Source organism: Drosophila santomea, chromosome 3R (genome assembly GCF_016746245.2).
Source record: "Drosophila santomea strain STO CAGO 1482 chromosome 3R, Prin_Dsan_1.1, whole genome shotgun sequence".
NCBI classification, from domain to species: Eukaryota; Metazoa; Arthropoda; class Insecta; order Diptera; family Drosophilidae; genus Drosophila; species Drosophila santomea.
In genome coordinates, this window is record NC_053019.2 from 12,708,131 (window position 1) to 12,987,157 (window position 279,027).

The 279,027-nt window shown below is 42.5% G+C and overlaps 31 protein-coding genes and 2 long non-coding RNA genes across 62 annotated transcripts; 17 read left to right on the top strand and 16 right to left on the bottom strand.

The window, feature by feature from the left end:
- Positions 1-5,128: 5,128 nt before the first annotated feature.
- Positions 5,129-9,313, bottom strand: LOC120451148 (V-type proton ATPase subunit B). The gene is made up of 4 exons (XM_039634575.2): positions 9,154-9,313; positions 8,963-9,089; positions 6,346-7,607; positions 5,129-6,285 (listed from the first exon to the last, which is right to left on the bottom strand). Exons 2-4 carry the CDS (start codon positions 9,033-9,035, stop codon positions 6,148-6,150), a joined length of 1,473 nt encoding a protein of 490 aa, XP_039490509.1. The 5' UTR covers positions 9,036-9,089; positions 9,154-9,313; the 3' UTR covers positions 5,129-6,147.
- Positions 9,314-9,563: 250 nt separating this feature from the next.
- On the top strand, positions 9,564-11,641 carry LOC120451149 (sorting nexin-12). Its single transcript, XM_039634576.2, has 3 exons — positions 9,564-10,046; positions 10,395-10,490; positions 10,802-11,641. Exons 1-3 carry the CDS (start codon positions 9,870-9,872, stop codon positions 11,030-11,032), a joined length of 504 nt encoding a protein of 167 aa, XP_039490510.1. The 5' UTR covers positions 9,564-9,869; the 3' UTR covers positions 11,033-11,641.
- Positions 11,642-12,266: 625 nt separating this feature from the next.
- LOC120452147 (CCR4-NOT transcription complex subunit 10) lies at positions 12,267-14,662 on the top strand. Its single transcript, XM_039636237.1, has 6 exons — positions 12,267-12,423; positions 12,498-13,253; positions 13,315-13,642; positions 13,752-13,813; positions 13,871-14,221; positions 14,285-14,662. Exons 1-6 carry the CDS (start codon positions 12,335-12,337, stop codon positions 14,607-14,609), a joined length of 1,911 nt encoding a protein of 636 aa, XP_039492171.1. The 5' UTR covers positions 12,267-12,334; the 3' UTR covers positions 14,610-14,662.
- A 132-nt stretch (positions 14,663-14,794) lies between these two features.
- Positions 14,795-16,519, top strand: LOC120452151 (lipase 3-like). The gene is made up of 3 exons (XM_039636240.1): positions 14,795-15,043; positions 15,107-15,802; positions 15,867-16,519. Exons 1-3 carry the CDS (start codon positions 14,981-14,983, stop codon positions 16,272-16,274), a joined length of 1,167 nt encoding a protein of 388 aa, XP_039492174.1. The 5' UTR covers positions 14,795-14,980; the 3' UTR covers positions 16,275-16,519.
- A 120-nt stretch (positions 16,520-16,639) lies between these two features.
- Positions 16,640-18,027, top strand: LOC120452150 (lipase 3). The gene is made up of 3 exons (XM_039636239.2): positions 16,640-16,795; positions 16,850-17,545; positions 17,612-18,027. Exons 1-3 carry the CDS (start codon positions 16,667-16,669, stop codon positions 18,011-18,013), a joined length of 1,227 nt encoding a protein of 408 aa, XP_039492173.1. The 5' UTR covers positions 16,640-16,666; the 3' UTR covers positions 18,014-18,027.
- A 348-nt stretch (positions 18,028-18,375) lies between these two features.
- Positions 18,376-19,892, top strand: LOC120452149 (lipase 3). The gene is made up of 4 exons (XM_039636238.2): positions 18,376-18,482; positions 18,538-18,585; positions 18,646-19,341; positions 19,392-19,892. Exons 1-4 carry the CDS (start codon positions 18,399-18,401, stop codon positions 19,842-19,844), a joined length of 1,281 nt encoding a protein of 426 aa, XP_039492172.1. The 5' UTR covers positions 18,376-18,398; the 3' UTR covers positions 19,845-19,892.
- A 92-nt stretch (positions 19,893-19,984) lies between these two features.
- On the bottom strand, positions 19,985-25,207 carry LOC120454140 (lipase 3). 2 transcript variants are annotated; one of them, XM_039639198.1, is made up of 3 exons: positions 24,929-25,207; positions 21,232-21,401; positions 19,985-21,063 (listed from the first exon to the last, which is right to left on the bottom strand). In XM_039639198.1, exons 1-3 carry the CDS (start codon positions 24,998-25,000, stop codon positions 20,121-20,123), a joined length of 1,185 nt encoding a protein of 394 aa, XP_039495132.1. In that variant the 5' UTR covers positions 25,001-25,207; the 3' UTR covers positions 19,985-20,120. The 2 variants fall into 2 exon arrangements, with proteins under 2 accessions (XP_039495132.1, XP_039495131.1); XM_039639197.1 differs by lacking the exon at positions 24,929-25,207 and adding an exon at positions 21,681-22,160.
- A 2,813-nt stretch (positions 25,208-28,020) lies between these two features.
- LOC120453309 (titin) lies at positions 28,021-32,956 on the top strand. The gene is made up of 3 exons (XM_039637965.2): positions 28,021-28,479; positions 30,856-31,191; positions 31,257-32,956. The coding sequence occupies exons 1-3, from the start codon at positions 28,356-28,358 to the stop codon at positions 32,630-32,632; spliced, it is 1,836 nt and encodes a 611-aa protein (XP_039493899.1). The 5' UTR covers positions 28,021-28,355; the 3' UTR covers positions 32,633-32,956.
- A 1,687-nt stretch (positions 32,957-34,643) lies between these two features.
- LOC120452851 (probable Xaa-Pro aminopeptidase P) lies at positions 34,644-40,936 on the top strand. 3 transcript variants are annotated; one of them, XM_039637290.1, is made up of 8 exons: positions 34,644-34,718; positions 36,721-36,983; positions 38,227-38,300; positions 38,362-39,036; positions 39,092-39,204; positions 39,258-39,970; positions 40,033-40,101; positions 40,158-40,936. In XM_039637290.1, the coding sequence occupies exons 2-8, from the start codon at positions 36,935-36,937 to the stop codon at positions 40,571-40,573; spliced, it is 2,109 nt and encodes a 702-aa protein (XP_039493224.1). In that variant the 5' UTR covers positions 34,644-34,718; positions 36,721-36,934; the 3' UTR covers positions 40,574-40,936. The 3 variants fall into 3 exon arrangements, with proteins under 3 accessions (XP_039493224.1, XP_039493222.1, XP_039493225.1); XM_039637288.1 differs by having other exon boundaries at positions 34,647-34,752; XM_039637291.1 differs by having other exon boundaries at positions 34,675-34,689.
- Positions 40,937-43,266: 2,330 nt separating this feature from the next.
- On the top strand, positions 43,267-55,080 carry LOC120453777. 6 transcript variants are annotated; one of them, XM_039638620.2, is made up of 8 exons: positions 43,267-43,398; positions 49,574-50,127; positions 51,447-51,834; positions 51,900-52,144; positions 52,223-53,038; positions 53,144-53,441; positions 53,499-53,785; positions 53,907-55,080. In XM_039638620.2, exons 2-8 carry the CDS (start codon positions 49,916-49,918, stop codon positions 54,880-54,882), a joined length of 3,222 nt encoding a protein of 1,073 aa, XP_039494554.1. In that variant the 5' UTR covers positions 43,267-43,398; positions 49,574-49,915; the 3' UTR covers positions 54,883-55,080. The 6 variants fall into 6 exon arrangements, with proteins under 6 accessions (XP_039494554.1, XP_039494552.1, XP_039494555.1 ...); XM_039638618.1 differs by lacking the exon at positions 43,267-43,398 and adding an exon at positions 49,032-49,193; XM_039638621.1 differs by lacking the exon at positions 43,267-43,398 and adding an exon at positions 49,032-49,193 and having other exon boundaries at positions 53,502-53,785.
- Positions 55,081-55,888: 808 nt separating this feature from the next.
- LOC120453766 (glycine N-methyltransferase) lies at positions 55,889-57,337 on the top strand. The gene is made up of 4 exons (XM_039638601.2): positions 55,889-56,148; positions 56,267-56,394; positions 56,455-56,711; positions 56,994-57,337. Exons 1-4 carry the CDS (start codon positions 55,934-55,936, stop codon positions 57,261-57,263), a joined length of 870 nt encoding a protein of 289 aa, XP_039494535.1. The 5' UTR covers positions 55,889-55,933; the 3' UTR covers positions 57,264-57,337.
- Positions 57,259-57,641, bottom strand: LOC120453767. The gene has a single exon (XM_039638603.2). The coding sequence runs from the start codon at positions 57,508-57,510 to the stop codon at positions 57,364-57,366; it is 147 nt and encodes a 48-aa protein (XP_039494537.1). The 5' UTR covers positions 57,511-57,641; the 3' UTR covers positions 57,259-57,363.
- Positions 57,642-58,023: 382 nt separating this feature from the next.
- Positions 58,024-60,302, bottom strand: LOC120450803 (nuclear pore complex protein Nup88). Its single transcript, XM_039633971.2, has one exon. It carries the CDS (start codon positions 60,243-60,245, stop codon positions 58,131-58,133), a length of 2,115 nt encoding a protein of 704 aa, XP_039489905.1. The 5' UTR covers positions 60,246-60,302; the 3' UTR covers positions 58,024-58,130.
- Positions 60,303-60,608: 306 nt separating this feature from the next.
- LOC120450805 (probable cytochrome P450 313a4) lies at positions 60,609-62,704 on the bottom strand. Of its 2 annotated transcripts, XM_039633974.1 has the most exons (7): positions 62,477-62,704; positions 62,220-62,417; positions 61,981-62,166; positions 61,702-61,774; positions 61,532-61,658; positions 60,891-61,476; positions 60,612-60,828 (listed from the first exon to the last, which is right to left on the bottom strand). In XM_039633974.1, the coding sequence occupies exons 1-7, from the start codon at positions 62,628-62,630 to the stop codon at positions 60,668-60,670; spliced, it is 1,485 nt and encodes a 494-aa protein (XP_039489908.1). In that variant the 5' UTR covers positions 62,631-62,704; the 3' UTR covers positions 60,612-60,667. The 2 variants fall into 2 exon arrangements, with proteins under 2 accessions (XP_039489909.1, XP_039489908.1); XM_039633975.2 differs by lacking the exons at positions 62,220-62,417; positions 62,477-62,704 and having other exon boundaries at positions 60,609-60,828; positions 61,532-61,638; positions 61,981-62,040.
- Positions 62,705-63,379: 675 nt separating this feature from the next.
- Positions 63,380-70,718, bottom strand: LOC120450804 (monocarboxylate transporter 10). Of its 3 annotated transcripts, none has more exons than XR_005616325.2 (6): positions 70,546-70,718; positions 68,944-69,346; positions 65,353-65,717; positions 64,470-65,287; positions 64,316-64,430; positions 63,380-63,728 (listed from the first exon to the last, which is right to left on the bottom strand). XR_005616325.2 is itself a non-coding variant. In XM_039633973.2 (6 exons), exons 2-6 carry the CDS (start codon positions 69,305-69,307, stop codon positions 63,694-63,696), a joined length of 1,653 nt encoding a protein of 550 aa, XP_039489907.1. In that variant the 5' UTR covers positions 69,308-69,346; positions 70,546-70,717; the 3' UTR covers positions 63,380-63,693. The 3 variants fall into 3 exon arrangements, 2 of the variants coding, with proteins under 2 accessions (XP_039489907.1, XP_039489906.1); XM_039633973.2 differs by having other exon boundaries at positions 64,316-64,420; positions 64,504-65,287; positions 70,546-70,717; XM_039633972.2 differs by lacking the exon at positions 63,380-63,728 and having other exon boundaries at positions 63,823-64,420; positions 64,504-65,287.
- Positions 70,719-71,221: 503 nt separating this feature from the next.
- On the bottom strand, positions 71,222-72,845 carry LOC120450806 (suppressor of fused homolog). Its single transcript, XM_039633976.2, has one exon. It carries the CDS (start codon positions 72,797-72,799, stop codon positions 71,381-71,383), a length of 1,419 nt encoding a protein of 472 aa, XP_039489910.1. The 5' UTR covers positions 72,800-72,845; the 3' UTR covers positions 71,222-71,380.
- Positions 72,846-73,070: 225 nt separating this feature from the next.
- Positions 73,071-75,514, top strand: LOC120454635 (actin-related protein 1). Its single transcript, XM_039640124.1, has 6 exons — positions 73,071-73,220; positions 73,995-74,059; positions 74,120-74,294; positions 74,354-74,505; positions 74,565-75,111; positions 75,176-75,514. The coding sequence occupies exons 1-6, from the start codon at positions 73,173-73,175 to the stop codon at positions 75,317-75,319; spliced, it is 1,131 nt and encodes a 376-aa protein (XP_039496058.1). The 5' UTR covers positions 73,071-73,172; the 3' UTR covers positions 75,320-75,514.
- LOC120454637 lies at positions 73,077-73,985 on the bottom strand. The gene has a single exon (XM_039640136.1). It carries the CDS (start codon positions 73,899-73,901, stop codon positions 73,470-73,472), a length of 432 nt encoding a protein of 143 aa, XP_039496070.1. The 5' UTR covers positions 73,902-73,985; the 3' UTR covers positions 73,077-73,469.
- A 54-nt stretch (positions 75,515-75,568) lies between the features above and the next one.
- LOC120454638 lies at positions 75,569-76,202 on the bottom strand. The gene has a single exon (XM_039640137.2). The coding sequence runs from the start codon at positions 76,097-76,099 to the stop codon at positions 75,692-75,694; it is 408 nt and encodes a 135-aa protein (XP_039496071.1). The 5' UTR covers positions 76,100-76,202; the 3' UTR covers positions 75,569-75,691.
- Positions 76,203-76,467: 265 nt separating this feature from the next.
- LOC120454636 (ninjurin-2) lies at positions 76,468-78,674 on the top strand. 10 transcript variants are annotated; one of them, XM_039640127.2, is made up of 4 exons: positions 76,888-77,208; positions 77,517-77,693; positions 77,860-78,066; positions 78,141-78,280. In XM_039640127.2, exons 1-3 carry the CDS (start codon positions 77,158-77,160, stop codon positions 78,055-78,057), a joined length of 426 nt encoding a protein of 141 aa, XP_039496061.1. In that variant the 5' UTR covers positions 76,888-77,157; the 3' UTR covers positions 78,058-78,066; positions 78,141-78,280. The 10 variants fall into 10 exon arrangements, with proteins under 10 accessions (XP_039496066.1, XP_039496064.1, XP_039496063.1 ...); XM_039640132.2 differs by lacking the exons at positions 76,888-77,208; positions 77,860-78,066; positions 78,141-78,280 and adding exons at positions 76,468-76,754; positions 78,478-78,674; XM_039640130.2 differs by lacking the exon at positions 76,888-77,208 and adding an exon at positions 76,469-76,754 and having other exon boundaries at positions 77,860-78,281.
- A 97-nt stretch (positions 78,675-78,771) lies between these two features.
- Positions 78,772-86,215, top strand: LOC120454634 (EH domain-containing protein 1). The gene is made up of 4 exons (XM_039640123.2): positions 78,772-78,942; positions 79,604-80,820; positions 85,210-85,383; positions 85,448-86,215. Exons 1-4 carry the CDS (start codon positions 78,917-78,919, stop codon positions 85,651-85,653), a joined length of 1,623 nt encoding a protein of 540 aa, XP_039496057.1. The 5' UTR covers positions 78,772-78,916; the 3' UTR covers positions 85,654-86,215.
- Positions 86,216-86,596: 381 nt separating this feature from the next.
- LOC120451692 (rhodanese domain-containing protein CG4456) lies at positions 86,597-87,271 on the top strand. The gene is made up of 3 exons (XM_039635587.2): positions 86,597-86,864; positions 86,927-87,086; positions 87,149-87,271. The coding sequence occupies exons 1-3, from the start codon at positions 86,744-86,746 to the stop codon at positions 87,198-87,200; spliced, it is 333 nt and encodes a 110-aa protein (XP_039491521.1). The 5' UTR covers positions 86,597-86,743; the 3' UTR covers positions 87,201-87,271.
- On the bottom strand, positions 87,104-94,024 carry LOC120451691 (DNA polymerase theta). The gene is made up of 7 exons (XM_039635586.1): positions 92,362-94,024; positions 91,929-92,302; positions 91,318-91,874; positions 88,883-91,253; positions 88,618-88,825; positions 87,649-88,563; positions 87,104-87,593 (listed from the first exon to the last, which is right to left on the bottom strand). The coding sequence occupies exons 1-7, from the start codon at positions 93,950-93,952 to the stop codon at positions 87,283-87,285; spliced, it is 6,327 nt and encodes a 2,108-aa protein (XP_039491520.1). The 5' UTR covers positions 93,953-94,024; the 3' UTR covers positions 87,104-87,282.
- Positions 94,025-94,443: 419 nt separating this feature from the next.
- Positions 94,444-103,918, bottom strand: LOC120451369 (NADP-dependent malic enzyme). 4 transcript variants are annotated; one of them, XM_039635017.1, is made up of 4 exons: positions 103,655-103,911; positions 100,825-101,464; positions 95,558-96,486; positions 94,444-95,500 (listed from the first exon to the last, which is right to left on the bottom strand). In XM_039635017.1, the coding sequence occupies exons 1-4, from the start codon at positions 103,714-103,716 to the stop codon at positions 94,825-94,827; spliced, it is 2,307 nt and encodes a 768-aa protein (XP_039490951.1). In that variant the 5' UTR covers positions 103,717-103,911; the 3' UTR covers positions 94,444-94,824. The 4 variants fall into 4 exon arrangements, with proteins under 4 accessions (XP_039490951.1, XP_039490952.1, XP_039490949.1 ...); XM_039635018.1 differs by lacking the exon at positions 103,655-103,911 and adding an exon at positions 102,126-102,266; XM_039635015.2 differs by having other exon boundaries at positions 94,444-96,486; positions 103,655-103,918.
- Positions 103,919-121,034: 17,116 nt separating this feature from the next.
- On the top strand, positions 121,035-122,871 carry LOC120453778 (UDP-glucosyltransferase 2-like). Its single transcript, XM_039638625.2, has 2 exons — positions 121,035-121,805; positions 121,867-122,871. The coding sequence occupies exons 1-2, from the start codon at positions 121,111-121,113 to the stop codon at positions 122,765-122,767; spliced, it is 1,596 nt and encodes a 531-aa protein (XP_039494559.1). The 5' UTR covers positions 121,035-121,110; the 3' UTR covers positions 122,768-122,871.
- A 730-nt stretch (positions 122,872-123,601) lies between these two features.
- LOC120452816 (UDP-glucosyltransferase 2-like) lies at positions 123,602-125,723 on the top strand. The gene is made up of 2 exons (XM_039637222.2): positions 123,602-124,685; positions 124,751-125,723. The coding sequence occupies exons 1-2, from the start codon at positions 123,994-123,996 to the stop codon at positions 125,649-125,651; spliced, it is 1,593 nt and encodes a 530-aa protein (XP_039493156.1). The 5' UTR covers positions 123,602-123,993; the 3' UTR covers positions 125,652-125,723.
- Positions 125,724-126,114: 391 nt separating this feature from the next.
- On the bottom strand, positions 126,115-127,880 carry LOC120452815 (UDP-glucosyltransferase 2-like). The gene is made up of 2 exons (XM_039637221.2): positions 127,162-127,880; positions 126,115-127,095 (listed from the first exon to the last, which is right to left on the bottom strand). Exons 1-2 carry the CDS (start codon positions 127,851-127,853, stop codon positions 126,195-126,197), a joined length of 1,593 nt encoding a protein of 530 aa, XP_039493155.1. The 5' UTR covers positions 127,854-127,880; the 3' UTR covers positions 126,115-126,194.
- Positions 127,881-130,071: 2,191 nt separating this feature from the next.
- On the top strand, positions 130,072-130,896 carry LOC120452112. The gene is made up of 2 exons (XR_005616438.2): positions 130,072-130,555; positions 130,625-130,896. It is a non-coding gene; the product is annotated as an uncharacterized LOC120452112 (long non-coding RNA).
- A 37-nt stretch (positions 130,897-130,933) lies between these two features.
- Positions 130,934-169,280, bottom strand: LOC120453815. Of its 3 annotated transcripts, XM_039638697.1 has the most exons (8): positions 169,184-169,260; positions 164,455-164,534; positions 163,873-164,372; positions 139,769-139,928; positions 137,498-137,706; positions 132,294-132,427; positions 131,702-131,978; positions 130,934-131,528 (listed from the first exon to the last, which is right to left on the bottom strand). In XM_039638697.1, exons 3-8 carry the CDS (start codon positions 163,919-163,921, stop codon positions 131,464-131,466), a joined length of 894 nt encoding a protein of 297 aa, XP_039494631.1. In that variant the 5' UTR covers positions 163,922-164,372; positions 164,455-164,534; positions 169,184-169,260; the 3' UTR covers positions 130,934-131,463. The 3 variants fall into 3 exon arrangements, with proteins under 3 accessions (XP_039494631.1, XP_039494628.1, XP_039494629.1); XM_039638694.1 differs by having other exon boundaries at positions 163,873-164,534; positions 169,142-169,280; XM_039638695.1 differs by having other exon boundaries at positions 163,873-164,534.
- Positions 169,281-176,792: 7,512 nt separating this feature from the next.
- LOC120453607 lies at positions 176,793-177,438 on the top strand. 2 transcript variants are annotated; one of them, XR_005616546.1, is made up of 3 exons: positions 176,793-176,878; positions 176,952-177,169; positions 177,243-177,438. It is a non-coding gene; the product is annotated as an uncharacterized LOC120453607 (long non-coding RNA). The 2 variants fall into 2 exon arrangements; XR_005616545.1 differs by having other exon boundaries at positions 177,221-177,433.
- A 20,400-nt stretch (positions 177,439-197,838) lies between these two features.
- On the bottom strand, positions 197,839-203,845 carry LOC120451934 (calcyphosin-like protein). The gene is made up of 5 exons (XM_039635954.2): positions 203,707-203,845; positions 200,602-200,750; positions 198,682-198,801; positions 198,413-198,470; positions 197,839-198,352 (listed from the first exon to the last, which is right to left on the bottom strand). Exons 2-5 carry the CDS (start codon positions 200,748-200,750, stop codon positions 198,038-198,040), a joined length of 642 nt encoding a protein of 213 aa, XP_039491888.1. The 5' UTR covers positions 203,707-203,845; the 3' UTR covers positions 197,839-198,037.
- A 25,789-nt stretch (positions 203,846-229,634) lies between these two features.
- Positions 229,635-236,219, bottom strand: LOC120454028. Of its 2 annotated transcripts, none has more exons than XM_039639018.2 (7): positions 235,746-236,219; positions 234,771-234,988; positions 231,176-231,329; positions 230,909-231,117; positions 230,714-230,847; positions 230,333-230,588; positions 229,635-230,107 (listed from the first exon to the last, which is right to left on the bottom strand). In XM_039639018.2, the coding sequence occupies exons 2-7, from the start codon at positions 234,814-234,816 to the stop codon at positions 230,004-230,006; spliced, it is 903 nt and encodes a 300-aa protein (XP_039494952.1). In that variant the 5' UTR covers positions 234,817-234,988; positions 235,746-236,219; the 3' UTR covers positions 229,635-230,003. The 2 variants fall into 2 exon arrangements, with proteins under 2 accessions (XP_039494952.1, XP_039494953.1); XM_039639019.2 differs by having other exon boundaries at positions 236,094-236,209.
- Positions 236,220-243,681: 7,462 nt separating this feature from the next.
- LOC120453992 (calcyphosin-like protein) lies at positions 243,682-245,829 on the bottom strand. Of its 3 annotated transcripts, none has more exons than XM_039638948.2 (6): positions 245,689-245,829; positions 244,673-244,821; positions 244,459-244,578; positions 244,338-244,395; positions 243,979-244,191; positions 243,682-243,922 (listed from the first exon to the last, which is right to left on the bottom strand). In XM_039638948.2, exons 1-6 carry the CDS (start codon positions 245,695-245,697, stop codon positions 243,821-243,823), a joined length of 651 nt encoding a protein of 216 aa, XP_039494882.1. In that variant the 5' UTR covers positions 245,698-245,829; the 3' UTR covers positions 243,682-243,820. The 3 variants fall into 3 exon arrangements, with proteins under 3 accessions (XP_039494882.1, XP_039494883.1, XP_039494881.1); XM_039638949.2 differs by having other exon boundaries at positions 245,692-245,712; XM_039638947.2 differs by lacking the exon at positions 245,689-245,829 and having other exon boundaries at positions 244,673-244,907.
- Between the last annotated feature and the right edge of the window lie 33,198 nt (positions 245,830-279,027).

The window sequence follows — 279,027 nt, forward strand, 5'->3', positions numbered from 1 at the left end:
AGGAAAAGGATCATAGCGGGACGCGGTCCGAAAATAAAAAGTGAATATATATAAAACAATAAATAAAGGCAGGCTTCATAAATATGCCAATAGCCGGCCATTAAAGCCGCCTGGCCGCTTTTACGAGCCCACAGTACGCGGCTTTTAAGGCGCTTTCACGGCTGCCCATTCCCACGTGAACATTTTCATTTGCGCCCGGCTTCCATTTATGTATTTATGTGCATACTTAATGAATTTAATGTTTTATTAATGCGAGCACGTCGTTATTGTTGTTGTTTGCGTCGCATGTGTCGGGCTCTTAAGTGACAAATAATTAACAGCACTTGTGCCGAAGGATCTGTAGGCGGCGAAGGAGTCGCAGGAGGCGAAGAGGAGCGTTCAAGGAGGCTGTCTATCGAATGCGAGCGAGTGCTCCATAATCTGTTTAATGTAATTTGCAATTTATATTAACCTATTGAAATTTCATTGGCCAAGGAGTGGGGAGCAAATCCCTGCCCGTGCGGCAACTTCCGTTTCCGCTGCTTGCGCGGAAGTAATTTGAAGGCGCGTACCTGCCATATTTTCCTCCTCTTTTTTCTGATCATTTTTAATATGTTTAATGGAAAACTCGGTTTTCCCTGGCTGGCTGGCCCTGTTTTGGCATCTTGCGGATGCTGATGCGGATGGTGATGCGGATGCAGATGCGGAAGAGGCGGAAGATTCCCGGATGAGTGAGTGCCTTCATGGCATCGATTCCTCTGGAGAGCATCAAGTGCATTATGAGCGTGATTTATTCATAACGGTGCGCGGCGAATGCAAATTTTCGACATGTAACTGCAATTTGCATACATTCTTGCCAAAGCAGAGCTGACAGGGCCAAGTCAGCCCAGTCAGCCAAGTCAACTAAGCGTACTAAGACTACGGCGTGCCCGTAAAATTTTGTATGTGAAATGTATGACTCACATGTGGCAGAAGACATCCCCATCCCCATCCCCACCCTCACCCTATCCTTCAACATCGACTCCGCGCACAGGCTGTCGCATAAACGAGTTTATGTTGCAAGTTAGTACGCGCAATTTGCAATTTGATGTTCGCTTCCGACCCCTTAATATACCACCCCATCGCACTTGGCCCACTTGGCCCACCCACCTTGCCAAACTCACAATCTGAGTATACTATATATACATGCTATACTTGCAGCATCTCGGGAATATGTGTGGGGGGCTGCAAAGTAACTCGGCAATCCAAATTATGGTAATTTAGCAAGCTCGACTGCGTGTCTTTGAGCGCGCTCCTAATCTACTTTATGGATGGAGTGCGGATGCAGTGCCTCCAGCCTGCGATTTTCAATTCGATTCAACAATGTTTTGGGGGCCAATGGGTTTAACTCGAAAGCTGGCACATTGCACCCTAAAGTGCGTACATTTGCCGGAAAAAGCGCCAAACGTGGCAGAAGCAGCAAACCAACTTCCATTTGCAGGAACACAATCAAACTGTCATTGGGTCGTTGAGAGCAACTCTATTGAAACTACCGAATTGCATTTGGGCAGCACTCGGCACACATCACGTATACGCCGCATGGGACTGGTCCGAAACACAGTAGCACGGCATCACACATGTGTCCCGGCAAAAACATGCACATTATAGGCAAAACAAAGGCCAAAAGGCAAAAACGAGCTCCACACAAAAGCCAAAAACTGCATATCCTGTCAGATAGCAGAGAGCAGATAGTAGATAGCAGAAGCAGGGAGCAGAGTGAGGTAGCATCAAAAAACGAGATCCTGATTGACGTGACACCCTCTCGAAAGCAAAAGCCAACAAATGGAAAAGGGAAAATTGTTAAATAAATATTCATGTGCCAGAGCGGTGGCTGTGACCAATTTGGCATAATGCTTTCTTTCTTTCTTTACAAAATTCTCCATCAACTCGTTTTTCATAAAACGTGGCTATTGAATTAAACACCCGCTGACAGAGAGCAACCGTAATGTGAGCCTGGCAAAAAACGAAGCGAACAATGAATTAGCCAAGTTAATGCGGGGCTTTAAAGTCCGAGGAAAAGGCTAAAAGAGCCAAGAAATGGCCAAGCTTATAAGTCCGACCCTTTTTTCCTTTGTGTTTGAATGGCTGAATGAGGATGTGGAATGAAGTAAGGTTGGCTGATAAGCAAAAGGGTCGCAATTAGTAGGTGTCCTGCTCTCCGGGTGGCCTGTTAATATCGAACTTCTGCGCTTTGATATTGGAGCACGTACGGGCCCGGATAATCTGGGAATGCCATTCAATTCCATGGGACGTCAACAATTGGCCCAGTTCGGATTGGTTTGCTCCCAAAAGTTATCCCCTTCCGCCCAACATTCGATACGCATGAAAATCAAACTACAATTAGGCACAGAATCCAAAGGCGGAAATCTGAATCGGAGCCAAAGAGCAAATGAAAATAAGGAAAGCGCACTGAACAAAAAATAGGATGGTAACTAAGAAGAATAAAATTTAGTATGTTTCAAAAATGTTATATATAAATGTTTATTTCATAATGGTTTGCATTTCAACTAATCGAATTAAGATTACCTTCCTTGCAACACAAGTTTACAGCTTTTAAACATAACATAATATTATATCAAAAAATGTTATATTATATTATTAATAAATTACATTAAAATCTCTAACCAGTTTAGCGTTATACTATCACTTATATTTTTCTCAGTACAACTCAGTAAGAAGCCATTCGATTTCAGGCGGACAAACGCACTTCCAGTGCTCCATTTGTTTTTATGCTTATGCTGCGGAATGGCTGCCCCACCAGTCGCCGGACCAATTTAGCAGATTCCGCCACTGTTCGCCTGCCGTGACGCATCGAATTATCTGCGATCCGGGCTTAACTAAGCAGCAGGATAAATGTCCTGCAGCGTCCGTCCGTCCGTCCGTACGTCCGCCCATCCGTACATCTGTAGTTCCGTCCGGACGGGCAGCTCCATCAAGCTGTTGGCGGCAGGCGGCGGCGGCGATTTGTTTAATACTTAATGCACAACAACAGGACGAGCGCCCCGAAAGGGCGGTCTCTTATAAAATATCGCCTCCGGGTCAAGCCAGACAAGTTTGTGGGCTTGTCTTGCCGGCTCCTTTGTGTGATTTATTTAGTTAAGCTGTCCCAAATCCGAGCAACGCACAAATCCCCGGCACACAAATTATGGCACAGACAGGCCGACCGATCGAAGTTCCAGCCAACTATTTCAGTTTCTTTTCGAAGGCAGGCCGACGACTGCTCCACCGACCGCCATCTTCTTCGGAGGACCTGTCAGTGTAGTGGAATTGGAAATGGAAGTGGGAAGAAGGAGTGTATCGAATGAGACGCACGAGCGAGCAGGCCGGACCCGACTCGACCTAGGTGACAGACGCTTGACACATGGGGAGTGCTCACCCGGACTCAACCCGGACCTTTGGCAAAGTGTTAAATCGGTCGGCACTCGGCCGGAAGGTGGAGGATGCCGCCGTGTCCATGGCAACTCCTGGGCCCATCAATATCCCAGCCACGGCGGCGGATATTGGACTGCAGATGGAACTGGAGCTGCCACTCATTGCTAATGAGTTAATTAGATGATTTAGGTGCCGCATTTTCGGCGCCACAAGCGCACATTAATTATAAACCCATCCAGGAGTTGGTTATGTAACCGACACATTTACACACTTACGCATCTAATCGAGACGAACACTCCTCAAGCTCTTGGGATGAGCGGAGTCCTTGGCATTGCCTGCTGATTGGTGGCTTTCATGTCTTATGTTATTTCAGCCTGTGTGCACGGGGAGAATAATTGATAAATCCTTCTACTTTTCAGCTGTATATATATGTACGTATTTTGGTAGTAATTTAAAAGTCTACAAGTATTTACTACAATATATATGTAGGTACGTATGTTTTAAGTACTGTCCTAAATGGTTTGATTTTTTTTTATTAAGGGCCGAAAAGTTTGTTACAGTGTACCTGCTTGTGGGCTCATTAAAATCCACATTCAAACGCGTTTTAACGAACCGTTTGCGCGAGTTCATTAATCGCACCGATTTTCAACCGCATCCTGTCCGCAAAGGCGACATCTTGGGAGGCAGCCAGATCTCTAAGTGGTTTCTTGCTGTCGCATAAATCGACCGGAAACGAGGCGACGTATGAGGGGATAGAGTGGCCCCATAGATAGAGTCCGCCCCACTTGAGCTGGAGCTTTTGACATTGGCCATCAGTAGCCTTGTCATAAGCCCACTGTGCTGCGTTCTAGATAGATACAGATAAGAATCCTTTGGGCAGAGGGTGGCCAGTTGTCCCAGATAGCCCTCCTCCAAGGGGGCGTGGTCAGCTCCCATTGTCTCTGCATTGCGACCATTTTCATTTAAGCCGCTTAAATTGCAGCAAAGCTAAGCAGCTTGCCATTTTCAACCAAAGGCATTCAGTCGCGCATGGCTTTGATTACCGAAATTAAGTCAAATAGAAAAACAGAGGAGGTACAAGCAATTGGCCGAAACTTTGGCTTTCCCGACCGTTTTTCTCTTTTTTGTTAAAGCCAAGGAAAGTTTTGTTTGGCGGACTCTCTGCCAGTGGGTGTATTTTACACCATCGAAACCACCGGCGTCAACCGAATTTTTAACTTCATTTAGAACTCATTAAAAACTTTGGCATAATTGCATAAATTTGCAAAGTCAATGGGAAACTTGTCCAGCGCTCTTAAGTGGATGGGAATTCGGGTGGTTCACTGTGTAGCGTCGATAGGAAGTGCTCCTGAATTACCAATTAGTATTGAAGAAGTTTTTAAGCAGTGGAAAAATCCTTGGAAACTGCCTGCCCAAAATATCTGTAAATGCAAGTTTTACCATAGAATTTTCCTTAAATTCTTATGGCAGCATTGCAAAATATTCTTAATAGTTTCATAAAAAGTAACCACTGTAAATGAAAGCTTTCGATAAGTCAAACAGGGTAACTAAAAAGCTTTAGTTCTCTCAATCAGCATGCAGTACGATGAACAATAATGTCTAAATAATATATAAGCCATGCAGCTTCATAAGTTAATTAATTTTTTTGCAGAATTCATCCACCTTGTAAAGCGTCTATAAGCAAAGAAAAGCATGGCAAAATAAGTAAAAAATATAATTATAATCAAACTACCCGCAATTGAAATAAGCATGTATGACTTTATTTAACATGATTTGGTGTGTAGTTTATTCATCGTTTAAATGTTCTATAGTTTATACATATACATGAACTAGTTTCTTTAAATACATATTATTTCAACACTTATTGTTTCGGCTTCTGTTCATGGGTGTTAAGTTGTCGTTGCTGAAATGATTGGGTCATTTAATGGAGGACTTCCCCATTCACTCTTGTGACCAGAGACAACAAACAAATATATATTAATTTATGCAACTTTATGTAATATTCATTAATTTAGAGACGAAAAACAAACAGTATTATTTTATAGATCTTTATACTTTTTGCAGATTTCCACATTTAAAACATTGTTTGCATTAAAGCATTGTTTTTGCACTTAATATTCCATTGTTTAGTTGAGTTGCTGTACAAATTGTTCACAAGGTTTCGGTGCAGGGACGGGGGGCGGTACGGAAAACAGGGGGCGGGGATTGTTTAATACTTGTGCGAACTGGTGAAACGTCTAACGTAAGAAAATCAGGGGAGCAAACGAAGGTAACACAAATAGGCAATTGTTAATTTTTGTTGGAATGCTACGATTCTTTATGCGAAAATGATTAGAGAAATTATAAACAATTGAAAGAGCATACACACTTAAAACCTAACAAAAATAGTAAACTTTAACAAATGAAATTACAGTGTGTTGGCGGGAGTAACGACAATCATTAGGCAATTCAAGTTATGTACATTGCAAGACGGGACTTCAATACTAAAACACACACTTTAGAGTAGGTTTGCTCGCTTGGACGATATTTAACTAGTTATTGTTTTGGCTACGCTGGGTCGCTCCGAGATACACAAATCCAGGCTCTCAACGTAGATTAGATATTTTGTGGTTGTATTGTGGTTTATGTATATATAGACGCATACACAGCGGATATTGCAGGAGGTGGAGACGCGCCGCACGTTGCGCCGCCGCCAGCTTAAATTATGAATGAAACAAAATTTTGGACAAAAATCAAAAACAAAACAATAAACAGAATCTAATGGCGCGAGTCCCTAGGGTAGAATTCGGCCAGGATGGAGGCCGGGATACGCTTAAGCATCTCCTTGGGGAAGATACGCAGCAGCTGCCAGCCGATGTCCAGGGATTCGAAGACAGTGCGGTTCTCGTAGTTGCCCTGCAAGTACAAAGGAAAGTTTTAAACAAGCCCACTTAATGTCCACCACGTTCAACTCACCTGCGAGATGAAGTTCTTCTCGAACTTGGTCAAGAACTCCAGATACAGCAGATCGTCGGGCGTCAGGGCCTCCTCACCCACCACAGCCTTCATGGCCTGCACGTCCTTGCCGATGGCGTAGCAAGCGTACAGCTGGTTGGACACATCAGAGTGGTCCTTGCGGGTCATGCCTTCACCGATGGCAGACTTCATTAGACGCGACAGCGAAGGCAGCACGTTGACTGGTGGGTAGATCTGTCTGTTGTGCAGCTGACGATCGACGTAGATCTGGCCCTCGGTAATGTAACCGGTCAAATCGGGAATGGGATGGGTAATATCATCGTTAGGCATGGTCAGAATGGGGATCTGAGTGATGGAGCCATTGCGTCCCTCTACTCGACCGGCACGCTCGTAGATGGTGGCCAAATCAGTGTACATGTAACCGGGGAAACCACGACGACCGGGCACCTCCTCACGGGCAGCAGACACTTCACGCAAAGCCTCGGCGTAGGAGGACATGTCGGTAAGGATGACCAGCACGTGCTTCTCGCACTGGTAGGCCAAGAACTCGGCGGCAGTCAGAGCCAGACGGGGAGTGATGATACGCTCGATGGTCGGATCGTTGGCCAAGTTCAAGAACAGACACACGTTCTCCATGGAGCCGTTCTCCTCGAAGTCCTGCTTGAAGAATCGAGCAGTCTCCATGTTCACACCCATAGCGGCGAACACGATGGCGAAGTTGTCGGTGTGGTCATCCAGCACGGACTTGCCCGGCAGCTTGACGAGACCGGCCTGACGACAGATCTGGGCGGCGATTTCGTTGTGGGGCAGACCGGCGGCGGAAAAGATGGGGATCTTCTGACCACGGGCAATCGAGTTCATCACATCGATGGCCGAGATACCGGTCTGGATCATCTCCTCGGGGTAGATACGCGACCAGGGGTTGATGGGCTGGCCCTGGATGTCCAGGAAATCCTCAGCCAGGATTGGGGGTCCCTTGTCGATGGGCTTGCCGGATCCGTTGAACACACGGCCCAACATATCCTCCGACACGGGCGTACGCAGAATGTCGCCGGTGAACTCGCAAAGCGTGTTCTTGGCATCGATGCCAGAGGTGCCCTCGAACACCTGGACCACGGCCTTGGAGCCGCTCACCTCGAGCACCTGGCCGGAGCGCACGGTACCGTCAGCCAGGCGCAGCTGCACGATCTCGGCGAACTTGGGGAACTTGACCTCATCCAGAATGACCAGGGGACCGTTCACACCAGACACGGTCTTGTAGGCTGTGAAATAAAGTGAGTTGAATTATAAGTTTTTGGTTTAAACTTTATACTAGACATGCGCAACCCTTTTTATAAACTCAATAAATATCAGAACAGAAAGAGTTCGGAAAATTGTGACGGTATATCAGTTAATATCATATTTATGTTTTATTACTTCCATGAAATAGGAAAACTAACGAAGTCACCTAAATAGTATTTACAGTATTAAATAATATAAATCCAATATTAAAATACTTTGGGCAATTCTTTGAAAACCGAAACTCCATACTCAATTTGTTGCTGTTTCATAATAATAATGGCCCTTGGTCACAAATTAAATTACTGAATTTATCATAAAAAGGGAGATATTTATTGTGACACAATTAGAGGTAGTTTTTCCATAATTGCCATTGGAAAACTTGAAGGGCAGCGAAATATTGGTTTCTGTTTTTATCTCTTCTTTTTAATAAAACCGAAAAAAGTTTAAATAATTTTACTTTGTAGCACATTGCTTTCATCGTCTTCCAATTAGATATAGCTCCAACAAAAACACGAGTCGCGCAATGCTCACATGAAAGTCGGAATCTGATAAGAAAGCAAACGTCAAAAGAAAAGTGTGCGCTTGAGGGGGGTGTTGACTGGGAGGGTAAATTATGTCAGCTGACTGTCCAACTGGTTTTCAGCCCTTGCCACGAGCTGCAGTGGGAATCTTATAGGAATTAGATAGGAAAAGGGGAATGAATGCAGAGAATATATAAGAAAAATGCGTTAATTGGCAAGCCGCTACTAACTGGTTTTTTATGCAACACTTCTCTATAAAACATTGTTACTACAAATAATTATTTATCTACAATGGCCACTGCTTTGAGATATGAAGAGTGCCAAAATAAAATAACATTGAAATTTCATCCATCAATAAAAAGTAGTTAAATTTGCCGACCGACCGAGCTATCGCCCGTTCTGCCACCCACCCCGTTCGCAGTCAGGTGCCTTTGAGTGTGTGCGTTCTGCTTTGAATGGCAAACGCAAACAGCTGAGCAGCGAACGGTCATGTGACGGCGAAAATTTTCAATAAGCGTTAACGACGATTACGGGGTGCACCCTATTACTATCTTATTAGCGTAGAACATTTTAAGCTCTATATGAAATATTACTCTAGAGCATTTATCTATTACGTTGGGAATTCTGTGTTTTATTTTGTGGGTGTCGAAAGAATTTATTGATTTTTTTCTCTACTCTGCCTCACACCAGATTCGTGCAAACTGTCATGGCGGACTTTCTTGGCGTTTTCTTATTGGGTTTTTTTGTCACTTGATTGGGTTGCGAATGCATTTCTTGATTTTTCACTTATTTGCTAATTCCGAGGGTTTACTCACTCAAGCGGGGCTGGGAGATGAAGTCCCGGGAGACGGCGAGGACATGTTCCCGCTGGGCTTGTTGGGCGTTCATCTTGGATTGACTTTTTCTGCGCCTCTACCTTGAAAGTGCACTGCAAATTTCGAGCTGCAATTAGATACGATTTTAGCTATTAGCCACTATTCGGACGTTATCTTCTACTAGCACGTACAATTTTTCAGCTACGAAACAGTACTGAGCGACACACACGCAAAATTTTGGCCTGCGAAGTCGTTGCGAGTACGAGGAAAAATTGCCCTGGAACTGAAAGTATTGCTGAATGTGAATCTGCTGTGACGTCACGTGCCGTCACATGACCCGCCACGCGTTAGGAACTTTCGGCATCCAGCGATTATCAGCACTAGGCGCTAGTAGTGGTTGTTAGTGGAGTTCCACACCACAGAAAGCCCGCCGTATTAACGTTTGTTATCGAATGAACCGGTGCAGTACCGGTCAGTATGGCAACACCGCGCTCTCAAGTTTGCCTACAGGGTTTACCCACACTGGAGTTAGCCATGTTTTCCACCCAAAGAGTGCTGCCATATTGCTGCATGTTATCGATACATTTGGAAGCAGCGAGTTGACCACCCCTACTGTTAACTCACACAGCTCAGTTCTGTTAATTATTGGAAAGTTTTTTTAATGGAACAATTTTAATTAAATTACAAAAGTTGTTTACCCGCTGCGGCAATTGGACACCCAGAAAGTAAAACCGATTACTGCTCGGGAACAGCAATTGCAAAGACCCAGAATCCGGGACATCGGAGGCAGCGAGCCGCGACAAGGGAGTACACAAAGAGAGATAGCCAGTGCAAAACCCGTTTCTTCCAACCGATAAAAGGGGCGTCTATATCTCTGCCGATCCGGAGCCCCTGGCATTGCACCACTATGATGGTTGAGTCCGATGGAACCGCCGACGCCACCCGCCGCCTGAACGTGAAGAAACAAACGCTGGACGATGCGTACGCCGTGCCCGCCAACTTCCTGGAAATAGACGTGGTCAATCCGCTGACCACTATGGCGGCGGGCAAGAAGCGCTACACGGACTACGAGGTCCGGATGCGGGTGAGTGATCGGAGTTCCTGGGGCAGTGCACCTACATATGCACCTTCCAAAATTCAGCAAAGAACCATTGATAATCGCTGGAATTCTCTCACACACTTGTGTGCATGTGTTCGTGCGACTTTGTCTCACTGTGCATGTGTGTGTGTGCGCGTGTGTATGTGTGTGAGTGCGGGTGATACGCCTATAAAGCGAGCCGGCCGATAAACATTAGTCACAAGTGCAGAGCACTGATTCGGGGCTTGAGTCACGGAAATGCGGCATGCGGGTGCCTTAATTCGGCACCGTCCTTTCATTGAATTTCTCTTTAAGATTGGCCATTACATCTGATTAACCATCGTTGCTTTCCAGACCAATCTGCCCGTCTTCAAGGTTAAGGAGTCCAGTGTGAGGCGACGCTACAGCGACTTTGAGTGGCTGCGAAACGAACTGGAGCGGGACAGCAAGGTGCGGACAAGTGTGATCCAGCCGGAAGTCCTCCGTTTTCACTTAATTAGGGTTCATCAGTTAGAAACTTTAATCGGCTCATTATATTTACTTAAATATCTAATTATGTCAAAAAATCTTAGTTATATAAATTATATAACAATTAACAATGTTAGCTGCAAGAATATACGTAGAAACACCACCATACGAAATACTTTGGCATCTCAAAAGTTATAATGCATAAGGAGAAACTCAAACGTTAGCTTTATAAGTGAAAACGGAATCTTCAAAAGGCACATAAAGAGTATTTAATCATGTACAAATTTCCGCAGATTGTGGTGCCACCGCTCCCAGGAAAGGCTTGGAAGCGGCAGATGCCATTCCGCGGCGACGAGGGCATCTTCGACGAAAGCTTCATCGAGGAGCGACGCAAGGGACTTGAGGCCTTCATCAACAAGATAGCCGGACATCCGCTGGCGCAGAACGAGCGCTGCCTGCATATGTTCCTGCAGGAGAACGTCATAGATAAGAACTACGTGCCCGGCAAGATTCGCAACACATAAGCAGCATAGTCCGGCGCAATCGAAAACCCATAACCATAGCAATGCAATGAAGCAAAAACTCGAACGAACAAACCCGCTACGAAATCTTTAGGGAAACCATGTGAATGTGTGTGCTTGGCCAGATTGGAGGAGTATGGAGCAGAGGAGCGATGAAGTAGGTTGGAGTAGTAGGGATCTGTTATGCGACGCGATAAGAGGCGGGAAGTGCTGCTGCTCAGTTAATGTTGAGCCCCTCTCACCCCCCGGGGATTAGTTAAAAACCAGCATTGGGAATTTTTAATGCTAAATTCAAGTTTATATGGTATACATAACAATATACATACATATATATTATATACAATACAGATATTTACGAATAGTGTACATAAGACATGCCTACCACGCCCTCGCTAAATGAGTCTCGAAAGTAGGAGCAGCCCCTCCCATTTTCCCGATCCTCAGTTTCTTCGTTTTGAACCATTGCAGCGGTAATGAAGCAGCAAATAAAATAAGGGAGCCATCCTGACCCCAAAATCCATCCCTTGTATGTGTATGCAAATTATTGAATATTTTGAAACAGTTTAGTGAATAATATTGTACTTCGAATCAAATTAAAATAATTGAAAAATATGTGAATGGTCGATATTATTTGACTGTACTGGAAGATAATGTAAAACTGTCATCCGAATCTTTTAGAGAATGAGTTGTGTGCAGAATAGTTCGCCTATTTACATCTTTAACTGGTCGGCGGTGAATCTATCAAGTTCACATCCGCTGAGCCAGGCGAAGATTTAGGTACAGGACATTTCGTTGAGCTGCACCGGATCTCCTGAAGGATAATCATTTACAGATGGGCGAGGAGGTGGATCAAAGAATTTAACACAATAATTGGATAAAGGCCTCCCAAATACGGTTTCTTAGTACTTAATTTTCTTATTATGATATTCCAAAAATAAAAGTCTCAGTTGGAGCAAAGGTATAATAGGTAATTGTTTTGGTTTTGATTATAGAAATTTAAGTTTCGCGCGCTGCAATCCCAGATTAGTTATGTGCTGCCACCTATCGAAAGAAAAATACCGACTTGACCATTTTAAAATTTCAATTTTAAATTAAGCATATTTAAATTAATACAATTTTTAATTACCAATGTAATTTTTAATAATTAACAAGTGAATAAGTTTACTATTTTAAACGTCAAATCCATTATTAATTAGGTTAACCTTTTTTGCGACGGTTGAAGTGGCAGCGCTGCGCTTGTTGGTTCTGGCAACGCTGTGTCATCTGTGGATTGATTCGGTTTTTTTGTTTTTATTTATTTTTGGCATGGACTCGGCGGAATCTCCCACCAAAACGCAGGCCGGCGAGGACGAGAACTACAGCCTGCTCTGCCAGGCGCACGAGCAGTTCAACAAGTGAGTTGGCATCCGCGTGTCACCTGGAAATGCACCCATAACCGCCACTCCTTTCCGGCTGCTCCTCGTTTTAGCTCGGAGTTCGATCGCTGCCTGGAACTTCTGCAGGAGTTGGAGACGCGCGGCGAGAGCAGTGGTCCCGTCCTGCGGCACAACCGGGCGGTGGTCAGCTACTACAAAACCGGGTGCACCCAACACTCCGTCCTGCTGAAAGAGCTGGAGTCTCTAACCGCCGATGCAGATGCTCCCGGAGAGGCGTCCGGTGGCCTGAGCCTTAAGCAGGGAGCTGCCGCCGCCACTGTCGCCCGTTACAACCGTGCAGTCATCTACTATCACCGCCATATGTTCGGCACGGCGCTGGAGAGACTAGCACCTCTGGTGGCTCGTCTGGAGGCCCTGGAAAAGGCAATGGCGGCGCTGGTTGCCACACTACAGCTTCAGCTGCTGCTGGCCACCAATCAATTAAACCGAGCCGAGGCCTTTCTGGATTACTTGCAGTACAAGCTTAACCTGGTTGCCACAGCGCCTAGCAGCAATTCGGCCGAAGAGGCGGCCGTTGTCGGCTCAGCACCCGCCACGGCGACCACGAACAGTTCTGTGGTGGCCACACCAGGAGGAGCAGCTGTGGAGGGAGCTGTACCCGGTCTGGGCGGTAGCTTGCAGCTCTTGCAGCTCATAACGCTCGTGCTCAACCGAAAACCGGTGGTTATTCAGGAAGACGGCACGCCGGAGTACGCCGCTCTGAAGGCGCAGCAGTACTACATCATGAAGGATTTTCAGATGGCCGCCAAGCAGCTAATGCGAATCAATAACGAGTGTACGCAAGCGGGGTAAGTCCGTTTCGATATAACTATAAAATAAAATGTAACATTTTATTGTTCAACTTGTTAGCACTGTAACGCCGCAGCTAAGCACGTGTATTGCCAACAACATGGGAGTGATACACTTAAGAGTGCGCCACTATGCCATCGCCGCCAAGTTCTTCCAAAATGCGCTCAATTTTGACCAGCAGCTGGCGCGAAACTTGCGCCAGAGCACGCTACAAACCATGAGTTCGGCTCGGTCCTGCGAGATCCTTTACAACCTCGGCGTGGCCATGCTGCACCTGCGTCGCCCCAAGGAGGCGTTTCAGTGCTTTCTGGTTCCCATAAAGCAATTCCACAGCAATCCACGTCTTTGGCTGCGCATGGCTGAGGCCTGCATCATGGAACACGAGGCGGTAAGTCTAATAATCCCACACAAGTTCTAGTAAAGTAGGGTTAGCATATGCATATGCTTTTCGTCCTAAACCCTGGTACATCATTAAAGTATTTTATTTTATTTTAAAGAAACTAGTAGAGGAGGAACGCCAGTCGCAGTCAGAAACCACACCTTCAACAAAGCCATACGCGTAAGTGTTATTTCGTTAGCTTTGTCCATTGCTGGTAGTAACCTTCTCCTACTTTAGTCCTCAATCGGCGGGAGTGCCAGAACCCACGCTGGAATTCGCTGCCTTGTGTTTACGTAGCGCACTGACCCTTACGCAACACTACAAGACGAGGTTCCATATGGCAGCGGTCTCGTCGGAAGATGTGGAAGCTCCAGAACCCAAGGACCCAACTCAGGAGAGTTGGCGTCATCCCCAAGACAATAACTTCTGCAATCCCTCGAAGCCAGTCAGCCTAGAGTCGTTGGAAAACATGTTGGCCGCCATATATGCTGCTCACAGCTTTGTCTCGCTGCGCCTGGCCGATCATGTGACCGCGCTCGAGATGTCGGAAAAGTTGCTGGCCTGTGAACGTCTTTCCGATGCACACAAGTATTATAAAGTTTCTATTGAATCTTCTCATGTTTGGTTTAACGAATTTCTTATTTTTTCCAGATTGCTGGGTCATATGTACGCTGGCGAGGCGCTGATGCTTATGGACAAAGCTGGCGAGGCACGCGACCATTTGGACCCTACTTTTGTGGGCACACTGAACGCTTTCGATTTTGAGACGCGTGACTGGCAACTTAAGTCGGTGGACGCCGCTCAGAACGTTGTGCGATATAATCTGGCTGTTGCCATGGCCCTACAGAACGACCTGCCTCAAGCTAAAGCACTCCTGGCCAATTTAACCCATTCGTTGGTGGCCAGCAAGGCGTTGGCTTTGCGACGCTTTATAGACCTCAAGATGGGCCCCGTTCCTGGCGGGACGCCAAGTTAGACAATTAATTGTGTATATAACTAGACGGAATTAAAGTGCAAGAATGAAATGACGAGGAAGCAAACATATTTTTTTGGCCATCACCAGCTGTTCAGCATTTAAAAGGGATACAAGGTGCATAAAAAACACTGTTAACTAATCTATATAATTTGTTGTATTTAGAAATTCAGTGTTGGCAATAACAAATTATTTCACAAAATTTTACGTTAAGCTGTTATTATCCAGTCATTCTGTCTTTTTCATAGGAATTCTACAAATCAGATTAGTCTCTACGTTAAACCGTTGCACACTTAAATTTTAAGTATCTATCTTAGGAATTTTAAAAGTTGGGTCAGCAATATTTTGACTTAAGCAAGTTACTCTTACTCGAAATGGCGTATAAGCCGATTGTCATTTTGAGTGTCTGTATTCAAATAGTCAATGGAATAACGTCTGTAAGTGCTTTCTAGTCAATCGTAGATATAGCTATAGGCAAGTACTACGCTCTCTTTTCGAAGGCCGACATCATAGCCTCGCACAACTACCCGGTGGAAATACACACAGTGGTCACACGAGATGGATATATACTCACCGCGTTCCGCATACCGGACTCCATATTTTGCGAGCAATCCGGAGCTAAGCCGGCGGTTCTCTTCCAGCACGGGATGACCGCCTCGTCGGATGTTTTCCTCGTGAACGGACCTCGGGATGGATTGGTATTCATGTTGGCCGATGCCTGCTTCGATGTGTGGCTGAGTAACACGCGGGGCAACCGGTACTCACGACGCCATGTGTCTTTGGACCCCTCCCAAGAAGCCTTCTGGCGCTTCAGCTGGCACGAGATTGGAACAGAGGACGTGGCCGCATCCGTGGACTACATTCTGGCCACTACAAATCAGAGTGCGTTGCACTACGTGGGTCACTCGCAGGGTTGCACCACGCTGGTGGTGCTCCTCAGCATGCGGCCGGAGTACAATCAGTCGGTCAAGACCGCAATCCTCTTGGGTCCGCCCGTATTTATGGGCCACACACGCACGTTGGGACAAATTGTTCTCAGGAATTTAATAATGTCGATGCCCGACTGCGAATTTATGTTCCACAACCGGATTCTGAATAAAATAATGAACGGAATTTGCGAGCCTTACGTTATGAGGGTGTACTGTTCAACCTTTTTTATGATCGTCAACGGAAAATTTTCAGATCACTTGAACACAGTGAGTACCAAAGTCGAATAGACAACATTATTTATGGTATTATTCTGAACATAAACATTTCCAGAGTGCTATTCCACTGATTGTCGCCACGCTTCCGGCGGGAGTTTCTTCTCGCCAGCCAAAGCACTTCATCCAGCTCTCGGACAGCGGCAGATTCCGCTTGTTCGATTTCGGGATCCTGAGAAACTTGATCTACTACAGGAGGCTAACACCTCCCGATTACCCGCTACATAACGTCCGCCCCCTGACGCCAGTCCACATATTTTACAGCGACGATGACCTATCCGCAGCAAAGGAGGACGTTGAGAACTTCGCGGCTATCTTGCCGGAGGCGGTGATGCACCGGATCTCCGCACCGTCCTGGCACCACATGGACTTCGTGCACTCCATGACCGTCGCTGAAGTGATCAACAAGCCGGTCATTGAAATTTTCAGAAGGTTTGAGCAGCCTACCAGACCTTTTCCCATATGAAGGAAGTTTGCATATGGAAAGATGTATGTTTATTCAGGCTAAGCCTTTAAAAAAATTAATTTTATGCTGTACAATAAAATTTCCCTTTATAAAAGAATGTAGCTGATTATATGTGATTCAGTGTAATCACTTATAATTTCCTTCCGGTTTTAGAGATATGACGCTTTTATCAACCACTCTTATATTACTTATTTATGTTATCAAATATATGTTATGTGCAAAAATTCTTACTCATTACTTTATGTAATTTGATTATAGCGCAACAGAATTTCCCTATGGTCATGCTATGGCTGTGCTAGTGGCAAACTAATGCTGTGTTGAGATCGATTTTTCGGATTAGTTCCACTATCCATCACATCTATTCACAAGCAGACCAGTCAAAACCCAGCAATATGTTGTTGATGAAGCTGGTGATTTTCATCGACTGGCTGTTGATCGTCTGTGGTAAACGGAAGGTGAAGCTTGGCTTCCAAAACTTTACGGGTCGCGGCGCAGATTACCGTGTCAAGTTGATGACTGGGGTTAGTAGGTGGAATTGTTAAGTGTGGTCACACTTTCGAGGTCCGTTCTTTCAGGTTAAGATTATAGACGCGCACGGCTACCCGGTGGAGACGCACACGGTTCGCACTGGAGATGGATATATTCTGGATATGTTCCGGATTCCCTCATCACAAAACTGCAAGGAGGACGGTGTCAAGTCGCCTGTCCTCCTCCAGCACGGCCTGATCAGCGTGGCAGACACCTTCCTGGTGATGGGACCGAAGAGCGGACTGCCGTTCATGCTAGCCGACCGCTGCTACGACGTGTGGCTTGCCAACAGCCGGGGAGTCCGCTACTCCAAGCGCCACACCAAGCTGAAGGCCTCCCAGGACGCCTTCTGGTACTTTAGCTGGCACGAAATGGGAATGGAGGATCTGCCCGCCATGATCGACTACATCCTGTCCGCCACAAAGCAGGATGCGTTGCATTTCGTGTGTCATTCTCAGGGATGCACCATCCTCATGGTCCTGCTCAGCATGAAACCGGAGTACAACCGGCTGATAAAGACCGCCAACTTAATGGCTCCCGTCGTATTCATGAAGCACGCAACGAACAAACTAATGAAAATGTTTGGAAGTATCATTTTGGACTTGAAGGACGAGAGTTTTTTTGGGCCTTTAGGTATTATTAGATTCTTGCTAGGAGTTTTTTGCCAATGCTCCAAGTTTAAGGAGTTCTGCGCCGGCATGTTCATGCTAGGCAGTGAAGAACCGTCTAAGTTAATGAACCTGGTAAGCCAAAAGTTATGCCAACATGCAAGCAATTCATGCTGATTATAAATTGATTAATATTTTCAGACCGCCATACCTTTGATATTAGCAACGCATCCTGGTATGATTTCCACTCGTCAGCCAAAGCACTTTCTGCAGCTCCGGAACTCTGGCAAATTCCGTCCGTATGACTTCGGAGAAAAACGCAACAAAAAGCTATACAATCAGTCCAAGCCTCCAGACTATCCGTTGGAAAAAGTCAGTCCGCTGTCGCCCATTCAAATATACCGCAGCCGAGGAGACACCATGGTATCGCGCAAGGACATCCACACCCTGGTCAGCAAGTTGGACAAGGTCGTGTTGAATATCGTTGAATTTAAAAAATGGAGCCACACGGACTTTATTTTCTCCAACCAAATCAAAAAAGTTATCAATGAACCAATTATCAAAGTTATTGACCTCTTTGAGAATAAAACCAATCGGGAATAGCTATTTGTCATAGACATAGATATTGTCTTTACTTAAATAGTTTTACAAATAATTACAGCGGTAGTCTGGACTGCGGGATATGGAATATGTTTTTACTTAATCCCAACTTTCTAGATTTTATAGTTCCTGTTATGTAGGCGTTTCTACGGCCGGATAGATGGAGGGACAGACCTCATACTCTAAAGGCTTGCTTGTTGTTACATGTTAAATACTTGTCAGCGACTATATTATACCCTTTAAATTCACGAGTAACAAGTATATGTAGCACAAATGTCAGTTGATACATTTGTACTTATGCGAAATTAAGTTCCGAATAAGGTGTTAAATAAGGTGTTCATATACAAATCGAATTAGTTCGGGTTGTTCCTGCAATCTTCCATGAAGAATGCAGTCATTTCTCTACCAGATGCTGTCGATATTGCTTGTACTTTCTTTTGTCTGGCTATCGAATAGCGTATACCTAACTGAGGTAGGTGCAATAATAGTACATAACGTAGGGATATTACTAGGAATATGCTTTATAGGTGGTCTGGAAGAATGGCTCGCATCACCGCTCTAAAGTAATAACCGGGGTGAGTACCTTGAAGTGGAGATGGCCAAGATGGGCGCGTTAGTAATTACTTACCCTATAGGTGGACATCATAGCCAGCCACAACTATCCGGTGGAAACGCACACTGCGTTCACCGGGGATGGCTATATACTGTCGATTTTCCGAATCCCATCATCACAGCGGTGTGATCATGATGGGCCAAAGCCAGCTGTTCTATTGAACCATGGCATGACTGGCTCCGCGGACACATGGCTTCTAACTGGACCCCGGAATGGACTGCCCTATATGCTGGCCGATGCTTGCTACGATGTGTGGCTGATGAACTGCCGCGGAACCCGGTACTCCAGGAGGCATCGCACCCTCAAGGCCTGGCTGTTCAAGTTTTGGCGTTTTAGCTGGCATGAAATCGGAATGGAGGACTTGCCCGCCACTATTGACCACATCCTGGCCGCCACGAATCAGGAATCTTTGCACTATGTGGGTCACTCTCAGGGATGCACAGCCTTGCTGGTCATGCTCAGCATGATACCGGAGTACAATGAACGGATCCGGACCGTCAGTCTATTGGCCCCGCCCGTCTTCTTGAAACATTCTCTTTCAATGGGTCATAAAATAATAAAGTACCTTCTGAACGTTCTGCCGGACACCGAGTTGATGCCCCATCATAAGTTGCTGAATGCGGCGATATCAGACATGTGCAATGTTCTCGGCGTGAGAACCGTTTGCACCGCACTCTATCTCCTGAGCAATGGACGAGTATCCCAGCACATGGACAGGGTGAGTGAGCATATGAGAGCGGGCTTATGTATACTAACTACCTTTCCCAGACCGTCATTCCGCTGTTAATTGCCACTCACCCGGCTGGGATCTCTACCAGGCAGCCGCGACACTTCTTCCAGCTCAAGGACTCCGGCAGATTCCGACAATACGACTTTGGCTTCGCATTGAACTACCTTATCTACAGGCAATCCACGCCCCCGGATTATCCCATGGACAGGGTTCGTCCGCTCTCCAACGTCCATATATTCTACAGCGATGACGATGGAACCATTTCTCCGAGGGACATGAAGCACCTTGCCAAAATGTTGCCCCACGCGGTCACCCATCATATCGCGGATAAAACCTGGGACCACATGGACTTCGTTATAGCTAAAAACGCAAATAAGAAGATTAATTTACCAATTATCAACATCATCAAGAGCTTCGAGGAATATAGTAAGCAGGAAATAACTAATAAGAAGGGGGAAATCATCTTGAATGCAATTTTAAATGAATTTTAATAATTGAAATGATTAAAAATGGTTATCGCATACTACATACTAGAACCACAAAAGTTATACCACAAAAGAATTCACTTTTAGCCATTAAAAGATTTGGATTTTTATTTGGTCTAAACTATAAATTATTTATTTATTAATCAGTACATAATCCAGGGTTGATCTAGCCTGATCAACGCGGACTCCGTTTCGTAATTCTACAATTTGTTTTTGGCACTAGTGATAGTTCTGGCTGTGATCCTTCTCCGCCGGCATCCTGGCTTTCATGGCGCGTTTCTCTCAGCGTCGCCGCTGCTCGTAGCGGTTCATGGAGATAACGATGTTGTCGAAGATGTACTCCCTGACCCCCAGTCCGCAGATGAAGTCAAAGTGATTCCACCGCTTCCACGGCACCTTGTACACGGCTTCCACATTGGGCAGCCGGGTGAGCAGTCGCCAGATGTCCGCCGGCGCCACGATGTAGTCGTTCTCCGAGAAGAAAACCGTAACTGGCGTGGACACGTTCTCCAGCGCGTACTCCGGTGGCTCCAGTTGCTGGTAGTGCAGCCAGTTCCGCTCGGGACCGTAGTCGTACTGCCGGAATCTGGTAGACACGTAGCCCTGGAAGTAGTGCATCAGCTGCTTCACCGATCCGCCCGCCGGAAAGTTGGCCATCAGGTCGGGCAGCAACGTCTTGTTGAGGAATCGGGTGTCGTAGCCAACGGCTGGCCACAGGCGACTGATGCAGACCAGTGGCTTTTCGTTCTCCAGACACGTCATCGATAGGAACTTCTTGAAGAACTTGTTAGTGGAGAACATCTCGACGCCCTCGAGCATCTTGGAGACATAGTTCCGGGTGCCGAGGACTGGGCCAATGACCTTGGCCAGCCCGCTCTTTGTATTGCTCACATAGGCCACTGGGGCCAGCAGGGTGGCACTCTTGAAGACGGCATTATACTGCGGCAGCATCGAATTGAGGACCAGAAAGACGGTGCCGCCCTGCGAGATGCCCACGAAGTGCATCGCCTTCTGTCCGGTTGTCCTCAGCACGTAGTCCACCTGGGCTGGCAGGTCGTAGACGCCCATCTCGTGCCAGCTGAAGTCCCAGAACTCCCGCTCTGTGGTGTTTCGCCACATGTTCTTCCGGCAGTAGATGTTGCCTCTGTTGTTACCCAGCCACACATCGTATCCTGCTCGCCAGAGGAGGTAGGCCAAGGAGTCCTCCCGGCCGTTCAGCAGCCACCTGAAGAGGAGAAAGCGGGATTGGAATATGCAGCTATTAATGAGGGAAGATATATAATATAGAATATATAATATCCAGCACATGAGCACTGACTCCCCCAGTGATTCCTATCTCTCACAAGCGGAAGTATCTATGTAGTATCAAGCGGAAGTATACTATACTACGCACACATCCGATGAGGCATAGAGTCCGGAGAGCAGGAAGACGACAGGGCGCCGCAGCAGACTGCCCAGCTCGGGATCCACCTGCGGGATGCGGTGCAGGGTGAGCACGTATCCGTCCTTCGTCGTCACCGAGTGGCGCTCCACGTTGTAGCCGTCGTTCTGGATGCGCCGCACCTGCAACGGATCAAAGACAACCAGCAGGTGAGCAACAGGTAGCCAATCTGGAGGCAGGAAGCGAGGGCAAGGCACTCGGGCCAAAAACCGAAATGCAAACACAAATTGTTGGCACATTCGGCGCTTGACATTTGGAGGCCATGCGACGCGTGCGTTGTGACACCTAGTTCATTAGGAATTCCGGAGGCGAGCCGACCTGGGACTACCCCATGCCCATCCCCTCTCCCTCTTCATCACCATTCGCATTTGCACTTGACGATCTTGGGCAGGAACACCTACCGCATCTGTGATGATGATTTCGCGCGACTGACGCAGAGTGGCCCTGGACACCTGCTGCAATCCGAGCAGCGCCAGACACAGCAGCACCACTCGCTCCCGTCGCATGGTGGTGGTGGTCACCAGGATTATGGTTACATGAACGACGCACGCTGGGATTAAGTAACTGGGTAACCGATCAGAAGTCCAACCGGTTCGCAGTCGATCGCACCGAAACGAAAATGAAAATGAAAACGAAAGCTGCCCAAGGATCGGCGGCTTTAAGACTTCGGTCTTAAGACAGCACTTTCTTTCTTTCTTTCCGTCTTTCTTTCTTGGCCAGCAGTGAGCTTTCAAAAACGCCGAAATTCAAACTGAAAACGAAACCAAAACCGAAACTGAAAACCGTCTCAATGGATATGAATGGGAATTGCAATCGAAGTGCCGTTTCCTCGTCTCCGGCGGCTCCGCCAGCTAGTGTTCGATCCGAATGTGCTTTATCGACTGCGCATGCGTCCGCCGCTCGCAGGGCTTGCCACTCATTTGAGCGGCTTGGCGGCGGAGCAGAGCTCCAACCGGTGAGCCACCTGCATGGAATGGCACAGTCGCTCGGCTCGGGTTGCCTGAGCGCCCAGAGCAGCGGCGCATCCAAGAGCCAGAGTCGGCAGAGGCCGCCGGCATACCCGTACACTGCGCGTAATATCACCTGCCATCGCCATCGGCATCGGCATCGCCGCCGCCGCCCCCACCTCAACTATTTCCCCAACCCTTCCCCAAGCCATTCCCCCCAAAAATCCAATCAGTTGGCGCGCTGCCACGGCAATTTGAGCAATTATAACAGCTTAGCGAAAGAGAGAACGCTATCCAAAACTGTCAACGTCAAGTACAGTGGGCGAATGGCGCAGAAACAACCTCAAGATGAGATTAAATATAATATTAAAGCCCCCAACAACAGAAGAAAGTGAAATTGACCTTGTCCCGTAGAAAACCAACCAAAGTCTGATTGGCATTGTTCAGCTAGACTTTGGTGAATCACGCATCCTAGAGCTTATGATGAAATATAGTAATGTATTGAGTAATAAAAGTACATACATAGGCAGGTAGACACCACATTTTCAGAATGGTGTGTTTAAAATTAATACTCATGTTGCTTCAAACATCTTCATTTGTTAAACGTTTTCAATAACTCATGAGTTATTAAGTCCCATCTGTATTCCAGGAAAATGATTCATATCACGGATGGACAAGTGTGTCTTCTCACAGCTTTGTTATCTGATCAGCCTCATAGAATGCTAAAGGGCCAACACTACTTGGCCATTCAAGCCACATCAAGATGATGGCTGATAGGATGATAAACAATGATAAATACTCCCAATAAGCCCAACAATGTGAGCAGCTCACGTGCCGTTGAAAGTTATGCACATCACATACAATGCATTCATAAGCGACAATTGGTTTTGAGCAGTGTATAATTTTTTGGGAGCTACTTACTTACCTTCTTTTTTAACCATTTTTTTTTTTGGCTCTGACTGTGGCTGCGACGTGGTTTTTCGTCGCATTGTTGTCGTCGGTCGCTGTTTTGTTTTTTTCGCTGAATTGCAATAACCTGTTGCCTAATGAAAACGGCGGCTGCTTATTTAGGATGTGGCCTGGTCTGGCCCAAGTACTCGCACTTACTTGCCAAAAAGCATACATATGCATGTATGTAGTGGGTACATGGGTATACCTAACATGCGGCATAGGTTTCGATGCCCATAGTCTTCTGGTGTTTATGTTTGCCCACTTAAAAGACAATCGACGAACAGTCCGCCAATCCTCCACTGCTCTCACCATTCATTCAGCGGATCGCTGGAGAGCTTTCTGTTTGTTTATATCGCCTTTTAATAGCTCGTCAACAACTGCGCAAGGGGTTGGTACTGAACCGAGCTGAACTGAACTCAACTCAACTCAACTGCTGTGCACTCGGCTTCTACTCCGTTTCATCAATGGACCTCTACCGCTCCACTGCCCCACTGGCGGCATTGACCCACCGGCCGCGGCTCACGTACTGGACAACCCACCAAGCCGCCGAGCGATTACCCAGTGATGCGGGGTACGCAGTCGAGTGTACCGTGTTACCCACGGAGGTACTTGGCATGAGTACCTTATCATAAGCGAGGAATGATGGATGGATATTTGCTTATACTCATGACACGATATTACGATCGTAGAACATTTACCTATTATGATAAATAAAATTCAAACTTCATATATTTTATGTAAATAAATATTAACAATGGTACATGCAACGTGATAATTGTACGAATGCAGTTCCTACTAATTAACTAAGTTTATTCACGGGGTACCTTACTTTTGACTTATGTGCCAGTCTCACCGCATAACTACATGTATGCGAACTATTAAAGCAAGGAATATACATACACATGTGATTATTTATACTTTTTAAACAATTTCAGTAATCTTGTTCTTGTACATCACAGTCGACACAAGTACCCTGCGTACTACCTTGACCAAAAACGGTACCCATCCCATCGCTACCATCATGTTGGGAAAACCGAAGGCGGGTCGCTCAGACATATGATTATGGCTCACAGCTCAAATGCCCATTTGTTTGGCGTTAAAACAGTTTACGCTAATTCCTATTGTGACACATACCGACAGTGTTTTGTCGCATGGATAAAGTAAAGTGTTTGGCTAACTGGTTTCGACAATTAAACTTGGGGCACTTGAGGCGGGCAATCAAACGGCACTGGGTCCATGGGGCCAGGGGCAACTTGAAGGTATCGCCTTCGCCACCTCGTGTGACTTTCTTTCTTAGTTGGTGCCATCTCACATTCGGCTAATGGATTCTATGTAATTGAGGCCTAAGCACTCCATAATGCATGTGCCATGTCGCACTTCATTGCCAAATTTGTTTGTTTATTTGGGCCTGAATGTTTGTCCGCACAAGTGATAGTCGCGTGATGCAATCAAAGGGTATAAGTTGTTATGTAAACAGGTATGGATAACCATCGGTAATTATGCGATGAGTTCATATTTCACTTAATCAACGCACATGTTTATTTCCCTCTTAAGCTCGGTGCTTAACCGCAAGTAACGGAGCTGTTTAACGATATTAACCGATTCAATTTCCAAACATTGACTTTGAAAACCCAACTGATGTGTATAAAATGTGGGATCTTGACCATTATATGTGAAACTCCCCCCACCAAAGTCACTCATACATATTCCCCAACTGAAAATGTAAAACTTCAATCGCCGAAATGAATTACCTCAACGACAGATAGAGTATCCAGATACCATTGCCCCGAAATCGGAATCTCTTTCGTTGACCGCAGAGTCATTCACTGTCGACAGCTGTGTGGTGTGAACTTTGTATTGAACTTGAAACTGGAGCTGGAGCTGGAGCTGGACAAGATCTGCATAATGCATACGATCGGATGGGTTGGTGTGGTGTGTGTCGGTCACAATTCAAAGACCGTTTAGCTTTTCCGCCGAACAATGAGCTGACATTTCACTTTAAGTGCTCTGCTTTCTGATATGCATTCGGTTGCGTTTTCTTTTTTCTTTTTTGTTTTTCGCTTTTTCTTTACCAGTCCCTATGGAACTATGGAATTGCCGTCCGGTTTCCGGTCGACCCGACGAGGTTTATCTAATCCGAAAAGGGCGCTTATCATCAGTTCGCTGCCATTCGACTTGGGCTCATAAATCTCAAGAAGCGTTGAAACCAGCGTGGAACGAGAGGCGATTTTAAAATGGAGTCGATTTAATTTTAAGAACATTTTCCATGAACATTTAAATTAAAGTTACCAATTTTTTTGTATTTAGCATAAGTAAGAATAAGTTTATGCGAAATGAAATTTGTTCTTTAGAACATAGAGCTGGGAACTGGGAAACACGCACGAAGATGGCAACTTACAGCGTAAATTAGTCACATCAATTTCAACGCCATTTCTCGCTGTGTGTGAAAACCGACCGAGAATGACTGTCACCAGCTTCCTGGCAAAGTGACGGGTTGGATGATCAGCTAGCCGTTAGATCACCCCGCTAATCCGCTGCTAATGGCTTCTTGATGCGTTCGTAACTCCCTAACCAGGCAGCAGAGGACGGCCTTGGCCAGGAGGCGATACCTGGGAGTGCCTACCTGAGTGGAGATCGCTAATTACCCGACTTTGGCCCGCGCCTGCCTGACTCACTGCCGCAGCATATATTTACAACTGGCGGCTAGCCGGACAAACAAGGCAATTGGCGGTCGTAAAAAACAGGCGAATGGCTACAAATAAAACTGAAAAGAAAATCTCAATAACAAAAAGCCGCCTCCCCACGACTCCGACGACAACAAAAGGAACCCAGCTAGACCTCAGGAGGAAGTGCCGTCGTTTTCGTCATGACTAAGCGTGGTCACTCAAAGGGAAACCAATTGATTCCTTCCTGTTCCCGTCCACAGTCCGCAGTCCTCTGTCCACTGTCCGCTATCCACCATCTATCGTCCATCGTCCATCGGCCGTCGTCCACCGCAGAGCCACGATGGCAATAACAAAATCTAAATATTTAACGACTAAATTGAATCTGAAGGCGCGCGCTCGCTCACTCACTCACTCACTCACATCAGGCAAATTTTCCAGCTCGACTTGGCTGGGGTTACCTGCTGGCATAATCAATAAAAGATAAACAGTGGGCCGACCGGCCAGCGTCTGCAACTCCAGCCCATTGAAATTGAAATGGCTACATCACGTAATGGAAAATGTTGCAGGGAAAGCCTACACGAAAAGCTCAAAGCAACCATATAGTACTCGGTTACTCGTATGTGCACAGATGTGTAGGCATAGATGTAGGTATAGCCCCTGTGGTTCATGTCGTTGTCAACGGGCGTACGAGAAGTTTGGGCATTCTGTCAGGCAGCCCGACATCCATATAGCCAGCCAAAAAAACCAAAAAAAACATCCATGTAGCCGACAAGTAGTTGGTCGACCTACCAGACCATCATCCATTCAGTCACTTGGCCGGGAAAGACCCCCGTGGTCCGCAGCTCTCAGAAGCTGGAGGGGCACTCCACCTCTTTTCGATTCTGATGCTGCTCCGATTCAGACTGGGCCAACTCAGGCCAGTCAAATCATTCACAAACAGACACTGGAGAGGCTGAAAATCAATTCGAAGCAGTTGTCATTCGATGGTTGGTCGGTTTGGTGATGATTAGCCAGGGAAAATATTGATTCGCCATGAGAGCAATTGAGTTTGCAGCTGCTGAAATGGTAGTCAGCTAAGGGGTCTTAAAGATGGTTAATGAAGAGTTAAAAACACATATTAAATAAACATTCCATTTTATATTTAGTTGATATAGTTTTCGAGATTCAGAAGCTACACATATCTTTTGTTACCAAAGTGATTTACTAAAATTACGTTCTTTTCTCGCAATTCAATATACTCAATATTGACACCTAAGCATTAAAAATACATTAGAAGGCAAACGTTTGAGAATGTGGTTCAGTGTGCCAAGTTACGATTATCTTGCGGTCAGAAAATATAGATTAACTCTACCTTTGAGTGGCTGACCCATGCCACCTCGGCGATCTTATCATTTCCCTTTGAAATTCGATTTCCTTTACAGACCCAATTAAGTCACAAATCCGTGCTCCGATTCACCGCAAGTGATATCAAATATTTGGTTAGGCCAGCCAGCTCGACCCTTATGGTTCCTGCCCTCCTTTGTATTGGAGCTCTTGTATTGTACCAAATAAACAATAAGAGTGCCGGGCCGAGGGCAGTGGGATGGGGCTAGGGATAGGTATAGCTATAGGTATAGGTAAGGGTAAAGGGAAGGTATGGACACAGGGCCTTAGGTAAGCCCGACCTGACCAACTTCGATGGGCGGTGGAGGATGGGGAGGGGGAAGAACGCCTGCGGGCGAATTGGCTGCCAACCACTCTCACAATGAGGGGCTCGATGACGATGACGCTGTGGATCTGAAGTGCTGCTGCTGCTGCTGGCCACAGCCGGGCCAAAAAGTTGGTTTCAGTTTGCCTTGCTTTGGCTTGGGGCCGGCGCTAGGCACTTGCACTTATCAGTCCAACACATATGTATGTGTGCCTATTTGTGTGTGTGTTTGGGGAGGTGGAGTTACTTACTAGCAGAAGAAGCCGAAGCAGAAGCCGCCTGCCTGCCAGGCCCTATTATTACACGAGAGCAAATAAAGGCATATGATGGATCTGCCGGCGGTAGGGGCAAGTAGGGTAGGTAGAAGGGACCGACGTCGTCATCAATATACGAACGCAGCACATGCATTGCCTGCCGCAGCAGCAGCAGCAACAACAGCAGCAAAGAGCAACAGCAGCAGCAACCGCAGCAGCAACACAAAATTCCAGAGCGCACGCGTTCTCAACTTTAGTTCTTTGCGAGTGGCCAACGCGTTCGGTCGTGGTGCGTGGTAGACGGATGAGTAGTGAATAACCCCCGAGAAAACCGGAGTCAAGTCGAAGTTGTAGCAACAGCTGAAAGTCTCGAGTACTCAGAACTCAGGAAACAACTGCAGCTGTATTCTTAATCTACACATCCCGTCGATTCAGTATCTGTGCGCATCCCGTCTTTGATAGCCTTGCTGTGAGTGTGTTTGTGCGTGTGTGACTGTGCCTGTGCGTGTTGGCCAGTTGAATTCGGGCCCGTCAAACTGGGAGCGACAACCTAATCAATCAGTCACTCAATATGGCCAGTATTTCTAAGAGCCGCGTTAGCAGCTGCTCCTCCAGAAAGAGGCTGCATCTTCAACTGGGATCGCCGCTCTGCGTGATCGTCTTCTGCCTGCTGGCTTCGTGCTCGGCTCAGCCAAGTGAGTATGGAGTATGAGTATAGTGAGTACAGTGAATGTAGTGGGTATATCTCGACGGAGACACGCCATGGAGCTATGCAGCGGTATCTCCATCATCCATCCATTCCAGGCCCCATCATCGTGATTGTCGTAATCACTTGCAGTGGCTGCTGCGGTCGCATCAGGCCTTTGACTTATATATCTGGGGGTCTCCTCCTCGTCTTCTTGTGATGCGGTGTGGCTTTATAGCGATTTTCCTCGACTGCAGCGCTTTTGCTTGGCATAATTCAAAACGAGCGTAATTATGCCAGTGCCGCGGAAGAGAGCCCCCCTTACAGAAACCCCAAACGGTGGCACTTGGGTGTCATACTTGTGTACTTGTGTACTTACAGATACCCATGCCCATCGGCAGCTGCATTTCATGCTCGCCGGCAGCGTGCGAAAGTTCAATAATGTTTGGTAACAGGCCAATTGAGGCGGTCAAACACTTCAAATTGTGCGATAAGGAGAAGATATCGGTTCCCCCTTTGGTCTGGGGATAAACTCGGGGGAGAGTTTAATGGGAATCGGGTAGCGGCAATAAAATTTCCGTAGTCGGGGTGAACAAACCCATATCGCATTATTATATTATCAACGGTCCCAGCTCGAAATTAAAGGATCATTGATCATGTGGCGCGTTGCCATGTTGTGTTGTGTGTGCTGGTCATGTAATTTCTCTCACTTAACAGCGCGAAACATAATTCCTATGGCACACCCATCCCGAATTAAAGGGACTGACAGCTGACACTGGCCTATATCTATCCGAATATATCTGTGTATATATGTATCTGTTTCTGCCATCTGGAAGTGCAACTGCGGCAAGCTGCGTAGCCAGCCCGAAAAGAAAATCGATTTATGCTTGTATTTTTCCTTTAAATGCCATTTTCCTCATTTGGCCGCCTCTTTGTTTTCGTTTGTGCGGCATGCTTTGTCCCATTTTAAGACCCAAAGACAGTTTCTGGTGTTATTGTTGCTATTTGTTGTTCTTGGGCATTCGCTTCGTTCCCAAGGGATTGGAAATGGAAAATGGGCATGGGCATGGCATAGGCATCGGCATGGACCGACCGCCCATGCATATCTCATGCAGAGCATCTAATAATTCCGATTTTCCACGAAACGAGTTGCATCTTAGGGACAGGGATTGAATGGATAGGGGGCGGGGGAATGGAATAGATGTCCCCTCATAAATAAGTCAGCTACTTTATAGGCACACAATGCGACAGGCTGGGCGGGTTGCCCGGTCTCGTTGGTTTGTTTATTTGGTTACTAATTTGGGATTCCTCGATTTGTTGCTTGGTGTCTGCAGTGTGTGTCTGGAATTTTAATCACTCCGACCTCCATCCTCCTCCTCCTCCTCCTCCTACTCCTCCTCCTACTCCTACTCCTACTTCACCCGTCCAAGTGGTCATGCATTTTGAGTAATGGGACGCGGGCGTACATATGTGCATGTGTCTCTGGAGGAGAATTCGGGTTGATCGAGTTGCGTTTGGCTACCAGCCGGGGGAATCTCGACCTGGGACCCAGTTGTGAATGAATGTGTGAGAAAATGTGCACTGATGACAGCGTTGATAGCCGCCTTGATGTGGCTATGAATGGGCCGTATCGATGTTGCCGCTCGTATGGATGTATGGACGCTTATCCAGCAAGATGCACATCTATAAAACATTAGGAACCCATCGAAAAGGCCTAATGGCACTCGTGTGGAATATGGCTGTAATATTTGTTTATTAGCGCGTTAAATGGGAGGTTTATCAATGTAGCGGTTCGTCTATTAACATCGTTCGAAAATACATTTTATTAATTTCCGCTTTTTAATGCATTCTGATATTTTTTGGGGGAAAGTTAGGGAGAAGCTTTCAATATTTTCAAAGCCTATTTCCATTTCTGGTTAAGTACTTGCGACGTGTTCTCAGTTTCTTCGGAGAAAGCCGAGCCTAGTCATCGATGTGAATTAAATTATTCAGAAAGCCCATCACGAAGTTTCGATTTCCCATGCAGCACTAATATTCACATTTCCCTTTAATCCTACATCACTAATTCTTTTTAAATAAAAAAGATGGTTTCTTAACAAGTCTGAAATACCAATACCTAAAGATAACAATACATTTTCCGTTCCTTGTTACCGATTAATATAATTTTGTTGTAAGCAAACAGTTTCCATAAGTTATATCTGCACTATTTCACATTTTATTGACATTTAACATTGCGTTTACATTTTACATTACATTTACATACATGTGGTTGGTGCACTGGCTTTAAAAATACAAAGAAGTATATGGTTACTATTCGCGCGACATTTTTGGAAAACAATAAATTTTAAAATAAATCTTAACTGTTTTCCTAATTTTCTCGTTTTAGTCGAGTCAACCTCTTTGCCTGCAGAAGTAGATGATGTGCAAGTCACCACAATACTTCCAATCCAGTTGGAGGCTAGTTCACCAAAACCAGAAACAACTATCAAGAATGAAACAGCTCCTACTCTACCCGTCGAGGAACCTAAAGTAGCAGAATCTAATCCTATAGATCATATTGAGGCTACAGACAACTTTGTATCGGTTTACGGCGGAAATCTGGAGCAGGATATCAAGAATGACGTGAACAGCGAGGTGGAAGATGCTCCTTCTCCGGTCGAACCAATTATTGAGGATGTTCAAAAAGCTGCGGAAGCTGCGCTTGAAAATCATGAAATAGAATGTGAGTAATATATATTGATCAGTTAAAGAAATATTTTACTATATTTCATACATTGTTTAACGCAGTTGCGGTCCAAAGCGCTCGCGAGCCCAAAACCCTTGATGCTGAAGAGGACTCAAAGCCAATCGAAGAAGATCGGTTGGAGCATCAAGAGGAGCCGGAGACAGTAACGGATAACATTGCCGTTTCCAGTGAGCAGCTGGAGAGCCACATCAAACCATTACCCAGCGTGACCAGTGACCTGGTTTCCGTGATTCTCAACGAAGATAAAGCCATCACTGAGCAACCAATCACCAAAACCAACCTTCTGGCCTTGGAGCAGGAGCACGATAAATTCGAAGGCGATGAAAGTACTACGGTGCCAGTATATGAGGAGCCCAAGCACCAAGTGACCAAGAAACAAGGCGTAGAGGACCCATCTCCCGTTGAAATTGCGCCTGAGGTGTCCGAGGAACACCAGCTAACTCCTTCCGAGGAACCCCAGACTCTTCGCAATGAACGTAAATTTGAAGAGCACGACGACAACCTGAATGAGATCAATGAAAACACAATTGAAGGTGAGGAGGCTCCATCCAAAACGTCAACCACGGTAGCTCCTTTGGTCCACGTAGAACCCACTAAATCACGTACCGAGTCCAATGAGGAGATCGAGAAAAAGGCGGAAGCTGAGGCCAAGGCGGAAATGGAGGAGCAAGTGGAGGTCAACACTCCTTCGGTAGAGGCAACTGTGGAGGCAGCCGATCCTGATGATGCACAACATGAAGTAAACTTTGCTGAAACAACAGAAGAAGCTATCACAGAAGCTGCCAAGATTGTTGAAGAGCAGGAAACCAAGGAAGATGCTTCAGTTGAACAGGGCCATCTAAAGGAACATACAGTCCAGGTTGCTTCTGAGGCCAACCGTGAAGCAAATCCCACCGAGGAATCAATCAATGAAGAGATCTTTTCGAAAGGTGATGATGAATCCATGGTAGAGAGGGATGGCTCTGAATCAGAGGAAAAACCAACTGAGAATGCAGTAGTAGATGAAGATTTCTCGGAGGAGCAAAACGAGCCGGTTGTGGATGAGACAAAGACCTCTTCCGACGACAGCACCGCCACTCCGCTGGTTTCCTATCCACCACACGATGCTGGCCAGACCTTCGATAGCAACTCGGCTGATGAGCACTCGGCCCAGCTGTCCGGAGCCACCAACTACCGGTCCACCATGATCATTGTCCTGTGCTCCGGCACCGCTGTGATCTTCATCGTGACCTCGCTGGTCATCTTCGTGGTTTCTTTCCAACGACAGCACGGCACTTTGGACATTGAGATGCAGGAACAGCGATTGGGCAAGGATGTTCAGGACGAGGACAATGTCCAGATGAAGCTGCTCGATGTGGATCTCTCGTCGCCCGTCATTCTGCCGATGGGCAACGAGGAGACCGATGAATGCCTGTAGACTCTCTCAGCACCATGATGCCTACACCATGGTGCCCTGTAAATATTTATTAACTCTGAGATTTCGATGAAGACTTCAGACAGCTTCTTTGGCCGGCTGTTCATTTTGGTTTCTAAATTTATGACTGAGAGCAGCTGCAAGCTAAGCAAACGAAAACTCGAATTGAAACGAAAGCATTTGCCATACTGTTTAATTTTAAATGCACTTTAGCTACTAAGAATTTGCAAGAGTTCGACAAAAATATTTATATTTAGACTTTTTTAGAGTTAAGCACTTTTTATTGAGTCTGATGGGAAGTCAGAATAAATATTTTCGATTGGTCAATGTGCGGCGGTCTTCTGGGCGGTTTTTACAAGGTTTGTTGCATATTTTTTGGCGGGGTAAAAATATTATCAACATTCATTGAATAAACATAAAGTGATTATCTCTTAAGTTCATTCATATTCCAACGCAAAAAAACGGAATATTTTTTTTGGCATTACATTTACAGCGACCATTGAGGAAAATCAAAGAAAAGTTAGGTGCACCAAATGCGCAGTTAAACTTCTTGATTTATAGCACAGCTCTTCGTTATTTAAACAATGTTCGATAATATTTTCGTTACTTCGGCAACAGTTTGAAGAAAATATTCTGCGAAAGTTATTGCCATTTTGACATGCCTTGTCAAAAAACTTCTGGCAAAAAACAATGCCATATATATTAACTGTGTAAGTGATGGTCCATTAGTTAAAAAGCTTGTTTTTTTGAGACTACCATGGTAGTTTAGTTTCATGCCGTAGCCTCCGAGTTACAAGCCCGAGGTGCAAAAGTGTTAACCCACAAACACTCAGCAGAAAACTGTTGCATTATGCATTGGAAAAATATGTAATGTGTGATTGCTTTGAAGTCAGTTTCCCTACTAAGCCTCAAGATTAGACGCCCCAAAGGTCAACCAGAAATGATTTACGGCTAAACTACATAGAAGTCACAAGTCCACGGCACCCGCACGCCTAATTGCTTGTCAGGCGTATTGATCAAAAGCTCATTTCCCACTTGGGCATTGCGGCGCTCTTCAAAGTCGATTTTTAATTAGTTAATAGCAAATGGAGAGCAGGCCGATCGGAGAGCAGCAAGATTACTGCTCGCTTGCAACATAATAAACAAGAGCACGCTGAACTCCCACCCGTCTTAGGGCGGCACTCCCATCATTTAGATGCCGCTCCGCTTTTCATCGGAAAATCGAGTGGCTGTCGCTGTGTAAATGAGCTTAATGAGCGAAATGAAAAGGCGCTCGCTTCGTGACCGAATGAAATAAACAAAACGATTTTGAGATTAAGAGCTCGTCAATTTGGATATGTATTTGTTTACGCCGGATTATGCAAGCGCCCGCACAGTGGTCTTCGATTTCAGTTTCGGTTTCGGTCGCCCTCCAAAGAATCAATTTAAAAGCCATAAAATACCAATTGACAGCCTTATTTTCCCGATTCCATCGAATCCAAGAGTCAATTGCTTAAGTCAAACTCCGTGGAGTGGCTCACTCGGAAATCCAGCGACGCGGCAACGTCATTGTCTGCTCGACTTGGCGGGCTGAAGTGAAATGTAAGCCGCTCAAAGTCGCCAAAAGTCCATTGTAATGGCCGGGATTGGGTTGCCAGCCATCCACGGACGAGCGACCACGACCACTGTGCTGCAGGCGAGAAGAGGAGACTTTTCCCATTTTCTTCCGCACTTTTGTCTGGCGAGCGTCTAACGCCAAAGCTCCCGCTCGTGCGCCTTTCGCTCAGCTGTTCCGCCTTTCCGCCGCATTTTCCGCCGCTTTTCCTCCTTCGCCCCAAGCACTTATTTTCCCGATTAAATCGTCTATGCATGCATGCTAGTCTAGTCTGTCCCTCTCACTCCTACTCTCACTCTCATTGTCCCTCTCCCTTGCTCTCTCACTCGCTCTGTGGGTGTGTGCCAGCGCTTTTTCATCTGCCACACATTTCGAAAAAAACAAAATAGCAACATCAAAAAGTTTTTCAGTTTGCTTGTTGCTTTACACGCGTGCGGTTCGCTTGGATTTGCTCCTCCTTCGGTTTGTAAGAAAAAATCGAGGAAAACGGAAATAGTGAGTGTGTGTGCGTCTTTGGAAACCGCCAAAGGTAGATGATTCTGAATTCTGAATTCTGAAATTCCGCTGCTGTTGCGAGCGGCGGTGCAAACGCGGTGATATACGCTGCGTATACGCAACGTTGTCAGCACGTCACCCATACGCGCAGTGGGCCAACCGTTATTAATGTGCAGTCTATTGCAAGTGCCGTGAAATATATTTTGAATTTGTTTCTGGCGCTTCGTGACGCCCAAGGTGCGCATTGACGCAGAATTCAATTCAATTCAATTTTTGAAATCACCTCCCTACATATATAATACAAAATAATCTGGTAGATCTTCTATATGCTGGCGGAGGTTTTTGTATTTTTTTTTGGCAACTATGTTCTCTGTGTGAGTCAGCGGCATCTTGCCGTGACCGCCAAAGCAGTGAAACCGAAATGAAATGCGGTGCATTTGAAGAAAAACAAATTGGACCACCTCGCTCCCAATTCACAAATGTTCCCCAATTAGAAATGTAAACAAAAGGCCGAATATAGCTCGTCGGCAGGTGTTGCATTTCCCCAAACTGCGGAATTGCGGGGGCTTCCCACTGGATGTGCAGTGATATAACCAAGATCTAAGGGCAGGCGGGCAGTTGGCACTGGATGCACATTATGGGCCCAAATCCACTCTGTCATCTTGCGACTTGGCAGCACATTCATATGCACATGCAAAAACAAATATCAAGCACTGCGATAACTAGAGCATCATCTCGTTTTGGTGCCAAAGTCAAGCGTATAATTGCCAGCCGGAGGCGGATTACAGGGACACTTGCCACTTTCACGAACATACGAGTATGAGACATATTCATATGTAGATATGAACATACACGCATGTCGATGACGAGCGCCCACAACTTGGCAAATTTGCTTAACTTGTATTTAATGTCATTATTTCCGATGCCTTTCAATGGCCTTTCGCAAGCCATATTCATTGCGGTGGCTGGATTGCACAATGTGGTTGTACTATTTATGTATGTGAATGGGAATGGGATGTGGGGCGTTTGATTCGCCATATCTGTCGCCAGTACCGAGACAATAAAATGGCAAAGTGAACAATGGTAGCAGCAACAAATTACCTCTAATAGTCGAGTAACGCCCAGGCGGCAAAATGGGTTTTCAATCGCTCAATTGAAAATGAAACAAGTGAGACGACGTCGAAATTAAAACCATTTCTTGGTCACTTGGATATATGTTAATGGAAATTGCTTTGGCACACAAATGGCAAAACAATTGAGAACTGCGTTTTATTGACAGTTTGGCACGCGATATAGATGTCTTCAAATGTTACCCAATCACTTTCAATCAGTTTTGACTGCCATCTGTGCGTTTGACAACCAGTTTAAAGTTGCTGCCCTTTTATAGGTACTCTGTAGGGTTAGTTTTACAGTTCGGAACTAGCAATCCCATCCACATCCCCAGCCACCAACGCTTTTTGGCTTTGGTTGCTCATTTCCAGCATGATTGGACTGATTCGTTTGGCTTTACGCATGGTTAATTAAGGCGGCAATTAAATGAATATTTTGTTAAGCTTCGGAACAGAACCCCAAACAGAATGGTTGCCAAATTGGCGTGTTCCAAAAAGGAAAACCCAATTCAAAGGCAGCCCGCGAGTAGCGGAAGTTATAAATTCCTAAGCTGGCTGATATCATGGCTATTTATACATACATATGTCGCCAGCAGATGAGTTATTACACCAGGGACTAGAAGTTGGTCGCATATCAATTAGAAGAAAGCGCTGGGCGAGGCCAACACCCTTTCACTTTGTACTGCCACTGCCACATGTACGAGTATGTGCCACTCCGCCCCGGACAGCTAGGTGCAACATGTGCCACGTCCCGGTCATTAACCGGAAAAGTGCATCGTTCAGGCAAATGGCCAGTAGAAGAGCCCCCGTCCCAGTTTCCTGCCCATTCCGGCGATCTCGCCTTTAGCTCAGATCATTAATTGCAACCATTTGATTTGTTTACCCCATAAAAGAAAAGAAAAAGAATCCGCGAAGCAGCAACAATTTGCAAAAGTGCAGAAGCGTAGAAGGCAGGAAGAGCCAATTCAGGCAAACACAAACAATTCCCGCACTTTTGGGCCAAGATCCACGGAGTACGGAGTACGGAAAACGGAATTCGGAATACGGACTGCGAACTACAAACTGCGGACTAGTACATCGCGGAAACTTTAAGTGCAAATAAAAACAATGACGACAGCCAAATGGATTTGGCGCTTGGCGCTGAGCATCTTGCTGGGTGAGTACGACCACCTATTGCCATGTTATTTTTACGGCGGACCGATGCTGATTTTATGGACTTTTGATCGATTTACGGTATTTTTGGCCGGTTGTGTAAACGAAAAGCGTTTCGCACATGGCCCCAGGAACTTGAATTCCTTTTACCCCCGGCCATTTTAGCCTTCTATTAGAATTCCGCGGTTTGTTGTGCACAGTGCGTCACGAAAGTATGCGATCGCCAAATGGCATAATGTTTATTTTTATAAACGCCAAGTCAGCTGTGTCAACTGGATGTTTGCCCGTCATTCGTATATTTCTTTTAGATCACATAAACTAAGGTGGAGGAGATGAGTATGCGGCTATTAACAAGAAAATTAATTTCCAAATATTTCCACTTAAACAAACGATGAAAGATAAACAAGAAAGAAACAAGAAATTATAAGCGATTTAGTCATGACGAAGCTGGAATGCTCTGAACAAATGTTGTACCAATAAGAATTTTGGAAACCAATCAAATTTACTCTTTAAATGGATAACTTGAAGGCCTCTAAGTTCAAATTTGAACTGAAAATATGTTTGTGATAATGGAATTTTATTTAGCACGCTTCTTTCCATATTCTTTATACCCTAAATTACTTTTTGGCTTTCATTTTCGCCGGTTCTGTCTTAATAAATCAATTGAACATATATGCTCTTCGCCTTGGTCCGTATGGCAAACACTCGCATTCGTTTTTTTCGAAATATATTCACAAAACTTTGACAAATCGTGCTTGAAAAGCTGCTCAAAATGCCGACACTCGTTCATTCACTTGTCGGCTGGGCTGTCTCCCTGCTTTGACATCCCAATCACTGCTTTGCCTTCTGGTTGGATTGGAAACCCACACCAGGTCGAGCAGAACTTCCATTACGCATACGCAGCGTTGACTCAACTTGGGAGGCTTTTGGCAGGTGGTCCACTGAAAGTGAAATTCAAGCGAATATTCCGCCTGTCACTGCGGATATGCTGCTGTGCCTCACTTGGCGAATATATACCACACTATATAGTAAAAGTCGTGTCGCATGGCCGTTTAGCGAGCGTGGGAAATTTGCCCCGCCACCGTGACGCACTTGATGCTATTTTGGGATCGCTAGTTTGGCCATTAATAAATAAGCATAACGAATTTGGCTACTAATGACAACAATTTAAATTTTATTTATCAACATCTTTTACGACTTGCAAGTATTTCCTTTTATATTTTATGGCCTTCTTGGTTTGTTTGCAGTCGTGGGCTTTGTGGCTGCGGAAAAGCCGAAAGGCTATCATCGCGAGATTTGCCAGTACCGCAAGGGCAAACATGTGAGTTTTTGCTATTTGTGTATATAAATCTCTTTTTATTAACCCGACTGGCTTTTTGCAGATCCAGCCCATGAGTGTTTATCACAATCGTCTGATGGCGATGCGCGAACAAATGCAGATTAGAGCCACGCTGCAGGGACCAGAGATCTATGGCTACATACTGCCCTCCACGGATGAGCATCTCAACCAGGAGGTGGCCGTGCGAGATCAGAGATTGCGATATCTGTCCGGGTTCTCTGGAGTACATGCCTTTGCAGCCGTGACCAGTCATGGAGCGGCCATCTGGGTGGAGAACAGATATGCCCAGCAGGCGGATGGAGAGTTGGAGTGCGACTGGGAGATCTATCTGACCAGCGGCAATGTCTCCGTGGCCGACTGGCTGGGTAGCCATGTTCACATCGACAAGCGAGTGGGTGCTGATCCCCATCTGGTGCCCCACGCCCTTTGGGTTCAGTGGGAGCGTGAGCTGGATGACAAGTTCCTAAAGCTGGTCAGAATCAACACCAATCTGGTGGATCACATTTGGGGCGATGAGCGACCGGAGACGCCCAGGAACCAGGTGATAAAGGTGCACGAGAAGCAGTTCGCCGGCGAGAGTTGGCAGGACAAGGTCAAGGAGTTGAGAAGGCGACTGGCGCACCTGGGCTGCGATGCCATGGTGGTCACATCTCTGACCGAGATTGCCTATTTGCTTAACATTCGGGGCACGGACATTCCCTATACGCCAGTGGTCAAGGTGGGCTTTAGTTATTCTTCATAGCCTTTATAAGTAACCTCCATTTTTCCACCAGTCGTACGCCGTGATCAGTCAGGACGATATATTCTTCTATGTGGACCATGCCAAGATTAGTCTGGGCATTGACCTTCATCTGCGCACAGACTGTTTCAATGAAGACTGCGTGAAGTAAGCTTTATATATACGTTGCATCCCAGATTTGCTAATTTAGATCCCTGCAGAATTAAGGAGTACAACCAGATCTGGAGTGACATTCGCACCTATGCTCAGATCTGGAAGCGCGTCCTTGTACCCGCACCTTGTGTACAGGATCTGGGAGCGTCGGAGGCGATATACACCTCCATGCCAGGCAAAATTGTCGTGTGGGAGATCTCACCCGTTATATTCATGCGGGCACAGAAGAACTCTGATGAACAGGCCGGAATGAGGAGGGCACACATCCGGGATGGGGCCGCCATTTGCGAGGCCATGAGCAACATGGAGACCAGATTCCACACCGAACAGTGGACCGAGGAGAAGATCAAGTACGAGGTGGAGCTGTGGCGTCTGTCGCAGAAGCACTCCAAGGGTTTGTCCCTGCGAACAGTGGTGGCCTATGGAGAGCACTCTGCCCTGCCCTACTACATCTCCAGCAATGTGACCAACATCGAGGTATCCGACCAGAGTCTGCTGGTCATCGAGTCTGGAGGTCAGTATCTGGAGGGCACAACGGACGTGTCGCGCACCTTCATTTTTGGTGAGCCCACGCACGAGATGAAGAAGGCCTATACAAATGTTCTGGCTGGAATTCTGCATCTGGCACAACTGAAGTTTCCGTCCGATCTGAAGCCTTCGGAGGTGGACGCTCTGGTGCGCAGCATGGTTTGGAAGGACATGACGGACTTCCCGCAGGCAACAGGTCATGGCATTGGATCCTTTGGATCGGTGGAAGAACGTGAGTAGATGTGTTCTTTTATTATATGTTTGATATTAAAAGTTTCTTACTTTTTACAACAGCTCCCATATCAGTTTCCTATGGCAAAAACAGCAGCTTCCACTTCAAGCAGGGCTACTTCTTTTCTAGCGGTGAGTTATCTTGGTACATATCCAAGCCACTGAGCTAATCCAGCTGTGTTCTGCAGAATCCGGTTACTACAAACGCGATGACTTCGGGGTTCGTCTGAAGAACGTGCTCGAGGTGGTGGACACTGGCCACACACATCCCAGCGGAGCACGCTTCCTTGCATTCCGAGACGTCACCATGGTGCCCTATGAGCCCAAGCTGATAGACAGCACGCTCCTCAGTGCCGCGGAGAAGCGTCTCCTGAATGAGTACAATGCCAAGATCCGGAACGATATTGGGGACGAACTGAAGCGACTGGGCAACATGCGGGCCTTCTACTGGATGATGAACCAAACTCGTCACATTCGGGAGTATCTGCCAGAGGATGAGTACCGCTCGGCGACCGCCGGAGGAAGCTGTGGTCACTTAACGAGTCCCCTCATAGCCCTGGGACTCATGGTCATCCTGTCAGTGATTATACCCTCGCGATCCTAAGGACCAGAGCTTTTAGTGTACACTGTCTGTAATTATGTAGATTTAGTTAGCTATGCAAATTTTAAGAGAGAATCTGGGACTAACATGAAATCGAACCAATCAATAACTGCAACGGTTAGTATTTTAGTAACGTCATTTGGCCCTAAGCATCCAGTTTTGATCGAATAAAGTCGCACCCTGCCACCGAGTTCCCCGTTTAGGAATAGGTATTCACTTAAACCAAATACGTAATATGAAATGTATAATATCTCTATTCGTAATCGACCAAAAATATGTTAAACCTGTTTACATTAATACGAGCATTGTCTTTATACTTAAGAAATAACATTGTATATTTTTCTAAATATAATTTGGAAAATACGACTTAATGGGTTTCAGTTTATTTAAATTATGAAATATTAAATAATTTTAAATTTTAGAATGTCGGCCTCAAAGCATATTTATTTGTTTCAGAAGCTACCCATGGAAATAAGTTAATATCATTTTGTTGAGGATTGCAGCTCTTAATTTTACATAAATCCTACATGTTAACTATCATTTTACACAAAGTCTTTTAGGTGCTGTTAAACTTTTTGTAGCATACTTTACAGCTTTGTAAAGAAAGTATAATGACTATTTGACTTTTTTAAAAACATTTTATAAAATATTCTTTCGAAGACATTATATGATTTTATTGCGACAAAAATTGAAAATCCGCTTTTATATGTTGCCACCTTAAGCAAAATTGTTGTTTTTATTAACTGTTATATCACACTTAACTTACCGGTTGAGGAAATTTTAGTTCTGACCCAATTATTATTATTATAATTGAAGGCGACTCTTTGATTGACCTCATTGATTGACACTTTATCCCACGATCAAGTCAATAACCCCAATAGAAAGTCAAAATTAATGGTAAACTGATATAATAAAGCTGTCTGTCTGGCAGCATCTGCCAGTGGATCGGATTAGCACATCCGAGATTACTCCACCTACTTGTGTTCGTAATGAGACGATTTCTATAAGTTAGTTGTTATTCAACGAGGGTAATCCCCCTCGAATTGCTTTTTAAATGGCCCCAATGGCTGTCCAATCCAGTTCAGCACCTGGTAGCGGTAGACAGGCGACTTGGGATTGACAAAGTCCGATCTCAAATGGGTTATGGCACGCCAGGAGCCAGTCCGCTTACGGTAAATGATGTTCCATGAGCTCATCTATCTGTGGCACATTTCAGCTTTTCAGCTAAGTCCCCCGGAATTGAACTAGAACAGATCGCCTGGCCCAGTTTCTCTAGGCACAAAGGAGTTGAGATGCATCGCCCGCTGGAAAACTTCATCTTTTGTGGGTTGCTACAGAACCTGACACTTGTTCTCACTAACAGATTGACCCATTTTTCGGCTCGAGCCAGGGAACCAGTTTCCTTTCGGATGATGCTATGTTGCTGGCCGGGCATCCCAGCTGGATGGCATGAATATGCGCGGCCAAAGTTATCGACGGCCTGGCCAAAACATGAATTAATTTGGCCCGGGTGGCTTGGAGCTGCAGCCGCGACCGCAACGCCATCGTCTGTCTAACGGTGCAGTCGAATATTGGCCACAGTCAGAGATTTGCCTTGCGAATGGGCACGCGGCAATTTGGGCCGCTGTCCACGCAGGTTTTTCCACTTTTTGGCAATGGAAACTGGGCTTACAGATCGAGTCAAGGTGGACGGGCGGAGCAAATTCGACCTGACCTGCTCCAAAAAAGCGAGGATGTGTAGCATGTGAGTGGTGGGGAGTCATGGGTGTCACGCAAATAAGAAATGGTACTCTGTAACTAAGCATGAAATAAGTTAGTTTGAATAGTGGTAGTAGAATGTCAGTCGTGTAGGAATTTGGATGAAAATAGGTTAAAGATCAATCAACGAGATAAATTAAAAAAGTTCTTAAAGTGCATTTTTTAGCTGCAACACGAAATAAAACAGCTTCCTATATTAATTATTATTATTATTATTAAATTTCCCTATTTAGATTTTGTTATATTAAATCGAAGGCAACTAAATTATTTCACATATAAGTGAATTAATCAAAACGTATTTGTATAAGCTGCAATGTCTTGTCGCTTTTAGTAAGTGGGCTTAAATATTTTTACCATTTGGTGGTAAAAGAAATCATTTGTATGCAAACATCCTCCTCAAGTCCAATGCTCCTTTGCGAAAGGGAAGAGTTATTCAGTTATTTACTTAACCAACTTCTGTTGACTTCAGTTGACTTAAGCGTGGCAAATTGGCGTCATTAGTGTCGTACTTAGGATCACCAGACGCCGCAGGTTCCGACAGCTGGCCAAACTTTTGGCTAATCCACTGCCGCCGTCAGTCGTCAGATGTCAGCACTTTTGTTTGGCCAACTGCACGCATGCGCAAGAGCCAAAACAAAACTGGCCACTGCGCCGGCTACTGCACCATCCCCGTCTCTTTCTCTTTCTCTGCCCCTGTTGCTGTCTCTTTCGCGGCCTGTGCATCTTGAGCGCGGCTTTGGGAGCCATCAAATTGGCCAGCCGCAGTTAGTCTCGTTATTGACTTCGCGCACTCCGGTCGCTGCCTCGGCTGCTGAGTTTTCCACACCATTTTCTCGGCTGGAAAATGCAAATTACGAACGAACGAAAGTGTTGTCGCCTACTGAAGAATAGGAACGTGACCGAGTCATTGGGAAAATAAGCAGAATTTGTACTTTGATTGCGGGTCTGGCAAAGAAAGTTTTGCTCTTCTATTGCTCGGTTAAATCAAGAGCGACATTTAGTAATTTAAGATCTGCCAAGTGTAAAGTGATTTTGTATACGAATAATGTGTTGAGGAACAGCCAATGAAGGTAAGCGGCTAAAATGAAAAACTAAAATATTCCTATATTACTCATACGACATGTAAGCACAGTCTTGTGGCCTAACCTACTATCCATCTTTGCTTTTTTGAGGGATTTGTGCTAAATGACATGGCAATTATGTCTGTTCCTGCCAATTAAATTTCTGATTTGATCCTAATTACCCGAAGAACAAACTAAGGCCACGACATTCTCCTGGCCAAGAATGGCTCATAAAAACTGGACAAGATCTTGAGGTGTGTGCGTTGACAACCAGACCATATAAGCCTTGTTAGCGAAGCGGCATACGCTTATTCGATTAGCGGGATTTACGGCCACTGCAGCTGTGGTAGCGTTGGTAGCGTTGTTAGCTTCTTGGGCTTCCATTCCATGGCGACGACATTCGAATCAAGATCGACAAGCCATTTTTCCTGCTAAACTCGTTCAGGTTTCCTACTTACCAGCAACCGCACTTTGTCCGCTGGCCGCAATTGTTGTCCGCGCGCGCTTCTTTCTAGGAGGGATCTCTCGGCTTTTCTAGCAATTATTTTCAGATTTTCTCCTCGGCCATGGGGCTGCGTGACAGGTCCGCGGTTCAGAAACTGGAGCATCGATGCGCAGTTTATTTCAGCTGCGATCCGACTCGTTTCCACTTCTGAAGGTGGGTCACAGCCATAACTCCTCGACTGGATCTTCGACTAACAGACACGTCTGTTCTATGGATATGGCTGTGGATGCGGCTATAATCGTGCGTTGAGCCATTTCCAATCACCAGTTTACCGCTATCGAACAATCTCTTAATCGGGACGCTAGAATGTGCTAATGAACCATTCTAATGCAGTACAAGGTTGTTCATTGAATCGATTGGCGGTCTTATAACCGTAGGCAATTTATCATGGTGTAACTATTTGTGGGACAATCATATATTTCGCTAAAAGGGGAGCTCTCATCAAGTAGAATCAAGTTGAAATCAAGTAGAATCAAGTTGAAATCAAGTGTAAACAAAAATGTTATATAGGGTGTTTTTTTTAGAGGTATAGAACTTTAAATTGCAATAAAACAACGATGGATTATTCGATTGACATGAATTTTATTGACATGAAAGATAATCTTGTGGCATTACATTTTAAATATGATTTCTGGCATATGACCGCCACGGCTGGCTCGGATGTAGTCCAATCTGGACGTCCAATTTGCAATGACTTTTTCCAATATTTGGCCGTATATCGGCAATAACACGGCGAATGTTGTCTTCCAAATGGTTTAGCGTTTGTGGCTTATCCGCATAGACCAATGACTTTACATAGCCCCACAAAAAGTAGTCTAGCGGTGTTAAATCACAAGATCTTGGAGGCTTATGAAAAATCGGGAACAACAGCAATCTCGTTTTGGGCCCATTCGACGAATCTACGCCTTGCTTGATGATCGTTTGGTTTCAATTCTTGCACGAGTTGGATTTTGTAAGCACGCATGACGAATTGCCAAACCAAACTGAGAATAAATCACTTGACAGCTGTTAAATCGGTCGCCATCTTGAACAGTAATGCCAACTTAAAGTTCTATACCTCTAAAAAAAACACCCGTTACAATAATAAATAGATTATTTTTGAGAATGTTCAAACTTATAGAATCAAAAAGAGTGAATGCTTGCAGTCTCTTGTAGTTTATACCTCTAGTATCTGTAGTCTCTTAGATTTGAATTATGTGGCAACTCGCGTAAAGATATCAAATTAGGGAAACCATGATAGAAACTTTGATTCAGTGTTTGCACATTAGGAATTACATAACTTTGGCTTGCAGGATTCCAACTTTTTTGGGACTAGGAAATATGTGGTTTTAAGGGGGTAGCTTATAAAAAGAAATCGATTCATTTTTCTCAGTGCTTGTGAACTAGCAATACTAGCAATTATTAACGCGCCGGGGCGTCCAGACTGTCTGTAATTAGATATCCAAAAATAGAAACAATTACATTAATCGACGGGCAGAAGCTTGTGGCCCTTAATTTGACCAGCGACCTTAATGGGCAGCGGTATCGCACGCCGTAATTATGAATAGCAATAAAGAATATCTATTTTCTCGAACTACCGAGAAGTGCAAACTTTCCCTGCCGACACGATAAACGACAAGAAAGCAATTATCTGGCCAGAGCCCAGAATTGCGATCCAATCTTGAGGAGGAACGGTACTGGGCCACAATGAGCACTGTTAGACGGCAATCAGATGGTGTCAATGGGGGTGCCTAATGGCCACTCTGGGCGCCCGTTGGAGGCGTTAGCCTGATCATGAGCGGAAAGCTGACCCACAAGGCACGCGCCATTTGAACTCAGCTGACCAAAGATGAGTGAGTGCCACTTAGCACCCACTTGTGGTACTGGGAGGAGAAGAAAACTTGCTGAGTTGGCCAATTAAAACGAACAAAAACATTTCGAGCTGCCAAGAAGAATTTCCATCAGAATTTTCGTGACCAGTTACCGCTAAAGGTCCAAGTCCAGGGGCCTTAAGCCGTGAACAGTGGCCACGCGGTATGCAAATGCAAATGCTTATGGCAATTTATGGCCCAGAGTTCATGAGCAGCGCCACGCGTCACGCTCTTTTGGGCAATTTCTTTGTCGGATTTCATTATCTGCGGCGTAATGCACCTTACCATCTCCTTGAGAAGAGGGCATTGTGCGGTAAAGTGTCCATAACGAGCAGGCCCAATGATATCAGCCTTCATTTAAGAGCAGTTTATAGTACATATGCATATGTAAGGCGTTTTTGCACAACCAAAGTTTGCCTTCTTTGGAAATCGGGAGAGTAGCTGAATTCCTTTGGTATTTAGTATTCATAAAGTGCATGTCGTCTTATCACTTTCCTAAGTGCCAATGAAGAAAGCTATGTATGCAAGCAAAACTAGTGACAATGTAAACAAGGAAATCCACTGATGATGGCCAATTATATAAACCGAGTGTTTAACATCTTAATGAGTTGCTTAGGATGTGAAATCCGCACTACCTAGGGTCAGTGGTCGTGATCTTGGTCAAGTCACGTAGCCAGATCGTAAAGCAAAGTGTCCAAGTGCTACTGCAAATTTAACAAAGGGACTTAAAAAAGCGCGAAATTAATTTCTTTTTAACCATCCGTTGGCATCAAAATCGAAATCAAACCGCTCCGGCACGTGAAGAGTGAATAGTGAATCGCTATTGTTGCCCGGATGACTGTTAGTGGGTTGGGCGGGCGGCGAAAGGGGCGGAGAAATGGCGTAATGTGTAGCACAATGTGACAATTGTCGTGTACTTTTCAAGACTCATTTCGGACTCGGGTTCGTGACGCAACTGCCAGCCGGCTGGCTAATGAATGAATGGAGCCTCATGGAGCTGGGAGTTGGGAGTTGGGGGCTTGGAGCAGTTCACCGAAGTGGAGTGGAAGAGGGGAAGAAATGTATCTCACTCGGGAGGCCACGATTCTACAAAGAAAGTCTCGCAGAGCGATTATGTCTGGGCCTTAAGTCTAAGGGAAAGTCATGAGACTTTAATTGCGCAATGTTTTTGTGCAAATGATTTGAATAATTTGCAGAACTTGTCCACCAACTACACTGGGGGAAGAGTTCTCTGGCCGGCCAACTGCTGGTTGTGCCTAGACTTTATGGCCACTCTAATGGGCTACTTAGCTAGTCGCATTTTCTCTCACTGCCTGCGCATGTCAGATACGCAGTGCTGGGCACAAGACGAGCGCGAAGGAATCAAGCGTATCTCTCGGAGCACCCAACTCCCAACTGCCAACCTCCAACTGGCAACTCCAGCTCAACCCTCCGGTTGTATCTCCACTATCTGTATCTTCAAGCTTCGTCGGGCTGGCGCTGAGCAGAAAAAAATACGACTAATTTCTGAAATAGCTGCCGCTGCACAAGAAACTCAAGAAACTCAAGAAACCTTAAAACAGACACCGAAACTACGAAAAACTACGGCTAAAACACAGCCTGGTAAATTGAATAGAGAAAGTGATGATCACGGTAGTATGATGTTATTTGTTAAATAAATCACATCACCCATCAACACCACAACCCCCTTTGTCGAATGCGTGCAGTTAACGGTTTAACTGCCAAATGAAAATTCTCTTAAAAGTAAAAGCTGGCGTCGCACAAAGGAAAATTCTACCTGCATTTGAGGGGACAGAAACCGTTGAAAGCGAGAATGAAAAGGGGCAGGTTCGTGTTTGGGTTCTCTGAAATGAAAACAAAATTAATTATTTGTATCTTATTTAACTGCTTTTTTATGTGACATCCGTAGAAAACGAAACCAGGCACAGGTTAAAGGGTCTTTAGCACTTCAGGTCCAGAAAAGCCATAAAGCTAAGAGCTTTCTGGCCAGAGTGTGGACAACAAAGGGCAAATTAAGCCGCTTTGCATTTTTCGTTTTGTCTCAGGTGGACCACATTTAATTACTTGTTACTGTTAGCTCATGAATAAACCGAAAACGTTGTCAACACTCGAGAAACAAACACTGCCGATCAGAGGCCATCAAAATTAAAATCTTGGATGGAAAATGGAAAGTTTGATGCAAACAGAGAGATAGATTTTTACGGCGGCGGGCTCAAAAGTGTTTTATGAGTGAAATGGAAACGGATATTTAATTGAATCATCTTGACTTGAATGCGGTGGTAATGTGTTGATTTCATTTCGGTAGCCCAGCCAAATATCATAAAATCCATCATGCATACAACCCCCTATTCCTGTCACTATTTATAAAGCTCAGATGGTGCATTATTTTTGTTTATTCTAATTTGCAATTTAAAATGCAAATTTAAGATCAAGCATGTAATGGCTTTGCATGCATATAAGCGTAATAATACGCTTATTACCCGAAACTATTCTTCTGCTTGAGATCTCTCATTCATTCTTGGCCAAGCTATTCTCAATTTCCAACTGCGCCCAGGCGATTTCAGCTCCACACAAAGTGAAAAATTAAATGCATTTTACGATGGAGCGAAAGAGGCCGCGGGCAGCTCCAATTATCGTAAGACTTGACCACGGTCATTGATTTCGAAAATGCCTTCACTGCTGCAGCCCGCTGGTTACCCTTCCACCGGCTATCCAACCAACAACCATCAACCATAGACCATCTATCCACGCTCTCCATCTGCCCCCGGATTCCCCTAATCCGTCACAGCTTCTGCGCTTGCGCAAATGGCAAAACCCGGGCCACCGGCATTCGGCATTCGGGAGTCCCACTCGAAGTCGCGACACCACTGGGTTTAATTGCAATTTGCCCGCGGTTCGGGCCGTTTTGTGGGAGACTGACATTGGGTTCAAACCCTCAATGGTGCATTGCCCAAAGTTGACTTTGCGACATTCACATCGGTGGTATGCAAATGCTGAGCCGCACACATAATGCTCGGATATTGGGCAAGTGATTGTGGCACTCGTCCCTCTCGATCATTCGTATTTTTGGCCAAAAGAAAAACAGTTTAGCCATTTGGCCATCATATGTATATATTCCATATTCCGCGGTACACAAAGCCATTCTCATTGTGCTCCTACTGCCCACTTGCGCCAGAGATGATATTGTTGTTAATATGGCCCGCTCTTTCTTTCTTTCTCTGCCACTGGCTCTTTGCTTGTAGCCAACTGCTTCGACGTTTTGAGCCCGTTTTAGTCGCCGTGTGGCATTCAACGAACTCGGACGGACTTAGCCCGGTTTCGGAGCCCAGTTACAGCACTTGGATTGCAGATGCGGATTACCAAAAGATAGACCAGTATTTGAACGGATTGGGCCGGGCTTTTTCGAGTGACGATGTGGTGCAGTGGAGTTGAAGTTCAATAAGGCACAAGTAAATGGCATTTCAAATTGGCTCATTCGAGTTGTGTGTGTGTATGTGATTGTGTGGCATTTGCTAATTACCGCGAATATTTCTGCAGTGAAAGTATCTCATAGATGCAGCTCGGCTCGAATCCCAGTGTGCGTGGCTGTAAATAGCAACAAGCATTTTTCCGATACAACAATCGCATTTCATTCGGCAATTTATCAGCCGAGATGGTGTAAAAACTAAAACTACAAACGAAACTGGAAAGCCTAAAATCTCGAATCATACATTATTAACAACGATTTTGCAATACCTTTTCCTACCAGTGAATTATGGCCAACGGTTTTGGGGGCCTGTGCCTTAATCTAATAATGCTAAAGTCTGTCGGTTTTTGGTTTTGCTTGCAGCTAATTAATGAGCCGGCTCCAGTGCGATGATTGAATGATGGCCCCTGTGGAGCACGCCATGCAAATGCAACACCTTCGCCGGGTATCTTACAGTGTACCTAATATCTCATACCCTGTGCGATTCGCTAACACGTTGGAAATTAGCGTTCAATGCGCCTAAACGGATTGCATTCACCGCTAATTGCTCACAAATTGCTAGCTCCACCGCCGCCAAAATAAACCAACAAAGAAATCAAGTTAAAAACCAATAATAACCAGTCAGTGAAACAGTGCGATTTGCATCCGCAGCTGCGGCATTCCGCGGCTGTTTAGCACGCCCAGCCCCCAGGAAGAAGGAGGAGGATGGTCACCTGCAAGGTGGACTCCCAAACCGCGGTGGCTGTGCCCAAAATGAACTCGGTCCGGACCCGCGGAAAGCCCGCCGCCGGAAGCAACAGCAATAGCAACTCCTCCGGCTTTCGGCTCCTGGACGGCGACCAGCTCGAAAACAATTCGAGTGTCAGCCGCAACTCGATCTACAAACTGAAGATCGATCTGATGTTTGACGATTCCAGGTGAGTTGTGTATATGTTCGGATATGATTTTGGTTATAGTTTCGGGGTGAAATTTTGTGATTGGGAGCAAATTGCCTGGGGAGGTGTGTTTGTGTTGGGCCATTAGCCTCGCTCTCCATCTCTCTATCTCTAAGCAAAACAAATCAATTAGCCTCTCATTTCCACTGCTGACCGACCACCCAACACTTTCGTTCTCGAAACCGCGACTCACAAGATACAGATACAAAAACTAGTTCCAAGAGATATTTCGTTTACCGTTTGGCATTTCCATAACCAGCATAAAGCTACAGTTAGTTCCAAAATTAAAAACTATATTGTCCGATGGAGTCTGCTTCATCCGAATAAATCCGAAGAGGGGCCATCCAAAGATAGAGCGACACTTGCTCTTTGAATAAACAAATATTCATCGGCGACACACATTCGCCGGCGGACGAACTACTAAATTGATTGAGAAAGAAAACCACGAGCTCTCCACTCCAGCCCCCAACAGTCTACACCGATCCCCACTCAGCTCCACTCATCTTCATTCCCATTCAAAACTCGAGACGTTCTATGGAAATAAGCATTTCCGATTTTATGTCAGCTAGCGGTAAACGGAATGGCTTGAATTGGGAACACCTTAAGCTGCATTCAGTATTCGGTATTCGGCACTTGGCCATTGGCCATTGGCCATTGGCCTCCACGACGCCTCTATCCCGGCAACCTCTCTTTATCTTTGGCCATCCCATGACTCTCGGGCTCTGACCTGGTCAGCAGGATGTGGCCAATTCGGCTTCCAGTCAACAAGTTCACAACTAGCTGACACTCGGACTCAAACTCCGCGGAGAGTTGAATATGCTAATCTCGGCTTGCTTTTGCGTTAATCAGTCAAACTTTCACAAAAATGGAACCGTTTTCTCGACTTAAGCACTCAACGTGTTGACGGGAGAACGGCAATAAAATAAAAATCAAAATTAACTTTTCAATCTAATCGATGATCTACATTCTAAATTTTATGTTTTTGAGCAAATTAAATTAGACATTTATTCTTCGGCGAGGCAAATAACTTTCTGGTCGTTTTGGCCATCAGAATAGTTTGAATATATCAATCAAAATTAAGCATTTAAATGAGCTTAGAAATTCTTTAGCTAGTACTAAATTATTCAGTTCGTAAATGTTACCTGTATATGTAAGAATAGAGTTAAGATGTAGAACGAAATAAAATATCAATTGGATATGTAGAAAATGTTATTAAATATTTATAGCAATCCATTAAAATATTATATTATATATTTTAATTTTGACTACCAATAATCATCCAATCCCTGCTCCCTATCCAGATCCATGCGAAGCAGCCGCCTTGACGATCCCCGTGGATCGCATCGCACCCGCTCCATCATCATGTATGGGCGCAGTGAGTTGGCCAGCACCTCGGGCGACACGCCCCGCTCCCTGAGCAGCTTCCTGCAGGACAACCAGCAGGGAATGGGTCAGGGTCAGGGGCAGTCGGCCAAGGTGCTGGCCGAGGCGGCCAAGAAGGACGTGCAGCGGATCAGCAACAGTGTGCAGGCCCAGATCGAGCAGATGTTCACGGATGTGGCCAAGGACGCCACCAGCAGCTTCGATGTCACCTGCCTGGGATCGCTGCCACTGAAGGACAAGGTGACCAGTCTGCAGGGTCTGCAGGAGCCACTGCGTCAGCTGTACCTCAGTGAGGTGACTAAGAAGGTATGAATGTTTGCAAGTTATCCAGTTAACCCAGCTGGCAATAATATCCCCGTTCCAACAAACAGAAACTAAACTCCGGATCGCTGGATATCTGTGCCACCGGACTGAGAGTGAAGATCAGCGCTCTGGCACTCCCAAATGGATCGACTGCTCCGGAGGAGAACGAGGCCCTCATTACGCCCTTCCACAACATTGCCGTGTGGTCGGCGGTGAAGTTCGTCATATCCGATGACGATGGTGGTGCCGCCTTTCTACCCCTAATCACCGATCCAGAGAATATCGACAAGACTGCCCTGTTCCAGCCACTCAGGTTAGTTATCGTTTTAAGTTTTTAGGGAAACTGATTCTTGACCATATGATATATATATATTTTATATCAAATTTACAGCTCCAGCGAGCAGCTGGCGGTGGAGCAAAGCATCCATGTGCACGCGCCCATTTTCGCGGTGGTAATGCGATCGGCCAGTTCGCCCAAGGTGCTCGAGTGCCATGGATTCATCTGCAAGAGCACGGAGGACGCCATCGTGATCGCCGCCACGCTCTACCAGAGTCTGATGGCCCACGTGAGCAGCAGTTCCCGGCGGAGCACCCAGCGGAGGGCACCGCGTCAGCAGAACGGAGTCAGCTGCATTAGCATCGCGAGCAGCTCGGCATTGACCAGCTCGAACTACCTGTCCCGGTCGCAGATAGTGCCCAGTGCCTCTGGACGTCGCAGCTCCTTCCGGGGTAGTGCCGGTGGTGCTCCATCCCGTTCCGGTCGGAAGAAGCGGGTGTCCAATAGCTCCCTAAGCTCACACAGTAATGTGATCAACGAGACCGCAGAGCTGGAAACATCGACGGAGGAGCGCAGGCGCAAATCCCACAAGTCTAAGCGGGCTCCTCCGGTTCCCACCACGGTTCCTGGCTTGATTAATCACAGAAGCGGCGGAGGAGGAGGAGGGCCATCCCGAAGTGGCAGCATAGTGTGTGGCAATGGCCACGTGAACCGACTGCATCAAAGCGCTCATCACGGCAAAAAGTCTTCGGTGGGATCGGAACTATCTGCCGCTGTCGATGTGGCACCCGCCAACGGGGACATCCTCACTCGTGTGGCCATTCCCAGATCGGGTAGCTTTCTCAACACCGGAGGACTGACGCGCTACAAGTCGCGGGCGGCGAGACGCCATTCCGGCAAACTGGGCGGCGGAGGCGGCGGCGGAGGAGGGTGAGTATTGCCACCGAACTGGTGGTCAGGTGCAACTGGCGCACTGCGCCACTGCATCTGGCCCATGGGCACGGGCGGCAAACTTTTTGCAATATGGGGGAGAAGGTTTGGTCTGGTTGATTGGCATCGCTTGAATTGTGCTTCTAGTTCCCCACTTGGTTTCAGCGAACTGTTTAACGAATTTCGCCTGCACGAGAACCTGCACTCGCTGGACGACATCCTGTACGCCATCATCGATGCCGACGGCATGTCCTTCAACGACCTGAAGCCCATCTACAAGGAGTTCCTGCTGAAACTAGCAGTCACTCTGACCCAAGACGAGCTCTTCCAGCGCTCCAAGAACATCATGAGGCGCCAGAAGAAAAAGAAGCAAAAGCGCAAGCCCAGTGTGAATGGATCACAGGTGGGTCTCCATTTCGCCTATGAAATTGGTGCACGTAATAGAATTTCCATCTTATAGAAGAAGGTGAAGACGAGTTTTTTCGGCACAAAGAGTCTGAAGAAGGTTCTCCAACTGGGCCAATTTCGCTCGTGCCGCGGCAAGTTGACCAAGCCGGCTGTTAAGGAGTCCACCCTGGACAGCAAGGGCAAGCCCAGGATCAGTTCGCCCATCATCATCGGACCGCCCATCAGCCACAGCCACGTCCAGCAGCAGCACCAGCGGAATAGGGCGGCTACCAGCGGCTCCGATGTCTCCGTGGTGCGGAACGAGCACACCCAAGGACTCAATCGGAACAGCAGCAGTGGGTATGTTACCGCTATTGCAATATATTAAAACTGATTTCAAGAAGAACGACTCATATGCCATATGCATACCCTGTTCCCAGTATCTTCAACTGCATCTAAACTCATTTTCTGTGTCCCGCAGATACGTGTCTTGCTCGGAGTGCAGCTATGACTCCGAGTCCTGCGCCTGCGCCTCCGCCGATCGCTGCTACTGCAGCCTGCGCACGGAGCACCTGAACCACAAGCTGCGCCAGAAGAACGAACGGACCATGGCCATGGCCTCGCCCACCCGAAAGCCCACGAGCGGCGCTGTCCTGCCCCCCAGTGCAGCTGGAACTGCAGCCAATAACCGGCACTCGTTGATCTCTTGCCGCTCGGACGACAAGTGCTACTGCTCCATGGTGGAGGAGGAGCCGGCCAGCTCGATGGAACGGGACTCGGCCAACAACTCGCACACGGAAACCACCACATCCTGTGACTCCGACAGCTGTGTGAGCGCCAGCAAGTGCTACTGCAAGCGGACCCATCGCCGTCAGCGATCCGCGACGGCAGCGGCCATCAGCGAGGATTCACTGTCGCAACAACAGCGCAAATCCCGCCCAGGAAACGGAGGAGCTGGTGGGGCACGCAAGGGAAAGTCTGCGGAGAAGCTGGGCCTGGACTACGAGCTCTTCAGCATCAGCGGAAGCGGTCAGCCAGTGCAACCGCACGAGGCACTGAGCGTGAAGAAGAGCGTGGAGGCGGCGGCGGTCTTTGCGGACATGAAGCTCAGCCAGACGACGGACATTAAGAGCCTCTGCCCACCAAAGGGTCCGGGATCGAGGATTGGCAATGGAAGCTGCCGATCGTACGCCTCCTCCAGAAGGTCCTCGTACCGCACCCGCGAATCCTTCAGCACGGATCGATTGGGTGGCGGCCTACCACCGCCGATGCCTCTGAGCAAGGGGATGGGATTGGCGGGCGGAGGAAGCGCCGACAATCTGTTGGCGAATCTAAAGGCCATGGAGGCGAAGGCCGCCTCCATTCGCAGCAGCGCCAGCAGGAGCCGCATGGGCAGCTATCAGTCGATGCGGGCGGTCAGCGCCTCCCTGGAGGACTCGCTGGGGTACTTGCCATAGACCAGGATGTGGGATCCGAAACTAGAAGCTGATTCTGATAAGATGTACATAGTTCATAAGCCTATACTTAAAGGAAATACTTTACTCCCTCGAACGGCTTATGTTTCCCAAGACGATTTTCATGATTACCATATGCATGATCAATCATCTTGGGAAACGTAATCATATTTACCTTTAAGTATCTCCTATAGGAAATCCAGTTAGACTTTATCTCTAAGATCGTATCCGTATCCGTAACAAGGTGCAATATAATGACCAATCTTCTGGGCACAGATATGTTCCAGTTATTTAAAGCAGTGCAATATTTATAAATACTATTTAAAATAAAAACATATATACTCAACAAAAAATCTTAGTTTCTGGAAACCCGGTTTACGTAAGTTTCGAATGACTTAGCAATTTTCAATATTTTATATGTGGCTTTTGAGTCGGAAATGACTCGTATCTCAAATATAGTAAACAGTGATTTGGGGAAATTCACGGAAAATATAGAACTCATTGAGTCTATGCGAAGTACAGTGAACTCTAATCGGAGCAGACCTTTTATAGTTTTTATTATGAATCCTAAACTATATTGGTTGTTAAATATTATGGACAAATATAATAATCATTTGTGAGTAGTGAGGCAACATAGATTGAACCGAAAGGATCTATGAATACCTAACATTTTTATAGGTGTTACAGATTTCACTGTAAGCTGACATGCTTAATTTTTTGCATTGTCATCCTATTTTGACCAGGGGATGCGATCGCTGACTCCTAATCACAACCGGAGGGTCAGGGTCAGGAGCAAGCCACAAAAGCGAAAGCCCGCCGGCGAGAACACGTTCCGTCGGGAACAGATGTTGAAGCTCTAGCCGTCATCCCGCCCATGGGTCATACGTCAAGTGGGCGGAACTGATAAGATTACGGACTGCTATGTGGCCTAAGTCGGCACTTTGTGGGAGCGCCAGCTGTTGGCTTCTGAATCCCCGGAAAGCCGACGTGGAACGTGATGGTGGAACGGCAAATTATTCACTTGCTATCCGCCGACCAGTGCTGACCACCAAAGATGACCACCTCCGCCGACAGTGTGTTCGTTGCCCGATCCGATGGCATCTCCGCCGAAGGAGTCCGGGATCAGTACGCCGATGGCAAGGCCGCCAAGGTGTGGGAAATCTTCATCGGGGACAAGAACTCGCGCACGGACAACTACAAGAACTTCCTGATCGACATGCTGCGCAATAAGGGATGCAAGCGTGTCCTGGACGTGGCCTGTGGAACGGGGTAAGATGCGAAATCATCCTTATCCTTAAGTGCTAAATCTTAGTCAACTAAACTATTTTTGCAAGCTTGTGTCCTCAGAATCTACTGTGTGCCCTAATCTACATTATTTTTCTTTCAGTGTGGACTCCCTGATGCTTGTGGAAGAGGGCTTCGAGGTTGTGTCCGTGGATGCCTCTGACAAGATGTTGAAATACGCTCTCAAGGAGCGCTGGGCCCGACGAAAGGAAGCTGTCTTCGATAAGTGGGGTATGTTGTGTGAAGGACAATATCCGTAGCCCTATATCTACTTATCTGATTATCCTTCAGTCATTGAGGAAGCCAACTGGTTGACTCTGTACGACGACATCCAGGAGCACATCCAGGATGGTTTTGATGCCGTCATTTGCCTGGGCAACTCGTTTGCCCACTTGATGGATGGGTTCGGGGATCAGCGGGAGCACAAACAGGCCATTGGCAACTTTGAGAAGTGCCTCAAGCCTGGAGGCGTCCTGCTCATCGATCACCGCAACTACGACAATATCCTGGAAACAGGAGCGACGCCTGCCAAGAGCATCTACTATAATGTAAGTACTACTCTTCATATAAAAACTAATCTCAGTCTGATCCAATACGGTTGTAGTTCATGCCGATACATTTTCTACCGAATCATCTCCTCAATTAAAAACTATTAAATTCCACACTCGGGCAAAATAGCCCAATATTGTCACATCATCGTGGCGATAAGAGCGGATGATCTTGTTTGTGAACCCCACATAACACATCATAATCATCACCCGCCTTATCAGTTGCACATCTTCCGATTCAATTAATCCAATAATCCAATGATGACTTGCGACTAATTACAGACGAGTCACACGGCGGACATCAAGACATCCGTGCTCTTCTACTGCGGCAAGCCCTCACTGGTGTCCATGGACTACCTGATCGCTGGTAACAAGCTGACCAGCGAGTTCCGTCTGTCCTACTATCCCCACGAGCTCAAACGCTTCCAGGAGATTCTCGCCGAGATCTTCTCCGCCAAGGCCAAGCACCAGTTGTATGGTGACTTCAAGGAGATGAGCCAGGTGAAGAACCCCGCCTTCTACATCCACCTGATCGAGAAGCCACAGGTTTAGGTTTAAGTTTTTAGTTGTATTCACATTAGGCCACAAGACACATTCATATAAATATAAAGTTCCTCCGATTCGCACAGTCTCGAGTCTGCTCACTTTTCTCCTAAACCATTATGCAGAATCGACCCACGATGGAGCCAAAGCACAGGGTCACCATGGAGGCCTCGATTACGAACGGGAATTTGGCCTTCACGTAGTTAAACATCCCGGTGTAGATGCTCGACAGGGCGGCCAGTAGTATCAACGTCATGTCTCGTCCGCCGAACTTCGCTTCAGACTGCCACTAAAACGCAAAAGCTATCGAAACCCTTGATTATTGGGGCAAGTGTCATTAGCCTTGCAAATGCTTTTCCATTACGTTTTCAATGGGTTCTGTTTTAAAGAAAAAGTGAGTAACGATCGAAGTGCGATACCTATACACCCAAATACTGGGAAAATTGGCGGTATTCTGATAACAGTGAAGCTCAAAGTTCGAAAACTGTACTCCTGCGTACTACTCTATTAAAAATAATTTTATATATAAATTACTATCCAGAAAATACCATTGTAATGTAAATGCATGGCTTGGTATTATAATTGAGATTTTTATCCGGATAATTGAACAGTTTGTCAAAAATAGATTTTACTGTAACAGACTTTGTAGCACAATACCCATGGGTACCATGTTATTGTGGTCTCTGCTTGAAGGATCGCCTAGCAGACACCGTTGACGTATGCTCATTAAAATGTCATCGAATAGAAAACAAAAGCCAGCTAGCAAAAATTGGACTTAATCGACATGTTTATTATTAATACGTTTTAGTTCTACGCAAAAGCTTTACTATCTCGAAAACGTGGTGAAATCATAACAGTGCGCTTTTCAATCCGAATTTAGACACCAACGATTTTGTTTATGCGCTTGACGTCGACGATCTGGCGATCGATCTCCCCGGTTAGCTGGGTGAGTATCTCGGTGATAGTGCGGTGCTGTTTCTCCGGCAGCTCGTAAGCGTTCTTCTTGAGGTCCTCTTGACTCTTCGCAATGTGGTAGCGCTGCTTGTTTAGCGTCTTCTTGGCGCTCTCCAATCCAGCGGCCAGGCTCTGAGTGACCTTGTTCAGTCGAGTCACCTCCTGGGAAAACTCACGTTCCGCTACCACACTATTGGGTAGTGAGGCATTGGCCTTTTGCATCAGGGCGTTGCACTTGCGGACGAGAAGCTCCTGGTTGTAGCTGATCTCCTCGAAGCGCTCCGCAAGCTTGTGGGCCCGCTCGCTGATCAGTTCGCGTTCCTGCTCCAAGTCTTGGATCTCCTGCAGCTGTTGTTCCTTCTTTAGCTGGATCTGGTTAATGTGGCGGGCAAAGGCGGCGCGCACAAGGTCATGTCGTTTAAGGTACTGCTCGCGAAGAACCTCGATGGCCTGGTTAAGGAGTTCGTAGCTCTCCTGGGCAGATGGCGAGGTAAGTTTATCCGCCAAGATGGGCTGGTTAACACTGCGTTGCAAAAGCGATTTAATGGTATCGACAAATGATGGGCCACTTTCCTGCTGCGACACGTCCAGGCCAACTGGCTTATTCTCATTGGATGTAACCAGCAGCTGGGCATCTATTACCAGCTTAAGACTAATAACCTGACCGCTGCCCAGCAGGAGAACCATACCGGCAGGAATTTGCAATAGAGCAAGTCCAAAGACTGCGTTCACAGTCTCACTGGAGTCGAATTTTGTGCACAGAATGTACTCTGCACGTGAAGATGCAGCCAGCTCTAGACGATCCTCATCGGACTCGCTCTCCAAGTAACGTTGCAGCTCTGAGATAAAACTGACCGTAACGGCATGAAGTCCTGCGTTGTGGTAGGCAAAGTAGCGCAGCTCATTGATCAGATCCCGCTTTAAATATATGGGACAGTGGTAGACATTTCCTTCTTCTCCAGTTCCGGATGCAGATATTCCCAACTCAAGTTCCACAGTCTCTAGTACATGCACAACGTATTCGGCGGGTTCAATTAACACAAAGTCGTCAACCTCGTTGAACGAATGCTCAGTGGCCTCCGCCTCCATTAGCAGAGCATGGTGAAGCTTTCCGTTAGACTCTGCTATAACCATGGTCGGCGGAAGTGACGGAATAATCATGAGGGCACAGGACTCCAGACCATAATTGTCATGCGCCTGGGGCGTTATGGTGATGGGGCCCTGGAGGCGGGTTTTTTCCGAGTCCAGGCCGGTCATTAAAATGTATATGTTTCCATTCTCGCGGAGCACAACCATAGGCCACTCTATCCGCTCCTGCTTTGGCAGCGTTTTGGCCGCCATAAGGGTTTTGTTGCTCTTATCAAGAGTGGTTTCGTTTTTGCCGGCTATTTCTGGTTCTGTGTCACGTGGTTTTGTGGCAGGAGCGATGTCAAAGTCAACGGCTACCTCGCCGAAGTCGCAGAGTGAGTTATTGGCGCCACTTCGAAGCACCGATGGTCCCACCTGCCACACGTGGCGCAACTTGGAGTGATTGTAGACTCGAATTGTGTTGTTGTTGAGCAGCACGAGCAGCGTGGAATCCGATACGGAGTGCGGATGCCAGCGGACCTGGCGAACTTCTAGATGCGGGTTGTTGAGAAAAAGCTGGGTGTCCAGGCCGAACGTGCGGCAGGTGATCATGGGCTTGCCATCTTTGTAGTATCCATCGGGACCCCAGCGACGGGGCAGTTCCATGATGATAACGCCGCGGGGTCCACTAAGTGCCACTAGGGAGCCCTCGTTGGAGGCCAGTACGCGGTCCACCTCGAGAGTCACCACGCTCGAAGGAATTAGTGTCTGGAACTTCACTTTCACATCTGCCGCCAACGATGAGCGCCAGTTGCGCACGAGCAGGCAGTTGTCCTTCGCGTCCCAGGCAAAGAGCAAGTCGTCCTTGCAGTCCAACAGGTTCTGCGTCCTTTGCACCACGGGCAACCCATCGCGGATCTTCGCGAACAACTCAGCTTTGTTCAATTCCAAAACATCGGTGAGCGACATCGTTTGTTTATGCTTTAATTCGTGTGCCCGACTTTGATGCTATGTGATAGTGTGGTCGTAGCTTACGGAAATCCGCAAAGTATTTTTTTAGTATTTTTTGAGTTCGAATAAATGAAAGTCGAAATTGGCGAAAATCTCGGCTAAGAACATTTTCGAAAAAGGTACTGATATTAATTGCTCTTCAACTTTTTATCTATAGAAGTTCTATCTATAGATGTTAGTATGGACCAAACCATAAATTGAATACAAAATGAAATAACCAAACTAATACTCTGTGAGTACTTAATACAAATCTATGAAAAATATGGGAAATGTTATTAGCTAAATAAACAACATCCTTTTCAATATTGATACAATTCACAGAACGCATTATTTCAACAACTTTTATTAATCTATTTAAAATCACTTAGTTCTATAAACATTTAAATTCTCTTTTGGAGCTCCAACAGCGGCACAGATTTTAACTTCATGGTTATATCCTCAACAAAGTAGAGGTCTTCGAACGGAAAACTCGTTCTAAACCTATATTTTCTCAATAACTTGGCTAACGTAACTTTAGCCGATATCAAGGCATATCTCCAACCTAATATAAATGTAATAATAAATAGTCAAAATAAACGTAATTTGTAAACAATCGTTAGTTACCTATGCAATTTCTAATCCCCTTGGTAAAAGGTATGTAAGCGTACGGATGCTTGTCCTGGATATTGTGGGGCAGAAAATGATCTGGGTTGAAGGTTTCCGCATCTGGGCCCCAGATCTTTTTGCTTCTGTGCATGTGATATATGTCGATGGCGATCTGGACCCCTTTGGGAACCACTATTCCATTGGACAGCTTCAGGTCCTGCGCCGTTTGGCGGGATACAACTGGCACCGGGGGTATCACTCGCATTGATTCGTTGAGGATCAGATCCAGGTACACCATCTGCTGGGTGTCAGCGTAGGACACATCAAAGTCTCCGGTGTTGGGGAATATCGTTTTTATTTCCTCAAAGGCCCTCTCCTGATAATCGGGAAACATGGCCAGCAACATCAGGGTGTAGTACACTGCATTAGCGGTGGTCTCAAAAGCTCCAAAAACGATTATGTTTGACTCATCCTCAACATTTTTCAGGGTGAACACTCCTCGTCTCATCAAATCCGTGGCTAGGTTAAGAAATATATTCTTATCGTTGGATTGGATGGCGGGTAATGTTCCCTTCTCGTCCTCGGCCAACTTCCTTTCAATTATCTGAAGGGGCTAAGAGATTATTAACTGAATTAGCGGAGGTAATGATTGTCCTCACCTTCCGGATGAACTGGCGAATTTCAGTTTTGGCCTGGTAGTAGTGCGATTCCTTTCCAGCCAGCTGGCGGCAAAATCGGCTATTGAGCCACGGGGAGAAGCACATATCTGTCATGGTTTCCAGCATGCTATTAATGGATAGATGCCATCCGATTCCACCTCAACACTCACCATTGATATCGACCCAGCAAGGAATTGCTCCTGAAGTTCTCCTCGTCCTTCACGTCGCTGCCCATGGTGGTTTCTGATTTTATATACAATGATAATAAGTTTTTAATCAGATCGACTCTTTTATCTGCATTCATTCTAATGATAGATTCAGCGGAAATGTAGCAAGTGAGAGCAACAAGTGGAATTTACTTTTGGCAATGTTTATAAGCAACCAATAAACGTGACAGCCATAACTAATGAGTCTTCAATAAAACAAAATAGACATTCTTCTTTACTCACGGGTGGCTATTCCCAGGGTGAAGCTCTGCAGCAGTGGAATGAGATCCTTCTCTCCGTCGTCCTGCAATGGCTCGAGCTGGTCCAGCAGAAGGGAAGTCTCTCGGTTGAAAATGGGCAGGAAACTGAGTAGAACCTTGTGGCCAAAGGCGGGATTCAGCAGCTTCCGATGGATGCTCCACCGGGGATCTACACAAATCCACACTTAAGAAACTCCCACACTCAATTCCAAGGACACACACCCTTCATGCTGAATAATCCAACTCCGGCTCCATCGTCCACTGCCTTGTAGATAATACCCTTGTTGACGCAGTGGGGCGATGTAAAGATGTCCTGCACCACTTGGGGGTCACTGACAATCATGAAGGGAATGGGCCCCAGCCAGGAGAAGATCGTCGGACCGTGCTTGTCCAGAAAGCAGCCGAATGCATTCAGGATATCTGCGCACGGACACTAAGATTATTACTCCCGACCAACACAATAATCCAATCTATGGCACCTTCCCTGCGCATCAGCCAGTGAGCCATGCCCAGAATGGGATATCCAAGTGGTCCCGGTATCTTGAGGGTGAGCAGATAGAATCTGCGCCTGCTCCACAGAAAGTAGAACCAGAGCAGGAACAGCAATCCACACCACAGGGTCCAGGTCAGCATGATTAATCCTTTGGCAATATCCGCTATCCAATAGTGTAATGCGTTTCCTAACAATTTTCGACCGCTCGGTTTGAAGTGCGCCAAAAGTTTGATTAGCCAATTCTCAGTCAATCGACTTTTTATAATCCGGACGTGTTTAACTGGCTTGGGACGCGATCGACCAATTTGCTGTCACGCGTGGAGCTCAGCAATCGACCTGGTTGACTCTCCTCCTCCCAGGAGAGAAGAAGCCACAGGGCTACGGGGCTACGGGTGGAGACCCATTGAACCGCACATAGCGCGCCGTTTTTTATTGGGACTCGACATGGGGGGTTGCGCATACAAATAGCTATAATTTTGACTAATGGCCAGTGGTGACATGCGGCACACGCTTCAAGAATGCGAATTAGCCACCGACGATGCACTACGTCACTGATCGATTCCGATCTGGGGGGTGCTAATAATTGCGTTGTATAACCGAACAAATGTCAAAAACTACCGTGTTCCCGACTTTTCAGGTGGCAAAGTGCGATGACACAAATAATTTATAACGATAGTTAATTAACGATACAATAGCCCCTCAAATGGGTTTCTACGGAGTCAGTGAACCATTGATAGATTTAACCCATTTATGATAACATTTTTTGATCTACTCTTTAACACTATTCCCCAAAATAAATCAGTGTCCGTAACAAGATCTTCATTCATGATTTCCTCGATTAACTAGTATACTTAACGAGGAGCCACCGGAACTAATAAAACTCAAAGGGTTCCTATTCTCTGTATTATTTATTAAAATTTAAAATATTACTTTCATTTGGTTTTCAAAATAGTCTTAGCCTAGGTATATTATGCACGTATGAAGGATAGGAAAGCGCAAAGGCCTCTCAACCGATCTCATGAAGAATGGGCATATGCTTGGAAACATGTGCGGTAGCTATGGTCTCTATAAAGAATGAACACCTCGACTTTGCGCTGGCTAAGCTGTGGGCTCCGACGGCGAGATTACAGCGGAAAATGGCAGAACTTTTCAATTGGTTTCGAAAGTTTTGTGGAATTTTGAGTTAGTGCGACGACTGCCTCCCTACGACGCCGATCCGTTGCTCACGGCGAGTTTCCCTGAAAGATGTACAGGATAATAGAGTTGAGCGGGTTTTCTAGTGGAACGATTCGAGCCTGCCCATGCGATGACTCCGAAACACTCAGCGAGAAGTATGCGACATAAGCTGGCATTTATTTACAGCGGGTCCAAGTCGATGAGGCTTACGATCTACAAAGCAATTGGGTTTAGGGGTGCTGGGATGGTGGGATGCTGGGATGCTGGGATGCAGGGATGCAGGTGCAGGGTTAGAAACAATGTGCTCGGAATGTGGAGTGGACAGAAGTGCGTCTTAGTCATGCTATTCGATTACAAACTCGATCCAAACCAAAGAGGCAGAGTACAGCAGGCGAAGCAGAGCAGCTCTTGCAGCTAGCAACTAGGCAGTGAGTGGGTTAGTAGATGGAGTAGTTATAGCGACGCCTCTTGGGGTCGTCGCCCAGGGGCAGGGACTTGCTGGAGCCAGTGGCCCCGCTCAGCAGGGCGGTGTGTGAGCAGCTGGGCAGCAGAGTGCCCGGGTTAGTGTGAAGCGAGCTACTGGGATGGTCGCAGGCGGCGGAGTCTGAGATGCGAGTGGGGCTAGGCCAAGGTGAGGCGGGGTACGAACCAGTTCCGTTGTCCACGTGTCCATTGATCTGGATAGTTGGGGACGCTGCTGCGGTTCCATTGACACCGTTGGTGGCACCCATTAGCGGTGCACTGGACTTGGTGCCTGTAAGGAATGTACAAATAAAGTGCATTATTATAGGGTTTAAAAATGACAACGTACGTGGAACTTAATCGACCAAAACTTACCAGTAGACCGATAATGGCCGTTGCCGGCTATCTCGATGTCTCCATTGGCCAGAACCACCGCTCGCGGCGCACTGACCCCGTTCTCCTCCTCCTTGACGCATTTAATGAGGAATAAAAGCGAGGAGCCGAGCAGCGGGGGCAGTCCAGCGAGGATCAGCGGCAATGTGTAGGAGTTCGTGCTGTCGAAGATCATGCCCGCCACTGGTGGGCCCACTGTCAGCGGAATGGAGCTGAGGCCTAGCAGGAAGCCGATGGCCTGTGTGGCACCCGAGGGTCCACAGATCTCGTAGGCGATTGGGCCAAGCAGCGAAATGAAGCAGCCGTCGAAGAGACCCATAACCAGGGTGAACGAGACGAGGATGACATACGAGTTGGTGAGCGGCAGCAGCAAGGTGACCAGGCCAATGGACACCAAGGACAGCTGTTGCAGGTACATGCGGTTTACGCCCGGCATATCAGCAATCACGCCGAAAATCAGACGCCCGATGCCGGAGGTGATGCCGATGCACATGACCGGCAGGTTGACATCCTCGCCGGGAAAAGTGGTTTTCACGAACTGCATCATGTGCACATAGGGCACAAAGTAGCCGAACAAGGCGAGCGGCACACAAAGAGCCCAGATGACGAAGCGTTTACGCTTCCAGATCTCCACGTTGATTATGGAGCGCATGAAGAGATTGATGCGCGACCTGCCGGGCTTCTTCTTGGGCGGCTCCGGTGGCGGATGCAGTGGCTTGTACACGAATGAGCAGAGGATAATAAAGGCGGAAACGAGGCTCATTATCTGAAAAGTCAAGAAAAGCCATCAGTATAATATAAGCGTGTATAAGCCATCGTAATCCCACTTACCCGCAGGGTCCCCTCCAGACCATAGCTGCCCAGGAGCTTGTCCAGACAGGGCGGCAGTATCACAGTGAATACGCTGGAGCCGGCGGTCACGAAGCCACTCACCTTGCCCAGGTAGCGCTTGAAGTAGTGGCCCAGGATGGCCAGTGTGGGCGTGTAGGCGAGGGCGGCGCCCAGGCCAAACATGATCCCGTAGGTGAAGTACAGGGCGCCGATGTTCTCCGTGCAGAACGAGGACAGCAGCAGTCCTCCTGCAGAGAGGACTCCGCCGGCGAACGTGGTCAGCCGCAGTCCAATCTTGTCGGTCAGGCAGCCAGCCATTGTGGAGAAGAGGAATGTGGTGCCGATGGCCAGGGCTCCAATCAGAGCTAAAAATAATAAAGAAAGAAGAATGAAGGGCGAAGGGTGAGACGAATAAATAATATTTCCCCAATGATTACAATTCCGCGGACGTATAAAAATATTTTAGATATCAGATAAAGTAATCTGTGTGAAAACAAGACGCTTTGTGAAATTCAGAAGGAGTGCTTCCTTTAAATACTGCTACATTTCGACCTATTTTTAAATCTTTGTTGAGATAATAAAATCCTTTTTTATTAAGTATGATAACGATTTGCAATCTCTCTCTGTCTGAAACAATATTTACTTTTCTGGCTTGTAAGAAGGAATGTTGGCGAAATAAATGTTTGTACTGTTGTTGGTCCACGATATTTGTATTTATCTTTTGATGATTTCCAGAGCAATTATACTCTGTAGGTGACCCTAACTTGCTGACCAACTGTCTGCTCAACTCATTTGGACCAATTTCAATTGACAAATCGAATCTCACGCACTTGCGGTCGATTGTGAAGTGAGGCCATCCAAACCATGTCTGCATATTGGCCGCAGTCCCAGGTGTTCATTGCAACTTCCAGGTGGATGCCCGACTGCCTCGAACAGAGGGCGCGAACTGGAAACCCGATCCGCCGGCGGTTGGGGGGATGGAGGACCAAATGCATCTTGTCGCACGCCGCTCAAAGATTCGATTTTCGTCGTCAATAATTTTCCGCTGAACTCTGCAAGCAGAATGTGGGGAAATCGAACTGTTTTCGTTGCGTAAACACTTTCGCTTGTTCCACTTTGGCACTTCAAATTGATGTTCGATTGACAGAATTGGGTTAATTCTTTGTTCCCCGCCTGTGAGGATGATCAAATGGCGTGATAAGGTGCGCTTCTCTGGCAGATGTACAGCTGCAGCCCCTCAAGTGGTCCAGCGCCAGTGGTCCATTGTCTGGGACATGGACAGTGGACCGGAGCAGGTAGCGCTCCAAAGCCATAGTTGCTATATTTGTAACTAATTGAAACTATTAAGATTACTTTTATAGCACGCAATTATAAGTCGATGACCCCTCAAACCTCCCAAAGCGGATTTGTAGTTCCAACCTCGGGGAATTTCAAATACTATTGTGCGCCGGAACTAGAGATAAGCACTAGGTTCTGTTCGCGTGTCCCTTCGGATTCGTTGTCACATTCTACGGTCTGAAGAGCTTGGAATAGCTTTCTTAATGGCGATGCTAATTCATAAGCTACCCTCCCTTGACCTTTGGTCCGAAAATATGTTCATTCATTTAATTCACTTTTGCCAAAGTCGTTTAAATAACGAAAGACACTCTTCAAGTATCTTAAATCTCGCATGTTATATGGAAGAAATATAAAAGAAAGTGCAGCGCATTAACCCAAAATAGAACTTGACCCACTCCGAATGCCCCATGGATATCTATTGACCGTTCGCCGAGACACGTCCCAGTTCCCACTGAGGAATGGGGCCGTGATATGGCACGTATCTCTCGCCCACATGCGCAGAGTGATTCTGCCGCAATCTCGGCAAGAGCCAGTCAGTCGTCCAATGTCAATGCCACAGATAGAGACGGCGGCGATTCTCTCTCTGCACAGCCAGTCAATGGCGAGGAGAGACATTAGATAATAGCCGAATGGCCGGTGCCAAAAATCTAAAAAAGAATCCGAACGGAAGGGGAATCTGCCGAGTTACATGGCTCCTCCGGCGTCTGGCGAAAATAGATCGGAATATTTATAGTACGCCTCATATTCATACGCAGACAGGCGGCAAGCAACCCGATGCGATCTCATGCAATATCTGACGCAATCTGCAGGGAGATTGCATCGGTGGATAGCACCAAGATTGGCACTCGCTTGGATGATTGATCTTGACCTCCTATCCACCCGGATGAACCAATGGGCCAACCAGCGCCCATTAAGCTCCACTAAGTCGCGCTGATGTGCCCATGGAGGTGTGTAATTGACAAAGGCTGACAATTAATTGATGAATCGACACCGCGATAAAAGTGGGTGGAGGGGCAAAATATGGCACACATGAGCTCGGGCTGAGGCTCAGGCTCGGGCTCGGGCTTGGGATCGGATTACGTCAGGTTTTAATCATATTGCGGAACTGAACTGGCAGCCAGTCTTAGCTTAGCTCTAGATAAATGCATCTAGTTGCCGTTTGGCGGAGGATCGCTGTCAGGCGGAGCACTTAAGGGGCTTCCCCGTTGCAGCGCCGCCAGCCGACCAAGTAACTGGGTCACTGGCGGGTGGCTTTCGTCTTCTGCCGGCCAGTTGCCGGCTTGGCCAGTTCGCCCAGCTCGTCTTAAAAGCGCCGGCCGTGCCCCCAATGCGCTGCCGTCCAACGCTGCGTATGCGTAATGCAGGCCAAGCAGCAGAACCTTGACAACTGCAGTGAACTCTGCACGCTAAAGCAGTTGTTTCTGGTTGGTAATAGGACTTCCCCTTCAGCTGGAGAGCTGCCAAATAATTTTGCACTTCTGGCGCTGGCGGAGAACCCTGCGTCCTCTGAATTTTCCGCTCCAACTCTATGCGACTCCCGCGAATCACGACGTCGCTGTCTTCGTGCTCTTCGCACTCGAAGTCCGTTGAATAATGCTTTGTGATCCAATCAACTTTTAGCAATTTAATTCACTTGACGTCGGTACGTTGGATTCCTATATCGCCACTTCGTACTACGTACTACAACGTTTTATTGAACCCAAGAGCCAGATGGAAGACGCCAATGTGCGTTAGATTCAAAATAAATATTAATAAATGTAAATAAAAATGGGCAAAGTATTATTGAATACGAACTGCGTCAACACCTAATCAAATTTCAATTCGGAAATCTAAAATATCTTTTATATTTTAAATAATGATAGTACAATCTTTGACGCCGGATGCTTTTAAATGCAAGTCAGATTGACAATATTATAATATACTAATAGGGAATCTTTGTGGATTGAAATTCTTGGCTTTTTCGAATCAAAGTTTGAGGACCCCCTGGTCAACAATCAGAGGCCATAAAATATGATTTGTTCTTTGGAGGTTGAGCAGGTCCGTGCAAAAACAGATAATAGCCGCGAAAACAACTGCCCAGTTCCCATCTAATCTCATTTGCCCTGCCTGCATAATTACAATCAACGCTGGCGGCAGCCGTCCATAAATTCTGAATAGATTTGCCAGCGCCTGAAGGGATTATGGACAAATTGCTTTCGCAATCGGAGATGGGGAAACATCCCCATACCCATCACCCACCCATGGCACACTCACCCGCTTTGCTGGATGCCTCCGGATCGCCGAGCTTTGTGAGTCTATCCGTCAGCAGCGAATGGATCACGCCGTAGGTGTTGATGAACCCAAAGATGATGCCGTTGCAGAGGAAGGCGCTCACCATGACCAGCCAGGCGCGGGCTCCTCCGTCCGGTGGCTCCTTGCCGTGTATGTCCCGACAGCAGGGCGCCTCGATGTGTGTCCCATTCGCGTTCCCGTTCTGAGCCGGAGCAGATGGCTTCAATGCATCCTTGCCATTCGCATGCACCACGCCGTTGGTGGCGGGTGCAGTGTGTCCATTGGCGGGCAGGATGCGACCATTCACCTGGCTCTGCAGATCGTTCAGCGGCTCGCTCTCAGCCATGGCTGCTGGCTAGGATTGACTTCAGAGGTTCGGTGCTGCCTGCAAATATACATAGTGTTTTGAGAGCTTTGGATCAGTGGGGTGCACTCCGTAATCAGTCAGCCACATTGCACCCAAATATGCTGGTAACTACCGCCCGCCGAAATGATACCAGTGCCGCTCGCGTTTCCCCATCCCGGAAAATAATCGCAGACCGACGGAATTGGCTGGCCAAATATTTGGATACGTTTATCGCTATTTGCCCCTCTGGCGAATGAAAATGCAGTTTACGTTGTCGGGGATCCAGAACCCAACTAAATGGCGGACAAAGGCATGAAGTTCAAGATCTTGAGGGAGAGGTACAAGGGGCGACCTCAGGTCTATCTACAGATAAGCTGAGGAAATAGCTATAGTGATATAGTTTTGGTTTTAAATATTTAAAATAAATTAGGATCTATCTTTAAATAATTTACCCCTTTGTTCTTTACAATTTCAGTCACCTTATAAGCGCCATAGTTAGCCGGCGAAAAGTTTAAATTGGATTAAATTGCAAAGCTCAGTTAACTGAGAACCATAACAATATATGGTTTCATGAGCTAACAGGTTCAAATTAATATCCAAAGATATAATGGCAACATAGCTTTCTGGTTACGAACACCAAGCTGTCGTGGAAACATGCTTGATTCTGAGTCCAATTTCCCTTCATAGTATCTGGTCAGCAACATTGTAATGCATTTTAAAAGCTGCGCAGAACACAGATTGCATTACAAGCGATAACTGAAATTCCTCGCGTTTTTCGATTATGCATGCCCTTGTCGAGTGCACTTCGGCTTGGGGGGCTCGAGGTGGGTCTACGGTCTACGGTCTACGGTCTATGGTCTACGGTCTACGGTGTGCGTTCTACGGTCAACGGCTCAATGCAGCGTTCCGTTCTGCAAACGTTTCTTTTTCCCGCCCGGGGCAGCCGAAAAACCGCACCGCCACAGCGAAAACTCAATGTAACGCGAACAGCTCGCCAGAAATTTAGAAAAATAAAGAAATATAATTGAAACCGCTTTCGTTCTTGGCGGCTATCGCTGAAGTTCGCGCTATCAACGCTATGAACGTGCCTGCTCGATGACGATGCGGTGACACCCAGCCCAATCCCTTGGGGAGTCACTGCCTAAATCGAAGGTCACCGGTCGCTGGGTTGGCCCTTATGCAACCGCCGGTGCTTGGGCGAACTCCGATTCGACTTCTTGAAGCCCTCCTCTACGTACTTGTAAGCCGGAACTCCAGTCGCTGAAGGCGTGCGATTCACTTGAAGGCTCTGGGTATCCGGCGAATATGACTCGAGCGCGAATCGAGAGTGTTAAGTGGTCGGGTGGAGACCTCTCGAGCGAGCACACAACCGAACGCTTGCGTCGTCGGCGGCGGAATGAAGAAAACTGAATTATTTTCCACGAGTCGCTTTTGCAAAAAATCGCTCGCTCACTTGAGGGGCGCCTAATCAGAGAAGCAGAGCAACTGAAACCACGGCGGTTGCTGTTCTCTGCGGTAAACAAAAATTCACCTAGGCAACGCACAAACAAATTGTGCGGCATGTTTAACAGTTTCCCAGCCAGGCTGATGATGCAGCTCCTCCAGGTCCAGTTCCTCGCACAATCACATGATCAGGGTCGGGATTTTGTGCTCAAATTGAAGGCTCTTCTAATTGATCAATTCCCAGAATTAGAAACTGAAGCATTCGGCTGTCCACTGCGCAGTACCATCAATTGGTGGTTTAGTTGGTGGCGATGACTTCCACTGCACGCAAGTGGCCATATCCGCCGCAGCCACCATAGATGAATTGTCCCACTGCCTAAGAACCTGACCCCAACTCAACTCATCCGGCGAATTGTTCGCTCCTGGCGCCGGCGCTTTCTCTTTTCATATTTCGATCAAAGGCCCGTCGAGTGGTTTCGGGTATGTTTTTGTATATTTTGACTGGACTCCGGCGAGGAGCAAAAGCCACGTGCATTGTGTTAGATGAATTGTATAAATGAAGAACTTACGTGTTAGTGGAAGATTCAATTCGATTAATTTAAATAACTACTAGCTAAGCACTTGACACTGTCACATTTTCAAAGGAGCAGCATCGAGGGACATGGGCAGAACATTGGGCAGCACAGGTTCCGGCTGGTCGATGATCAGCTTCAGATTCTTGTCGGGCCACGAGAGCTCCAACCGCTCCTTGGGCTCGCATTTCTCGTCTAAGCCTGCGCTGCGGAAGTCTTCCAACAGACGTGGCACCAGTTCGTCTGGTACTAGGACCTGAATCCAGTAGCCCAGCACGCCGTAGGGTTCGTTCACTGTGACAGCCGAGCCGGTCACAGATTCTGCCACCAACGTTAGCGCCAGATGCTGAGCCTTGAAGGTAAAGTGCCGCCCATGTCGGATGCGATCCTTGATGGCCAGTAGCAGGTACTTGGCCACACCAGGTGCGAGGGTAATTTCAATGCCATCCAGTGAGATACAGTTTGGTGCCTGAGCCTGAAAGTCCAGGGGACAAGACTTGTGCAACGAATTGCTGCTCATTGACATGGACTGTGGAAAACTCGGTTCCTCACGCTTCATTTGCGTCTCCGTCAGCTGCCGGTTGTTTTCCTCGTTGGCGCACTTCTCGCTTAGCGCCTGGAAGTCCACCTCTTCTTTTACATCCTTGGTAGGTTTCAGTTCACGGAACGTAAAATCGGCGTTGACGCCGGCCAGATCAGACCCCTGCTTTTCCAGGTCGTCCTGTAAGTTGAGCAGTGTCTCGGGAAACAGCTCGAAGACGCTCGTCGGGCGATCCATGTTTGTCACCAACCAGTCGCCGCCAGTTTGCATATCTTGGCGAAGGAAGTTGAGCACTCCGCGACCGTTCCAACGCGAAGCCTGCTCAAGTTCGTCCTCAAAGACGCCGACGATCTGGCAGAAGTCCACCGTGCCCGTAGGAGTGTCGATGCAGCCCAACTGCGGATCCTGGGCGACGAGCAGGCTTTGTAGCTTGGAGGTGGTACTGCCGTCCAGGCTCTTGCGCCACGGGATGTTGTCCCCGAAGCACAGGCCGTTGCCTGTTTGAAAACAGTATCGTCCGATGGCCTGCAACAAGTTCGCCGGCCAGGTGGGCGGTCTTTGGGGCTTCTCTGGGCTCTCAATCTGTTGCTTTAGTTCCACTTCCGTCTTGGCCAGCCGAAAGGTCAGCTCGAATCCCATCCCGGACCGAGTGACGCCTTCCTCGCGCAAGTGGACCCGCTCGTCGCCATGCAGGTCGCTGAGTCCGAAACTGATGTAGTGCCAATGCGGCGGAATGTTTCTGTCCACATCTCCGGGATAGTTGTACATGCTAATGTAGTCCAACGGATCCTGCCCGCCCAGCCAGTACTTGAGCAGTGTGGTCACCTGCAGCGGGTTGGGCTGGTTGGGGTACACCTGCCCCAGGTGGTCTATGATGGCCTTAAGGCCCGGCGGAGGCTTCACCTCCGGTTTTTTGTCCAAATTCGCCTCGGCCATTTCATCCAGTGTTCAGATCAGTATGACCTCAGTTAGAGCGCTGCGGAATACCGCCGCTAGAATATACCACACATACAAATAATGGCATGTAATTTAACAATTTTAGTTTACGTGATTTTTGTTTTAAGATCCATTCTCTACTATCAAAAACGTAATTAATAAAATAATTAATTTTAATATTTTCAGCAACTTTTAAAAATATAACTAAAAATAATAAGTCTATATATCCAAACTTTTTTAAAATCCCCATGTCAAATGTTGAGTATCTTCCTTGGTATATTTTTACATGCTGTTTATTTCTGCAAGCCAGCTACGGTCACGCTGTTGACCAACTATTTAATAGAAAATTTGCAAATTTTGATAAACGCACAAAATGGAGCCTTATGATGTCGTCGTCAACCAGCCCGTCGTCATAGATAACGTAAGTGGAAGTGGGGTCTATTAATTCCGGGCATCTTTGTCCAGATCTCGGGTTCCCAGAGTTTTAGCCAGCAAACAGTGACATCACCTACCGCCCGTCCCTTTGTCAGTGAGTTTTCAAGCCGTCTTCAAATGGCCAACATGACTAATCCCAGAAAGAAGAACTCCGCAATCGCCAAAAATGGTTCAATTTGGAAGTGCACTCAACGGAAACGGCGAATTTGGTTTTTAGTTTGTGCATGGAATCCCTTTACCTGCCCAACACACGCACACACGGATACCTACGGGAGGTGGGCGAGTCCCTGCTGTTGCGTCCCTGCATCTGGAAGCCTCTGTCGAAGTCCATTTGCCGGCCGTACTCTATTGGGTACACCACTGGAATGGACTCCACATGGGAGGCAGCCGGTCGCTTCAAACGCTCCAGTTCGGGATCTATCTTAATACCACACTTGGCCCTGTATGTGCTGAACAGCTTGGGGCGCAGCAGCTTATTGTAGGGATCGCGGAATTGATCCCGATACTTCTGGCACTCCAAATAGAAGGAGTCCACCTTGTACATGCTGCCGTAGCTGATGTTGGTCAGCCCAACTGGCGGGGCGAACTTTAGGACCGATTCCCGCTCGTATTGCGAGTTCTTCGACACGGTCATCATATCCACCTCCGGTACACTGAAGGATTCCATGTCGACTATTCAGATTTCCCTGTTTGCACGTTGAATTTGTAATGAAATAGGTTGACGGAGCCAACTAAATGTATTTCACATCACTTTTTACAGGGCTCCGGTGTGATCAAAGCCGGCTTTGCTGGTGAGCACATTCCAAAATGCAGGTTTCCCAATTAGTAAGTGCCCTGGACCATTCGCGAACCTTAAGCCCCTCGAACTAATGCCTTCTTCCGCAGCATTGGCCGGCCTAAGCATGTTCGAGTGATGGCTGGTGCCCTGGAGGGCGACATATTCGTTGGACCCAAGGCGGAGGAGCACCGTGGTCTGCTCAGCATCCGGTACCCCATGGAGCACGGCATTGTCACCGACTGGAATGACATGGAGCGGATATGGAGCTACATTTACAGCAAAGTAAAGAGTCTAAAGCTGTTCCATTATCCTTACTAATCGTTTTGAATGGAAAAAACCAGGAACAACTGGCCACCTTCACGGAGGATCATCCCGTGCTGCTGACCGAAGCCCCGCTTAACCCGCGCCGCAACCGCGAAAAGGCAGCCGAGTACTTCTTTGAAGGCATCAATGCACCTGCGCTATTTGTGTCCATGCAGGCGGTGCTCAGTCTGTAAGCATTGCAGTCCCACGAACTGCCACTATCGATTTCGTCTAACCATTCTCTTTCAGCTACGCTACTGGACGCGTGACAGGCGTAGTGCTCGACTCCGGCGATGGTGTGACGCATGCGGTTCCCATCTACGAGGGATTCGCCATGCCTCACAGTATTATGCGCGTGGACATCGCCGGGCGCGATGTCACGCGCTACCTGAAGACACTCATCCGCCGGGAGGGCTTCAACTTCCGGTCGACTGCCGAATTTGAGATTGTACGCTCCATCAAGGAGAAGGTCTGCTATCTGGCTACCAATCCGCAGAAGGAGGAGACCGTGGAGACCGAGAAGTTTGCCTACAAGCTGCCCGACGGCAAGACCTTTGAGATTGGACCTGCACGCTTTAGGGCGCCGGAGGTTCTCTTCCGGCCCGATCTGCTGGGAGAGGAGTGTGAGGGCATTCACGACGTTTTGATGTACTCCATCGAAAAGTCAGATATGGATCTCAGGAAAATGCTCTACCAAAACATTGTGCTTTCCGGCGGATCCACGCTCTTCAAGGGATTCGGCGACCGTCTGTTGTCCGAACTGAAGAAACACTCGGCTAAGGATCTCAAGATCAGGGTATTTATTTCTATCAAAATATAGTTCTGTCACAGTTCTAAAACTCACAAATGTATGTTAACAGATCGCCGCGCCTCAGGAACGTCTGTACTCCACATGGATGGGTGGATCGATTTTAGCCTCGCTCGATACTTTCAAGAAGATGTGGATCTCGAAGCGGGAATACGAGGAGGAGGGACAGAAAGCCGTGCACAGAAAGACTTTTTAGTGTGTGTTTACTGGCTTAAACGCCATTTGTAAAAGGCTAATTAAAATGTATATCAAATCCTTGTGTCAGCTAACATCAAGTACCCCAGAAATTGAAAACTAATGTGTATGTTTTACGCATCAAGGGCGCAAAGTATTTAAAATGCTATTTATTGAAACTGCTTTCCCAGCCTAGAAAATAAAGTACTAAAATTTATATTTCACTTGCGGATGATTATTTCCCAGGCCAACTCATAAAAAATAAATCAAGTAATTGGAACAAGCTATTGTATTTTTGGCAGATAGTGATATCTTCTTATTCAAAGGATTTTTTACTCTTGCGAAGTCACATTAGCATGTATTTGCGCTTATGTGTAAAATAGGTAGACTTTCTTTATCTGAGATAGCTAGTGACGCCAACTTGGGATGTTTGTGCGCCCATTGGAATGCTTCCCCCTAAGAACATGCTCTTGTTTGGAATCAGGGGGAACACTATGGGCTGGCGGTCCACATTTCCAGCAATCGCCTGTGTCATCTTGATCACGCTCTGGTCCAACTTGATTCCGCACTTGCCCTTGTGCAAGTGAAAGAATGCCGGACAGTGCACCTTGCCGTAGGGGTCGCGGTAATGATCCCGGTACTTCTGGCACTCCAAATAGAATGTGTCAATCCTGTAGATCTCCGCTCGACTTATGGTGGCCAGGTCGACAGCCTCGGGCACGAATTTACGAATCATCTGGCGATCTTTCTGGGACTTCTTTGAAACGTCCCAGTACTGAGCCTCTGGTATGGGAAATTCCATGATGCTTTTTCAAATAACTCTGCCAACCAAATATATTTAAATTTCTTTCTTTTAACTCCCAACCAAAGCTATGTGTGAATTGTACTGTTGTAAAAAACCTAAATAGATCCCTCCAAGCCTACGTGTTAATGTTCTTAGCATTTTTGATGAAGAGGGCTTATCTAAGGCAAAATAAGGAGAGGTACATACAAAATCCCAATGGTATTTAGCCTATTCGCCATATAGAACTTGCAGAATTGAATCAATACATTTTCAATCCACTGCATTAGTCACGGCTACTCAAAAACACTCTTTCCAGCTTGGAGCGCTCTCTTTCTGGTCAAGTGTACCGAAAGCCCGAATCATACGAATCGGGCAGTGCTCTCTGGGCTGGATTTCTGAACTCAGTTCGCCGTCAGTTGTTAAATCGCTTGGTTGTGTCGGAAACCGTCTCCACGACAACGCCGCTCCAAGCACCAACAATTAGTTGCCAATTTGAGGAGACAATGAAAACCCAAGCCACTTGAATTGAATGTTTTCGTGAGTTCTTTTGTCTCGGGCTGAAAACTGATCCAAAGAGCAGTGGTGTGTGGCGAAAACCTAAGCTCCAGCTGAAAACAAAACCGAAGATTTATTCATAATGGCATCAGGTTTGGAGCGGGTTAATGAAAATGAGGTAAGTCAAAATACATGTATGAAAGAAGATTTGCCACTTCGGGGGTATTCATATTCAGAGCACCCAGCGCACCGACCTTGATCTTGACCATATATTCCTGGTCTTGAATTATTTATTTATTCGTGCGAATGTGACACACCACCATATCCCCATTTCCATCCTATCCATCCCATCCGTAATTGCCAGTCCGGGTAATTGTCGCTGTTGTTGTCTTTGTTCCGGCTGTTCGTGCAATTCAAAAATGATATGTGCCCGACTCGTTGGCCTTATGCACCTTAAAACTCCGATGAGCTGTGCGAAAAGCATTTCACTTCCACCCGGTTGCTTGTTCTCATATTGATTTTCTAAATGTAATGGGAATTACACGGCACATGCATCATTTTATACTAATTATCCTTGCGGTATGGCTGAACCTTTTGTTTCCTCACAGAAACCCGTTAAAAATGCGTGGCAGGTACGAAATAATAGTTTTTTCTTTTTACTGTGCATATTTGTGTTTGTAACCCTTGCCCCCAATGTAAGCTCTTTGTATGCCTATTTTTCATTACTCCGAGCTGCGATGTTCTGTTTCCTTATCGGCACAAGATCTGACATAAATGGCAATAGATAAGAAACTACTTTGAAACCAAACTTCGAGTTTCATTCACTTTCAATCTGACTGTTGCACCGCCACCATGGCCACTTTCCTCGAAAATGTATGCTTCGGTTTTGAAGCTTTCTTGTCCTGAACTCAATTACTAATTTGTACCCTTTGCATTTTAGATGAAAGCAATGGATGCCAACAGGTATGCCACCAAGAAGACGATCGCCCAGGGCATGTTGGACATCGCCCTGCTGACCGCCAATGCCTCCCAGCTGAAGTACATCCTCCAAGTCGGCGAACAGCACCAGTTCTACAAGCTGATGCTGATCCTGATCAGTCTATCCATAGTAATGCAGGTAGGCATTCAAGTGCTTTTGATCCCTATTCTCTAAGTGTCAGGCACAGAGAAAAACATAAATGAGTATCATAATGCTATCCATCATATTTTGAGTGTCTCAGCAGAACTTGTCTTGATTCCTATGACAACATGGAACTGATATGGTTGTGTTTTTCTCTGTGCAGGTCCTGTCGGGCGTGCTGAGCCTGTCCCTGAGCCTTCTGCGGGATTGCCGGCTGCACCAGCCGGAGTTTCACCAGTCGGCCAATATCATTAACCATGTGCGCACGGGCTTCGCCTTTTTCACGACCATGATAAATCTGTTTATCTCGGCCTTTGACAGTCGACTGCCCCCGCCACAAGGCGACTTTCTTAACAACTAGGTGTAGAGGGTGGGAATGGAAGGGTCCCTAGAGGGATCGTCTCTCGCTTTTGGACTTAATTCATTCCCTATCCATTTCGACAGCTTTTGGTGGGCATTCTGTTTGTGGTCATCGGCAGTCTCAACATAAACAGGCAGCAGGATCAGACGGCAGCGGTGATCCTGAACGATGTCATTTTGGTGGTCGTGTTCATAATATCCGTGGTGAACGTTATCATATCCGGTTTCGGCATAGAGTACTCGTCGCAGCCGCTTCGACTCCTCGATCAGCATGAAAAGACACCCTAGAAACTAGAAATCCAACGATTTACACTTATACCTATATATGTACTTTAAGGCTAATGCAAACTTAAGTTGTAAAGTGAAATAAATGAATGTATTGATCCAACGACTCCGCATTTACTCTTACCTTCGCAAACAGGTGGCTGCTGGACTTTTGCTGGTCATTCAGTCCCTCATCAATATGCATAATACCAAGGATCGAAATCGGGGCTTCGCCATCAACCACTTTATAGATGCATTCATATTCCTGTCCGTCTTCTGCGACATTATGAAGATGAATTTTGGCTTGGATCCGGCCGTTCCTCAGTCAGATGTGGAACTTCTGAAGCCCTGAGGCTCAAGCTCAATTTTTGTTAACGGCGTAGCCTGAGAGTTTTATATATTCTTGCCTGACCCATTGTATACATGAATTTTTACTACAAAATATCAAATTTGTATAAATTGATAATGCCAGCCGCGTTTTAGTGTCAAAGCACAGACTCAACAGATAAGTGATTTTTGCCGGTTGTTTTTTTGCTTGTTGTATATTTTGGAAGGTCCGTAAATTTAACGTTTTGTTTGATAACTAATAAATCAAGATGCCACGCCCAGAAGCAGGCGACAGGTGAGCAATATAATTCTTATACAATTTGAGTTCGATAAGTTCGCGCTTGCAAGAAAAGTGTGACCGCCGCGTACGTGTGGACCGTAATCGATAGGAGCCGACTTGCAGCGTGGCCGAATAGAATTTTCATTCAATTTTTATTTGCTTAAATAATTTTTGAACACATTAAAGTCAATGTCATTGTTATTCGTTTTAATCGAACAATATAGGTGAATGATTTATATGCATTTTTTAATTTTTTTTCGAAATCAGAATAAATTAGTTGATTTGCAAATTTAGTGGGAAGACGAGTTGGTATTTTCCGTAAGCTTTTGGTATATTACAGTATTTATTTGAAGGCTGCGTGGAATTTCTTCGTTGTCATTGGTGCGGTCATGCTGATTGGTCCGCTATCTGGACCGAAAAAAGTCGTATTCCAAAAATAATACGTATACGTACGCGCGTGAATCACTCGCCACACGTCCCAGCGCAGCGCGACAATCGAGTGTAGACACATAACATAACTGCCGTAGCCGTCGCATCCGTGAGAACCGCGCCAGCACAACTCCGCATCCGGCCGCGTCCCCCAATTCCGATTCCGATTCTGATTCCCGTTCCGAATCCGAATCTAATATTCCCTCTTATTTCGGTGGCTAATATTAGAGTCTTGCGAAATGTTTAGCTTTCTGAAGCGCGAGAAGAACACCCAGGAGGTGGTGGAGAATGTGATCGGCGAGCTGAAGAAGATCTACCGGAGCAAGCTGCTGCCGCTGGAGGAGCACTACCAGTTCCACGACTTTCACTCGCCAAAGCTCGAGGATCCGGACTTCGATGCGAAGCCCATGATCCTGCTGGTGGGTCAGTACTCCACGGGCAAGACGACCTTCATCCGTTACCTGCTGGAGCGCGACTTTCCGGGCATTAGAATTGGTCCGGAGCCGACAACGGACCGATTCATCGCCGTGATGTACGACGACAAGGAGGGCGTGATTCCGGGCAACGCCCTGGTGGTGGACCCCAAGAAGCAGTTCCGGCCGCTGTCCAAGTACGGCAACGCCTTCCTGAATCGCTTCCAATGCAGCAGCGTGGCCTCGCCGGTGCTGAATGCCATCTCCATCGTGGACACGCCCGGAATCCTCTCCGGCGAGAAGCAGCGCATCGACAGGGGCTACGACTTCACCGGAGTGCTAGAGTGGTTCGCGGAGCGCGTGGACCGCATCATCCTGCTGTTTGACGCCCACAAGCTGGACATCTCCGACGAGTTCCGGCGCTCGATCGAGGCGCTCAAGGGACACGACGACAAGATCCGAATCATCCTGAACAAGGCCGATATGATTGACCACCAGCAGCTGATGCGGGTGTACGGAGCACTGATGTGGTCGCTGGGCAAGGTGCTGCAGACGCCGGAGGTGGCGCGTGTGTACATCGGCTCCTTCTGGGACCAGCCCCTGCGCTTCGACGCCAACCGACGACTGTTCGAGGACGAGGAGCAGGACCTGTTCAGGGATCTGCAGTCCCTGCCGCGTAACGCTGCCCTGCGCAAGCTGAACGATCTGATCAAGCGGGCACGCCTGGCTAAGGTGCATGCCTTCATCATCGCCGAGCTGCGCAAGGACATGCCCTCAGTGTTCGGCAAGGACAGCAAGAAGAAGGACCTGATCAAGAACCTCGGCCAGGTGTACGATCGCATCCAGCGCGAGCACTCCATTTCCCCGGGCGACTTCCCCGACATCAAGAAGATGCAGGAGGTCCTGCAGCACCAGGACTTCACAAAGTTCCACTCCCTCAAGCCCCATCTGCTGGACATCGTGGACAACATGCTGGCCAAGGACATTGCACGACTGATGGAGATGATTCCACAGGAGGAAATGACCATGGTCGCGGATCCAGTGGTCAAGGGTAAGTCCCCACGAGAGTGAATGATGAAGCACCGCTTTGCCGCATTAGTCACGCTGCACTTGCTCGGGCACCAGACATCCGACTCGTGCCCGCAAAGATCTCGCGAAATTTCTTGATTTTCCGCGGCCATTTCGCTGGCGTTTTCGCTTTCCCATCGCACCGAAATATTGCGCATGCGCAGCGAGAAAAATGCGCCAGTTAACCCAGATTTCCAGCCGGGCCAAGATGCGAAGAAAACGAGTTTTGCCAAGCGGAGTGAGCGGCTTGCCTTTGGACACGGCCAAAGTATGAGCCGCAGCTACAGCTAGACCGCAGCCAAACGTATTTATCGGATACAATTACAATTGCAATTTCAATTTCAATTGCCAACAAAAGGCAAAACCACTGGGAGCGATTAAAGAATCGAAGCTTTTCCCTGTTCCACATGCACAGCTTCCTCTCTTCGCTGGCTGGCCAATTATGCAATGCCTGGCAGGCAACTATATATAAACCCTATACTATACGCGAAACATATTTGAGCTATATAAACAAAGTGATAAGCCCCGAAAACTGATAAGGCGAGCAAAAAGTCGGTGTCAGTTTAGCGCTTAGGCAACACACACGCACTTTCTGTGCCAAACTCAACAACGAGGTGGAAGCGAATAGCGCCCAGATCCACGTATTGTCGTATCTCTTGCAAATACTCGGCTGGCCACTGTGATAGCCGAATGCTTTGTACTTGAAAGTGGGCGCCAGTGGCGGGCTGGGCGTGGCACCCCGAAAAATTATACTATTCATATGTGTCAATAATTATCGCCTTGCTTTCGTCATGGCTAGAACTGAGTCGAGCTGAGCCAAGTTGACTGTTTTCTCCCCACGACCTGATAAGATTCGTGGCTATGATGTAATCATTGGAAAATACCGATAGCTTGGAGCACAGGGTTCGTTCTAATTGGGACATGAGTCATCGGAGCAGGAAAAAAAAGAAAATAAAACCAGGCGTACAGTTGGGCATGATACATATTTCACACTCGAGTACCCAGTGGCTGAATCGGAGCTGACTCTCCGGAGCAGACGCATCCAGGCAACCATGACGAATACCACGCACTCGATGCCGAGCTAAAACGCCCAGCAAAATAGCAAAATAAGCGAGCATCAGCGGAAAGGGGTAGTCATTCAGTTAATCAGAGACTAGCGGCGCCAATCGCAATGCATTCGGAGTCTCAGTTTCCCAGTCGGGAGAAGTAAACCACAACTGGAAACCTAACCCAGTTCGATGGCAGCTGACTGCTCCACCGGTGTACCCTGCTACTGTGACCTCCGACCTTCGTGCGTGGCCCCGAGTTCAAGGCCCAATTACATACCCTATGCCGCGCACCTGTTCGCATTCCCCCATGCATTCGTTAGTGGGTCGAGCAAAAGTGGCTTGTTTGTCAACCCTTATCGGGTTGCTAGGCAATTCCTAGTTAACCGGAGTGCCGGAGTGCAGGTTATTAGATAAAAATCAATGTAAGGCCGAGTCAGCATGCCATCATCAAATCATGTCTTATCAGCCCACAAAAGTCTGGGTATGTCTCCGTTTTCTATGATTAGCACCGCTCTAATTTCCAGCAGCGAGTATGCTTATTTCGTTTATCTGGTCAGAATAAACAGCTTAATTAGGCAACCACTTGTGGCTACTAGCCACTGGCAAATTTTAGGCATATTTCAAACAATAAAGGCCAGAATTATCAGAAGTAGTGCATATATTATGGGCGGCTCAAAGGTTATCCACCGTACAACTTGTAATTATATTCAGCTTTGGGGATCATTGCTTGTTGGGCGAGCAACTTATACGAAAGCCAGTTACTAATTTGATTGCTCATTTATGTAATCATCTGTTTTGCATGCAAAAACCCTTTTATCGGGCGAGTAGAGGGCTGTGTCAGCAGATCCCAATGTACTTTCCATTTATCAATACTCCTTATCATGCCAGTGCTCCATTCCCGAAACGAGCACTATAAAACTAAAAGCGAAAGGCGTGTGATTGGATTAATTCAGTACACAGTACACAGAACCGCCAGACAAGGAGAACGAAAATAATTATCTTTTAATAGGCAAAGCAATTTGAGATGGGAAAAGTAAATAATAAAACTTTGCATTCCAATATGGGCTGCCTGCGAGGAGACATAGTCCGGTGCATTTATCACTCGGCCAGCTGACCAAACAGCCCCCAGAATAATCCCCACGCCCAGTCCCAGACGATCCCTGTTCCAGCCATCACCCATCATTATCACCCCAACCCACCTCTGGTTGGGTTGATGATATACGTTTATACGTACGTACATATCATCTGTAAGCCGAACCGGTTGCAGTCGGATACATATTTGTTCTTTTCTGCTGGCGTTGGCAACCTGAGGCCGCGTATCAATTTGTGCCTCTCCGATTCTGACTTGCGACGTGTGGCACTAAGTGGCTCATCCTCCGCCTAATCCGCCGGTGAATTCGACGAAGGGGCCCACGGAATTCAGATGAACTAGCACTAGCGCTAAGTGCAGGAAGAAAGCATTTTACTCTATGATATATGGCTCGGGAGCAGTCCAGCAATCCACAATGGCATTGTCTGATCTTTACAGTTTGCCTTTTGGTTTGCGGACCACTTGAGTGGCCTTTTAATTCAACTATTAGCGCATTTCGCATGACCTTGTGCGAAAGCATTCCACATATGTACATATACGAGTGTATACGTTTCGCTGGGGTAAATCCAAGCATAATACGATTTGCGATTTTCGACTGATGTCATGGGCGATCATGCTTCACCGCATGTGTCATCCGCAGTTTCGGTCGTCAACTCGACATTCGATTTGGGGAAAATTCGATAGCCCCTTAAATTGGACCGACAAGTGAATGAACTTCTCGCGTATTATTACACCAGAAGGAATTTCAATGGATGGGCACCCCTGAAAAAGAGAGGCGGAATGCGTTGATAAAGCGAATCGAAATCAAAGTCAAGAACTCGGGGCTCTAATTTAGTGCATGGGCAAGTGAGTGTATGTATCTGTATCTCTGATTTTATTTTCGTTGCGTTCGCTGCACAGTTTGCTTTTATTTCCTAGCGTTTCCGTTGTATTGTCTTGGATAATTGACGTGGCTAGTCCAACAGCGAGATAAGTGCCCTGGGTAGTGATGTCTTTATAGTGTCGGTTGATTTGCCAATGGAATTGACACTCCATTCCATATCCATATGGGACTTATCTGGACCGTGCCACCGCGATCGCACTTGCCCAGGTTGACGGCTTCTTTCTGGCTTGTGTCACTTCCTCCACCGAAACCATCACCATCACAGCACATCTGAACATGGGGGTCGGCATCACATGTTTAGCAATATGTCGCTAAATAGTTGTACACATATCTGACACGATCTTGCAGAAATCTGTTCTTCTGTTCGCCGTTCTTTTGGTTCTTCGTACTTTTCGTTTTCGCCATTGGCCCACTAATTTATCTCGGTTTGATTTCCACGTCCGAGTCGCACTGCCGCACTCAGCAGATGTCCTCCTCTGTCAACCATCTCTCTCTCTATTTCTTGCATACCCAAGAGGACTCCGACGACGATTTCGATGTGGCCGAGGAGCCAGCTCTTCTGACCCCCGGTTCTCAGCGGCAGCAGTTTGCGGAGCGCTTCGATCGCTGGCTGCAAAATCTGCGCCAGCAGCAGCTCCGCCTGTTCAGCAGTTGCACTAGTCGGGTGGGCAATGTCGAGAACGATAAGGATGCCGATCCCGGTCCAGATACGCAGTCAGTACCTCAGACAGGGCTGGAGCTAGACTCGGGCTCAGAGCTAGAAACTAAGCCAGATCATGATCCTGAATCTGAAAATGAAAATGAGGCGGAGGTCGAGCAGGAGGCGGGGACGGGGACTGATATAGCCGTAAGCACTCACAGTAGTTGTTCCTATAAACCAGTGGCTTAAAAACTTACAAACTTACAAACTTACTACGGCACATATGCAGACAAGAATTCTATGATCTCCGGTCATGCCAGCCGGAGGGCCCTTTTCAATTGCAAGAGGCCGCAAACGAATTGAGCAACTTCAAAAAGTGAATTGAAATCGCTCTTGGCAACCTGCACCGCCCAACCGCCCATCTCAATTGCCCCCCAGAATGCACCGCATCACAATTGCCAGTTAAAGTAGCCGGCAAAGTACATGCTTAAGTCGGTCAGTCGGCCTGGTCACGGAACGGCGGCGGCAGTGGCGGCTACGTCAATTGGAGCCAAAACGATCTGAAGGTTTTAATTGCCTCAAATTGAATGTTTGTGCACGGCGACGCACCGATCAACTTAGATTACATGCTTAATTAATGCAAATTTATAGCGCACGCAGAGTATCAAACGCCACACTGACCCCTCATCCCTTCATCACCTCTTCCACAGGTGGTGCCTTCGAGGGAGTCATCGACGACCATGTCTCACCATTCGGCTACATGAAGGGCGAGGGCATCGACGCCGGCTACGGAGAGCACGAGTGGATCTGCAACAAGGACAAGCCGCGCACAGATGGCATCTTCAATGGGCTGGGACCAGTCGATGGCAAGATATCCGGTGCAAGTAAGTGCCTCACAGAAAGATATAGAGAGAGTCAAAAATGCTAATGCCAATTCTCCACTTTCAGCTGCCAAGCAGGAGCTCATCAAATCGAAACTGCCCAACTCGGTGCTCAGCAAGATCTGGAAGCTGTCGGATGTCGATGGCGATGGGTTCCTGGACTCTGACGAGTTCGCGCTGGCCTTGCACTTAATCAACGTCAAGCTGGAAGGCTGCGAGCTGCCCACCGTGCTGCCGGAGCACTTAGTACCGCCGTCGAAGCGCTATGATTAGTGTCCTGTAACATATGCACATACACACCCGATCACACAACCTCACAATTCCCAAAACACATACACTGATGTCACATAGAGACCAACTCCTAGGATGCACTATGTTCGATTCGTTTGATTTTCAACCAGAGTGCAGGCGACTGCCTTTTTATATGTACTATACTCGTTGTGAACGCGCTAAACTGGGTATTAAAAAACACACAAGCGGCAATGGCAAGCATTGCACACCGTAAAACCATATGACCGTATGACCGTATGAGATATCAATCATAAATTCGTAGAATTTACACAAACATAGCATATTTTTGGATAATCGATTGTAAAGCAAGATGTAATGTAGCAGCCTAGTGGAATAAGACAAGGAGTGTGTGTTGAGCGCCCAATTGTCGTTGTTGACTTAAGGAAAGAGTAGAGTGGAGAGGCAATTGTTCAATGCCAATGAAAAAGCATGAGTTAAACTGTATACAATATCTAGGTTAATGTCGATGAGCAGCTTGAAGGGCCATTAATTTGCAATCGTACCCCTTTTGATACACAATAAATGTATTTTTGTTATACTGCAATTTACAATCGACGGACGGATTGTGGGTGAGGGCATGTATTTCCTGTATTTATTTTGAAATATTATTAATTGTTTGAAATGCTCCCGCAAGGCAGGCCACATGAAATATTAACGTGCAATTTACTGCCTGTGCTTCGACTATTTTGTAATTAGCGAATTCTTGAATATTATTAAATGTGAAGTGAAATCAGATTTTAAAATTGTATAAAAGAATAAAATAAAACTATTTTGGAAATGTCTGTTTGAATGCGGGTGGAAATGGGTTTCATTATTTTGGTGGTAATACATAATATATCATCTTCAAATTTTTGAATATACAAAGTAGCCAGAGTTTGAAAATATATGACTGTCATTCAAATAAGAATCAGTTATTTTTTTGTAATATTCGAAATTGTTAACTGATTAGTTGAAACTAACTGATGTTAGTATATTTTTTAAAACCCGTTGGTATATTTAATCAGTCGATCAGTGGTCACACTTCAAGCCGGCTAAATTTTGAGTTTAATAAAGTTGCTTAAAAATTACTGATATGGCCACCTACGAGGAAGTCAAGGGCATTCCGAATCATCCGGACAAGTACCTGTTCGATGTGCGCAACGAGTCGGAGCTGAAGGAGACGGGTGTCCTGCCCGCCAGCATTAACATTCCACGTGAGAAGCGTCAAAGTCCAGGGATTACCGGCTTATTGGACACACCTTTCTCTCATTTCCAGTTACTGAATTGGAGAAGGCTCTAAACTTGCCGGACGAGGTCTTTGCCCAGACTTATGGACGTGAAAAGCCTGCCGTCGATGCGGTCCTGATCTTCTCCTGCAAGGCGGGAGGACGCGCTGCTCGGGCGGCCAATCTGGCCAGTACCCTGGGCTTCACCAAGTATGTCTCATTTTGAATTGTTTATTATACAATTTGTCGCTTTATTTATTAATCAATTGCAGTGCCAAGGCTTATGCCGGATCCTGGACGGAGTGGCAGGCCAAGCAGTCCTAAAACATTCAGTCTTTAAACAAATTGATTACAAATTCTATAAAATGGTATAATAAACTCTACTATAACAACAACGTGTAACAGTCTACTTCCTAAACTCCTCTAATTCACCCCAACTGCGTCCAATCCTCAGCTTTACCTTGAGGGGTACGCTAAGTTTCACGCAGTTCTCCATGGTGAGGCTAAGGACTTTGGCTATCTTTTTGGCCTTTCCCGCTGGCACCTCGAAGATGAGTTCGTCATGTAGGTGCATTACCAGGTCAACTGATTGATCGCCCAAGACCAGCCTATCGCGATAACGTTCAATGTTCTTTTCCATCTTCAAAATAGCGCTCTTTGCAATATCCGCAGCGGATCCTTGGATGGTAGAGTTAATGGCCTGGCGCTCGGCCTGATCTGTTGGAGAAAGAGATGTTAAAATAAATAGCACAACCGTTTGGATGACCATTACTTTTCAGCTGCTCCTCATCACTGTTGATGTTGTCCAAATAGCGACGCCGTCCAGTAATAGTCTCCACAAATCCCTGGTTGCGTGCGAACTTGACCACCCTTGTGGTGTACTCTCGAATACCCTTGTACGCCAGGTGGAACTGCTCGGATATCATCCGAGCCTCCTGCTCACTGCAGTTCAACGACTCGGCCAGGGAGCGCATGCCCATGCCGTAGACAATTCCGTAGCAAACCTTCTTAGTACTGTTGCGGAGATCCTGCGACACTTCGGACTCCTCTATTTTGTTCCAATGAGCCGCAATTGCGATAAACAGATCCTGCGGCGAGTTCATCACCTCCAGCAGAGCCTTATCCTGCGAGATGTGGGCAAGGATTCGCATCTCCAGCTGACAGAAGTCAGCCGACAAAAGACATCGATCCTCATCCTTGGGCACGAATGGTAACCGACAGCATATTCTGAGCGCATCAGAACCTACCTGTATGCAGAATTCCTTTGCCACATTTTGCAGGTTCGGCTCTGTCATAGAGATACGACCCGTTGCCGTATATGTAATGCTCTGGCCATGAATTCTGTCCGCCTCGCAGCGCTTCAACAGAGGCTGAATGCTTTTGGCCAAAAGCCCAGCCACCTTTCGGTAGCCCAGTATCAACTGCGAAATGGGCGAGTTTATCTTCTCGAGAACCTGGCGCGAGGTGGTTACTCGTCCGTTTGCTTTTCGGTGGAGTCCCAGCACCTTGGCCACGGTTTGTGACGAGCCGAGATTGAAACGGGAACCATGCTGCTCGTAAATCTTTGTCTCCAGTTTCCTCATAACGGCCACCATTTTCTGGTAGAGCTGTTGTAGTCGCTGCTGCTGGGCTGGAAAGCCCACAAACTCCATATGACAAAGAGTCAATTGAATGGGCATTTCGATATCTATAAAGGCATTCTTGTTATTGGTACTTGCTACATGGATCACCATGAACTTACCGTGGAAAAACTTTAGCAGCTGACCCGAGCCGATCCTTCCAAGGTTCTCAGTCTGTCCCTTGAGTATGTGAACCGTTAGGCAGGCTTCGATGGACGTCCTAATCTTTGGAAGAATGGCACTGGAGGTATCGAGCCCGTAGCTGCTATAACCACGACCACTCCCACAGAGATCGGCAAGGGCAGTGCACTCTGGAGCGAATGTCTGACACTGGATCACAGGATCAAAAATTAGAAGGGAAAAATGAAAATATACTCAATAGCGTACCATATTGGAAAAACTCATTGTTTTGTCCGGCTGCAGAAGCCAATTCGCCACCTTTGGATCCTCCAGCTTGGCGCAAATTTTTTTAAGCTGCGGAATCGCTTTGAGCAGGATCTTCAGCTGCTCCTTTCCGTCGTGCATGACTAGCGTGAGATCTTTTCGAGCCAACAGCTTGCAGAGTTCCTGCACCTTTAGAATGGTGGGCACTCCCTGACCTGTTGCACGGTCGTCATTTTGCATATTCATATAGTAGGCAACATTGTCCGCCAGGCAGAAAGACAAACCAGCGATAAAGTTGCTGTCGTCCACCTGAAATAGCACCTGTTCTCCGGCAGCCGCCTCCCGCTCTCCGACCGCCGCAATTTGATTGATCAACAGGTTGGCTCCAATTAGGGGCTTCCGTCTGCCCGCTATAGCCTGCAGGCCAACGCTAAGTCCAAAACAGGAGACTACATTGAGCTCTATGACAGCAGCTTGAAACAGCTGTCGGTGGCCACACACATTTATTATATCTATACTAGAGAAACTTGAGGCAGTATCATCGACCTTTGAACAGCTCATAATGTGTGAGGCATTCAGATGTAAAGGATTTTTCATTAGTGAATTCTCCATCGACATGTTCGAGATTTCCATAGAGGAGGCTGCACTGGATGAGCTTTTCACTTCTGAATCCATTTCGATTTCACGCCGCGGGGTGGGACTGGGACTTTGCAAGCGCTGTGAACGCAACTGGTAGGAGCGCATCAGTCTGGATGCATGTGGAGTCAGTGCACCAACCATCTCCGGTTCCTTGGGCTGCGAACTAGGTATCATGTCCGCCTCCGCAGGAAAAGGAACTTTGCTTTCGGCGGCCGTAAGGGCAGCGGCTAGACCGGTGTTCAGCATAAAAGAATCGTCGGCCATGAACAAGTCCTCCTCTTTGGTGGATGCCTTCCTCGACGCAGTGCGATTTGGAGTGGGTAGCGGTGACTGCGTGTGACTTCGAGGACTTCTGCGAGGCAGTTGACCATTGCTTTCGACAGCAGGGTTCATCCTATTGGTTGGCGTTTCCGATTGTGTTCTTCGATTAGCAGGTGTTCTAATAACAGGACTTGAAAGTGAGGCAGACCTTGGCGCCTGTATAGGCTGATCCTCAGACTGGTTCTCTTTTTTGGGGCGTTCCTGAATCTTATTTAAAGCGATCCGGCGGCGTTCGGCCATTTCCATTTTAAGCAGCTCCATACGGGCATTTTGACTGGAGCTGGGTTGTTCTTCATTTGCTATTTGTGGTCTATAAATCGGAGCTGCTGGGTTGATTTCCATCGCAATCTCAGAACCTTGTTTTTGGATGGCATTAAAACTGGAAGATGACATCTCCTCTTGCGCCTTATCTACTATTATGGGTTGTGCCTTTTGTAATGCAAGTCTAGACCGAGTATTTGCGTTGTTCTTATTCAATACTTCAGTATTTCTTAAGTCATTGAAGTTTTCCATGTGTGCCATTGGATTTCTTTGAGACGGATTTTGCGCGTTCTCGAACTTGTTAAGATTTGGGTTCATCTTGTGGGAAATGCTTTGACGATTTAGTCCTTGAGCTGTTTCTTTCTTATTCATTTGACTAGCAATATTATTATTACAATTGAGGGTATCAACTGTATAATTTCTCTGTGGGTTATTTTCACCCTCCACAAGTTTTTCAAGTCTGGGAATCTTTTGCGAATAGGCACTTTTTTCTTCGCTAGACAATTTCCTCTTTAATGGCAGCTGCTCCTCCTCAAGGGACATGTGAAGGTCTACCTCTCCACCATTGTGTACTGACTTCGAACTTTCGTTGGCGCCCACCTGAGTTTGGGTCCATTTAATGATACCCCCTCCGATCTCGTGCTGGACGAACTGCCGAGCTTCTCCAATCAATAGTTTTGCAGCTTCGCTCACTGTCATCCCCGCCTTGCCGGTGATATAGAAGTTTCTCACTACGTTTCTCTTGGCCGCCTCCTCCGCATTTTCGTGGTCGTGTTGCTTTGCAGAGTCGAAGCTGAGTGAGTTATAGAGCACTTTCTCCAATTCTAGGACATCTGCGCCCGCCAGCTCCACCAAACTGGTGAGTCCAGCATCAAAAAGAGCACGAGCTCGTTTCTGCGACACATCGGGCAGCCGCATCAGGTCGATAAGGTCCCTGTGGATGCCGAAAAAGAGACGATCCTTAAACTGGGACACGATCAGGGCGAGTGTAGACCACTGCAGGGAGTTGCAGAAAGCAGTAACTATGCCTGCAAAGGTTGAGGCCATTTGCTGCAGGCTCTGTAGCATTCCTCGGTGACACTTAAACTTGTGCACGACAACGTTTATGGGGGTCTCGTTAACCAGTTCCTGCAGAGCCAGCGCTGTGTAGAAACTGTAACATATGTATGTTAGGAAAAAGAGTTTCGTATTTAATGTATTTCAAAAAGGTTTCATACCGCTTATGCACTTGCATTTGCTTGTAGTCCAATTTTGTTTGGCCACGCATAGCCTTCACGAGAAAGGCCTCCTTGACCCCAACCAGTTCGCCTACTTTTTTCATGGCTGGGCTTAACTTTTCCCACATATCCAGGTAAATCAGCCAGTCGAGGTCTTGTAGTTGGTAGCACACAGAATAGGGCGTTACTAGGTAAACAGCATGCAGCTCGGACTCTAGGACGAAGCAGCGACGAGATTTCTGGAGTTCCGCAAAGAGGATGAGGCCGTCAGTGGGCGGCATGGAGGAAGCCAGACAGGCGGCACCAAGACGAGTGGCCACGTAGGCTGTTGTCTCCTCTTCCTCGTCCTTTTGAAGGCGAACGAACTCGTACTCCACCAGGAAGTCAAGGGCATCGTTAATGTAGTGGGAGTCTGAGTCCTCATCTGGTGGTTTCTCCTTAGCCTGGAAGGCCTTTTGGGCACTCAGCAGAGTACAATTCACGAAGCAGTCAATGTCTTGTTTAGTGCTCGCCACACCAGAAGAAATTACCTCGAGTAGAGCGCGTTTCAAGTGGGTCTGCAAAATGGGATGCTTGTTTAAATTGTTTTGGCTATTTGCTTGAATACTTACGCTTCCGTCCATTTCCAGGCAGGAAGTAATGGGCTGCAGCTGCGCTGTGACCAGATCTCTTCCCATTCGGGCATTGCTCTCGGTGCAGATGAGAATTGACTCACCCAGCGTATCCTTTCCCGTGCGCCCAGCTCGTCCGATCATCTGGCGGTACGTTAGGGAACTCATTTGCTTGCCCCCAAATAAAGGAGAGCGAATCAGCACCCGCCGAGCGGGCAGATTCACTCCCGAACTCAGAGTGCTGGTGGCGACTAGAACCTTTAATGCTCCCGCCTTGAATGAGGCTTCCACAATGTCGCGCTCTTCCGTTGTTAAGCCTGCATGGTGAAATGCACAGGCGTAAGTGACTGCCTTTGACATCACCGCATCGAGACCTAAGGTAAATGAATTCATATTTTTCAGGAATAGGAATGTAAATGATGACTGATCTAACCTGTTGGAATATCCCTTAGTTGTTGCTTCACCTCTTCGATGGCCCTCGGATTCAGATTGGTGCGCAATCGTAGGCCCAGCTCTGTTCCAGACTTTATAAGGCTGTGCATTGCGGTGGCCAATTGAACGGCCAGGTTCTCGCACCAATCTTTCGAGGGGCAAAACACGATTACGGAGCAGCCCTCCAGCAACGTCTCTATGCAGAGAAGGGCCACATCATCCGAGTCGTTTCCCAGTTCTTGCCTAATTTCCCTTTGCTTGGAAACATCACGGAGACACTTTAGATGGTTGTCGAAGATCATTGTGCCTATCTTAATCATTTCCTTCAGAGCAACGGGTCGGTAGTTTGTGATGTACAACTCGGCATCCAGCCAGTTCTTCAGCAGTTCCACATTCTCCAGTGTGGCCGACATGGTGATCACCTGGATCTGCAGTGCATTGCGGCGGGACATGTAGAGGATCTTGGCTAGCAGTAGTTCCAGGATATAGCCGCGTCCCTTGTCCGAAATGAGATGCACTTCGTCGACCACCACCGTGCCTATGGTTTCCAGTTTGCCTTGCTCCATCAGCTTGTTCACAATGGAGTTGGCCTTCTCGATTGTGCAAATTGCCACATGAAGGCTCTCAAAGCCTCCTGGTGGTGTATAGCCGCCGTAGAAACCCTCCACGCGGTAGCCAGCCGGTGTGAGCAGATCCTGAAGGTAGAACGTTTTCTCGCGCACCACCGAGATAAAGGGCAGTATGAGCAGCGCCTTCTTACCGCGCTCTAGTACGGTTTTCAGCAGCAGTATCTCACTAACCAACGTCTTGCCCGCCGACGTGGGTGCGGAGTACACCAGGTTGCAGTGCTCGAAAAGCACTCTTGGCTTGCAGAGACACTCCACTTGCCAGTCGAACATCTGGACGACGCCCTTCTTCTTGTACTCCGCCTGAATGCTGAAGGGCAGATTCCACGCGCTTATTGACTTATGGGAGTTGAGGTCAGGAGGCATAGCTGCTCTTTCGGGCACCGCTTCGCGGATCCTCGAAGAGTTGGGCGACACTCGCAATTGGTTGGGCGACATGCTGCTCAGGTTCTGTGTGGTTTGCGAGATCTCGTGGTAGACTCCCTGCTTGGCCAGGAGGGAACGGCTGAGCAGGATGTCCTCCTTCAGCTGTTTGGAAGCCTCTGCATCCTGCGGAGGACACAGAAAACTGCTCTCGTCCAGATTGGGCAGCTCCAGCACTGCATCCGCGTCTGTGCCCTCGCTGTCGAACACATTCTCTGTGCAAATCTGGGCATTCAATGCGGATGAGCTGCTCTCATCAACAGAGTCCTGATGGGATGCAACTGCTAGATGCTGTTTAACCTGGGACACATTGACCACTGATTGTTCCGCCGGCTTCTTGGCCTGGTTCACTTCATAGGAGAACTCGTCCCGGAAAAACTCCGAGTAATTTTCCTGGCTTTCCCCCTTTAGGTCCCCACCAGCACTTTGAACTTGGATGTTTCCGTTTCCGCTCTGTGCATTCTCCTTTTCGGCCGCTTGCATACCCTTTTCCAGCGCCATCAAGGTGCTGTTTCCGAAATCAAACGACTGCGAAAATGCCATTGCACTGGTTCCTTTTACATTAAATTAATAATTGCTGTCAGATTTACTTGTCAAAACTGAAATGAACTAAAAACGAAACGTCGCGGGGTCAGTGTGACCGTCTCAAGATTAGTATTAAATATACCATTTATTTTTTGGGACTCAGACCGAGTTTTGGGACACCTACGGCAGTGCCATTAAGATCCTGTTCACACTGGATCGCCACTTTCTGGCAGCGATTCTTGGGTATACTGCTCCATTGTATGTTTTATATTGTATAGCGATCTAAGCACAAATTCAAAGCATAAATTCTAATTGAAAAAGAAATCCAAACCGTTCTCAAATAGCGCCAAATTTCACCCTAAATCGCATTGCGTTCAAGCCGCATGCAACTCGCACACAAACCGCGCTGGAATCGCTTGCACTCCGTCCCAAAGCCGCGCCTAAATCGCTATGAACTGTATCTTTAACTTCTTTGTATAACTTTTTGAACTTCTCAACATTCATTTGGCTTAATTTTCTTTACTTTTTATTTGTATATATCCTTAGAATAGTTTGTGTTGTTCAAGATTACATAAAATTTGTTTACATATCTATTAGATCAATATCCCATTTACATAGTTAGCATTACACAAAATCGCGCGCCGCATGCAGATGACATTCCATTTTAGTGGTTTTATAATAACCTATTGTGGTGCGGAGAGGGATGTGGTTGGTGGATAGTGGGGGTTAATTAGCCGCGATACAAATTTGAATATATGCTAGACGACAAATGTTGCGACATTATAAAATAAATAACATGGTTACTGCTCGCCGCCCTTGCCGAATATCTGTGATAGCCACTCCTTTTGGTTTCTGGGGGTAGGCGGAATGGATCTTCATCGGTTCATCATCTACATCTTATAGGTGGCGGGCACGGATCGCGGATAGTCCAGATCGAACATCTGGGCCTTGATGAACGCCAGCTTATTGACCGGCTCCGGGCGAACAGTGGCCAATCCGTTCTTGTAGGCATACTCCACAATCTTTTCGGCAATGGCCACCGAACAGTTGACGATGGAGCTGAGTGGTGGATATAAACTGCCCTTGCTCAAGTCATCCTTGGAGACCAGCTCGGCCAAGCGCTCGGCTGCGACCAAGAACACCTGCTCGGGAATGTTCAGCATGCCGGCACACAGAACACCCAGTGCGACGCCAGGGAAAATGTAGGAGTTGTTGCCCTGACCCGGGTAGAACTTCTTGTTGTTGTACGTCACGGGAGCAAAAGGCGATCCACTGGCAAAGATGCAGCGCCCCTTGGTGTAAGTATACGCTTCCTCGGCGGTGCACTCCGCCTTGCTGGTCGGATTGGACAGTGCAAAGATGATGGGTGTCTCGTTGATATCGGCCATCAGCTCGAGGATCTCCTGGTTGAAGGCTCCACCCTGCGCAGCTGCTCCGATCAGGACATTTGGACGCACCTTGCGCACCGCCTCTGCCAAAGTGTCAATGGGTTCGTGCAGCTGGGCAAAGTGCAGTTTGTGTTCGGTGAGTCCGCCCTTTGGGCGATCGCGGGTGATGACACCACGGCTAAAGAGAAAGCATCTTTTAGTATCTGTATGAATTTTTAAAAATATATTGACCCACCTGTCCACCATCCAGATGCGGGCCTTGGCCTCCTCCTCGGTGAGACCCTCCGCCTTCATGGCCATCAGGCACAGGTTGGCAATACCAAGAGCCGCTTCTCCGGCGCCCAGGAACAACAGCGTGTTATCCTTCAGCTGGGTCTTCTTAATCTTCAGCGAGGCCAGCAGTCCAGCCACGGCCACCGAGGCGGTTCCTTGAATATCGTCGTTGAAGGTGCAGAAAGTGTCCCGGTACTTGGACAACAGCCTGAAGGCGTTGGCGTTGGCAAAGTCCTCGAACTGGATAAGGCAGTTTTGGCCAAAGCGACGGACGCAGGCGTGCATGAACTCATCGATGAATTCATCGTACAGATCTCCAGTGGCCCTGCGTTCGCGCAGACCGATGTACAGGGGATCTTCCAGCAGGGATTCGGTATTGGTGCCCACATCCAGGGTGATGGGCAGGCACTGCGATGGCTTAATGCCCGCCAAGGCCGTATACAGGGACAGTTTGCCCACGGGTATTCCCATGCCATTGGCGCCCAGATCTCCCAGTCCCAGGATGCGCTCGCCGTCCGTGACAACAATGGCACGAACATCCGTTTCCGGCCAGTTCTTCAGCACGTCGTAGATGTGTCCCTTGTCCTTGATGGATATGAACATGCCCTTGGCGTTCTGGTGGATCAAGCTGTAGCGCTGGCAGGCCAATCCCACGGTGGGCGTGTACACCAGAGGCATCATGTAGGCGATGTCCGAGCTGAGCACATTGTAGAAGAGGCGCTCGTTCCTCTCCGACAGGCTGATCAGGTACATGTACTTGTCGAGATCCTGCTCCAGTCGTTCCAGCAGAGCGCGGCAGTGCGCCACCTGCTCACTGGGCTCCTTGACTACGTAGGGCAGCAGGCCATGGATGCCCAACTGCTGGCGCTCCTCGTGAGTGAAGGCCAGGCCCTGGAATCAAAATATGTACACTTAAGGATCAAGATTCGTATGGGCTGATCGCCTCACGGAACGATTATAAAACCTGACAAACAAAACAAACAGAAGTGGGATGGTGGAAAAGTTTGCCCCGCTTATCGGGGACTTGAATTCCCAGGCACGCGCCCCTACTTATATATTGAATTCGACGGGCACTGGCCACCGGACAGAAGCAGTTATCACCCGACCTTCGCAGATCCGGGGAGATAGATCCCTCGATTTCACGAATCGGGTAGCAAGTTCAAAGTCGTTTTCCAGCGCCCAGTCGCTTGAAAAGCGATTTGCAACCGCAGCTTTAATTAAAACACTATTTTTTAGAGGGGGAAGTGACTCAGCGCTGGCCTCGTTTCACACGCACGGCTAGTACTAGATTTTGAAAGTTTTTGCTTCGTAATTGCTGCGGTTATTATCGAAATGGACAAAACAACCGGGGATTATGTTGGGGGCGTTGCTGGCAACTTTCGACTGGGTCACAGCATTAGATAAAAAATACGTGCAAGTTGGCATTCAAACACAAATCGCGCTGGATTATTTGGTTTTTAAACTACGGATGTACCTGCTAATATGCACATTAGGGAATAGTTACTCGTGCTTTGGGTAACTTTGCAAGTGGCTACTGTTTTCAAATCGTGCCCACACAAAGGTTGTTTTCGTAATGAGTTTATTTTAAGCTTCTTGGGACATTTGAGTTATCGTCATAATGTATGCACATTTTTATTTTCAAAAGATCCATCATAATGTAACCAATAACCTCACCAATTTACCTGTTGTGTAAGCTTGCGGATCTTTCTTTCTCTAAATTAAATACAATTTCGTTTGTATCTGAAATTAAGTTATTACTGGAAATTATACTTGCTAGGTTGTCCATCATTTATCATCGCTTTAAAGTAATTTCTTTCATTTCAGTCACGCAATAAAACAATCTATGTATATCCTAGTTAGTTGACTCAGCAAAAAATAATGTTTTCAAAACCAAACAACATGAAGTTAAATCTTGCTTATGCATGGTAATAGGCATTATAAATGTTATCTTTAAAATGGTGACTACAAAGAATAACAACTAGAAATCCAGCATATTCCGATTAAACATCACTGTATTTTCAGGTATGCCAACTAAAATTGCCCCAATAAAAGTGAAACTAATAAAGGCTTAATACCTTAAAGAGGAAGTCACACTTCGTACCCATGTACATACATATAAACGCATCAAATTCAATTAGCTCTGAACTGGCTGTTTGGACAATAAACACTGAAGTGATCCCCATAAACAATTGTTTACAGCCAGAATCGCCTCGAACTTAACCATTATCGTGTGGCTACGTCATCGGTGGGCTGGTGAAATACATATGTATGTACATACATATGAAAAAAAAGATCGAGAGAACGACACCGTTGACATTGAAAGCGACGCACGACCGTCGATAAGCGTGCGAAAGTGTTTTCGACCCGCCTGGCAACAAGTAATCCCCATTCTCCACCGCCTGTATCGTGGTCTTATATTCATGTATTCATGCCCCCAGCAATTGCTTCAAGCACCCGAGCTTGCCACACACTTATAAAACGCCCGAAACTCATATGATCCGAACTGAAGTTGCTTCTTCATATTCATCACCTGACTTTAGTGTGTTTAGCTATAGCGTTTCTTGTAATTGTACCTCTGAAAAGGGTACCAATTTGTCCATAGCTGTGAATCGAATCCCGCGACATGCGTATACGTAATGGGCAACTCCGATATTACGCATACACATTTCGCATGTTATTGCAAAAAAGCAAAAAGATACGAAAACCGACAAAAGTCGCAGCCACAACCAAAACGAAACAAAAAACACAAATTAGCTGATTTTTTTTTTGCACTGTCTGGCGCGACCAGTTCGATGATCATGATCATCATAATAGCAAGCGCGATCATCATTATAGCTTTGGCTAATCATTAAGTCGACTGGCTATCAACGGCAGTCTGTCTCTGAACTTTGCATACGATTCGGATGACGAAAGCGTCGATTTAATCGGCTCGAGTAGACACAGACAAGGGGCAATCTCAGCTGATTGTTTCCCTGGCAAAGGTGAGCTGCTGATGAAGGCGCCTATGCTTCCCAGCAGGTGAAACGCTGCTCTTTTGTGGGTCATACGATGTGGAATGATGACAGGATGAATGTGCCACTGAATCAGGCTGCTCCACAAAGCATTGTACATAGTTCTGGCTCGGAAACACATGAGTCACAGAGCAAAAATGCGTGTAATCTTTGGGAAATTGAAATCATAGGGTTTGCTAGAACTGGTAGTCCAAAAGTAACATAAATTCAAATCGATAATGCTGCCCATTTCACAACATTTAAGCCAATAATAGCAATTGACAAGCACACTATACATTATTCTTTCTTTAGTTGCCAATATAAACAATCGGTACCTATAAATCATTGGGTAAACAATGAAAATATCCAACTATTCCAACAACTTTCGAGCTCGCTGCTCTTTCGGCACATTGACCGCTGAATTTGTTTAAATTTTTAATTTCCTTAGAGCGACGATAAATAACAACAAAGACCAGCGGAAAAAAGAGAGAATAAATGTTATTCGCCAACTGCATATAGTGTGTGCAAACACAGATAAATATTTAATGTACATATATATAGGGCTGATACCAAGCGTTTCTGTGGGGATTATCGTCATTCGGTTGTTTGTTTCTGTGGTTCGAAACAGAGTTAAATTTATGACTGAATGTAGGTCAGTTTTCGCGGTCTTGTTCGATTTGGTTTTGCTTGATTTATGTTGTTTTTATTTTATTTAAAAAGATAAGAATGCGAAAACTTTCCATGGGGAAATCAAAACAATCCTCAGCTGTTTGTTTCTGGGGAAGGAGATTCAGATAAACAAGTCGCAAGTCACTTGTTGGCAGTGTGTATGGAGTAATAACAATCTGTAGTACACAAGTGTCAGCCTCTTCTTGATAAGGAAGTTCCCGAGATAATTTCTGGCTAAATTATTAATTTGAAGTCTCTTCGTGCGATTGCGGACTGACGTAAGTCGACGAAGGCTACTGGGTTGTTATGGGGAAACACCATTTTGGAGGGCCTCTCCATTATTCTCAGTGAAGCTTCTGTTTACAATACCAAATGGTTTGCCCCTTTTAGTCAGCTTTTTAGGAGCCACACGGGGAAAATGCTGCTAGCACCTTGTCTTTGTTAGAAATTACGTAATTCGTTTTGATATAGGTGGGATTCTAGCATATTGAAGAGTAATATCGGTGCATCTGAGATATGAAAACTGCATATGCATGTTTTAATAAGTGCCAACTCTGGTTTTTTCACATTACATTCTCTGCTCAAAATAAACAAACGCAGAGCCCATGCGCCCTCTCTCTGGGAAATACTCTCTAGTATTATAATTTCTGAAACAACTCGTGCATTAGCTCATTCATGTCTCTGTGGGCAAAAGCGTAGAAGCCAATGCAAGCTGCAAAATGCACAAGCATTGAACTTGAAAATGCAATCTGAGATAAATTTGTTAACGCAATCTGCGTGGCCGATTCGCGTGAACTTTTTCATACCCTACAATTTCGGCATTTGACAGTTAATTGCCCCAATTAAAAAAGTGGAACTATCGATTTTCTTCGCCTGCGGCACTACATAAAAATGAAAAAACCAAAAAAAAAACAACAACAAATACAATGAACTTTGGTCTTCCAGAGTGGCGCGTGTGCTGTTTGCTGTCCCTTTCACTCGCTATGTCATCTAAAGGTCACCCACACCACTTGCCGAAAAATGAAGCCACTGCCAAAAAGTATCTTTTTTTGCTCTAAATTCGGCAGCTGACGTTTCCGCCTAATTGTTGTTTATATATTTATGATTTGGAATTTTTTATTCTCGTGCTTGTGGTAAAAATAGCAGGTGGCCTACAAAAAATACACACTTTTTCAAGAACAAGGAGTAGCAGCAGACTCGTGGTTCCCAAATGTTTATTGCTCTTCTAAAATAAATTTGTCACTTTGAGAACAAATCAAGCTTTTCGATAATTTGAAATTATCTTTCAGATACTAAAGAAATACAAATTCTATATCCACTAAGATAAACGCCCTATGTTGTGTATATAGAGGGCTCCGAAAACCCTATAACTATGAATCTACCTCTAAATATTTACACAAACACTGTGCTCTAACAAAATTCGCCGAGTTTGGTCGAATTCGCGCCCCTTGAGCATGGGAAGCAAAAAAAAACCGTGTGCGAACCCACCCTAAAACCTTTGCCTGGTACTTTTCCACTGAGCCCATGGAACCGGGCGACTTGAAAGCATATTCCTACTTGTGGAACTCACCTTTGAGTAGCGCTTGTCGTAAAGTCGGGCAAATCCGGAGATGCTGCCGACCACCTCGTTGTCACCAGTGCCCCAAAGGCCCAGGCGATCGCGGTTTGCGTATTCATTCACTTTCGAAGCGGGATTGCTCATCTTGTCCTCCAAATTTGTGTGGCTAGTGGAGCTATACGAACGTAGTTGCTGTTGCTGTTGTTGTTGCTGGTGGTGGAGGGCGTGCAAGCTGCTCTGCAGCTGATTCCAGTGATGTCGCGAGGATAACGGCAAACCCTTGGGCAGTTCCAAATCGGTGGCTGTAGGTAAATTACCCTGATCCGTATCCGTATCCCTGTACCTGTCCGTGTCCGTAACCGTATGCGGCGATGTGGCGACTTCGGCGGCACTTTGCGTTGTGATTCGTGTCGTTAGTTTTGCGAAATTGGAAAGTTCGTATTCGAGTGTGGTTGTCGTTGTAGTCGTATGATTTTTACACACACGACTACTGCTACTACAACAGCTTTGGCTCTCTCTCTCATGGTTGTTGTTGTTGCTCTTCGTGTAGTAGCCCTGCTCTCGCTCTTTGCCGCAACTGTGTGTGTGCAGAGGCGTTATTTGGCCATTGGAAGGACTTTGGGAATTGTTGGCAGTGGGATATACCGGCGTGCTGAGGGAGAAACAGAGAGAGAGAGCAGACAAAACGGGGTGTCAGTGGGTGGGTGAGTGTGGGAGCGGAAGTGAGAGTGGGCGAACTGGGGAGAGTGCACGTTGCGGAATTGTGCTTGTGCTGGCGGAATGCGAGATATGCTCTCTATAATTCAATTAAAGGAAAAAACACTGAGCGCAGCGACAATAACAATACGCTTCGTCGCCGACTTTTGGATACTCTTTCTGGGGAAATCATTGATTATTTTTTAATTGAGTTTTGCCTGCACCTACTTTATATACCCATACTAATAATATATATAATAATCTCTAAATTTAATCACAAACAGTCGTATGAGGGTTACTATACCTACTATACCTAGGACCAAGTGAGTCGCTTCTTTGCTTAGGGTATTCTCCCTTTCAGCTTCCTTATCAGGGTTCTCAGAACCTTTGAAATGCGCTGATATGTGAGTATGTACATGGTCATATGCAGGAGCTTTATTAAGCCCCAGTGAACTCGATGAGGTGATGCATCGCAGACAGGCCTTCCAGATGGGAATTGATAAGCGGTGGCAAAGTGACACTGATTATCGCCGATCTAGGAACACACCCTCTTGATCCGTGGTCCATTCGTATGGCACCACATTATACTTATTTGAAAGATCTTGTATTTGACTCACAGTCCAAAGGTTTTTCTGATTCCGGAACAGCGTCGTAGGATCGAGTGCATGGCGATGCTCTTAAAAGTCCTCTATATTCTTTACTTATGATATTGATTTCCCGACGACAATTATCTCGCAGAGCATGTGTCCTTTGTCTGCGTTGCTGCAGCTTTCGTGCTAAACTGAGCCGCAGTATTCGATTTGTTTTGCTGCCGACACACTTATGTATCTCTTTTACATTTTACACTTGGCGATTTTGTTTTGTTTTGCCGCGCTCTTTTCTCTATTCTCTCTGATTAGTTGTGCGGGGCGTATCAGCTGACTGATAAGAGAGGTGCAAACACTATCTGCACATATAAACGCCATTAAACAGCGATTATTACCATCTAATCATTTGTCTGGGACCTGGAAAACATTGCGATGCGGCGTGAAAACCATGCGAAAAGTTTCCGTGGGAACAGCAGCGGTCGAAATAATAGTATTCAAATTAGACTAGTAGTGCAAAGCCAGCAATTTCTTATCTACAATTATTTATAAACAGTAGCTTTGATTTTTAAGTAATCTTAGGTACAAATTGCATGCTTCACTTGGAGTACGTGAACTGATCTTTTTTGTTTTACAGATTATTAGATACAAACCTATAAGGGCCTTCTTAACAAAATTTCCTCCTGAGTTTGTTACATACGATTGAGTATAAATTATTTAATGAGACGGCTCAAGGCAGAAACCCTAACCTTAACCTTCAGTGTCCCGAATCGCTTCAGTTCCCGCCCCACTTTGCACTTGAGTCACTCATACGACCGGTGGGCCCGTTCCGCATTTGATCGGATGTCTGTCTGATGTATTCAATTATTACACAAAAATTGAAAGTAAAACACGGCAGGCGTATAATTTGGAATATATCACATATGTGTGTGTGTCCGAGCAACCTTCATAAATATTAACAATTTACTTTAGCTTTTTCCAAGTACCTTCGTGAGCAAAACACACCTGTCGCTGCAACTTTTTTTTCTTTTTGCTTCGAAAATCGTTAATAAAGAAGGTGGTGCTCTGATTTTTTATCGATGGCGTGTGCGAGTTATACTTTTTTATAGGAAAGCCGACGAGTCGCTTGTAAATCGTTGATAAATCGCTAGTAAAACGCATCATTGAACACTAATGACACCTGGAGAAACACATTAACGAAGGGGCGTGGTTGTGGGCGATGGCTTGGTTTGGGTTAGCACTAGAAACACTGGTAAGTGCAAGTAAAGGATCTACTTAAATACATTTAAAATACCATAATAAAAAAATTATTTACTTTATTATTTGTTTCCTTATTTAGCTTAAAATAATTTAGGGGCATTGTATGAGTACTTCATTTTAATAAAATAGTATTTTTCCAATCGTAAGTTTTTAGTTAAAATAAACCAGAAAAATTAATTACAAAAAAGACTGCGTTCTAGTTGACACAAACTCTTTAGCCAACTCTCGCATTTTCGAAATCCTCTTTTGCCAATTGCTTGAATTCAGCTTTAGTTTGTTCACTTTTCCTTTTTATTTCTTACCCATTTTCATCGAAATTTGTTATGACATTGCGATCGGCGCAAATGGAACTGGAATTACCCATTTTCGGGTTTAAGTTATAGTTTAATTAACTCCAGTTAAATAGATGTAGTTAATTATTTTGTAACCGAGAAAGTTCGGAACTTTTTGCAAGCGAAAATCACTGCAGTCCACTTGACCACGCGATGTATCTCCAAAATTATTCAAAGCAGTTAATAACTAAAATTAAAAAGAGTGTTTTGGGCGAATGCGCTTAACTTGGCAACTCCGAACCGCCTGAAACTGAATCAAAAACTGAACTCGCGCTGGAATCGCGGCTCTGCGAACACCGGAGGCCACTTGTTAGCGAGCGGCTTAAAGGAGAAGGAGAAGGAGAAGAAGAGTGTCCGCTACCTTCCTCCCGCTCGCACCTGCACGCAGGCAGCACGCGACATTTGCTCCACTGGCTGAGTCACTTGGGAGGCCCCAGACGGCTACAGTGGCACCTCGCTAAGGAGGACCTCATATAATGGAAATAATAATATGTATCAATTTCTTTTCGTTTATCTTAGTAAAACCAAAAACCTTTAGGTAAACACTTTTTAAAACTGAAATTAGTTGATGCTCTTTTCAATTGGCCTGTTATTTACATATATATTATTTAGCTTTACATAATGACAATCAAGAAATTAATAGTTTTGCATTCCCGTTTTAATCTAATATGTCCTACACTTCGAGGTTTCACCGTATTTGATTAATCGTTGCAGCCTTAGCCGTTCAGTCGTATTCCAGTCGGAGTCGCACAAAACCTGAGCGGTTGGTTAATCGCAGTGACCTCTGGGCGGCTCACACAAATGCATGAAGCAATTTGTTGCTGGCCAATTAAAAAATAATAATTTCAGCTGTAGGAGAAGGCAACTTGATGGCTGACCATCGCGTCCCAGTCGGCTGCACTTGGCAACCGAAGAAAAATTGACGAATGCAATGAATTCCGGGTCATTTCAAATGCACTGAGCTGAAACGATAATGTAGGGAACTCGGCAGTCGGTGTGCTGGAGCCATAAGGCTTTTTTCGCCTTTTGACTCTGATTTTATCACCTAATGATTTTACCGCTGCTTCTTTGTCGCCTGGGTGGCACTTGAATTTTAATTAGATTGCTTTAATATACTTGCGTCTGTTGAAGTCAGAATTTATATTGCACGTATGTTTAAAAATCTTGTTCGATTGTGCAAATATGACACACATTAATTACTGTGTTTGGATTGCTATACTGAATTTACTGTTGAAGTGTTGGTTTGTGTTTATTGTCTAAAATTTACGAAAGTGTCGTATAAAAAGTTGCAACACGATTGCAATTGTTGTCAGGGTCAAATGTAATTTCAGTTAAGGCAGCAAATAAAACTTCATGTGCAATAATAATAAAACAACCATAATGAATATGTGGCTGCAAATCGGCAACAATAATATACGGACATGTATTGGTTTTATCGACATATAAGGGAGAATTGTGGAATTGCAGAAGTAAATCGAGCATACAAAACAAACAAAGAATGTCCTCATTATTATTAACTTATCTATGTATTTCAAAAACCGCAGATAGTTTCGCTGTTTATAAAAATTTCCACTCATTCTAACTAGTTCATAAAATTTCAATGACCACGAACATATATTAATCAAAAGTCCAAAAATAGCTACGATTATCAAGCAATATAAATAAACCACATATACTACATTTTTTTGTATAATTATTATTTAAAAGTCAGTAACTTATGAATTTATATATTAATATCATTTAACATGATATGTTAATGATTCAGAGTGCGTGGGAGTTCGTTAAAAAACTAATAGATGGCGCCAACGATCTATTTCAGATGTTACTTGGCTGTTATTTCGACGTGCGATTAACTTATAATTCATTATTCAAAAAGAATAAGAGAGAGTGGTGTGGTCGAGTGCCTCGACTTTCGGATACCCGTTAATCCAGCTTTTGTTGGAAAGTAAATAATCAGTTTATTGATTTAAATATCATTTATCAGTAACATAAAGGCTATGATTACAAAACTGACTGTTAATGTAGAGAAGCTCAAAAGCTTTTTTTGCTTCAAAGTGTTCAAAGGCAATAACAGGTGGCGCCAGCTGTAGTTCTTAAAACGGCCGCTATGTATTAGATTAATGATATATAATATATAGAAATATATACTTATGTATTTAAAATTGTATAATTCGTCATTAGGCAGCAAGAAAATAAAATTAAAATTGCATTTGTAATTGTTGTTATGAAACACACACCCCATCTAATTATAATTAATTCGTTTAACCATAAATTATTTACTGAACGTTTGTTTACTGCTTTAAAAAAATGAAATAAAATCCCTTTTTATAATATTACATTTAATAATATGCCACTCAAAACTGCGACTGTTATTTTAGAGGTGTGTCAGCTGCTTTCCCAGGTCCAGTACTTTTCACATGCTCAGTTCAACCATGTTTTGCACATATTGCTTTTTCAACTTTTTGCCATTTCAATTTAATAACAACGAGATGAGGGGAGATCCAACGACGTGCAACAAGCAACAAGGCAATTGAGGGCCACTTTTATCATCAAATGATTTTAGCCAGCTAAGCCAGCGCAATTTCCACGAAGTTGCATGTGACGGGGCTAACACTAAGAAAATTGCACTAGGAAAACCCAATGACTATTTACTTACTATATGGCAGAGATGTGTCCACAAGTTTTCTTAGGCTGATTTTAAATAGAAACATTGCGGATATTATTAAATTTTATGATGACTAAGGAATGTGCTGGACTTGAAGAATTAATTTATCAGTGTAGACAAACGCAAGGGTAGTGAGTGTGTGCGGCGATTGCAAAAAATGCAATTGGTGGGTGGTGGGTGATGGGTGGAGGTTGGCTGTGTGGGAGCGAAACGGTAATCTATCATAATTTTTATATCCTAAAATCCCATTTTCGTATTAGGGCAAAAATGTCTGAGAGCAAATATAATAAAATGGCCAACACATCGACTTGGCCACCCAGCCGTAAGGTACAAAGGACGATGGAGAGGAGCTCACACATTTATGCTCCTTGTCAAAGGATAACGCACTCACACTTCTGCCATGCCAACAGTATGAAATTCCAGCCATCCGCTTGATTTTTCTCTATTTTCGATGCGCTCCTTTCATGACCCCTTCTCTTTCTTCGCCCTTTCATCTGTCTCTTTCTATTAGCCTTTGCTGGCCGCGTTTTATTTTTCAATGGCTGTCCCGGCACAAAAACGTTCGAATGGCCAACAATTTTATGAGTCTCGCGTACACGATCTCACTTGGACTCGTTTTTGGACTTGGTCTTGGTCTTTCCGTGCCGGAAATGTCAGACTGGACAAAAATTTAAGGGGATGGATTGAGTAGGAGGAGGAGGTACTCTAACTAAGCTGTTGATTCACGACGCTAGGTTTCTATGAATTAATTTCGGTAACTTGTAATATGTTAAAGGAAGAAACGGGGATAGGAATCAATAAGTAATAGCCGGAAAAAGGCGCTTAACGATGGATTCGGGCGTATTTACTTTAAAGCCTTAAATGTGCCATCAAAATTATCAGGGACGCGGGGACGGACTAAGAGATGGCAAAGTAAATTTAAATTAATACGCGTTAACTATTTTTTAATATACGAGTATGCCCAGGTGGTGTCGAGTAGCGGCAAGTCAATATATTATATATAAATTAAAAACTGAATCGACCGGTAAAAACGCGACGAAGTAATGCTGCAAAAACCCAAACGAGCCAACGTGGCGTATAATTAATTTTTAAATAATAATATAAAAGCAGTCAATAAAAAAAGTACGAGCCAATCGCAACAAAAATCTGTACGCCATGCTGCCGTTAAAGTGAAATCAAGAATGTATTATATATATGGAGCTCGCTGTGGAAAAAAGTGTTTCGTGCACATTAAACCGCTTTAAAAAATCACCGGCTCATCGATGGTAAGGGACTCTGAGCGGCTCATTATGCATTTACAACTACATTAAATGGAACGACAGTCGGCTGGAGTCTTGCTGGCCACGCCCACTTGGGAACACCGCCTGCGGGCGACAGGACTTGGCTTCTCGGCAGATGGCCGGAATGTCAACGCCGTCGGTGTCCTGCTGGCGGGCATGTACTTTTGGCCACTTGACTAGTGGGATTCTGTCGCCTTAATTGCAAGTCAATAAGTTAACAATTTCCGTGAAGTTGTGGCTGTTTAAATGTATTCATTATGTTGAGAATGGAGTTCTTTGCATTGAATATGCGTGCATGAGGAAAGCTTTTGAAATTTTAAAATGATAATAATTAATTTAAATTTTCCGAACCTTTTTTATTACTCAGATAGTCAGATTCTGTTTATTTGCGCTTCTAACTTTCCAACTTTTAATCCTTTAAAATTGTTCGAATGTTGCAATTAACTTCAAATCGAGACGTATTCATGGGAAAGTTGACAGTGCCTTTGCAATAACGGAAAGTATGGAAAAATGGAGACAAAGAAGTGACAATCAATTTAATTAAAAACTTTTAACAAGCTCTGCCTCATTTCACTTTCTCCCAGTTAGGCCTTTCTGCCATTTCCCTATGTGAGTTCCCAGTAGGTTTTTGATTTTGGGCCGTGTTGGGGATGCTCGCGGATATGGCAACGTTTCATATTTTATATTAATTAAAAAGTTTACGCTGTCTGCGCTGGCTGCTTTAAAACAAATTGTTGTCACAAGCAACAAAAAATCGGCGAAAAAGAAAATCTGTTCCGCGATGAAAAAGCCAAACACAATGGCAGTTGCATGTGATCCATCAGCAGGAGATTGCCGAACGATGGGTGAAAGTTCGGGGTGAAAGTAAGCAAGGGGGGCTGCCTTTGGTTTCATGTTGCACTGTCGCCCCAAAACAAAGCCCCGCGGTGACGACAGCTGCTAATGTCACGCCTCTCCGCTGACAAAGCCGAAAAAATTCATAGCAGGAACAGCGACGAAACAATGGAAAATGAAAAATCCCTGACATGACGAGCCCAGCATTTTTGCTATAAAAATAGAGTATTGACCTTCAATGGAAATAGCAAAAAATGTGTGTAACTTCCTTGAAAAAAGTCGTACTTGCGTATTGTATTACCATTCATTGATACCATTATGTTACAGAGAGTATTAAATAATATTTAAAGTTATTCTGGCTTAGTTGGGTTTCACTTTAATTAATCAAATAACAAAAATACTCACTTTTGGAATTTGTTATCATATATATATTTCTATATGTATATGTATTTCAAATAGGTTATTGTGTGTTCTTTATTACTGAGCTTATCTTAATTGGTTTTAAGTGTCTGATTCGAGTGCCTTTTCAACGTTTTTCTATATCTGATCATTGTGTTGTCTGACGAGTTTAAGTAGCATTTCAATAAAACACGTAAGCCCATTTAGCAATTCTATAAAAATGAATATCCATAGAAATCCATATCCTTATACATAGAAGAGTACACTTTCTTTGGGTGTGGATTCTCTTCACCTCCATTTAAATCCGCATTGAAAGTTCATTGAATTGAAGGCAACAATTTGGCGGAACAGAAAAGAAATGCAAATTGCTTCCTTTTTTTGGGGAAATTATTAATGTAATGCGGGCCGGCCTCATTGCTTATACTTCCTATTACATAAACAAAATACAAGTGTGCAATTTTTTTTCAATTTACATACATATGAAAAGATATATTCCTGTATTTATGCTCTTTGAAAATATGAACATTTCTCGCATAACTCATAAGTCTACTTACATGGGCACCCTCCAGCAAATCCGTACATGCAAATATGTGTTTGTAGATACATTTGATTGTGTGTGCATATCTAGAGCCTATGACATTTTCAAATCAACGAACGTCGCGACGACAACTCGCCTTTCACTTTTACGTCATAAAAGTCAAGAGCTTCCACCTCAAAATCGTGCCGCTTGCTAGACACGCCCCCTCCTAACGCGACGCCCCAAAATCGCGAAACAATATCCCACCATATAGTCGTATATAATAGGAATGAGAACCGAATTAAAACACTGAGAAAAACAGAAGTTAAACTATTCGCTATGGACTTAGTCATTCATTTACAAAAATCATTTTGTTTGAGCTTAATTTAAATCGTATTTGTATAATTTTATTACTTGGATAAGTGATCTACTCAACGAAGATTCAAGTTGTAATTGATTATGCAATTTCTCACAGTGCACCAAGCAGAAGCGAACCCACATTCGCAGAATAAACGAACGCACTTGACTGAAAATGTAAGCGATAATCCCCGAGGGCCACGACATTTCAGGGAGGTGGAAAACGCGAGTAATTGAACTCGGCAGAGTCCTGGAGCTGGGATAAATGGGTTGGGGGTGAGAAGAATGTGGAGCTCGGAATGCATATTTATGCGAAAGTTGCGCCTTTTTTCCGCCAGCTCCATTCATACGACCGAAAGTACAGTGGGACCAAGCCTACGAAACTCGAGCATTTGAGAATACAAAAGCAGTTTTATGCAACAAAGGAAAAGGAAAATACTTTTAAAATGTATATCTTCGTAAAGAATTAAATAATATGTTGGTTTTAGCTTTATTAATTTTTAAATAGTGTAGAAAAGAGCAAATACAAATGTAATATTTATGTTTCGCCTGTTAGTTCTATGCATTTCATATCCATCTATATCGATTTGCTCCACTGTGCAGCGGTATCATTCAGCGGACTGGCAACCACCAGTGAGTCCCCACATCCTGTTGCTAATAAACTCCCGCCGTGTTGCCGTCTGGAAGACTCGAGTCCTTGTCCTCGAGGCTGCCGAGCGCCAATAAGCGCCAAACTTTGTCGATATTTATCGAATTCCATAGCCCCTGGTTAAATGTTTGCCGGTTTTGCATGTGTATTTGGGCGGTTGGGGGCTGCGGCTCCTTTGGCATCAAATAGGGGGTGGGGCCTTTGTTGGCCAGGGATGTGTGCACCCACATCCTTCGCGAGAGATTCTTCCGCCTTTGGGTTTATGGCATGTACTGAGGCATGTTTTAAGTGGTTTTACAGGACGCGCTTCATTGCGTCATGCAATCAATTTACTCAGCTCGTTATGTTTACCAAACGCTAACCGTGGCACACACTCGCACATAAATTTATTCATATTTTAACTAATATTTATCAATACGAGTTGCGACGAACGATTTTTCCCAGGTAAAGCGAATTTCTGCGGATGGGTGTGCCCTGCATATTTAGTGCTTATTATGGCGAAATGATTGTTTTCTTTTAGACGAGTTACATTTACATATTCGCATGTTCGGCTTGCATCCCCCCTTTCCCCCCCTTTCCCACGGTAGCTACACATGTTTTTGGCTGAACAAAAACATAAAAAATAATATTTATGCGCATAAATTGATCGGTGAAATTCTAGCATTTAATTGGCCCTTTTGATACAACACAATAATATTTAAAGGTGAATTGCTTTCTCATTAAATTTCGAATTAAACAGACAAAACAAATACATTTTAAGCTAAAACCATTTTTGAGCCAATTTGGTTTTATAATGGTCTATAATATTTTGAGGAAATATATGTTTTTTCCAGAATTATGAAAATAATAGTAATTTTATACTTATACATTAAATTTGGCGTTTATTTAGGTGGCCAATTTAAACAAATATTCCCAAAAAGGTTTGTGGGATAATTTAAAGATATTTTGAAAAACGACAACATGCCAAAAGTTCTTTATTTTACCATTTTAATATGCTGTTTTTTATTCGATCGAGGCATGCGAATGGCTTTCTTAAAATAGACAGACATTTGCATTATAATTTGCCACTCCCCTTGGCGAGGAAAAACAGAGTCGTTCGTTTGAGTACATACAAGAAGGTGTCAAAGGCCTTTTGTCTGCCTGTCAATGGCAACCGGGCAAAAGTGTGCCAAAGAACCAGGCAAAAGACTTTGTTAACCCCAAAAACGACAACGAAAACGACTTTGTCAACCGAGAAAATTGTGTGCAAAATTCAAATCTCTCTCATCTTTTTTTTTTTTTTGCCGCTGCCTTTGGCAGCCCTTTTTAGGCCCACAGCCATGTCTAACATAATTTAAAGCCGTAGAAAATCGAAGGAGCCCGAAGCCCGGAGCCGGAATGCCGGCCGATTTGGGGGCCATAAGCTAAGCGCTGTCAGGCCTGCCAGTTGACCCTGACGAGCAATCGAGCAATGGAGCAATGGAGCAATCGATTTGCCAACGACCCAACAACGACTCTTACAAGCCTGTCACTTGACTGGGATCCTGCTACTCAGACCACAGCCCGCCCCATTCCAGAAGCCTCAGTTCACAGTCCTTGGCCCTTTTGTGGGCCCACTTTATGCGGCTACAACATCGATGTGTGGTAATCGGGACTTTGGCATGGGCGGCGATCCTAAGTCGGATTATTGACACGCCCACCAGCGCACAAACACACGGAGGCCATAAAAATTAAATTTACAGCACTGCGAAGAAAAGCGCAGTTCAATACAAATAAATGTTGGGTAATATTACATTTTGGTACGTTGTATTCGTAGTGTTTTCCTCTCAGTGCAGACATTATGCATTGTCTGCGGTGCTGGCCGTATCTTGAATTTCAATTAAACGTTCTCGGCCCTCTAATCGAATGGGGCCATAACTCAGTCAAGGCTGAGCTTTGTGCGCTGCGAATGTCCTGCGATTCAATTATGCTCCTACTGTGCCATTTTCCCGCTCCCCCGCTCCACAGCCCCCGTCCCCGTCCCCCAACCACCGCCCGCGGCAAACTAATCGTAATTGAAGACTGCGCCGCGGCCTTCATCCTCGCAGGTGTGTGTGAGTACTGGTCTCATTATTTATGGATTTGTTAGTGCAATTTGGCTTAATTAAGGTGTTGGACGTCGACGCATCTCAAATTGTGTGTGGGGAGAGGAGGTGGAAAGCGAAATTGAACGGTACGGCACTGTTTCCAAATCCAACAGATTGGGTAAGCGGTTATTCTATATTTAAAAACTAGCATGAAATAAATAATTTTATTTAAAACAAGAAAATTAATGAGTCGACTATTTTAATTAGCTTCAAAGAAAACACGATACTTCTGCACACATATGCAATTCAATTTGGCAGCGACTGATAATGCAGGTGCAGCTGCTAAACTTAAACCATTAGCAAGGGGATTTGGCCCCAAAGGCAGCCTTGTCAGTTGCTCGCAAATTAAAACCCAACATTTCATATTTGGATCGGAATTGTTTGCTCAAGCCACCCCACCACCCCCCTTTGGCACATGACCGATTAAATGTTCGTTGTGCAATTTTGGGGTAATTTTTCAGTGGAATTTTTACTCGCAATTCAGGTTCATAAAAAGCATCTTGCACATATGTATAAATATTTCTATGGCAGCGAGTGTGTGTGCTGCACTTATCCTTTCACTTGATGCGCATAATGAAGAGCACTTTGCGCTTATAAATGCAATGGCTAAAAACAGGCAACAGAACAAACAGCCAAGCAAACAAACAAACAAACAAACACACAAACGTCAACGAGCGTGCGATTCGCATAAAGAAGCCTGTTGGCCCCACTGAAGGGGGTCGCGGGGAGTGCAGAGAGGGAGAGGCGTGGCAGGGGCTGGTGGGCGGCAGTGGGTGGCTGAGGCTGTTGCATTTAGCATGCTTAAGATAGCACCCACACCCCCAGCCAAAGCCATGTGTTTGCGAAGGACACGAGCAGTGACTGCAAAAACTGGCAGTCGCAGCGAGGGTCAAACGATCACTTAAATGAGGAAAGTAAAAAAACAAAAAAAACTCCCCAACATATATCAGTTTTATAAGAAGAGCTTATTTTGTTAATTGTTTTCAATATGAAACATCAAATATTAATTTAAACTTTTGCCTCAGACATGCACGTTTTCATAAACATATGTTTGTATTGACAATTGGCAATATAGCTATCTACATATAGTTATGTATTATATTAATATTTATCTACATATTTGTGTAAATATGTTAGCAAATTTATTATGAAGCTGACTTATGAATAATATAATCGGCCCTCGCAACTGCCTTTTAATGCTTTTTTCTTTGCAAATGAAATGCAAACAGTTTAGGATGGGTGGGCGCTATGGAATCCATGCTGCCCGCTGTCAATTGACGACCACGCCTCCTTTTTTCCAGGAGAGGACTTAGTTTTTAATTTCACTTTCGCTGCCAAAGACGCCTTCCGGCGGCACTCCGCACATTTTGCTCATTTAATACGTGTGCTAGCCGCAAGGACACTCCGTCGCCCGAGTCCTCCTACAGTTTTTCTCCCGCTTATAACGCACTTTGAAAGGGTATTTCAATGTAGTTTTGTTTACTGAAGTGAGATTATTTTTAAGCAATAAATATATATGGACTCCGTCATCTTTTTCATTTAATGCTTTATAAATAATTGTTATATTAAATGAATAATAGGTTTAAACTTATCAAGCTAACTAAAATAAAGACGCTATATCTGGTGGTAAATAAAACGAAAAAGAAAAAGGTCTCATTTCTTAAAACTTGTTGCCATATAAAAATATTTATTTATTAAATAAAAAATCAAAATCAGGAATGTTATTGGTAGCTCAAGATACCTTTTTTGAACTTTTAATATCTGCCCAGAATAGTTGTCAGGGCATTTAAAGGTCCGGTTGTCGGAAACAGCTTTAATTCGCTTTTTTATTTGAGGTTTTTATGTGTTTATGTATTTACAGCACACACACATAAATCACACATACACCCGCATTTGTTGGCATGGGCATAAGTGGCTTTAGCCATGCGTATTGGGGTGAAACAGTAAACAGCTGCGAGATAAATTGCTCATCTGCTCGACCTCGACGTTGATGTGATGTCGCCTTTCCTGACCCCGCCCCATTTCCCAACGCCCCTTGCTCCGCCTAAAATGCCTGGACTCAGGGCCATCGCATCGCAGGGCGCTGAGCTGAAGTGTTAAGTACATAAAACCCACATACATTGCGTTTATCCATAATGATGACCTAACTTATGACTCGTCCGGCCACGCTGCGTATACGTAATGCGCATAAGGAGCGTACAGCAGAAGAGAAAAGCATTTCTGGAAAAACAGAAAATCTGAGCTTGGGATTGTCAGTGTTTTGGGAATCATAAATTGGATTTGGGTGACTGTATCCTTATTTTTGGAGCGATTGCTGCAGGTGTCGAATGTATCCCAATGAGCAAGTCTTATCCAGGCTTTAAAATTGTTATTTTTAACATTTTCCTTGAAGCTTAAAAATGTATTGGAATAATAGTTTCAATTACTATAACTACATATATAACTATTGCAAATAGGTAACTCGAAACTACAACAGTGCAGGTGAAATGCCAATCCTGCAGAACAATCGAATAAAGTTTTGTTTAGAAGTGCAGTGCACATTTCTCGCCATCACCTAGTTTTCAAATGATTCCGGATGTTTTGTCTGTGAATCGTTCCATCGTTTGTGGCTTCTTTGCCCCTTGACCTGTGCTCTTTCAGCCATTTGCCTGCCCCGTTGGGATGCCTTGGTGGAGAATTGGCAGCCATTGCCAATCGGGGGCACTTTGCCACTCAAATGCCAAACAATTTCAAAAATCAACACCACCTCGAGTTGAAAAGGGAAAACCAGGGGAGCAAAGGAAACAGGATGTGGGTGGCAAAAAGGAAGGAAAACCAATTCATTTGCAGCTCAGAGCTCAGGAGTACTCGTTTTGTAATGACACCGGCAAAGCCAGCCAATCTTTGCGCTCAATTAATTAACTTGGCCAAAAGGTAACGCCGGGCTTGGCTCAAATGAATACTAAATGAGCATATCAGCATGTGTACCGCCAGACAGCTCGCGATTTATTTTGAGTAATAAATTCGGTAAAAAAGTGTCACGAATTTATGGAACCGCCAACATCTCAGGCACGGATGACAGATTGCTTTGGATGCGAATGAGCAGAGATTGCCCGCGCTCTCTGGCATTCCGGGTGTTTCCCGATTTATGTGGGTGTGTCTGCCCGCCAAGCACTTCCTGGATATGGATCCTCCATCCCGCTTAGTCATTCGTGCTAATGTACATTTTTTATGCCCACCGCTGATAAGAGAGCCCGTCTCCGTCTCCACTCCAAACCCAAATCCATCTCAGGGTCGGCCTCATTCGAAGGGCGGTCCTTTCGTTTCAATTTACATATGTCCTCGTATTTTTAAAAGTACACTGGGAAATGCAATGCGCACAAAGTTAAACAATGAACCAAAGGGCGTGAACTATTTTAGAATTTACGAACTCATTAGGCAAAAAAAAATGTAGTTTATAACACGCGGAAACTCTCTTTGACTACAAACAATTATTTCTATTAGACCCAGTTGATATTACATTTTTTTCCAAGTGCATATCCCTTGTATCCTACATATATATAAATGATGTGTCAGTTTGCGTTGCCGGTTGCGTTTTTACCTCCAACCTGCTTTCACTCATTTTACGCTTCGCCGCCGCTGCTCACTCGAGGTTACCGCTTTTCTCGTTTCCTGATCTTGGTCGTGGCCTCCACCGGAAAAATTCTTGGCCAGGTGGGTGGGGCGGACAGGTGGGTGGCGATTGTGGGTGGCAGTTGGGCGGGAACGCGAGTGCTAAAACAGATTACAGTTCGGGACATGTTTTGATAAGCAGCAATTTAAAACGTGATGCTATTTTGGGCTTACACAAGAAAGAGGATCCGCCACAAAATCAATCTCGACTGGCTAACCAAACAAAGTGCCGGGGAGTCGAAAAAAAATAATCCGAAGATTACTGTATTGGTACAAAGATGGAATATTTAATGTAAGTCTGTAGTAATCATACTATTAGAAAGTCCTTCTATTTTAATAGAGACTATCTGAGATCTAGAGTCTAGTTTCATTATTTTCCATCTTAAAAGTTTCGCCTAATTTAATTTTATTCAAGAAATTTCAAGCCTTATTAGCCAGTTTCGGAATTCGAAAACTAATTTGGTTTACAGGATCGTTGCGGGTTGTACTTTAAATTACGATTCATTCAATATTTGTGTCCACCTACCGAGGAAAACATTTAATTATTGGGAGCACAATAAGATGTGATTTCTGTTGATTGAGGCAATTCATGCTTTTATGTAACAGTGAAATTGGCAATCAAAAAATGCGTCGAAGTTTTTAATGATTTGATTCAAATGGCAATAAGACAGGGCATACAACGTACAGCTGAAATCACAGGCAATTGTACCGATACATTTATGTTTTAGTATCAACAAAAATATTTTACATTATAAAATGGATGGAAATTTCACAAGTACATTTATTCAGTCAGCAAGTAGTTAATTGTTAAGTTATTTGTTTATTCTGCTTAGCATATAAAATCACAAATTCTCTTACACTCTTTTCGTCATATTTTGATTAGGTTAACCTTGAGTTCAGAACAATTTTCTAATTTTCTTTTCCCCCTCTTAGGGCGAAAACAAGTCTTTTGTTCCAGGTGGTTAAAGTTCGAAAGACAGCCAAGAGAGGTTAAAAATGTCTCAGCCATATCTTTTCATTTAGGGGATAAGCGAAAAATGTGGAAACGATTTTGGCTGCTGGTTTTTTATCCGGGAAGAGGCAATCAACGTGTGTAATAACTGTCATAAACGAAATTGCTGCTATGCTGCCAACTTTCGATCTTCAATTTTTGTCAACATCATGGCAAAACGTTCATATAAGAGAAATTAAAAGGGTTCTTGGAACTTGAAAACTTTCGCGTTTCATTTGTAAGGTTAATAAGGAATTACACTTTTATATATATGTACATATATATAAATTCTTTCTTTTCAAATTTGATTTAATTAAAAGTTTTTTTAATGTATTGATAAAAATATTACATTATACTTTAAAATGTGACCTTATTCTTTCTTTAAACAAAGCTTAAAACATATGGTGAGTGCAACCGAAAAATAACGTAATTTTGATTTATTAAACCATTGCTAAAACTCTGGGAGAAGATAAAACACAGACAAAAAGCCATTCCGTGTGCTGTCATTTTTTTCCCCAGATTTACTATCCCAGGGTCTTGGACAAACCAAAAGAGCTCAATCTGAGCCAAGAGCCAAAAGTTTCTATTTCGATTCTCCAGTTTACTGGAGGACCACCCCCCCAATTTTTTTTTGGCGGCACGTTCGCACTTTTTGCTGCCGCTTCATTTTGTATCCGCCCCTCCACTCGCTTTTCCTTTTCCTTTCCTTTTCCGGCTGTTGTTATAAGAAACTCATTCGTATTGTCAACTTCGTTTTCATCAGCAGACAGCTGGAGAACCTGGAGGGGAATGCCAGCGAACTGACAGAAGCTTTAAGATAACAATTTTTATAACTACACGGCTACGTCTCATCCACTTTTCCATAGGCTTTTTAGGCACTTTAAACAAAATATTTTAAAACTTTAGAAAAGCTGTTAGGAAAAAGAACACAGCAATTGAAAGTATCTTGAAATCTAGCAACCTATAATTTTATTTATTTTTTTATCAATTCTCTGATATTGTGTTCCAACATTTGTGAGATATAAAACATTTGTTTTAAGGATTATTCAATATATATTTGAAAGATTTTATGTTTTAATTAACTAATTATTTTCCCCGAGTGTATGATATAAGGCTTTCCAGCATTTTCGCACGCCTCTTTGGTTGCCCATTTATTTTTCCTGTTCTTGTTATCGTTGTTATTGTCGCTCGCTTGTCGTGTCCTGTCATAAAAAAAGGAGCAGGAAAAGCGGTGAATCGCGGTGGGGGAAAAGTTAAGCATCTTGGCGGGCATATGACAGATTGCTTAAATGGTACCCATGTGGGATATTACCCGTGCTCGAAGGTCGCACATCCTATTTGACATTTCGAAAGTTCTCTTCCTGTCTACTCGCTTTTTTTTGCGGAAGTTAATTGGTATGTTGTTGTTTCGATTTTGGGTTAGGTAATGGTAGCTCCACTGTATTAACAGCATACGGTTCGCTTTCCACTCAATTTCATTGGGAATACTTGGAGGTAATGTGTAGCTGAATTACCAGTAATTTAACTATAAACTTTTTAAGTTATCCGTCAGCTAGCATATATTAATGTATCACCTTAGGATAGTATGTTATTAAAAACCCTTTAGACTATTGGTTGAGTTCTCAATTATTTCCAGGCGGCTTATCTTCCGGCTAGTGGCAAATGCGAATCAGAAATGACAACAACATTAACTGCAACAAACAGGCACATAACACACGACACTCGACATCCACGCAAATGTCCTGCAGCGAAGGGAAATTCGTTTTCATGCTCGTTCAGTGGACGATAAACGGACGCGATTAAATGAGCAAATCGTTTAATTATAAGTCCACTTAATGCCCAGCGTAAAGCCAAAGGCTTTATGGGCGACATATCCTGGCAGCAGCAGGGCAACAGCACGGTGAGGGGGGATGGGATATGGATTGGCAATTTCGATTGCCTCCAGCAGGATCGGGAATCGTGACGCGACATTTTGACAGTCGCAGGGACCCAAGAACACTTGGCATGCCCGATAGTAACAATATGTCAATGCAATTTGGCAATGATACGGCAGGCTGTGCGAAAAACAGCCTGCCAAATAACCACCCCCACATTCAGTTTTCCGCCCACTCTACTGGAGTTTCCCCCAAGTGCTAACAGTCAAAAATCGTTGGACAAGACGACAACTGCCTTTGGCCATTCTTTTCAGTGAAATCACAACAAGAGTGGGACTCCAGATCTGTCACATCGCACACCTTCGACGATGGTCGATTTAATTAAAACAAAACATGCACAACAAAAAGTTTCTTTTTTATATTAGTATATTAGGAATATATACATATATAATTATGATGCAGTAAGGAAACCATTCATTCTTATAAGCTACTTAGCGTAGGCATTACTAGAATCTGCATTAAGTTTGTCTAATCTAATCACTGTTAAATTATGAGTGGCTATCGCGTAATTAAGTCATTTGTGTGTTCTATAGCTTTCAGCTATTGATGTAGAAATCGAGATACAGGAATGGTAAGCCAAAGAGTGGAGTCTTGACATAGGGATTCCCTGCAAGCTTAAATTGCCATCATCGCGTTGAACGCATGTCAGGTTTGGGGCCTTGTCATGAACTGGGAATCATGACTTCGCAAAGCTTTGACTGACAGCCCGTTTTCAAAATGTAAAATCAATGATTTCACCAGCAAATCCTTTTAAAAAATGAACTTCCAACTTGACTTATTTTGCACAATGACTGAGATTGGGTATTTTTTAATATGTTTGCTTACATTGTTTGGGCTTTTCCGATTTTCCTATTATGTTTTGTTATTAATTATTATGTATTGTATTCCAAACAATCACTGTCTAATCGGTCGCTATTAAATCTTCTTTGTTATATAATAGTTAGGTTATATTCTCGTTAATTGTTGCCGAGTTAAATGGCGTACTTGATTCGTTGAAAAGTAAGGAAAAGTTAGAAGAAAGCATCTGATAGTCGAGCAGTTCGACTAAAGCGAGAAGGCTTGATTTAAAATGAAAACCTAAAAAGTTGAAAATGTCGAAAAAGAGGAAAGGGGGAAAATGATAGCAGCAGCTACAATGTGAAAGCCCGTTTATATTTATTTGAATCCGTGCTGACAGAGTGACACAGCCGGTTTGTCCAAATATTTAATTTAAATCAGTGTCACTGGCCATTAGGCGAATTGGTTGGACAGACGGATGTCCATGATCGGGCCAATTGTAAACTGGTTAAATAAAAACACACACCGAGCTAACGCAAACTCAAATGGGAACACGCATGTTGAGCTTAAATTAAAATCTCGATTTAAATTGGAACACTGGAGGGGAGATAAGCCAGTTTTCGGAAGGATGAAATTAATCAAGGAATTTCGATGGAAGTGGAAGAAAAACAATCCTACATGTTACCACCTGAGAAGCGACTCTTATGCGGTTGTTTTTGCTTTCGTTTCATTTGCCTGAAACTACATGGGAGCCACCCCGAGATTCCGGCGGATAGCGGAGTCGTTTACGTGTTTTCATTTAATTTAAAACATTTTCTTTGCCGAAATTGCACAATGCATCTAGTGCTGAGCTCAGCCATGAAGGCCTTCTAAATACCAACCGTATGCTACGCAATGTGGCTAATAATTACTTATTTAATCTCATATATTTGCTTAAACGTATTTAAATCCCCTTTTTTGTTAAGGCTAAGCTGTTTAAATGTAACTGCTATCAAACACAGCAAAACTGGGATAAGATTAGATTTCTAATCTTGTTCAAAGGCATTGATTACGTATACGAAATGACAAGCAACAAAATAGAAAATATTCTCGAAGAAGCAAAAATTGGTTGTGAAATATTTGTTTTACATGTTATCATAATTATCGCAATAAGTAAGAGCTACTTATCGTCGGCAAACTGAGTTGTCATCCAACAAACATATAAAGGCATATACGCGTATCTACCATCCAATTCACCCATTCAGTCTGCCGTTAACAGCCAACCAAAATGGTTCACAGTCCTACCCGATTGTTTCTATTTGCGGTAGCGCTCACTGCTTTCGTTGGAGAATCCCAGGAAGCCAACATCCTGGGCCTCTTTCCCAGCCAAATGCCGTCGCACTTGATCATCCAGATGTCGACGGCTAAGGTCCTGGCGGAGCAGGGACACAATGTGACGGTGGTCACGACACTGAAGCCCGTAGTTACCCATAAGAATATAAACGTGATCCAAGTACCCCTTAGCAAGAAGGAGGAGCAGCATTTGAGCGACACAATCAAAACGATGTTGCAGAACAACAGTGGCAACATGGCCTTGTCCCTGCTCCGGACAATGGACAAAATGAATTTCTTGTTCACGGCCAACGCAGATTTACTGATGGACGATCGGGTCAAGGAGTTGTACCTCAATAAAGACAATAAATTCGACCTGGTCCTATCGGGATACTTCATGAACGACTTTCAACTCGGGTTCGCTAAGAAAGTCAACGCACCTGTCATCGTCGTAGTCACACTGCCTCCAAACCAACTGTTGAACCATCTGATCGGAAATCCCCTGGAGGTTTCCTACGCTCCAGCATTCAGTGCTCCTTTGGAGAAGGGAAAAGGTTTGACTTTTCATCAACGTTTGGTCGCTTATGGTACAAGCTTCTTTTTCGGGGTGTATGCTTACCTTACCGAAAAGCGTAATCGGAAGCTGTACACGTAAGTGAACGAAAACCTCGATGTGCACAAGCGATAGCTAAAGAAAGTTTTTCCTTTCTAGGCAAATTTTTGGAGACGATCCCAACATGCCCGAGTACTCTGAACTGCTCAAAAACACATCAATGGTGTTCTTTGTGTCCCACGCCCATAGTGAAGGACCTATACGACCAAATGTCCCTGCTGCCATAGAAATCGGGGGTATCCACATTAAGGACAAGCCGGATCCCTTGCCCCAAAATATGGCCGAGTTTCTGGGTAATGCCACGGATGGCGCTATTCTGTTGTCCTTGGGTTCAAATGTGAAAGGAACTCACGTAAGTCCAGACACGGTTGATAAAATGTTTAATGTGTTGTCGAAGCTGAAGCAAAGGGTGATCTGGAAATGGGAGAATTTAGAGAAGACCCCTGGTCAGTCGGCCAACATTCTCTACTCCATGTGGCTGCCTCAGGACGATATTCTTGCTCACCCAAATATTAAGCTTTTCATCAATCACGCAGGAAAAGGTGGCATAACCGAGGCCCAGTACCATGGAAAACCGATGCTTTCTTTGCCAATTTTTGCAGACCAGCCGGGAAACGCTGAAGCTATGGTCAAAAAGGGGTTTGGCCTTAGCATGAGTCTTCTCACTTTAGAGGAGCAGACATTTCACGACACAATCCTAGAGATCCTGTCGAATCCGCAGTATTTCGAGAATGTGGCCTCCTTCTCCTCCCTGTACCGGGATCGCCCGATGACCGCTAGGGAATCAGTGGTCTACTGGTCGGAGTACGTCATCCGTTACCGAGGAGCTGCCCATCTTCAGAGTCCGGTGGTGCACATGAGCTTCATAGCCGCTAATAACATCGATATTTACGCTTTGCTTGCAGTCCTTTTACTTTCCTTTATATTCCTACTAAAGACACTGTTTACACTGATCTTCAGGAAGCTGTGTTCAAAGTCGAAAAAGGAGAAGACGCAATGATATTTTCGAAATAAGCTAATCGTTAAAAAAAAACAATAAAATAGTATTTATATTTAAACAAATTGTTATACCCGATACACGTAGTGTAAAAGATTTGGTTTGCTGATAGGTATGATAGGTATGATTGTTTATAAAGTGTATATATTCCTGATCAGGATCAATAGCCGAGTCGAACTGACCATGTCCGTCTGTTCGTCCGACTGTCCGTATAAACGCCTCGATCTCAGGAAATTATATAAAAACAAGAGAGAACCCTATAGTCGAGTTCCCCGACTATCTGATACCCGTTACTCAGCTAATGGAAGGGAGAAGGAGAGTCTTAAACACAGTTTTTGGCGGTTTGTAGGCGTTATAGTGGGCGTGGCAGAAAGTTTTTTGGCAAATCGATAGAAATTTACAAGACTAATACAAAAATGAAAAAATATCAAAATATTTTTCAAAAGTGTGGGCGTGGCAGCTTTGGGCGGTTTGTGGGCGTTAGAGTGGGCGTGGGAACATGAATCGACAAACTTGCGCTGCTTCTATGTCTCTGGAGTCTGTATGCTTAATCTCAACTTTCTAGCTTTTGTAGTTCCTGAGATCTCGACGTTCATACGGACGGACAGACGGACAAACGGACAGACGGACGGACAGAAGGACATGGTCATATCGACTCGGCTATTGATCCTGATCAAGAATATATACTTTATATGGTCGGAAACGCTTCCTTCTGCCTGTTACATACTTTTCAACGAATCTAGTATACCCTTTTACTCTACGAGTAACGGGTATAGATATTATTATATTTTTATTTGCATTCAACAGACTGGCACTTAAAATACTAAGAAATATACTACTATTCATTGTGGTGGGAATCACACGCATTTTTGGTTCCACCATATAGTAAAAAAGCGTCTAACATGATTTTCATTGAACCAGACTATCACTCGCAGACCAAACAATAATAAGATAAGGCGGAACTCCTGGTTATTCAACAGACACAGATAAGCAACTGTTTGGCGCGATAAGTGACCCACTATCAATACGCGCACATTTTAAGCTTTGAGAAATAGCTGATATGATTGTGAAATGTTTTATTCGACAACCGATCACAACAATGCAGAAAGCACGACTCACTTATCAGTGGTATACTGAATGGTCATCCGAAGTCAGCGGGATTCCAATTACATATATAAGGTACTGCCAGACGACTTACTCAATCAGTAAATGGCTAAAATTCCGACGAAATGGTTCTCAAGCCAGGTATATTTCTGCTTATAGCGACCGCCATCTGTGCTTTAGGTGGTTGCCATGGTGCCAATATTTTGGGTATCTTTCCCAGCCTTAGTCCCTCGCATTTGATCATCCAAATGAGCACGGCTAAAGTTCTGGCCGAGAAGGGACACAATGTGACAGTGGTCACGGTGCTGAAGCCAGTGGTCAACCACAAGAACATAAAAGTGATCATGGTGCCACTGAGGAAAGAGGAGGCCCAGCAAATGAGTGACAGCATTGCAGCGATGTCGAAAAATGACAATAGCAACATGGTCATGTCCATGCTCCGCATGACGAATCAGTTGAGTTTTATGTTCAATAAGATGGTAGATGCCTTTAAGGACGACCGTGTTCGTGACCTGTACCTTAATAAGGACAACAAGTTCGACGTGGTTCTCTCTGGATACTTCATGAACGACTACCAGCTTGGATTCGCCAAGAAAGTAAACGCACCTGTCATCATCGTGGCCACAATGCCTCCCAATCAACTGATAAACCCATTGATCGGAAACCCCCTTGAGATCGCCTATGTGCCCTCAATTGCCGATTCCGTCGAGAGAGGTAAAGTAATGTCCTTCCGGGAGCGCTTGACAGTTTACTGTTCAAGCGTCTTCTTCGGACTTTTCCATCTAATTACTGAAAGGCGAAGTAAGAGATTTTACAAGTAAGTGCGAAGCTTCGTAGGTTGGTATTCTTAGTTCGCATACTTACATAAATTTGGATTTATAGGGAATTATTTGGAGATGATCCCACTATGCCCGAGTACTCCGAAATGCTAAAGAACACCTCGTTGGTTTTCTACGCCTCCCACGCACCCAGTGAGGGTCCAATTCGACCAAATGTTCCTGCTGCCATTGAGATCGGAGGCATTCAAGTAAAGGACACGCCGGATCCCCTGCCCCAAAATATGGCCGAATTTCTGGGTAATGCCACGGATGGCGCCATTCTGTTGTCCTTGGGTTCCAACGTGAAAGGAAGCCACATAAAACCAGACACGGTAGTGAAAATGTTCAACGTATTGTCTAAGCTGAAGCAAAGGGTGATCTGGAAGTGGGAGGACCTGGAGAAGACTCCTGGAAAGTCTGATAACATCCTCTATTCGAAGTGGCTTCCACAGGACGATATCCTGGCACATCCAAACATTAAGCTTTTCATTAATCATGCCGGAAAGGGTGGCATAACCGAAGCCCAATATCACGGAAAACCTATGCTCTCCTTGCCAGTATTTGGAGATCAGCCCGGAAATGCTGACGCCATGGTCAAGCAAGGATTTGGCCTTACCCTAAGTCTTCTCTCCTTAGAGGAGCAGCCGTTCCAAAAGGCCATCCTAGAGATCTTAACGAATCCGCAGTATTTCAAGAAGGTGTCCTCGTTCTCCTCCCTGTACCGGGATCGCCCCATGACCGCTAGGGAATCAGTGATCTACTGGACGGAGTACGTCATCCGCCACCATGGAGCTGCCCATCTTCAGAGTCCCGTGGTGCACATGAGCTTCATCGCCGCCAATAATATAGATATATATGTTTTAATTGCAGTTGTTCTGGTAATTCTAGTGTTGCTGTTCAAATTGTTAGTGCAAATTATTTATAGAAAATTCGTTTCGGAGACAAAGAAAGAGAAAAAGCACTAATAGTTAGTTTAGTGTTCTATTTAGTTTAAAAAAATTATCTTCTAGTCGCTTATTTTTTATGAAAATAAAGAACGTTTTTTAGAAACCTCAAAGCTCTTTAATTCCGGCTGCATTGGAAAATATTGAAATTTTAAAGATACACTTTAGATACAATTTATTTGTGTCGGATTTTTATCTGGGATGGTAAAATATTAAACCCTTGGATTTAAAAGGCGGGTAAGCATTACCTACTATCTGTTTAATTGACATAATATAAGTCACACACGAACAACGATTCAATTTATTAAATAACAATTACATTTGGTTACCAATAACTTAATGTAATCATTAAAATCCACTGTAAACTTACTCTGTAAAACGATTGAAATCACTCTATGAGATTAAAGCAAATATTAAGTATTAAATAGTTATATATTTTGTATAATTTATCCCCTTTATTACTACAACAAAATCGCATTTTAAGTTCGTGTTATTTGTTCTTAATGTTTATATAAAAGTTATATAATTCAATCATTCTTTCATTTACATAGTTATTTTTACATTTCAATTGGTTTTTTCCTTCTTTGGCTTCGAGATGAACCTCCTATAAATAAACTGAACCAGCAACTTAATTAGTACCAAAACGGAAATTAGTATGGCAGATATCAGGAAATAAATATCAATATTATTGGCCGCTATGAAGGTCATGTGCACCACAGGACTCTGGAGATGGGCAGCTCCATGGTGGCGGATGACGTACTCAGTCCAGTAGAGAAATGATTCCCTAGCGCTCATGGGGCGATCGCGGTATAGAGTTGAAAAGGACTTAACCATTTGGGCATACTGCGGATTCGACAAGATCTTCAGGATTGCCTCTTGAAACGGCTGCTCCTCCAAAGTGAGGAGGCTCAGGGTGAGGCCAAAACCGTTCTTGACCATGACGTTTGCGTTGCGTGGCTGGTCGGCAAACACCGGCAACGAAAGCATGGGCTTTCCGTGGTACTGGGACTCAGTAATGCCACCTTTACCGCCGTGGTTGATGAATAGCTTTATGTTTGGGTGGGCCAGGATATCGTCCTGCGGAAGCCATTTCGAGTAGAGGATATTGGCTGATTTCCCTGGGGTATTCTCTGGGTCCTCCCACTTCCAGATCACCCTTTCTTTCAGTTTTGATAGGACGTTGAACATCTTGACAACTGTTTCTGGGTTCAGATGCTTTCCCTGAACATTGGAGCCCAGGCTGAGGAGAATAGCGCCTTCTATAGCATTGTCCAGGAACTCCGCGATGTTCTTGGGCAGGGGATCCGGCTTGTCCTTAATATGAATACCACCGATTTCTACGGCAGAAGGTACATTAGGTCTAATGACTCCTTCGCTGGGTGCGTGGGAACTGAAGAAAACCAACGACGTGTTCTTCAGCATTTCCGAGTACTCAGGCATGTTGGGATCGTTGTCATAAACTTCCCTGGATAGGAAAATTTAATAATTTGTATTAATAAAGTGCTTGTATTTTTGTCAGCCTTCTACTTACTTGTACCACTTTCGATTACGCCTCTCGGAAAGATAAGAAAAGACCCCGAAACCGAGGCTTTGCATATAGCTAGCTAAACGGCTCTGGAAGGTAACGGCCTTACTGCCCTCTTCAGGATTACTGATTCCGGCGTAGGAAACCTCCTGGGGATTGCCGACTAGAGGGTTTAAGAGCTGGTTGGGAGGCATTGTGGCCAATACGATGACGGGTGCGTTCACTTTCTTTGCGAATCCAAGCTGGAAATCGTTCATGAAGTATCCGGAGATAACCAGGTCGAACTTGTTTCCCCTGTTCAGGTACAGATCCCTCACTCGGTCGTTCATCAGGGTCTCGGCATTCTTTCTGATCATGAAGTCCATTTGATCCGTCATTCGGAGTAGGGATAAGGCCATGTTGCTGTTGTCGTTCTTGGACATAGCTCCAATAGAATCACTCATTTGCTGGGCTTCTTCCTTACTAAGGGGCACTTGGATCACGTTTATGCTCTTATGGGTAACCACTGGCTTCAGCGTTGTGACCACTGTCACATTGTGTCCCTTCTCGGCCAGAACTTTAGCCGCGGACATTTGGATTATCAGGTGCGAGGGACTCAGGCTCGGGAAGAGACCCAGAATATTAGCTCCCTGGGAGCTGCCCATTAAGGCTGCAAGAGCTATCGCTAGCAGCAGAGCTTTTTCCGGCAGGAGAACCATTTTGGTGGACTGCTAACAGTAGACTTATTGCCTGTACTATCTAGCCGGGTTTTTATATTGAAATGTACATGGACGCCGACTGGCGGAGTGGCTGATAAGCAATTTCAGTGTTTGTTGACTAATTTCAACAATTTGGTGAAACTTTTCAGTATAGAAAAGGCGTCTAATCGCCGTAAACATTATTTTTGCTTGCAAACACATACGAAAATCCCTATCTACCTACGCTTAATATATTTTGGGTGATAACAGGTAGCAAAATGCTTGCAATTTTGCGTAATAATATTTGCTAATAATATTATCTTATACATTTTTTCTAAGTAACGGTGCTGATTTTGTGCTTTAAATTTCGTAATTTTATGTAAATTTATATATTTCTAAGAGTTCAGAACAATTGCATAATAATTATATTTACAGTATGAATCATACTATCAGAAAACAAAATGTAAATAGTTTCTAAGAAATATATTCTGTGTGGCGGAGCAACTTTCATCTTACCCATCCTAAAATTACGCTCTGCGCCTTTGTACGTGTTTTGGCAGAGCCTGCGGTCAAACGAGTGTGTTTCTTCAGCGAAAATCGTTGGAAAAGCATCGGGCAGGCAAAAGAAAAGCGATGGGAAATGTGAGACAGTATGGCGAGGATGACACTTTGTGGCGCACGACTTGGAAAACGGATCCCACACCTAAACTGAAAACCCCGGATGGGGCAATTTACAGTTACGCGGCCACGTGACTTACTAAATCAACTTGGACTGCGGCATCCGAAAAATAAAGCAATAAGAAGTGGCAATAAAAAACACCTCAAATCCAATTCCCGCCCAGGGTGATGTCGCCGGAAATGTCGGGCTGACAAATCGCGTGCAAAAATCTGTGAAATCTTCGTTTGCTGCCATCTCTATCTGTACATTGCAGAGATGGAGTCCTCGTGCACTAAGAAAACGATGTATTAAGTTTTCTTAATTAGGTGTTTAGCACCGGACTTGAAGTTTCGCTCCTGATTCAAGAATTAACAATATTTTCACACAATAACCCGATGTTTCCATATGCAAATGCAGCTCTATTCGATTTTTAGAGTGCATTTAGTAACATATTTTATTTAAATTAAATAGTGCAAAGTCACAGACTAATATTATTATTTAAGTGATTGATATATTAAATATTTCTTGGTAATCAAGACCACAAGCTATTTTCTCACTGCAGATTGCTGAGCAGCTGCTTCGAGTTTTCCGTTCCGTTCCACGAGTGGGGTTTCTGCTTTGGCGCCTGGTCCAGGACTCAAAAAATCCCTCCGAGCACCGGCGGCGCCTCTTTGGCAATTTGTTGGGTTTGCTTCGTGCTTTTTCTTTTTGGCCGCCATTGCCTGCTGTTGTTGTTGGTTCATCCCATTCCAGTGGCAGTGGTAAATTTTTTGATTAATCAAAGGAGATTTTTTTGTGCAGTGCCCGTGTCTCTTGCCCGGGTCTCTTGGTTTGTCGGTTCGGCCAAAAAAGGAGGCAGAATTAATGCAAAAATGATGAGTGGAAATTTGTCAAGCTTATTTACTTCCGTCATTTAATGTGCCCGCGGCAAAACGTGGGTGGGAGTGGGATGTGGAGTGGGTCAGAGGCGTATCCGGATCCGGAGCCGGGACTCAAGGCGATCCCAAACCAACAGACGGCGGAACTTATCTTTGTTTGCTCCAATTTCGTTGTTGTTATTTTTCCCGATGCCCAAGGCCACTTTATGCATAATTTTCGGTCAATGCCTGACAGTTTTTGTTCTTGTTATTTTTGCTACCGATTTTTTTGCTGTCATTTTTACCTGCGGCGGCCATTGGCCATTGCATATTTTAGGCCGGATTTAGCCTAATGCGTTGAATATTTTTCACTGGCCTGTAAAGTGTTTGGTTTTATATTTATTTGCGGGGGGTGCTAAATCGAATTTGCTGTTGTAGGCATTTTCCTTTCATTTCTGCAGTGTTTTTGTTTGTTCGTATCTGTTTGCCATAAGTTAGGTAAATGACTTTGGGAAAGAAAAGCGGGTTTTCAACGCGTCTCTACTGGTTTTCCGGAATTCGGATTAGTTTTTTTTTTTGCTCTGACTATGACAGGCATTCAGTAAGTTTCTAGGAAACGGAAAGCACTTAAAACATTAAAGAACACTTGTTAATGTATTAATTCGGCGAAAGCTGGGTAAGATGTAAGTAAACATCATTATATTTCATTGAATTTTTAAACAAAGTTTACTTCTCATTTTCAGTCTGATTTTAAAATATAAGAAACTATTAGGCTGTTAAAATTTTTAGTTTTAAATTCAGAATGCACGCTTGTAAAGTATACGGAACCATCTGTAACATTGGACTACTAGTTCTAATCGAAATGAATTACATTTTTCGCATAATTTGCCAGCCACTGAGGTCCGAGGATACTGATCTGAATTCGGCTATATTTATTGCTGCCATCCACATTTACCTACTCCAAGTTGGACCACTTTGCATGATCGGAAGTCGAAGAATAACTGCGACAAAACATTTCATTCGTTCTACAATCCTTCACATGGCGGGTGTCCATCTGGCTCTGGCTCTCCTTTGGAACCCAACAGGTCTTGTGGTGGAAGGCATTTTGTCTGCTGTGAAAACAAGTGATTTACCCCAATACATGCACCTGATTCGTCTTTCCACGGCCTTGAGCTTCTTGTGGTGCTGCTGGAATCTTCCGAAAAATCGTGAGAATTGTTGGCATAGAAGTAAATCAGATAGGAAGATGAGTAATGATTGTATTGACGTCTATCCAGTGTGGGATGCCCTTCCATCGGAGATCCAATTAGGAAGTTTGGGCTTGCATTATAGGGAACGCTTTCCGAGGCGAAGAAAACCCTCATATCATGCTGTTTCCAGGGGACTCCTAAGTCGTATTTAAATTGATATAGCACCCAATGCAATCAAATAACCATTGTCGAGGTGTGTAAATGTGTGCTCATCATATTTGACTTTCGAATGTTTACCGACTGTATAATATTCACATAATATTTGTATGTTTTATAAAGTAGTTCTAAAAACATGAAAAGTGTATGTTTTTGAATTTTTTTTTATTTATTTCCCATACATCATTTAATACAATTAACAATTCACATACAATAATTAAGTTTACTTGCCATTGATTGTGTGTGTTCCTTTTTTCTGTGCTCAAATATTCATGTGTAAATTTGTTGATATTCAAATTTTACTCCTCTATTGAAATTATTCTGACATATAATCGTAGTTGGTAGCAAATGTTACGTTCATATACCTAGTTATTAAATTATTCTTTATAGTTTTCATTCAGTGTTGAGTTTTTGGTTTTGCATTTCCGTTGGCTTGTTCACACATAAATAAATGTTGCATTTCACTTATGTAGGAAATGGCTGGGCTTCCTGCTCGGACCTAGACTAATTCGATTTCGACTATATACAAATTCAACTGTTGCTGCAGTGGCTTGTTAACTTTTCACTTGGCTCGAAATCCTGCGAATCACCAAATTCGCCTTAACTTGGCGCGTGTGTCTATCTTATTTCTCATCATTTTTGAGTGTCTGCACTTGGAGGCAAATCCTGGAAACTTAGGCCAGAAACAGAGCGCCAGTCAGTGCCAGCCACTAACTCTGGGAGCTTTGCCAGCGTAGGATGTGGACAAGGCTCAGGAGCCAGGCGGCAAGGGAAGCTTGAAAACACAACAGGAATACACAACGTTAATATTTGATACACATAAGTGAAAATAAAATCTTTCCCAGAAACCCAACAAAAGGTTTTATCTCACTTAAGTCAAGTGCTACTTAACATGTTTCGTTTAAGGATATTTGGGTGATATCTGAGTGAAACTGCTTTCCAACTCACCTGGTTGTCCAGTGATGCAGGATCCATTCTCGGTGAGCCGCTGCTTGGTGCCGGCATCCTTCAGCGCCAGGATGGTAGTCCGCACCTTGCTCTCCCTCCTAATGGCTGCCATTCCCATGATGTCCGCCGTGCACCGGAGCTCCAGCATTTCGCTCTTGCTGATGAACCGCTGGTCGTCCAGGTGAAGTCGCAACTGCAGGTGGCTGGCGAACAGGTGAAAGCCGTCCACGTTGCGTGAGACTTCGTTGATTTGCGGCTGCAAACTGTGCCCAGGTGCCTGTGGCCGGAAGCAAACGGAAACGGAAATGGAAATGGGAAAGCGCTGGGTTTAAAAGTCAAATTGTGCACCACATGCGGGCGTGCCCTTCAGACCTCTCCCAGTACTCTATCAACATTTGGACAAGTTCGATGGTCGGGCCAAGGTTGGCTTAGCGACTGGGTCAAAGAGCCAAATAAAAAATTTGGTTCCTACTTTTACACCCGGAAAAATGAGCACAAGAATTACATGAAGCTCTGCATGCAACAGTATTATCTTAACATTAAATGCAAATAGCTAAGGTTTTCTATTTATCATTTTCTATTATCTACTTACCGTTTTATTATTAATATACCACGTCAACTTGGCCATCGGACTTGACATTTCCGTACTGCAATTGGCCTCGAGATAGTCGTGATATTTGTACGCATGTCGTACGCCCGAAATGAACGGATCGAATTTAGGTAGCACTGAAAAACAAGTTTAATTTATAATTAAAAGTATTTTCAGAAAGGCGTACATGGTGCTGTTGTCTCCGCTTTATTCCAATTGCAATTAAAGGTCTCGGATTTGAAATGACTGCATGACTGTCCATTTAGAAAAAGTGCATAAAGTTTCCAATCTCTGGTGGCAAAAGTAAAGTTGTGCGCCCAACTATGCCGGCAAATGCATAATGCCATTCGTACACTAAACTTATCCCAATTAGAGAGCCCAAAGTCGGGCTGAAATCCGAGCTTAGTTGCCACAGAAATGGATGCTACATGGGAAAGTGCAGCCGGCACTTGCAAAATTACCGACACGCCACCAGCAAATATTTATTTGAAGTGTTAATTAATCTTAACAAATAATTGCCCAGGACAAAGTTTTTTGATGAAAACAAGCGTAATTTAGTTTATGGCGAGTGCCCCCTCTTCGCCTCTCCCCTTCTCCCCTTCTCCACCTCTCACCACACACCAAACCAACCACAATGGCAACAACAAATCCCGAATCCAAACGAATGTTGTTGTGGGAAATTTGTGAAATATGCTAAGGACCTCCAAGGCCTCCAGAGACAATGGACATTGGGGATTGGGACTGGAAGTGGGAGTGGAAGTGGAAGTGCCTGTGGGTGGGGCATCAGAAGTCAGGCAGTCAGCAGGACTGTAAACTTTTTAATTGACTTAATACAAACCACTTTGGTGGAAAGTTTCTGACCTGTTTCAAGTACAACTTACGGGTCGGAGGACTGACGGACCAACGGACAGAACTCAGAGTTGAAGTTGATGATTGCGGCCATGTTGTGCCTGGTGGCACGCCCCCTTTGTCCGTTTGCCGCCCCCCATTGTGGGACTTGCATTGCGGGCGAAACAAAAGCATCAAAAATGAAAATTCAACGAAAACAAAGCAATCAACTAGGGTAAATAAACCAAAAATGGCTATGTTGTATACCCGAGTGCCAGTAAAGCACCAGAAACCAGATTGAAAAAATACACACACCCAAAAGAAGGGGAAACCCCCTCGGAAAACCAAGAAACACAAAGCGCAGTCCATCTTTCGGGGGCAAAAATTGTATTGTTGGTATGCTAAACGAGGCTAAAAACCAAGCAAAAAATAAAAAAACTTTTCAGGATTTCCACTCTAAACAGGTGTAACCATTTTTGAGAGTGAGTTTATTTTGTAAGGGAAATCTAACCTCGAATGATAAGCCACCTTCATTAAATGTCAAATGTCGTAGGGGCGGACTGGACACAACCAGTGAGAATTAAATATTTAAAATTCAATCATTGCTTTATTACAAGTACTTATATGATTTTGGACATTTTAAGTGGTTACTTCTTAAGGGAATCGTTATGATTGTACAAACGTTTATTATACTTCTGTTCATGATAAAATTCATTATTTTACTTTCCCAATTATACCCTATGCATGTATGTAATGCATTCCTTGTTGACTGTTTAAAGTAGTTTCCCGCTTTTTCAACACAATTTTTTTCAGTGAAAAAAAAGAGAAGCACCTAAGCAGCTTGTCCCTTGAAATGCGGAAAATCTCCGAAGTAATTAAGTGCGGCTCAGTCACCGTTTTATGGCCAGTGTGTGTTGACCGGCTGGTCCGGTCATATCCTGCTGTATCCTGGCGTATCCTGGCATTTCCCGGCACTCTGCTGAGCTGTGCAAACTTGGCAAAGTTAATCAGTGTGATGACACACGGCACGCAGCTAAGCGACAAAATATATGCCAGGCAAAAGTTTCAAGCTAACCTCAAGCCCCCTGGCCGGATCCTGTGTTCCAGTGTTCCCGTGTTTCAGTGGATTTCCGTATCCCTGTACCTCCATACTCCGGTATACCAGTATCCTGGTATCCCTGTTTCTGGCATTATCAAAGCGCCTGGGTGATGGCTGTTTGAAAATCGAGAGGCAGAGCATTTGGCCCGATGTTGTTGTGCCAAAGTTTTAAGGTGGTTACGATGGCGATGGCACTTTAGTGACAAAATTCCCAAGTCGATTGTTGGTCTGTCAACAGCTTCGCCTTCATTGAAACAAAAAACAGGCGACACCAGCTAAAACTACGTGCATCCAATTCCCCCTTCAACCACACTTTCCCAAACACTTTCCCCGCATTTCCCCAGCTTTCCCCACACTCCCCTTACACGGACACATTGTTCTGCCCAAAGAGGACTTTAAACTTTGCCGCTATCTCGTTGATGAAGTTTGATGCCATGGCTGGTTGGCTTTATTTCGTTGTTTTGGCTGTTGCCCCTCGTGGCTTTTTGTTTTTTTTTTGGTTAGGTTAGTTTTTTTGGCTTATATGGATATAAATTAAAATGACGAAACCAACTGGCCACTGACGTTGTTATATGCCAAAGGCACTCGTCGCTTGGTGGACAATGCAGCCACTACGACTATTTTATTATCTCAGCAAAATATTGTATCTGTATAGTTCTAAACGTAATTCGTATAAAGAATGCAAAGGGCTTAAGAAAAGAATATACGGAAGATAAGTTTCAGCTTACAGATTTGTATAATAATATAATATTTTATAATAATTTTAATAACATATTTTACATTATTCTCAATTGAATATTGGTTCTGTCCTTTGAGTTGTATTTTCTTAAAACCAAAAACCAGAATTACAAGAAATTCGTGCAATGGAAATATTTTGTGCAGTAAATACACCTTTATATTAAAATATATTCTAATCATGAAACTCCATTTAATGTCGATTCAGTCTGTGCACTTCTGCTGCTGCAGTTATTTCAATATTTCACAATTCCAAATCAATCACCATAAATCACAAAGAAATAAATAAATGCCAACTAATAATCGAGCAGTATTGTGGCAAAAGCAAGGGAAACTTGATCGTGTGGTGGTGGCTGAGGGGAAAAATGAAAGGCGGAAAAGGGAATACCATCCACGTTTCAGTAAGCTCGTCCTGCAGACTGGCACTTAATCTAGCCACTGGGATTTCCATGTACAACCACTTGAGCATGGCTTACTTTGTCTATTTAAGTACGCTGTATAGATAAAAGTCAAATTGACATGCAAATAGCGAGCACACAAACAGTCTGCCCTCTGCCAAACATCCAATTAAAGACGCAGTACAAATACGAAAATGCGAATTCAAATTTGATTGTTACGCGTAAACAAATGCCTAAGTGCGCATTATGCAAATCAATATCTCTTAAAGTAACGTCAATAAATAAGCCGCCCACAAAACGTACCCAAACTCGTAGCTCTCAGCTCGCAGCTCGAAGCTCGAAACTCGAAACTCGAGGCCCTGGGCCATCCATTTAGCATCTATGTGAAGCACTGGCGGCTACAAAAGGAGACAAATCGCTGAGCGGCGAAATTGCGACAAATAAATCATTTTGAGCCGCATAGAAACTAGAAACAAAAGACATAAGCAGGCCATTTCCATTTGGACCGAAATCAATTGATTTGAATTTCAAAGTAGAACCAGCACAGCGACCAAAAGCCCGACTGGCTGCCTGCCTGCCTGACGATTTCTCCTGGCCGCAATCAACCACAGAAAAGGGGAGAAAGGGGCATTGTCACACTTGGAAAATATTTTTCAATTTCCCTGTTCACAAAGAAAAAGCTTCCTTTTTCGGAACTATCACCATATCTCAGAAGCATATGTAATTAAGCTAGAAAAAATTGCTAACACGTAAAAAGAAAGTGATCGATCTTTAAAAAAGATCTTCAAAGGTCAAAGGTCATATACAGTCGCAAAGTATTTAAAATGTTATTTAACGCTGCATTTGATCTTGTTTTAAATAATTTTCTTAATTCCGCTTTCTGGTATTTGGAGTATTATCCAACATCTCTATAAAACGAATCTAAAGAGCACATTGACTGCAAACTCTACTTAAAAGGGTTTAAAAACTGAATATTTTGGAAATATAATAATGTTTTTTTTCAGTGTACCGCAGAGTGTTAGGTGCTGGGCGGAATCATCGTCATGTACGCTGCCAATCAAAGCGAAATCAAAATGGTGGGCGCTGCGTTGCCAGCGGCTTTTGGTGGTTCGATGATGCGGTGGTGCTATGGTGCCATGGCGCGATGGTGCGATGGTGTGGTGATGTGGTGTGGTGTGGTGGTGCGGCGGTGCGCCGTTGACGTTAACAAACCCAACTACAAGTGCCACAAACGAGTTAGTCCTGGGATATTTGTTGTATTTTGTGCCATTACCCCGGGTTTTGTTGTTGGGTAGGCTCAGCACGTGACAACGGCAAACGACCGCGCATTGTAGATTATAAATTGATTCGTACAAAACTCACAATTGAGTTGAATTTGTTCAGCAGAGCGGCAGGTGGCGCAGCGGGGCATTCGGCCGTGGTGTTCACTGTACGTACGGGCTGTACGCTTTTCGGGATGGTTCGTTCCGGATTTATTAACAATCATTACTCATACAAATGGCTGACGCGTGTCACAATTTTCCAGCGCTTATGCGACGCCCTTTTGAACTGCCTACTGCCCTAGGTTCGTGACCATGCAGCGCCTTCTTCGCCTCCTACTGCTCCTCCCCCTCACCCCGCCCCATTTAACCGTATCCGGTAATCCGTGATTCCCTCCCCAATCCGCCCGGAGAACACTCCGCCGGTGTGGCATTGATAAATGGAAAGGAGTTGCCGACTGAACTCCCGACCCCAAATTCTACTGGCCGTGCAAGGACCATTTATAATTTTATTAAGTGTTTGCAAAATTGCACATAATTTGTTGTCTTTCTGTTGCAAAACATAAATCAAACACAGCTACAAAAGTAACACAGTGGCAGAAGGCAGCGGGCAGTGGCAATTACGGATTACTTATCAGCTTTTTGAAATTGTGATTTTAATAAATAAAGATATAACTATCTCAGAAACTCCGTCCTATAGTTACTTTAAGTATAAGCCTAACAATTAATTTTAGAAAGGCTCAACAAATTTATTTATTTAAAAGTTCCATAATTTTCCTCATATATCATATATGCCTTCATATATGCCTTCTTCTATACATTTTTAGGGGGCTTTTGGGTGTCCTCGCCCACTGTGCGTGGATCGCAGCGAACTTTTTGAGCACCTACCTCCGACTGTCATATTGGCCGTCTGATCGATCAGCTTGAACTCGGGCGCATCGCCGGACACCTCGCACCTGTACTGCCCGGAGGAGTGGGCGCTGAGCTTCTCCAGCTCCACGTTGCAGATGAATTGATTGCAATGCGGCGAACCGTCCGCGATGGTGACACCTTTAACGGGGAACCAATTTGTTGTCGGCGGTGTTAGAGGCGAGTATCTGAAAGGAAAGAGGTGGCAACATCTCGTTAGAAAGAGAGAGAGAATGAGGTGGTGGAGCGATGCTTGAGCTCGAGTGCTGCGCAAAACCGATACCATGAAATATTGATGAGGAAATCATCCGAAAGAAAAAAAAAATATTTTTTTGGCTTCCATTTCATTCTGCAGCTGCAGCACTCGGCCAGTTGTATCCAGATTTTGGCAGGGCTGTCGATTTTATTATGAATAATATGCAGTTCCACTCAAGTTCGTATTGTCTTCAGAGCACAAATAGAATTCAAATTCAAAATTCCATTCATACTCACATTCATGCATTTGCATTTGATTACAGCAATTAGCGTGGCAATTGGGTAAAATCGTTTTAGATTGCTTTGAATTTGGTTCAGGGTTGTGGGGAAATGTTGAGGGAATGTAAGGAAGTGCCAATCATTGGAATCCGGGGGATGGAACTTTAGAAAGTTAAATTCCACAGAAAATATTAAGTGCAGATTATTAAAATTTAATATTTCTTAAAGATATAAGTTGACTTCCCAAAAATCTCTTGATAAAAACATGCACTGCGATACTAACCAGAAGGACCATAATTAAATCCGAACTTTGCGTGCTTTCTTTGTCAACGCAAAAACCAAATGGATTGTTAGGTCGATTTGTTCGCCGTAAACACTCAATTTAACAAATAGAAAAGCACGGTCGAACAAATTCAGAATTACACTCGAAGTGCGTGTATCCTTTGTGGCGTTTTTTGTTACAGATGGAAGCAACCGCAGTGTCAAATGCACATGAATAATTGAAGCCGAGTGCAGACCGCACAATCAAAACGTTCACACAAAAGCGTAATTGATAAGAGGCAACTGCCTACGGCAGTAAATTACTGGCTAGACCATCCCCGGAATCCGCCCCCTTCTGCGCCAATGGTCCTGACCTGCCACGCCCACTCCCACACCCTACAACCCACACCCCTCGCGAATATGTCAAAAACAATCATTACGAACTGGGCAACCCAATCGAGTGCGGTGGCCAAAAGGCTTCAAATTTGCATCGAACTTCGTAGCTGGGGGCGTGGTTGTCAAATGGCTCTGAGCTGAATAAATCTAAAATCAAGCATTGTTATTAGAAATATCATCTACAAAATATAAATCTATTTAAATCTTGTTTTTACAAAAAAAACCAGAATTGAGGTCAGCAAGAAAAATGGCAGGAAAATTTAACATACTTTTAATATACGTTTTTCTCAAGTTTAATCGAGATAAGAGTTGGAGTAATATTAACTAAAGTGTTTTCACCAATGTGGGCGTGTCCGACCATCTGGCAAAGCCCATAAGCTGTTAAATGGTTCTGATATTTGGCATAAATAACACTTTTTTGCCCCCTGACTTCTCCATATTTGTAGCGGGGCTTTTAAAATCAATAACCAAAACATTAAAAAAGATTTGTAATGCCCAAACACACACCTTTGTTAAAAATTTCACACTCGATTAAGTCCCGGATGGAGTGCTCGGATCTGGGCTACGGTCGACCTGGATATACACGTACGTGGATATGTGCGCACCTGTATGCGGCACGGCAATGCAATGTGCAACAATTAAGCCAGTTAAATAAAAAGCCCTCTTCGCACATATTTGGGCCCGATATGGCAGCGTCACCTGGCCGCAATTGCAGGCGAGCCATAAAAATCCATTTAAATTAAGCATTTAAATTAGTTGCGACACTTTCAAGCGACCCAGCCCACTGCCATTATTTTCTTTTTGTTTTTGTTTTTATTTTTTTTTATTTTTCTTTTTTTTTGCGAGTTGGTGGAAATTTACTTTGTTGGGGACAGTGTTGCAGTTTCATGACGTTTTCAATTTGCGCCATAAAATCTGCATGAATGCGCCGGCACATTTCGCAACTCCCAATCTCCGGGGCTCCCTGGCGACATTTTATTATTTCAAACCGAATGCCGAAAAATATTTTCATGGTAGGTTCTCGTGTTCGGGCTGGCGAGCTCAAGAGTTCCAGATATGGAAGGGAAGGGTGGGAGCAATTTTATTTGGTCTACGGCCACAGCCGGCGGGTTGGCTCACCTGAAAAACTCGAGGCCATCCTTGTACCATTTGACAGAGTTCAGCGTCCGATTGCCCATCGCGTAGCTGCAGAAGAGTTTCGCCTTTTGGGCCACGTCGATAATGCGCGGGACGGACAGGTTGGACAGGTGCAGTCCCTCCGCGGGCACAGGAGCCATTCCTGCAACGACAGTGCAACCAGTGCAGCCAGCATTAACGAAAGAAATCGAAAATATTCTACATGTGTGCTTCTTACAAGCTAATTTAGATCAGAAGAAGATACAAAGAAACTAGTTAAGATACAAGCTCTTTTCATTGAAATACTATTTAGAAACATCTATTCAAGATAATGATTACAAATATAACGGGTGTTTTTTTTAGAGGTATAGAACTTTAAGTTGGCATTACTGTTCAAGATGGCGACCGATTTAACAGCTGTCAAGTGATTTATTCTCAGTTTGGTTTGGCAATTCGTCATGCGTGCTTACAAAATCCAACTCGTGCAAGAATTGAAACCAAACGATCATCAAGCAAGGCGTAGATTCGTCGAATGGGCCCAAAACGAGATTGCTGTTGTTCCCGATTTTTCATAAGCCTCCAAGATCTTGTGATTTAACACCGCTAGACTACTTTTTGTGGGGCTATGTAAAGTCATTGGTCTATGCGGATAAGCCACAAACGCTAAACCATTTGGAAGACAACATTCGCCGTGTTATTGCCGATATACGGCCAAATGTTGGAAAAAGTCATTGCAAATTGGACGTATAGATTGGACTACATCCGAGCCAGCCGTGGCGGTCATATGCCAGAAATTATATTTAAAATGTAATGCCACAAGATTATCTTTCATGTCAATAAAATTCATGTCAATCGAATAATCCATCGTTGTTTTATTGCAATTTAAAGTTCTATACCTCTAAAAAAAACACCCTATATTTACAATAGGTAAAACAATATTATCATTTCCAAACAGATAATATCATTTCTAGTTTTTCTTTGTATTTATATATTAGAAAATACGGATACATTGATATCCATGTTATGGTAAGAATAAGCTTTACGTTTTTAGTTGAGTATTTTGTATTCAGCTTAACTATAGCCAAGCTGCCAGCACTGAATGCATCCTGAACGGAAACCGATTCCATGGGCATTATTCGGTAAGCTGTTGATAAGTGCGAGCTTGCCACGTGGGCGGAAAAATTTGGACTCGATTCGGGGAAGGGCGGGCTTACCGGCACATGAAGAACTTAAAATAATAGATTTTGTTTCGTTATCCGCATGGATTTCATTGTTTGGTAAGTGATTTCTTTTTTGATTTCGAAACAGCATGTGTGGCAACAGTATGTGTGGAAGTGTCACAGAAATGAGGAAAAGAAGTATATTCATTCTGGTAATAATTCCTGAAATTCAATAGTTCACTAATTAATAATTATTTAACTTTGCAATGTTATTTTACGACATTTTCCCTTTTTAGTTATTCAACAATTGTTAAGGCATTTAAGAATACATCACTTAGCAGGCCAACAATTAAATAATTTAACAAGTTCTTTAAATCTCTGGAAATATTTTCCCCCAGCTGGTGCTACTGTAAATCGCGAAAACCTTTCTTTCAAAAGGCAGAGGTGCCAAAAAGGTCGCCATCGTTAATTCCTTGACTTTGGGCGCCGCTGACCTGCTGACCCGCCGCTCGACCTTTACGCTTTCTCACTTTGTGAGAGGTCAGACTCGGCACATTTTAATGCGTTTACTTTTATTTTTATTTCGCGTCGCCACATCCATTATTGCATTTAAGCCCGACCTCGCAAATGCAGGCCATGAATCAAAAGCCCGACCCGTCGGCCGACGCGGGTATTAATTAAGTTTATATTACTTGGCCAGATAGTAAAAATTATATAAACGGACCAGCCACGAGTGGGCGGCGCTTTTCCCCCTTTCTATAGCTGTTTTTGGAGCATGTGAACTATGAACTCTGGCTGACCGACAAAATAATTAGCACGGACTACGGCCGTCTCTCTCCCGAGGATGTACATCCACCAGTATCTGTCCTTTTTTCACACGCTGTCGGCGGAAGCAACAGTTTCTCGTTTGTTTATGGGATGGCGCATTTCCGGCGGCCAGGGACGAGTTTTAATGGCCCCTGGGACAACGGCTTGAACGTCGGCTAATTACAACAAATAACAGACAAACAGAAATTAACTTATGTGCTACATAAATTAGCGATGTAATATGACTTTTTCTGGCCACCCCCGTAGGATGACCTGAATTTATTGCCACGACAACTACGGGATGAAATTCGTCCCCAAGGAGCGAAGTTCACTAAACTGCGTGACACAGTTTGCATTTCTAGCAATGAGTAACTTGTTTATTAATTCTGAAGTCGTAGTGCCAATCAGCAACATTGGTATCAACGCTTTAATGTAAATAAGCCCAGATTGGAATACAAAATTCTTAAACATAATTAGGGCCTATTCCACTGTTCGAATGTAGAAATCCGTTTATAATTTGCATTTATCCGCAAGGGCATTTGACATTTGCTATTTTGAATATTTGCATACCTTTGTTTATCAGTTTTTCCATCGTGTTAAATATTGTTTCTTTAACCTTTTTTTGCCATTCCGTTAAATGTTTTTTTGGTATGCTCGTTTTCCATTTGTAATCATGTTTTGTTTGCATACGAAATTAAGGCCAGATGACATGTATGATTACGTCGGGTTCGCATATACCTTTATTTTTATATTTTTTCTGCTGATTCAACGGGGGATTACATTTAAGCGATTTTATTGTTTATGTCCGTATATCGTTAGGCACAAATAGTTTAAATTGCGGAGCGCTTAGAGCAATTTGCCATTCGACGCAATCTTCTCGACAAATTGCTTTATGTGCGCACTGCGCATCCTAGACACATTACTCATAATGACACCCGAAAAATTCGATTAGCTTGGAAAGCAATTAACATGCAAGCCGCACAGGCATCCTTGAAAGGGATATTAACCCTCTGGTTGGCAAGCGTTCAAAGAAAGTTTTCCTCTGGTAGGGATCACCGGATTTGTATAAGGGTTTCGATTAACTACTTCATTGGTGTTATGAACTAAAACAAAATTAAAATACTAATAAGATATATTAAATGTACCATTTTAATTTAAGGCAAAAGAGTCCAATACTAGATCTAGTATACTAGATGCTTAGAATATGCCACACAGGTGAACAGAGGGTTAAATACAAAATATATGCAAACATGACTATGGCTATTCGTGATCAACTTGCCAACTGCTAGAATGGTTGAATGCTCCCCTTTATCTCCGCTGGCGGAACTCGCAAAAATCTCGCATAAGCCTCTTTTGGCCAACTTTGCTTTGGCCGCTGGTGCTCCAGTTGCCCTTGACTGATTGTCGGTCAGTTAATATCACTCAAGCATGCCCTGGCGACGAAACCCCGATGACAGACAGACAGAGAGACAGAAAGACAGAAAGACGCACAGACAGCTGACCATGTGAGCCCGGCGATGAGTTGGCCAAAAAGCAGAGTATTTGGCTCAGGACCCTCGGCTCACATGCGATGAGATAATGAATGCGTTGACGTTCAAGGATTTAATGTGCCGAAACAATGATGAATTAGTGACGAGACAGAAATTTCTCAAGCGCAAAATAATGAGCATTAGGCTGTTGGCTTGCCATATCCTCGAGGACATTCATGATGGCCGCCCCGTTGCGGACATTTGGGCCATTGTGCGGACAATTTGCTTTGAATTTAGTTGATTGCCGGACGGAATTTGACGCCATTTAGTTTTTTTTCCTTCTCAACAGGGCATTTAATTTACAAAACAGAATTGGAAATTTAAAGCAAGCCGAAGGCTATTTTCAAATTTAAATCTTAATGACTATTACTGGGCAGGGAAACTGAAAGATATACTGGCTGGGAGAATTTATCTTTGTCATCGCCGTTGACATTGACATGTGGCACTTTTTTCTGATGATACATTAATTCAGTGGATGTTCTTTAAAAACACCTAAAGATCATGTTACTTAAATATAGAAAGCTATGCCTATGCTGCAATTCATATTCAACTATGATTTATGATTGTTCTTCTGATGAAAAATCTATACAACACAAATCAAACTTATCGAACACTTTTATATCACCATCAAAACGGATTAAATGGCCATTTCAAATGCTGAAATATCTCGTGTTTCAACATTCTCAGCCCATAAAAAATTTTCCTGTTTAATTAGCATTTGCTTAAAAGCATTTCCTTTCCTCAGTTTTCATTTGGCTTCCGACAGATGCTCCTGGTTTTGTAATTTTAAAGAAAACGAAAAGTGAGAGCTTAGTTACATGATTCGTTACGCCCCGAATGGAATGCAAGCTCGGAATTTTCTTGTTAGTTTTATGCTGAGCCACAGCCAGGTCTATTTTCTGCTTGTCAATGCCCTCTGCTCCTGCAAAGTTGCCTCAGCTTCTCGTGTCCCATTTCCATCTGCTCCCCATTTCCATCATAATTTTTTGCTCAACATGTTATTGCTGCTGGTGGAGTTCCACACATTTCATCTTGGTTACATTTACTTTCCCTTTCCTTCTGCTTTTCTTTTTGTTCATATCAGGCCATATATTCTTCCTTCACTTTAGTTAACATTTTTAGTGGCTTTCGGAGGTTGGGCAAACAACAAAAGATTCATCATCTTTTTTTTGCTTCACGAATAGTTCGTTGGTGGGACTTAAAGCAGGGCTTTAACGTTGAGTATCAGATGGTAAAGTGTTTTATGTTGTTATTCTTTCTCCTTTGTGGAGAGTCCATGCGAGCTCCTGACAGTTTTATACACTCGGGAATTGGTGGGGTTTTAGTTTTTGGGGCGGGTTCCCGAGCATGATACGCCTTGATGGATTGCCAAGGGTCTGTTTTCTGGCATGCCTTCGATTCCGAAAGGTTATCTCTCACTTCTCCGCTGATTAAAGCCAGCCCAGAATGAACTGAACTGTTATAGAATTATGCATAAATTGCGAATAAATATGTAATCAGATGAGCAACTTTCTGCAGCTGCTCTGCAGCTAAAAAACTGCATACTCGCAACTATAAGATGCAGCGACTCGACACTTGATTGCAGTAGCAAAATAAAACTCGTAAGGGTAAAATGGGGGGCGGGAAAAGTCGAGAGGCATGGGGGCGTGGCAAGGATCGACCAACTCAGCGGGCAAGTAGGTAATAGTTTCAGGTAAAAGCCTGTAAACGAGCAAAACTGGCACAAACGAGCTGCAAGTTGAATGCAGACGAAGATGACGATGATGATGGCATGGAAAAAAACAGAAAGAAACGTAGAACTTTACTCACCGAATGGGCAATATCCCTTGCAAAATCAATTGTATACATAATTATGAAAAAATAAAATATTTGATGAGTAACTTATATGCAGAGAGCAGATATGACAATTTTTTACAACCACTTTTTTTCCTCTTTCAAATTAAAATAAAATATCAAGGCAATAAAGTTCATAAGTTAAATATAAATAAATAAAAATACTTTTATTATAGCACATAAACATTTAAATTGAAAACTTATCAGATTAGACATATGATCGATCCTAAGTAGACAGAGAAATTCGAAGCCTGAATAAAATGACCGAAGTAAGCGTATGAAATGAGTGGATAAAGGTGGAACATAGGATGGCCAGAGATCCTTGGCAGCTGTGGCAAATGCAGCTCTACTCGCTGGATGCAAAGCTATTCAGTTGGAAACTGTTTGCCGGTGCCAAGTTGCAGAGCTCAAGGAGCAGCCACTTGCTCAGTTCTATTCAGATACCCGTACCCATTCCCATTCCCAATATCCCACTTCCACTTTTATTTATTACATGGCGTATACGCAATGCAAATATTCCGCAATGCATTGTTTATGCTCCTGTTTCGCTTATACTTTTTCACTCAAATATTTGTTCTTCTTTTCCATCTTTTGTGCTCCGCTATTTTCGGCGTCTGACAAATTCGGTTTTTGCTTAAATTTATTTCCGTTCTGTGCAATTATTGTGATTGTTTGTTCTGCCTTTTGCATTTTGCATTTTGCAACTTTTTTAATCATTTTTATAAATTCAGCGCTGCAGTAACCTTTTCAATCCGCAATCTGCCGCTGCCATTCTTGGCGTTCCTTTTGCTTTTAATTAAAACAAACTCTCAATACAATATGCTCGGCTCTGCGAGTGCGACGCTTGCCTTTTTTGTTTGCTCTTAATTTTCCTCCATTTCTTTCTATATTTTTAAAAAAAATTTTTGCGGAGTTTTCCTCTTGTTTTTTTCGGCTTGGTTTTTGCTACCAGTAGATTTCCCACGTCCCATAGTTTTGCTTGTTTTTACGGTCTCCACAGACGCTGGGGTTTATTTATTGTGTGTGTGTGTGTATATGGCTGTATGTTTGTTCTTTTTGGACAACAAAAAGTTGCAAAACTAAAATTAGTAAACTGGGCGGAGCCAAGAGTTCCGAGTGTGATGCGGTGGCCTAAAAATGTGGGAAATGGATCCAACGGAAAAGTGTGCCAATTGGAAAAGTTATTGAAATTTAAGAACAGCTCAGTAGTCTGACACATTTCAATCTTCACATTTGTTCTAAAAGCTTATTGTTGTTTAAGAACTTTTTTATATTAAGCGAGACTTACCAAGAACTTTGAAATTTTTTTAAATGGCCAACTTCATTTGCGCTGTTTAATATTTTATTGATTATTCTATGAATAAGTACAAGTGTTAAACTGTTGCCCAAAATATCATTAACGGCTGGAAAACGAGAAGAAGGAAAATCAAAATAAAGGCAGTGAAGAGGACACTTCACCTGTCACGGAGGAGTAGCGACCAACTTACACGGAAAACTGCAACAAACACTCGGCGAAACTTTTCTCATTTAACGTCGACTCAAACTGAAAAGCTACTCAAAATCTATTTGAGTTTCCCGCGCTGCCAGCGACTTTGTGCAATAGAATAAAAACCATTGGACACTTTTGCAAAACTAATAACAAATTAAGTTTACACAAATTCGAGTAAAAAAAAGTCGAGCAAGAGGTAAAAACTTTGCTCACTCGCCTGCAATTGACAGCTATTAAAGTTGTCCGCCTTGCGGGCCAATATCAATTTTAATGTTCATTTTCAATTGCAGCGTTTAGGGCGAAAACTTTGCCAACGCATAAATATTTTCCGGTCCTTTTTCCCACAACATTTTTTTACCAAAGCCATAAATGTCGAAACGAAACATTGGCCTGCCACTGCATATGCTGCGGAATTTGAAAAGAGAGAGAATTGGGAATTTCTGTATCCATAAGATACTTTCACATCAGCGCAAATGTCGTCGCATAATGTTAAAGAAAATATATATTTTTCCCATTCGATGCAATGTCGCTGCGTTGTTTTTTCCTCATCGTCTGCTTATTTTGCCAAAGTCAAATATTAGCTGAAAAGTTGAGAAAGTTTTCTCAAGCAATTTTGCGCTTACATTTTACGGAGGAGCAGCAGCATCTCGGCAGCTTCACGCTGGCTCCTGGTCTATCTGTCAGGCATTTCCCTCGGTTTTCCTCATGGTTTTTCCTGGGCTTCCACTGGGCTGCTGCTTTTCCGTTACGCCCCACCCCAACCCACAGATCTTTATCCCGAGCAGCTGCCTCGGTATCCTTCTTGCGTTTCATTTTCCCCCAAAGTGCATTAAAAAATATTGTTGCTGCATGGTCGGATACGAACAGCGCGTATCATTTTTGATAAAATTCATGGTAATTGTTTCAACTGTGAATTTATCGAAGTTTTTCATGTTACGCACAAAACTTTGCCAAAGCCAACCACTGAGACTTCTCCGGCAGCGAGACAAGGATGAGATCCGGAGATCCAGCAGGAGGAGTTGGCATTGCTTTTTATGGTTCAGTGGGGAGAGCTGGAGCAATGGTTTTCAGGCGGATTGAGTGGAGAATGGATGCTTTTGACATCGACACGGCATTGCTGTCAGTTAGCTGCCTCAGTTTGACTCCTTCATCCACAAACCAAAAAGTCTGCTTCAATAGTATGTGGTTGGATGTCTGGCATGAGAGAAGAGGAAATTAACTCTTTAAATTTAGCTCCGCTTCAGAGGATTTTGCAGAGTAGAAAGAGCAGGCTATTGAGTAGGAAACTTGGAAAATAATTAAGGAGATTTTTATGGTTGGTGAACCTTTGTCAGTTTCAATATTTGTAATTTTATTTTATAAAATATTTATGAGTGGTGTGTGTACCAATTAGTGGTAAAAATATTTTCAAATCGAAATTAAATCCCTTTATAATTGGAAGGAAACACTTTCTGTTTAGCTATCGAGCAAAGTATAAGTAGTTTGCAGGTTATATTTCATTTACTTAACAGCTCGTAACACTTAATACATACATTTAAGACAACACTGAAGTGGAATGTTTTCTTAAGCCTAAACGAGTTCAAACCTTTCATTTAAATAGAATTTGATGCACGAGTTATTACTTTGCTACTTCTGATATGTCGTAATCTAGCTCAGAGCACCCAAAATCCAACCGAACTGTCACTCTTGCCACATGCAGAACCGTTTGTTTATTTTTTGGTCAGACACCAGCTCATGTGCTACCAAGTTGCATATCTGCCTCGTAGATCGACTCCCTGGTGCCAGTTTACTTTGATCAGAGTTTATCAGAGGGAAAGACCCTTACGGCCACATCAAAAAGAATAGTAAAGTTGGAAGTTTTAATTTGGAAACCCGAAACCCCCAGCAAACTGTCTCAGTGCACAGGGCCACAACATTTACATTAACTTTTGACCTTATCACAATAAAGCCAATAGAATCAATTTGGGCATCCAAAGAAAACAACAGGGTAATGGTGATGGCCGGACGACGGCAAGGGAGAGGGCCAGATGGAAATGAATAGGCAATGGAAATGGAAGCAGTACCAGGAAAACGGAGTTTGTCTCGCTCACTGGCAGGACACACAAACAATTGTGTGTATCATTGCCAATAAAACAAACACCAAAGGTTCAAGTTTTTCAACCGACCTTGTGTACTTTTGCATACAGAAGCGTACTTTTGGGGCTCAGTGTGGTCACCACACGTATTCTCGACTCAGGGGAACTGAAAAAGCTTTTGCAAAAAATCTTTATCAAAAGTATAGTGCAAGTGCACTGGGGAAACAAAAAACATATCAAATATACAAGTCACCTAAAATGGGTAAATTTATAGATAGAGTAGGCAATTATATGTTATTATTTTAAAGGATTCTTTTGCAAGGGAAGATGAATTAAAGGAATGTAATTATATTTGTACCTGCGTTGAATTATAAGCTTAAATGTTGTTTGAATTTGTATAAGATTCTTTTTTTCTTATTATAAAGCCGTAATAATATTTTAAAGAGCTTATAGATAATAGTATGTAATCCGCTAGTACTTTCCTTTACTTTGCTTAATGAAAACTTTGGAATAGATTTATGAGGACAAATAGTTGGGTACGCATGCAGTTACTCGCAATTGCCACCTTATTGAATTAACAATGGGGGATAAATAAAGCGAACGACTTTATCATGGTCCCACACCCTCCGGAGCATATTTCATGTTAAATTATTACAAATGTACGTGGCTTGGTGGCACATAGGGAAAATGATAATACAATAACACGATTGGGGCAAACTAAAGTAAAATTTAAACATATTTTCACCCTCAGCTGGGAGTTGTCGGAGGAGTAGGAGTTGGTGTACCAGGCTACGTGGCTTTCTTGATTCAAAGTTATGACTGCTCAAGACGCGGCCGGCGGCTCTAAAATTTATTGTTCGCTACTATGAAAAACTGCTGCGAACGTGGCCCAGGCACTTGGCTGTGCAACTACACGAGATTATGATTAATTGTTTGCCGCCCTCCCTACAAAACCAAACGCGATGCAGCCCCTACCATTTAAATCTACAGTGAAGCATCAAAGGGTTAAACAAATATTTAGTATACGATATTACTAGATAGATATATCTCACAATGTTACAGTAATGTAATGTAATACGGTTACATATTCGTCTTCCCTGCGCCAGGTATCACTGTACTGGGTATGGGCGTGGCACGTGTGACACAAGCGCGGTCGATGACACAAAAAGCATGCAGCTCGGTCGCAAGGCAGCTGCTTTGGCTCAGAACATAAATATAGGGCCCAGTGACAAAGCCAAGGCATTAAAAATTAATTTACCCCTCGTAGCGACAGGCTTGGGGCTTGGCGATAAAGATATGGCCAGATAGCTGGCGCTAATTTTTCACGCTCATTTTTGCGTAATTTAAAAACATCAAATATCCAATTAAACTTGCCACAAGCATTCATCTTCAATTTATAATAATTACAAACTAATTAACTCTGATCCCTCGCCCGGGCAACGCCGCCTGCCATCAACCACAAGCAATGCCGAAAATGCGAAAATAATTATTAACAAAAATTAAGTCAAATTATAGCGGAACCCAAAATCCAGTCCCTCACCATGGCAATCGCGCTGAGAAATGAGACGTGGAAAAAATGCTTAACTTTCCCCACAGATTTAAAGCGCTCCTCAAAGTCAAACTTATCCCCCGGGCAGAAAATGACTTTTGGCGGGCGGAGGAAATCTGTTAGCAACTAGGACTCATTATAGACGTTGTCCTGTTTTTTTCACTTTAAAGCGGCAGAGAATGAGCCAAACAATATTGTCTGAATTTGCAAAGTCACGCAAAATGTTCTCTGTGTTTTCTAGGCGCCACTTAAAAAAATGCTGAAGGAAAAATATACAGAATATTAAAAATTAATATAGTATAGAGAGCGTAGGAAAATATATTCTTTTTACAAAATATGCTTTAATTAAAATTAGGAAGTTAGGTGCAGCATATTATATCCAAGTCGCATTTAAAAAATGTCATGCACTTGCTTTACTTGCTTAAACTTTTAAAAACCTTAATTGGTTGGTTATCTGTATTGTTTTGATGAGAACTGTGGTCTTCTTCAGCAATAATAGTACTAACATATAGATTTTATTTATTATTTTTTCAGTGAAGTCCTTTTGTCCAGGGCGAAGTGCACGTGGGACAAAACTTCACCGGCCACAGTAGCAGAGCCAGGACGATGTGCGGAATGGACGATGGGGAGCTTGAGCATGTGCGTAACGTTAATGGAATTAGAAAACTTTTTAAGCAAAGCTGAATATATGAGTGTGATTTTGAAAAAAGTCCCTCACTGTGCCGAGAGCAAGGTACATAGGCAAAAATTGCGTAATGAAAAAGTTTGCTCCCACCGTACTACCACTTATACCCAAAACTCAGAAATTTTCTCAACACGCATATGGGCCGAGTATTTTTCTGACATTTTTCCGGCTAGCGGTGGAAGTGGCGGAAAAGTTTTTGCCAAACGCAAATCACTGTCAATGGCAGTCGTAGCTCCGGCAAATAACCAAAATTCACGGCTATTGGCATCCAAAGCCTGAGTTTGCCGGCAAATCACACTTCATTATAACCTTGGGCCTTTTTCCATATATATCTTAACACACGTGCGATCTTTGAAAGTTAAAATGAATTTAATTATTGCGCAAACGCTACGTAGTATCTTATAATGCTTAACGCTAGAGTGTATCTTTTAATTGATTTATATACATAAGCCGTTAATTTTAATATTTAATTTATCTTATAGAAATCCTTACTATATTTGTCCTTCCAATGCTTTGATTTCCTACCCTTGAATATGTGCGACTATTTACGCATGGCAGTCAACAAATGACTGATCGAATCATTTCAATTAACTTCTAGTTATTACCCTAAATCAATTACTTGCCACATTAAAGTATATTTGATTACTTGTTTAGATAATCCTACGAAGCGGCCAGACAATAACTGCATTTATTTGCCGCCATTAAACTGAAGTAAATAAAATTAACGACTTTTTAAATTAAACCATTTGATTTTACTGCCAAAGTTTGAACATATTTTATGACCACTAATGCAAATCGAAACGATGCAAATGAAACTTGAGCGGCATTTAAAGCTTTTCCTTTGGCATTTCCCCACGTATACGCCTTGCGTGGGTTTTTCAGTCAGTTTTCAACAGCTGTAACAGGACCCCAATTCCGTAGATGAAATGAGATGAGATGCGAAAAGTTTGCGAAAAGTGTTGATTCTGCTGCGTACATATCAAAGTGCTATATAAAAATCAAATTTATATTTATGGGTCGGCACCACGACATCAGACGGCTGGCTGACCAAAAAAACTTTGCCGACCGGCCGGATGGCATTATAATTTCCAAATTTCATTCTGCCTGTTAATAAGAGAGTGCACTTGAAGAATACGGTGATGACTCATAGAGAAAAACTTATTTAGTTCATTTAAAAATAAACTGCATACTTATAACTATTCTGAAAGCTTATCAGTAATACGTTAACTTAATTTTCATAAGTTTGTTATTCTCTTTAGTCCATTTCTTTATGTACTTTTTTTAAAATATCAATATTATTATATTTCTGTTTTCAATTTGCCTACTTTTTTCTTCAATCTATAACAAGAAGTTGAGCCAGACAAACGAGCGGCTGGTCCTCAAGTCCGTTCGTCTGAAAGTCTGCGTGTAAAATTATGCCCGTTGTCTGCCCAGAGGCCATTACGATGGCATTCGATTTCGATTCCGTTTAGTAGCAACAACGCAAGCTGCTTTGGCAACACTTACAACTTTCGACAGTTCAAACGGCCTCTGGCTTGGGCGGGAAAATTGTGGGAAAATTGGGTGGGAGAGCGAAAAGGGGATGCCAGTAGTCAAGCGCTGCGGGACACATAAATCATATTTCCCAGCGAGAGTCGTTCAAGGAGCTGCCATTGATAAATGGAAAGGATCAACTTTAAGCTGTGCTGTGTTACAATGATTTAACAAAGGACAAGTGGAGTACAAATAAACATTATTCGGTTCAAAACGATTTGCATTGAATCGATGGCTCTCTTTAAGCTGGTGTCGGGCGGTGGTTATTAAATATACTCGTAATATAGTTTTGGTTACCTTTTAAAGTGTTATCTGCATACACTTAAAAGGAAAAGAGGAAGTGTAATCTTTGCGTTGTTAAGTTAATTGAATAGATTTTATAATCGATGCACATATTAATCCGCTAGGGAAGCAGCAAATTAAATTGGTTGACGAACTTTAAACTATTGAGCGATATATATATATACAGTATGTATGGGTATTAAAAGTAGTTTAGTTCAAATGCAAAAAATTTGTATTTACCAAATCATAAGGCTTAAATTGAAATAGTCCAATAAACGGATGGATTCTGAATCAATTGACAATAAGTGGAGGGTTCAGTTTTTCACAATAAATTTAATAATTTTCTGATATGGAAGCCTTTTACCATTGTTTTCTTTGCTTCTCTTTTTCACGATTTCTTTTTTATTTTTTGTGTTCTGTGTTTTGTGGTGTTTATTTATACATCGATGTGAAAATGGAAAAATATTAACAGCTGGTTTTTATGAAGCGCCCGCTCAACTATTGCCGCGTAATGCGCATTGTTATTGATATCATTATCATTATTATGGCTATTTTCGGGTTTTTATGGCCGAAGTTGGTGCTACGCTTGGGATCTCGCATAAATGAATTTAATTATTCCGGAATTCCCCATTCGAGCTCCAAGTACGTTGTGCTCAGCTGGACGTTGGCATTAATATGGATGCTGGTCGACCTGTTGCCTAATGGCTTAACAAATCTGGCTGAATAGCGAGAATAATTACAATTACCACGCGGCGTATACGCAATGTGTGTGCGGCTGTGTGTGTGGCTGTGTGCTCAGCACACTGTGCTGTGTGCGGGCGGGGTGGAATTTTGCAAAGTTTGAGTGGCTCTCGGAGGCAAAGTCTTGGCGCTACGAAGTGCCCACGGCATGACGGTCACATTGTTGGCATCAGCCATTGTTGACAGCCAAAGCCGCCGTCACACTTGCCACAGCAACTATAACAACAGCAACAACTGCAGCAGCAAGAACAACAAGCAGTTAGGAGCAACAGTCATGCAACGCCAACAACACAAGCACACACAAGCGCCAGCAAGCCAACAACAATAACAAATAGTTGTTGACATTTATGCCGGCGAATGTCACATGCCAGGCACGCCCCTCAGCGCAAAGCAGTAAGAAAGTACACTGGGAGAAAAATGTAACCGTATTACATTTTTAAGAGATTTATCTAGGGAGCGCACAGGAAGAATTTTAGCTATTATGATTACTTCAGTTTTATTGGGGGGCGGATGTAGAAATAAATTGTTTACACAATTATAATTCAGAATTTGCAAAGCAATTAACCTAACCTATTTCTAAGCTGAATGTTCCTGTTATATAAAAGAATTATACACTTCTTCTTTCAGTTTATTTTAAATTTTTTTTAAAGTGAAGTTGCAATGCCGACCAGGAATGACACAGAAACAGAAGCAGAGGATCTACAACGAATACAGCCCCTTTGGCAAAATGGAAAAGTGATGGCGAGAGTCAAGGGCAGTTTCTAGAGTTCCTGCAGGGCGCCTAATACTTAAAGTTCATGAGCTTAAACTTATTGAAACATAATGGCTTTCCACAAAGAAGTGAATGAATGAATTGCACGGCAAGTTCGACTTAAGCAACAGCAACTTAAAGAAAAGCAAAGCCAGGTAGCCATAGGGAAACTAGTATAAACAACACAATGCCAAGGAAAAACCATTCCGATAGCATCTCAAAAGGGCAGCTGCAATTTACTTGGTATTTATAAATGTACTTAAGAATCTCCACTGCAGATACCACTCAATCATAATTTGGCATTCCTTTTTGCAACTGTTTCGGAATCTCAAGTTAAGCATCCTTTTCAGTTTGGGCTTAATGTAAAACTGAAATATATTTATTAATTTAAATAATGCCCGGGCCAAAAAGAAAACTCTGGCAACGGAGTAAAGAATGCATATATCTTCGCTTTTTAGCACTGCTTCCTTGTTGTTGCCCTGAATTTATGTTGCTTGTGCATCGTTGCTATTTTTCACAATTACTGTGTTTGGGTATACATTTATGTGTGGCATAAAGCGAGTTTATGGCTTTCTGTCCGGTGATACAAATTAATGAAATATTTTAATTAAATGACGAATTGAGTTATTGCACTTTGAGGTGGCCCTAAAATGTTTTCTTGGCAGGCAAACCTGTCAGTGCAGTTCAGGAGATTATTTTCTTGCCTCCGTCAAGTTATGTAATCCTTTGAAATCAATTGAAAAGCTTGCAGTTAACCTCTGGCATTTAACACACACTTAATACGGCTAAGATGTAATTACTTAAGCTGTCGGGCCAACAAATCAACGCCGGCCACCTACCAATCCGAGTCAATTGACAAATGACACAGTAATTACTTCCAATGATGTGGTAACATTTTTACAGCGTCGGGGGTGGTGATCTCGACAAAACATTAACAGGATGTCTGACTGCAGCAGCTAACTGGGCAATTTGCTGCAATCCAGTTAGCTGGAAAGCTGCTGAGCAATTTGCCCGGCCATTATTCATGGCACATATTGGTCCAGAAACCGGAGACCATACCCGGCTACCAGTCGCCACTTAGCAGTTACCAGTTACTACCAAGAACCCGGTCAAACGAGCGGCAAAAGTGGCAAATCTTTGTTCACACCTCTGAAAAGCCGGGGGATGGAGCGCCGATTCTATTCGATTTGGCTCTGGGTCGCATGTGTTTGGCCAGCTATTTTTATGGATTCCTGCGTATGTCCTTTTGGTCAACCTTAAAAGTGTTTTCCTCTACATAAATTTGCTATAAAAACCATTTAAACGGAAACGTTTCAAACATTCAAAGGGGAGCGATGCCAAATACCGCACCGTTAGAAAACTATCCTACAATTATGAAAATTTATTTTATTATTTACTTTGATTTATCTTAAAGTTAACAAATACTACGATAACTAGACTGGGCTGGTTATTGATAACCTCTGTTGTCGATTTAATTTTTTTAGGAACTATTTTTCCCAGTGTACCCAAGGATAAGAAGGAGTGAAGATTGGGCCCCAGTCTGGACACATGGGTACGCTCTAGTTGTCGTTTGACTTGTGGTCCGGTTCGCTGCAGACTGGACCGCTCTGCTAGCCAAATCTAAACGGCTTCAATAAAGCAAATTATCGTTAAAATGCTGCTGCACATAAGAAGATTTACGATTGCTCAGCTCGTTGCTCGCCGTTTGAGATTGGGTTGGGTTGGGTTGGGTTTTTGGGATGGGCTCTTTTTTTTTGGCAGTACAAAGAGGACCAGTAGTTGGGACTTTAGGGTGGGGATGCCGGATCCTTTGGCCATGATTCGGTTTTGGTTGCTTGTTGTCCGTTGTACATTTGTGGTTCCCCTTTCGTTTGTTTACTCTGCTGCTGCTCTTGATTTCTGTGCTTGAATCCCTGAATCGTTTAGTCGAACCTTTTTGCCTTTTCCCTTTTTGGTTATCCTGAGTTCTTTGGGGTCCTACATTCGATTTTTGCAGCAGCAACGAAATGAGCGTATGACCAAAACAAATAACCCACAAAGTGAGTTCTTCGGAGGGGAAACTCCTACATATATGCGTAACTACATAAAGGGAAAAATTTCAATTTCCTGTATCGAAATACATTTAATGTAAAATACGTTGCACAATTTCATAAAAAATTTAATCTGTGATAAGCAAAAAGCATATGGGATGAGTTTAGTTTTAAGCTTTAAAGCCACGCTATTTTCCAAAATTTTAGTCAAATATTACTTTTTTTCCCCTGTGTATCTACGATACTGCGTAACATGTGTGCGTATTCGTTGATTTCCAGTGCCATGAATGCTTCAACGCTTCTGGCCACAGCTGGTGCGCAAATCTCACACAGTTGGTTATTTGACAATTGATGATAGCATCAAGATTGGGTCGCCAAAATGCCAGGCACACATTCCGAGTCCCACCTCCCATTTCGCTATGTGTGTGCCAACTAGCGAGGAGCACGTGACCAGTGGGGATGTCACGAAAACTACGTTGAGGGTCTGGCAATTAGCCTTTGACCCCATGTGGGTGTGTGCGAAATTTAAATGAAAAAGGGTTCTAATATTGATTGACAAGAAGGCATAGAAATCCTTTGATCATAAAAAAACCGTATTTAATTTAAGTTAACAACTATTAAAACTTGTATACATTTATAGAATTATGCATACAATTTTGGAAATATTTTCATAACATTTTCATTATAAATATAAATGATAATTATTTTAGGCATTATTTGCTATTTAAAGATAACTACCATTCGATTTTTCGGATTGCGCCTATGACTTTATCTGCTTGCAGATTTTCATAACCGAAGAGTTATTCTGTTAAAGCCACGGCTCTCCTCCCTAAAAATGCTGTGCTTATCTATGTATATTTTTGCATAGGCCACATTAGCATTAACTTTTGTCATTCGCTTTTGGGGTTTTGGGGACTAAAAGGTTTTTTGTGGCAACTATTATAATTTGGGCAATATTTGATTGCAATTTAATAGTTGCTATTTGGCCGAATAGGCCACAAAACCATTTCCTGGAGGGAGGGCTGGCATTATTAATGAGTGGTAAATTTACATAGCATTTTATGGGCCATGTGGGGCTCGGGCTTCTTTTTTGGCCACCGTCCAGTTGAAATTTCTCCGGATTCCGGAACTTTCGAGTGGGTAACAGTAGTCTCTTGATCAGCGCTAATGAACTTTATGCGGAGCTGCCCCCCAGGGTCCTCCCGCCCAATGTAATGCCCCCGGAGTCGGCTTTTTCCCATGACCTGTTATCTGTGTTAATGCATGCGTTTTCTTTGTCTCCTTTATCGGGACTTCCTGTCATTACTCCTGCTATCGCCCGAGTCCCAGTCTCCGAGCTTCCGTCTCCGCGCATTACCGTGTCGTCCTGTCCTGTCCTGTCCTGTTCCACTGTCCCTTCCACATCGCGATGTCGTCGCACTTTGGCTCCGCTGCTCAACTGTTCAACTGCCCGGTGCCCGCGAGATTACAGCACTCACACTGGCAATAAAAGACGTTATTAAATAAAGAAAAGTGTCGCGAAGTGAATAGGAAAATGCTTCAGGACCCGCGGGAGATATTCTATTTTCCACTTTTATTGCATTTATAAAGTATCAGTACAAAAGGAAATTATAAAACGATTTAAGTTCAAATTCATATTTAACGAAAAGTAAATAAATAAAATGGCAGTTAGGATAAATAAAATATTGTCAGATGATTAAAACTATTAAAGTATTCGCTAGGGTTTCAAAAAATCATTCTTACATAATTTAGGAACTCAAGAGTCCCTTTAAGACTTATGCTCCAGTTGCAGGAAATTTTTGTTCAGTGAACTTTTGTGCCTGGTGGCCATCAGCAGGTTCCCCTTGCTCCGCAGCCCAGCCCATTGCTTAATTTCGATGGCAATTATTTATTTAAACCGCCTGTCGCCCATTCCATTCGAACATGGCTGGTCTTAATTGTTTGACTTGGCGTTTCTGAAACTATGGGCAGGCTTCGAGTTCCTCTTTCCCCGGTTTTCCCACATTTCCCTACTTGTGCCCAGCTTTACTGGTGCCGCTTTGACAACTCGTTGACCGTAAATTTCCAAGTTTTTCATTAGGCTGCCTGCCAGTCCCAGGCGAGACTTTCTGCTCGGCTTTCTAATCAACTTGGCCGCAGTTTGTCGCTTTTCCTCCCATCGGCCTGGCCCGACCCGGCTCTTTTAGCCTTCTTTGTCTGCCACGCCATCGTCGGCGAGGGGAAAACTTTTGCACCTCCCATTCTGGCATGTTTAATGAAAGCGTTTTCACTGCGATTTCATTTCATTTAGTCGCCTCTTTTGCCGCTCCACCGGCCGAGCGCCTCCTCATTCATTATGCGCCGCTCAGATTTGTAATTTACACCTGAGGCTAACAAGCAGTTGAACAATGTGAGCCGCGAGGGTAGTTATATAAGTTTGTTTTCATGGGAATTGACCCAATCACAAGCTTAGAAAACCTTAAAAGAAAAACAACAAGTTTGCTCCTCAGAAAACTTTAGATATGCAGCAACAGTGAAAGTAGTTGTGGTATTATAAGTACATATATATATACATATATATTATTTAGCAAAAAGAGACTATAAAACAGGGTAAACATGTCATTGTAGGATTGGCAAGTTGTTTATTATGAAACCACAATATATTTTGCAATGACTTTGTTTATATTTGTAGTTTTCCGAATTTCACAGATCTTAGTTTATGACTTGCCTATATGCTGGATTTTAAAAATATATGCTCATAGGTAATATGTGCAGTATGCTTTTTTGTGTATCCTCTTGATGACTGTTTCATGAAAGAAACAGTCAGCTTGAAAGCTTAAAAATCCTTTACACACACTCACACAATACGTGAACATAGTTGGCCTGCCTCCGATAAAGCCATCCTAATTTCCGGTGCCACGCCCCCTCTTTTTCCGGGACTAGGCCAAAATGTGAAATGGCTGGCTGCAATTATGAGGGTGGCACTGAGGAGCGGCACCGTTTCCGCTTGCTGGGCAGTTTCCTGCAGCAACTGCAACTGCTGTAAAATGTTTATGATGCTTTTATGGTAGCTACCCTAGGCGACGGATAAAAGGGTTCTAGGGGGGATGGGGTGGGTGTCCCAGAGAATTAACAATATGAATATGAATTATAAATATATGCAAAGGCTGCTCGCAGAAAGATGAAGTGCTAAATGGCTTATTACGACTACAGCCATTATGCTTATTGTACAGTTGCTACTTGCCAGCAATTTAAAGTCATTTGCTTGTTTACACGATGCCGAGTGAAAAGGGCGAACAACAGATTTTGCTCCCATTGACGTCATGCGGTCCCAAATCCATCATACGCAACGTGGTCCAAGGTCGTGCTTGGTTGGCATATTTAAATTTCAAATATGTTCCCCTTCATGGCGCTCGCATGGCTACTTTTTCACTTGTGCATAATCTTTAATTTAAACAAATGCCGAAAGCCAAAATAAAGCCCCACGAGAATCCGCACCCGGGTCTGAAAACCTAAAAACTGGACGTGGCATGCGAGCCAAATAAGCCGCATAAAATAGAAACAAAATATCGTACATAATACAGAATAAAGCATTTGGGAAATGGTCAACGGTCCTGGTTTTTGAAAGGAGAAGCTGTCGTCGAAATGGTCAGGGGATGTGCAGGAAGCCCTATAGTTGTTTTTATTAAAGTGAACCTGCTTATGAGAGCGGCTTTGTATTTCATTTACTTTAAAACTGCGTAAAGTGGGTGTGACTTAATTATTAACTTGGGGTAAGTATTTATATTTCTAACATTGTTTATTATTGCCATCTTACATATTTATTTCATATTAAAATGTGCGGTCTACTTTTTTGTCCTTTCTTGAAGCACTAAATGTTACTTCAATTCAATCAACCACTTAGAGCATTTCCAAGTCGGACTTAAATGTAAGTTACTTGCTTATTTTTTGTGGCTGGTCGTTCCTGTGCAGTATTTTCACAAATTCCATCAAAGCCGCAGCGGCTTTGGACATTGCCGCTGGCCACTGCGCCCAGAGTCTCTTGGCCAATGTAGCTGATGCTGTTGCAGTGGCATGAAAGGAATTGGCCAGGAAATGGGGGACACGAAGTGCGAGTGCCACGACACATACAACGCGTACTGTGAAATTTGTGGCTCGTGTTGAATGTCGGCATGGCCTTAAACTACAACTTTAAAGCGTTGGCCGAAATAGTTTAATTGCGAAAATTTGACAGTGCCGTTTTAGGTAGCGTAAGGGTATTTTAAGTATATGTGAATCACAATTTTAATTATTAAAGATGTACAAATGTTTTTTAATTATACGTTTCTGTATTAGAAACTCCAGAAAGTAGTAAATCTTCTTTGTAAATGATGTTTTAATTATTTTTATTATACCCCTTTTTTTAGTTACTTAGAGACATAAATTTGCTTTTATACTTTAATGTGCGCAATTGCATTATCTTCAGTCTTGACCTGGTCAACACGTTTTCCGCCCCATCTTTTTTTCTTGGACTCTTCGGGTTGACTTTGAGTCCCGGGATGCCTTTTCTCTGAAAGCTGTTTGTTTTGTTAGAAATTTATTTATCAACGCTTTTTGTATTTCCGCTGCGGCTAGCTGGCTGGGCCGTTTGGCTTCTTGTTTATTTTCATACACTTCCTCATTTTTAATTTATGACAATGGCCCGGCTATTGTGAGGGCCACGCCCCCTTAGACCAAGCCGTCCTGCCGCCCAGCCGCCCCGCCGCCCTGCAGTGTTATTGTAACTGATGCTCTTATAAATGGCCTCTACCCGTCAGACAGAATTTTCGTTTGTCGCTTTTATCGCAGAAACCGGAAAGTGGCGGATGCGAAAGGGGGTGTCGGCAAAATTCAGGGGCGCTCGGTGGAACTTTTCCAGAGGGGCACACGTACACTTTGTATTTCCGCTGGCCCCCTATTGTCCTTGACAGTTTCATTATGACAGCTGGCGGGAGTCGCTTTCCACACCCATTTTTCGTTGATTTTGGTTTTTGTTTAGTTCCGCATTTGTGCTATTAAAGTGTCATCTTGTTGTTGCTGCTTTTTCGCTTGGCTACCACTAAAACAATGGCCAAGTGTTGGCGCTGTTATTATTATTATTATTATCATCAAATGCGCTTCCTCTTCCGCCGCACAAAACGCAAAGATAATGGCCGAAAGACAAGCGACCAGATAAAACGCTGCCATTCATGCTCTTGACTGATTTTTAGTTAATTTCATTGGCTTTGTGTTCCTTACTTGGGAGTGAGAAAGGGGGTGGATTATTGCGCAATCAACCCTCGGTAATATTCTACTAATTACGGCAATCCTTTCAAGCGATTTAAGATGGTGTGCTGGGTCTTTAAATTTTACTGCATTCATTTAATTCTTCCATTTTCAGCAAATTAATTATGGACAACTTTTAATAGTTATTATCCACTTAGCATGTTTAAGAACTCCACACAATAAATCAATAGACATAACAATGGGTAGCTGTAATTATTTTACGTACAGACTGAGAGATAAAGTATATTTATTTTAGCTCCAATTAAAAAATTATATTTAATTCTTGTTTTATATTTGTATAAGAATTTATTTCATTTAAGCTTACTGGCTGCCAGATTTTCATAACGTATTGATAAATCCGCCCTTGAAGTCTGGTTTCTTGCGCAAAAAGAGCGGCAAATGCATATTTATTTAATTGAAATAAATTTACGCCCCCGGCCGAGCATTTTGACGGCGTATGGCGAATATTACGAGCAGTCAGACATTTGCGCATTTCGGGCTGGGATTCGCGGTATTAAAAGCGGGCAAGCCGCTTGGGATTTATGGCTGCAACGCGCAGTTCGCCGTTCGCCGTTCGCCGTTGGTAGCTCGCAGGACTTTCGTCCTTTTCAGACGCCAGTTCCTTTGGCTCAGTGGCCGGGCGCACATAAATATGCAATTATTTTGCATTTTCCGCTCTCGCGCTCGATTTTTATTTATTCGCATATGGCGTTTGCTGCGGCGTTGCGGTCTCACGCACATTTCGCCATGTTTATGGCACTCGCGACTTTCGGGCGGCGACAGCAAATTGACTTTTACACAAAGATGCGGGTGCCCAGCGCACATATCTCTTGATGCGACATATTTATTTGTTGATTCATATATTTGCTCTTATTTATATACGTAATTTGCATTTGACACATTTTTATGGTGACTGTTTGCGCGCCAAGTGAAATCAAAATACTTTATTCGCCATGCAAATATTTCGTATTGATTCAGTAGCCGCTGCGTTCGGCTTTATAATCGCCAGAAAATCTCTTCACATCTGAGTTATTTTAAGTCATTAAGCCATTCGTGCATTGCAAAAAGAATAAATATCAATAATGATTAAATGAATTTAAATTTGCTTGATCTTTTTGATTTCCTTGAATGACTTGCATTTTATCTTAGTGTTTTTTATGCAGTTTGCATTGAATGCAAATTCTTAAAAATTATCAGTCATAATACTTAAATATTCAAAAAATATAAAAGATAGAACAAATTAAAATACAGTAGGTAGCCAATCATTTTTATTTGATTTCTTCTGTCTTGAGGGGCATGTCATCACAGCCCAAAAATAATTGTCAATTAGTTGTGTATTTCAATAAAAGAACGAGCTGAAAGGAAACTCATTGTGACATATAACTCAAGATGGCCGAACTCATAGATTATCTTGGAATTTGATTTAAATTTTCTAAATGAATATTTTGATTGGGGATATCTTGGCCTTCCTATTTCCCATCAATAAAAAATGCACAATAGAAACAGAAAATCCTCTATGAACACACATGTGTTTATTATTTGACAAATATGCTTGACGAAATTCCGCAATTTATATGATGAAAATTGGCCTTTTTTATTGTCATTTTCAAACTGTTTTCATGGGATCTTTATGCACTTCTGTCCTCGTATAGTGGGCATGTGAGTGAGTGGATGTTTTAACAAATTGAAATGCATTGTGAGTGCCGTCGAGGGTTTTGCCATGGTGTAATTTGTGTGCAGCTTTGGTTATTACTTATTGTTGTTTTTGCCGGCACAGCCTTTTGTGGCAACGATAAGCCTTTGGCATATCGCATTTTATTTGCCAGTCAGGCGGCAAAGCTGCAAGAAAAATGTTTGTTCATTTAAGATAAATTTATTGTAGTTGTCGATGCAAATTGCAACATATATTGAATCGTTGCTGCCACAGTTCTCGTGCTGTGCTGTTATTATGATTGCCAATGCCAACGCTCGTAAATAGTTGTGCAAATAAATTGTGAGCGCAAATAAATCGCGCAGATCGAGCGAAATCCAAGCGTTTATGACACTTTTGGGGTGGGGATGGGCTTACCGTTAATCATGTTCATAAATTTCGAACAGCTCTGTTTTCAGCACTCAGAAAAAATAAATTTTCTTTATTTAAATATACCCCAAATGGTTAATAGTTATGTAGGATAAAAAGGTTCATTTATGGTTATTTGTCTTTAACTTCAATACTTCAATATTTCTGATACCTAATAAGTATATTCCTATCATAATCGTAATAACTACATTTTTCCCATAATAAAGTCTCTAATTAATTTGATTTAAGACAGACTTTTCTTTGATACAATGTAATATTTAAGATATGCGGTCAAAATAATATTTTCTCCAAGTGCACTCACCATTGAATGTGGCCAGCAGCAGGGCACCAAGCAGGCGCAGCAGGCTCATCTTCAAATCCTTTCCAATTTACTTGTAATCCAGCGCCGAGCTGCTAGTTTAATGCCCTTCCCAATGCTGCGAAATGAGCCTGGGATTGAGTCCTAAACGGAAACGCGTTTACATTGCCGCGATAAGAAGCGGAAATGCTCGGCTCAAGGAGGCGGCGGCAGGAAGTCGGGTGGCAGAAGCAAGAGAGCAGGGAGCCCAGTCTCAGGAAGGACTGTGCCCGATGGCTGCCAGTTTGACTGTCTCTAAATGTGGCGTCCCACCCGCTGTGCTCTCCCTGTTTATTTTTCCCCCTTGGTTTTTCCTTTGTTTTCCCGCGGAAAGCGCGTTTCATTGCTCCACGACTCTCAGTGGCTGATGATATTTATGGCGGCGCTAGTTGCTAGTTGCTTCTCGTAGCTGGTTGCATTTTATTGGGCAAATTAACGCTGCTGCAGTTTTGCTACTGAAAACTCTGCGCTTTTAAGAAGTTTACATATTAAACCCGCTTTCGGCTCATGCATCATATCGTGACTGAGAGTCCTTGGCTGGCTTACATGCATGAAATCCACGTTAAAGATTTATCGTTCGTGGGCTCCACGTTGCTGCTGTGACTGTTCTCGTTGTTGCTATTTGGCTTTTATGGTTACACAAGAAAAAAAGATTGGCTATTAGTATAAAAAAATAAGTCATTTTATGTAGTGTTTCAAAAACTATAATCATATATGTAAATTGTTAATATTTTAATTACATATGATTGTTCAAATGCCCGATAACACAAGTCCTTATCGTTTTAGGGCCTAAGAAGACAGCTTTTGAAATTAACTTATTTTTGCATTATTTAATTTTATAATCAAGTCCCAAATTTTACTCCTGTAGACTGTTGAGTTTTCGGAATTTGGCGTCTATCTCGTTGCTAGACTTTCAGACGTTGGCTTTGGCCTGTTTTAGCATTGGCTTACAGGAGAGACGAGACATGCAGAGCAGGTTGATGCTAGAGGCGAAAACTGCCAGCCCAGATGCCACACCAGATCCCACCTACCAGTTCTCAGTTGCCGTGACACCCGTGAACCATGTGGCGTATACGTCATGCGGATTGTCTTTGTGCCATGCGAGCGCCCTCAAAACTGAGCTAATGCATAAGGAAGCGTGAATAAGAATGCTGCTTTATTCTATTTGGATCTATGCTTTTATATGTTTAAAAGGGTATTAGGAAATGTTTAAAATGGCGGATTTCTCATACTCAACTCTATCAATTTAAAATTATTTCGCGAGTTCAATAATAATACAGCTTCACTGTAAAATTATAAAAAAAGTCTTAAAATAATTGAACGCATTAGCTCACAGATTTGTTCTGGACCTTATACGTGCCCAGATGCTGCATTATCGCCCAGTTTGCAGTCAGTTAGCCAGCACATCCATCTTGTGCCATCGCTTTGGCTTCGGCACACAGGAATGCCAACAATTCAAAAGCCAATCTGTAATACACTGCAGGCTACTTGGGCTCATTCGCTATTCCCCCTGTCACTTTGGCAGCCTTGAAGTCCTACGCCAAATGTCTGACAAATCGACAGTTGTGAGCTGCAGGCATTGCCGAGGGGCCCTGGGATCCGTCTTTTCTGTTCCCCATTGCGGCCCAAATCAAATTGGCCGCCAAACGTTGCCGGGCGTCAAAAGTCATCCATCAAGGACGTGGAACAGGTCATTGGAGGATGGGATAAGGGCGCATCCAACTTTGCATGAAATTGGCTGTGCTTAGCCCAACGGCAATGGCAACAAAGCCAACTTGGACCGGGTCTAGTACATTGAAAGATTAGCTTAACATTTATTTGAAAAAAAAACAGTATTGTTTACCAAACATTTGTAATTATTTTAATTGAACGGAAAAAAAAAATTATAATAATTTTTTATATATCTATGAATTAAGTATTTCACCATTTTATTTGCAACGATATTATTTCAATATTTTTCAGTGTACTGAAAGTTTTCCTGGGGTGAGCGGAGTTTGCATGAGAGTCGGAGAACAGGGCTCACCACTCCAGACTTAATAAACTGAGCCCGCCGGGCAACACGGGCTCCAAAAAAACTCCAAAATGAATGTAAATAAATGAACGCTTAACTCTTTTCAAAGCCAAGTTCATATGCCAGAAAAATGTATGATCCTTCTAAAAACGGCGACGAATTTCGTGCATTATTTCGCTTAGTCCCCAGCGGCATTATCATCAATTCATCATCGCTTGGTAGACAGAGGGCCGTGGCAAGGGTTACGATGCCTCCTCTGTTTATTTAATTTCAACAAAAGGGCGCTAGAAGCAGACCAAGTGAATGAGTTGGTCAAATTCTCTTGCATGTGTGCATGTACTGCTATATACTATGTACGTTAGTGTGTGTGTACGTGTTAGCCATTGCGGCTGCGGCAGCGTCACCAACATAACCATAGCCACAACTAACGCCAAGGGCTTGAATGGGACCTTGTGAGAGTGTAAGCACTACACTCTTAGAAAAGACTGAGCCATAATTTACATTTTACATTTTTGTTAAGAAGTTATTTAGCACTCCTTATTGATTTAAAATAATAATAAAATATTATGCCAACAAGCCACAGAATAATTCGAAGAAGCCATTTTGAAACAACCTCAGGCACAGACTTTCTCACAGTGGTTGTAAGTGTATTCTTTTTTCCATTCTGCTGTTGCTGTGTCTTCCTATGCCCAAACAACAGGCGAGCTAACAGCAGCACATGAGTCAAATAAATTACCCCAACATTGTTGTTGGCAAATTTTTGATGGTTTAATTTTGTGGAAAATAAGTTAAGCCGCTGCTGTGGCGCCCATATAACACTCACACACACAACCACAACACGCTCACACACCAGTAATATTCGAACGCACACATGAGCAAATAGAAAGCATGCGAAAACCCACTCCACAAATATTGTTGCCTACTTTGCTGCGCCGCGTATACGCAATAAAATAAACGCGTCGCAGTTACATTTCCGGCCTGCTCAGCTCAAACCAACGGAGAAAAATAAAACGGAGTGGAATGGAGGCTCAACTCGGCTTCTCGGCACATTTTATGCCGCATTGCCATTTTTATTTATTTATTTTTATTTGCCTTTGGCTGCCGCTGCTGTGCGCCCTTTATTCGTTCATTTATAAATTATTATTGCAAAACACTCTGCCCCTGCCCCTTCGCATCGACATCCTAAGCATTTCCCACTTGAATTTTGAGGAATTGTTTGTGTGCATTTCACTTGAAAACGCGGACATTGTTTGCTTTAAAAATGTATGAGGTAATGAGTTTTGGGCTGGCAAAATAAATTAGCCGAATGCCTGGAAATCTGTTCAAAGCCAAGGCAACGGGGCTCAAGTGAAGCTAAGTGAGTGGAAACCATCCACATATCATCCATTTGCTGTGTCTTTTCATTTTTGAGTATACATTTGGACCTGTCGTTTTTTCTCTATTTTTTTTTAATGTTCTTGCCATGCATGGAAACTGCTTGTATATTTTTTTCCTTTTTGGCGAACTTGTGCGACGGCTGTTTTGAATTGAGCCACATCATCATCATCCACTTTGTCATCGTCATCGCCATCATCATCATCTGAGCCTGATGGCTGACATTGTCAAAAGGGTTTAAGTGGCTATACTTGAACCAGGAGAATCAGCAGCAGTAACGGCTAAAGCAGCAGTTGAAAGTCCTCACCCCTAATACTAGACAAATATGAAAGCGTCGGGAGAATGGGGAGAACTCTGAATTCTGAATGGTTCGGGGTGGTGGAAGTGAGCAAGGCATGACAAGGAACTTCCACACGTTGCCAGGACGCAAGTTTAAAGCGAGTCCTGCGGCAGTGCAAAGCAGAACAAACCATAAAATGAAAATTTAATGCGATATTGATTTCGATATTATAAACGTAATATAGAAAATTGTGCTTTGTTGTGAAAGAGCCTTAGCGTTTAAGTTAAGTTCCGTTTAATGTGAATGTATTGATATATACGCTTCAATGATTAGGAGGAATTAAAAAAATCAGGATGTAAAAAACGTCCTTAAATAAATTTGCAGTTGAGGTAATTAACTCCAAAATGATAAAAAAAATGATGTAAAGTCTTGTTGATGTTAATTTAAGTGCTAAAAAATTGGTATTTATTCAACAAAAGATAAAAAAAGTTACAAAGTGTAATTATTATTATTCAATTTGTAAAAAATTAATTTAATAAGAATAAGAATAAGTGACAATTCTTATGATTTATTGACAGTTTCCATTTTTTAATTTCATTTTATTTCAATTCGACCTGCTGTTAAATTCAGTGAGTTGTTTACTTGTCATCTTGTATGAAAACCGACAATTGCAAACCGCAACCCACTAGCTCTAGTCACGTCCTTCGGTCCCAAAAAATACCGACAATAAACATTTAATTACCGGATATTGTGCCGTGTTTTGAACGGTAATTTGTCAAAGGGTCTAATTAAAAACTTCTGAATGCCTCGAAAAATCTGAGAGACTCGTTAGGCATCGACACTTTGGTAAAGAAAAGGTTGGCGCATTAAAAATGTGGTAATGTTCTGTTGAGAGCTGATTGAAGCATTTTGAAAACACGCAATTCACCTTCGTCATTGTCATGTTAATTAATTTGCCGACACTTAAGAAGACAAGTGAACACGGTTGTTAATATAAAAAAAAAACTGAATGTTGGGGGTCAGCCAAAAATGTCAGAAGCATTCGATGCCAAACTCGAGTGGCAAGGGTTCAATCCCTCTTTCTTTGGCACTTGTTAAGAATTTCGGATGGGAATCGATTCCGTTTCCCTTTTCTATTACAATAGCACCGAAAATAATATTACGATTATTAGTACGATTAGGATTGCAATAAATTCACTATTCCCAAGATAATAATAATAAATATTAAACACTTAAGAATTTTCAGGAAGCACAAACTTTTTTATTCATATTTACATTTTTTTAAATGATATAAAATTATTAATTATATCGAGTACCTGAGCCAACATATGTAAATAAATTTTAGATATATTTTTACAAACCCAGCAAATAATTTGTTTAATGCCCCTTTTTTACTGAAAGAAATACATTTCGAATCGAGAATGTTGAACTAGTGAATGCCCCAACTAATTTTTTCAGTGATCACAACAACAACGTGGCGCGCACAGTTCATTGCATCCGGTAAACCGGTAGCCGGCAAACGATGAAATGGGAAAAGTCCGAAACACTCTCGTGAACTGGGCACTCACATATATATTCCTTCGGTTCTTTTTTGTTTCCATTTAACTAACCGTAATTTTTCGTCTTTTTGGCAACAACCTCTTCAGCCGCGTTGCGTATACGCCGCGTGTGCTTTGCGCGTTGAAAACCCCTGCACGCACAGCAGGCTTTTCGAGACTAAAGCCCCGATTCTGCGAACCTGCGGCTCAGCATTCCGATTCAGATTCCGGCAGTGGCAGAGCAGGAGCAGCGCTGCGGCAGAAGGACGAAGTACGAGGGCAGAGCATGAAGAAGATGCAGGAGAGCACACCATCACTGATGTCATAAGCATGTCTTCTTTCGCCGAAGAAGAATCTGTGGGCCCAGTCAGTCAAACAGCCATGTAGTAAGCCCAACATATTGTCGCAGGGCAGCATTCTGATGCTGCTGATGCTGACGATATCAAGGACGAAGTTAAGCACTTCGTGACAGAATCAAGAGTTCCAGCCGCATTCGTGTCCTGAGGAGAACAGTTCTTCGCTCTTTTGTCGCTGTGTAGCTGACATTCTCTTTGACACTTTTCTGGTTTCTGGGTCATATAGGCGAGACAGGTTACAAGGCAGATAAGTGCTGAAATACCCCACTTTTCGAGGAATTACAAAAATGAAATTATGAAAGAATTATATTAAATTTTCCAACGGATCAAAATATTTTTAAACAAATTGTTGATATATTTTAAAATATTTTTTAAAATAGTTTTTTCTTAACATTTTTATTTCATTTAACAGCATTACCGGCCTAACATTCTGTTGGTACTGGTACCTGAGAGGAGTCGTCTGAAAAGTCTCCAAAATGTTAGCATTCCGTAACTGGACATTAACATTTTCTGAAAATGTTGATGGACATGAACTGTTGTCGAAGCAAATAATGTTTAGCTCTTATAACATTGCCCATCCAAGTCAACAGCGTAGTGCTTACGAATTTAAAAATTAACAGAATGTACTTATTTTCACTATTATAAGAATATCCAATGGTATTTTAAAGAAGTAATGCCTCACAGTTTTCTCTAAAAAGAAACAAAATATACAGATTAATACCTTACCTTCTGTTGAATCTTGTTTATTAATTTGGTCAAATTCCAGATCTTATTATTTTTTTCTATTATGTAAAGCTAATAAACCCAAGTGTTTCTCTATATCTAAGGACAAAAGATCGTTTCAATAGGATATATATGCATCCTGTTTGCTTAACTTATTATCTTGTTCAGACATGAGTTGCTTTAGTTAATAAAGCACCCAAAGCGGTTTCTTAACATAATGGGATAATGTAGACTCCTATTGATCCCTATTAATTAAATAGATATAAATATATAAACTGTTCGACCAATCTACTTTTTTGTAAGAGCTTTTCAGGTATAAAACGAAATTGTTTGCATGCATAAAAGGACAGCAGGATCTCAGACTTGAAGCGCACTCACTCAAACTCAGGGGCACTCACTCCCACACTAAGCCGACACTCAGTGGACCAAAGCCAAAGCAATTACGGACTCAGACAATGGGCATGGAAATCGGGGCTTTTAACATTTTTTGATGGCCCGCAATAAAAGGAGTTCCTCCCCGAACCCAACATCTCTTTGACTTGCAACTGGGAAAACTAACCCAGATGTATCCAACGGAATACGAAACGAAAAGAAAAGCGATGGGGGAAAATAGCGTTGAGCTGAGAACTTCACGTAGCCAAGAAAGCCGCGTCAAGTTCGTTTGGATATTTAATGCCATTTTGGGTCGTAAACATTTTTAAGTGTATCTTCTGGGGCTGTGGATTTCCAAATAGAAAATGCAAAGCACAGAGGACAAACTCGGGCTAGCGCAATTATCTTGGTCTTGGACTTGGTTCAGCCATTAGATGACCCAACTATTTTTGCGCATATATTATACGCATATTTTATGTGCCTCCGCTCTTTTTGTTTCTCCCTGTTGGCCATTTTATGGCCTCAAAGTCAAACGGAAACAGCCCACCGCCAATTCTCATGTCGTTTAAGATGTACTCACAAATAAAGATACAAAATAACTCAGATGAGATACATATACTTATAAATGCAAAACGAGGCTTTAAGTAGTCGACTTGGCGAATAAGAAACGATTGAGTGCGGCAGCAATTATTGGTAGTTATACGCGATACGTGACCTATAGAGGACCTAGTATTTATTTTACATAGTATAATTAGAAATTTTTATTTATTTTCCTCAGCCAAAACCCATTAGGTACTCCAAAGGAAGGATGAACGATTATCTAGGATTACTTAAAAATTCTGGATTCACTAAATATTGTTACATATTTTTCACTGCTTCAGATAAGGCATAATAATATGAAAAAGACCTGTGTAGAATTTCACTTAAAGGCCTCAATTTTAAACTATTAAGTAGATAATCCCGATCCCGAAAGCACTCCATTCGAGTCTTGCAGTTTCGCTGAGAAATACTGAATACTTTAAGTTCCTGGTTGGTTAGTTGGTTTAGAAGACTCCACTCGCACTTAAATGCGCATTAGTGGGTTCCGCGAGGAAACAAAACCTCTTATGGGAAAACAACAAGGCGGCAGTGGCAACTAGGACAAGAACAAGAACAATGTCGACAACAATTTGGAAATTGAGCTTGAAGCGAAGGGCGGAAAGTTTTTGCATTTCATGTGTTTTTGTCATTGGAACCCGCTAATTTCCGTGGATAATAGTTTCATCTTCGTGACAGCTTCGCATCTCTCTTCCTCTCCTCCGTCTCTTTCTCCTCATTTCATTTCTATCTATCCCTCTCTAATGCCTGACATGTTGAATTTGTCGTCCTCAGTTGGGTTCGTTTTTCAACTTTCTTTTCGCATTTTCTTGTTGCGTGTATTGGCGATGTGCGTGTGTGTGTTACTGGGAAATGTTTGCTTTTCCTTTTTCCAAAACGTGTGCATGTGTGAGTCTATGAATATTTGTGTGTGGCGGCTTAAACTTGTCGCAAAAGTTTGCAATTTAAAAAAGTAAATTGAAATGGAATCTTTGTCTTTGAATGAGTTCCTGTTTGGTTGCCATGGCTTTTGCTCTCGATGCCAAATGCATTCGGCACTGGCGAGAAATGAGCCGCATCCCGTTGAAACACTAAGAGAATCTACAGAATCAAAAATGAATTCTTATCAAGAAGCAAGTCCCTTTAGCCGCTTTGAAAGTAATTACAAAGCCCAACAGATTTCTTATAATAAATTATACTTTAGTTATTTAATTTAAAAGAAACAAATAATTAAGCATTATTTTTTTAAAAGATTTTATTTGATCAGTAAAGTAAATATTTATAAAAATAATTAAAGGCATGCCCATAAGCTAGCATGGAACTTTATATATTCATTTTTAAGAAATAACCGTTGGACTATCATATTTTTTCTTGTGCACTTTTTATGAGTTGCACTTGCAGCTGCGAGTCCATGGTGCTGTGGGTGGTGGGTGGTGGGTGGCGGGTGGTGCGTGTCACAGCCAAATTGACCCCATTAATCCTTGCGGCCAGAGATAGCAGCGACGAAGCAAACGCCAAGCCAAAAACAATGACAAAACCAGTGGCCCAAGCAAGAGCACAAAAATCAGAATCAGAACGGCACTGCTATGAACTGAAACGCAGGAAAAAAGTTGCTTGATAAAACAGCAGCAAATGCGGCTGGGTTCAGAAGGCCAAAGAAAGAGTAATTTTTGCATTGGTCGTTTGGGTTGTTTATGGCATATCGCTCCTTTCATGGCAGAGAACATTTGTATTTGCCTGCCTGTCGTCTGGAAAGTATAAATTATTCAAATGCAACTGGAACTGACTCTCTTGTTGATAATTATGAATTCAGCAAATTGATTTCAAACCTAACTGGGAATGCATGAATAATTTCAGGTGAATTTAGAAGCGTCTTAGTGATCTTTGTGTGATTTGTACGATTGTCTATTATTATGTTATTCGTTTGTTTGGTGCTGAATTTTGATTGAAGCCCAAGAGCATTATGATTTCAATTTTGTAGGACCTATTTGTGCAAGTCAAAATATAAAATTGCAAGACTTAAAAGCTAAAAATTAAACTTATTGTAATAATTACAAGCTAACTTTAAGTACTTTCGGGAAGATAGGTTGCAAGCTGTTTGTAACATTTTGTAAATTCCCCTTGGAAATGATTACCAGCAGCATTTAAGAGCTTAATTCCATCTCGAAAAACCCTTCGAATGGTATAGATGTTTTTCTGCTGGGCCATAACAAATGATCAATGCTGGAAACTGTTGCGTTTAATCTTGGACTTGGCTCGATTTGCCAAAATCCATTAATTATTTCGGTCATCAACCATGAAAGCGATTACTCATACATAGATGACTCCTCCGACCAACTTTCCGTTCCTCCTTTCCGTCTTTTTTGCCAAAACAGAAATTGGCACAACAAACACTGGCTAATAGGTACACTGAAAAAATACACCATATCATTGCATTTGATAACATACTAGAACTGCCTTAAATGTAAATATTTAAGTAATAATATAAAAGCAGAGAAACTATATATGTATACACTAAAAAAGCATATATCAATTCAGCATATCCTTAGTTTGGTTCTCTGTGCAGGCAAATGGAAAAACGAATTGTATGTTTGCCCAATAGAAAGGGACAGTGGATGAAGAAGAGATGGTGAGGTCGGCCAGAAGCAGGCTAAAATTGTGAGCCAAGGCTGATCTAATATTTGCTCAAGTGTTATTTCTGTCGGCTTAGCTTGCCCCCAAAATTATGCTACAATATTCCGTTATATTTATCACATTTGATTGTGCGTATTAACGGCGAGTTTAGTGGGGCGTGATGACAGGGAAAAGTCGGGGAAATCTCAGAGGGGAAAACTCATTGGGGAGTGTGTGATGGGGCAAGGAATTAATAAGATAACTTTTGTCTCAATTTTGGCCAGGCCAAGACAGCCGCTGGCTTATGGCTGTCATCGCGTTCGCCGAAACTTGTTTATTTAACATTTTGGCCTAATTTGTTTTTATGGCCACGAAAAACGGTCGACTTCGACCTTATTTCTGTGTAAATCAGCAGATTTATATTTCACCCAACTACGCGCCATCTGACTAATTTGATTTTGAGACCGCACATTCACATATTCGGAAAAGAGAGAGTAGAGCACATTTAAATGGAAATGGATTCAAAGTTAGGGACATGTTGTGCAAGTTAATTAGCACAAACAGATGGGTGAGCTTTTGGGGGGTTTATTTTTGGATGGTTACACCAATACAAAAATGCACATTAAGTTCAAAACGTAAACAAAATTACTTATAACAAATCAAGAGATGAAACTATGTTTCAAACTCATTATGTCAAATGATTTTACGGAACTTTTAAGGATATAGTCAATATAAGTAATATCAACTCTGGAGCGAATTTGAACACTCTACAAGTATTTTCCAGTGTAAAGGCTGCTCGCATTTTGTGCACAAATTGTTTCAAGGCCTTGGCTCCAATTGAATTGCTTAGTGCAATACCATTTACTATTGTTTATTTTAAGTGGGCCCATTGCCACAACGTGTGTGTGTCTCCTCTCTCCGTTGCGTGTGTGTGAGTGAGTGCGTTTATTGCGGCTAATTAAAAACAAACAATGGTCGCACAAAGTAGGTTGCATGCGGTTGCCCTGCAACGACAACAAAAGGCCGGCCAATCAAGTCAAAGCCACATTACACGTTACGTTATTTTCAAATCTTCTCTTTCACTTTGCCGAGCATTTTCTTTCGACATTTTCCATTTTCCACTCTCCGTTTCCCCGCTTCCCCGCAGCCACTTTTCCCAGCCTTTGGTTTCGGGCCTTTTGTTGATGCGGCGCCATAATGAAACAATTAAGTGCACAAAATTAGGTTACAGCCGCAGTCGCGCTGCACAATGCCATGCAAATGCTGTGAGTAAAGTAAATAGCAGCTGAATGCAACATCGGGACAAAGGCGGCTGGAAAAGAAAAGACAGAGACACTTTCCCAGATGGACAGCACAGGATACGAGGGCGAGGTGCAAGGGCTGGGGATAGGACAGACATGCGGAGGACAATGTGACAGGAAGGCCGAAAGAAAAGGACCTCAATTGTTTGTAAGGGGCACAGTGACTCCAGCTGAATATTAATGTGCCTTAGTCTTAATTCTATAATGTAATCTTTATTTATTCAAAAATTGATAGAGAGTTGTTTATCACCTTGAAGCATTTTAACAGATTGATCATTCTATGTCTATGATCCATGTTTGTCCATTTGATTTGTTTTTAAAAAGGCGTGTTTTCGTTACGTTCCCCTTTTTTAATATTCAACATGTGAAATTTTTTACTTAGCCTCGCCTGCTTACATATGAGTGTTGAAATAATTACAGCACACTCACCTAAATAGCTTAATTACCTGAAAATGAAATGAAGCCGAGCACACGGTGGCAGCAGGACTAACTGGCTGCAGAATGTCAACCCCTTAGAACCTTTGTCCATTTAATGCGCCAGGACTTCGGACCTGGGACTCTCAGACGACATGTGTTATCAGTGTCAAGAGCTGCGCTAAAGTATGCCAGAGAAATTGCATTGTGCAGGACGAGTGTGCGAGTGTGTGAGTGTGCCACTTAGATTGTGTTGGTGAATGGGTTAAGCACTTGATGGACCAAGTCGAGCCAAGGGTTGCCGAGGAGGGTGCAAAAGAATGAGATTGCTATATTATTGCCATTGCAGCCAGTGCACTGCAGTGCCGGTGAAATGGAGCAGCCACTTGATCTAGTTATTCACGAAACCGAGACGGAATCTTTTGCACTATGCTGGAAAAAGTGGCCAAAGTAACATAAATTGCTATATTATTGAGAGATATGATGGTGATGATCGAGTGTACTTTAATAAACGCATAAATCAAAACGCTGCCAACGAGGCGAGTAATCAGAAAACTTATATGACACTCGGCGGATTGTTTTGATGTGGCATAACGATAACAAAATAATTTCATTGCAATATTTTTGTTTATTATTCCCGATGGCACCACGCGCGTATTGTTTGCTTTTATTTTCCTAGAGACTTCGATTCAGAGAATTTATAGCCGAAGTAGGCAATATTCAATTCATGATTATCCAAAAATAATTTAGAAGTTAAGGATGCGTAGGCTCATTTCATAGCTTCAATAATTTACTTTGTAGTTTACTAGAAGTAGTTTCAATATTCATTTATTTTGAGCCTTATATTTATAATATAATATTTTGTACCTCCTATTGAAAATGCAGCTAAAGCAACACTCTTTCTTTCTTTCTGAATATCGAATGAACGAATAATGTTTTTACAGGCAGTATCATAAACAACATGCAGGACTCCCGCAAGTCCTGTCATTTCGAGAGAGTATTCTATTTCCAATGGTCTGTGTCTACTCATATGCGAAATGTGTTTCATGCGAATTACACATAGCCCGCAGACTTTTGCCCCAGCTAACCCTATCTAAACAAAACGAGACTGTATCGTTTTTTTTGGGTTTCGAGGACGCAGATTGATGTTTATTTTAATGCTAGTCTGCTGTCTGTGCATTTTATGCGCGCATGTGTCGTATCAGTTCGGTCAAACAAAATCATCAAATCGGAACACACTGAACTGCGAACAGTGGTCGCAGTAAAATTACAAAACATTACATCAACTAGAGTGATGTTGAATTTTAAGGGCAAACTGATTTATTTGTCAGTAGAAACGAAGTTTCTTCAGTTTTAAATTTTTTATATTTCACATTGGATAAGATAAAAATTTGATTGTAAAAGCTTAAAAGGTATTATATTTTGTACTTCTCATTGAACATATCTTCTCCTATTATCCACTGTACCTCGAAATGTTATGCACAGCCCGAGGACCTCCAAATGGAAGCTGAACTGTTTTTCAATTAAAAGAAAAGCTTTCGATCGGGATAGGGAAGGGGCCGCGGAAAATATTCAACCCAGCTCAGCTTGATTTAATTAGGGAAATGAATTCAATGTTAATACAGCAACTTAACTGATTTATGCGCTGGCCGTTGTCCCTGCCACTCGCCATTTGCCATTTGCAATTTGCTCAAATTAATTTGGTAAGAAATCACGTAGATAAACAATTAACATTGCCACTGAAGACGCAACAGGGTTTGCCCTTTTGCCACTCAGATGTCCTGTCATTTCATTCACTGGCCACGTACGAGATGTCCGTTCCTTGTTAAGGAGCATAAAATACGCAGGAAGCCGTCAAATGCTGCAGATACTTTGCCACAGATGCAGATAAAAATACACAGAATGCCGCACGGGGCTTAAGCCAAGTTCATTATGGGGTCTTGTCAATGAAATTGTATTATTCTAATGGTCGGAAACAAGTAAGTATTAAGAGCTTTGCATTTTGACTTCTTTTGGTTTGAGGTTAAGTGAATTGGAAGGGCAACAAATGATTAAACAAAATTCTTCAAAATATTTGTCACCAATTAGTTGTAAGAGAAATTTTACATATATTTAAAGCCTTGATAATCTGGCAGCTGTACTTATTTGTTGTATGGAAAAAATGCAAAAACAATTTAAATAAAATAACCAAAAATTAAACGAATGCAAATTAGCATATTTGAAACGTAATGCCTGCTGACAATTACACAATGCCAGGCCACCGAAAGCTGAAATTTTATTATTTATGCTGCATTAAATGCCAGGCTAAACAAAACATTTCACTGCAGTTCGTAATTCTACATTTTCAATTTCAATGTGGAAAAACAAAAACGAAAAAACTAGAGCTTCGTGTTGAGCTTAATGCATATTTGCAGGCTTTTACATTGTTTGGGAGGCTTTAATGCATAATTATTGCCTCTGATAATTAATAATAATTATTTTTTGGTGGTTTATTTATTGCCTCAGATTTGTAATATGATTAAATGGTGGTATTTTTGGAGCTCTACTATTGCTAAATTAAATTATTGGGCAAAGCACTGTTTATCCCTTTACAATGTAATGTCTTAAATGTGTTAATGCATTTAATTAGCACGTATTTTCCCTTTTTAATGTAATTCAGATTTTCAAAAGGTAAAGGGAATTTTTATCATGAGCCATTTGGTTGAACTAAGGTAGAGTGTAGTTTATTACAGTAAACATGTGGATTGTTTCTCCTTGGGCAGTTTTGAAAATTCCAGAGAAGAATACTTCAACTATAAATGCTTGCATACGCAAGTAAGAATGGTTTGTATATGGACATAAAATATTCAATTGACTTTTGCCCGAAATATTTGCCGGGTCACGTTTTATTGTTAATTTCAACAAATTTCTGCCAAATGCATATAAAATTTAACGGCTCCCCACAATAGCGCATACAAAACTGAGAACCTCTGAATTTCGGTTGGCCAACGAGGGGTGGTAAAAATGGTTGGAAAGGTTGGTTCCCCCAAAAAACAAAAAAAAAAAACACGGACAGGGGATACAGACATATTGCAGGGAAACGCGCATTTTTTTTTAGGCCGATTTGCGACATATCTTCAGTGTTAGTTTCGCTTTGGTAGATTTATATCTAGGTACAGAGCGGTCGAAATTGGAAATCTTAGAGCTATTTGATGGTTACTATCCCTCTTATACCCTTCCAAAGAGTATATTGTCTTGCAGTCCAGTGAAGGAGACATTTTCGACCGTATAAATAAATACATTTTCGATTAGTATCAACCGAAAAAATGTGGAAACCTTACCGTTGTGGTATTGATAACTAAGACTACACTATTTTTTTACAATACATTTTGGCTTGAGTTGTTGTTGTTGCTTTTATCTTTATAGTTTCGTTGTTTTTTTTTTGTATATACTCGTATACGGTAAGGGTATTATTAAATTTGGCATGGTTTGCTTCCTAACTTGTGGATGTGGAATATAAGTAACTTTTTCTACACTTTACCAATTAATTTTCTCGACTTCACCAGTTCAATAGAAAAAATGTCCTCTTTGTGGCATTTTTTGATCGCAACTGTTTGTGCTTGTTGCATATTTAAGCGGTTTTAAAACATTTGTTACTTTATTTTCCCGCTTCGAGCGTCAGTGTGAGTGTGTGGGTTTTTGGGAGCCCCCGTTTTTATTGTTCTGGTTATCAATGCTCAGCGCTTTTAAAAAATTCAATTGCGGTCGGAAGTCGGCGCACTCCCATAAACTGCGACCCTCTCGACCACCTCTCGTCCCCTGAACGGCAACAATTTACATTTAAATGGCGATAAAAAAAAGTGATACAAATGTAAAATTCTAGACTAGACCCAAGCTGGACCGCTTCGCTTTAATGACACGACATTTTCTTCCACAAGAGGGAGAGATATGGGAAAGGACGAAGGACGAGTGGCGAGGGGTAGAATACCTCTTACAATTTTGCGCAAAATGCAAATTTAAATTCTTTCCAATTGTTATTGTTGGTGTTCTATTTGCACTTCGGTGCAAACACTCGACGCCTTTCCCGGGCCACAAAACAAACGACAAGCTGAAACATACGTTAGCTCTCGTTTCCTTTTGGGAATTTCCCCCTCGCCACCCATTTTCCCACCACCCCTGTTTTCCCACCCGTTTTTCCCATTGTCGTTGCCATTTTGTTGCTAGCTTTTTCGTGTCTTGTTTTTCCGTCGCTTTTGTATTGGTGAAAGATTTTTAAATATTTCATGATCTTCGTTTGCTGCTACGTCGTTGCCGTTGTCGTTGACCGCAATGCCACAAAGTGCATGGAAAAATTTCAATTTGCCAGCAAATGAATTTTTATTGAGACAAAATAATAATTGCAGTGTGCAAATAAGGGACTGATTCCCAAAACTGATGTTTACATTCAGATAAACAATGTTTGCAGAGTTGATGGTAAAATTAATTTCTAATAACTTTTATTAAGAAAACAATAATTAAATCATCTTCGCCTCTCAAATATTGGCACAATTTTGATAATATGCTTTACAAGTGTTACTTTCGATGAGATTTAAAGTGGCAATAATCGAACAGTAATCGAGAATTAAATAATAATTGAAAATTTTAAAATATCCATGTATTCCGGCAATACCTTATTCCGGCTTACGACGGCCTTAAATATCGTCTAATCTTAGAAATGTTACTTGAAGTTTATTTGAGCAATAACTCCTGACATTTTCCCTATTTACATCATATTTAAGTAGTATTTATTTCAACTCGCATTTCTCAGCCTGCAGTTTTGCCTTTGGCGGAAATTTTGCCAATTTCCGATGTGACAGAATCAGAGAATTTACAGCGCCGTCAATCTTTATCAAAGCCATTGCACTTGGCTGGTCAAACAGCAACAACAAAATGGGCGTTCGATTTGCGCCGGGGGCGTGGCACGTGCCATATTTTCCCGGGGAGAAAATCGGGGAAATCCCGATAAGCGTGTGCAAATCAGTTGGCAAGGCGAGCATAACGAAAAAATTATTCCTCCAGTTGATTTTTTGCGGCATTTTATTTTCGGCCCTTCTCGTACATTTTCCGATTAACCGACTGCGGCGATTTTGGCGAGACATTTGAGCCAGTGCCAACGGCATTCTTGGCAAATCTGTTATCTGCCCGACTTTTCACTCGCCTCGCAAAATGTTCCAGTCCACTGCAGCCGGACTGCTTTTATAATTGACAAATTTATGAGTTGCAGCGAATGATTTATGCTGGGGGAGCTTAAAGACGTCCAGGGTCTTCCATTCAAAATAATGTCTTAATTATGACGCTCCATTAGAAAGAGTTCAAAGCCAAGAGACAAATAAACAATGCACATTTTATGCTCCAATTGGCATTAGATTCCAAATTGATGCATTTAGAAAAAATCTTTAAAAAACATAACTTTATTCAGTTTAGGGACCAAGGATTCAATTTCCAAGAAATAATAAAGTATCGAGTTCCCTAAGTACATTCATATACATATATAGAATTTTTAGAAATTAATTTCATAACTTTTCGTATCTATTAAAATATTTTATAAGTAACAGTTACCAACTTTTAAGAGACAATCAATCACTGTTTATTTTTGTGTAGAGTGGAATTGTAGCTGGGCACGCATTTTAATGAAATCAAAAATTTACGACACTTTTGCCGAGTCAAGCAGAAAAATTTAGCTGGAGCTGCAGCAGTCTAGCGAATTACTTCAACATCTTTCTCTTTTTAGTAAAGTTTCTGCAAACAAAAATCTGTTTGCGCTTAGAATTGTGCAACGAGAGTTTTCCAAGAAATCGTGGTATTGGGGAAGTGGGGTGTAAGTGGGGGTTTGGGGGAAAAGCTTCTCATACATGCAAATGGCGCGTTGAAACAATAAAAAGGGCGCAACTGACTGACTGAGAAATGGGGCGGGGTGCTTGAAGTTATTTATGCAACGGAGCGAAACAACTAAAATGCAAAATGCGCGAAGATTTCGCATCGCCAAAGTGACGAGCCATGCAAATTGGCGTTGGGGCGGGGCACACTGGGCGAAATAAGTGGCAGGGGCCAATGCAAATATCTCCCTCGACCCACTGTGCAGCATGCTGCAGTCTCGGGGAAAACTTTCGACTGCAACTTTGGTGACAAGTTGCCTCAAACTTGGCTTACAATAAATAAGAAATAAATTAGCCAAATGCAATGGCGAACGTTAGGTGCTACAGTTCGCCGTCGCCGTCGAAGAAGTAAATAAACCATTTTTAAATCATTAATTAAATTTTTAAATTATTTTGATCGTTAATTTCTGGCCACCAAGTTGCTTCAGAGTTAGGATCGGACCTTAGAAGAAAGTTATAGCTAGCTGAAGTATACCTTGATAAACTTTTAGGAAAGTAAAATGAATGCTTCATGGAAAAGAATATGAATTTGTTTTACTGATTTCCGGTTTAAGAAATATTACGTTTATATTACCCTTTAATACTAATGTGTATTCAGCGCGTTTCAATTAGCTCCCTCCAGGATTTCCAGCTGCATCTGAAGCACTTGACCACAAAGCCAACCCCTTCAGTTAAACACCTCTCCACGTCATCCACAAATGTTGCAGCTTCTGTTGATCCGGACACAATGCATTATGTTAATTTGTGAAGATCTGGCCATGTAACTGCCTTGTGGTGCTGGTAACCCCTCATGAGCAGAGTGCCACTCAAAATTAAAGTCCAAATGCCAAGTGCTGCCTGTCAGATTCAGGATTTGGTCAGGAGAAGCCTTCGAGCCGCTCACCAGACTTCTGATTCTGATTCTGGCTCTGGATGCGACTACTGCTCCTTCTTCAGCAGCCAGAATCATGTCAAAACTCCACCAAGTGAGAACATTCCACCCACACCAGCTCTTTGGCATCTTTTGCTGCTTTTGTTGACATGGCTTTTGCGGCGTTGTCACAGCCGATGTGTCGTGCTGCATGTTGCACACTGCGTTGCCACATGTATAGCACATTCGCATTAACCAAGGAAAAGCGAGAAAGGCCCGGAAAAGCCGGGAAAAACTCAGGATGCTGTGAATGGAGTGTGAATGCGCGAAGCTGAGGGCTGCTGTCATTTGCCATTTGACTGCGCCTTTTTGCATACTACCGTTTCTTTGGGGCTTACTGCCTTTCCTCAGCCCAATTTTTTTTATTTAATGTCACTCGTGCAACTTGTCGCTTAATTATGGCACACTTGAAAAGGCCAAAGTAGTTGACAAAGCTGATAAGAAATCAGCTTAAGAGCAATCATCTTGAAGTGGATTCAAATAGTTAAGCTTTGGGTTGACGAAGGTTACAATTAAACATTAAGATATAAATAGCAGTATTGAATTCATTATAAACATAGTTTCGGTGTTGTTTTTTCTAAAATTTTTTTTTAATTTATAAAAGAAATGTATCTCATTCCTAGTTATTAAAACGTACAATTTAAGTACTCTAAATGCCATTGTTTTGACATGAGGGCAATCTGCGAGTTAGAACTCGACCAGACCTCTAAATTATATATTTGATTTCTGCAAAGAGGCAGTAGTGGAAATCATTTTCCACACAATTTCAATGATAATTGCACAAATCGCAGACTTGACTCGCAGCGGCTGGGAAACTAATCAAAACTTGGCTTGCTGCTTGTAATAACTTCCATTTGCAGACATCAGTTCCACTAGCACTTCCACTTTTCCCCCTTTATTTTTTTCCCACTGCTCTTCCTTCTGGTATTTTTTGAAGTTTTGCAAAAGTTTTAACTTGACAAACCCAACAAGTGCCGATGACAATGGACCGGCTATGGACGCCGAAGTGAAATGGGATAAAATATTAATAGTCAAGTGAACTTTTGCAATTGACTATCATCAAGGAAGTAAGGAAGTGGGTGGTGTGGGTGGCAGGGGCAGGGGCAGGGGCTGGGGCAGGGAAATGGGATTGGGGCATCAGCATCTATAATTTCTTGCGCTCAAACAAACTTGGCCGTCGAAAATGCAGTACCAGCTGGCATGTCCTTGCCTCCTTTTGTCCTCTTCCTTTTTCACAATTTGTTAATTACTGCAAAATGAACTTCTTCACTGATGACCATGCTGGAAACTAGATACTGGTACTGAAACTGGGACTGGGACTGGCACTGGTTATGCTTCTCCAACTGCGACTGTGACTTGGCCAACAGCAGCTGCCGTTTCCTGGCCAGGCCGGAACGGCATGGAATGGATGCCTCCGACGACAATGTTTTCAGCACCAGGACTTCAGCTGGTCCTTCGTCCGTGGACTCATCACTTTCGGTGTCGCCATTGTCGTCCGCTGGCTGACGTGACGTTCCATCAGCGGACATTCCATCGCTACTAGCAAGGCTTCGTTTCAGGCTGCTCGTCCCTATTCCTCTGACTGCACTGAACAAAATTTTTAAAAAGCACTAGAAACTCTGTGTATATGCTTCGTAAAATAAAAGTAAAATAAGTTAACATTAAAATTATTCAGAGACGCTTCAACTCTTTTGTAGCCATTAGTTTGGCTCATTAAAATGCGAATTCAAATTTCATATTATTTAATTATTACTTTTTTCACATAAGTTATTAAAAATTAAAATGCGCTCAAATTTCTTAGCAAATAAATAAACGGGTTTTTGCCATCCAAAAATGTAGTACGAAAGCATTACATCATACGTAAAGCATACATTCGTTTCAACTTTAAACTTATACAAGTTTAAAATTAAATTCCTCGCTATATCAGAAAAATATAACAGAATTAAAGGTTTTTTAATTTTATTGTTGTCTAAACTTCCAAATTTATACTATTAATGTGGTTTTGTTTGAATTTGCACAGTGCTGCTGTATCTGTTCACTAATGCGGTTTGTTTTCGCCATTTTTGTTTTGCGCTTCGTTATTTCTTGTTTTGTTTTAAGTTCTACTTCGTTCTCTGTCTTCTCCTTTTCCCTTTCTGCATACTTCCTTTTCAGCAGGACAAACAACGTCACTACGCGGCCAGGATGCCAAACAAGCTTGAGTCGCCAGGCGCAATTTTTCATTCTGGGCCCAGGATGTGCAAAAGGACATTGGCAAAGGACAATGCCACCCATTCATTACCAGTGCTTTGGTTGCATGCAGCGTGTCAGCGTCCTGTAGTGTGGTGCCAACTTGACCGGGATAATATTCTGGATAAGTCTGGATATATTTTTAAAATGTGCGCGCAAATGCATAACATTAAAATTATAAAGCGAATTTCTCAGGCAAAGCTATTTAATGCCATCTCATTTGTACTGCATGTTTTTAAATCGCTATGTATAAAGAATACATTTCGTATTTAAAAAAATGCTTGACACTATGGCCAGTTAATAATCTATTATCTCCAATTTATTTATTACAAATATATTAGACGTTAGTTAAAAAATCTTAGTAGCTAAGTGATTTTAATTGCTTAATTTAGCGACATTTTGTGGAACAAAGATGTCAGCACTGTCCTGCGTCCTGCGGAGGTTCCCCATTCCGGGGAATAGTGTCCTGCAATCGCCGCCTGTACATCATCCGCTGGTCTATCTGCTCGTCCTCCTCCGCTGGCTCGTCTTTCCTTCCTTCCTTCCGTTTCATTGCCAGCCGCGCATCCTTCCGCATGATGACACTGTTTTTGGCGGCCACCATGACCGCCGTTGCCAGTTTCCCATCCTTTCGATGCCCATCCCCTTCCACATCCCTTTACCCATTGCCAGCCCTATTCCTGTGGCCAGGCCCTTGCCATTTTCCGCATCTACCATTTTCCCGGTTTGCGCAGCCTGCCGGTTTCGGTCCCAAGTCCCAGCCGCGGTCCTGGCCTCATTTAACTTGTAATTACGCTTGAGCAAAAATCAAAGTGGCTCAAGTTGCCAGCGAACCCCCGGAAAACTCCATCTGCCGCGCTTGACACCAGCGATTTTCCCCCGCCTCTGCCATCTTGCCTCTCGGCTTAGCACGTGCCCACGGCTTCGCTTTTTGTCCCTTTTTTCTCATCCACGTCACTTGGATGGCCAAAGGCATATTGAACCACAGTTGCGGGTATTGACTGGTTAGATGATGCAGGCTAGGATCGCATAAAATTCTGAAGGACTCCTGAATTGAATGGGGTGCTGGAAAGCTTTTAAAAATTTGCTTATGTGAAATGGCGGAGAAGTTTGTGCATTAAATACTATTTTACAAATTTTTGGAGCATTAATTTTAGCTTTACTTAAAAATAAAACTTTTATAAAAATATATATTTGTAACACATATAGCTGTGCACTAGTGAATTATATTATTACCAGCTAGTAGCTACTCTTAGTCACTTTATAGTCGATCACCAGTTCAAAGTTAGCCATCTTCCTTATTTTTTGGCTGCTTTTTGTTGGCCGCCAATTTGAGCAGCATGAAATATTTAAAGTCTCGCTTGACTCTGATTATTACAGTTGTACCTACGCTACCCCTTTTTTTGTGCGCTGGGAAATCAGCTCCCACAAGTCACGACCCCTTTTTTCCCCAGCTTCATGTCTCTGCCCCCGCAGCGCAAGTTCCCACGCCTATGACAGCTTTTCATTTAGCAGATGCCGGCGACTTTGGCTTCTGTTACATATTTTTTCCCGCAGAATAATGGGCCAAACCTTTTTTTTCGTATTTCGGTACTTTTTGTTTTCGCCGATGTCCTGTGCGACTTTCACGCACTTCCGTTTTGAGACCTTTGCGATCTCAAGGGGAATTTCCATGCTCGGAGAGCCGCGTGTAACCAAAATGATGTGCTGATTTGCGCTTTGGCTTTTAGTACATAATTTATAGGAGAGGTTGTTCATAAACAGCTTAAATTATGCGACTGTCAAAGAACGGTCTTTAAAATGAATGAAGAAAACGGGGAAAAAAGTTCCCTTGGAATACAGTAACGTTTGTATAAGAGGTAAGATAATAAGTAGAATATACATCAACTTGTAGGCTTAAGTGTGGTTTCTAAGCTTTTCCAAACGCAACAGATTTTGCTACCAGCTTGAATTTAACAATTATGTAGCCAAAGCTAGCTTTTTGGGCAGAAGTAAGTGGTCGAAAATCTGAATGGTAATCTGGCACATCAAAACCGTTCGTAACCCTTTTCAATGGCAAACGAATCAGTTCGGCCATCATACAAAGAAGTTCCATTTCCATGATTCGTATGGGTCTGGCCGTTTCGTGCTGCCATTTTGACAGATTCATTGTGGCTTTTTCATGAATGTGCACTGAACGAAAATGAGGCTGTCAAAACAAATTTTAAATGCATTAATTCAGTTCAATTGACAATTCTGTTTTACTTCTATAGGTTTACTTTAAAAGGTTTAAAATATATTCGGTTTTCTGTGTATATTGAAAAGTACACAATTAATGATTTTATGTCTTTTTTTCAGTGATTATGATTGGATGGCGGTCGAAGTAAAACTCTTTCAGAACGGACTCCAGCTATCTGCCGGTAAACATGGCTTAAGCCGCAAATAATCACAAACGCTTATATTTGCGCACAAGCACAGTGGCAGTGGCCCACTCATTTGGCCAAAGTCCCGGGAACCTGAAACGGGGACACCGAGGACCACCGAACAACGACTATCCAGCAGTCCCATTCAAACCCGACCGCAATATCAACACATTTGGGTTTTAGCCATAATGAAGTTGCTAACTTCTGAAGTGCGCCGGCAATGGCAGTAGAAGTACGAGCGACGAGCCACGACTAAGACCAAAACATAATCAAAACCGAATTATGTGCTTTAAATGCGTCCAAGTCGTTGTCTGCGTGCCATCCCATCACATCCCATCCCATTGCAACCCCTTGGCCATTTTACCATTTTGCCCCATCGTAGAAAGCATTCAAACTATCATTTTCCTACTTAGGAGAATGTGTGCCGACAGTCGCCAGCAGTCTGCCCCTCTCACATGCATATAGTAATTAGAAAAGAAAAGAGTTGGTTGGAAAGAAAAGCAATTAGTGTCTCTCTCAATTTCTATGCGCATAGTTTCACAATCTTCAGTTAGTAGTTCGTATATGCGGCTGGTTCCCAGCTCATCATCATCATCGTCTTGGTTCGAAGGGATTTTCTTTCCCCATTCGGTCCGTCTTTGCTTATTCGGTTATTTGGTGACTGACCCTATTTTCCTGCTACTCCGAATGCGACTATCCTAGAAGTGATTAAGCGCATTTGTGCTCTCCGTACAAACACACAGACACACTGGTGAAGTTATTAGGAATAGCACACTGAAGGAAGTCTCAGGGGTTAATACATCAATATTGACCCCACTTATCAGTTCAAGAGCTTGTATTTGTATTTGAATTATTGTCGTTTAAGTTCAAACTGCAAACAAGATTAAATTAATTTTCGTATTAAGGTAGATAAAGTTTGTATAATTTTGTACACTGTAGGGTATCTTAAAAATTTCGGAATCATTCGATGTCAACACTTTCCCCAGTAATTGCTTGTTTTGCACAGTGCATCCCTCTTAAGAGCCATCGGAAGTCCATCTCCAGTTTATTGGTGGCGCCAAACGAGAAGCGACGATCAACACAACGTATTCGTTCTGGGCGGCGACCCATTAATGGCCCTTCGATGTATGTTTTGTGATGAAAACGAAAACAATTAACACCGAATGATGAAACGAGCTGTGGTCATGGCTGGTCAAGAAAACAGAATCGGATAGGCATATATACAAATCCACACGTATACACATACATATACAGATATACGAATCACCAAGGGGGACAAGAGACAAGAGACTGGGTAAACTACGCAAAAGTTGAGAAGTGTTGAAGGCAGGCAAAGTTTTTTCATCAACGAAAACATTTTCCGAGCAATGGCGATGGTGATGCGGATGGCGAGTAGTTTCCCGGTCAAGCGTGGTCCGGGGCTTTTCAGTAAGTTTGATGGACGCATTGGCCGGCGGGACGAAGGGCATGGACAACTGACGGACAGCCGGACAAACGGACACGGACAGCGGACACCGGACGGAAGTAAGCCAAGAAACTTTGATGGGCGGCGGCTGGGCGGTATAGGTAAACAGCAACAAAGTAAATATCAAGTTAACGCCTGCGGCTCTTCACTTGGCCAACTGGTGAAAACTAAAAGCGGAAACGGAAGTTTGCCATCGAACGGCGAATTTTGTGCGTGCGCTGCGCAATACCAACCAATACCAATATCAATTCGAATGTAAATTCACATTCCTATTTGTTTTTTGCAGCTCACTGGCTACCTTTCCCTTGGCTTTGTCTGGGACCAAAACAAATAATGGCTGAGATTCCATTTCGCCTCCAAGATTCTATATATCAAAGTGCTCGGCGACTGATATATCATTCGCTGGTTCCCCGTGGGGGCAACATGGCCTTTGTTTTTGGCTTTCAGTTGTTTCCATGTCCTTTGCCGCTCTAATGTCCCACTGCACATGTATGTGCATATATATTTAAATATGTGTGCACGGCTCTGCTGTGGCACAGCGGATTCGATTCTCACTACATATATGTATGTACAAATGAAACTATTTTCGGGGCTTTCCCCTCAAATTTTTGTGAATATACACTCTCCCTAAAAGGTATCTTATTTTGATTGTGCATAATTGTAATAACTCTCGATGGCTTGCCTTTTAAAGATAACTCTAATCATTAAAATATGACGCACTTATGAAAAATATTTTATAATATTTAAGGTGTTATCATGGAAAACAAAGCTAAAAGAATATTGCAAAAATGTTAAAACAAGTAAAGTGAAAAAGAAACACTAAATTATATTTACAAATTATTCCCCTTATGAAAATGCACTTCCAGCAACTACTACTCTAAGCAATTATAAAATATTTGTGAAAACTGTAAACGGGTTTCCCTAAAAAAAAATAACCGTTTTTTAAGCTCATTTATACACTTTTAGTTTTCTCAGCAAACGAAAAGAGCATTTCGCATTCAGCGCGGTAAAAATGGATTACATGAATTTTTCTAATTGAAAAAACTGCGCGGAAAACTTTGTTTGACATTTATTGCCGTAGGCCAAACATTTTTAGTTTTTCATACTGTCTACCGACCCGAGTCTTCGCTCACAGCGTTTCAACAAAATTAAAGAAGTTTTGCGTTGGCAATTTGTTCCCATTTTCCAGCCCTGTCTATGTCATTTGATGCCCTGCACACGAAAAAGTATGAAAGAAGACCGAAGCCAAAAAGTGAACATAGAATATATTTTGCATTTCAGCCAAGTGAAGCGGAATGCAAAGCCATCATCGCGTAGGACCAAATATTTGACATTTGAGAGCACAACAGGCTCATACATATTCAATTTCAGAATGCGATTGTCATTGCAAGTGTGCAGTGATAAAGAAGCTCGAAGGCAACTTGGACCCACGAAAAATAGTATTTCAGAAATGGCCTTGCAGAGAACAAAAATGAATGGTTCAGTCGAATGTGTTCTGTGGCTATATTTCCCAAACTTAGTACATAGTTTTAAAGTTCTGTATTTTTATGCGAAGAGTATAAAATTTGTTGGGGTAATTCTTGAAGAATTTAAAAATTGTCAACCTAATGGCACCCCGAAATGCCCCACAAAACTGCACTCCACTGGCCAAGGCAAGAGGACGTATTTCTAATTTCATTTTTCCAGCAACGCAGTTGGGTTAATTTCCCCATTTTCCGCCCATCTGTCGGCCACGCGGTGTCGCCCTCTGTCGGTGCTAATATGAAGCGTTACATGGTCCGCCTCCATTCAGGAAAATGCCTCCCCTCGGTCTAAGTATGCAACAATAACAATATTTAAAGGTATCTGCCAATTTATTTTAATGGCCGCAATTAAAGTTAATTACTCGCGTAGACAAAACGTGCAAAAGCCAGGGCGCTGACGACAGGAAAGGGGGCGGGGGGAGGGAGGAAAGCAGAAAAGCGGAAAACAGGCGACAGCTAGGTGCTCCAGCATCTTTTTCCTGGTACTGGCAGCGCCCAATTAGGCATAATACGCTCGACTTGGCCGGGTGTCGTTGCTCGACGGCTAAAACTTTGCGGCCTCCCTCCTTCCCTACATCCACTCTTCAGATTTCATTTACAAACCCACAGTGGCAGCCCCACCCCCCTTCGATTTGCCGTGGACCGTGTTTAATTTTCCTAATGATATTATTGCAGTTGACCCTATTAGAATTTGACTGCGGCAAATGACTCAAAATGAATATTTAGTTTTAGGAGGAGTGCGAGTTTAAGCGCCTGCCTAATTGCCTGAAATGTGATATGGTTGCTCAGCCAGAGAGGCTCGATCAATTAATTTCGGAGGCTAAGCCTTGTAGATATAGAGGGCTAAGCCTTCTGGTCGCGGTTAATTGACAGAGGGTCGTCTGAATCAGAAAAGAAAGCAATGCTAAAGCCTCTAATGGCCATTTTCCCATGGTAAATTCCCCGCACCCAGTCCCCATCAATTTTTACTCATTTACTTTGGGGCTGTCGCCAGTTCCATCAGCGCAAAATAGCGAAATGCTAAGTGGAAAGCCAAATGGAAAGTGCCACAGCGCACTGAAAAATGATGGCAAACAAATACGAAATATATCAATTAAGCAGTGTTATACCCTAGAAATAGTTCTAAATTAAAACAAAACAATTTGTATCCTTAGCATAAATAACTTAAGCATTGTAATTAATCAAACAATTCTAGCGACTTTATTCTTACTAACTTATTTAAGCGCTAGTTACAAAGCCAAGGAAATATTGAATGTTAAAAAATAATTAACCAATTATATTTCATCAATAATTAATAATAAAAGCAAGAGAATGAGTAAGAAAATAAAGATTTTGTATCACTTCTGGACATGTGAAATTCAATTAAATATCCCTCATTTTCCTAGCAATTGGAGAAGCGACAGGAACGTGTTTACTTGCAGGAAAATGTACTAAATGGAAATTGTTTTCTGCGGCTGCCTTGGCCATCGGCAACATAATTTCATTCCTCTTGCCACAGTCGCACAAACGACAAACACTTGAGAACAATAGTTGCCAGGGGAGCAGATAAGCAGGATAAGAGGTGCGGTCGAATACGGCTCCAACTGCAACCACAACAATAATGACTTTATGAAAAAATGATTATCCTGCCGTGCTGTCTGCAGTGCCAGCTCAACGTTCCACGGCTTCAGTCCTCAGTCCTCAGTCCTCGGTCTTTGGTCTTCTGTCTCAGCGATGCTAAGCAGCCGGGTCTGGCCAACTCTATTAAAGGGAGATAAATGAATTTGGCTAGAGATGGCCAAGCAAATAGGTTAAACAGACAGGTAAAAGCATCCGCAGACGAAATAAACTTGTTATTACTATTCTGGGTTCTGGGGATAACCTGGGGTAAAACAAACTGAAATATAGTAAACAAACTAAAGATTGTCATTTAATTAGATTATTATACAATCCCATCGTAGCATAATAAGAAAAATGTGTTAATAAACGAAATTAATTTGTCAACTAATTTATTAGTTCAATTCTTCGAAGGGCAAGAACGAAAGCAATATTTTCTACCATCACTAGCCATCTTTCGATTGGTTTTGCTTTGCGGCAAATAAGCAGAAAATCGTTTGCCAAAAATGTTGTCAACCACGGAAATGGAAATGACCAGGCCCAGACTCGAGACTCGAGACTCGAGACTAGAGACTCCTGGTGCAAAATCATGTTAGCACCCAAATGGGTCTCTAACCCAGACGGTGGCATCATGCCGCCTGATCCCCCCAAAATCGCTCGCCTTTATCCGAGAAAATTCTGCTGTTTACGCAAGATGACAAAAGAGCCCAGCGATGAGGGGGAGAAGCTGCAGCAGCTGAGGGGTAAATAGGTTTGCTCTATAAGTTCACCGTTAGATATATGGTAATGGCCTCGGTGGACATAGAAAACCGTTTTCACTGCGTAACTTGGCCAGCCACTTTTCCAGCGATATCTTTGGGTTGTCATCAAAAAGCCAGCGACTGCCAGACAAGGTTCTAAGGACTGGGAAGTCGGGGATTGGGTGGCTGGGTTTTTGGTTTTCAGCCAAATTACTCGAAACTGTTTGAGATCGGAAGAAAGGAATGGGTGGTAGGTGAAACTGATTTGGAATTGAAATGAACGAAACTAAGAATTTTAACTTTTGCATCGCTAGCAAAATTCAAATGAACGGCGAGAGAGGATACTCAAAAACCAATCACATTTACAATTCCCATACAATTCGGTTTATTCATGTTTTATTACAGCATTGGTAAGTGTTATTTTGTCCACATTCTAGTTCTAGTTCTAGTTGTATAGCAGATGCAGAATATATATCCAAAATATAACTAAAAATAAAATAAATATAGCCGAATATATATATAAACCTATAGCTTTCTATTATTATAAGCAGCAATTTACTTAAATATCTAAACTATTCGCCAATAATATTATTAAAAACTGTAGGTCGACTGTTCTGTTTTCTAATGAAGTACTAAGCTCCATGAAAATAATTCCTTATTAAAAGTTTAATGCACTTTTCCATATTGTGCTCGACAAAGGGCTTTCCAGATTTTCCCTTTTTACTTCTAAACCAATTCAGCAAAGTGGGCATTTTAATCTGTGTCTCTGCGAAAGCCGGACAAATTTATGGCAGAGGAGTTGGGGGGAAGAATTCTAGTGGACAATGCATTTGACCCACTCAAAGGGTGGTAAATAAAATAAATAAACTGCAATTGCAGGGCAAAGAGTTTTTAGAAAGCAGAAAATCAGAAGCGTTTCCACAAAATGGACAAAAATATAATTTCAAAATGGGATGGCATCGAATAAACGAAGCGATGACTTACATAAACATTTGGACAAGCTAACAGCAAAGCAGAGTAAACAAAAATGACACAACACATAAAAATGCTCACCCATACACGCAGCGAAAAGGGGGGGAGGGAGGTGGGTCAGCTGGCAACTTAAACGAGCATCCGAAAGGATTTTGTGTACAATTTCCGTTTTATGACTCTCCAGAGTGGCAATAAATCTCACACAAAACTATTTCCGTTGCATTCGAGCTGCTGCTTAGCCCTCTCACATGCAACCAAGGATCGTGCTCAAAAGATGGGAAAGGTCGGGGGATGAGGGATGGGCGGCAGAAAGGATAGTGCTGCACATTATCTTGTGCGCAAATCCGAAAAATCCGAATGCATTCGCTATAAATGGCGGTCGTCTGGCTGCGGCTTTCATTTTTGGCCCTTGTCCCCTGCTCCCTGCGCCCTGCCCCCTGCCCCCTGCCAAATCCCACGGTCTCGGGTCATTGTCGGCCACCAAAACGGCTCAAGCCCCTGCTCATCCCCTTTCAAATCCTCCTTTCAGCTGCTTATGACTCGTCTGGGTCGCCTGTTTTGTTCGGCCCATGGCACGTACTCGCAGGACTCCGCACACTGGAAGAAATTGATAGATACTGATCGTTTACATTTTCTTTATCCACTTCAAAGTGAGTTTAAGTATTATGGAAAGATTTTACATTCGCGAAGGATTTTGGCAGTTATTCATTTCATTTATGTTGCACGGGGAATTAAGTTTTAGTTGTCTTTAACGTTTAGTGTATCAGTCGCACATACTCTTTAGCCAGCCAGCTTTTCCAACTATTTCCGCTGGTTGTCTTTGAGCTGAGTGCGCTTTTAGTGCGGCATCCGCTACGGCTACGCCCATCGAAAATTATGAAATACTTGCACCGAATCAAAGATATAATAATAATAGGGAATAAAAAAATAAAAAGAGATTTGCAAGTCAATTTGTCAAGCACTAAGAGAGATTTGCCGGCTTGTCCTTTGTCCTCGTCATTAGGGCCAAAGTCACGATTCGACTTTATTGAAAGCACTTTAATTTAATGTGCGTGGATTTTGCCTATGCCATGGCGCTCCCTTAGTTCCCTTAGCTCCGTGATTCCCCTTTTAAGCATAATTTTGCATAATCCTTTGGCGTATGAAGTTTACTTTTTCTGCTGTTGCTGTTGCTTTTGCTGTTTCTCTTCGTACATTTTCCGGCTGCACCAAGGGGCGTATACGTAACATGTAATTTCATTGCATTTGCATGTTTTATAAGACCAGCGCACCATTCCGTTTTCTCAAACATAATCTATCCTGTTTTCCCGCACCCAGTGAACGCAATATTTCTTTAAAGGGATTTTTGCTTCTATTTTGCCGGATCAGGCAAAGTTTTATTGACAGTAAACGTGGGCGATCCGAAACTAAAAGTTTTTGCCTGCTCTGGGGATTTCTGTCCTGTGCGTTTTGTGGGCCACACATGACCGAGAAGCTGAGATTCATAAAACAAAAGCGAGCAACTCTTCAAAATCGAAAACATTTTGTTTGCAAGTGTTTAAAACCGAACTTTTACACGTGTCCAGCATGCGAGTTACACAATCGCATCTGTGTGTGTATGTGCCAGCAATAAAATGCCTCGCATTAGGACGTCTGAAAATACTTGAGAGCATTTCTCGCATTTGCTTATTGTTGGCCAAATATAACTTTATCCGAATTGGCTAAAAACTTTGCAACACGTGCTACGGCATGTGCACCGAGCATTGAGTAAGCCATTTTTCGAGAGTATAACATCGCATAGATTGGGCCATAAGTGGCAGCAGTTTAGTCAAGTTGGATTTTGATATTAAACGAGTGGTATGTGTATATTTGTTGAATGCACTGAGAAAACCGCTTAACGGCGATAGTACCAAAATTTTGGAAAAAAGAAAACTTCACGTTCTAACACGTTTCAATGATAAACGAAACTCCATAAGCTACCGATCTAACTATCATGCTTTTTAAAAAAATAACAAAAGACTATCCCATCAGTTGAAAAATGGCAGGAAACATGTAATTGAAAACCACTAACGAGTTCAATCCCAGTCATCCGTAGCTGCCAAAATGTCTAAAACATCTAATTAGGCTACTCCATAAAAAGCAGATTGGCAGGGAAATGGAGCCCAAGATGGGAAGACAGGTGACAGAAGAGACCAAAACTATGCTGGCAAATATGGGAGTTCATTAGACGACGTAAACAGACTTTTGGCCAACGTTTTCGTTTTACTGGCACTGTCGGCAACGCTGCGTATACGTAATTTATGTTGCAGGTGCCTGCTCGGCTGCTAAACGAAATGCTAATGCGGTAAACTGATTGCAAAAAACATTTTAATTAGCACGAAAATCATTGTAACTCGTTAACGCCAGCTACGTTTGCCTCCCCTTGATCCACCCAACGACGTGTAACCGAGGAAAAACAACTACATGAGCAGCCTGCAAAAAGGAGTTGAGCATGGCCAACTACGGTTGAGTAAAGATGTAGAGATGCGTTAAAATGTGGCTAAAATGAGTGCCTGGCACCTAGACATCTAATATTGGATAAGGAAAGTACTTTGTGAATTAAAATTTTAAACTTTTCTATATTAGTACTGCCATTATTTGAGAACGAAAAATCTAAAAAACATATATATAGCTATTAATGATTCAGAAGTTTTTATGTATGTTAAATAAATATTTTCAAGCATCATTAAATGATATCTCATCAGTTCTTCAGGATGAAATTAAATGTTAAAACAGTAACTTTAAAAATATCCATCCCTTTAGAAATTCCGACTCTTTACAAGCAAAAAGCTCTTGGCATTTTTTCACATTTTTCTGGGAGCCGGACTGGCCGCTGATGAAGAGATAATATTGTGATCACGTTCGGCAACCTGCTGAAATGCAAATACTTCCTTTTGCTCCTTGGCCGGTCGAACCGTGCATGTAATGCGAGTAGCGCTAATGAAACGTTCATTAATCATACGCCACTTGGCAGTGGCTGGAATAATTTTGGACGCGGGGGAAGGGATCAAGTTAGTTAGCAAAACCGGCGATGTAGCCAGGTATGCGCCTTCAAATCTGACAATGCCAAGTGCCAACTGCCAACACGAGGCACACACGGAGGCCAAAGGACGCCAGATCTAGAAGAAAATAGCTGCACTGGGACAAATTTTAATTATAAAGCCAAGTTTATTGCATTAAATTTTTACAAAATATAAAACCAAAAAAAATATGGTAACCCATTTATAAAAATTAATTAATTGCAAGCTTTTTAGGTAGTTTAGTATTCCCAAATGTATTTAAAAGCAAAAATAATTAAGCGTTTAGTTGAAATTTTTTCGCGTGTATCTGCGGGCATTAGTGTGAGTGTTCCAGGTAGTTAGTTAATTAATATTCCCGTTGCCGCACGTTTCATGTTTGCATTAATTTGGCAGGTAACTTGTCAACATTGTTGTTGTTGCCGCTGTTGGCCCTTTTGGCCTGATGAGGATGTCGGTGATGCTGGGCTTTGTCTAACAAGCTGCACACACAGATACCCACTCACACGTCGATAGACAGCCACACGGATACAAACACACTAACTTACTCACACAGATAGGCTTTCAAGGAGACACGCGCACACGCTTGCCAAACTGCTAAATGTATGTTCTTGGCTTGTAATTAGCAAAGATCGAAGTGATTTAATTACTTGGGCAAACTTTTAACATTGTCTACATGGCATACAAAAACTTGGCTGCATAATCAGGCCGATACGTTTGCCGAGCTGTTATCAATATCACTGGATATTAAGCCTTGTTTACCCGGCTTATAATCAGATGTGGTATTCTTATCATCGATGCGAAATGGCTGTAATTAGAGTTTGCCAATTGCCGTCGTCAGCGCTCTAATAAGCCTCTAATTAAGCACTTGAGCGGGCTCAGAAGTCGCACAAGTTTTTTTTGGGGTGGTAAGAGTTCAACTCCGCTTTGGGTTTTCTAATGCATAGTGAAATGGTCCCAAGAAATGTCATAATCTCTTTTATTCCTGATTTTACATTAATTTTTTTAAATTTTATATTTGCGCTGATAATAAAGATGTTGTATACCGATATCAATGCTATTACTTCTATTCAGATTCGTATGATATTCGAATGAGGCATTTATGTCAGTTTGTGCAACATTAGAGTCGCATAAACCCAGTAACAGCCGTCCACCCACACAAACACGAGCTAATCAGGCTTATTTGTTCTGTCTGAGTTGGCTGGCCTGACTTTTTGCCAAACTGGCTTTTATTAAAAGCGACAAAAACACACAGCTAACGATTGCGCATACGCCGCGTATGCCGCCCGAGCACCGAAACCGTATTCTAAACCCAACTCTGTGCCCGTTCAGGGAGTGTTACGCCGTGCTTTGCGGCTTCGCATGTACAAGTAATCTAATTAGTTTTATGCTAATTAGCACGCGGCTTTAATTTAATAAATTATTATAGCGCATTATTTGGCCAAACTACACGCAACTGGAGTGGCGAAGAGGGTTTGGGTATTGGAATGTTTACGGCTCGACTGATTTGCGTTGTCATTTCGCAAATCGGTGAATAAAGCCAAAGATTCGGTTAGTTAAAGCGGTTTAAAGCCCAATCCAACTAATACGAAGTGCCATTGCTGAATATTTTCGAATATGTTTTCGCTTTCCTTTATTGATTTTTAAATAATACAACAAGAATTAGATGTCAACATTACTAGTAAATTTAATTGAAACATTGGCTTGGCTTTTAGTTGTTATTACAAGTGCGCAATTATTCAACAAATCAAGCTTAAGAGACGGCAATTGGACGTTAAACATTAAATCTGTAAAAGGAACACAATCTACAGTTTATAGGCTTGTCGCATCATAAGATCAAAATAAGCGTCGTTGTCAATCGAGGCGCTGATCGTGGCATAGTAGTTGATAAATTCCTCCCTGGTCACGATGCCATCCGGATTTGGAGCACCCACCTCGAAGTTTTTCAGGAACTGCGTAAATATCTGGTTTTCCGTCATTTCGCCACTCAAATATTTCGGATGATCGCGCACCGAGTATACATTCTTCAAATCGACAACAGTAATTTGGCCATCGCCATTGGCATCCATCTTGTCGAAGGCCTTTTCGATGATGCTGATACGCGAATTATTCATTGGAGGCTGAAAACAAAGACGTTTTAAAAAAAACATTGTTTTGCATTAAACATCAATTTCACTTACACGCAATTTTACCAGGAATTCAGTCATATTAATGTTTCCACTGCCATCTGTGTCGAAGCTGTGATATAAATTAAAGATGGTATTTACGATAATCCCTATTGACTTAGAAGTGACTTATAACCTAAACCCTTTTCTGAGGGGCTTTAATTCTTATGACTCAATAATTAATTAAAACTTTTATCGTTGAACTACTCATTGAGTTTTCGATCATAAGCCTAACAGCTAAGAGCTGTAGTTTCAATTTGTCATTGAAATTGGCAATTACCAACCTGGAGAACATTTCATCGATTTCGGAATCACTCAGGTCCAGACCGATATCCGTGACTCCCTTTTTGAATTCCTCGGGACTGAGAGTTTTGCTGCCATCGTCGTCCATCACCCGGAATGATCTGGAAATACAAAACGAAGTCAGAAACGAGAGCCGCACAAAAATAATTCGCAATATGAATGGAAAAATGAAAATATATTCCTATTATTGCCACGGGACAAAGCCAGCCGGATAAGAATATGCCATTGATAGATACTCAGAGAAGTGGGCGGCCGTGGAAGTGGGAGTGGCAGCTCATTCAGCTATGCATTCGATGCATTGAATTTTCCGGCTGGCAAACAAACAAATTGCATAAATACAAATGAAAATGCGCGCTCACGAGGACGAGGCCAATAGGCACAGCCACCATCCGACCGACAAGCCAACAAACAAACAAATGCACATACCGTACATATGTTGCAGATGCGAGGATTTTGTACAAAATGTCTATATATTCAAAGCGGGAAATTGTTAGCAGACAGCCGGGAAAAGCGGGAAAAACAGGTGGGGAGGCTGGAGGTTTTGGGCGGTGGGCGGTACAGGTGGACGCGGTTTAGCTCTACGATGCTCTACTCTGCTCCCAGCTCAAATTGAAATAAAAACTAACAGTGGGCTGAGTCAAACACTGTGGGGATTGTGGAAAAGGGGCGTGGCAGGTCGCTATACTGAAAGAAAAAGTAATTTGCATACGCAACAAAATATTATTTAAGATCTACAGTGCATTTATTAGGTTTTCCAGTTCAGCCTTAAAATAAAAAATTTAAATATAAGTTTAATTCGTTAAATTTGATTGTGGGACTCCAGATTCTTAGAGATTTTTTTAGAGTGCGGCCTTGCTCGACAGCAACTACAGAAATCCAATTATGTTTGTTTGCATTCAGTCAGCGATTTTTGCCACTCCCCCTTCGGCACCCTCTTCCTCAGTCTTCCAGCGAGCTTCATAGTTATAGTTTTTCTATTTTTCCCTTTTTTCCTGCACGGCCTGCACACACTTGAAAGCGCTTTCGAGAATGTTAGTTCAACATGCACTCGAACTCTCGGCATGCTCGTATTTACATGCGCCTAGCTGAGCCCGAACTTAACATCATCATCAGCAGCAGCGGTAGCAGAGAAAGCCGGCAAAGTTTCAGTTTCATTTGCCATATTCCCTGCCCAGCTCCGACCATCTTCACCTGCCCTTTTCTGGCTATATGTTCTCTATTCCGTCACTTGTGGGACCCTCAACGATTTCATCATTTTAATACTGCCCCTCGGGGGATGCAACGCTACACAAGAGGCTCATCTGCATCTCAGGCGAATAATGGGGGAATTCAGCTCACATATCTTGCACCTCTTCACATCTCGCATTTCGCATGTTGCCAAAAAGCTGGATAAACCTGGCACATCCTAGGAAGTCAAAAAATGCGTAAATCCATGATTTATAAATTGAGTGCCCAACCAATTCTAAAAAAATGTGTATGTACTATAATAACAAAGGTGTTAAGAACGCTTTTATGAAAGCCTGTTTAAAATGAAAACAAATTACATCCCTTGCCGGCCGGCAATAGGAAAATATCTGTAATATTATTAATCCCTATACTTTGAAATACTATCGACTATCAAAGCTGATTAAGTATTTAGCCAATTTCATACTGTTCTAAGAGAATTACCGCTTCGCTTACCAAAAATGTATGCAGATAAGAAACAAATAGCAAACAAATCCAGTTGCGAGTGTTTCAGAATCCTCCGTATGAAGCCTCCTGTATCTGAAACACACACAACTGGAGCACCATTATGCAAACAGTCAGCCGCACCTAAGCCTAAGCTCCTGATTCTTTGCCCAGTTAGTTCAGTGAAGTGGTGGGAATCGGGGGCAAGGGGTTAGTCGTTATAGCCAGCTTACCTGGACAAACCCAAGATGCCGGTGGCACCGCGACTGAAGCACTGCAGGCGCAATTTGTAAATTGGATCCTTGTCCAACCCGTTGGCCAACTCGCGTTTGGCCAGATTCTTCAGCTCGGCCTCCTTGCTGTAGGCGTTTTCGCGATGCATCTGCGAAAAATAAACACACATATTGAAATTAAACTATAGTCGTACTGGCATACCCTTTGAAGTTCTTTGAAGTCAAATCAAAGACGTTCCTTTTCCTACCTGATAAGTATATCAGTCAGATAAGTTACAAAGAAGAAATGTTTTGGTGTGGCACATGCTGATGCTGCCTTCGCTCTTCCAATTATAATTTATTTCACATTCCTACTAATGATAAACTATCTTAGACAAAAAGTATTTAAATAAATGGAATCTAGATTTACTTCATCCTAATCTCAAATACGCATACGAATATATTTGTTTGCAAACAGCCAAGCAATAACAAATGATTAAGTACTACTTAAGACTAGTATATTATACGAACAGCGTTTTTCATTCCTTCATTTATATTTGGGTGTAGTTAATTAACATCTAAGATTCCTTTGTTGCGTGTAAGGTTCCTTAAAAGCTGTCAATTGCCCGCGGGCGATTTACAGGAATTTGTTTGATATTTAATTTCTGTGTTTACGCCGCTACAATAATTGTCAGCTCAGCAAATATTTTTCTGGCCGGAAAATTTGATAGCCCATGATTGCCAGCAACAGCTATAGCCGAGGGCTATTACACCCGGAATTGATTTACTTTAGCTCAAAGGCGTCTAATTACACCAGAAGGTGGCATGTAAAGTCGTCGTACGTTGTCTCTAAGAAACCAAAACCGCTTGTAATTTGTCTAGATGATTCACATTTTAAATTAATTTGTCCAAATATAACTTGTCAGTCACTTATGGCGCACTCACTTCACGCTTCAATGGCATTGAAAGGCTTGCCAGCAATTCCGAGTCTTAAATATAAATCTAAGTCAAACAAACTTTGTAAAATTAAAACCGGTTTCGAGGCCAATGAAGAAATCACTTTAGGCAAACTTATGCTTTGACTTCTGTTGCCACAGTCAAAGACTTATGCACTAAAGAATAAATGAGCATTTGTCTGAAAACGGTCGATTAAGTCTCACATATAAACATAACATACTTTAAATGTTTCATGGAATGGAAATTAATGATGTCCAATATTTTAAATTTGAGGCATTTTAGTTTCTTTTTAATGTAAGCAAACCTAAACCAAAGATCCGTTGCAAACTCTAAATACAAAGAAATTATTTACGGTGTGGATAAATAGCAAAGGGTGGGTCTCGACCCCCACCAGGTGGCACTTGGCTCAATGAACCGTGCAGACTGGAGGTCCAACTAGTTTGATTAGCACTCAATTTTGTGGGCGAGGGTAAGTGTGTGCACTCACCTTAATATTTTACGCGTCAATTCGCAATAATAATAGTTCCATCAACAAATGTATATCGTACTAATGTATGCGCGACGAAGACAGGGACATTGAATTGTAAATACACGGGAATTGAAGTAGATTTGATTGGCTTATTAAAGGATAGAATTATTACTCTATATATAAGTTTGGATTTGCGGATAAAGCGCTGACCTTAGGCAGTGAAATCCCATTTAATGTTGACTCATTGATCAGTTTAGTCAATGCCGGAATTGAAGTAAACAGACCCTGAAGAGCCAAATATTTGTTTTCCAAATCAATAAAATTGATTTCGTGATTCAGAAGGCAACAAAGTTACGGAGTTTCTGCTAAACCTTGAAACCCTTACTGGGGAAAAGACTGACGAGGCCGGGAAATTACATCGATTGATGTGATTTGAATAGCTGTCATGCCAGTCTGAGTAAACAACCATGAAAAGCTTTTATTCGAACTTTTTTATATTTATGTAGTATAATTATACAGCCACTGGGAGTCCCATTCCCGATGACCCCGTTAGATAGTCAGTTAGACAGTCACGACAAATGCGGCGTGAGTAATGAACAGGGTCCTAATTAGCAGCCCCAGGTGGCACTTTAGTGTCCTTAGATGGCACACGCCATTCGGTCACAGGACACCGGAAAAAACTCTGAAAACTAATATGTAGCAATGAACCAAAGGGCAAAAGTAACCAAAAATTATACTAGAAAAGAAGTTGATGCATTTTATTCCGTACTTGAACAAAAGCAGAATTAAATATACATTTTACAAAATTGAAAATGTCTTGATTTATATACTTCAGGAAGTAGACATTAACCTTAGAAATGCAGATCGATTTTAAGAATTGTAAAACTGTAAAGCTTTCTTAAAGGGTGCTCCACGGGTCTTGGCAACAAATGTTGCCGGGCAACAATGCACCTTTGAAGGCAAACTGCAGCATCCTTGCCGGAAGTCAAGGTCGTCTGTTGTATCGATTTCGCCCGAGCTCTCCCTCTCTAATATAATATGGCGCATACGCCACGTATGCAAAAAGTGAAATGCCATCTAACGAGGAGAAAAAATGGAAAGCCAAAAGGAAGAGATGCTAACGAACTGCGATAGAACATGAAAAATAAATTATGGCTTTATTGAGGGTAAGGGTAAACAAAAAGACGATTTAACACGTCAGCAGGACGCTGAGTGCGACAGGGATAATGGCGACACACACTGGATACAGGATATGGAATACAGGAGACTCGCAGGACAACGCCAGTAAACCTACGCCAAATAAAGCAAATAGGTCACGTTCAAAGACAACATCGATTAACCATAAATTGCGAGTTAAGCAAAAGAAAGCAAGGACAACGTTAAAAGCCATTAGGACGAGCCAGGACCTGGCTGAGTTTAAGAATGATTTGTGCGTGTCCTTATGACACGAAACGCCTGATTCTGAAACTGTTGCGTATACCGCGTATATCCGGAATATAGAGATGCGATGACATGCCTCCTGGTTCGCTAACAAGCAGAGTATCGGCTACTGACAACGCCAGCTGTCGCTCCAAAAAAATATAAAAGATATATGTGGAGGAAAAAGAATAGCCAGCATAGCAAAAGGAGCGACATGTGCATGGGAAAACTTTCACCATAATTAACAGACATGTCGATTATTTCTTTGCCACACTTTTTACCTTTCCCGGCAGCTGCTGACACTCAGTGTCTATTATTATTTTATTCCAGCTTCAACAGTTTTAACAGTTTCAACTTTTCACACTACACAATGTCGCAGCAATACGGAGTTTTCCACGCACGTGTCGCGTGTGCGGAGCGTTCGCAACGAATGAGGAAAAGCCAACACCACCACCGGGGCAACCACTCACCCGTTGCAACTGTGGATAGTTTCCGAGCCCACACCCACACCCACACCCATACCCACATACCATCGCCATAAGCGGCGTCCTTACCCAACCGACAAAAAGCACAGAAAAAAAGGAGACGCTTATTCATTTCTATCTAATCAAACTTTTGGGGTATCTGGTTGATTTATAATAACAACACGGACAAATGGATGCCCAATAATGCATAAAACCAATGAAATAATTAATTAAATTAAATTTAAGGCAAACTCCAGTTTATACCACGTTGTCTTTACAGTTTTTACTTTGGTTGTGTACTCCAAGCCTCTGTTGGTACCTAAAATTTTAATAAGAACTAAGCTGGCAGATAAATTCATAATACGAGTTTATGGTTATTCTCAGTGCACTGTAAAAAAAGCTTAGCAACAGCCTTGTTTTGCTGCCAATCGTCAACGGATGCATAGATACATTTTTACGCGAGCTTTTGTGGCATGTCGCACTTTGTTTAGCTACATTTTTTTCGTTTCCCCTTTCCGATTGTTATTGAGGCGCTCACCTTCTATCTTGGGAGAATGGGGGTGTTCGGTATCACATTTTTATGACGCGACACGGCATTATCATTACCGCTTTTTGTGGCGCTGAAGTGCATAAAATTTATGCGCGCATATCATGCCACCGTTATGCCAAATTGATGTGCACTTTATGAGTTGTGCTTTTCAGTCGTGGATGCTCTTCGGAAGTTTTTAGTACTTTTGTGGAATTAAACGCTTTTACATTTTTATTAAGTGTAAATCTTATTTGCATGTCTGCAAAACAAAATTTTTAAAATTAGTCAAGCATTAGGAAAGAGTGTTCAGTCCGTCGGAGTCATGACATGAGTGGTTTTTATGCTTGTTACATTTTCATGTGACTATCAATACACTATCAATATTGCGAATGAGCAAAATATTTTGAAATAGTTTGGCAGAAATAACAATAACTAATAAGAATCGAAGACTTGTAGGTTTTTTTTTGTATGTATAGTCCAGTGGTAAGCGCAAAGCTTTCTGTGTGGTTTCCAACAGGTCCTAGACCAAAATGAGCTTTACTCGCCAAGAAAGCTATTGAAGGAGTGAGACATTTCTAAAATGGTGCCACTTTCATCGCAATTCTTATCCTTTTCCAGAAATTACTTTAAATTTTGAAGCTATTTTCCACTTGTTATTATCTCCATTGTCAGTGCGCTCGTCACATTTCTCATTTGGGGTAATGAAACGGTTGCTGCTCTAATGCGACTGCCTTCTCGTGGGTTTATAAGTAAGAAAGATTGCCCCATCATGTGGGGGGATTGGCGCCTCCTTGTTGGCCAACCACTGGCTGTCATCAGCTGGCCCCAAACCCCATTTTACTCCCGGGAAATCCCTCACTTCTTGGCCATATCATTTTGCCAGTGGCATTCTGCGTGCATGTGTGCATGGCTCGCTGCTTTTTACTGTCAACTACATTTTGTCAAATTACTTATGCAAATCTTTCAGCTTTTACAAGCGCGTCGTTGCCACGACATCAGCGACACCCCCCACACCTTTTTTCCCCTCCTCCCCTTATTTTATAACAAGGGCAGCGTAAAAAGCTCGTTTAGCGATGCTGCAAAAGTTATTTTGCCCAAGAAAAATTACGCTCAAATCCTGACATGAAGTGGCTGCGGTTCCGAGATCCCGAGACGCGCCCATATCACGCACAGTAACACACAGAGTTTCCCTGCGGGGCGGGGGCGTGGCTGGTCTCGTGGGCGGACTGCCCATTCATAACCATGGGCGTGGCCCTGCCGCCGGCATTTTCCTGCTCCAGGACAGTCTACTGAAAACCTATTTTGAATACCGCGACACGGCAACAAAGTGTTGGCCAAGCATCTCAGGTATTAGACAAACAAAGTTGCCAGCCAACGGGGGTAAAAACGTGGAAGGAAGGACTACTTGTCGCTTCTGCTGGTTCTAGATCGGCACTGAGAGGAAGTTGGTCCTTTCGGGCTAGGACTGCTGTGAAGGTTCACCCTGAGAATATAAGAAAAAGTATTAGCTTAAAAAAAGCATTAAGACATTCAGTAGTTAAATGAAAGATATTTGGCACATATATTTAATGTAATTTTACAACATTTTTTTGATAGTTTATTCAGATTTCTTCTAGTGTCGGAAAGCAACCTCTTTTTCTCGACCATGGCCAGAGCTTTATGCGCTTATAAAATAAATAAAATTTATGCTGCGACGCATTATTGCCATGTCCTTTGTCCTTCGCCCTGAAGCCATTCACTTCACTCCGCTCTGTTGTTGTATTTAAAAGATGACAAATCGTCGTCAGGTGAAATCAGGGGGGTGGAGGAAACTTCGTCAGGGAACTCATTTTATGCCACTGATAAATTTGTCGCCTGTAAAAACGGTGACGAAAATTGTACATGCTCTCGATATTAAATCTTTCCTTTTGATAAATAAAAACTGTTTTTTATAAAAACAATTTTTAATTTCTTTTGAAGGGATCATCCCAAGACTTTTTGAGGTTATAATTTTTGGAAATTGTGGAAGATATTCTGTAACAAATACAAAGATGAATTGAAAAACGCCATGACCTAAGGTATTTAGAGGTCCTTCTTCTGGACTTCGGAATTTGTAGCCCTGCTTATGATAAATACTTTGCCTTTGTCTGTACCTGGCCACTTGAATCTGACAGTGCTGATGATGGTGACGATACCGATGGTGGGAAGCTGGTGTTAAAGTGGAATGGGAGGCGGTCCACCCGACTCAGTCCATTATTTATGAGTGTGTTGACAAGGAATTATTCTTAGGGTCTATTATTGTGGTAGCCACGGCATAGGCGACCACCGGTTTTCATCTCCAAGCAGCGGGCGTGCAAAATTCCAGATAACTTGCCACTTGAAACGAAGGACGGCGGACACGCGAAGAGCTTTTGTCAAATATTTACTTAATTAGTGAAATGGCGACCTCAGCAGCCGACGCCCTCTGCCACGCCCCCTGTCATACCACTCGGAGCTGAAACAACGGAATGGCCAAGGACGTAAGCCGGCTTTAAAGCTGCGTTTTATGGCCATTGAAATGCGTCGCATGAAAAGTGGAAGTGGATGTCGCGGTTTGGTTGATTGTTGACCCGTCGCTTATATTAATTGAGTTTGCTCTGGTTTTTGACCTTGCCCCATACTTATGAAGGAATCCGTTTGTCCCGGTCGTAATTCCGTTGCTTTGGTAACAATCAGAGTTGCAGAGCAAATCATTAATCATGCCCAAAACCGTTGGGTCATACATCATCGTCGGCTGGCAGGCATTTTTATATGCATGATGTAATCGAATTTAGCCAATTGCAACACTGTCAATAAAGGGCTGGCTCTGAATATATTTTCCCATTCCCTCATAGGATGCGAGAAATCTGCATGGGTCGAAGGAGCTGCCGGCAAAACAATTTACTTGTAATATTTCACAAAAACATCAAACTGTCGTTGACAATTACTACAAGCTAACTTTATTTTATTTAATGAATTCTCCGGTCCTGCCAGCAGAACAAAGGATATGTTCTCGCACAGTACACTGAGAAAGTAAGAGTGTACGACATATGATTACCAAACTTTGGATTCGAAAAATCCTATTTAGCAAATTCTAGTATTGTGTAGTATTGCGCGTCTATCTTACTGAAAAACATATATATACGTATATCGTTTATTAAAAGTTTAAAATATCAGTCTTCAAAAATGCTGATCTGATTATGTAGTTGTATAGAAGGGAGAACTCATTTGTGATAATTTACACATATTTATTATCTGTGAACCAATAAATATGTGTCTGAACCTGTTATCGATAAGAACACATTTTTCACCCAGTGCACTGTATAGATGAACATGAGCGTGTGCAACGCCTAAAATAACTTTGTTCCTTGTAATAAATTATGGCCACAGACAGCTCCTCCTAGTGCCCTCCAGGCTTGGTCCACTCCATATATAATATGTACATACTCGTATATGCTTAAATCTGCCCAACTAGAGCCGCATGGAGTGCACATTTTAAATACCTGATTCTGTTCCGCAAATTGTCCATTGTCTGGGACCGGCATCAACGTCGTTGCCAGGTCGATGGTGAAATCCTCCAGTAATTTGCAAATATTTCAATAGAATATTGCATGCAAAAAAGACGAAACATATGCGCCACACATGGGAACACGTTCCCCGTCCGGGCATCTGCAACAATAAATTTCAAACGAGAGCGGGAATTGAATGGTGGAGGGTCCACTGGATCAGCTCCAACCCCAAATGAAGACAAAATGTGAACACAATTCAACACTCAGTAACATCGTCTGCTATACCGTTTTATGTAAAAGGATAAACTAAATTTGTTGAAAATTACGTAAGAGGGGGAAGAAGCGTTTCCGACCATTTAGTATATATATGTTTTTGATCAGGATCACTAGCCGAGTCGATCTGGCCATGTCTGTCCTGATGTCTGTCCTTATGAACGCAGAGATCGATCGGACTTGGTAGGTAACGGGTATCTGATAGTCGAGGAACTCGACTATAGCGTTCTCTTTTGTTTAGACTCATATCCAATCTGTGTGGTTCTTGTTAATCGTAGTCAAAGTACTGGCTGGGACAAAGGGGTTCCAGTTGTTGGCGATGTGCGAATTTATTAAATCCCGAGGACAATAGATCCAACAGGACTTTCAACACTGAAGGTGCCTGCTTCTAAAATAAGAACGGCTGCTGAAACTTGCAATTCTAATTGCAGCTCAATTGTGCTGGAATCCGTTGGAATGCAAAATAGGTATTAACAAAAAAGAAAACTGACTTCGACAAGTCGAATCTAATATACCCTTGCAGTAATTATACATTTAACAATAATAACACCTTTAAAAATCTGTTTAAAAATAACCAAGCTGTGTATTTTTTGTAATTAATTCATTGATCGACAAGGGTACGTGACACTAAATAAGAAACTTAACATTTCTATACAGTTTTATAACTCAGCATACAATTAATTGACAATTTAAATATTTATGGTAATTTAGGAGCTTTTCTTAAGCCGATTAATTAAACTTATTCATTAATTACCTAAAATAATTGCTTACTCCTAAAATGTTTATTTAGAGGAATTAACATTTCATTTTGATAGATTCCACCTATTTCTATATTTCTATACCTAAACGTAAATTTGTTCGCAAGCTGAAAACATGTTGTTCAATTAGTTTTAATTTTAACACCAGAGCCACATTGATGCATACTTACTGGAAGTTTTTTGGCCATTGTAATCACTGTGCTGGTGTGAAGTTGGTACTGCATCAGTAAGAAAAGCAACTTTTGAAGCCATCGAGAAGCCCTTGTTCCTGTTCCTGCTGTGGCATCCTTTGTTGTCCTATCGCCTGTCTGCAGGTGAAGGCTTTATTAAGGCAGGTGCCTGGGCATCCGAATGTTGTATGTTAAAATTGCGAGCTCGTACGAATAGGAGCGTACGAATTTGGAGGGCGGGCCTGCTGGGCCGGAAATTTGAGCTGTTGCAAATGTGAATTTTCTTGGGATCTGCAAGTCCATTGTAGGCGTTTCTCTAATGCAGTTGACACGTTCCTGTTCCGATTTGCAAAGAGGAGAAAATGGTTATGTCCTGTCGAAAATGGAATGCAGAATGCCAGAAGAAATCAAATTTCCCTACGCTCCTTGATTTGCTGGTCAAACAATAGAGTGGCTTCGAAAAAAACATCTTTGCGTAAATTGTGTTTAAGAAAAGAATCCCCCTTTCTAAAGATAACATTTTCAAGAGGCAAATTCGTTGGTCTACGAAATGTCCTGCTCATAATTGAGATTTATGATTGAGAATTTTTTCATCTTTGCTAATGCTAAAAGGAATTGTGGAAAATATCGCCTTTGGCAATCAAAATACCAAAATGAGAAACACGCGCCGACGGTGATGGGAACTTGGAGCCCAGGAATATGGATTGGCACGCCTAATTTAACCGAAAGCGATAACGAAATGTGGCAGATACAACCGCATGTAGCACCGCATGTGCACCCCCTCCACGACATTGATGCCGCATTTTTAGCTTGCAATCGGCACGAGTCGGCTGAAAATTGGTGCACAAAGCAATGGACTAAGCAAATTGAAAGCAATTTGCATAAATTGCACCGCTGCAAACGCAGAAAGCTGCAAATACCGCTGACTCCGCCAAGGGGGTGGCAACCGATACCACCCCCATGACCTCACCCACTTCTGGACTCCGAGTGCTGACCCCATAGCCCACCCAAAAGCGGATGGACGTTGCAGATTTTGCGGCATTGCCAACATCTGTCCTGCGGGTCAGAGGTTGGGCATTTGGGTTTTTGGACCGGGCCTGGTTCTGTTTCGGCCCAGTGACTAAATTACTTCTAAGGGATAGCCGGTATTACAAAAATAACAAAAATTAAAATGGGTGGAATGCAACTGCTTAAAGTCTATATAATATGGAGCTAGAAACTAGAAAGGAAAATCCTTTGGGTAATAAATAAAATGTGGTTAGGGATCGTACATTCAAACACAAAACAAATCAAGCGAAAAACTTTAAATGGAAATTGCAGCAGGTTTTGATCATTCACTATTCATTTTGCATGCCTAATCTTAAGTCCACAGTACAATAGGCCCTAATGCCTTATGGGTAATCATGTAAGCTGGTGATTAGGCCTCCCTTTCAAATCTAGAGTGTCGAAATTCACAGACGCTCCATTGATATGCATCCCCCATGATTTGGACTCACACCTCGGTCTCAAATGGGACTCACGCGATGTTTTGGGGGGCCTGTCATCCGGCGGCGACGACAAGCGAGGCAATTGCATATTTGATTATGAATAATTAATAATGTTTGGCGTTCATTGAATTAATTAGCAACCCACTCGGATCCGAAATTATGCCCCTCCATCCGGCGATGTCTTCCGCCAATCTCTTTATCTCCGCCCGGGTCGGATTGTAATGAGTTTGGTGTGTGCGCATTGTAAATTAATTAGAGACCCGTTTTCATTGCATTTATGTACTAAATGTATCATAATAGCGCGATCCGGTCGACAGTCTGTCATGGCAACGTGAAATCTCACACCTGCACTTTTTTGGGGGGTTTGGGGGCTTGGAGATTGGATTTTGGGTGGCGATTGCAAAAATTGAGCTGGGAGAAAATTGTTAACAATTAGTCAACGCTGCTCGCAACAATGGCAAATAATTAATTTTAATTGTATGCCATGCATAACTGCACAGGAATGCCAATGAACGAAAGCGACTGGTTAAATCATTTTAAATTCAAATTAAACAGAACGCAACAAATTTGAATGCATTTGAAATAATTAAATCGGTGTCATATTCGGCTGCTAATCGTGAGCTATTATTTGTTTAGAGTTTTATATTTGCTATAAATATTAAATGTATTTTATGTTTTTGGTTATACTTTGGTACGACTGCCACAGTCAAATAAAAATTTAATGATGCCTTTCCGCGCTCATAATAACTTAAATGAATGCGAATACAATTAGCAAATTATTTGAAGTTCAATTATAAGCCAGAACTCTCAGCTTGTGGGGCATTCTCCACCCACTTGAAACCCTCTCTAATTCCACAAACAAAGTGAAACCCCAAATAAAAGTGCGGAGAAAAACAGCAGACAGAGTGGCTGAAAAACAGAAAAACAGACCGCAGATGTGGTAAACGTCTGCTTTGGTATTAATTTTTAATTACGCGCTTCAATTTGCCGGCGCACGAGTAAAAGAAGGGAAAGGAAATTTCGGAATTCTCCAGTCTAAGTCCGCAAATATATGTATCCATATATGTGCAGTACATACTACCTTATATGCTCAGTGCACCAGCATAATCGCTGCAGTATTCCATCAGCTTTGAGGCCCCGAAAACATTTGCAAATTGAATAACCATCCACGAGAGCGGATTAAAGACAGCGAACAAGATTCACTGTGTGAATATACATACGAAAAGACTCGCTATTTTGCTAGGCTAAATTTTAGGATTCCCAAAACATTTTTTCCTTAACTTGATCGTTAAATTACTTTGCTGACAATGTATTTTTGTGTTCTTAAAAATGTGGGTAGAAAGCCAAAAAAAAAAAAAAAGAAACGAGAATGGAGCCACCGAAGGCAACTGCATAAAGTGGCTAGCTCTAATTATTGTCCTCGTTCTCAGTTGTGAGTTCCGAGCTCGTTGGTAGCCACTCAACATAATTGTAGAATCCATCAGCATCAGAACTTTTCTCCTCCTGCCTGCAACCCATTCCAGCCAGTCAAACAAACTCAAATGTGCAAAGTTCTGTAAAGGACTCTTCGTAGTAATAGCTTCGACCACAGGTAACAGTTTTTCTTTCTGCTCCGCTCGCCGTATCGCAAATCCACATCTCGACCCCTGCCGAGTCCTGGCGAGAGCTCTTTCAATATCCTTCATTACCCCAAAAAAGAAACTGGAAAATGCGCAAAAATAAAATCATTGAAATCCAGCTTGCCGGCGCTTTGTACGTAATGCGTTTGATTCCTCAGCGAAAAAAGTGCAGGTCGTGGGGAGCCTGAAAGAGCAGAGCTCTATGTAGTTGCAAATAGATAAAAAGTTGCATAAAGAAGTTATCGAAAAGTGCTGGTCCAATCCGGCGTATCAGCTTTGCGGAGAGCCAGCCGCATACCGTAACACCTCGAAAAATAAAAGACAATTAAATATTAATCTGTATTCAGAGAAGGTGGTAAAGGCTAAATTGGTACACTTGTGGCAATACTTGAATATGAATGCAAGTTGTTATTTTTAAATTTTACGCATGCAGCTTGCTAAATTCAAGTTTACAGTACTACTTCAGCGGCTTTTCTCAGTGCATCGGCTTTCAGAGCAGCCTCCATCGCCCGTCTGAATTTTGTCTGGCTTTGGTTGCACAGAAGACAGGCAATAAGATTTGGGCAAGTTGGCAATAAGCGTAGCAGGGATGACGACTTATTGGCGTAAGCATGTTTGACGTATTAGCCGTACGTGCACATGTGTTTGTCTGGAGCACTGACTACTGTACCACTCTTCGATGCGCCTGCAACGAAGCGTGCCAATCTATTTTTCCCGACCAGCCAGATGCAGCCCGAATGAATTTGCCTGAAGGCGCTTCCCTTCCCTTTGGGCTTTGTGTTTCCCATTAAAGACCTGGCCCGAAGTTCATTGCAGTGACAGTGGCCTAATGACCCACGGCCCATTGCTAATGAACTCGCCGGCAGGCGTAATGCACTCAACTGCTGACCACTGGTCGACGACTTTTGCGGTCTGCTTTCTGGCTCCTAACTCGCTACTTTGTCGGGTGCGCACGTTCTGCTCCGCTCCTGGACTTGTGAACCACTCCCAATCCCATCCTGCTCCAGCGCATATCCTATGCTGATGACGCCGGCCCATTTGCACTGATAGAGCGGCTCTAATGAAGTCATCAGCGCCATCAAAGGAGCCCAGCACTGCGGAGAATGTGTGGGCGTGTTTTTATTTGCTACATTTTTGGGGCTCGCCAGCCAAATTCACACCACGCACACACACTAGGAGCCAGTGGGAAAAAAATACACTTAAATAACTTGGGATTGTGCAGGTTCAGTGTAGTTTGTAAAGATATTACAAGTGTGGTTTAGAAAATAAGTAATTTATTATAAAATAGTTGGTAATACACCATCTTTACAAGAATAGTAAACCAAAAATTATTATATTATTAAGTCAAAAAATATAACGAACTTTTTTTGCGTTCCAAATAAATTGGCTGGATTTTCAATATCACAGTCCAAATAATCCTAAGAGCCTAGGCTACTGCATATGTGTTAAGCCCAAATCCTGGACACTGTGCGCGTTGCAGACCCGATGGCGTAATGATGCCTACGTGATCTGGATGTACCGCCCAGAGCCTAACGAATGTGTGACAGTGTGAGGATGTGAGTGCGTGCACGAGTGTGTGTGTGAGAGAGTGGTGAAAGTTTGCGCCGCCTAAGCGAAAGTCGCCGTAGGGACAGCACGCTCTGCATAGTTAAGGGCGACAGCGGCAGGCACAACAGGAAGGACATCTTTATCAGCTGGCAGCGCCATTGTGCCCCTCCCACTGCCACTGCCGCTGCCGCTGCCCGTCTCCACATTCCCCACCCATCCGATGTCCTTTTGCCACAGACCAGCTTCCCGTATTCCATGTGTCTGTCTGTCAGTCCATCTGTCACACATGCATGCATAACTTGGGATAGTCCGTGGTATAGTTTTGACAGCCCAGTTTCACCAGGAATATCCCTTTGGACGGACTTCAGTCCCTCCATTCTGGCCATTCTGGCCAACTAGGTGGCATTTAAGTTGGCAGAGTCACGTCGATGTGACCAGCTCCGATTATGGTAACCAATATGCTCAAGCTTGTGTTCCTTTACAACCTATGCTAATTGACTTATGGTAATTAGGTCCTTCTTAGGCCGAGCATTGCCCAGAGCTACAAATAGAGAATGGAGACGCTTATAAAGCGCTAGGCCAAATATTAATCGTATCTTAAGGTCTGCGATAATCTTTAATTGTTTGAAAATGCATTCTGTACCTTCTCTCATTCTTTTTGCAGCAAAGTTCAATTGAATAATTGGTAAATGAATTTAAATGCCTTTCGTCGTTTTATGTGTTCCATTAATTTTCATATGCAAAAGTGCTTTAGCAATAAAGCTGATGTGATTAAGTTGCTTTGCATTACTTATTCAAGAGAAGGTGGGCCAAAGGCTTTGAGAAAAGAGGAGAAGGAATCGAAAGATATTTTTGGGGTGTTTGGGTGCATAAAATTTATTTACGCATTTTTACGTTTTGTCGTGAAATTTGCGTTGATTGTTTGGTGGGTCAGGGTCTTTTGGTCCTTTGGCCTTACACTCAATCTACTCGACAGCTCCACTCTGCCACTCAGTATATTGCCCTCTCTTTTGGCTGACCACATACCTTTCTCATTCTCGCCTGTGGTTACATGTGGTCCATTTGTTTGTTGGCCACATAAACATAACAAACTCGTCGTTAACTTTTTATTTGTTGCCTCTGCTCCTTTTGTTTGTTAGCTAGTCGCATTATTGCGCACTTCCCCCCACTCCCTTGTTACTCAACCACCACCCCCTTATTCGTCAACGCCGCCCAAATGGGCCACGCCCACAGTGCGTTACAAATAAGCGTATTATGGAGGCGCTTGTCCTGCGGAATGGACAAAAGCAAATCCTTGACACGCTGTGATAAGGATTTCTTCATTTTTTATCTGCCCCCAGGGAAATAAAGTGAAAAGGTTATAAAACAAGCAGCCAGCCCAGGAGAAGGAACAGGACTCCAACAAGGACCACAATCTGGACCAGAAAACAGGACCAGGCTCATACTGAAAGAAAATTACATACACCACATTTGTAATGGTGGGTCCAAAACACATGCTTAGATTTGTGTCTAAATGGTCTAGATAAAGAAAAAATATAATTAAATAATTTTCATCCAATTTTTGCATTTCCAAATCCTGCATTTTTTTAGTACTAACGATCAAATTCGTCGAGTGTATTGAGCAAGTTGGAGATTGAGGCGAGGCTGAAACGCAAAAGAAATCAACTCCGGAGTCGGCGACTCGATGACTTGGTCTTGCTGTTCTTAACTACCTCAACGTTATATGTAGGATGTGAGTGAGTGTCCGAGCGAGTGCTCCATCCCTCAACCCGAACTCAAATCTCAACTTCAACCCAATCCAACCGAACCCAACCCAAGTACTTTGGGGCTACCATCACTGTTTTTATTTGGCAAGTCGTTATTATTTTTAGACACACACGTCTTTTGTTTTTGGGTCACATGTTAACCAATCCCAGGGTTGAGTATGTGAATCAACTGTGATTTCGAATTAAATTGTGATCGCGGACTTGCGATTTTCCTGAAAATCGGTATTGTTATTAATATAAAGTTACTTTTATAATTATAAATTATGTTTTAAATAAAAGGCAACTCATTATCATTATTTATCAGTATAATATGGAAAATGCCAAACTCCGTCAAGATAATAAATCTGTAAAATAACATTCTTTGGCTATCTAGCTGCATTGCTCTACGGATCGGCTCATGACAATGACAACTCATTGCCCGAGGAAGGTCCTTCCCGCTGAGCTACTGAACAGTGGAATACCCTGCCATATCCTCCAGATCCCGATGTATCTGCACAATCTCTCACCCTTCCCTGCAGCATTGGGGGTAATAAGAATAAAATGTTTCTGTGTGGATGCTGCGTCGCTTGTTGTGGTCCCATAAGTCCAATTCAAATGTCCTTTTTTATACATTTTCATTTCAACTGTGATTCCCTCTGTTTGCCCTTGTCTTTGGAGGGCAGTCCGTCGTATTTTTCCTGTGCCTGTGTTTTATTTGCGAATGTAAACCGAAGGCAAGCATGCAGCGAGTTAATGGCTAATGTCATGTTCCGGACTTAACAACAACATTACAAACGACCAACGAGGACCGACGACTGAGGACTGAATACCAGCGGGCAAACAAAAGTCTGTTTGGTCCATGGCTTTCCAGAAAAACGGAGAGAACTGGAGCAGTGCAGACATCAATTGTCCATAAGAAAAGGTTGCGTATACGCAGCGTTGTCCAGTTGCTAACATTGAGTGCACACACTGAAAAGAAAATACTGATCTGGCGTAGACTTTATGCAACATTTTGATAAAGAAGAGCTATCTTTACAATTCCTAATTAATTAAAATTATGTTTTGCTATGCCATCATCAGTTGGAGACAATATGACAAGTATGTTATGCTTTGAAGCTGATAATATGAATTCGATTTTTTCTGAGTGCACAAACACACAACTCACAGGTCTGAGTGCGTTGTTGTCCTGATGCCACTGCCTTTATGTTTCGGTTGTGATTTGCAGTCATAAAGCGAAATTACAGTTATTGTGGCGGCCAAGGCAAGCAGAGGGTTAATAAATATAAAAAGTAAGGTTAAAGCCCCGCCCTGCCTCATAATGACCCCCCTCGAGCCCTCTCCCTATCTAATTTCGTTTTATTTTCGAGTTAATTAAAGCTGCACGTTATTGCCGTTAACCGGTAGCCAGGTACCAGTACCCGAATTGAGTCATTGTTAGCAGAACAATGCCTGATTACCAGCAGGACCTTCCATTTAAATGATGACCGCTCTTAATTTATGTCACATATAGAGTAAATGTCACCATGGCACCACCTGATGTCCGAATGGCAAAAAACACTGTGTAGATCATGACGCAATAAAATGTATGCAAGTCAAAGAGACGCAAATTTTTTCGATGACGAGCTTTGGAATAGAAACGCCATTGATGTTTTTGCGCAGAATTCTATTGAAGTGAAAGCAGTATGAATACGAATGAAAGCAAAAATTGAATTTTATTTCCACTTTACATTATAGAAGCATTCATTATACAAGTCTTTTCCATATAGAAACGCATACAATTTCAATTAATTTAGCCGTTCGTATACATAACTATTATTTGTCTTGTTTTTGGCAGTGCCCAAACAAACTGAGCAAACTAGTCTCTCCATTACGAATATAAACTAGAAATGTTCCAAATAAATCCAAACGCTTTAAGTCTGACCTGTGGTATGAGTATAAATAATATTCGCATACAAACTGCTCTGGCCAACAAGTGTCCCATTTGGCTGAGCTTATTATGTCGATTATGCTGGCACTACATTTTCCGCACGTGAACTAGATGCTAGGAAGCAGCTGAGATGAAGCTGGAATCCTTTGGACCACGTAATAAGTTGCATACATAACCAAATGGCCTGGTAACCGTCGAGTGGGGATACCGTGTGGGAGTCCCCTTCTTAAACGAATGCTCAGCTGTTAACCCAATCAATATTAAATTATGAGCTGGCACTATGGCACTATGGCACTATGGCATAGCGATGACAACTCCAGAGTCGGAAGATTGAGCCCCAAACTGAGCGAGACGCATTGATTCGCAAATGAGCCTTAGAGTGGAGTGAATGGTCCCATAAATGACCAGCAGACCGCACACGCACACGCACTCAGGTGTCTTGGTGTGGGTTTTGGGATATTTCGGGCGGTTGCGATCCCTGACCAAGTGACAAACCGCAAAAGGCTCTGACGTTAACTTTAAGCATTATTTGCCAACTTAACGCACACACCACGCACCGCAAATGTTACTAATTCTGCGGTTATGCCTGCAACAGTTGTGTGCCAATTCAAATCGGAGATGGGGTCCTTTTCAGGCATCTCGGTCGCCTACAACAATGTTATAATATTGCGCCGTTTGCGGCTGCTTTTGAGTAGTCACCGCAAATCAAAGTCATGATCCGACCTATTCGCCCATTCAACCGAATTCACCCGTACCTCTAAATCGCCATCTGCCAGTTTCAGTGGCGCTACCACTACAGCTGCTTAATGAAGTTCAAACAGCGCTGGGCTATTGTCGCTCATCCTGCTCCTTTTGCTCCTTTTCGTCCTGCCGCTGCCGCTGCCGCTGGTAGAGAGTCCTTTCCGTCCAGCCGATGCGTCAGTTGGTCTTCCTTTGAATTTTCACTGCGAGCGGCAACTGTTGCCGTGGCCAAACAGCAGCAAGTCAATCTATGATAGACAAACAAGATATTTGCACAGTGGAACCAATGTATTTTTTTTAGAAATTAGTCTTATGTTATTTAATATCATTTTCTACACTGTTTAGTTTATATATATATAAATAATATTTACCTAGAGTAATGCCAGTATTTATAGGAAAGAACAGTAATATTACAAGCTTTGTAAAACCAATTTTCATATCGTTCAACATATTTGACATTCATTATTTATTCTTTAGAAAGCAATCAAAATAAGTCTTATTTTTGACCCTATATTATTTAAATCATCCCACTGTGCCGTATGATTTGGTCTAAGCCCAACAATTGCCATTCTCCACGTGCACGCACCACCGCACCCACCATTCCACCGGTGGGGCCAGTGTTTGCACAGCCAGTGATGCATGCCAGAAGCAGACGGCACTTCAGCCCAATGCTCCATGCCCCACGCCACACGCCACACACGCCCCACGCCCCATGTCCCGTGCCACATACCCCATGCCCTTACTCTGGATAAACTTCCTGAACTTGATGCGGGCACCGGCCTATCACAATATGCGACACGGACATCGTCATTTGCCGGAGCAGATGCAAAATCAGTTGCAGCTGCAGTGGCAGTCGCAGTTGTAGCCGTAGTTGTATGGACATCCTGTTATCGGGAGTCGGATGTCTGGCCCCGGCATTAAGCTTAACACTAAGCCCAATGCAGGGCCCGGAAAATTGCAATAATATTGTTCGAGAGTCAGTCGTCTGCTCGGTTCGGTTTGGCTCGCTTCGCTACTACGCTCCATCCGCACTGCCAAAGTTCAATGTTAATTTTGGACATTTACCTGTGCTAATATTGGCCACATGCAGACATACAGTAGTAGGCAAAAAGCTAGTAAACAGATGGGTGCTGGTAAACTAAACACACCTCATTGATATAATTTGACTTGGTGCTTTTGTAGCTTGATTAGCATTTGATTTACTGATTTAGATTTGTTTTACTAAAAGTAGATTATAATTCCAACATCATTGCATTCATTCATGCACTCTGCATGTTTTTATAATTTACAATAACGAAGATTCAATACTGAAGTGAATAAAAAGCTCATTTTAAATAAGCTTCAAAAGAGCCTGTAACAATGTAAAGTATAATGTAAAAACTTTATATTCCTTACTTGTATTAACCGATACACTAACAATTGCACTGCTATTATTGTGATCTTCACTGTTTTGCTCTATGCCCGGCACGCGTTTCTAAAACCTTCGCTTTGGGAGGGGCCCAGCTACTGTTATTCTACTGTTACCACAGTTGTTGGTTTTCTTGCAGCCACCCACAGCCACCGATCGGGTGATCCACCCACTACTGACCACCACCCACCTCCCACAGCACCACCTTGGTCCGCCGTCGACCATGCAATGTTGTTCTTTCCGATGTCGTTTGTTTTTGTTCGAAATTGCGCCATCAGGAATATGCACAGGTGCATTTTAGCACAATAAAAACGTAATTGCTGGCAATTTAATGCTGTTGTTCTTTCGCAGACACACACACACATTCTCATACACACACACGAACACACTCTCTGGCTGACCAGAAATCAAGCCAGAAATCGCACTCGGAATTGTTCAACTTATTAACGGCAAATTGCAGGCACCGCGTTACCTTATTCATGCCGCCCACATGACGTATGAGCAATTTGCCGGAGCTGTCATGAAATATTGAGAGAATAATAAAAGGCTACCGAACGAACTGGCATGGACGGCTGGATATTAGCTCACAGACTTTGATTCATGAGCTCTTTAAACATTTTTAAATTGCCGGCCAGCGAAAAAAAAGGGGAAATAAAATAAAAATGAATGAGCAGCGAGTCGAAAGTCAACCCTTTTCAAAGACGAGCCCCGAAAATAATTTGCGCTCTTTTGGCAACATTTCAAATCGAAGTCATCCGCTCGTTTTTCACTCTGTCTTTTTGGTCTGCTCGCTTTGCGCCTAATTAAATTTGGCATAAAGTCCCTTTTTTATTACACCGCCAGCCACCCGCCAAACGGAGAAGCAGGAAAATTACAAATTGCCAACTTCATGCTCGTGCAAAAAACTTTGCCCATTCAAATGTTATTGGATACAGATACAGATACAGATACCGGCGCATTGGGGTCGGCTTCCTTTCTGCCTTTCATCCGGTTTTGTTGTGTGGTATCTGTCTTTTTTTTTAAATAATTTTCGAAAAATTGAAGGGCAATTAATCACAGACACTCGATGGAAAATGAGATACAAATTCGTAAACGGACCGCCCATGGGTCTAAAATAAAGAAGTTCCTTTGCCCGAGGACCGCAAAAACAAAAAAAATACAAAAAAAAAGGCTAAGAACAGGCTGCGGCCGGTAGAAAGGGAATTCCACCAAAAAGTTAAATAAAATACACAAAAAGGGCGCAACTAAATGGACATTTATTTATTTACTGAACCAGCTTTCATTAGGCGCCGAATCATGAGGAGGGTCAAGTGGGGCGTGGTAGGCCCTTTAAAACGTGACCAGTTCTCGGGACACAAATTTAATTTGATCTCCTGCCTGGTCATTAAATTGAAAACAATTAGGCGGCCACACAAAGCCAAGCCGCAGAAGCTTCCCTGCAACTCAAGTTATCGCCAATGAAAAGTTGTAACTTGCAGCATGAAGCGAAGCATGCAGGGAATGGAAACGAATATTTTAAATTCCCTATAAAAATCGCATAATAATATACTTAATTACCCAAATGACTACTAGTTAAGCTTCAGCATGTAACATTGTTGTGCTGGATTGGTCAAAAGTATAATTTAAAAACTTACATAATAACCTCACTAAGCCTATACAGCCACTAGTATTATTTAATTTAAATTGATCTACATTTATTTTTGTAAGTTTTTCCTAGATGAACTATATACAATTTCTGCATAATCGTTAATCACAAAAAAGGTTTGGATTTTTTTGATTTTTTCAATAAATGATTTATATTTAAAATAAGAATAATATAAGAAAGGCTTTAATACATACATTTACTTTAATCAAACGAGAATATTTACTTAGGCTAAGAAAATGATATGGACTCATTAATGACGTATAAAGTACCTTCCGACTTTGCAGTCTATCATACCCACTTAGGGTGCGAAAAGAAAGTTCTACTTCCGGAGCAGGACATGGCTTTGGCCGTAGACCATGGTCTGTATTCCGGAGTAGGAGCCCGAGTCGGAGTTGTCGTCGCCGTAGCCGGTGAAGTTTCGGCTGCTCGAGCTTTGGCAATGTAAATCCAATCCGGCGTGCAGCCATCATGCGGTTAACACTTCGTATGACATAAATTACGAAAGTTTGCACATACTTTTTCGCACACAGCCACAGCAGCACTTCCACTTCCACCTCCCCTCCCCTCCCTTCCCCTTCCCAACCCGACCCCCCTCGCTAACAATATTCCCCTCCAGAATCTGCCGCTTTTTAGCTGGATCTATGTGCATTGCTCTGGGCATATTCTTTACCAAATAATGCTTGCCGGCGTGCAAAATGGCTTTCAACGGGAAAAATGGGCTGCTGCCCCGCCCCTTTATCGGGCCACCCTTTTCCGCAGCCATTTTCCCGCCGCCCCTGGTTCTAAAAACAAAAGCTTGTGAAGTGTGTCTGGCATTCTTTCATTTCGGCTTTGGCGCGGCATTTTAAAAAAGTTTAAAAGTTTACCCAAGATAAAGGAAATATATATCTATGCCAACACATATACATATATTTAAATTGTCCGGCTATATGTGTGCGTAAGCCGTAAGCGTTTTACTGTAAAAAACGGCACAGTGATTGTAAAATCCAGAAAGCCCTTAAATAAATGATAGAATATATTGACTCGAAACATTTCCACTAACAAGAAACGGGGGTTTCCTTTAACGCTTGAGACATTAAAAGTTCTTAAATAATTAAAAACTACCTTGACTGACTCAACCTAATAATAGTGGTTACTAAGCCTAAATAATACCCCATTAGAAGTAACTGAAGGTGATTTTAACGTAATTATTATAATTTTGTTATCAAAAGTGTGATATCCATTGCTTCTGAAGACCGTACCTTAAATCACGATTATCCTTAAAGAAGTTTCCCCATCCGAGCCACTGTGCCCCACATTTTGGCGGTGGTGCGTGCCTACTGCGATTTTATGAAATGAGGGGAGGATATCTGCGAAAAGCGGATCGCTGGGAAATGAGGGGGTGGGAATGAAAAGGCGAGGCGTTTTGCAACTGAGAAACAAAAGTTTGCCCTTTCGCCTGTTGTCCGATGTGTGAGTGTTGTTGGGTGAGAGTGTGTGCGTGTGCACTTAACACTTTGCACACGCACACAAACAAGTGTCGCATAAAGTTAACTGCGCATAGAAAAATGGAAATTTTTATTAGATTTCGATTTTCGTTTCTTGGTCTTGTGTAAAATCTTTATAGTCCCAATACATTCCCAAATGTTTGCCGTCATTTTATATGCGCGCATTACGTTGGCCATTGCTATTGTCTTTGTGCGTGCTGATGCCGAAGATCTTCCAGGCCAACGGATTCGTCCTATAAAATTGCCAATTTAATAGTCAAATGGCAAATGTTCTCAAGGCCGCAAGTGTCGCACAATACTTTTAGCAAACAGGCAGTTTTTTGTATATTATTTTATTAAAGTTTCATTAAGCCTTATGTATTAGTATAGGTATATCGTTAAACATTATTTGCAAGTATAAAGCGTTGGCTATTTAAGCAGCTTATTAATATGCCGTTAAAGGAATTAGTTCAAGGTTCATAGTTTTCTTCAAAGTCATTTACTTTTACATTTTTAAAACCATATGTACGAAAAGCATTGTCAATTATAAACTATGAACAAGAACGTTTCAGAACGTTTTCCCACGCATTTTATTGTTAACCCCTCTCTGAAAGCCAATTGGCCAGTAAATTGTAATTCTAAAGTATCCGCTTATCGCGTTCACCTTGAGCCAAAACATTTTCTCGCTATTGTTTCCCCCTCCATGTCAACTCCTTTAAGCTGGGTAATTGAATATAGCGGCTTCATCCATTTATGTAAATACGTGTACATTGTTTAGTTGAATTATTTTCCGCTCTTTTGCACATTTTTATTTTCCTGATATTATTTCCATGGCTCATTCTCAACGTCCCGGTTGTCTGAAACCAGATTCCTGTGACCACGCCCACCATGCCTTTCCCCTCTCGCTTTTCACCGCGCTTGGCCGCACATGAGTTTTTATAGTTTTTCATGATTTGCATAGGGCTTATCTCTGGGGAGAATTAGTGTAAAGCAGGCGAGGGGAGGCAGGGCAAGCGGAGGGATCTGTGTTATTGGAGGAGGGACCGGAGGTCCTGGAGGTCCAGGCAGCAGGAGCCAAGGAAGCAACCGTCGATTGTCGCGAGTCCTGCCGCACCTGCTACACTACACTGAATGAAAAATCGCTTTTAAGATTATTTAAAAATGGACTTATACATAATTCAGAAATAATAAAATGTCACTTAAATATATTTTTAATAAATTTAGCTCTTTGTTTAGGAACATATTAAATATTAAAAACTGTATCAATGTTTTTACTGTTTTTTAGACATGGTAGTGTTTCTAATGGATTGCCAAATTCTATTTTTGATTTGGCTAATACACTGAAGGTTTCAGGTGGTTATTTTAGTTAAGCGTATGGTGCGTGATCCAGGACATCCTCCCTCAGGAGTGGCTTTCGCTTTGGCCTGGCAAAGATGGAAATTTGCTACCGCTTATTTATTTTTTCCCTGACATCCGCCTGTTCTTTAGCGATTTTCACCTGCCACCCATCGCCCACTTTCCTTCACCCCCCCATTTCCCTCCCCTCGCGGGTTGTACAAACGAAGCATGAACCGGGAGCGTAATTCAAGCGGAAAATTGTCGCGCAACGTCGCGTCGTCTTGCCATCCTTGGCCCCCCATCCTGAGTCCTGAGTCCCTTACTTTCCGTCTCTCCGTGGGAATTCCCAGGACCCTCCGCAGTGCAGCGAGCTATGTAAACGGCACACGGCTCTCAGCGAGTTAACAATGTTTTTAGCCAGGTTGTTGTTACTGCCGCTGTTGCCGTAGTTGTACGCGCTGTTAATATTCTCAACTTGCACGCCGCTCGCAATTGACGCGTATTAGAGACAGCGGCTACTGAACTGAACCGGACTGAACCTTTTGGTTTCAGGCCAGGATGTCCAGGACATTGCGTGGCATCCAACCAATCGGAATGTTTGATCAGGCATTGCATTTGGCTCATCATTTTCATCGGCTGGCGCCGCTTCACAAGAAGCGGCGAGGATTCTTCCCCGCACTCGCCATCCACCGCAATTGAAAATCACGGTCTTTGTCTACACTTAGGAAAATATGTTAATGTATATATATGTTAATATATATACAAATAAACTGAAACCGAAACACTTAGAAAGTGCCACATGATTAACGTTTTCCGTCTGAAATAGGCTCCTAATGAAATTGATTATTTTTGCCCACTGCACTTTTGGTGCTGATTTTCAGTGGCTGTTCCAACCGCAAATCGTGTTAGCCACGCCATTAGCAAAAGCTCGCCGAGAACGGCGAAGCATCAAGGAGCGGCGTTGGTGGTCATGCAATCGGGGAGGTATATGAAACGGATCCCGACTCCCAGATCCCTGGGTCCTGGCTCTCCTGCTCCTCTAATGTGCGCGCTCCAATGGCCGTAAACCAATTCAAAAGCATATTTGCAGGCACTGATGGACCGTGGACCGCAACAGGATGGGAAAGAAGCGAATACGAACCACCAATGAAGGGTGATGTACAATAGACGAGATCCTTGAAATACAATATTTAGCCCGGCTTTGAGTCCCCTTGTGTGCCCAGAATCACTTGGATTGAACTCGCGCTGTGCACTTGACAAAATACCAAGCAATCTATATTTTTTAAATTATTAGAAGACACCTATAAGTACCACTACTAAACCTTGATTTTGTCGATTGAGTGAAAAGAAATTTAAAACTCTATTATATATATATAATTGTATTGTTTTAATTAAACATCATGTACGCAATACACAGTTTTTTCAGCAGTTTTTTCAATTGTTCAGATTACCAAAAATGTTCCTAGTTCAAAGGGGAATTACTTTCTAAGTGCAGATGTAGAGTAATCTCGACCGAGGGGCTTCAGCTGATGGCTGTTGGCCTATGTCACCGATGAAGATACTACGATGTGAAAGTGCCAATGCCAATGCCAATGCCTTTGCTTTTCGTTTGCACCATGTGCGAGCCATAACAATGTGGAAAATTGTTTCCTGTATCAATTTCACACATTAAGGAAGCAATTCGATTTTATCGCTTCCTCATGACTACACGTTCAATTATTGAAGAGTTTACGTTTTGCCGCCGGCGTTCCCATTCCGAAATTCCAGCACTTCCCTTTCAAAATTCTCTCCCTTTTCGAGGTTAGAGCCTTAAGTAGTCGTGTGCTGCCCTCTTTGCCAAAAAAAACATTTTGCATACATTTGTATGTGCTTTTTGCAATCCGAGTGCGTGTGTGCTTTGTACTCGGTTTAGGAGGTAATTCCTTTCAATTGTTGTCTTACAGGCCGTTTTACAAGCCATTTTCTGTTGCCTGCTTTTAGGGGGTGGAACATTATGTCCTTGAACTCGATGAAAAGCCTGGCTTGATTGTATCATTGATTAGCCCATTTGTTTTTTATACCTACATTGCGCGCTGACTGAACAAAAATTACTTAAACCGAAATGAATTGTTATTAAAACAAATAATTTCGTGTATTTTATAATATTATAATTAGATAACCAAAATAGTTTTATTTTCGGAGCTGTAATAATTATTTAAAAATAAAATTTTTTCATAAAATACCAAATCAGTTATCAAGTGAAATCCGACTAAAGATCTATTTCAATATTAGCCATTCTCCGAACTGTCTCCCATTTTGCTTATAATATTTACCAATTTTGATTATCCCATACAGGGCGAGACCCGAATCAAAATTGAAATCTCTGCACTGACAAGAGCATTTAGGTGGCTAGGAGGCCAACTTCCGACCTTGTCCCCGCGTTCTGTGCCCTGTCGGCCTTTCAGCCGTTTCAGCCATTTGAGCTTTTCAGCCAGCCTGTGCTGTTTGCATATCAATTTGGGAATAAGCAACTCGGAGCTGACAGCGTTTGTGTCAACATCAACAACTGCTTGGTATGCGTGGCAGGCGGACGATGAGGTTGCCATTCGGGCCACATACAAAATACAAATGAGCCATTGTGGGTCACGTAGTGCTCAATAGGTCAACGGGTCATAACAGATTCGTTTCGATATTTGTTTATTGATGGCTTTCATCCACGACCACGATCAGCCGCATGCCACATGTAATTAATAAACAATGGACGACAGACTTCACTGCCTTTCCGCCCTTCGGCCGAACACAAATTCAGCGAATTAGCGAAGAAATTAAAAAGTAATTTCTGCAGAGCAACAAGGACGAAGGATTTGCAATTGTCAGTTGAAAATGTAGCGCATGCAAATGAAGAGGAAGATCCGTAAACGGCTGATGATGATGGTCTGACAACGATGCCAACTGACAGACCGAAGTTGAAACTTTTAATTTGATTTGCAGCATTTTAATGGATTTTAATGAAACGCAAACAGGCGACGATTGCAGCAAGGAGCGGAGGCGAAAAAAAGCTCAAAAAGGACACTCAAGAGGCTGGAGTAAAAACTTTGGCAAATGCCAAAGCGCGAAAAATTCACTTCACTTTATTTTCGGTAAGTTAGACGCAGCTCAAGACCTTCCACTTGATAAGCAAGCGCCTCTTTCCGTTTGTAATTGAAAATGTTTGAAATTCCGAGCCGACTGACTGTCGGCAAATCACAAAAATAGTAGGGGCGAGGATAATTCAAAATTAATTTCAATTAAGTATACTTTCCGGATCGTGAATATGACAGCTATGTGTCATAAGTCATGCATGTTTTCGCAGCAGACAGATGGACCCGGCGGGCTAATTAAAAACACATAAATTACGCATACGCCATGTGGCCGATGGTCGCGCAAAATGAAGCGTAAATGTGAAAAGTTTTGGCATTTTTGATCAAAAGTCCATGGGCCAGCTAATTTGATTAGCTCCCAGACTCAGGCCCGGGCTCATTAAGAGGTCCTGGCCCTTGTCCTTTGTCCCCTTTGCTTCTTGTACATCTCTCACTCTTATATTTCGCATTTTCCTCTTTTTCGGCCCTTTTCGTCTTGGCACTTCGTTCGCTGTGTCTTCTTACAGACAGAACTCATGCAACATTTAGTGGCAACTAATTGCAGCAGCATTGAAATTAATTATTTAACCCTTTTTATTGTTTAAGCCCTCGCTCGTCTTTTGACTTTCGGTTTTCAGGAGCCGCACCCGTAGCCTTTTTGGGCCGCGCCTCATTAGCATAATAAATTGTGCAAATTTGCGTAGTTAAACAAGTTATTATTTCAAATTAAACGAGTACATTTCGTCATTGCCAAGAGCCCGAAATTGTTAGGGTTATATAATAATAATTTCTTTTAAATCATCCAGTGACTCTGAGACCCGTTTGAAGTCTTTTAAGAAGGTTAAGTTGTCAAGAAAGCCGTTGAAAACTTAATTTAAAATGATTCAAAATTCTTCAAGGTGCTTAAATATCACAGATGTTCTTTAAACTTTTTCAAAAAACTGAAACCTTTAATTCATTGTTTATCTGCGAAGCCTATTTTTTCCCCCAATCTCTAACTTTTAATTAAAACTGGCATAGTGAACTCGAACACCAACCTGTCTGTTATAATACAGATTAGCGGTTCGAACTCTGAATAAACGCATTGAAATCCATAAATTGAATTATTTATTTATCTTATTTATTTGAATTTTTCATGAACAGCAAGGAAACAAAAAAACAAATGCATTGCAGCTTGCCTTTGGAAATATTTTACACAATTTAATGGCCAGTCGCCGAAATGAAAAACTAAAGTAAATGCTTTTATATACATTATCATTATTTGCTCTCGTTTATTTTTATTTTCTCGTGTGTGATTTTTACTCTTTACAACCGAAAGATGTGCGATTGAGTAAGTAAATTAATTTATACATTTATTTTTTATATTTAGTATGTTTTTCCATCACACACTCTGAGTTTTATTTTAATTGGACATACTTATGAACAAAACGTGATGTCAGATACCTCCAGGTTTCCATTCATTTTACCATACCACAATACAATATGCTTTATATTTGTATTTTGTATTTTTTAGTTGGCCGTCTGTCGCCAGATCATTTTTAGAGGGCTTTGACCCAGAGGATAATTGATAGTGTCTATTTGTAGTTGCTCAGCTAAATGAAATGTGTATTGCGTTTTTGTTTAAAATTATTATCTATGTGTCTCTGCTCTTTTTGTATGTCATTTTGTATGTCGACCTTAGTAACTACATGCTGAGATATATAGCAAATAGCTTTATATACATACGTATATGACTGAGTCTGGCTTAGTGACATGATTTATAGTTGTTTATTCTCTGTTTTTAATGTTTAAAATTGTATTTACAGCATATTTACGCTAGACTTAATTATAATGATTTTTACAGCATCTGCATTCTCGTTTCTCACCGATAAAATCGCATTTTATTCCATTATATTTTTTTTATGAGTTCGCTTATTTTTTATGGTGTTTCATATGTGTTTTTTTTTTTTTAATTTACCCATTGCACTTGCCGTGGGGTGTGCAGGGATATATTTGCTCGAAAAATGTTTTATGTGCACTACGTATGGAAATCAATTGCCAAACAACAATCGGAAAAATTACGCTTATATACAAATATTGGAAATTCGATTGGTTTGCTGGAGAGTGACTTATTTTTGCTAGTATCAGTGTCAGGCAGGTAAATCAATTTTTTCTGGCAGTTTTTGTTTGTTTAAATTTGCAGTTTTGTTTTATTCAGTCGCTCATGACCCAACCGACGATTATATTCATTTACATGGAAAACATGACTTTCATTGAAAAGAAATATGGTTTCTCCCAAAAAACGCACTTTTAACATGCCGAATTACAAAAAAACCCCTATTTTAAATTAATAACAAAGAAGAAATATATATAATATAGTCAAAGTCAAAAAATGTGTATAAAATGTAATTAGAACCGATTCCTTATGTTTCATTTAAAAACTGAAATGGAAGCATTATCATAATAAAATTCGTTTATTCTCATACTTATTAAGAACAATTATATAAAAGTAAGTAGCTACTTTCATTTTTTTGTAATATTTAATTCGAACTTTGTTCATACGAAATAATTTAAGGAACATACTTAAATATTAATTTAAAACATGTCTATGTTCAATATTTTTCCTTGAGCATTCATAACCTTTAACGTTTCACTCCCTCAATTTTATTTACATTTATCGACCCAAAAGCTTTTCCTATTTACTAATTCGCGGTCTTACCTTTGTGTGTTACCCTAACTAACTAACTAGGTGACTAACTGACAGACTAACTAACGTGATGATATAGTTGACAAAGTTGCCATACGAGGCGATTTCGAATCCGAGTCCGGAGAGTTGAGTTCTTCCGCCAATTTCGATTCTCTTATGAATGAGAGTGTTCATGAAGGGCGTCGCAAACAGTGAATTAGTAGAATTGCCGCCAGAAATGCGGAAATTAGTGACGTCCTGCCACACAGGATGCTCCTTTGTGCCGAGCCAGAGTCTTTAATTAAGGAAACGAAGAGAAGACATTGGAAAATAAGCCAAAAGAAATATTATGGCATCGGTTCAATATAATTTGAAGTCTATATTGCAAGCCAAATACATCCATTCATTAATACATTTAAGGCGACTTATATACATTGCATTCATCTTATTATAAAAGTTAAAGGATATGGTTTTAACTTGATGAAAGTAAGGAACAGATGGATAATCAAGACCAACTCACTTGCATTCGCATGCCTCAGCGGCATTTGATTGTTGAAATTGTCGTACTGCGATAGTGACGCACTGAGAGTCTTCTCGCGCCTCAACTCCGGATAATTTTCAATTTCCGCCACGCATTTGAGCTCTAGGATTTTTCCGGCCTGGAAAAAGCGCTGCCCCTGCAAAAAGAATTGCACCTGAAGCCGTTGTCGCCTCAGTACATAATCATGGGCTGCTAAACTTGTGTCCGTTGTGGGATACAGTTCTCCTAACAGCGGCTAAAAAAGAGTACAAATAAACAAATAAGTTAAATACAAACATTAACTAAACTAAAAGCTTTAAGTAGTAGTTTAAGTAGTTTTAAGTATATAATTTTTGTTTTAGTTTAAAGAAGGCAACAAACCTGCTCGCCATTTATGTACCAGGTGAGTCGTGTGGGCAGACTGGAAAAGTCCGATATGCAAGTGGCTTTGAGGTATTCCTCCATGCGATACATGGAGTTGAAGCTTTCGATAAGCGGGTCGTTTTGAGGCAGTGCTATAATATTTAAAAACATTATTTACTGAATTAGATCACATTACTATAGTGGAAAGCTCACCTGCAACAGTCATGTTGTCCGCCTTATCCGCGAGCTTAAAGTGGGGCGCATCGCCGCTAACTTCGCACTTATAGAGTCCGGTTGACTTGGCACCTTGTAAACTCAAATCCAGTCGGCAACTCGATTCGTTGCACACGTATTTCCCTTCCAGCACTTGTAAACCTGGCACTTCGAAAGTCATGTAAATCGGACTCGTCAAAGGGGAATATCTAATCAGAATATTAAGCCGTTGAGAACTTAGCTTTTAGTATAACTTGAAGTTGTTACCTGAAAAACTCCTCGTGGTCTTTGTACCATTTGACCGAGTTTAGAGTGTGACCTCGCATATCGTAGCTGCAAGACAAGGTCACATTGTCCCGAAAATCTACGATCTCGGGCACACTGATATCCGTCACAAACAGAGCACATGCGATTGGAAAGTCTGAAACGCATGAAAACCAATTTTTAAAATCCTATATTGTATTTTATTTTGGATAGAAATTCATTTGTATTCCCTTTTTGAGCATTAGACCATTGAGAGATATTTCTTTCCCCCACGAACTCGTTAACCAACATGTCCAATTTACGTATAGCAAACTGAAAATGCCAGCAGCACCATACTAACAGTGAAATATTGTTAGAAAACAGGGCCCTATGGCAATTTCCTGTAATCGAACCGTAGGGCGTGGCACATGTGCTTTATGTATGGGATGAGTTCATGGAAATCTGCCATCCTCGATTTGTTGGATAGCAAGGCCCACAGGCCAGTGGCACAATTTTGGTGACCAAAAACCAGGGACATGTTCAGCGGTAGGTTTAGTATGCGTAATTTTTAATTTGCCCAGGTGACTGACCTGGGAAATTCGAAAATGGGCAAACTAGGGGGAAACGGCTGGTGCCTTGTGTCCAAGTTCGAGCACACGAGACATCGAATAAATTTCAAATTTCTTGAAACGAATATGCAAAACAGTTAGTTAGGCAGAGGGCTACCTACATACGTAAGGACAAGAAAAAAGCATTGGATGTGGGGCCATATGTATCAGCCATATGGAGTTACAATCAGTAGGTAGATCCTGACATGGCTGACCACCGACCCAATAAACAACCCGTGGGTGGCTGGTCCAGAAATTGATAAGAAATGTGGACAATTCAAATGTCAAATGACTCGACTTTTGCTCGAGAAAAATAAATAAAGTATAAATAAAGTGCAAAGTAAAAGGAATTTGGCAGCAGGACATGACGGATATTCAGCAGTTGGAAATCCCTTATATGGACATTACTTGGCTTTCATAGGGATCTCATGGGGATTTGTAATTAAAAATGTGATATCTAAGGTGACTACGTGATTCCGGCTAAAAATACTTTTTTAACTAAAGTAACACAGTTACTTACACAGTTAACACAGTTTATTAATTTTGCTAGCACCATTAAAATCGCTTAAGGTAGTTAAATTTTACTAATGCTTTATTGACGATTTAAAAACATACACCTTGTACACTAACCACTAAAGCTTTTTGGCATTCTGCACATATGCAAATTAACATAAAGGCAAAAAATGTCGCAAAATTACACAAATAAATATTTTATTCACATTTATTTGAGATAGCTGTGATTAAATGTGGCAAATTGTTAGAATTCATTACGCTTTTAAATCAACGGAAACTAGTAAAAACTTTGAGCCATCCGGGGGCAAAACAATTCCATTGCCACTGTGTTGGTCTCCACTAAAACGCAAAGGAAGGAGAGGGTTAAGCTGGGACAGAGATACCAACACACATATATTTACACCTCCGCACATGAAAAGTTTGCTGTTAATTAACCTGCACATTTCATTCGAGAAAAGGCACTCACACATTTACGTACTCGTACGTTTAACCCAAAGCTAACCCACTGAAATCCGCACACACATTTTCCCAAATGTACACATGCATTTTTGGGACCATCGCCGTATAAGTTTGGTGATAAATTCATTTGGATATGCCGAGTTGAGACATTTAGGCAAACATTTTTGCGGTGCCATGTTTTCTTTATAATAATTCTATGTGGCTTAGTGCAGAAGACTTTCTTTCTAACAACCCACATTCAACAGCTTCACATAATGAAGTATAGAAATCGTAGAGAAGAAAATCGCATAACTTTTCTTATAACTAATAACTACTTAAATGCTAATTAAATGAATTGGTCGATGTTTCATTGTATTTTGTTGATTTCTTGAGGATTTAACTGGAAAGCTGACAGTAAGTTGATCTACTGAGAAGTTGATGGAATCATAATCTTGAACTCAACTGTGTACAAATTTCTTTAAAGTTTGATGGTCTTTTGTGGTCAGCACAATTATATATTCATTTTATTTGCTTGCGCCATATAAGCCACAAAGTGGAGAAAAAGAATCTATAAGCGTCTCGCAAACAGGCACAGTGTTTTTTTCCTATTTTAGTTGCATATAAATCCGCAAATTAATTGGGTGCCATATGACTGAAGAGACCAACAGATTTCAAAAGTAAATAAATAGGTCCCAGCCATTTGTAATTTGTTGTAGTTGCTTTGCGGTTACCCAAGGCGACATCGTAAATTGGACGTCACACAATGGACAATATTTAATTCCATTAGGCTGGCCGGCTGGCCAAATTGTTGTTGCCGGCAAACACTCTTAATATAGAAGCGTCCACAGAAATTGAAAAGCTACAACTCTACAGCAGAACTTTTCCTGCAAATCCTTTCTCCGGCTCTCTTTGTGGTCAAAGCCTTTGTGTGCGTGTCCTGGATAGCATGAATTTCCTGCATGAAAGTATTCCGAGGTGAGTGTGGAATATGTACCAGACCAGACCCAGTGAAAAAATTCTCAGGGAATATGCACTTAATCTATCCACTGCCAGTAGGTCAGAAACTCCAATACTACATTTAAAATAGCAATATACTTAAATGGTAATAAATTGAAAATTAAAAAACGCCGTAAATTGAAAAATTGGTTTGGGATTATATTGAAGCTAAAGAGTTTATAGACATATCATATACATTTGCGAAAATAACCACAATATACCGCACTCATTTAACCATTCTTTATTTGATAGGTATAGAATCTCCTTTCTGATACAAGCCAATTTTAAACATTATTTTTTGTTATTATCAAGCATGCCAGAACTCTAACCAATTGCAATTTAGTAGGTTAAAAAGAAAAAGTGAAAACCCGCTTTAGCCGTTGAACTTTTCCAGCGCTCTCGCACACATGATGGAATACAATTTCTAGTTCTCGAAGAGGAGAGTAAAAAGCAGACTGAGCCAGCTCATTTAATGCGCTCCAAATTAATTGCCCCATTGCCATTGGCAATTCGAGTGCAGGAGGGAATAACAAGTCGTGGAAAAGCGGGAAAATGCGGCGGGCGGCTGCCTTTGGCAGTTTGCCTAATTGCGAGCATTTCAAAAATACAATTTAAGTTTAAACTGCACTCAAGATGTGCTGCTGCTGCTGCTGCTTCAGCAAAAGTTGAGGCAGCAGAAATTACCGAATGCCAAAAGGGAATCGGAATGGTAAGCGGGGCAAGTGCAGCAGCCACTGAAACTGCGGCAACGGTTGAAATTATGGCAAAAGTCATTAAAACAACCGGAGGCAAAAACTTTGCCAATATTGATCTGCGGTCGGTGTTCTCGGTAAACACCAATAACAATTAAAATAATAACAAACCGATTCACAATAAACGACAAGGGCGATTGTTTTCGGTCACATCACGCATACGCACCGTTGCCTCCAAATCCCCGCCAGCGCTTCATTAACCAAACAAATACTGCACGAAATGCACTGCAACCAAATCTCAATCGCCGAATTCCATAAAAAAATAATATTAATTTCCTCCGTTTCGAGCGGAGAAGGGCCACAAAAACTTACCAATTAAAAGTGCGATGAACAGAAACATCAGCCAGCCGTAATCCATGTTTTTGTCGTCGTCCGTATTGTTGCTCTTATTTGAATAAAATTAATTGTTTCCAGTTATTGTTGCTATTGGCTTTTGCAGTGGCGTTGATTTATGCAGTTTATCTCCCCGTCCTATCTCCAAGTGTCCCTTTGTATCGAGTGTTTGGAGTCGGAAAGAACGCCCCAAAAAACTAGAATCGAACAAGCAAGTGGAGGTCAAACGAGTAGCTCAATTAATTGAACACTGTGTCAAAAGGAGACGTACAAAAGAAGGACTCGAAACCCACATCGAGATGGAGAAACGGAACAAGAGAATATAAATAAATAAACTCAGCGACAAACTCATGCAGAAAAGTTCAAAGGATACGCTCTGTCAGTGTCGTTATAAATAAATAACAAACGTTACAGCATTTCGGAAAAAAGTAACCAAGTCCAAGGAGCTGGAGACAGGATATACACGGAAAAAATAAAAATGGTCATTTAAGTAGTATTTGTCAAGTATACATTTAGTGTTTATAATTCAAATTTTGATTTCTATAATAATAAAAACAAAACACAGGAAGTAAACTAAAATAGAAACCAGTTTTTATTAGTCTCATGAAAAAAGGTCGGGGAATGCGTGTGCCATCGAAATTTGTTATCTCAATGTCTTAGTAAGATAAGTTGGTATGTTGTCATCAACGAATCACATGAACACTCTACTTCTCTGTGTACGAACTGGCTTAAAAGGGAAAGAAGGAAAAAACAGAGAAAACAAGGACGTGTGGGCGTGGCAGACGCCCTGGCATCCTGTTTTGTTGTACTTCTCGTGTGCGACTGTGTGTGTGCGTTTGTCAACTTAAATAATTTAAATGCCAAATTCAAACGAATCCATGTGTTTAATATTTGAATAAGCCGTCCACCTGCCACGACCACGCCCCCTTTCGCTTGTGACCCCTGCTCCAGTACCTTTTTTCTTTAGGTTTCTTGGTTTATGTTCACTTTATTTTTGGCTCGGTTGTTCTTGTCAATTTGGGTTTGGTCGGAGTTAACTTTAAACTGAAATTGAAATTGAAGCACTCAACGGAAACGGAAGTTCCCAGTCCAGTGCAATTTAAACTTGTTTCGTTGTTGTTTAGCAGGGTTCAAGAGTACTTTCGGAACTTCTGCCCTTTTCTTTTCACTCGGCAGCTTGGTTTCGCTTGGACTTTTGGGTTAATATTTACTGCACGCTTGGGTTAATTGACCTTTCGGCAGGAGTGTTGACGTATAGCTATATTTTGGCTTAAAGTTAACGAACTTTACTAACGCACTAACGAATTGCGATTTTCTTTATTTGAGTTAATATTCTCCCTGTGTTTGTGAGGTTTTTGTTCTTTTTTTTTTATTGAACTCGATTCGGTCGGCGATGGAGGACTCCTGTGGAAAGTATCTCCGCGCGGCTTCAGGCTTACGAGCTGACTGAAGCTGCGACTCGGATTCGTGAGTTGAACTTCACGGATGCCACCGCTGTCGGCTGCGCAGTCGGCGTTGCCGCCTTTGAAGGACTTCGTGACCGGCAGTCGTGTAACACGGTGCGCTCAGCATCTGAAAGGTCCTCGGGAGCATCCCGATGCTCGGTTACACGACAGCTGAGCCTGTAATGGGTCCCATGGGGCCACGAGAGTAGAGCCCAAAGAGCGAATCAAAGAGAGGCGGTGAGATTTTGTAGCTTTGTCGCCCTGTCTGTTGGCTTCTGCAAGAAGGATGTTATCCTTAACAGCATTAATGTTACTTTTAACAGGCCTAAACATAGCATTTATTAATTATTTTATATGAAGGACTTACAGCTCTTATGTAAAACAATTTCTTAATGTTTTTAAATACTTCATATTCGGAAAATATATTATCTAAATATTTATTCATTATAGACTACTTTAAAAACATTGCATCAAAGTTAAAAAAAATCCATTAATTCTAGCTAAACATTTTATAATCTCTTTGTGATCACTGGTACTTCGAAAATCCTTCTGCACTTAATTATAGCCGCTTATTATCATATTTTTACGGGCGGGTTAATACTGCGGGCACCTCAAAAAGTTTGCTTTAAAATCAAGAACACCCTTTGTATTTGTTGTTGCTTTTGATAGTGCGTGTTTTATAGTTAACGGATATCCCTGGTAGTTAAATGCAGACAACAAACGGAGCAGACCCAAGGAAAAGTCCGTGTTGCAGCTGCATGTAAAAATATTACGTGCATGGGGGGCTGTGCCACCAGCGAGGGGGGTGGTACGTGGGTGTGATGGCGGTTGTTCGCCTGCTGGTGTGGGCGGGATTCTAGAGCGAATGACGACGACGGCAGCACAAAGTCATCTTATCATTTCATGAATAATGCAGGGATTTGTTAGGGACACATGACTGGAATTTTACGCAAAAGTTGTGATGATGTTGCTGCTGCTGCTTCTACTGCTGCTTTTGCTTTTGCTTCTGATGCTGCTGATTCTACTGCTGCTGCTGCTGCTGCTGCTTCTTTTCCCTTTGCCAACCGCCAACACTTTGAGGTTGTTGCTATTGTTGCTGCTGTATGTTACTATAAAACTGCAGTCTGCTGGGTGCGGCAATCAACAGAAAATTGCAGATTTTAAATTCAAAGCATTTTGCTCGCTGTCCCTTTTAAGCTCGCTTCCTAGCTAGTTGGAACACCTTCCCCTTTTTGTCGTGTAACTTAATTCTAACGAATAATTTCTGATGCCCGAATATGAATATTAAAACAAAAGCAACGTGCGCCTGAGCATATGCGACACTTTCTTTTGCTGTAAATGCCGTTTCCGGATCCGGTTTACTCGCAAGCCACCTGCCTTCATCTGCCAACTATTTATTTTATGCGAATTTCGCTCATCTCCGCTTGCAAGTCACGTGACAACTCAAACTTTGTGCCAAGCAACAGAAAAAAAGAATAGAAAAAGGTATGCACAAAAACTTGCCAAAAAATGCAGAAGCTGCCGCACTGACACACACACACTCACGCGTCAGGATGGAGATCCGTCTGCACGATGGTGGGATAAAAAAGTTTTTCTGCAAATAAATCAGAAATTTTAAAAATTCATAACTTTAAGTTTGCTTTATGACTTTTGTTTATAACGTGTTACCACACTACGTATGCGTTACACTCGCCTCAAAAACTTGTCCGCCCCAAAGGGCCTCAATAATTAATAAGATATGCTCAAATATGCAGGGAGCAAGCTAGAATTATTCTGAAAAACCCGCAAAAACTGCAGACTTTTATCTACTGCTTGCATATTCGTATGCAAAGGTTGTTGGTTGAATATACCAACCTCAGAGCTCTGAAATAAATTGTTTGTGTGATTCCTTTAAATTGGTCATAGCAGTGTGGAATAAGTTACTTAATCAGCGATATATATTGCAAGTTAGTTTTTTGTATATTTTACTTGTCAGAAAGTTAAAAATATTTATTTTGTGCTCAATACTAATTTGATCTAATAATTTGATTGTATTAACTTCATTTGTCAATGCCAATCATTTATGGGTGTAACCAAATGTTTGACATATGTTGTAACATTTGATGTTACCAAAGTTGATCAATATTTGCATGTCGAGGCCTAGCTTTTTGCATGCTTAGGGCTGCCCCTTTCTAAAAAGTTGTTTTCCACTGGAACGACCTATAAAGTGTGGACCACTTTCCTTCCCCAGAACTCCTTCAGATTGACACACTTTCCTCCTCAACCGCTGCAAGATGCCTGCAATCAAGGAGCCGTCATTTTTGGCCGCAATTTCTTGGTTCATCCCAGGAAAGCTTCTCGCTGAATGCGGTACAGTGTAGTGAGCGAAATTACCTCGAAAATATATTGATATTATCAATATATTGATCTACAATATAATGTGTTATACTATGTTGAAAAATATATAATACAACATTTCTTATTTTCTTGTTATTCTGAAAGTTATGTTTGTTGTTTGTACAAATATTTGCTTTAAAAATAGCATTATTACTAAGACAAACATTTTATGTAGCAGTGTTGTTATGAATTTTTATACAGTTACCTTAATGAAAAACTAAATTGTCAATCAGCCATGAATTGAATCAAATGAAGTGTAAAATTACAATTTCATCCAATTTGCAATTAACTCGACGAGAAGATGGCAAAAAGAGGAGAATCTCTTTTTTCCAATTTCAAATTATTCCAATGGAACGCACATGCAGCTGGACGGCGAAGGGTTTTGTATTCGTATCTGTGCGATTCGCTGGCTGTTTACGCCATATATATGTATATGTATATGTATGTATGTGGCAACTTTCACTGGGAAACAACATTTTGTGGGTGGGGAAAGCGCCGTCATTGGTTCGGGAAAGAGTGCGCTTTTCTTCTGGCTGCAAGGCACCTGGAAAAGTGCAAGTTTAATTGCATCGAGTGTAACTAGTTAATGGCAGAAATTGCAAATTGAAATGGTGACAAAGTAATTGAGGTCAGGAAACTCCCCTCGGAGTCGTCGAATCGAGCGCTAATTACAAAACGGGCACTGCAGCTGCCAATGGGGTCACTTGGCAGCTTTTCCGTGCGTCGCAGCGCAACGCAACGCAACGCAACGCATAGCATTGCATCGTGTTTCGTTTCATTTTCCGGCCATATCGGAAAATATGCAACAGCAATTGCCACGGCAACAACGGCAGCTGCCAAAGTTGTGCGGAATGTCAAAGTTTCCCCATTTCCGTCCCGCCTGCACTCTAAAAACATTTACAAATTGATTTTTTGTTGCTGCTGTCATGTTCGCAAAATATATATATTTTTTGGCCTTTTAAATGGTTGAGCACAAAGCCGCAACGGGACTTACGCACATTCGCATATCGAAAGCGAACTGACGTATTTAATGGTACTTTTTGGCACAATAATAAAATGTCCGTAATAAAACGGTCATTTGCATGTTCATTTCAGCCGGGCTGCCATAAATGCAAACAACTGGATTTCGCTAAACCAAATTCGAAAGTGCTGATGCCGGACCATGGCTAAAATTAGCGTTTGCCATTTGCTTGTTAGCCATGTCCCCCAACAAAATGCTTTTCGACTCGACCCAGGGATATTAGTCGCTGCCAATGAAAATTTATTGAGTGGAGAACCGCAGCTGAAAAACTCTCAATTCGTCAGATTATAAACAAGGTGATTGAACCTGAAGCCAAGCACTTAATTGCATAAAAACACAATGAAATGTGTACTCTATCCGCTCAAAAAAATTCCATTTAATGTAATATATTTTTGTTTTGATAATATCAATTCATTTCAGTATCATGGCAATAAAAACTTAAGGGGCAAAAAATCTAAATATTTCACAGGTACTTAGCATCATCATCAGAATTTATTGTTTGATATACACAACAAACAGCAAGTATACACTCTACACTAAAATGTCCATTAATTTATTTTTTGTATTGCTTCATAAGTGTGCAGATTTAATAGAAACTGCATTCGTTTAATGGACCTCTCTTCACTTTACATTAAATACTTTATATTACTACATATATTTAAAGACTGGGAAGTAGCTTTTTTTATTAATTGCAAATTATAAATCGTTATTACCATGCGATCCACAAACATTTGTAAAACAATCAATCATTGGCGAATTAAGTTAAATATTCCCAAGAGCTCTTTTGAGGTATCAATAGCCTCCAATTAAACGAGCGTTACATCACAGTCCCATCGCTCCTTTAGAAAAACTTAACAAGTGCACTTTTATTAAAAAATAAAAATCATGGTTTAAAATGGCAGCAAAAAAAATTAAACAACATGTCAAGAAGTTTGCAAATTCAAGGCACTTAATAAAAAAATCATAAATACCCTCTCGATTATAAATACATTTAAATATATTTAAATACATTGAAAGGTTGATATAGTATTTTAAATGAAAATAACAATTTCATTATGCATGAAAATTGTACAGCGAAATGTAGACAATGATTCCCAGAAAGGGCATTTCAATCTGGTGTTGAACAGCGAACGTTTCAATCAATCAAGCTAGAGCGGTGTGAAAATCATACGAGCGGCGTGAAAAGGAAACGGAAATTGCTGCGAATTGTGTGCTGTCCACAGGTAAACATATCCGCGTCCACATATTACATACATTACATATATACTACGTATTGCATTCGCTGCTTGTGCTTGGGCAGCTGTAAATGCCACTTGATTTCAATATTTCAATCAGCGATGCGCACAGTTAGTTAAGCTTTTTGAATACATTATGCAATTTGAGCAGCCACAAATGATGCAGGTGCAGGTGCAGCAGCAACAATAACATCATTAGATCCAACCGCCGAAACTCATCTCAGCTGGCCTGCAATCCCGCCAATGGCGACATTAAATCATCGATACAACAAGTACCTGTTAAGGGCTTTTGCCGCATTTCGAGCTACAGCTTCCTTTCGATTTGCAGTTGGCCAAGAGCCCAGGATTTTCATGTTTCGCCCGACGACAGAGAGAGAAAAACGTATCCCTTAACGTAGGCATAGATTTTATGGTCAAAACTATTAAATGGTAGACGAAATATAACTTGTTTTCTGTAATCTGAAAAATAGTAATGTGTAAAATCAAAACTAAACTTTTATTTTAAAAATCCTTTATTTTTCAGTGTAACAGTCGGCTTGGACTTTTATTTGTTGGTTGTATTCGTTGCTTGTGCATATTGTGAATGCGCGCATTTCGAGCACGTGATTGAGATTTTTACATTTAAAACGTGACTGAAATATTTTGCAGTTTCGTCACTTCGATGCCTACCGCAGAAGGATACACTCTCGCCATTTACCATTCTGCTGGCTCACTCCTGCTCCATTATCCTTTCTCCGTTCTTCATTCTCCAATGCCATCCTTACCATTCCGTATTCCGCATGCAATGAAATGTATTCAATACTCCGTCAATGATGTCCCAAGGACTGTTGGCCCGCGGCTGCCTTTTATTATTATTATTTTCATGTGCTGCTCTTCCATTTGTGCGATCCCCTCTTTGCCGGTCAGTGTTGTCCTTTCACCTTTTGCCTTCCTCCTTTTCAATCAACGGCAAATGGCCAAGTGCTAACTAGATTTAAATAATGCATTAGTCGCTGCTGTTGAGAAGTTCGCCATTCGACTGTCCATGGCAGTCTACCAGTTTCGGTCAAGTTTTTGATTTTATAATATGTATGACATCGAAAGATGAATTTAAATACTTCTTAAAGGCGCAAAAAAAAATGAATTACAACTTAAAAGATAATCGTAACTGTCGAAACATACTTAAGCATTTATAACTATTGTGCTTTCTTATAATTCGACTCTTAAGAAATCAGTAGAATACATTTTTCTTCCGAAAGCCAAAAATCGAACATATCTACCAAGAAATGCAAATGGCAATGAATTCTGCTGATATGTGGTTGAGTTAGTGAACCCGACAACACGCCTAAAGAAAAATGGCAATTGAAAATTGTTTGATTAGCTGAGCCATTTGGGGCTTCGACAGGAAGTTTCCGGCAACTGAAAACTGCCACAAATTCTCAATTGTCGTTGGCCAAAAACTTGCCGAATAGGAGAAACTACCCAACGACAGTTGCCAGGCTGTAAATAAAATTTAATGAAATGATACGATAAAGTTGCGAGTGTGTGATTTACACACAGCAGAAACGCAGATAGTACTGCACAATTGCATATGCACTGTTAGAAAATACAGTTAAGCTTTTGAGTAAACATATAAACATATTAAAAGCATTTTAGCGTTACGTGTTCATATTAAATAACATTAAGTTTTGCCAAGTTATATTGATGTTTATTGATATGTTTATAATACTCTAATTTGTTAAAACACCTATAAGGACTTAAATAGAAAATAGGTTAAAGGTACTGGCTGCCTACATTGTTATCCCAATTTGCTATACCAGTTCACCACAAATTTTAAGCTATTCCTAATATTTTTCAGTGCCCGGCTTGTTAGGCAAGTCTGTTTCCCAGGGTTTTCTCACACATCTTCTGCGGAAGTCTGACTCTCTCTCGTTCTTTGTACCAGTGCGTAATTTCAACATTGGCAATTAAAATTTTGTATGAGTTGCTTGCAATCAGTGCCCAAACTTGCCACGCACAAACAAATACACTCGCAGAAACACCCACACGGATGCCCGCACACAGTTGCATGCGGCGACAAACTCAGCTGGTGTCTGCATAATTTAAAGCATACATTTAGGCTGCCGGTCCTGGCTGTGTGATAAATGCCAACCAGTCAGCGCACACACACACACACACGCAAACACACTCGCACAAACACCCACCATCACCCATACAGCCAAACACCGATGCGGAGGACATCAGTTCGCTGCTGCTGACAATTCCAAACAATTTGCCGAGTCTGGCAAGCATTTTGGGCTTGACTCCCTGTTCGGGGCTGTGATTGCCGTCTTCGGCGCTCTGCTTTGATTATAAGCCACGCCCACACAGAGGCATGCGTCGGGACACTAAGAAAAAAAAGGTTTATCAAGCATAAGAGATCTTATCGCCAAATTACTAGGGGCTTAGGACCGCTTTCAGGTGGTTTGAAATACGCTACATTAATTTTGAATGTCTGGCTCCACAGCATTCCTTTCTATTGTAACATTAATATCTTAGACTTGTATATTCCTGTAATAAGAACATATTCAAAAAATTTTTTTCTCTGTGTATCCACCCAGCCGGGCTTTAAATCCAAGTAAACTACGAACAAATGTTTAGAGAAAACTTGTAACTTGTTATTCTGCATATTTGACAAACACTTCACATGCTCACAGCTAACGAATGTTAAGTTCTGAAAACCGTAAATCCATTGAATCCCAAAACTCCGTCAAGTATTTCAAATTCGAATTATGAGCAGATATACTTCATTTCTTTGCAATTGGAACTTTGCCCACATGGAGTTCACATTGAGATTTATTTAATTGCAACCAGACGTTTTATTTATTTTCTCAATGGTGTATAAATAGGACATGAGCGGGACTAAATTCTAGGCAAGTAAAGTGATTGAGATTACAGTCGAGTGCTGGAGTTTTGGTGAGATTTGTGCATTATTTACATGACGTAGGCCCGTCGCATCATCAGATCGAAGTACATATCGTTGTCAATTGAGGCACTAATGGTGGCATAGTAGTTGACAAACTCCTCACGTGTTATCTGAGGTACATGATATTTTAAGTTGTGTTTATGCAGAAACAATCCTTAAGACTCACCTTTCCATCCAGGTTACCTCTACCTCCCTCAAAGTTGTGCAAAAAGTCGGTAAGAATTTCATCCTCGGACTTCTCTCCGGTCTGATACTTGGGATGTTCTTTTACAGAATACACATTCTTAAGATCTTGAATGGTAATTACTCCATCATCATCGCGATCCATTTTGTTGAAGGCCTGGTCAATAATATTCAATCGGCTCTGGGGCATGGGGGGCTGCGGACAGGGTATATTTCCATAAGTAATTAAATGATAGATAAGAACTGACTTATGTAATTAGTTTATGAAAGCAAGATGAATACATGACGATTGAATTGTATCCGTTGGCATATACAAATATAAGTTATATTTCTGCATCTTACCCTTAATTTAAGCAGGAACTCGGTCATGTTGATCGATCCACTACCATCCTCATCGAATCTAAAGAGAGGGAAATTTAATATTTCTGAATCTCATATAGTTAAAGGAAGTGCTGTCACTCACGTGGCGAACATCTGCTTGATCTCCTCCTCCGATACATCCAGTCCGGTGTCCCTAATGCCGGTGATGAACTCCACCTCGTCTAGAGCCTTGCTACCATCGTCGTCCATCGCCCGGAAGGCCCTGCCATGAATAATCGAAAGTTAAACTGTTACTATTGCATAATCCATCGCAGGTCCGATTGAAATGTCGTTAAAATGCAATAAGGCAATCATACCTGCCCAGCCCCAGAATGCCTGTTGCTCCGCGGCTGAGGCACAGCAATCGCAGCTTGGTGATGGGGTCCTTGTCCTCGCCATCTGTCAGTTCCCGGAGCGCTTGACTCGCCAGGTTGGCCTCCAGGGTGTAGAGGTCGCCGTTCGGGGACTTTGATTTAGGCATTTTTAGAATTTATATGTATGTACACGTTTAATTAAATTTGAAGTAGTTATCAGAGAGTTTTCACAATGCCTACTTTCGTTACCAAAATTTTCATTGATTGATTTCGATTCCTGTAAACTTGAACACCTGTGGCACTGAATACTCTTCTCTTTTACTTTCTAATGTAGGCGTATAATTACGAAAAATTACCCATGAGTAATAAGTGGTATGTAGTGGCAATATAGGAGTAAAAGGTAGCAATACTTGAACGAAAACAAATTTAAAATATCTGAAACAACAATTAATTAACGCATTTTATTCCGACCTTATTTTATGATTCTTTTACATACTTCGATATCTAAATTATTTCACTGTGTATTTTTATCTCAGCCAAGGCAAATAAATTTGTGTGAATCAAAGCCATTGTGTCTAATTATTTTCTTAACAACTCTTATGACTATTCCAAGTACTTTAATTAACGCGAAAACATTTAAAAAGTGACTAACAAAAATATCCATTTATGGTTCAAGTAATTAAAGCCACTGTGCAAACACAAGCAATATAAAAACAAAAGATCCCTTGAACCGCAGTGAATCATTCGCTTCGCCTCAGCTGATTTTTCTCAAGACGCTCTACAAATGTTTCGTCACACTTTTAAAGCGACTTGCCTTCAATTAAGAGAATTTCGTCACTAGGCAAGGGGAGTGTATAATCAGCTGAAGAGGTGTAACGAAAGTGGTGCAGATTTTTAATTTCGTAGAAAGCCCTTGCGCACTCTTCCAGATTGGAACCCAAGGTGAAGGTCGCCGACCAAGAGCTTAGCCCCTCAAATAGAAAGGAAATGCGAGAGTAAAAAAGCCAACCCCAACATACCTCCTCCATGTTTTTATTCGTGAATAGACCTTTTCACTAGTTTTAAACAAAATTTGATGGTGGCTTGTTTTTTATAGGCGCCCAACTGAATGGATAACTGCAAGATACTTGTTACTCTGGCGGCTTTGAAATGCAAACTGAAAGCGAAAAATAAAGCGGCGGCAATGAATAAACAGCCAGTCGCTCGTAAAGAACGAGATGGCCAGATACGGAGATGGGGAGCCAGAGTGAGAGGCACTGATATCGGGAGCGCCGTGGAACGAGTGGAAATGAAATATGAGCTTTGCCGGCTTTTGTGGCGAGGGAAAACTAGTTACTAAAAAGCATTTACGCTCATGTGGAGCAGACAGTTCGCCTCAGACAGAAAACCCACTGAATTGCCAGCTCACCTGACTCATCCGCCTAATAACTCGCTCGCTTTTGCCAGTGATGGCAGCTTTATTTCAAAATAACAAATTATAAATATATTTAAAATATAATTATGTTGAACAAAAATGAATGTTTTCTAATAATTTAACATGTGTGCCTATTATATGCATACATATGTATAACTAATATATTAGAAATGTATAAAAGTGCATCGAGATTTCGGTTATCTCTATTGGGCTACAGATTGCCAACACTGCTAGTGGAATATATCTGGTCCTCTAAACATTTTATTTCAATTAAAAAGTGGCTAGTTCCCATTGCCTACATACCAATTTCGTGACTGCCCTGGCCAAATGTTTACTTTCAGCCAACACGAGCCGACAGAAAACAAATATTCAAACGCAGTCAATGTGGCCTGTAAAATTGATCTAGATAAAAAAACGAGTGCACCTGAAAGTATGCAATTCAAAGTGTCCACGAGTTTGCCATTTATTTGGTTTGATTTAATTGGAGTTGCAGGGCAACCAAAACAGAAAGGTCAAAGTTAAACAAGCATTGGCTTCGATTACTGGCCTTCAAAAAGATCAGGGTTTAATAATGTTGTGCCTTTGAGTTAAAAGTTGAGTTATTAATTCTGCCTTTGGGCTTTGACTTGCAACAATTAACATTTATTTAACTAATCACCCTCTCTCTTTCAAATAACTATTTTTTATCAAATTAATAAGAAATATGTTACTTAATTTTATGATTACATTTTTGTTTATTTTGCTTGCTTTGATTTTGTTGTTGCTAACTGTAATTTCTTAAAATCTAATGCACCACCCTAAAAAATTCGTGAAGCAAACTTGATAAATCGATTACAACATTTGGTGCAAAAGCAAAATATTGTGGTAGTTCAAGTTACTTCTTTGGGTTGACATTTGTTTTTGTTAAAATTGCTGTAATTGTGAGGTGTACCTCACTTTCCGGTGGACATGAAACGTAATTTAAAGAATCGCCTTGAACTAAGTAGCAATTGGACCCAGTTTAGCCGGTACACATGTTCCAAGGGTCTTATAATATGCACACGCCCCTGGAAGCTCTGCCATGTCATACGACCATTATGGAAAATAAGCCAAGCAAACGTGACAGCACAATATTTTAACTTCGACCGCCGTGTTTGTCTAGTGCGGCCCCAATAGTTAGTCATGAATCACTGCCGGCGGCTAACACTGCGTATACGTAATATGCACTTGAATAAACCCTTTAAACCGGCACTTAGCATGGTTAGCAGAGTAATGTCGACGTTTATTGTTGATAATTGAATTATTTATAATAACCTTGAGGCTCCAGCCCTTCGTGCGAATCTCCCTCAAGAACATGCCGCCTAACGAATTGGTACTCAACTAAATTCAGCACGCTTGTCCTAGTAACTAAAATAATAAAGGCCCCAAAAGTAAGTGGAACTAGGCAACAGCTCGGGGTGTACCAAAACACACTGCGAAAATGAATGGGACAAGGTGACTCATATCGAGCCTTTGAACTTGTCCCGTTTTTGTCAAAGAAACCACAACAAATAATACCACTTATAATATACAAGTTGAAATTGGGTCAAGAACTTGTTTTGTGTCCTTAAAAATAAGGAAAATTTTATTCATTAAAACAAAAAAATGAATTTTCACTAGTGGAAATCTATTTTTGATAAGCTTTTACTAAGAGTACCAACTTTTCTCCTGTCCGTGCTCTTGAGAAAGCTTTTCAGCAGGAAGGGAGGCAAGCGAGTGACCAGTGGAAATGACCTAAAGGTTTTCCACCTTTTCCACACATTTCCCTAGCCGACTGACTGTCCGTCTGAGCGTGTTGGTGTGTGAAAGGGGCTGTGGAAAGTGGGTGGGGCTTCAACGAGAGAGTGTGTGCATTGATGTTGTCAACGCATCATCTGAGCCTGAACTCAATCAGTGAATCACTTCACAATTCGCTGATCAAAAGGAAAACAATCATACGCATTTGAAGTGTCAGAAATTGCCAAAGAGGAAGAGCGCCAGTTGAGCGAGGGAGATGGCCTGACATGCGAAAGAGACGGCGACTGAGCGAAAGCGGCGAGAAGAAGACCAGGACCCTTTCGTCCTTTTTGCCATTTTGCCATGTTGACACACTCAAAACTCTGTGACTGTATGCGAGTGTCTGGCGTGTATTTTCTTTTTAATCAATTTATATGCAAATAAGTGAAATGCTTAACTGAATTTGAGCTGTCTCCCTGACTGACTGACTTGCCCTCCACTCACATCCCCTTCAATCACTCGCCTGCCTTTGCCTTTTTGCCGGTTTCTTGATTGAAAACGTTAAACGCATTGATTAACGAAAGACGCAAATTCGACAGAGACTGGGATTTAATTGAACTTGTTGCCACGGAATTCCCTTTGCCACGTCCACTGATTGCCACATCCAACTGAACCCATCCGAAAGCCAAGATCTTCCACAGACTGTTGCAAATATTTGCCTGACTAACACTAGAGCAGGCAGTTGTCAACCACATTTTACTAATATCCCTTTCAAACCAACAAAGTTAAACTTCACCAGAAACTTCCACTGGGATAAAATTAAATATTTTACAAATAATTCGTATAGCTTCACGGTATTTATTGCATATATTTAAATTATATTTGATTTGGTTTTATTTAATTTTATATATTTTGAAAAGAATATTCCCTTCTTTCTTACACTTATTCGCAGTGCATAGAGTAAGCTCCATCCCCCTTCCCTTTTTCATCAAAAGCGAGAACGACTCTCACCTAATCCTAAACATGGAGGAGCACCTTCATCACACCGGCGCCAGTTTTGACAGGCCCTCGAGAATTTTGGGTCTTTGTCTGTGGCGACGCCTGTGTGTAAATTGATAAAATCAACTTGATAACTTCATTTCATTAAGTAAACATTAATCACATTAACTTTTGTGCCTTGTGTCGGTTTGGGACTGGTGCCGAAATTAACCCTAAATGCCTTCCCCACTTCAGACCGTAAGATCTGTATAATTTTAATAAGAAAATCTGCTTGTCTGCTTTTCACACGCTCCCGACCTTTGGACCACAAAAGGCCAAAGTCTGCCAGGAGTGTGTCAATACAAATTCAGCTTTGTATCTTTGCGCAAAAGTGTGTGGCTGTGTGTGTGTGTGTGGCATGAACCCTTGAGGTCAAGGCGTATAAAACTTATTACTTAATTTAAGTTGGGTCGCCAGTGAGCTTGACAGTGCCGAGGCACCACAGAATTTATCATGTTGGCAAATTTAATAAAATGCGAAATACATTTTAATACATTTCGTTGGTCGAACGGGCTTGGCCTTTGTCCTAATTTTCGAAATGAGCATCTGCATATTTCAATTTCCAACAGATTTACATAAATTTCATAAGCCGAACTGAGTTGAATTGAGTTATTCATGAAAAGGGTTGTTTCTGCTCCCTGTTAATGGGGTTTTAAAGAATGGTTATATGGTTTGCGTTCGCTTTATTCAAATCAATGCTTTAATTCATTGAGGACCTAATAAAAAACTTGTTCAAGCATATACTAATAAAGGTGTCTTTTAACATTTTATTAAGTATTTTACATCGTCAGGGCATTTAAAATTCGTCCTGAATACGACACATGTTGTGGTTTAAACTTAGTCGCAGCCATACTGTCAACTCGTCTGGACCAAAGAATGCTTTGGGACTATTCCCGACACCATGTGAGTTTTGATTAGTTGGTTTTGAATGACTGGAAATTATTAAAACTGTCAAGAATGATCAAACCTGATGACGGACATTCAATGCACACGCATCCGTAAACTTTTTTCATTTGGCTGTCGAGCTCGGCCATTAATTGGCAGGATTTTGTATGCAAAAAGTTGGGATGCGGATGCCAAGAGCAGTCCACGATTTGATAGTTGTGCTTATTACACCTAGTGTGCTATGTGGGATATATTTTGGTGGATTTTCTTTTGTGTGATAGGATGCTGTGTGTGGTTGCGTTGTCAAACTTTTCAAATTAAGCGAAGACTTTCTCTCTTGCACGCTCTTTCCTCTCTGTGTCTTTCTCCCAGTTTGCTGGCGTTTATTTCCTAGTTTACTTAGTAACTAAATCACGTTTCTTATTTAAGCTTAAGAGCTCATTAACGCCAGGTTTGAACATTATCATAAAATGAGCCAGGAAACTCGGATCGGAGTCGCGTTTCGGTGTCTGAGTTCCTGCCAAAGTTGTTTCTGCGCCCTCAACAAGCTGTGCCGGCTAATACCTGCACACAAGCAACCGCACAATCACATGCACTGAGAAAAACCAATGGCAATTGTATTAATAAAAAATTTACGAAATTACTATAATTATATATTTTTTAGTAATTACTAATAGCTAGAATTTTTATGTAATTGAAGTAACTATTTTAGGTATTAGGCTGAATAATTTGAAAGACTAGTAGATACTTGCGATATTAAAATCAATAATACTCTTTATTCGCAGTGCACACACACATGCAGCCGTCATCAATCGCCATTGAAATTCAATCCGCAAATTCTAACGAGCGACGACGACGGAGACGACACTCACACTCACACACCCACAGTTTGATAGGCACCGGCAATCAACACACATCAAACACACACTCATGTGAACATGAAAAGGAGAATGGGCGAGGGAAAAGGGAAAGGGGTGGGGGTTGGGGTTGGCGAATTCCTCACACGTTGCCATAAAAATGTAAAAGGGAAATAATATAAAAATAGAAAGTTTTCGCACTTCACGTGTCAAATCCTTTTTAATGAGTTTTTTGAAGCATCAAAAAGTTTGCCATTTCTTGCACACTTTTACAAAGTACCCATACCCCGCTGCCTCCCCTCATGGCCTCCAAGGCCACTACCCACGTTTTCACATCCTGCCGCATCCTTCACTTTTCACACTATGTTGTTGCTGAAGGTTCTTGCGCCAAGATTTAATTTCATTTTATTTCCCTTTTTCGGGCATTCAGCTGTTCCAGAGACTTCTCTTATAATTTCCAATACTTTCTCAAAATCAATTAGTTCATATATATATAAAATTTAACACTTAAGGAAATCAATGGTGTTTTAACATAAAATAAAGTTTGTTTAAAAAATTAATTAGCTACAAACTGAGACAGTTGTTAAAGACAAAATTAAGAGGCAGAACTTTGTATTAAATTGTAGTAATATTTGTTGACTGACATTATGAGCGCTATATTCATTTTGAAAGTGTATCGCCTCAGATAATCACAACAAATCGTTTCACCATTCAAGGGTGCATTCAATTCACTGAACTCCATCCAAATCCACTTCATCTGTCTGGGCCCCACGCTCATAAATGATGTGGCACAATTAAAGGCCCAAGCGTCCGTCGTTAACCATATTGCTGGCCAGATCTCTTGGCCAGGTTTTGGGCCACGTTCGCCACGTTCGTCATGCCATCAGAATGCGTGCGTGCCTGCAGTCCTCCGGTCCTCTCCTGGTGGCCTGGCATCCTGCCCGGCATCCTGCGGACTCCGTGTCCATGCTGCCCGTCACGCAGCAGCGTTTGAAGTCAATTTAAAATGAGCATCCGAGCGTGCAGTCATGAGATGCACCCAGCAGTATACCCCAATACCCCTTTCAGTGCAATCCTTCACTGGCGATAAAGTGGGAGCAGGTCTGCAGCATGCCAATGCCTATAATGATTTAAATACTTAGTATTGCGAATAAATTATTTAACAAATTAATTAAAACCTGGTGTGTAGCAGGACGGACCATCTCCATAGCACTCTCTAAAAATAATGAGTTGTTTAAATGAAAATGTAATTTATAATACTATTTAGTAATTTACCGTTTGAATAATATATTTGTTACTAACATTTTCGCTCTGTGTGGCCTATCAGTACTTATCAGAGCTATCCAAATTGTTGTGATGACCGGGCAGATGATTTGCCACTCGGCCTGCTTCGAGCGGATTGATAATTTAATCAGCTTTGGCCAGAACTATGGCCAAGTGTGTAAGTCCCTTGGCTCGGAAGAACTATTTAATATTGTAATATTTTAATATTGTAATATGTGGAAGCTACGTCGAATATTAAGTTATTTTTAGGGAAAGATATGTTTCGCTTATGAATTACACCCTGCTGCGGGAGGAGCTTTTCATTGCAGTGGGCTTAGAGACTTTCCTGTCGAAATTGGAATCTAATTACAGGCCACACAAATGAAATTTCTCTTGTCTCCGCTTGGTTGTCGTTTGCCCTTCCTCCATTCGGACAACTTTTCTTCGGTTGCCTTGGTTATCTGCAAATGCAGCTACTGGAGTTCCAGCCGCTGGCCAAATTAGCCCAAAAACAGTTCGAGTCGCTGGCAGTGCTCCTCCTTCATTAGCCCTCTGCCAATGTGACTGGGACCAGGAGCCAACTTCTGGAGCGTCCGCAAAATGACGTCGCGTCTGGCACGCACAAAAAGTTGCTGAACATCACATTTTTCATTGCACAACACACACAAATTAATTGAATTTTAAGCAACTTTCGCTTCGGCCCCGCAAATTGTTGCCAAATTTATCTAGTAAAACCGACGCAAAGTATAACAAAACAAAAGAGTAATAATAATAAAAATGCGCAGAAATTAGAGTTCTCATATTAAAACTGAAATTTGTTAAACTTCATTTTAAGAAGAATTAATGCATTATATACTCGTTATCGCAAATTGCATAAATACATTAAAAAGAGCTACAATTAAATTATATTTTAATATTAGTTTGAAATAAAGAAATGTTTCCAACACAAATAATTATATTGATAATAATAGTAAAGCAGCTCGTCACTCCCAAGGTAAAGTAAATGATTTATGAACAAAGAACATATTTAAAATATTTACTTTTCAAAGGACATTCTTTAATAATCAAATTTTGTAATGTTGCTATTATAGATCCATAGTAGAAAGGGTATGCACAGTGCTGCTCATTGACAGCCACTAAAACTTTACGGTCGCTGTAACTTGCGGCAGGACATTTTCGCAGAAGGGGTGATCCGAAAGTGGGGACAGGAACAGCTTTGGCAGCATCATGTACCGGCTAGCTGCGCTGGGACATCATTAGTCCTTTAATTGCCATAAATAACCACAGCCGCATTCATCGCACCCCCAGTGCTACAGAACCACCCCCTCTCCGCCCTCTCCACCCTTGTCGACCACTCCCCCCGAGCCCCCCGCCAACGACGAAAAAGTTGTCAACGTTATTTTTGCAACTCTCTCGCAGACTCACACACACACTGAGCAACAATTCCCACGTGCATAATACGGGCGTGTACGTGTACGTGTGTGTGTGTGTGTTGGCGCATAGTTTACAGTTTTTGGAGCATCATGTTGAGCATATTGTCAAAGGGAAAACGCACTGCAGCAGGCTCAGGAGACAGGATATAGGGTATATGGAGTGCACATAGAGAAAAGTTTATAAAAATTAAACAAGTATTAGAAATTGGTGGGTGTTGCATTATCAGCTTTCAAATATAGACTATTTAGAACACTCTTTATTTGTATTTAAATAATTAACACCAATAATATGAACACATACACAATGATTTATTATAATCGTGGACTTCATTAAATAATTATGTAAATCTTAGCGGATAATATGACACACATTTTTTGCATCTGTTTATAATGGCAACCTTTAATGCTCGATAAAGTTAAAATTCTTCGAAGATTAAGTATAATGTTTCCAGTATTTTGTTATCTGTAATTTGTATACATATATATAGGACACCGACTCGGGCACTTTGGCCAAATGCTATTGCTATTGCCAAATGCCTCGCTCGCTCACTCAGTCAGTGGATGTCCCTTGCCAATTTCTATTGTCGGCTGCGTGCAGCTGCGTAGCCACCAAGCCACCAGTGCTCCAGCCACCCTAATATACCCAAAACTATCCAAATCCACCCACAGCCACCCACAACCCGTTGGCATCGATCTGGCGCACTCTGGTGCGTTTTCTGGCATTTTGGAAATCAGTCAACAAATGCAACCACACGGCTTGCAACTGCATTTCCTCTTCTGGGCAGAATTTCGTGTGGTGCCTTTCCATTTTTTTAGTGGGTTTCTCGGTGACTTATGTGGCATGCCGTTGGAATTGACTCTCCACTTGACAATTAGTTGAATGGCCAAAAAGTTTCAACTGCAACTTCAGTTGCTCCTGCATTTCCAGCTGGACAAGTTGGCAAATGCTCTATAGCATAATTGATGCACACTGAAAATTCCGGGGCACAGTTCCATCTTAAGGTCTGAAAGCTAATTATTTAATTAAATGCCACTCTTCAAACCTGAACTCTCATTCAAACTGTTAACCGTTAAAATGAAAAGATTATCTTCTTTATTATAGTATAAGTATTGTGATTTTATGAATTTAGTGCCTATTTCTTAAGTGCAGTTAAGGGGAAAAGGATCCAGTTTACAAACGTTGTTGCCCAAAAATATGATTCCAATTAAATAGCTGAAATAGCAAAGTTGAACCAATTAATCCGATATAACAATCACCGGCCGGATACTTCATTAAAACAGGAATCTGGCATTTAAATAAAGCTTAATTAATGCAAATAGAATGACAATTTGGATGCTAGGTGCGAATCGAATTTGCATAGTCAAACATTCTAAAAAAGAACGGAAAATCGAATTAAATGCTTCTTGAGTGCAATCAATGGTAATTCGACTGAGACGGATAAATCGAAGTGCAGCTGATCGACAAACAATAGATCATCTGCATCAGAATTTTCAAGGCCAATTGTTTTTGGAATCAGTGAAATTACAAAGGTTCCCGGCAACTTAATTAACTTCGAACCAAGTCAGCGGCAAATTGGAAACATGGAGTAACTCCTTCACCAACCCTCAGCCAGCTTGACAGCATGGTAATTTCTGCAAACAAAGGCGGCAAATTATTAACAATAACAATAGAAATGGCAATAAGCCACGCTTTTACTGCAGCTGCAGAGCGAGTTGCAGGATTGCAAAACTCTATTTTAGCCCTCTGTTGGCAAATGCGGTGCATTGGAGCATATTAAGTTTACGCTCAGGCGCATCCAGTGAGTGACTTTGTAGCTGACTGACAGCCCGACTCGTTGGGGATTACGGATTAGACAATGGCCCCCCACCCGCAATTGGAGGAGCTTTTGAGGGGTTCAGGGGATTTGGGGGCTTGGCGGCTTGGCGGCTCGGCGGCTTGGGGGGCATTGCAGCCCCTAGACGGGGCATAAATGCAAATAAATACATAAGCATTGTTAGCCGTCGCTGGCTGCTTGCCTGGATTTGCGAATGTCAGAGGCGGTTACAGATTTCGGGGGATTTCGCATTTTTACTGAGGCATCCTCAAAAAGAAAAATATAGGAGAATATCCCTGAGACAGCCTGGTATGCCAAGCTGACAGCTTATGATTATTTGATTTTGTTTTATTAAAACCCCAAAAGGCCTTTAATTTAACGTCTGCTCATTGAGTGGGCGAAATTTGGGAGCTATGCATAATTTACAAATTATCATTTCAGACTTTTTAAAGCTCTAATTATACAAAATAAATTCAGAACAACTAATACTTCCCCACCGCAGGGGATATGCCTTAAATTTCAACCAATCCCCTATTAAGTTCTGTCTTCTCTGGCAAATGTCCTTGTAGAACATTGCCCCTCTGAATGCTAATTACACGCGCATTTGCCCTGTTAATTATCAATTCAGTTTAGCAGACATCGCCGCCATCGTCGTAGTCGTAAAATACCAAAGCGGCGAACATTAAAAATTGTTGGCTTCCTTTGAATTTCAATTGGAGCATCGAGCTCCGGCACATATTAAATATATTTTTGTATTTTCTGCATAAATTAAAATGCAAATCACAAACAGTTTCATTAGTAAACATTGCGAGCGGATAGACTGCGCAGCTTATGGTGGACCGTAAAAGTTCCGCCGCCCGCAGGAAAACGGAATAACGGAATTGGGGCGGCAAAAGGGGCGTGGCCATAACTACACCCGATGAAAATCCAATTTCTTAAAGTGCCACTCACGCAGTCATTTGTATGCGTAAGTCGAATGGAAAGCGACATGAAAAGCCTTCGAGCAATTAGCAAAAGCTCAATGGTTACACCGGAGTGCGCCTCATTATGGGTATAATTCGATTCCAGGGGCAACTCAATCCACTTCCCCCACAAACGTAAATGCAATTTACAATGAGAAGAGGCATTCGACTGGACCTGACCCGTGAGCAAACACGAGAAGAGCAACCATTGTGAAATGAAAACCGGCTATCGGATTTCAAAAGGTGTTCTAAGCCCATATGATTTCTAGATCCAGATATACGATTTAAGCCAAGTTATGTTTGTATTTTCGATTTCCGCTTTAAAATGTAATTTTTTACGTATGCTGATTAGGGATTTGTTTTTAGCGCTCCTATTCTGTTGTACCTATATTCACCTTTAAAAAGTCCATAACTACATTGCTGAAAATTCGAATTCTAATACCTGCCTACCACTGAAAACATTGCAAGCAAGTTGTTCCTAAAAGAACTCAATACACCGAACGGAATTTTTAAGCCAACGAAACTTGGGTGCTCTGTGAACTTATTCAAATGTTAAATGGAATTTTCATTACCAGGCCACAAGGATACATTCAGACAGACCAACAGATACAACATAATCTTCCAGCGATCTAACGCTTTTATATCCTGGTCATGGATATGGTTATTGAATATTTACCAATTGGGAGTCCTGATTCTGAACTAGGCACTTGCACTGGCATACAAAACATAAGATCTAACTTTGGTGCAAAGGGATATATATAAAATGTTATTAAAGATACATGGAATGAAACTTACATATCTACAAATGCTAGATAACTGAAAACTGTGTTTCTAAATCGCAAAATAAAGATAAAATGTCCTGTTTTAAGGGAGAATTATCTGCAAACTAGTGTACTCAATGCAGCCCATCCGTCAGGGCTGCAGTCTTTTCAAATCCATTCATTGGCAGCAGGCAACCGATGCACTGAAATGAAAAATTTAATTTTCATAATACTGGGGAAGAACACAGCAATTCCCTGGCCCCCAACTCCCCGAACTCCCCCATCGCCTCATCTGCTCATACTTTTGCAATGGAAATTGAAAATATTTTCCCTCGGCTTGCCTTGCTTACACTAGTCACCGCACCCTGCTTTTCCATTTCCCCGCATTTCCCAACTCCCTGTATTCACAACTCTGGCTGATGGTTTTCTGCAGAATGCAGTCGGCAATGATTTTTACTGCGGCAACAAGGCATTTGTATGCATTTCCATGGGCAATATTTTGATCGGTAGCTGCCAACCAAACGCAGAGCTATCCATATGAGTTTTGTGGCCGAGTCTATTAATTGAGAGTAAATATTGGTTAACCGCCGGCGAGTCATAACTCTGGTTGCATTTCAATTTCAATGAAATGTCAAAAATTTACAACAATTGAATGACGTGTTTGTCTGGCAAACTCATAAACTAAGGTAAAATCCTGAAATCGTTTTAATGTCGAAGTGAGTTTGATTTATTCGCTTGCTATTTTCTTTTAAGTCATTAACATCTAATATGAGAAATGCCAATCAAGGCATTCTTAGCTATGGTTAAAATACCTACTTAGTATATATACATACATTTATACATACACTTTTCGATTAAAATGCGAACTGTTTAACTGAAATTAAAACAACAAAAATGCATTAGATATGAATTATATCCCGCGGAGCAACATATGCAGATAAAGTATGTCGAACCACACACCCATGAATTTTTTTTCCACAACTCTGTCACTTATAACATATTCATACATCTGCCCTGGCAGGCCATAAAGATGTATATGAAAAAAATATAAATATGTTGCCATCGTAATGGCCATAAATAACATATATGCAATGCCAGTGATGTGTTATTATACAATATTTTATACACATTTCGCCGCTACCCGTAAATAATTACATGGACGTGTCCGTTTCGCGACTTAGCGCAACGAATTAAAGGCGCAAACGTTGCGTCAAATACGTGACTCAAATGCCAAAAGGTTCGAAATATCATACCCTACTCCATACGATATCCTGTGCTGTACAGTATTCTGTGCGGTATACTCGTACTGTGTGCAGTCAATATCGAGGGCCAGTTCATAATTCGGTTTCCGTTTCCCTTCGAATGGCAGCCATAAAGCTGCATAGCAGATTGCCCATCGGCAAGATGCCGGCGCGGCGATTAGTTCGAGTTTAACTGCCTAAAAAGCGGCATCGAGCCAGCAGCCAAGCGGTGCCATGTCATTCATTTGTCCACGCCCGACTTCTTGCGGCGCATGTATAAATTTCCCAGCCACGACATCCACATGGTTCCCAAGGAGCACCAGCCTGGACCACCAGTACCCCGGATCCCGGAACCCGGATCCCGGACCGGCTCTTCGCTATCTTTGACTACATAAATCACAGACTAATAAAGCCGCAAGACTGAATGTAGCATGAACAAGAAAAAGCGAGAGGAATGCACGACTGTCCTTCTGATGTTTGAATGCTCTTTAGGGAAAAGTCATTAATATTGCTGGGCCTGGGAATCTAGGATACTTTAATTAATTTTACTAACAAACTAATAATCTTAGGAAATACTGTTTAATATATTTTACATGTAATATAACTGAAGTGAGCTGCAAAAGCTCCATTGAAATGCGAGTACCCCTTTGTGAGTTCCACGAAAGAAGGGAACCCCCGAGTGAACAACGTGCAAAAAAAAAAAGAAGAAAAAATGGCGACATGCGACATATGAAGTTTATTAAAATGACGGCTGAAGGAGGTGGATATGGATGGTCTGGTGGCAGTGGCCACCAGGCACTTTGAACAGGACTCTGGGCAGGACCTCCTCGGTTAGTCATACGCATAGTTCAACGTCATGTGGCGCGCGTCGCCATAAATATTGTGACCCTCAGCCTGAAAAGGGAATGCGAATGGATAGGGTAGTTGTAGTTCATTCGGACCAAGGACCAAGGACCAGCGTGAGACTCGCTGGACCAGGCATATTTAAATTTTTATTACTACGGCAAACATTTGGCAAAAGTTTTATGATAATTTCTGGCCGACCGACCGCCTTGTTGTTTTTGCTTTAAAAACTTGCTTACATTGTGCATTTCTGTTGTTGCGTTAGCAAAACTTACAATTACGGCCAATTAACATGTGTTTGTACAAGTGCAGAAACACAAACACAGCCCAGAACGGAAAGGAATGGAACATATCCGAAAGGGCCGAAAAGTGAGGGCCTGGCCTGGTATGCAAACAGCAAATACAACAATATTTTATTGCTCCTCTGACATGGGGACAACAGTCGGGGCCCAAAAACAACAACAGATCCGAGTGCCGGCCGGGTAGCAAAAAGTGAGCAGGCTTCGACAGCCGGACGGATCCTGGCAATCCTTGCAATTCGAGTCCCGAAAACATCCTCTTCGCCTAATGAGAGTCGACATCAAAATTCATGGCAGCACCTACACACGTACTCGTTACCCGCACAGTTGCAGATACAAAAACAGATACAAACACAGATACAGATTGAGATCCAGATGATGGAGCGCTCTCTCCTGGAGGCAGGTCCTTTGAACGTGCTGATGAAAACGGCACAAAAATGAAATATTTAACTAAATTAACAATCTTGTTTATTTATTCAAAATTTGCATAAACAATTTGGCCCAAAGACGAAAAACCAAAAGTCTATTTCCCCCTCCATCAGCCACCCGAAAGCCTTCCCCTTTAATTTCCCTTAGCTCATCAGCCGCCGGTGGCCTTGAGTGTCTGGTTGGGTTGTGGCTCTATAGAGGGCAAGCCCTTTTATTGCACCAATAGATAAGCAATACGTGCTAGAGGAAAACACAAAACACCCTCTGACCTTTGCTCTGCATATTCATAAGCCAAAGGAACGGAGTTCTTTGGTTAAGCGCACTCAGATAAAAATAAATGGTCTACGCCAATACAAATATTTTTCCGATATGTTATTCAGTTTGCTAAAAATGTTTAACGAAGTATTTTTGACTTTGGAATACTATTTGGAATTTTTTTCAGTGTTCAAGTCACTGGCTTAAGCAAAACTTCATCGCACAAACAGGGAAGAAAAGCTTGCAAACACTTCGATGTCAACCTTTGAAGTCAGCCCATTTATTCACGTTTTAGTTTTCTTGGGGAGTTTTGTTTTTGTTTCGCCGGCACTTCATCAAAAACTTGAATGCTAAATATGTCGGTGAGCACATCTCCGAGTGGCAAAGAAAAACATGACAAAGCACCCAGCCGGCATATCTGTGTGGTGTGAGGATATAGAGTCCTTAACTACACCCTTTTGCCGCCCTTCACGCAGTTTTGCGGTGAGTGGTTCTTAGGTGAATTATTGCTTCCTCGTGCGTGCGGGATTCCATAGTATTTTTTGACAAATACACGTGAGCTGTTTAATATTTAAATTTAATTATTTTTGCCACCCACCCGGCCATTTGTGTCTTATAAATGGCCGGTCATAAATTACGCTTATTAATAGATGAGAGCCGAGCGACATCCGGGATCTCGAATCCGGGATCTCCGTGTTTAATGAGCCTCAGGCTGACGGCTATATGTCATCTCCTCTTATGGGAACCCGCCCTCCCACTTTCCTGCATTAATTTCAATTTTAAAGCGCCTGACAATTATTGCCTATCAACTGGGCTTAGTGACGAGGCTGACAACCGACTAAGTGATGACAGCCAACTACTTATGCAAGTCTGGATTTAGTTGTGACCCCAATTCTCGTTTTCAATTTCAACTTAACTAAACAAAATTCAGACAACTTAACAATTTGAAACTTTCTGCATTCAGTTTTCTTTCAGTATTTAGCCCTAATTAAAGTAATATGCAATGAACGTTTGAAGACAAATTAGAGCAGAATTTTGTGGTATATTCGGATTATATTTTTGGTTAATGAAAATGTATCTTTTTAATTCGACATTTCTTGTTAGGCAATTAAAAAACCACTCTATAAGTCCATAAATAAAATTATGGTATAATATACATTCCACCAGATGAAGTATAGAACTTAGATGATAACATTGTATGGCAAAGTTTGCAATTTGGAATCGGAAACGGAAACGGGAACTGTGGATAAAGTGTGTGTGCGGTTAACAGCGAACAAGCGGCAAGTATGTCGTCACAGTTGTGTCACTATCGACACCCACATACCGACATCCAGAGCGTGTGTTCGAGTCCATAGGTGTGTGAGTGTGGCCGCAGTCAACCCTTTTGATGTCACTTGAATTTTAATGAAAAATTCACACATGCCACAAGCGTACAAGAAGCACAGGAGGCAAAAGGAGCCGCCCCCACTCACCACCCATTCACCACCCACTTTCATTCGCTGCAGCAGCTTGTCTACTGCCACTTTGTGCATTACGTTCCTGTCACATTGGTGGGTGGATTGTCCCGGACTCGAAGGTGTGGGTTTGATCTGGTGGGGTGTGGTCAAACCAGGTTCTGTTCTGGACGTTGACAGGCTTAGTCTCAGCGGAACCATTCACGCTGGACCCCGCAAACCACTCCACCATTGAAGCACTGCGAGAAAAAGAGTATTTTCTACACAAAATGATTAAATATTAAGGTGGATTATCGTTCGAAAGTTGATTATATACCACGTGACCCGGCTTCATTTCAAATTGGGACCTTCTGCTAAGCCAAAACCGATGCGATACCAATGGACAAAGCCTCTTTTATTTCTTTCCATTTAATTAAGAATGACAAGTTGAAATTGATTATTTCCCAGTGGATTTGCACACACCAGTGGGTCACATAGTTATAGACCATGACGCTGATGACCGACAAGCGCAGACACAGCTACGACAGTAGTGAAATGAACTGAACTCCGACCCGTCCTGCAACTGCAAGTCCGGCTCCAATTTAGAAAGGTACTCGCTCAACTTCAAGTCCAACTCGTAAAGGACTCTCTTTGAACTGTTGCAAGCATGCACGATATATGGGGCATAATGACATTGGATGCTTAACCAAGCAATGGGATAAGGAAGTCTGAAGACCCACAGTTACTCAGTTATAGGTAGAGTACAGGATTATATATTTGTGTTGCATACCGAAAATAATGATAATGAGCTCGACAAGCATTCAGAGCACATTATGCAATCAAAGGAGGTCTAAGCTGCTCCATATGAGCGTATAAATGCTCCCGACTTCCACATTTATACTTCCCATTCTCGGCTTCACACTTAATCTCACAAATGCACTCTAATATGATTAAGCACGTTTTTAGCTGACAAATAAATCAAGTGGCGAGCGGCAAGCGCGCTTATGAAACCCACAGCCATCTCTCCTCCTGGCAATCCAAACAAACAAAGGCAGTCACCCACACAAATAAACGGACGTATATCCCACCCAGCGACGACTGTGAAATAAACGTCTATATGGCTGCGAGTGCAAGTGCGAAATATAAAAAGTGGGCTTGAACAGCCCAACGAAAAGTATAAACAAGTCGTTAACCACGAAGCCGAAGTACTCTAATGTGGATATAGTTTTCAACCACCACTATTTTATTAAATAGTTCAAAACAAATAAAATGGTTTGAGTGCTTTCCTTGATATATATTATTTATTAAGTTTTGAAAGACTCTTGCGGTGTTAAGTATATTTCTAAAGTATTTAAAGTTGTCCAAATAAAAATATTTAGTTTAAAACAGGACCTAGGCTTATATATATTCTTATTTATATATCCATAGCCTGCATTAATTATAGCATCTGCTCGCGTAAAAAAATACAAATATGAAAACAAGTTTATCATTTTATTTAACAAAGCTTTCCCAACGCTATCACTGCACTGAGTTAGGGAAAAGCTAGCAAATCCCCAAGGATGAGGTCGTGTGTGTGCCAGAACTGAGAATATCCAGCAGGAAGAGATTCGTCCTTGCCAAGTCGTGGCTAAAGCTAAGGCTAAAGCCAAACTGAAGCCAAAGCCAAGTCGAGCCATCCTCTTACTGCAATTTTAATGACATCTATATGTAACCATGTGTGTTCCGGGGCCATGTGTGTGTGTGTGCGTTTGGCTACAAAAAGTGCACGTGTCAAGGTGTTGGTGTTAGTTTATGAGCTCAACGTGAAGGTAACATATTTCAAGCCCCTGGCAAAAAACAATGGCAAGCTGTGCAAAAAGCAGGGGGATGCTGGCGAAAAATGTGACACACATACACATTATCTAATTTTCACAGCTCTTGGACGCAACAAGAAAAGCGCAAAAGTTAAAAGCCGCATTGCCCCTCAAATGGAGGGGGAAGGCGGCACGGGTAGGGGGCGTGGCAAGTACCATATATAATGTCTAAGAAATTGGAGCAGGAGCCGGAGCCAGAGCAGTAATATACGACGCAGAAGCCAACGAACGAGATACCAACAAATGATTGTCAGAAGCCAAGCCAAAAGGGGATGTACCGAGTGTCTAAGACAGTTATCCTTTGTGATCCTGATGCACTAAATTTGATTCACTCAAGTGACGAGCATGCACACACAGTCCACATCTCCGCACACATCCCCTCGGACCCGAGGAATGACTGCAAATCAGGATTCGACCGCACATAATGGGTTAGCCACACAAGGAGTGCAAACATTTTGAAATTATTTACATGACTTGGAAGGGAGGCGGAGTGACTGCATTGAGCCATCAGCCAGCATAGCCATCAAAATCAAATATAAATGGACTGACACTGGCTGTATGTATTCATATGTATCTGTGTCTGAGGAATACATCAGCTTCAAAAGCAACAGACTCGCAGTCGGAGCACTGAGAGAAAAACTAAAGTGTTTCAACAGAAGAACTGGTTTGTCTGTAAGCCAATAATGCTTATAGCCAATAAGTATCTGAATAACCAAGGACAAATGTTTTCTTTTTTTATATATTATAAATAAAGGTATAATTTTAGTTTATAACTAAAGAACTAATGAGAAGTTGAGCTTAATTTAGCAAAAAAAACCTATTTTTATAAACATTTACTAAATATATTTTGTAACTTCTTTAAGTGCATCCAACACCAGCAGCAATAACAGCTTAATGTTGGCAAAAGGACATAACGAGCCGTAACCGTAACATTACACGATTCCCTGTACACTTACAGCCCCGCCCCTTACGCCCATATATTCCCCCCTTTCCTGACTCTTTGGCATCCCCTTTTCCTGTGCCCTATACTTTCCCTGGACCCCCACACACATGCGTGTATATTTGCTGCAACGGAAACATCCAACATAAATGTAAGATATGCCTGGAATGCTAATCACAGACGCAGACACACAGATACACAGACACGGCAAAACACAGACACACACACGGAGGACACATCTCACAAATACACACGCACATTGGGGGGCACTAAAACATTTGTAAATGTTGCAAAGTATCATCTTAAAGAGATTTGCAGCTTAGCGGCCGCATGATGCGTCACGCATACGTAAACAACATTTCAGTGCGAGTAGCAAGGAGTTCCACATTTTCCGCCCCTTTTCCCACCCCCATTTTCATGCCCCCTTACCCCTCCGATCAACACTTTGATGTATGCCACGCATCGCATCACATTGATTTCCAACAAAAGGACGATGGCAGTGGCAATATCATATCCATTGCATTGTCCGTGTTCATCGAATGGTGGAAAAGGCGGGAAAATGGGGCGTGCAAAGAGTGGGCGGAAAAGCCCTTCGTAGGAGTGGCTGCAACTTTAATGTGCAATAAATCATGACATCACATTATAAAGCATAAAAAATGGAACCGTGCTACAGAGTGACAGGTCCTGACCCCCTCCATTGCATTTCCGCTACCCGAAGGGAATGCCAATCGATGGACGATAGATGGCCGCAAAGAGAAGTAGAAGGAATGAATTCTATATTTATTATATAGAAACTAGTAAATAAAAATATTGGATCTTTGATTTTTAGTCTCCGGAATATTTGTTTATCAAATGAAATATTTCTCTACTTTCCTCACATCACTTTTAAATAACTTAGACACAGCACTGCGTGCCATTTAAAATCCTTCGGCGCTCAGTGTTGATTTTCCGTCCAAGGGTTCCTTTGAGCGTGTCACCCGTTTTATGACCATGGGGCATAGAAATCCTTGCAGCAAAAGCAAAATAAGCAACGCACACGCATTACGTGCCGACCCATTTTTGTCATTATGCGTGAACTAATAAAGTCATGGACGACCTGTCGACGAAACGAAAAACGGTGGGAGATGGCCTAGTGGGCCCGGTGGCTAAAACGTGCTAAGCCAAATGGAGAAACGTGCCCCAAAGTGACAGACAAGCAGACGGAGACAGATTCCGTCTTAAAGCAGTTTAAAGTTACGTTGCTTTCTAATTAAATTTTCAGTGGCAATCTGTAAAAGGGCCTACGCTTTCCAATTTTGCTGATGTAGAAAATATGATGCAGAGTTTGGAATCGCTAAGTTTAGCAGAAAGGCCAAGCCAACCGACTTGCAGGCCTGCGAGAAGCTTTTGTTTTGACCAGGATATTCGGGACCATTCTGGGGCTTAAGACAACGAAATAGTTTCCCATTCAGCAATTGACCCCATCCACCGGCTTAAGCCAACTCGTTTACTGTCACTTGCTGTGGATTATAACGGATTTCCTGCGGCACAATCATTCGCAAGAGGCATTAAAGCGCTTTATCATCATTCATTTGGCGAGCGGTGAGCTCCGGACGGATTTCACTAGACGGCATCGGAGGTTTCTGTCCATACACACAGAGGAAAATAAAACAGTTAGCAAAAAGTTGACAATAACAGAACATTACTATTTTATATGTTTAAGATAAATTTTGATCAATCAATCAGATTTTCCACAACATTAAAAAACGCCTCCATATTGTTTCATGCAGTGCATAATTTCAAAGAATATCAAGTACGACATCCTTTTTTGTGCGTGTACCAGTTTGCTTTTGTAGTGGCCAGTGTACCAGAAAATAAAAAAAAAAAAAAAAAAAAAAAAAAAAAAAAAAAAATTAAACCAAAATTATTATCATCGGTACAAATCTAGACGAGACCACTTTTCGGCATACTAGGGTTAATTGAAAGCTCACAACAACTCTCAAAGACAGAAGCTGTAAGTTCTAGTTGTCCCTTTCGCACCTTAGTCGTCGCTCTCATAGCCTGGAAAGGTCCCGTTAAAGCTCGCTAGGCTCGCGCCTTTGACAAAAGGTACAGCGAACACGCGATCATTCTGATTTTCTACTCCGAGACGACAGACGTAACTTGTGAAAAGAACAGACAATAAAAGTGAAAAAAACTTATACGAACACGGCTAAGAATAAGACAGTGGAACCAAGTTTCGAGTGCGTACAGAAGTGCGTAAAGAGCACGGAATTCGCAGCTCTTTGATTGCTGATTTTTACGGAGTGCATAGTGTAGTTTCCAGGCAGGTAAATAATAACCCTGAGAAAAGTGTTATTTGGTGTAGAAACTGATCAAAAGTTTCTTTACAGAAGAAAGGTATTGTCGGCTAGCACTATAGCACGCCCACGTACCTTCAAGACACGCGGTGTACATGCACATACACACGTGCAGGCATAAGTACAGGCGCTGCGGCTACACACATGTGCATACCTATGTGCATTTAGGCATAGGCGCTGCCGACAGGAACCGCAATCTGCCAAAAGTTCTTATCTGTGGATCGCACGTAAACGGCGCGAAGGCCTGATCTGCGATGTAGAGACGAAAGAGAGACAAGGAAGATGAAGCCAGAACACGTGTAGTAAGCCGATAAAGAAGACAGAGAAGTAGAGAAGAGAAAATCGCCGTGAGTACGAATATGTCGCTGATTTAGGGTGCCCCATGCACTGACCAAGGAACCAGAGAGACAGAAAAGAATAAAGTGAAATAAAACGAAGTGAAGTTGCTGCTGCCTACGGCCGGAGCCGTATAAATTAATTAGAATTTGAATTAATCTATTATTTGATAAATATTAGTTTAAACTTAATACTAGACATGCGTTAGAAATATTAATTAACATATATACATATTAAAATTAGGTTAAGCAGAAGTTATTAGAAGTAGGAACTGAAATTGAAAATGAAAGTGAAATAGAAAATGAAACTGAAATTGAAATAGAACATGAAATTGAAATAGAAATTGAAACAAAGAATGGATGATAGAATTGAACAGTAATTGAAGCTGAAGACTGCAAGAAATTGAAGAAGAATAATTGAACAACGATGGAGATTGAAACAGATTGAAAAAAAACTATTGAAATGAAGTTTAATTTTGATTGATGATGATTAATTACAATTGATTAACAATATGATTCTTACTCTAGCAATTAAATAATAAGTTACTCTTTTCTACATACATACACCTACCCATATATACATTCACACCTACCCATACTTGATTAACCCTTAATTTACAGCCATGTAGCAGTTCATTGGGCCCAACGATCTTCTTGGCGACAACAATGTGGTAATAAACAAATAAATAAATTTAGGTGATTAAAAACTAAAATAGCATGGTAACTTGGTAAAATTTCTAGAGTAACGGTCGGAATTTTTAGGAAGAATAAAATGATACATATTTAAAACACTCTTTTGAACAAAAGGCATCTAAAAATAAAACCTAAAACAATAAACTAAGAAATATAAATAAATCATGTAAATACTAAGAGACAAATACAATCAATAGACTTAGAACTATGCTTAGTGAACGAATTAAGATTAATATAAATATCTTTGGTTATGTTTGAGCTATATTGGATTTGATAAAAATGATTTTGTAAATAAATAATAATTTGTCCTACTACATAAGGCCAATGAAATATCAAGATTAATGCGATGAATTAATTTAATCTAGGGGAAATGTACACCAGGTTCCACACATTTCCAAAGGTAGGGAGGGTATAGAGGAACGAGTGATCACTAACATCTCGATCACTCCCAACACAACGCGGTCACCTAGCTCTCTACTATTGCTTACTCCGTTTTATGGGGAATTCGCTAAATTCACATTTTTTTTGTTGTTGTTGTTGTTTCTTTGCTATTTGAATTAGAGTAGTTTCTATCAAGTGCACTTATCTTTTTGTACGGATGGAGGGCACAGGAGATTATAGGGATAGGAAAACCCCGACCCCAATACCGGCGAGCTGAGCGCAGAGCGCAGCATAGTGCACGAACCCCGATTCCCTCTCCAGCCGAGGCTTTATACTATATCCCAAGCCAGTTCACAAATATCCATTACAAAAATGGCGCCCAACGTGGGGCCCCACACACACACACACACACACACCGAAGCTCCACGTATTAGCTCTGTTAATAACTCTCTTCAAGAGTACAGTTTTTGTGGTTACGAGATTAGAATCGATAGGCAGCTTGTGGAATAGGAGTTTTTGCTTAAAATAAACATGGTAAGAACTACCCAAGAAGACTATACGAAGCTATTAGATTTTTTCGGTTAGTTTAAGTATCTGAGGGATGGAATGAACAATTGCAATTCGACAATTTGGATTGATTGACCTCTCCAGATCGGGACAACTAACAAGTTTTCATATGATTTATTGTATTATACCTGGAACATACGGTCTAAGAGATAATCTTTGAGATTCGACTAGTATAACGCAGTAAACCACCGTAATCTATATAATTTTGAGTAGCGATAGGAATGAGTTGGTGTATCTTGATATGGAAATTGGCATTTATGGAACGGACAGATTTATTAACACTGATTTTATAAACCCGAAAAGAGAATTAGATAAACAAGATGGCAAGCAACGATAATAGTATCGGAGATATTCTAAATAATCCAGAGTACTGTCGAATTTGTCATGGAAGGCTCGAGAAAAGCCAGTTAGTTGCAACAACCCCGTGCAAACATTCCTTCCACCATGCGTGCTTGACAAATTGGCTTAGAAGCTCTCCAGCTTGTCCTACTTGTCGCGCTCTCTGTACTACAGAACTACTTACGGTCGGTAATGTAGATCTGCAGACCGAATTGACTAATGCAGAACAGTCTGAACGCGCTGTTGTAGGAAATATACCGTCTGAGGCAGGAGATTCAAATGGAGAACGTCTCTCATTAGAAGGAACCGAGCCAAGGCGAGGCAGAGGCCGAGGCCGAAGACAGGGCGTTACTACCAGATCCATGCAAAGAAATGGGGGTGAACCCTTAGAAACATCTAGACCTATACAAGATCCCTCCAATGGCATGGATACGCAGGAAATTATTAACGTTATTAAATCAGTCGTAGGTTCGCAACAAAGAACACTGTTGGATAAGCTTACAGAACACATTAATGCGACCTTGCATATCCAGCAAAGTCAAATGGGGATGCAAGCTGGTAGCGCTGAAAATGGTGCCAGGCTTCCTCACTCACATAATGATCAGGCTATCACAGCCTTACAGGAAAATGAATTAAGGAACTCTACACAGAGGTCGTCAGTTAGTATTTCTTCAAATAAGGTCGGAAGAGTTATTCACGATTGGAAACTTAAGTTCGATGGAAGCAAGGAAGGTCCATCGGCCGCAGAATTTATTTACCGAGTTCGCTCATTGACAGCTCGAACCTTAGGTAACGATTTTCAATTAGTATGCGACCATTTACACTTATTATTATCTGGAAGGGTAAATGATTGGTTATGGCAATTTCTGAGAAAACATGAGGAGTTCACTTGGGAAACCTTTTGTTTTGCTTTTAGGGACAAGTATGATGATGCAGAAGATGATGTTGACTTATGGAGAAAAATTTCGAAACGTAAACAAGGAGAGAATGAGTCTTTCGATTCATATCAAATCAGTATGGAAGAACTAGTAAATCGACTCGAGAGATCTCTACCTGAACCCGACTTGGTTAAGCTTTTGATAGATAATTCGAAAAGTTCCCTTCGACTTGAGTTACTTCATTTAAACATAGTCTCAGTTAAGAAATTGTTAGCAGAAGTTAAAAAGCACGACAAATTCTATAACGAAGTTCGTAATAATTCAACTAAAACATCATTCGCATATCGACGTAATATTTCTGAGGTTAGTCAGGAACCAGATCCTGCCGAAGACTCGCAACCAACAGTATCAGCCATCAATCGTTTTAAAGCGACTTGTTGGAATTGTGATAAAGTAGGTCACCGTTGGGACGATTGCTTGGATGTCAAGACCATATTTTGCTATGGGTGTGGCATCAAGAATACCTATAAACCGAATTGTAAGAAATGTAATCCTTCGGAAAACCGATCGAAGGATGTGTCGACCAGTCTGCAGTAGGCACATCCTTACACCAGCAGACGCCGACATTCCTGTTGGAGAAAACTTTAAAGGAAGTCGGACACAAACCTGAAAAAGTAAACACCTCGTTTTTACCTTTTCATGAAAGATTGTCTAATTATTTGAAAATTAGAAATAAGATATTTGGAAATATAAGCACTATAATTAAAGCAGTTAAGCCTAGAAGATCTACTCTCCGTCTACGAAAATTTTGGAAGAATATAGTTTCTACTCGTAGGCTTTTGATTTCTTCAGTACAAGGGAAGGGAGATAATCGTCTCTACACTTCCGTTGTTATTAACGACAAGGAGTACAACGCCTTGTTAGACTCAGGAGCCACCGTTAGTTGCGTAGGTCATGATGCAGCTCGTTCACTCTTGAGCCACCCACAGGTTCGTAAGTGTTCAGGAAAAGTTAAGACAGCTAGTGGTAACCTTTGTCCTGTAAAAGGAATTTTAACATGCACCTTGACATTTCGAAACATTACCGAAAACATAGAATTTTTCATTATACCCGACTTAACACAAGAAGTTTATCTGGGAATAGATTTCTTTAGAAAATTTAAACTTGCGGATAAGCTTGAGGAAAGCATCAGTGAGCTAGATTGTGGTCCTACAGATGAAGATATGGAATCACCAAAGTTACACAACCTTTCCAGTAGCGAACAACATAAGCTAAAAGCCGTAATTGACATTTTTCCCTCTTATGAAAGAGAAGGCTTGGGGCGAACGAACCTCATTTCTCATTCGATTGACGTCGGCGACGCTAAGGCTGTTAAGCAAAGGCACTGGCCGATCTCACCTGCACGGGAGAAAGTTATGTTCACCGAAATTGATAATATGTTAGCTCTTGATATAATAGAACCTTCTAGCAGTCCTTGGAGCAGTAATTGCGTTATTGTGCAAAAGGGAAGCAAGGTTAGGTTATGTTTAGACTCCCGCGAAGTCAATAAACATACCAGGAAGGACGCGTACCCATTACCTCAAATTGACGGGATACTGAGTCGCTTACCTCCTGCACGCTTTATAACCGGTCTCGACATGAAACATGCTTTTTGGCAAATAATGTTAGATGAGAAGTCGCGTCAGTATACAGCATTTACTGTTCCTAACCGTCCTCTTTACCAATACAAGGTCATGCCCTTTGGTCTTACTAATGCACCGCAGACCTTATGCCGGTTAATGGATCATGTCATACCAGCCCATCTTCGAAACCGAATTTTTGTATATCTTGATGACTTATTAGTCCTATCAGATGACTTTGATTCGCACTTGGTTCTTTTGCAAGAAGTAGCACTCTGTTTACGAAAGGCCAACATAACGATTAATGTAGAAAAATCTAAGTTCTGCATGAGAGAAATAAAATACCTTGGATTTTTAATTTCTGACGGACAGATCAAGACCGATCCATCAAAAATTCAGGCTATCAATGAGTTTCCGCTCCCAACAACAGTGAAACAACTCCGTCGGTTCTTAGGTTTATCCGGATGGTATCGTAGATTTGTAGATAATTATGCAACAGTATGCTATCCCCTGACAGAAATGATTAAGAAGAATAAAACCGCATTAGTCTGGGATATCGCTGCTAAGAATGCCTTTGAGGAATTGAAACAGAGATTAACAACCGCTCCCATCCTGGTAACACCAAATTTCTCGAAGCCATTCGTTTTGTTGTGTGATGCTAGTTCATTTGGTTTGGGTTGCGTCCTCGCCCAAAGAAATGAGGAAGGATTTGAAATGCCAATCGGATACATGTCATGCAAGTTATCCAAAGCACAACGGAACTATTCCGTAACCGAACTGGAATGTTTGGCTGTTATTAAGGGAATAAAGAAGTTCCGTGCGTACATAGAGGGTCAAGACTTCTTGGTAGTTACGGACCACGCAGCACTTCAGTGGCTCATGCGTCAAAAAGATTTGTCAGGAAGACTTGCCCGATGGGCTATTCAATTGCAAGGTTTTGATTTTCGCATAGAACACCGCAAGGGTTCTCAAAATGTCATTGCTGACACCCTTTCAAGACAGAACGAGTCAGTAGAAGAATTCGAAGAATTAGGTCCGATCATCGATTTGGAATCGGAAGAGTTTCGCTCCTTTGAGTATTTAGACCTGATTAATCGCATTCGTGCAAACCAAGAAAAACTCCCTGATCTTAAAGTGACTGACGGATATGTCTACAAAAGAACTGAAGCTGTTACTAACGAAACGGAGTCAGACGATAGTTTGTGGAAACTTTGGGTACCTTCAAAGTTAACCCAAAGTGTTCTTCAACAAGCTCATGATCCTCCAAGCGCATCACATTGTGGCACAGGAAAAATGATTGAAAAGCTTAAAAGATATCTGTTTTGGCCTAAAATGCTTATTCAAATTCGAGAGTATGTAAAAGCCTGCTCGGCCTGTAAGCAAACTAAGAGTCCGAACATAGTTCTTCGTCCTCCGATGGGAAAACCTAGGCAAACAGAGAGACCATTCCAACGACTGTATATGGATTTGTTAGGTCCATACCCTCGTTCGAAATCAGGTAATATAGGATTGTTGGTCATAGTGGATCAATTTACTAAGTTCCATTTCCTCTGTCCCTTAAAGAAATTTACATCTGCCAAGATATGTGAATACTTGGAAAATTCAATTTTGTTTACATTCGGAGTGCCAGAGTCGATATTAACTGACAATGGATCTCAATTTCGGTCAGGATTCTTTGAATCGTTTCTAACCCGATATTCAATTAAGCATATATGCACGGCTGTTTACTCTCCGCAAATTAACGCAAGCGAGAGATTAAATCGTTCGATTTTAGCGGCAATTCGTGCTTATGTGGGAACAGATCATACAACCTGGGATCAGAAATTGAATGAGATAAATGGAGCTCTTCGATCTTGTTTACACACCACGACAGGATATTCACCATACTTTCTGACGTTCGGTCAAAACATGATCTTGAATGGCAAGGACTACGAACTGCTCAGAAAACTTAATTTGATTTTAGACGATGCTAGAATAATGTATCCAAATGCATTACAAATGGCCAGATACACAGCACAGCTGAACACTGCCAAATCGCACGAAGCCAACGCTAAAATATATAACTTGAGAAGTAGAAATATACAATTTAAGGTTGGAGATCAAGTTTATGTTCGAAACTTTTCGCAAAGCAACGCTAGCAAGAAATTCAGCCATAAACTAGCTAAAGTGTTCGTAACAGCAACAATAGCTAGAAAACTCAGTCCAGCATATTATGAGTTATCTGGTGAAAACGGAAAGAAAATGGGCGTATACCACGCAAAAGACTTACAAACAAGGTAGTACACTCTCCTTTTTCAGATTACGATTCCCGTCGAAACTTAGGAACATAATCTGTGGTTGTAGTGGCCAGTGTACCAGAAAATAAAAAAAAAAAAAAAAAAAAAAAAAAAAAAAAAAAAAATTAAACCAAAATTATTATCATCGGTACAAATCTAGACGAGACCACTTTTCGGCATACTAGGGTTAATTGAAAGCTCACAACAACTCTCAAAGACAGAAGCTGTAAGTTCTAGTTGTCCCTTTCGCACCTTAGTCGTCGCTCTCATAGCCTGGAAAGGTCCCGTTAAAGCTCGCTAGGCTCGCGCCTTTGACAAAAGGTACAGCGAACACGCGATCATTCTGATTTTCTACTCCGAGACGACAGACGTAACTTGTGAAAAGAACAGACAATAAAAGTGAAAAAAACTTATACGAACACGGCTAAGAATAAGACAGTGGAACCAAGTTTCGAGTGCGTACAGAAGTGCGTAAAGAGCACGGAATTCGCAGCTCTTTGATTGCTGATTTTTACGGAGTGCATAGTGTAGTTTCCAGGCAGGTAAATAATAACCCTGAGAAAAGTGTTATTTGGTGTAGAAACTGATCAAAAGTTTCTTTACAGAAGAAAGGTATTGTCGGCTAGCACTATAGCACGCCCACGTACCTTCAAGACACGCGGTGTACATGCACATACACACGTGCAGGCATAAGTACAGGCGCTGCGGCTACACACATGTGCATACCTATGTGCATTTAGGCATAGGCGCTGCCGACAGGAACCGCAATCTGCCAAAAGTTCTTATCTGTGGATCGCACGTAAACGGCGCGAAGGCCTGATCTGCGATGTAGAGACGAAAGAGAGACAAGGAAGATGAAGCCAGAACACGTGTAGTAAGCCGATAAAGAAGACAGAGAAGTAGAGAAGAGAAAATCGCCGTGAGTACGAATATGTCGCTGATTTAGGGTGCCCCATGCACTGACCAAGGAACCAGAGAGACAGAAAAGAATAAAGTGAAATAAAACGAAGTGAAGTTGCTGCTGCCTACGGCCGGAGCCGTATAAATTAATTAGAATTTGAATTAATCTATTATTTGATAAATATTAGTTTAAACTTAATACTAGACATGCGTTAGAAATATTAATTAACATATATACATATTAAAATTAGGTTAAGCAGAAGTTATTAGAAGTAGGAACTGAAATTGAAAATGAAAGTGAAATAGAAAATGAAACTGAAATTGAAATAGAACATGAAATTGAAATAGAAATTGAAACAAAGAATGGATGATAGAATTGAACAGTAATTGAAGCTGAAGACTGCAAGAAATTGAAGAAGAATAATTGAACAACGATGGAGATTGAAACAGATTGAAAAAAAACTATTGAAATGAAGTTTAATTTTGATTGATGATGATTAATTACAATTGATTAACAATATGATTCTTACTCTAGCAATTAAATAATAAGTTACTCTTTTCTACATACATACACCTACCCATATATACATTCACACCTACCCATACTTGATTAACCCTTAATTTACAGCCATGTAGCAGTTCATTGGGCCCAACGATCTTCTTGGCGACAACAATGTGGTAATAAACAAATAAATAAATTTAGGTGATTAAAAACTAAAATAGCATGGTAACTTGGTAAAATTTCTAGAGTAACGGTCGGAATTTTTAGGAAGAATAAAATGATACATATTTAAAACACTCTTTTGAACAAAAGGCATCTAAAAATAAAACCTAAAACAATAAACTAAGAAATATAAATAAATCATGTAAATACTAAGAGACAAATACAATCAATAGACTTAGAACTATGCTTAGTGAACGAATTAAGATTAATATAAATATCTTTGGTTATGTTTGAGCTATATTGGATTTGATAAAAATGATTTTGTAAATAAATAATAATTTGTCCTACTACATAAGGCCAATGAAATATCAAGATTAATGCGATGAATTAATTTAATCTAGGGGAAATGTACACCAGGTTCCACACATTTCCAAAGGTAGGGAGGGTATAGAGGAACGAGTGATCACTAACATCTCGATCACTCCCAACACAACGCGGTCACCTAGCTCTCTACTATTGCTTACTCCGTTTTATGGGGAATTCGCTAAATTCACATTTTTTTTGTTGTTGTTGTTGTTTCTTTGCTATTTGAATTAGAGTAGTTTCTGTCAAGTGCACTTATCTTTTTGTACGGATGGAGGGCACAGGAGATTATAGGGATAGGAAAACCCCGACCCCAATACCGGCGAGCTGAGCGCAGAGCGCAGCATAGTGCACGAACCCCGATTCCCTCTCCAGCCGAGGCTTTATACTATATCCCAAGCCAGTTCACAAATATCCATTACACTTTTTAGCTAGGGCATTAAAATTATAAGAATTATAAGAAAGCGCTGGAAAGGCGCCATAAATGTCATCGCCAGTGGTCATAAATGGCAAAATGGATGTCCCCAGGATTTCCACAAGCTGCAGAGTGGGTCTTAGCGGGTGGGAACTGTACCAGGCGATAAATTTGATGAAAATGGACCCTGCACTCGGCAAAGGTTTGTTTGTTTTACATGTGCAACTGACTATGAAAATCGTTGATTGTCGCTGGCACAAAGTTAGGAAACCAAACCGAAACTGAAACTGAAACTGAAACTGAAAGTCGCAGTTGCATTCTCGCCCGAAAGACGGGCGGGGAACTTTCGCAAAGTGATATTAACTTTTAATGGACAAACTGTACGAAAAACTGTGCTCTCCGCTCCCTGTTGTTCTGACCTCGGTCTGGTCTCTGTGCTAAGTGCTGCCAAAAGTGCAGCAGAATGTGTCGTGGCCGATAAAATAAACATTATCACAACTGGCAATGGTAAAAATCATGTGCAAAAAGCACAAAGCGTATAGCACGGCTCCTCAAAGTGGGTTGATTCGAAAAGTTTTCTTTCCAGCCGGCACTCTTTCTATTTGCCACTCGATTGTTTGACTTCTCTGCTGCAGTATTTTAGTTGTTGAATTGAAATAGTAAATTCCTGTTCAATGACAACTTTTTCTACTACCATTAATTGCAGATGAATTTTTAAGACCGGTCACATTAAAAAATAAATTTTGGACTACGTCTAAAAAAGGTTTTACAAGACTTAAAATATAGTAGCTTATCGAATACAGTGCAATGTCCTCCGCTTAATTCAATGCATATTCATAAATATATTTAACATGTATTACTCAAACTCTCTGATTTATCAAATATTTAAACACCCCTCGCCTGGCTTGGACACACAAAATGTTTGTCCTTGTTATTGTTTTGACTTCTTGTGCAAAACTTTGTGCTTAATTTCGGTATGCATCTGCCTTCCACAACTTCACTGTACCAAAAGCTACTGATGGTCGTAGAATTTTGCGTTTATTTTACATTTATTATCATTTGCGGAGCATTGAAATTTATTTATGGTATTTGCCAGCATGGAGTCACTGGGTACCGTATACCGGGTACACTGGGCGTATGCGTAATCCGCTCTTTAACTCTTTAAGAACTCGCAGCATTGTCTCACCGCCTTTGTCCTGCGCCTGTCGTCCTGATTAGTTTTCCACCCATTTTCACTGTTTGTTGCAACATTCTTGGGGGCGGTGGAGTTATTTCCTTATCGTGCATACACTTCAAGTTTTCAACTATTGAGCATTGCCTTTTGTGTATTGTGTTTTCCGCGGCCATTGTCACCGACATTGCCATTGTCTCGGTTGGAGAAAAATAACTGATGATAAAAAGTGCCAGTGGATGTCGAGAAAGTACGCGCAGAGTGCTCTTTGCTTAAACATCTTGTTTTTAATGAATGCCCGCCGAGCAATTTACCGCCAGGTGGGCAAAGTCAATGTCATTCTTTTCGCCGAGCTCTTTATGTTTTAATAAAAATAAATAAAACAAACGGGCGCAAAAGCCGCAATTGAAACTATTTGCACACCACTCACGTAGCGGGCGCTTAAGACTCAGCTAACCGGAAGCTGGCAGCACCACATCCGGCCAAAGGAGAGTATGCCACCACCCACTCGATTCACCTGAACCAACCCAAAAGCTCATTAACATTTTAAACAGCAACGCTAAGCGGCGGCTCGTTTCCATTTCCATTCCCACTCCCCGTTCCCCATTCCCCATTCCCCGTTCCCTCCTCTTCTCTAGGTGTTAAAACAGCCCTAAACGCCCACACACACCACCCCAGCGAACCACCTGAGTTTTGTGGCGTGGCTGTGGGCAGGTGTGTGCTGACATGAAGCCGTTAAAGTGCTCGAGCGCCCCTCAAGTGGCTTTGTTCAGTTGGCCCTTTGGCGAGTGTTTGAGCTGCTGGAGCTGCTGATGTCGCCAACAGCTGAAAAGGTCCTTTGGCCGATCCTTGTTCTCGCCCTTGCACTACTGAAAAATACCCCAATCAGCGTTGAAATTTATCGAATAGCCGAAAAAGTGGTTTTCAGCTAAATACTTCAGTCAAGGCGTATTTGAAATATAGAATTCCATGGGCATTTAAATTAATGCAAGTAAGCTTTCTTTTGAGGAGCTGAAAGCGGTGCAGCTACATTTTTTTCAGTGTTCCGAATAGTGCTCAATTCGCCTCTCCTAAACAAAATGCTAAGTTATGGCAGTTCACGGCTTGAAAATCGTCTTGGCTCGACTGTTATTATCATGATAATTATCCCTTGTTTATTAACTCTTAAAACTCGAGTTTTATTTGCCTCATGAAGTTGGTAATTTGCATGCAAAGCTAGAAGAAGAAAAATGCTCTTGTCTTTCTGATTGCCTTATCTGGTGGATAATAGGATTACTTATAGGGAGTTGGCCAAAACCCTTCCATTACGCCATTACCCCAAATTGGTTTCTATTTAGGCCCGAAACTCAAAGGAGCTTACAATTTTAGTTTCGGCTTAGTGGGCTTATAATTAAATAGTTCACCCCGGAATAAGGGCAAGCAAGGATCTCAAAGGATAACAACACCTTGGCACACACACACACACACACGCGAAGGCAAACTTACTTTCTTGGGCACCCACTTGCACACACACTGAGGCACATAATAAGCAATTTCGGAGGGGGCAACTTTTATCAGCATCATTAAAATTCTGACACATGTAACACGAAATCAAAACTTTGACTAAAAGTGCAGAAAGTGTTGGTGCCACATCGCAGTCCTTGCTACTCGACACTTTGCCACCCCATTTTCCTCCCAGACTAAAAACCTCCCTCGCATCCCCCTCTTCGACGCCTGTGTCTCCGTCGTTTTCCGACTCCGACTTTCGTGGATGCCTTTGGCGCATTCTGACTCCTTAAACTAATTTCCATATAAGTAGCGTTAACATATCATTTGCATAAATTCTGTTGACATCTTTTCAAAATCACACGAAAATGTTTTAAGGTGTCGCCTTTCCGCACACACTGGCATACATTGTTATCCTTAAATTTTACACGCGTCCTTATATTCGCTTTCATACACTTAAAGAGTTGGCTTCTTAGTAT

Bases quoted from the DNA above. Each gene is read 5' to 3' on its own strand.
- LOC120451148 (XM_039634575.2), bottom strand. From the start codon at position 9,035: ATGAACGCCCAACAAGCCCAGCGGGAACATGTCCTCGCCGTCTCCCGG. The intron at 7,608-8,962 runs GTGAGTAAACCC...TTTATTTCACAG, and splicing joins CATCTCCCAGCCCCGCTTGA to CCTACAAGACCGTGTCTGGT. The intron at 6,286-6,345 runs GTGAGTTGAACG...TTGTACTTGCAG, and splicing joins AGAAGAACTTCATCTCGCAG to GGCAACTACGAGAACCGCAC.
- LOC120451149 (XM_039634576.2), top strand. From the start codon at position 9,870: ATGATGGTTGAGTCCGATGGAACCGCCGACGCCACCCGCCGCCTGAAC. The intron at 10,047-10,394 runs GTGAGTGATCGG...GTTGCTTTCCAG, and splicing joins ACTACGAGGTCCGGATGCGG to ACCAATCTGCCCGTCTTCAA. The intron at 10,491-10,801 runs GTGCGGACAAGT...AAATTTCCGCAG, and splicing joins AACTGGAGCGGGACAGCAAG to ATTGTGGTGCCACCGCTCCC.
- LOC120452147 (XM_039636237.1), top strand. From the start codon at position 12,335: ATGGACTCGGCGGAATCTCCCACCAAAACGCAGGCCGGCGAGGACGAG. The intron at 13,643-13,751 runs GTAAGTCTAATA...TTTATTTTAAAG, and splicing joins GCATCATGGAACACGAGGCG to AAACTAGTAGAGGAGGAACG. The intron at 13,814-13,870 runs GTAAGTGTTATT...CTCCTACTTTAG, and splicing joins CCTTCAACAAAGCCATACGC to TCCTCAATCGGCGGGAGTGC.
- LOC120452151 (XM_039636240.1), top strand. From the start codon at position 14,981: ATGGCGTATAAGCCGATTGTCATTTTGAGTGTCTGTATTCAAATAGTC. The intron at 15,044-15,106 runs GTAAGTGCTTTC...CTCTTTTCGAAG, and splicing joins TAGTCAATGGAATAACGTCT to GCCGACATCATAGCCTCGCA. The intron at 15,803-15,866 runs GTGAGTACCAAA...AAACATTTCCAG, and splicing joins TTTCAGATCACTTGAACACA to AGTGCTATTCCACTGATTGT.
- LOC120452150 (XM_039636239.2), top strand. From the start codon at position 16,667: ATGTTGTTGATGAAGCTGGTGATTTTCATCGACTGGCTGTTGATCGTC. The intron at 16,796-16,849 runs GTTAGTAGGTGG...CCGTTCTTTCAG, and splicing joins GTGTCAAGTTGATGACTGGG to GTTAAGATTATAGACGCGCA. The intron at 17,546-17,611 runs GTAAGCCAAAAG...TAATATTTTCAG, and splicing joins CGTCTAAGTTAATGAACCTG to ACCGCCATACCTTTGATATT.
- LOC120452149 (XM_039636238.2), top strand. From the start codon at position 18,399: ATGCAGTCATTTCTCTACCAGATGCTGTCGATATTGCTTGTACTTTCT. The intron at 18,483-18,537 runs GTAGGTGCAATA...TATGCTTTATAG, and splicing joins ATAGCGTATACCTAACTGAG to GTGGTCTGGAAGAATGGCTC. The intron at 18,586-18,645 runs GTGAGTACCTTG...CTTACCCTATAG, and splicing joins GCTCTAAAGTAATAACCGGG to GTGGACATCATAGCCAGCCA.
- LOC120454140 (XM_039639197.1), bottom strand. From the start codon at position 21,785: ATGCGACGGGAGCGAGTGGTGCTGCTGTGTCTGGCGCTGCTCGGATTG. The intron at 21,402-21,680 runs GTAGGTGTTCCT...GATCCGTTGCAG, and splicing joins AAATCATCATCACAGATGCG to GTGCGGCGCATCCAGAACGA. The intron at 21,064-21,231 runs GTGCGTAGTATA...TCTCCTCTTCAG, and splicing joins CTCTATGCCTCATCGGATGT to GTGGCTGCTGAACGGCCGGG.
- LOC120453309 (XM_039637965.2), top strand. From the start codon at position 28,356: ATGGCCAGTATTTCTAAGAGCCGCGTTAGCAGCTGCTCCTCCAGAAAG. The intron at 28,480-30,855 runs GTGAGTATGGAG...TTCTCGTTTTAG, and splicing joins TTCGTGCTCGGCTCAGCCAA to TCGAGTCAACCTCTTTGCCT. The intron at 31,192-31,256 runs GTGAGTAATATA...TGTTTAACGCAG, and splicing joins TGAAAATCATGAAATAGAAT to TTGCGGTCCAAAGCGCTCGC.
- LOC120452851 (XM_039637290.1), top strand. From the start codon at position 36,935: ATGACGACAGCCAAATGGATTTGGCGCTTGGCGCTGAGCATCTTGCTG. The intron at 36,984-38,226 runs GTGAGTACGACC...GTTTGTTTGCAG, and splicing joins GGCGCTGAGCATCTTGCTGG to TCGTGGGCTTTGTGGCTGCG. The intron at 39,037-39,091 runs GTGGGCTTTAGT...TTTTTCCACCAG, and splicing joins CCTATACGCCAGTGGTCAAG to TCGTACGCCGTGATCAGTCA.
- LOC120453777 (XM_039638620.2), top strand. From the start codon at position 49,916: ATGGTCACCTGCAAGGTGGACTCCCAAACCGCGGTGGCTGTGCCCAAA. The intron at 50,128-51,446 runs GTGAGTTGTGTA...CTCCCTATCCAG, and splicing joins CTGATGTTTGACGATTCCAG to ATCCATGCGAAGCAGCCGCC. The intron at 51,835-51,899 runs GTATGAATGTTT...TCCAACAAACAG, and splicing joins TCAGTGAGGTGACTAAGAAG to AAACTAAACTCCGGATCGCT.
- LOC120453766 (XM_039638601.2), top strand. From the start codon at position 55,934: ATGACCACCTCCGCCGACAGTGTGTTCGTTGCCCGATCCGATGGCATC. The intron at 56,395-56,454 runs GTATGTTGTGTG...ATTATCCTTCAG, and splicing joins AGCTGTCTTCGATAAGTGGG to TCATTGAGGAAGCCAACTGG. The intron at 56,712-56,993 runs GTAAGTACTACT...GACTAATTACAG, and splicing joins CCAAGAGCATCTACTATAAT to ACGAGTCACACGGCGGACAT.
- LOC120453767 (XM_039638603.2), bottom strand. From the start codon at position 57,510: ATGACGTTGATACTACTGGCCGCCCTGTCGAGCATCTACACCGGGATG.
- LOC120450803 (XM_039633971.2), bottom strand. From the start codon at position 60,245: ATGTCGCTCACCGATGTTTTGGAATTGAACAAAGCTGAGTTGTTCGCG.
- LOC120450805 (XM_039633974.1), bottom strand. From the start codon at position 62,630: ATGCTGACCTGGACCCTGTGGTGTGGATTGCTGTTCCTGCTCTGGTTC. The intron at 62,418-62,476 runs GTGCCATAGATT...GTCCGTGCGCAG, and splicing joins CTGGCTGATGCGCAGGGAAG to ATATCCTGAATGCATTCGGC. The intron at 61,775-61,980 runs GTGAGTAAAGAA...ATATAAAATCAG, and splicing joins CACCCTGGGAATAGCCACCC to AAACCACCATGGGCAGCGAC.
- LOC120450804 (XM_039633972.2), bottom strand. From the start codon at position 69,307: ATGGCTGAGAGCGAGCCGCTGAACGATCTGCAGAGCCAGGTGAATGGT. The intron at 65,718-68,943 runs GTGAGTGTGCCA...TATTATTTTTAG, and splicing joins GGAGGCATCCAGCAAAGCGG to CTCTGATTGGAGCCCTGGCC. The intron at 64,421-64,503 runs GTAAGTTTTGGT...CATTCCTTACAG, and splicing joins CGGCCATTATCGGTCTACTG to GCACCAAGTCCAGTGCACCG.
- LOC120450806 (XM_039633976.2), bottom strand. From the start codon at position 72,799: ATGGCCGAGGCGAATTTGGACAAAAAACCGGAGGTGAAGCCTCCGCCG.
- LOC120454635 (XM_039640124.1), top strand. From the start codon at position 73,173: ATGGAGCCTTATGATGTCGTCGTCAACCAGCCCGTCGTCATAGATAAC. The intron at 74,506-74,564 runs GTAAGCATTGCA...ATTCTCTTTCAG, and splicing joins ATGCAGGCGGTGCTCAGTCT to CTACGCTACTGGACGCGTGA. The intron at 75,112-75,175 runs GTATTTATTTCT...GTATGTTAACAG, and splicing joins CTAAGGATCTCAAGATCAGG to ATCGCCGCGCCTCAGGAACG.
- LOC120454637 (XM_039640136.1), bottom strand. From the start codon at position 73,901: ATGGAATCCTTCAGTGTACCGGAGGTGGATATGATGACCGTGTCGAAG.
- LOC120454638 (XM_039640137.2), bottom strand. From the start codon at position 76,099: ATGGAATTTCCCATACCAGAGGCTCAGTACTGGGACGTTTCAAAGAAG.
- LOC120454636 (XM_039640125.2), top strand. From the start codon at position 77,158: ATGGCTGAACCTTTTGTTTCCTCACAGAAACCCGTTAAAAATGCGTGG. The intron at 77,209-77,516 runs GTACGAAATAAT...TTTGCATTTTAG, and splicing joins CCGTTAAAAATGCGTGGCAG to ATGAAAGCAATGGATGCCAA. The intron at 77,694-78,140 runs GTAGGCATTCAA...CCATTTCGACAG, and splicing joins GTCTATCCATAGTAATGCAG to CTTTTGGTGGGCATTCTGTT.
- LOC120454634 (XM_039640123.2), top strand. From the start codon at position 78,917: ATGCCACGCCCAGAAGCAGGCGACAG. The intron at 78,943-79,603 runs GTGAGCAATATA...CGAAATGTTTAG, and splicing joins CGCCCAGAAGCAGGCGACAG to CTTTCTGAAGCGCGAGAAGA. The intron at 80,821-85,209 runs GTAAGTCCCCAC...CCTCTTCCACAG, and splicing joins CGCGGATCCAGTGGTCAAGG to GTGGTGCCTTCGAGGGAGTC.
- LOC120451692 (XM_039635587.2), top strand. From the start codon at position 86,744: ATGGCCACCTACGAGGAAGTCAAGGGCATTCCGAATCATCCGGACAAG. The intron at 86,865-86,926 runs GTGAGAAGCGTC...TCTCATTTCCAG, and splicing joins CGCCAGCATTAACATTCCAC to TTACTGAATTGGAGAAGGCT. The intron at 87,087-87,148 runs GTATGTCTCATT...AATCAATTGCAG, and splicing joins AGTACCCTGGGCTTCACCAA to TGCCAAGGCTTATGCCGGAT.
- LOC120451691 (XM_039635586.1), bottom strand. From the start codon at position 93,952: ATGGCATTTTCGCAGTCGTTTGATTTCGGAAACAGCACCTTGATGGCG. The intron at 91,875-91,928 runs GTAAGTATTCAA...CCCATTTTGCAG, and splicing joins GCCTGGAAATGGACGGAAGC to ACCCACTTGAAACGCGCTCT. The intron at 88,564-88,617 runs GTAAGTTCATGG...ATGCCTTTATAG, and splicing joins GCTGCTAAAGTTTTTCCACG to ATATCGAAATGCCCATTCAA.
- LOC120451369 (XM_039635015.2), bottom strand. From the start codon at position 103,716: ATGGGTAATTCCAGTTCCATTTGCGCCGATCGCAATGTCATAACAAAT. The intron at 101,465-103,654 runs GTAAGAAATAAA...TTTCTCCCTCAG, and splicing joins ACAAATTTCGATGAAAATGG to CACGCCGGTATATCCCACTG. The intron at 96,487-100,824 runs GTGAGTTCCACA...TTTTGATTCCAG, and splicing joins ACGACAAGCGCTACTCAAAG to GGCCTGGCCTTCACTCACGA.
- LOC120453778 (XM_039638625.2), top strand. From the start codon at position 121,111: ATGGTTCACAGTCCTACCCGATTGTTTCTATTTGCGGTAGCGCTCACT. The intron at 121,806-121,866 runs GTAAGTGAACGA...TTTCCTTTCTAG, and splicing joins CGTAATCGGAAGCTGTACAC to GCAAATTTTTGGAGACGATC.
- LOC120452816 (XM_039637222.2), top strand. From the start codon at position 123,994: ATGGTTCTCAAGCCAGGTATATTTCTGCTTATAGCGACCGCCATCTGT. The intron at 124,686-124,750 runs GTAAGTGCGAAG...TTGGATTTATAG, and splicing joins CGAAGTAAGAGATTTTACAA to GGAATTATTTGGAGATGATC.
- LOC120452815 (XM_039637221.2), bottom strand. From the start codon at position 127,853: ATGGTTCTCCTGCCGGAAAAAGCTCTGCTGCTAGCGATAGCTCTTGCA. The intron at 127,096-127,161 runs GTAAGTAGAAGG...TTTCCTATCCAG, and splicing joins CGTAATCGAAAGTGGTACAA to GGAAGTTTATGACAACGATC.
- LOC120453815 (XM_039638694.1), bottom strand. From the start codon at position 163,921: ATGAGCCTGCTGCGCCTGCTTGGTGCCCTGCTGCTGGCCACATTCAAT. The intron at 139,929-163,872 runs GTGAGTGCACTT...CTGTCGTTGCAG, and splicing joins GCTGCTGGCCACATTCAATG to GAATGGCTCCTGTGCCCGCG. The intron at 132,428-137,497 runs GTAGGTGCTCAA...CTTGTTTTTCAG, and splicing joins GGCCAATATGACAGTCGGAG to TGCTACCTAAATTCGATCCG.
- LOC120451934 (XM_039635954.2), bottom strand. From the start codon at position 200,750: ATGCATCGCGAAAACGCCTACAGCAAGGAGGCCGAGCTGAAGAATCTG. The intron at 198,471-198,681 runs GTTGGTAATTGC...TTTATATCACAG, and splicing joins ATCGATGAAATGTTCTCCAG to CTTCGACACAGATGGCAGTG. The intron at 198,353-198,412 runs GTAAGTGAAATT...CTTTGTTTTCAG, and splicing joins AATTCCTGGTAAAATTGCGT to CCTCCAATGAATAATTCGCG.
- LOC120454028 (XM_039639018.2), bottom strand. From the start codon at position 234,816: ATGGATTACGGCTGGCTGATGTTTCTGTTCATCGCACTTTTAATTG. The intron at 231,118-231,175 runs GTAACAACTTCA...TATTCTGATTAG, and splicing joins GACCACGAGGAGTTTTTCAG to ATATTCCCCTTTGACGAGTC. The intron at 230,589-230,713 runs GTTTGTTGCCTT...ACTCTTTTTTAG, and splicing joins GGTACATAAATGGCGAGCAG to CCGCTGTTAGGAGAACTGTA.
- LOC120453992 (XM_039638947.2), bottom strand. From the start codon at position 244,836: ATGCCTAAATCAAAGTCCCCGAACGGCGACCTCTACACCCTGGAGGCC. The intron at 244,192-244,337 runs GTAAGATGCAGA...CCCTGTCCGCAG, and splicing joins AGTTCCTGCTTAAATTAAGG to CCCCCCATGCCCCAGAGCCG. The intron at 243,923-243,978 runs GTGAGTCTTAAG...CATGTACCTCAG, and splicing joins GAGGTAACCTGGATGGAAAG to ATAACACGTGAGGAGTTTGT.